The 288,358-nt window shown below is 42.5% G+C and overlaps 2 protein-coding genes across 2 annotated transcripts; one reads left to right on the plus strand and one right to left on the minus strand.

Annotated features, from left to right (window-relative positions):
- Positions 1-9,627: 9,627 nt before the first annotated feature.
- On the minus strand, positions 9,628-212,088 carry TMEM135 (transmembrane protein 135; the record flags this gene model as incomplete). The annotated part of the gene is made up of 15 exons (XM_082492135.1): positions 9,628-12,059; positions 13,568-13,635; positions 15,217-15,315; positions 17,002-17,078; positions 17,769-17,832; positions 20,631-20,798; positions 27,352-27,421; positions 29,593-29,739; positions 32,215-32,256; positions 81,699-81,745; positions 129,374-129,439; positions 167,429-167,462; positions 189,899-189,991; positions 197,313-197,440; positions 211,948-212,088. The coding sequence occupies 15 exons, from the start codon at positions 212,086-212,088 to the stop codon at positions 11,927-11,929; spliced, it is 1,377 nt and encodes a 458-aa protein (XP_082348261.1). The 3' UTR covers positions 9,628-11,926.
- A 19,605-nt stretch (positions 212,089-231,693) lies between these two features.
- On the plus strand, positions 231,694-237,754 carry FZD4 (frizzled class receptor 4). The gene is made up of 2 exons (XM_082488804.1): positions 231,694-231,901; positions 233,179-237,754. Exons 1-2 carry the CDS (start codon positions 231,770-231,772, stop codon positions 234,505-234,507), a joined length of 1,461 nt encoding a protein of 486 aa, XP_082344930.1. The 5' UTR covers positions 231,694-231,769; the 3' UTR covers positions 234,508-237,754.
- Positions 237,755-288,358: the final 50,604 nt, after the last annotated feature.

Genomic DNA, 288,358 nt, shown 5'->3' on the forward strand with positions numbered 1-288,358 from the left:
ACAGAGATAACTTAGCTGTATGGTCTTATTTCCTACCGTTCATTTTTAATAAAATTTTGTATCTTTACCAGAAAAAGATTGGTATCAACGCTCAGCAGTACAAACTGATAAAGCGTTGATGGGAGAGGAACACATACACGCTTCATCTCTATTAAAAATGCACCTCTGTTGTACTCTCCTTTGATTAAAAAAGAGAATCAAATGTCCCTTCTCACTGTAGCATCGCATTAAATGACATGAAGCAAAAGTAAGCGAAGTCAGCAAAGTCTCAAACCTTTTGTAACCCACACTGTGGTCATCTGTGTGTGTGTACGTGCCTGTGGGTATATTTTTACACACGCCTAAGCCATGTCACGGCACCAGGGCAATTAGGGATGTGAAGGATTCCTGGGTGAGGAGTTTTGGAAACACATTTATTGATAGGAAGGTATTTCTCGCCTTGGCATCTGAGCGCTGCGTGCAGTAAAGAGTCCTCGCCTTCCACTGGGGAAGCCCAAGCAGAAAGCAGGGCTGGATCTGAATGTTCATGAGAACCACGTAGGCAATGGGCTGTGTGGCTGGACAGTATGAGTAACCGAATCTGTAACAAGAAACTTTCTTTTCTTCAGTTCTTTCAACTGGAGCAAACCTCTAAAAGAAGAGGAAAGCAGAGGCCAAACCCCATGGCACATTGGAGGCGCGTTGCAGGTTTGAAGGGTGAGCTTCTCCCCAAATGCCTGCATAAGAAATGGGTGATTTCCCCCAGAAAGGGCAACGTCCCAGACACAGGGATGGCAGGAGAGTAGGAACAGAGATCCCCCTGACCTGCTCAAAAGACGATGTGCTGATGTCCCCATCTCTCCTACAGGAGCAGAGCTGCTCACGTCCACGCTCACCGCCTACCTAATGCTGATCTACTTTTTCATGTATGAGCACAGAGCCTGTTGCACACACCAAAATTAAATTAAAGCATTTCCTCTGCTTTACGTGTCCCTGCACAAGGAGGAACCCCAGCTGGTCCACAGGACATGAGAAATGGCGAATGCCTCCAAGCGGCTTGCAGTCGGAGCCCTTCCTCTCCTCTCGAGTCTCTGTCTCTAATGAGACTGTGCAATTTTTACTGCCTTCTGGTTTTGTTAGCACAAAATGTACTGTCTTCCCTGTGGAGTTGAACATAGGCCCACCCAGCCCATCATTAGCTTCTTAGAAATCTTATATGTGTTGGGAGGGGCCGTTTTCCCTTACATGGTAGTCACTTGTTTTCCTCCTTCATTTCTTGAGCTTAAAAGCATAAAGGTACCTTTGTTTAAAGAAGCAGCGGTGAGAGGATGCGGATGAGAGCAGAGAGGGCTGCTTGGAAGCCAAAATACCACCAGACCCAAGTGGTCGGCAATGCAGTACCTCCTTTCAGCAGGCTGAAGGTACCCCTCTGGAAAATGAAAATTCTCCTTCTGTGCTGCAGGAGGCACCTCTACCCTTGGAATCACCTCTAGGAAGGTCTTCTCTGGCCAAGGAGGGAAGGCAGAGAGGCATCTCCTGCCTGGGACACGCCGGCCGCCGTTCCCTGCAGCACGTGTGCGGCGGGGACCGTGGTTAGCACGGCTCTCAGCAAAATAAACGTAATCCTGTGAACTCCCCAGTGAATTCGCAGTGATTTCCAGAGAGCGGGCCGAGGGGTGAGCAAGAGGAAACGGGCACATCCATCTTCACTGCGCACGCATCCGGCTTCCTCCCCTGCTCTGCCCGCGTAGTAAATTATGGCGGTTAAAGCTATAAAATACATATCACCCTGTCTAACCCCGGCCCTTGACAAAGCAAGCACTGCTCCCTCCCAGAACGATTGCCCACAAGCGAGACGTGCTTATGTCCATTAGTGGTTCAGGCAACTAATTTGCAGCCATGCTAATGAACCTGAGAGCACTTTGCCCCATCTCTCCCTCGCTGCCAGGCTCTCGGCTGTCTGGGCAGAGTCCCTCCCCAGTAATTTCTCTGCGTATCTCCTCAGGCCAATAGGAAGCTCCATGACTCACTTTCCTCCCCTGCAACAGCACTAAGCGAATCAGAAACTTCCTGTGAAAACAAAGGGATAAAGCCTTGCCTTGACAAGTCCCATCGGGACTTAAACTTCTAAATCACACCAAAATGGTTGCAGACCCGCCGGCTGAGGCTGCTGTGCCTCTCTGCTGAGCCCCTCTCGCTGCTTTCTGCTCTGCAGCCAACACAGACGCGGCCCCGTGACAGCACTGTGGGGTGTGGGAAGTCCTCTCCTTCCCCGTGCATCGATGCTGCGGCCATACACCTAAACTGCCCAGGGAGGTGGTTGAGTCACCATCCCTGGATGTGTTTAAGAGACGTTTAGATGCAGTGTTGGGGGATACGGTGTAGGGGAGAACTTTGTAGAGTAGGGTAGATGGTTGGACTCGATGATCCCAAGGGTCTCTTCCAACCTAGACAATTCTATGATTCTATGATTCTATGAAATTGAAGTGTGCCAGGAAACGTTGCCAGGCCAGGAATGGGTGGGCTCTCAGTGTTAATTCGTTAGCAAGCTCCTTGGCATTTGTTGGCCAGGACCAACCTGTACATAGCCAGCAGGTCCTGGGACACATCTAGGAGTTTGCATGGGCCAAACCTTGTTCCCTCTGGACAGTTTGCATCTTCTGGGTGCCCCAGAGGTGTGGCCTCAGCAGAGGGACCCCCGCATCCCCAAGGGCATGTGGGAAATGGGAGGCAGCTTAGCACTATCACGGCTAAGGATGTCTGTGCAGGAGAAGCAGGAGCACAGAAGGTCCTCAGAGAACTTCATACCTGTAAACAGTTCACCAATGGCAAATTGAAGTGCAGCTGGGGTGGATTGAGGATCGTGATTTGAGGCTGAAGCACCAAACATGGAGAATAAGAGTCCTAAGTGCCCTGGGAGTCTAGTCCATGCTCTCACCTGCTGCAGGAGAGGACAGGAAAGGAGAGAGATCTTTCTTCGGCGTGATGGCAGAAAGTGTTTAAATTGCCAAGTCTTGGGCAACATTTCTCAACACAGCAAGCAAAAGATGACTCTTTTCTTATAGCACAGAAAAATCTTAAGGATCAAGAGCTCAAAGAAAGATCTAAGGATCTGAGCTGAGTTAGGGACTGAAAAATCTGGCCCCAACTGCCCTAGGCTCCCAGGAAAATTATTTTGTGTTGCTACCCACACTGTTTTATTTGGACTCATTCTCATCTCTGTGAGAATATTCTCCTCCCACCCCAATTTATTAAAGCAAAATAATTTCAAAAAGTAATTCGTGGAGCCAAAAATTAATCCCATGCTGAGTGGTATTATGATTGCTGGAGCAAGGAGTAATTCTTGTCCAGTATCCCTGTCTACAAACAGATCAAAGCCAGCATCCCGGTCAAACACCTCCTGGGCTGAGAAAGGATGCCCCACTGCTGCTGGTCCCAGCTGAGCAAAAAGCTTGAGATCTCCCCATTGGATCATCTTTGGATTTTACACGCCCTGGAGCGAGGATGCAGATAATCTTCAGCGGCTGTAGGTTACTGCGGGGTTGAATGAGAACCAGGGGGGTGAAGGGGGACAGACAGGGGAGCAGAAACTCCAGCTGGGGGGAGCAAGACTTCAGCATACGGTTTCCTACAGGAGCACTGCAAATGCTGTTTTTCAGGCTCCCTCTATTTCCCGGAGCTGCAAAGCAGCAAACGTGAAGCCCGAGGTTGTGCTCAGAAAGCAGCTGATCATCGGAGACCGCACGGAGCCAAGTTTCCAGGCAGGCCAACACGTGAAGACCACTATCAAAGGGGGAGGTTTTTCATCAGTGCAGCTCTGTTCTACATGCTGCAAATTGCAAATTGCGGGCGGCCGTTGGGCACGTCTCTGATGGCAGCGTCGAGTCTGGCTCAGTCCAGTTCGTTAGGATTGATCTAATCAGCCCGGTCACTGGTTGACTCCAGCAGCATCTTGAGAAACAGACTCCCAAATGTCAGAGGGAGCCTGCGGTGGTGCGTGGCCTTGGGCTTAATGATCCGGAGTTTGTTCTTGTGGGCGGCACGTTTCCTGCCCTGATTTCAGCAGGCAACGAGTGGGCAGATGAAGGCGTTCTGCTGCTGGTCCCATCCAGAAAAACACGTGGGAAAGTTGATGACTTTGGCTCCTTGTAAGCCTGCAAGCATGAAGTAGAGTTATCAAGTCAGGTACCAGCTTTGTCACTTCCCTGATATCCCCTGCACGAGCAACACTGCTTTGCTTTTGGGATCAACATCAGGGCAGAGCTTACACTTCACTGAAGGTTGTGGCTGTGGGACTGACCCACCTGATTGAAGAGGGTTGATCTCCAGGACACCTCCTTGCTGTTAATGGGACACTGCAGAGGATTCAAGTGAACCATTGTAAAAAACGAACTGGATTTCTGCATCACCCCTGGTACATGGGCTGGGAAATCAAGGCCATGTGCTTTCAAAGATGCAATCAAGCCAAAATTTGATAACCCGGCACAGAATAACATTTGGGTTGGCAGACCCAACAGCAGTTGTGACAGAGCTTCTGTCTCCTTCCAAATGCGACCAAGCAAAGTCCCATTCCAAGCCACCCTGACAACAGACCCACCTTGGCTGATAGTGGGGAAAAGTTCATTAATAACAAATTTGGGGCTGCAGCCAAGAGGCGTCGATCAGCTCCACGCAGAGGACCAGTGCACGCCCACAGGAGACCCCTGGAGTGTCCTTTACCCCCAGGGAAATAATATTCCCAGCATGACGGGGCTGAGGCAGAGCACTGGGTAACAGAAACATACGGCGGGAACAGGTAATGGTGCAGGGACAGGACCGCCTTTCGGGAGGCACTACTGGAGATGGGGCTGGTGGAAATGCAGCTGGTTTCCCACTGTGACTCCATAAGCCGGGAGAACTGCGGGGATCAGCCAGGGCACCTGCTGGTAGCAGGGAGACATACCCACCTGGTGGGAACCGCACTGAGCTGGTGAGAAATAGTAGATTTTACTGCTTGTAGACCATACTGTCCCAGAGACAATCTCTGGTGCCTGAGGAGTTGAGGTGGGCTGATGGTGTCCCACCAGTCTTGCTGAGCGGCGCCCGTGGCCAGGCTGTCCTGGTACATGACTTCTGTCCAAGTGGTGTAATCGGCCTTCGCTTCTCGGCCTTTTGGCTAAGATCAAGTGTAGTATCTGAAGAATGAAGAAAGTGTCCATTCCTCATTACACAGTACCCAAAGCTCCTCTAGATGAATGTTATGCACTGGTAACGCGTTCTCAAACCCACACGGCAGTGGTGGCAATGTGGTGAGAATTATACCACAATGTGGTGAGAATTACACCATGCGAACCACGGCCTTTTTTAAGCCTTTGGGTGTAGTTAGAGCTGAACTTTTGGTCACTTTTTCAACTCCTGTAAATAGTCACAGGCATGGACTTCCCCGGTCAAGTTACACGTCATGTTGGGGAAAAAGTTTCTTTAATTTGTTTTAAATCTGCTTAAGCTTAAGTTTCATTGGGTGCTGCCGGCTCTCACGGCGGAGGGGATAGTGAGCGCCTGCCCCGCGTTGCTGCGGAAGAGGCAACACCTCGCCGCTGCGCAGCCAGCACGGTCCGCCGGGGGCTGTCCTCTCCCACCACGCTACGGGCACCACCCAGAACATGTCACGGGTGAAACGGAGGGGTCACTTTCTGCCTCAGTTTCAGTTTGTTTACAGGATAATATTTTTCTCTGTGTCCAAGGAGACATAAGAGCATCTCAGTGCAAGATGGTTTGAGACGCTAACTTTTTTTTTTTTTTTTTTAATCATTTGTATCAAAACAGTGCAAGCAGCAGTGTTTGAATGTGGAAGTCTCTCACCCCAGCTCTGGTCACCCCAGCCCAATCCACCCTTTCTTTTAAGCTTTTACTGCCTGTAGGGGGAAAGCAGGCCATCACTCCTCAAAATAATAGGAAAACGCAGAAAAAAGCCCTGCTTTTGTCCCTGACCCTGTGTGATCAGGTCTTCTGTAACCTTCTAGCAGTCCTGGGAACAGTCCCGTCAGCTCCTGCTCCGACAGCCACGGCAGCTTTTTTTATGTCTCCGTTGTGGCAGCTGAGGGGAAAAAACATCGATTGGATTCCACCGGCGTGAGAAGATTAATCCTCTGCCTGGATTTCCAACCGGCCTCGTCCACCCTGGGTAAAGCCTTGGCATTAATATTTAAAATTCTTCTGACCTCTCTCTGTTTTAATTAGCAAGCGGAAAACTCCGTGGCCTGCGCCAGGAAAAAAAAAAAAAAAAAAAAAAAAGTCCTTAAGATCAAAGCGGTCTCTAATTCACGTTTCTGCCTGCCACGTTCAAAGGAGTCTGTTGGTAAACGAGTGTCATATTTGATGGAGATGGAAGGACATAATCCATCAGCTGCGAAAGGCGGGTGTCGCGTCCAGAGTGAAGCCATCCCATTTCGATGTGGCCAAAGGCAAGGGGGAGCTTTGGGGGAAAAAAAATCCTTGTCCCAAGTATTGCTGTGAATGTATCTACAGGATAAATAAAACATCCAGGATCTTCTCCTAAATAATAAGAAAACACGTGAAACTGTGCGGCTCAAGGAAAAGGGACAAATTCTTCCATTGTATCCTCAAAGGAGTGGGAGAAAACCTATTTGTTCTGTAAAAGGAGGTGACTTGTGAAAGGGAGACCCATCCCCAAATTGAGTCTCCTGCCAGTACCCCCCAGTGCCGGATTCATCCAGGTGCAGACCAAGGGCTGGAGTGAGGGAAACGCCAGTCTCCTTGGAGAAGAGCTCACTGCTTAGAAACACGAATCTGGAAACGGGAACCTCCAGACCAGGATTTAGGCACAAAGCTGTGGCCACCAAAATGACTTCGCCGGCCTCAACCGTGTTTTGCTTCGTACCGCCCGCTCCCTGGTCCTATGTTTCTTCTGCATCACGGCAAGGATTCATAACCCTGCTGCTGCCGTGGAGAGCCTGCGCCCCGCCTCTGCTTCGTGTTAAAAGTAGTTGTGGAAAAATAGTCCTAAACAAAGTAAAAGCTCAGTTTAAGCATCACTGATTTTCTTGCTCTCGGTCTTTTGGTGCCTTGTCAGTGCCCACCCACCCCAGAACCACTAGTCCAGAAATATTTTCCTCTGGCAGAGTTGGAAATTGAAGCATTTTCACACAAGCTGTCCTGAATTTTTAATTCGCCCAGCATAGGGCTGAGCTCGGACCACAGCAGACCTCTCTGCCTGGGATGTCAGCAAGCATCTGGAACGAACCCCTTCCCTCATCCTCAAACAAATGCAAAAGCACCGCGGCCACGGCAAAAGGAAGGGGAACGCTCAAAGGAGAAGGGGAACAGACCAATGAGTTTTCTGAAAATCATTTTTGAGCCTTGCTGACAGTTCTCAGGAATGTTTGATCTAAGATGGCTGGGGTAAAAGGGTCCCAGGTCTGCCGTGAGAGGGCTGGGAAGCTACTAGGAGAACAGGCTGTCCATATTGTGGAAGGCATCTTGGTTCTCATTGTCATTGAGAAACAATGAGGAACATGGAGCTTCTTGACCAGACAACAGAAACCCATATTTTTTCAGAGCAGCCTTGCTCAAAGAAATGCCACCTGCAGAAGGCAGAGCTTCTGAGATTGTCCTGATGACCCAGGTGTGAGACAACACAAGGAAGCTCAAGCTTTTACCTTCAGCAGTGAAATCACTCCATCTACACTGAAGCAGTTCTGATGATCTTCCTCATGAACTGAGATGGCTTTATCTAGAAAAACCAAAAACGTGTCATTGTAAGCATTCTTTGCTTTTATTATTAGCTCTCTAAAAGATCAAAATGTCTGTGTGCCTTCATGTGCTCCCTGGTGGAAATACGTACCACACATGAACCAAGCAAATCTGCACTATCTGCACGATCTCAACTGTGTGCTAGATTTAAAATGATTCTGTTAAAAAAAAAAATAATAATCCTCTCCTTTAGTGGATCTCAGTGGCAGATGTCAACACCTTCATCATCACCTCCAACAAGGACTGGGATTAAGCAATGAAGGTCTGCAACGGGAGCAATCTCACAGGGCCTCAAAATCAGCTGAAAGATGGCAGGCACAGGACATTAATAAGTATCCATCATAAAAGATAAAAGAATCATAGAATCATAGAATGGTTTAGGTCAGAAGGGACCTTGAAGATCATCGAGTCCCAACCCCCCTGCCATGGGCAGGGACACCTCCCACCAGCCCAGGTTGCTCCAAGCCCCATCCAGCCTGGCCTTGAACACCTCCAGGGATGGGGCCTCCACAGCTTCTCTGGGCAAAGAGAAGTTGACCGCAACCTTCATTTTGGGATTTTGCACATTTATCTTAGTCACAGCCACAATGTCTTGGATTGGGAGGGGGAAAACTCGATCTGGACTGCTGAACTCTGCTGCTCCTAAAGCAGCTTTGCCAACCAAAACCCAAGGGTGGCAGCAAAAGCTGGGGTAGATGGGGGAGCATCCCTGCCTGACTGCTCCCTCCCGCAGGAGCCCAGTGGAGCAGTTCTGAAGAAGCAAAAGGAGGCACCCAAGGGCTGTAGATGGAGCTTGTAAGACAGAAGTGAGGCCAGGGCACAGCTGACACTGGGCTGGGTAGGGGTGAGGAAGGGATGAAGAACTAGGAGGAACTGGGGCAAAAGGCTGGGATCTGGCAGAGGGAATAAGACAGGGACAGAACGAGATGCACAGTAAGGGTGGTGCAGTAAGAGCGGCAGGGACGGGGATGGACTCTCCAGAAGAGCCGTGCAGGAAAACAGCCCCAAGGAAAGGTGAAAAAGTTGTCTACCACAGGCATATTTGCTCCCGACTCCTGGGAGCCATGGATGAGGCAGCAGCTCGTGGTACACCCTGCTGAGGTGCCTCCAGGGAGCCGAGCACCACCTCCCTGCGCAGCCTCCCTAAGGACACCCAAACCTCTATCAAGGAACTACAGTATTTCAGGTTGACCCACCACTTCCCACCATCTTCTGTGCAAATTTCCCCCTGTATTCCTCTTTGCAAAATCAGAATCATAGAATGGTTTAGGTTGGAAGGGACCTTGAGGATCATCTAGCTCCAACCCCCCTGCCATGGGCGGGGACACCTCTCACTAGACCAAGTTGCTCCAAGCCCCATCCAGCCTGGCCTTGAACACCTCCAGGGATGGGGCAGCCGCAGCTTCTCTGGGCAACCTGTTCCAGGGCCTCACCACCCTGAGTGAAAAGATGAACTTCTTTTGCAAGAAGTTCGACGTGATCAGACAGACACCCGTCGTATGATCAAAAAAATAAACAGCCGTGCCACGTCAGGTGGTAGGACACGCTGCGTTCAGCCACATGAGGCCCAACCGCCTGGTCACGTGGCCGGCAGAGCTGGAGGCGTGCAGCTTTTCACTGCCTTCGTAGCCACCTATGTGGCTGCCTCTGTTTAAAAAAGAACCATTAAATAACGTCAACCCATATTGCATAATTACCCGTGGGAGCTCAGCGCCGAAGCTGTCAGCTGAAGTGCTTTGGCGTTACCTCTTCACTCATTGCACTGCGTTAGGACTTCATTTTGTAAAAATACACACAATTTAGATGCTCAGCCAAATTCCTGGCGTTCCTTCACCGCAAAGCATCGCTTCACTTAGAACTCCAGACGACTTATTAACAACCACATAGACAAAAAAATCACTTTTTCAAGCAGCAACTGTTTATTATTGGGAAAAACATTAGGACTTTATTTTTCTTCCTCTTACATATACTTGATTTGAATAAAAATAATTTAAAACTTTTAAAATTTCTTTCTATATTACATGAAAATAACTCGAAACAAGGACTGTGGATTTTGGAAGCAAGTGAACATAGACAAAACTGTTGTTCAGCTGCTGAGATGTAGTACTTGGATTTTTTTAAACTCAAATAGAGAAGCAATCACAATTGTCATTCCAGTGAAGAAAATTAATCCATCTATAAAATATCTCGAAGTTTGAGAACGGCATATAGTTACACTAGAAAGTATTCATAATATAGCGTGTGAGTTCTAACATATTACCTAAAATATATAGCTTCTCAGACTTTACAAGGTCAAATATTTTAGACCATATTCCAGTGGAAAAACACTACAAACCCATTACGATCCTTTTAAAGTTCTTGTTGAATTAATTTTTCTTTCCTTTTGAGGAATTTTAATATAATATTTCAAGCAATAAAATATTGCATACAAACTAGCTTGCAGAACTTTATTCACACTAACTCGGACAACGGCTGTTTTAAAGGATGAAGCACCTTTAGGAACAGTGATAAAGCGTCACTGTTACAGTAGCTGATGAAGAAGCAGATTTTGTGCACAGATTGGTACAATTTTCATGACATTTCCGTAACTCTGATAAAAATCACTCTATATCCAGCAATAAGAAATTAAACTGACGGGAATTAAAATATGCTTAAGGCTGGGGTAGCATTACAGTGTTACAAGACAAAGATTCTAATAATTAATCCAATTCATATCGTCTGACAAAGACTTCCAATAAAACACTGATTTCATCTTCTTTTTTCTTTTTAAAATACACGCAACCTACTGCAATTTCCATTGCCTGGCTTATGGCTTACCTCGTCTCTTTTCAGTTGAATGTGAATATAATTCATCTTTTCATTAAGTTCTAGGGTAACGAGCACCATTCAGCCCCACCTGAATGGCTTCTACCCCCAAAAAAAGCCCCCAAAAGCAATAAAAGCAATCAGCACGTCAAGCTCTCGCTTTAGAAGACAAACTATCACGTGCAGGAAATACGCAGGGTCAAAATGAGATGGAATTTGCGTAGGTAGTTATTTGCGTCGAGTACCATATTAAATTTAACGTAAGCGTCCCCGTCGTGGCTGTCTGACGGACCGACGGAAAACCACTCTTCACCGAGTGAAGGAAAAAATACTATTAATACGATCGTCGAAAGTGTGCTCTTGTAACAGTCCCACCTCGGGGGTCAGCTCTCTTTTACAGAACGGCTTGCAGCGCCGGCTGGCGTTGCCGCTTCACAAATAAATCGGTGCCATCTGAAGTGACAATGTCAAGCCCTTGAAAAAATAAACATTTCATTTCCGGATGTTTTGGGGGGGATTTTTGTTCTGTTTCGTTTCGTTTCGTTTTGTTTCATTTCGTTTCGTTTCGTTTTGTTCTTGGCTTTTTTTATTTTTGTAACTGTCCGCTGTTTCCAGCACCATCTCAGAGGTTGGAACGTTTCATTCCGTCCTCTGCCGGTTTTGTCATTTTTCCACTGGGCAGATGCGCCCACCACACCCCACCGCCCCTCACGGCGCAGCCGCCACCGCTACCGCCGTCTCATTTTCCTTCTCCGTCATCCGCATCGGCGGTGGGATTTGCAGCCCCGGAATGTGATTTCTGAATCAATACGCGTTTTCTTTCCCTAAGGAATGCCTTAGTTTGCAACCGTAGGTGTGTAAAAAAAATAACTTTTAATAATGAGTGGGCGGTGGCTCTTTTGAGATAAATCAGTGATGCAATTTAGAAAGCCAAAGAGAGGCATTTTCACCCGACTGCAATAGTTTTAAGATCAGGTAAAATTTTTGGACCTAAACTATGCCATTTGTTTTGCTTTGTAAATTAAGAATTACTTTTAGTTTCACCAAGAAGTATTCTACTGGCAGGGACTACAGAATTTTTGAAATCATTGTGCATATTTATATTTTACTTCTCTAAATATATTACTCATTTGTTTAATTCATTCAGGAATCTACCATACTGTCAACCAACTACAGTAATCCGGAAATATTTTCTGCGTACAGAAGGGGCTTAATCACTAAGCCACACCTTCCTGCAAAGCTTCAGTATTTTTGATCGGGAAAAAGCATTTCTCAGTGAAATAATACTGAAGTGGAGCCCAAGCCCTCCTCCATAGATACGACTGTTAAGTTAATTAACTTTTCAGGACAAAACGCTGATCACATTCAATGACGAGATGCGCTATCGTTTTCAAGACAGCTCCAGCGGTAGCTCTGGTGGTACAACAGTGTATCTTGGGTCAAGCTTAGGTGTGAAATCCTTGAAGTTCTTAGATGCTTCAGTACCAAATACATCTAAAACCTTCCTGTTCATGAGAGCAAACCTGAAAAAGAACAGACATGAGAGAACGAACGGATTACTAAATTTCTTTTGAAAAAGTAAAAGTGCTGAAATTTATCCTATCTATAAAATATTAATTTATAAAATTATGAACATTGTTTCATTTCATGAAAGACTACCCAAATCTTTGACAGATCTGAAACAACAGTGCTGTGTGTGGATACGCTTTCTACAACACAACTTGTGGAAAAGGGGAGAGAGTCCCCTTCTACTTTTAACTTCACAAAAAAAGTCAAACCAGAATATACCACTCTTCTGTCTCACCCCAGCCTCCCAAACGCTGGCCGTGCCTACTCAAGTCCTAATAATTTTATGAGTGTCACAATCTATTTCCGTCTCTTAAATCTTCAAAATTGTCGAGTGAAAGACCTGTGAAACATCACTCTACGGAGAGAGTGTCAAAATGACTATTACAGAGATTTACTTCAGACAAAACAAACGAGCAGAATCAAATTTCTTTTCCCTCCTCTCTTTCAACTAAAGCAATCTTAGGATTACCACAAGAGGGGAAAATGCAGCCAAAATTGGACATCTGCACTGACATCACCCCCCGTGTCATGTTTGTGTGGCCTCCGAGGTTGCCTGCAGACTGCCTCCAGGCGTCCCGAGGACAGCTTCCCACTGCCTCCGGCAACGCGTTCCGTCACCTCGTGTCCTGCTAAGAGTGTACTGTGCCATGGGGAGCGTAGGGTCAACGTGCTCCAGGGACCGGCCTCGGATTTCACTTCTATTTTTATAGTCCGGAGAGCTCACTGTCACGACAAACGTTACCTTTTATAAACCCATTCATAAGCTGATCTACATCAAGATTTGGAGGCCCTGTTTCTGCCACGTGCCGCGTCAGTCTCACAGTGCGCACTTCACTAAACTGTATTTTTAAAAATCAGTTACAGCAAAATCTATTTTAAAAGGTAAGCATTTTAGATCCCCGCGGCAAATAAGAGAAAAAATATTCACTAAGATATTAGAGTGTAAACTTATGGTTACGACCGGTGAAAATTTTTTATTAGTTTTCCAAGACGAAAAATTCCTTTCCCAATTGAACTACCGAATCTTCAAAGTATTCTTAGGAAATACTCTGGCATTTCTAGTAATGCTTTTAAACCCGTGGCAATACCATGTTGTCAATCACTGTACATACTAAGTGATTTCTTCACCCTGTAGAGCTGTTTACGGGATTTTTCGTATTCCCCTGAAATCTGAAAGCATTCCACCTTCCAAGTGAACTAAAGAAAAAAGCCTTCCAGTAAAACGCTCACCTGCTAAATGGTCTTAACCAAATGTAAGTCTTTGCTCCTGCCACCAGACTAACCCCAGCAACGCTGCGTCAGCAGCAAAGAACTTCCAGTGGACTGGAAACCATTTGAAAACCAAAGTAAATACTCAGGCAACCAGCCCACGTGTGCTCCTACGGCGCTGCTGTTGACACAGAAAGCTGGATGAGACCGACGATGCGTTTAGACAAGCCGTAACATACCCCTGATGACATACCTGCCGTTTGTTAGCCGTAAAAGAAATTTCCAGTATGAAGGTCTCAGGTTCTGAACTTCCATGACAGCCTGCAAGGAGAGCGTTCTGTCAGAGCCAGCTGACAGCGGCAGGCAAAAGCTTCATCCGCGACATTACGTTGCCAAAAGCAGTGAAAGGATAGTTATGGAAATATATATTTATTTTTTTCAAAATCGCCTCGCGATTCATGGACCGAAAGCAGCTGTGATCACCCGCCCAGGTCCTGCGCTGTCAGCAGACAAACGGCTCACAGCTGAATTGGATGCTCTATATGACCTCCACCAGCACAGACTGGTATTCCCAGGCGGCTGTCTTTCAAAACTGGGGGTAATTAACTTAGATCTCATTGCAGAGAAAGCAACAATAATCCTTATTATTCCTACATACATGATTTTGCACTTGTGGATGCCAAATTTACCTGCTATTTTATCCCCTCCCCCCACTCTGCATTTTGTGATCTGCTATTTCTTGTAGTCATCCTTATATTTCATGTTACAAATTTTAAATAATGTTATATAACCAAAATCCTTGTCTCCTCTCTATTCCATTACTTTTCTGGGTCGCTTATGAGTACAGTGAGTAACAAACATCTCAGCATAGATCCCTTTGCTAATTTCCCTCTCCTTCCTCCCTCCTAAACCTAGCAATTCATTTCTACTCTTGGATCCCTTTTCCAATCAGTTATTAAGGAATGAAAAAAACCCTCTTCTCTTATCTCATACGAACTTTATTACTGTTAGCCCCATACGATGGTCCTTGCCAAGAGTATTTTGGAGATCTCAATGCTGCAGACCTTCAGGCACATCCCAAGCACTAAAATACGAGTTTGTTTTCATCCTCGAATAAGAGATATTCCCAAATATAGGGGAGCAATGGGGAGGAGGAGTGGAACTGTTGTGTTACGCACGAGACAGCAGAAGACTCTTTTTAGGGTCCTTTTATATTCTTTTTATAGAGGGGTACAAAAAATACACATAGTTATGGAGGTCCAGAAGACAGTCAGTGGGATGTTTCAGCAGAGGGTCTAGAAATGGGGAGATGTAGTAGAGAAGTAATTTGGGTATCACTGAAAAGGAGCTTTTCTAGCTGATGCCGCTGATAAAAGGACCGGGGGTGAAGGTACGTAACTGACTTGGGAAGTGCCAAAGATGATAACTGCAGCTTGTTTCGAATGCAAAACTTCAGGTTTCCTTGACATTTCTGCAGATTTTTTCAAATAGGCAACTTTAATTTGGGTTAGCTGAAAGTGAAAACTTCCAGTTGATTAAAAAATTTTAAAAAAATAATAAAAATTACAATATATTGTTTGTCTCCTTGAGAAACTGTCCTTTCATATGCTTATGAAAGTCCATACATTTATGTTCATCTTTCGAGTGAATGCATTGTAAGATCCTTTCCAAAGAATTCAATGCTTTGTATGATGTATTCAGCTATAAGCGTATGAGAAATTGGAGTTCTAGAAATGATGTTCCCACAGTGACACTCCAAAGCAGGATGCAGGAGCCCCGATTCACAGCATCTTGCTGGCGTCACTACGTCACACCATCTTTTCCATATCACTGTATTCCTGTGCTCCTCGTTGCATTCAACATTTGACTAAAATAACTTCTGTTAGAAGCCAACATACTTACTGCCTGAAAGCATATCGACGTCGAAATGGCATAGATGATGCTGTCTGCATGAGGAAAATAGGGAACCTTCCCTGCTTCAATGCCTTTGAAGTACATAGTCTATAAAAATAAATAAAAAATGCTGAATGAAACAAAGTAAAAGTAGCACGTAGCTTTTTACTTATTTTACCTTTTCAGAAAACCCTGTCAACGTTACTAAGCTACGCTCATGTATTTTTGTTTATGCGCACAGACGTGGCATTGACTGAGCTAGCTTATAGAAGTCATCCAAGATCAATAGAGTAAGAGGCTTTCAATGCATAGAACAGCACCTCGCAACAGCTCGGGTGTTAAAAGGGTAGTACGGATCTTAAAGATAAAAAAGGGAAAGTTTGATATGTTAAATTCTTCATTTTAAAAAAGCAAAAGAACAATGCAATAACTATTCCAACAAAGTGAATATTCACTGTTCTTAAACAGCTTGAAATCACATACTTTTCTTTCTGAGAAAACATGTAAAGTTTATTTTCCTGAGCACAGCTTGACCTTCCAAAGCAGCACACGCCTCTCTGGTCAGTTACCCTTGGCTTGCGTAAGATGATAAAAGTAGTTTAAAAAAAAAAAAAAAAAGAAAAAGAAAGAAAGAAAGAAAGAACGAACGAACACACAGCACTTTTCTTATTTCCCTGCAGCCAAAATGTCTCAAAGTCCAGAGAAAAACAGCCGCAATACAAGATAATACTGTTTGGTTTTTTTTTTTACAACTGGTGTTCTAAAAGTCAATATGGATAACTCAGAGATGGTTTTATATAACCAATATGCAATAACCAATATCCTAGAGCATGATCTAGGATTACAAGGAGCAAGAATAACTGAGTATATCTTCGCTTTTTATGTTTAATTTTATCCTTAAAAAAAAAAAAAAAGTTCCTTCTTTTTATATTCTTTGAAATGAATTCTGCTCTGGCAATGGAGGTGGATAAATATCACCAGGGAACAAGGCCCTCGAGGGCTGCAGGAGAAAACTTTGCAATTTGGGGATGATGCACAATAAGAGAACTAGAGAACTCTCTCAACTTATTCCAGTGGTACTGTCGGGGAAATAACTGTGACTAAGTCCCGATTCTATGGAAAAATCACAGCAAGAATCCAAAAGCCGGTTAGCAAAGTATAAGCAACATATTCAAACTCTACAAACTTTTTTTTTTTCCTGGGCTCTTACTTTTAACAAGTTCATAGAAGTAATTCAAGTCTGAAGAATAGTAATTAGAACAAAGTTCATTGCAAAGCTGGGAATTCATTCAGTTGAAGTATATTGACAAACAACTCCAGCTATAGACTAAAACCTAAGCTATTTTGAGTTATCTTGGACTGTTGTATGCCAAAACCAGGGAACAAAGGCAGGAAGTTAAGCTGTAGCTTTTGGCAATAAATCTGCAATTAAGGAATAGTTTTGATTTATGTTTCTGGCAGAATAGACATTCTTGGAACTTTCAGATTTAAAAAATCTGCAAAAGCTACAAAGCAAAGGGCTATCAGGAGATTAAAAAAAAAAAAATCATGGAGAATATACACGGAGACCAGTGGATAAAGGACTTTTAAAATGAGTCATAGAGAGGAAAATAAGAAAGAACTGAGACCACAGAACGGCACTGCCTCTTGGCACGCACCTACTGAAACACACCACTGCCACACAACTTTGTATTACGCTGGAATTGTCTGACAAAGGCTGTGAAGTTCATTTTCTTTCTCCGCCTTGAAAAAACAGCTGAAATACAGAACTCTGCTTCGAGGGTAACATCTTACCTCTACTAATTTGGACACCAGATACATAGAGATAGTAGTACTTTTGTAAAACATCATAGAAATTCCTGCTAGGCACCCTGCAACAATTAGAAAACAAAAGTATTGTTAAGACGGTGATTTATTGTTGCTGTTGTAGTATGTCAGCTCAACACCGCACAAGGTCGTGCTTTCTGTTGCTACAACGAAGTTCAGTGATGTTCCTGTGCTGCCCGTCAAAGTATGGTTTACAGCATTGAAAAAAAAAGATAATTTTGAAGCCCTGAAGGAAATCTGTAGTACAGTGCTCAGATTAAATTTCCCCTCTCATCCCACAAAGGCCCCTGAAGCTCCAATGTGTGACAGGTGCACAAAGAGCAGGGAAGGGGCTGTGACACGACACAAATGTCATGGCAGAAGGGTCCTTCTTTGGATCCAGTGGAGCCCATCCTTCCAAATGTGTATTCTGTCACGTATGGAAAAGACAGTGTCTGAACCTCACATCTCTACAGTTGGAAAATAAAGGACAAGTTTACGTTTGTGCACACAATAATATATTGTCCTTGAAGCTGACCACAAAAAACCACACCATTTGAGTGAATTTGCCTTACAATTTTAGTTGTAACTCTTTATTTGAAGCTACTTGAAACACCGCAGTCACTTTGACACAGCCGTGATGTACACAGCCCTATTTTCATCACAGAAGTCTGAAAAGGGAACGGGAGGACAGACAAGAGAAATACGTGCAAAGTCCCAACAGAGGCAACATCAACTTCTTGTCTTGCACTCACCAGCTACAAGCGCGTGAAGCTCATCATCTAGGTTTCGTACCCAACGCAGGAAGCAACTAGTACCCTGGAGGTGAACAGAGCGCAGGATTAGCCCTCGTTATTTCTCTTTCAGAATGCACAGACTGGGGATATTCCCCTGTAAACTCGTAATGTAGCACACAGTATGAATTAAGAGCGTAGTGTGATAAAACCTATAATCCACAGTATCTGAAACATTTCAGTGTTTTAATTAACAATTCACCGTTACTGTTGTTTTTTTTTTTTCAAACTCAGAGAGCAGACCAATCTAATTTGAATACCAATCTAATTCCAAAGCTAATTTTGAATTCATATCATCTCCATTTGCTATAGTTGTCTAGACCCTGATAAAGTCTGTTTTCAACTACACACCAAACACCTTGAGATTCTGCCATACACCCAATAAATTCTGGAACCAGGAAAACAAATTAATCTCAAACGTTAGAACATCATACGATTAAAAGACACCGTGAAACACATAATAACCTGTTTGTTGACCCAGACAACACTAGACAGCTGCGCAGGCCAGAATGGATATAGGTAACTGTGGCTTAGGCTGCATTCAAATATATTTCATTTGGATGACTGCAGGTTACCAAATGATCCAGACTGTTCCACATTTGCTGCATCCTCTGCATTGTTTTTTCAACTGTTTTGGAAATCTATACATTGTCTCCAAATTTTATCCCTGGTAAATTTCTGTTTGCTTCGAAATGGTTCAAGAGCTGCTTGGTAAGGCCCAATCCAGTGCTGATGGCACCGAGACAACATGATATAATTCAGCGTGACAGCCCGCTGACGTCTGCTTTGAGATACGTGTGTCTGGCTCTTAATCCATCTAATGTATGCTCTTCGTGGAATCAAAGAATAATTCATGTTGCAAGGGACTTCTGGAGATCATCTGGTCCAACCTCCAGCCTGAAGGTGGTCTAATTAGAGCAGGTTGCTCAGGAACTTGTTCAGTAGAGTTCTGAGTATCTCCATGGATGGAGACTACACAGCCTCACCGGGCAACTTGTCCTGATTTTTGGACATCCTCACGTGAGAACATATTTCCTTGTATCTCTTTGGAAAATCCTGTATTTCAGCTTGTATCCATTGCGTTTATCCTATCACCCCACACCTCCAAGAGGTGTAGGTAGCAATCTCCCCTGAGCCTTTTTACTCCAGCATAAATCCCAGTTCTCCCAGCTCCTCCTCGCACATCGTATGACCCAGCCATCTTGCTGGCCCTCAGGTGAACCCACTCTTGAAAAAGACATTAAAATTAAAACAAGGAATTAAGTAATATGTGTCCAAAAATGGACACAGCACCACAGATGTGGTCTCACTAGCTATTTCGTAGCGCGCATTTTAAATAAATAAATTCCTTGCAAAGCCATTGATATATTGCAATTACGTCAGTCAACTTCACTCCTCAAACTTGTAAACTAATTTAGAAAATGAAACCAGGCTACAATGGACACCTTTTTTCTGCACAACCATGTTTGCTGACATTAATTAACAGTAAGGGGAATACAAAATACTAACAGTACTACAGTCTTACAGACTGCTTTTAGGGACAAGACAGACTTTTTTTAAAAGCAGTCCATAATGCAATTCCTTTGGGTTCAAAATGCATCAAGCGTTTCATTTTTTTTTGGCTGTGATCCAGTCTTTTGGAGTGACTGGAATCTCTGCTGCCCTACACGCTTATTCCAAACTGGAAGAAAAACATAATGCCACTCAGATCTATGTAAGTTATGGAAAACAAACAATAACAGAAAGTGCATACTTAATAAACTATAAATAAAGCTCAGAGTATGTCACTCATAAAATGAATATCTATAGAACTAAATTACACATTGCAATTGTAGCTGTTAAACGAAATCAAAATCCTTTCAGCTTTTGCAATTTAAATACCTTTTTCTCTAACGGCTCTTTTCCTAAAGTTTGATCAAAAAATTAATTTTCAAACAAACTCTGAACAACCCGTTTGCACTTTGCCATTACTAATTTGAAACTCCGTAGCCTTAAAATTCTTGTGTCTTAATCTGACGGCAAGTCAAGTGAAATGTGGTTTGGCTTACAAACACCACTTGCTTTTTAATTTTCAGTAAGCAACGTTTACCCTGAGCAATACAGAATTATCTTAACTTTGCAAAACAAGTAACACAGCCGTTGAAAAATGACACGTGTGATTAAGAACATAAAAGTGCAAAAGCCATTTGAGCACTGCACTATGCAATCTGTTCTCCCCTTGGGTGTGTGCTTGGTCACATTCTCTTTTGGCATAAATAAACGTAACTTGATTAACTCCAACAATGCTGTACAAACGCGTATCAGTCCACAATCTGTCAGCTTCTAAAGGTGTAGAAGGGCAGATTTCCAAGTGGTAAGTGCAATGTCTCCTCAGCTGCACATGATATATGTTCTGCGATCTGCTATTTAGCGTCAAGTAAGAATTCCAGATATTTGAGCCAAAAAAATCTGCAAATGGTTTCTCTCTGGCCACACCGCTGCTGCTGCAGTCACTACTTGTGGCTGCACTAAAATGGTTTTGTGTAACAGCAAGTCCCTTTGAAATCTGAATTCACTTTCTCTGAAGTACTCCCTATCTCCTGATCTTGATACCATTCTGCAAAATCCATCCGGTTCATTCAGAAATGACAGAAAAAACATGGAATGGAAGACTCGTTTTCTATTTGCAATTTGATTACTGCAAGACTATAGAATTTGTCGGTGACATGCTGTAGCAAACACTATCAGCAATATTAAGTGGTTAGACTTTTCAGCTCTTCATGATATTCTGAAAAGTGAAATAAAAAACATGGCATTCGTCATTTCTGTATGTTATAAGCTTACTTTGTATATACTGACGAAAGATCCCAGAAAAGCTCCAAGCTGGAAATTTTCCTTGTTGTAGAAGAGGGAAAGTAGCCGGGATGGTTCTGTAAACAGGTGACGGAAGGTGGATGGAATCCGAAGGCAACACTGGATCAGGTAACCGATGCTAAACATCCTAATGAAGCCCTAGAGAAAGGAAAGAAAGATTTTGTGGTAAGAAACCACCAATTCAGGAAAAGGAAAAGCAAAAGCATCTACAGAAGTACTTATTTTTTACATTGAGCAGTTTAAAACCCACTCTGCAGAGACTACGTAAAATGCAAAACCATCTTCAAACTCAAGGCCAGGTGATTTGTTTTCCTGATTCCCCTGTAAAATAGCAAAGGTAATAAAATAGAATCGTAGAATGCTTAGGTTGGAAAGGACCTTGAAGATCATCGAGTTCCAACCCCCCTGCCATGGGCAGGGACACCTCCCACTAGACCAGGTTGCTCCAAGCCCCATCCAGCCTGGCCTTGAACACCTCCAGGGATGGGGCAGCCGCAGCTTCTCTGGGCAACCTGGGCCAGTGTTGAACCACCCTCTGAGTGAAAAATTTCTTCCTGATATCTATTATAAATCTCCCCTCTTCCAGTTTGAAGACATTCCCCCTTGCCCTATCGCTACATGCCCTTGTAAAAAGTCCCTCCCCAGCTGTCCTGTAGGCCCCCTTCAGACCCTAGAAGGCCGCTATAAGGTCTCCCCGGAGCCTTCTCTTCTCCAGTCTGAACAACCCCAACTCTCTCAGCCTGTCTTCATAGGAGAGGTGCTCCAGCCTTCTGATCATCTTCGTGGCCTCCTCTGGACCTGATCCAACAGGTCCATGTCCTTCTTATGTTGGGGGCTCCAGAGTTGGAGGCAGTACTCCAGATTTGGTCTTACGAGGGCAGAGTAGAGGGGCAGAATCACCTCCCTCGACCTACTGACCACATTTCTTTTGATGCAGTCCAGGATACAGTTGGCTTTCTGGGCTGCGAGCACACATTGCTGGCTCATGTCGAGCTTCTCATTCACCAACACCCAGGAGTCCTTCTCCTCAAGGCTGCTCTCAATCCATTCTCTGCCCAGCCTGTATTTGTGATCGGGATTGCCCCAACGCACATGCAGGACCTTCCACTTGGCCTTATTGAACTTCATAAGGTTGGCATGGGCCCACCTCTCAAGGCTGTCCAGGTCCCTCTGCATGGCATCCCTTCCCTCCAGTGTGTCAACCGCACCACACAGCTTGATGTTGTCAGAAAAGCTGACTTTAACTGAATGTTTTAAAATTGTTCTAACTTAGTTTTTTAATTTAGTTTTTAAAGGCAAACTCTCCTTTAATTTCTATGAATATCTTAAAGGCCCAATGGACAAACTCTATTTCTCTTCTGCTCCAAAATTCTATTCTTTGAAATAATACCGATGACTTCATTTCCAGGTTACTGACCGGTTTTTAACCACAAATGGATATATAGAGGAAAGTAATGCGGTGGAAAAATAGAGCACTTCTATCCTCAAATGTCTGGAGAAAGCACTAAAGGAGGGAAAAGTCCACAAAAAATAAATTTCAGAAAGTGTGAGAATTAGAAATTGACCCTGGTGGCTTGGCACATGCTCACATACTTTCCCTCAACCAAACTGGAGGCTGAGTGATGCCTGCAGCAAGAGAGAGGGTGAAACTGGAAGGGAGACTACGTGCCGAGCTACTGAGAAAGGATAACATGGGTTCAATGATTTTTTCTTACTATTCCACCTTGGATACAGATCTGCTTTTTTATACCATGTCACAAAACCGCACTGAGTTTTTCTTTCCAAATTCTTCTCCCCAGTTTCTTGTAACTTCCTCCACAGCTTCCTATCATTATTCTTACCCTATGGCTGAACTTCTCTAATCATTCTGAATAAAATCTATCCCTTTTTTTTGTTGGAAGATGCCTTATCTGAAAAATCTCAGTGCGCTCACTATTGGCAAATAAGGCAGGGACCCAACGCTCATGGTTTCTGTAATTAATTTTTCAGAAGATACTCAGGGACACCGAGACAATTCCAGTTACAGGGATAACTGGCAGAGGATTTCATAGAATCGTGGAACAGTCAGTTTGGATTGGAAGGGACCTTTAAAGATCATCTAGTCCAACTGCCCTGCAATGAGCAGGGACATCTTCAACTAGATCAGGCTGCTCAGAGCCCTGTCCAACCTGACCTGGAATGTTTCCAGAGATGAAGCATCTACCAGCTCTCTGGGCAACCTGTGCTGGTGTTTCACCACCTCCATCGTAAAAAATGTCTCCCTTATGTCTAGTCTAAATCTACCCTCTTTTAGTTTAGTCCTATCACAACAGGCACTGCTAAAAAGTTTGATTGAGCAAGCTTTCAAACTCAAGAAACTCAAACCAATTTTGCCTCCTAGAGGACTTTATAATGCATCATAAATCTCATAAAATTTTATTGTGGTTAAACATCCAGCAATAAACTTTTCCTGAAGCAACTACTCTCCCTGCTACTCAAGAAGTGGTTTATGAGAATCAAGTAGAAGAAAATATATTGTGTCATCCAATGATCCAGTAGCTATGAATGAAAAATTCCCACTTCTTCCTCTGCTACTCTTAAAGGTATGTATATTCTATGTACTGAAAAGCTAACAACCCACTCTTTTCTCATCGCGTAATGAAAATGCCTACTGAAAGGTGTGTGAGGTAGGCAGAAATGGAAATGCACTGTGAATTTGGTGCAGTTAAAATGTCAAAATTAAGATGAGCATACATTCAGACCAAAAATGAAGGGATACCCTAGTGTGAAGTACATAGCCCTCCTCTTCCAAAAAATTTAGATGATTACGATACCAGGTACCATTGTATAAAAAGAAAGTCCTAAAGCCAGCAGTTATGAACAAAGCCCAAAACAAGAGAACAAACAACAGTATGGTATGTTTGACATTTTTACCCAGCTGTAGGAAAGGTTACTTTGATGGGTGAGGAACACTGCATTAGGAAACACTTAAATTCCAACTGGAAACACCCAAATATATCCATGATTTCATTTTTTTAGTAGCTTACTCAGAAGTGCTGAACTGAAGGATTGAGGCTTATAATGTGCACCAAACAGCAATAAGTAGTGCAGAAAATCTTTCTATTTAGCTCATCACATCAACCAAGTGAATCCATATCACACTTACAGGTGTTTTACAAAGTCACAGAAAGTATTACATCTTATAATCAATGCGCAATATTGTAACATTTATCTTCCATAAGAAGACCTCAAATAATAATGGAGGTAGAAAACAGTAGAGTATACGCAGGACATTATAATAAACATAAGTAAGCAAAGAAAACTCTGCTAAGAGCCATTTCCCTACGGAGATTTTGAGCTGGGACTCAGACCAGCCAGAAGTAGTAGCACAGTGAAACTACGCATCTGTAAAACTCATTGAATAAACCTTTTTTTTTTTTTTTATTTTTGCTTTTGAGAAACAGATTTCTTAAAAAGTTGATAATACAGTCAAGATATTGGCTATACCTCAAATTCAGAAAAGCGCATGTGTGCACAGAAACAGAGGTCAGCAACATACCAAAACTCAGTCAACCTGTTGCAATATATTAGGAATTAGTTAAGATATTTAAAATTTGTTCTGGGTATACAGTAGCCCATGTTCCTTCAAAAGACCAAATGCAGAGACTACAATCATCAGGAAATAATCTCATATTTTTCTTGGGCCTTTTAGTCATTAGGTAAGTCATGAGGGTTATCTGGTCTCATCCGCAGCATCAGCAGAAAAAAGGGACAACTGAACTCCTACTGTTGGCTAATGTCTCCTCATTGTAATCAACTGGAATCCAAAAGAGGAAAAATATCGATTGACCGCTTCTGGTAGCTCTTTTCAGACACTTACAAACCCAAAGCATTTGAAATATTTAAAATTTGAAGGGAAGTCTATGAAATCAGGTGGTCGGTCATTACTAAATGTTACATAAAAGCTATCATGGATCACGTCAACTAGCTAACGTCATTTAAATGTGAAGCAGGACAAAAAGAGCATGCAATGACAATTAAAGCACAGATGTGATAATGAGAAGATGAGATGTTCAAGGGTAAGGGAAAATATAGCACGGAGGCGAAATTTTTGGCACTGAGCAGCTCATCAGATCATGATCAGATTTGAAGGCCCCCTTCCAGACATGGAATTACAGAAACATGCTCAAATCATGTCAGCTGACAGTTATTACTGATGGACTCCAGGAACAGCCATAGCGAGAACTGAAAATGCTTTAGGAATTTTGGATCTTTAAAAAACCAGACACATCAAAATTTTTCACTCGTGTTTTAATTTTAAAATAAGTCATAGAAAAGGCAGGAAATTCAAAGATCTGTCTGCCACGTCAGCAATATTTCCCTTATTATATTATTGTAGTCAAGAATAATTTATACCAATTTACTATATGAGTGGTACAAGAATGAAGTATAGTTCAAATGCACAACTAAAGTTTCTCTAAAGAGAAGCCTTATAAAAATGTCTTTGTTTTAATTTATTTTTAGTCGAGTTAAGACTTAGTTCAGCTCCATTATCAGTTGGGTTTTCTTCTCCCCTCATCCCCTTTTCAAGGGTATCAGAAACACAAACAAAATTATGCTGAATAAACACACATTTCCCCCCTCACCTAAAAAGGACAGAGAGAGTAGTGTGCGGCTGGTGAACTGTCATTTGAGGAACTCACAACCTGAAATCATATTTGGGTCTCTCAACAAGACTCCCTCCTATTTCTTGGTCACCCTTCCGTTTTAAAGGCATTTCAATTTCTTTCTATTCCATAAAAGTCAGATCACCTCTCTCTTTACACATGAAGTCTCTCACACACAATCATTTTTCCAGCAGATTATGACAGTTTTCCCTGGAGAAGAGGCATCGGTTCCGGTACGAGTACTCTGACAGAACTCCTTAGTTCCTCGTTCTAACTGCGCTTGTCAAATAATAGTGTTATGAGGGGACTTACAGATTTGACTGCTGAGCATGCAGCACGGATTGCGTAAGGATTTTGTGTGAGATCATTAACAAGCTCAGAAAGCAAGTCTGGACTAACAGTAGTTAAGAGCTAATTACTGTAAAATGTGCCCAAGTAATGAAAGACAGCACTTGACGTAAAAAAGCAGCGGACTGAAGGCACCCATGAAAAAGATGCGCACTAGGAGATGCTGCCATCAGGGGAGATGCTGCCATCAGCGGAGAAGCTGCCATCAGCGGAGGTGCGGAAATGCAGCATATCAACCCATCGAATGACTTCTGCTTAACTGTAATCTTTGTTTTGGATATAATATCCACTGCAGTCTGGGACATCGAGTCTGAAGGCCAGACAGCCGTATCTGTGGGGAAAACACAGAGGACTCTGCAAACGAAGGCAGAAGGCGCGTTTGCTCCCCAGAGGATGCTGACCAAACACGTGCGCTCAGGAGGTGGGAGACGAAGCGGTCCAGGAGGCCCGAACAGCGAACTGCCAGGCAGGGCACCGAACGAGCCCGGGGCAAAGGGAAAGTCGGTGTCCCCAGAGACATTACTCCTTGAAAAAAGTCCATGAATGAAACATTAAGTGGACTGAGATAGGGGCCAGAGGTTGTAAAACTGTAATTTTAATCTGGGTTCTGTTAAATACATGTCATACCTACAACAGAAAAGTGACATAACTTTGCTGAGCTGTTTGTGATTGCTCTACTGCATATTCTCATCGGAATTCAGCAGAACGCTTAAGCACCATCTCAAATCCTATCAGCTCCAGTGCAACTTATATCCGTGTTACACAGTGGTACGCTAACATACTGCAGTGTAAACAGAGTGTTAATAACACACAAAATGATGTTGTTAATAAACATACATGAATGATTGTTGTGCTAGATCTCTTTTGATGCTAATTTAAGCATAGGTCTTCTGAGATAACATGAAGTGTATAAAAATGCTAATTTAAAAAAGTTAATTTTGGAAGTAATATATATCAAAAGCATCTGAAGATACTCAAATCCACTTTTGCTGCTCCATATATAAAACCGGGTAAATTATTAAGCAATAGAGATCTTCTGAAGCCTTACCAACTCCTAAAACAGCCATAGCAGGTGGCAGCACCTGTGCCGACCCAACGCCAGCCAAACCAAATCTCTACACAGTACTCCTCCAAAAAAAAAAAAAAAAAAAAAGCGCTGATCGCATGAATAATGAAGGATGAATTACGCCACCGGACATAAACAGCTCTTCCTGGGCGCAGCAACTGTGACCAATCTCTCGTTACCCTGAGCCCTTAAAATAACTGGACGGAGGAGCGAGGCCAGCGCCCGGCAGCAGCGTGCCAGACCCGCGCAGCTGCACGTGCGCCGGGGCCGTGCCGTTTGCCGAAGCAGCACATTCCAGGTGCTTTCTTCAGGCTGGAGTCACAAGTGGGCTCGGTCGTGAAGTGCATCACATAGTTCAACAAGTTCCTTGCTCGCTCGCTAGACCGTTTTTTTCCCCACACGTTTTATGTCATTCATTCACTCCAGCTAATCTGAAAGCCCAGAGAACTTTAACCCCACCACCACCCCGTCCCAAATTGAGAAAATCTGTTTTCAGGCTTGTCGCATTTTCAATAGAGGGAGAATGAGTAACAGGCGCTTTTCTCACTTCCTAAGTATATGCTTTTTTCTGACTAAAGACTTTCACCCTGACTTTGCCAGAGTTTGTCAATCTAACTTCTTCTGCACTTACTTTAATACAATACGAGATGCAATTATCTTCATAGTGTTTACAGCATCTATGCCTTGGGCCATGTTTGCACCTGCAAAAAGCACAATGAAACACATATTAACTCGTAGCTGTTTTCAGCGTCATCGACGGGAGACTTCATAAATTCTTCTTGCCTAAAATACATAAAGTCTTATTTTTCCCACCACTCATTCTCCCCATTACCTATTGAAGGGCACTGTGAACTTTTAAGATGCCATAAAAGGACAATAAAAACTAACAATACTTTAGTCGTACAGCAAGAAGTGTCTGCACACTTATTTGGATCCAACCTCTTGCCATACTACACATTAAAAACAAAATTAAAGAACAAATTTTCTGCTGTAATCAACAGGGAGAAGTGATATGACCCTTCCCGGTCTGTCTCTGCTCCGTGGTTCTGGAAGGATGTTTGACCAAGCATCTGTTACCTGTGTTCTTACATCTTTCCTACCATTGTGAGGTTCGTTGGAGGGCAATGCAGAACATTCAAATGCACAGATACACCCTGTGAGACCTCTCTCAATTACAAACCTTTCATTTCTGGACTATTCCTTCTACTGTGTTGATTTTTATGTAGTGGTTACTTCAGACTGAGAATTTGACCTTGAGCGTTTAAAAGAGATTGGCTTGGGATGGTGGGACGTGTGGATTGTACAGTTGTTAGCCCTACATTATGTAGAATTAAAAGCAGTAACGTCATACCAGGCCTGAAAATTATATTTTGCTACAGCCAAGTATTTAAGTTTTAATGCAAAATAAATTATACAATTTATGTACTGTGCCAAATATCTTGGAAGTTTTGAATTGTGCACTATAAAGTCTAATGGCCATAAATCATCTGTGAGGTCAGTTTATGTAGCAAAAATTGTAATGAGAATGTGATCAGGTTACAGGCATTTAGACTCAATTATATTGAAAAGAACCATATGGAAGAGAAACCTGTGAGAGCATTAGGACTGAAAACTGAAAGTTTTCTGAATGTCTGAGTTGGGAGTTTCAAAACTTTAAAGAAAATACACTCTTCTCCACCCATAGTCCCTCGATCCTTGTATTTACTGAACAGCAGAAGAGCTGTGAACTACATCTAGCAAACTGAAAAAGGGGTATTTAAGGCAAAATAGGTATAAGCAACTCAGCTAAAAGAATCTGCATATGGCTGGAGCTGTCTTCTCCCTGTCGGTCTTCTGTTGCCTAGTACAGTTGTGCCTGAGAAGCTACTGTTGACTTCCCTTATATTTTTCAATAAAAAACCACAGCAAATCACTGGAAGTCACCATGTGACGCAGGTCACTTCACTTCTTTTCATTATCTGAGCAAATAAGATAAGCCACTACTCTGAGAACTCAATGCACTTGGAAGATTTGTTTCTCTCCTGCATGTCAGCAGGTAAAGATCTGGTCATAAAACTGCTCCTGGAGAGGTCAATGGAAGTGACGATTCATAGGTGTGGTATGAACAGACCCCTAGTCCATTTTTTATCCCATCTTCCCTGTAAATGCATGACTCCTTGCGGTACCCAACGTGCTTGAAACGGACAAATCAGGCACATCAGAAGTACATCATCTGAACATACTAGCCTGAAAAGCCATCTGATGTCATACTAAAGGACAATAAATTGGATCCTGTAGACCGGCAGGGAACCTACCTTACCTCCGTTCAGATGTCTAGATCTGACCTTGTGCAAAATTGTTTCAGACTCACTCTTTGCTTTGCAATTTCCTATTTCCTGACGGAGGAGGCAGGCCAGGTGCTCCCACTCCAGTTCTTAGGCTGTTCTCTTTTATGCAATACAGGGATGTAGGTCACCAAAAAGATGACGTTACGGTCACTTAAGTTGACTTCACTAAGGTCTGCTGCTGTGCAATTTCCCCTCCTTAATATCACTACTAGCACCAGCACAACCATGCCATGAGCTGGTTTTGCTGAAAACTGCGGAAAAAGCAACGACCACTCTGCCGCCCCAAACTGATTGAAGTTACTCTCCCTCGTTAGACAACCGCACGTTGCAAGTCATTGCTATGACCTACAGGTCTTAAACTTTGCTTTCATTAGAGTTCATCATTTGTCACTGCTAACTACCCAGTGAAAATGAAATGCAAAACACTTGAATGCAAAGCACAAGCATTATAAACCAGTGTCAAATACAAGGTAACAAACCATTAAAATGAGCTAAGTAAGAACGATTCACTTTTTTTTGTTTTTCTTTTGTTTTCTTCAACTTACACTTTGTCCATGAGCTTTTTTGTTAGAGCCAATATGTTCATTGGTTGCGATATTTTTTCACAATGCTTTATCTTTCTATCTGTTTTTGAAAATGCTGCTTCAGGAGAAAACGAATGAGTGGGGATTTCTTCTTTCCCTACAATGAACCTGAAATAAAAAAAAAAACAACAACAAAAAAAACAACAGAACAAGACAATAATTAAATAAATAACTCAAAGGAATACATAAAATCCAATATAAGTCTCTAAGACAGGCTTGAAGTTACTCACAGGTCTACAGAAGAAAAAACATCCTATACAGCTGCCAAACCTTGTATCTCTTTGAAAAGATCACTACACTGACATATAATCTTCAGAAAATGGTCACAATTGCTGCCAGGAATGTTTTAAAACTAGGAACAAAAACATTACTGGGGAAGTCCATCTCTCACACAAAGGAAGATCACCAAATAAGAAAATAAAAAGGCACATGAAATATCTGAATTATCTCCAGCAAAATGGGGTTACGTAAAGGTTGATGATTACTATAATATTTTTATAAAATATCTATTTTGTAAAATCTTCAAAATGTTTTTGCTCCCACCGAGAGTATCAGCTTTGTTTTGCTTGGCTTCATCTTCAGCCCTCTTTGTTCCCCCAGAAGTTGATATTGTCAATACACCGGTTCACCTTAGGTGTACAATTACTGTATATCAAGGGCAAAGGAGGTCACAGTGGCAAGATGTTACCCAACACTTTGCACTATAATCCAAATTACGCTGTACTGTGGTAGTCCTGTTGAGGGCAATGAAGGTATAAAAACTTTGTCATTTGGTACGTGACTGAATCTCCCCATAAACTGGTGATTTCAGAAAGCACTGCATCTGCAACGCTGACACAGGAGTGTTTTATGTCCAGATTTCTGGACTATAGACTGAATTTTTTAACTATTGGCACCTTATCACAGAATCACAGAATAGTCAGGGTTGGAAGGGACCTCTGGAGATCATCTAGTCCAACCCCCCCCGACCAGAGCAGGGTCACCCACAGCAGTGGCACAGGACAGCGTCCAGGCGGGTTTTGAACGTCTCCAGAGTGGGAGACTCCACAACCTCTCTGGGCAGCCTGTGCCAGTGCTCCACTACCCTCAAAGTGAAGAAGTTCCTCCTCATGTTAAGATGGAACTTCCTATGTTCAAGCTTGTGCCCATTACCCCTCGTCCTATCACTGGGCATCACTGAAAAGACTCCTCCCATCCCTCTGGCACCCTCCCTTTAAGTATTTGAAAGCATTAATAAGATCCTCCCTCATTCTTCTTTTCTCTAGACTAAAGAGACCCAAGTTCCTCAGCCTTTCCTCATATGAAAGATGTTCTAATCCCCTAATCATCTTCGTAGCCCTTTGCTGGACCCTCTCCAGCAGTTCCCTGTCCTTCTTGAACCCAGGAGCCTAGAACTGGACGCAGTACTCCAGATGTGGCCTCACCAGGGCAGAGGGGGAGGATGACCTCCCTCAACCTGCTGGCCACACTCTTCTTGATGCACCCCAGGATGCCATTGGCCCTCTTGGCCGCCAGGGCACATTGCTGGCTCCTGGTCATCCTGTTGTCCACCAGGATTCCCAGGTCCCTTTCCACAGAGCTGCTCTCCAGGAGGTCAGCCCCCAACTTCTACTGATGCGTGGGGTTATTCCTCCCCAGATGCAGTACCCTACATTTACCCTTGTTGAATTTCATTAGGTTCCTCCCTGCCCAACTCTCCAGCCTGTCCAGGTCACGCTGTAAAGCAGCACAGCCTTCCGGCGTGTCAGCCACTCCTCCCAGTTTAGTGTCATCAGCAAACTTGCTGATGGTACACTCTATCTCTTCATCCAGATCACCGATGAATATATTGAACAGGACTGGACCTGCAAACTCTGTAAAATATTTTCCACTGCCAACAACAGCAAGTCTGTCTTGCTTGACTTCAGCTCTTCACCCGTGAGTTGACACCCTCCATGCGCTGGGCTGTCTGAGTGACACACAGGTAGCAGAGTATATAAAGGACAGGTAAGAATAACGTGTCTTTGTATTTCTGAAACGAGACACGAAGATGGGAGAACCTTCTGTAACTACACAAATGAGTGAGTAACACCAGAGAGTCCCATCGCGAAGTAAATCCTCGGAGAGCCTGGACCACTAGGGCAGACACAAGGTTTAGTGGCACACTCAGGATCTTTCAAAGGAATATGCTACGTGTCCACACTTTATTTGGGTGTTGGTCACCGAACTACCGTTGTATTCATTCAATACTTTGTAAGTACAGCAAATAAACTCCAGGTCAAAACACAGCAGCTATTCACTTCCAGGAGAATATTGACAATGATGAATCCCAGTTTTAGAAAGAGAAAAGATTAAGGCTCCTTCAAAAACGTGCAACCATATGTCTGCGTTTCCTTTCAGTAACAGTCCCAAATATGAAAAGATGCCTCTCTTGTCAGCACATTATGCCTTCTTCCAAATATGCTGTATACCCCAAAAGTTGGAAAAGTTTTCCAACAGCGTGGTTTGTCTTAGGAATACCCTTTTCATACAATGCAGCTGCCACTACGCACTGTTCCTCAAAGTCTTCGCTTCAAGCTATGTGCTCACAGAAACTTTACTTACTTTAGTGCAGAGTATGTAAATCCTTTCAAGCCATCTTTGCACCTGAAACATAAAAACAACATTTTTTTTCTATAATGGGCTGCTTGCAATACAATATAAAGTGTTATGGATTAAATATTATGTAGAAGGGCTGTGGTTGAACACCGGCTTCTCATTAACGGAAAACAACACGTCTGTACCAACTCTGTGGCTATCCCCGACTTCACACTTGTCACCACGGCCCTGGGACATCGCAGAAACAAAGGGTATGGCATACAAATGCCAGTGCTTCTCTCTTTTATCCAAACCAAGAGCGGAGAAACTTTTAAAGGATGGTGACAGAACCACTGGGGTGACAATGGAAGATTTCATATGACAAAGAATTGTTGCTTTGTGGAAAAGAAGTCATGATGAATTCTACAAAACACAAATGTTACTGCAAGGAGAGAAAGGAGGGTGGGACCTCGATAAAATACCCACCCTCTTGTGAAGAGCTGCAGGGAATAGTTATTCTGACTTTGAGAAAAACTGTTCTACTTTGCACAGTGCTGATCTCTGCAGCTCATAACTTTAAGAAGACTCTCAGTCTCAAAGTCCCCTTTTTTCAATCATGTACTGCTTGTTCTGATTCTGAGCTTGATTATATACATCCTTCCTTACAGGCTATGGAGTTCCTTGTGTGAATAATGACCATAGTAAAGAGTCCATAATTGGCTGTGAAAGATTTATGTTATTGACTTTTTTCTGCCCAGGATACGATGGGAGGAGCTGAAGTTTGGAGCTGCTACAGATGCTTCCTGGAAGGCTTCTCGGTGTCATGTTGGTAGCAAAGCAAAGAGAAATATTTGGGGGTTTTGCCCCTTTTCTTTTTACAGAGCTGCATGGGGAATTCATCACGGTAACAATGCATTCCTGACACAATACATAAAGCACAACCTCGTAACTTATCAACACCATCATTTCAAGAACACATCTACTCTAAGAGAGGACAGGACAGCGGTTGCAAAAGCTGCGTAAGCGGGAGTAGATGAACACAATCCTTCGCCTTCTGCCTGCAGAGACCAAGTTGTCCTTGGACAGCCTGTGCCCGAACCCTCCCCAGGGCATGTGACACCATCTCCCAGAAGGCACCATGTGTGGTCAACACACACTACCGATGGCTGGATACACACGAACAGCAGGAAGAACATAACGACATGAAAGATGTTCACAGATCAAGAAAGTCTCGCTCCGCGCTGGCGCCTGGTGCAGCGCTGGTAAGGTGTCACGGCATTAAACACTCCTGGGAAACTCTTCCCAAGGGTATGGCCTTCAACACGTGTGTTTCCAAGGACGCGGTTTTGTCACCATGTGCACAGTGCTAAATAAGAATCATGCACAGTTACACACAGCACCAGAAAATTCACCCAGAACAGTTTCTCTTTTAAAATGACTAAACCTAAAATATTGGTCACTTATATATGACCTATAAGGGGTTCGGGGTAAACGCATGCAAATAAAATCGCTCACTGTGTCTTTAATAGAGAACTTTGTAACCAAAGATATGTAAACATTTTACTTTTTATGATGCTTTACACATGGAATTCAGAAACCGAAAGTTATCATAGCACTTTTACAGAAAGGTCGACGGAAAGATGGATTGAAGCAATCGGTGAGTGATGGAGTGAAACAAATGAAAAGAGCTTTGCCCAGAGATCACAGCGAATCACTGGCAGAACTACAAACAGAGCCCAAACCCACTCTATCCGCAGAACCACGGTCCAGTATCATGAGTTTGATTTTAAACCTCCAATTTAGTGTAAGTTAAATGCCCTTTGAGTTAAGGGTGTTCAACGCGTTACATCTGCAAGCTGCCAGCTCAAGAATAGGGCCTTAGTTTCTACTTCTCTTTTCCAGTAAATTAAGACCATACACAAACTGAAATATAAACAGGCATATAAGTGTTTCTAGAATAATTTTGAAATGCAAAAGTAATTACAGCGTGAGCATAATGGTGTTTTTGCCTTAATCACTCCAATGCAACTGCGCTTTGAGCTGCAAGTGTTCATTTATTCCTTTATTGCACCACCAGATGTCCCTACCCCACTAGTGCTCAGACTGACCTGACCTGACTGATGCCACCCTACAATTCATTTGCTTTAAACGCTCCTCAAAGAAATCGTCGGTCAAATCCTTTCTTCACTAATCTTGAAAATGAGAAGACGTCTGAATCACTGAAAGAGAAAACAACGCTCCAACCGCCTCCTTACTCCAAGAAACAGGAAAAAGATTTCTAATGAATATTCAAATTACACAATTAAAAACAACTATAGAATCATAGAATCGCTGAGGTTGGAAGGGACCTTTAAGATCATCAAGTCCAACCATTAACCTACCCTGACAAAAACCACTTCTAAACCATGTCCCCGAGTACCACATCTACACTTTTTTTAAACACCTCCAGGGATGGCGAATCCACCCCCTCCCTGGGCAGCCTGTCCCAATGTTTAATAACCCTTCCAGTGAAAAAATGTTTCCTAATATCCAATCTAAACCTCCCTGACATAACTTGAACCCATTTCCTCTCGTCCCATCACTTATAGGCAATAAGTATTTGGTATACTAAAACTTTATTAGTTATTCTTATTTTTCTTATTTTATTAGTTATTCTATATAATTATAGAGTACAGCTATGAATTCCCCTGCAAAATGCACGGAAGTTAAATATGTAGTTCAATATGGAAGTAACGCTAAAGGTACAATTCCATTTTTTTCCCATTAACTTCCTCATTTTTTTAGTTATAGCACAGTATTAAAGTGCTATTTAAGTTCTTAAATAGAACTTAATTCATACTGCTTGCGGTCTAAAATGTCTTGTGCAAAGTCATTATGCAAAGTAATGGGTACATGAAAATATTGCATATGAAGGGGTTTCAAAACCAGGACCCCCAGAGAAACAATACTTTCAATCAAGACTAATTTGCACTGTAACTTTCCCTTCTCTGACATGACAATTTTGCTCTTACAAACGAAGCAGCATCCAACAACAAAAACGGTAATCTAATATTTGGCTTTAAATCATTCATTCACCATATTAAAGTCTTCAGAATACTGGTGTAGAGATTGGAATTGCCTTATTTATTCACTCACTAGGTCCATAACACCAGCAGCAATAAAAAAAACCCACACGCCGACTCCAAATATGCTTCTTTGGGGGTGGGGGGGGGGGAACGACACACAACAAAAAGTCAGGCAGACACAGCGCGGAGACGTCACAAATTCAGCGGCTGCCCTCCACGGCGAGGGCTGGGCTCCCACGCTAGCGGCGCACGGCAGGTTTCACGAACACCTGGCTGCTAATAACTGAACTAAGACTAATGATTTGCTTCATGCAGCCACTAATTGGTAATAGTAATGCCACCGCTAATTGGTAATAATAACTTTTACTCAATGCTTCATTGCTCAAGGGGTGAAAAAGCCGCTGACTCCGCCGCTGACCCCCGCGAGCCATTCCAGCTGCAAATGAGCGCAGTAAAAGGCATTACGTGCGCCCAGCGCCGCAGACATCCCCGAGACGAGAAAAATCTCAGTAGTATATTATAAGCTTGTTTTTAGGGTAGTATTCAAAAGGTCTGAGATCACCGGCGAGCTGTACACCGTTAGGGGTAATCAGCGTAGCTCACCTCTGCTGCCGTTCCCACCACCCGGAATGTCCCAGGGAGCAAATCCCAAGCTGCAGGAGGGCAGGTTCTTTTTTTTTTTTTTTGCCCAGTGAGCACTAATTTAAAGGGCGCATAATCTGGTTACTTTTTCCCATCAGAGGGGAATTTGTCCCCAGCGGCACCAGCGACTCTGCCCGCTGTCCCCATTGGGCACCTGATCACGCAGCAGAAATGCTCCGCTCCAGTTTGGCTTTGGCCAGAGCCGCGGTTGGAGCCGGAGGAGCAGAAGAATCAAGGAGCCATAGCAATAAATTTGGGTTCTCCAGATTCCTCTGCTGGGACAATTTTGGCACACGAGCTAATAGGGTCGATTTTAATCGTGCATATTTACAATATAAATTTAACTTAAGGCCACACACATTTACTATTTCATAAAGAAAACAGCAAAAGTGGAATAGAGCCAAAGCTGGATACTAACTATACTTCCAACAAGACACGAACTAACTCTAATTATTTATGTTTGTGTATGTGAAGAGGTGCTGTACATGAGCTTACGCTACTCTCCCTCCCTCCTGTGGGAAGGAGAAGTTCCCACACTGGACTGTAAGGCTGGATGCCAGCAATTATGTTTTGGGGTTTTTTATTAGTATGCTTTGTCATAAGTCTTCTCAAGATTTTCTCCGTGACCAATTGATACGCCCTGCACACGAAGCCTCCTGAGGAAACAAAGTCACTTTTCACCCACGGAACTGGTAAGGCGAAAGCAGCTCACAGCAACAACACACGCCATGTTTAACAACGTCCCCATATCGCTTGCGTTATCCTTCAGGGTACGAGTAAATTAGAAACTCCTACATGCAGAGCCCTCCTTATGGCCATGCGGGAGGGAAACGCTGCCAGCGCAGGACATGTGTTGGCATATTACTGCAGAACATCTGCCCGTAAAGACTGGCCGGAGGGGGACACCACGTTTCCGAGTTAAGGTGTCTCGTTTTATGGAGGAGGGAGGATCACAGTGATGAGACGTGACTGTGTCTGAACGCGCCGGCTACATCCCTTGCTATGAAATCCCTCGTTATTAGGAAATAAAGACTACCTACACTCCTTTGTGAGCTGTGCTGAACTCCAGAGGATAATCCCTTTTCTGTTTTAAGCTACTTAGAGAGGTTACTATACATTCCTCCTCCTGTTTTTCTGTCCTTCATTCCTCATCTTCTCCCCAATGTTAACAGTCAACAGCAACAGGTGTCATTTTTTTGAGATGTCTTCTGTATCCTTTTCTCTTCTTCCTTTTCCATCTCCTCTTTGGCTCTTTCTTCCTGCAAGTCGAACTTCTGGTTTGTATTTCCCCCCTATCTGTCCTCTAAACATTATTCTTAAAAGCTCATTTCTTTTTCAAAAAAAAAAATAATAAAAAATCCATCAGTACCTTTTCCATACCTCCTCATGGTCGGACACTTTCCACCATGCTAATCAAGGGGGGTGTGACTACGAGATCGAAAATGCAGAATAAGCACCGCTGAAAAACAGGGTTATAAAGAAGTTCAAGACTCAGAGACACACGCTTAATCATTCTGAATCAGAGAAATGGAAGAATTAGTTCAAGCTCAGTTCTAAGTTGTTTTGAGACTAATTTGTTTATGTGGTGACTCTAACATAAAATCACATTTTGGCAATATCAGTTTTCCAAAAGGCTCTGGGAGCCAAGAACAATTCCAAACCAGTAAGACCTTCCTCATTGATGTAACTATGTAGAAAAAAATTCCTTTAAAATGAAGTATTTTACACCTCTGGATATAAAATGAGAGTTAACCCAGTCAAAGTCTGATAAGACAAAGGAAGCTGAAACCAAAGCTTCCTCAGAAATGTATTACCACTGGTATTTTTCCCAGTGGAAGAACACACATTTTTATTTTTAAGTGGAAAACGTGATTTCTAAAAATTATGATCTGTCATGCCACAAAATCTATTTTGACTTGTCATTACTTAGTTGAGGTGAACTTTCCATCTATCTGAACAGTATCTAGATCTTCTAGAAGAACGTATTTATCGTGCTAATATAATGCCCAAATCCACCAAGCTGTCAGTGGTTTATGACAAGGCCGCAAAAAGACATTTTGGTCCTCATTTAGATGGATCTATGGGAAACTGGATCCTTAAAATCTTTGTAGATATGGTTATACGACAGTCTTCTGAATTCGGGAGCTACTCATAACTTTCACATAAGCTTAAAAATTGAATATTCTGCTTATATATTTTCCTGTCAGAAATAAAGAACATCAAATCTGCAAGTGCAGCACCTGATTTGAAGCAGAGAGGCATTTGGATTCCTTTGCATCAAAAGCACTGCTTGCAACTGAGTAGCATCTAAACACAAAGGAGCTTCCTTTCTAGATCTACAGCTACACGCGGCAGAGGAGATGAAAACGTGGGAAGTTTCCTTCATAGATGGTTTGGTTGTTTTAACATGGAAGATTTAAAGAGATTTTTTAAATTTTTCTTTTGTAATTACGGCCATTTCAAGTAAGCACCTTGATTTGTATCTGATAAGGGACATTAAAACTTGCGTATCTCACAAAGATAACTCAACCCAAAAAGAAAATCCGTATTTCAAAATAAGTTATGGTCCCCTGTATAGACGTGCAGACATTTTTGTCCATCCATCCAGATGGAAACGTATCTCTTAAGAGACACCAAGCAATCATCATATCAAGGCAGGTGGAAATGCAGAGAGCAAAAATAATCTGTTTCATGCACCAGCTGCTGTTAACTTTAACATTTCCCCCAATATCAAACCTAAGCCCTCCCTTCTTGCTATGTTTCCATATCCCAACTTTTCCCAGACGATGCAGGAGCAGGAATAACTACCCGCTTTCCTCTTTTCCTGCCCTTTGCCAGGATCGGGATGAAGAAACTGATGGAAAAGCTTTTCTCCCCTCCTCTCGCTAAGGGTCAGGAAGGAGGCCCCATCCCGCTGGACCACATAACCCCAGGAGAACCAGTGACAGCTACAGGCAGAGAACATCGCTACCACACTTGGAGTTGCCTCCCCCAAGACTCAACAGGATCACGAGGCACAACTTGTGACTTGTGCAGAGGAAATCCAGAGGCATATTTAAGGGATAAAAAGGATTTACACCCGGATTCTCCCCTTTTCTGGATTAAACATTTCTCTTCTTTCCGTCTTTCCTCACAGGTCTTAGCTATTCAGCCCAGGATTATGAAAAAAATAATAAGGAGCAATTGTAACGAAAAAATCTAATCTTGTACCCGATGGACGACACGTAGCTTTCAGAAGACACCTTCAGAAATCAGATTAAAAATAACTGAAGTCAGAAGAGTTGTAGTGGAAACCCTTCTAAAAATTATACTTCAAACTATTAAATGTGCAGTGGAGCTGGGATCCGAATGCAACGAAAAGTCTCTTTGCTTGTGTTTCCAAATCGGATTGGTAGTTTAACATCTGTGTGTTTACACCAAAAGTGAAAGAATGTACCCATGACGTTTCTTTTAGCTGCGCTCGAAGTATAAAATGATCTTCTGAAAAGGCTATGGTTTATTGACTTTTACATGCAGTGAACATAAAACTATATTTTAAAAAAGTAAATGAACAAAGAAAGCGCGAGTAGGGACAACATTCGAGGAGAAAGGCACAGTAAAGCATGTACCTTATTTTTTTCTAGACCTACATCAAATACATCATTTACAATACTTGGAAACAAAGGATGAATGGAGATGACAAACAGCGTAGTCAACAGTGAACTACGGTCCCATTAAGCTTTCAGGTAAATCCAGGGAATTAAATTTTTGAAGAAAAATTCTGCAATTCTGGCAAGAACGTGACACCACAATTGAAAAGAAAGCTGTTTATACTGAAGTTAAATTACAATACTGGATTAAAGGTTGTAAACCAAAGCTGTTATCAATCAACACTTCACATCTGATCGCTAATCAAGTTTTGTGTATTATGGCCAAATATGAAATCAGATTTCTAGTGATGTTAATTATCCTGCTACTTACAAGGCTTTCGTTTCTTCAGCGATTAGTGCTTCCTGAAATGTGCATTTTTAAGTAAATGGAATTCCTTTTAAAAGATTTTAAAAACAAAGAAAAAACAATATTTTTTATTATTTTAGCTGGAGGCAGCCCTTCCACGTCGTTGTGTACCAACAACGCGGGGCGGTGGGCTCAGGAGCGGCAACTGAGGCACTCGCATGACCACGTTCCCTTTCCAAAACCGTTCGGCAAAGCCCCTGCCTCACACAGCTAACCGAAGAAGCCAACATCACTTGAAAGAGCTGACTAAACAATGAAGTTAAGGATTTATCTGCTTAGTTCAATTGGTTTGTTGAATTTTGAAGAGCGATGTCATTTTTCCACTACCCAATTTTAACCTTTTTCTCACAAGTGTTTTACCAAAAAAGGGGGAACCTTCTACTACAGCAGAACCCAAACACTCTCTCCAAATCAGGCACAGAACAAAAATAGGAAATGGCAAAAAAAGCCCCAAAGGCATGAAAATGGGAAGTCAAAAATTGCCTCCAGGGGCATGAGGATACGGAGAACTGTACCTTGAGGCGCGCACAGAACCACGTCCACCCCCGCGGTCGAGGTTGCGCCGATGCCATTTCATTGTTGTTAGAACAATGCGAACAGTCAGTCTGTCACCAAAGGGACACGCTGTTACGAGACTAAAAAGCAAATGACCTTAAATTCATACCGGGTTTTTGGCTCAGGTTAAGTAATGGTGGCATCTGCAGCAATTCTATGTTACACTGAGACCTGTGCTAAATTTATCTGCTGCCAAATGCTCCTCTGGCTTATTCAACTGGCTCTCCGCAATCGGAAAAAAAAAAAAAAGAAAAAAAAAAAAAAAGAGAAGGAAAAAAAAGAAGCTAAGCTTGTCGAAGCTGTTTTCTGTAAACATATTCCGTGCTATTTGCAGGCGATTCAAAATTTCAGCGAGCTAAACCCCTCTCCTAGAGATTGCCTGATTAAGTTAAGTATTCAAGAGAAATGGATTCAACGTTCGTTTTCCCCAGATGATCCCATAATTGGATTTGAGGGAAATGTTTGCCAGTTTGCTTTGTTTCTGTTTGGGGAAAATGTGATTACAAGAAGAGGATCTGTTTATATTTTTATATTATATTACCCGTATCTCTAATGTTTAATAAAATATATATATATACAATCAGAATAAACTGATAATGAAATGAAAAGCTCTAAAAAGATTTTAAACAAACGAACGATCATTCTGAATATGTCCAGGCCCATTGCCGAGTTAGGTTACAGGCTGAAGGCAACACATGCCTTTCAGATCAGTGAGATGTTACTAGTAATGACTTGAAGCGAGATTTTGCCCTCTGGTACTCAAAAATACTCTTCATTGTCTACAACGCAGCACACGCCGAAATCACTGAGGCTGTTACAACCAGGTACGGAGCCATAAGCGGTAGGACACCATCAGTTTGTCGCTACGCTTGAGCCAAGTTTGTTGAAACGTCAACTTTTATTTCTGGCTATATAGTATTTCTTTGTGTTGGCCGCCCCATGCAGATTTACCCGTTTATCTGGAGTTCACACCCAAATCTCCAGCACGATGCTGCGGTCTGTAGATACTCCTCTGAGGTTCACAGGTATCATAGGAAGTCTTGAAAACACATTAAAATCTCAAAACTGTGCTTGAAGAACCACAGGGTGAATAACATACTTGCGCAGAGCCTCAGAAAACATTATTTTGAGAACCAAATTTCAGTGCTACCGCAGCAATTCACTCCCGAGTAACTCCCTTGCTGGCTTATACTGTAGCAAGGGACCAAACTTTATTCTAACATAGTTTTATTTTAAATTACTACAGTGCTGTTCAAATAGATCATATTTTTAGTGCCACATATCCGGTGGAGTATTTGAAATAGAAAGTTGCCTCACCAAAAAAAAAAAAAAAAAAAAGTAGTTGCGAGACTGGTCATGAAATTTGGAGTGATACAACACAGAGTTACAAGTCACAGTCGGAGGGGGGAAGTGTCACCTCTGCAATGGACTTCTGGTCCTTTCTTATTTTAATAATCACATAAACGTGGCTTCTGTACATCTGTAATGTTTCCAACTTTGTTCTTTACAACAAAGAACTTCTGAAAAACATGAGCTCCATACCAAGAATGTGTGCAATCGGCCAGATTAAACACAAAATCTCCCCAAAACTATGAAGAAAAAACAAAACGTTAATTATGTAACATGGAATACTTCCTGCAATTAATTCATTTAACCAAGTGAAAGAACATGGTGTTTATGAAAATAACCTTCCATAAATTAGTGCCGGGAATTTAACCACTGTTGATATCACTGTTTACGAGATCAATAAAACCTCCCACAATTATTTCCCCCTGCAAATATAGCAGGGCCAGTTACAACCACTACGCAGAGACAGTACGGAAACGCCGCCAGCTCTGTCCCGAGAGCGAGAGTGCCGCCCTGTCTGGACTCCATCACAGCGTCCCGGTTCCTGGGTTGACTGGGTTTCATGAAATGACCAACTTGAAATAATTTTCACGGGGGAATTTCTAGCATCTCCGAGATGCAAAGCGTGAACACGTGAATTGAATGAAGGAAATCAGAACAGTCCAAGGCATACGTATCGGCATCTCACAATAGATAAAAAAACTTCTGGGGGAGGTATTGTGGTGGGGTTTTTTGAGGTTGGAGTGTTGTTTTTGCAAACTTTGGCATTGGAAACACTGCTGAAAGTTTCCATTACTTTTCATCTATACGGAGAGCTGTGGACACTTGCTAACTCCTTTGCACTCACACAGAAAAAAAAGAAAAAACCTCCAGAATTAAGATTAATCAAAGAAATATCAGCCCCACTTTCCAAGACCACGGAATCATGGAGGAGTTTCAGAGTTGGAAGGGGCGTCTAGAGATCAGCTAGTCCAACTCCCCTGCCAAAGCAGGATTGCCCGGAGCACATTACTCAGGACTGCATCCAGGCGGGTCTTGAAAATCTCCAGAGAAGGGGACTCCACACCCTCCCTGGGCAGCCTGTGCCAGTGCTCTGTCACCCTCACCATAAAGAAGTGTTTCCCTGTATTTGAACGGAACTTCCTGTGTTCCAACTTGTGCCCATTACCCCTCGTCCTGTCACTGGGAACCACTGAAAAGAGCCTGGCTCCATCCTCCTTCAACCCACCCTTTAGATACTTGTATGCCATAATAAGGTCTCCCCTCAGCCTTCTCTTCTCCAGGCTAAAGAGTCCCAGCTCTCTCAGCCTTTCCTCATAAGGCAGATGCTCCAAGCCCTTCATCATCTTAGTTGCCCTTCGCTGGACTCGCTCCAGCAGTTCCCTGTCCCTCTTGAACTGGGGAGCCCAAAACTGGACACAGTATTCCAGTTGTGGCCTCACCAGTGCAGAGTAGAGGGGGAGAATGACCTCCCTCGACCTACTGGCCACACTCTTCACTATGCAGCCCAGGATTCCATTGGCCTTTTTGGCAACGAGGGCACATTGCTGGGCCATGGATAATTTACTGTCTACCACAACCCCCAGATCCTTCTCCTCTGAGCTACTTCCCAGCAGGTCCGCCCCTAACCTATACTGGTGCTTTGCATTCTTCCTCCCCAGGTGCAGAACCTTGCACTTGCTTTTGTTGAAACTCATTAGGTTCTTCTCTGCCCAGCTCTCCAGCCTGTCCAGGTCACGCTGGATGGCAGCACGGCCCTCTGGGGTGTCAGCCACCCCACCCAGTTTGGTATCATCAGCAAACTTGCTGAGGATACACTCTGTCCCCTCATCCAGGTCATTAATGAATATATTAAACAAAATTGGACCGAGTATTGACCCCTGGGCGACACCACTGGTTACAGGCCTCCAACTAGACTCTGTGCCGCTGATCACAACCCTCTGAGTTCTGTCCCGCAGCCAACTCTCAATCCACCTCGCTGTCACCTCATCTAGCCCATACTTCCTCAGCTTCCTAATGAGGATGTTATGGGAGACAGTGTCAAAAGCCTTGCTAAAGTCAAGGTAGATGACACCTACGACTCTCCCCTCATCCAGCCAACCAGTTATAACATCATAGAAAGCTATCAGATTGGTCAAGCATGATTTACCCTTGGTAAATCCATGTTGACCACTTCCAATAACTTCCTGTTCTTCAACGTGTTTGGAGATGACATCCAGAATGAGTCGCTCCATTACCTTCCCAGGGACAGAGGTGAGACTAACTGGTCTGTAGTTCCCTGGGTCCTCCTTCTTGCCTTTTTTGAAGATCGGAGTGATGTCGGCCTTCCTCCAGTCCTCAGGCACCTCTCCTGTTTTCCATGACCGTTCAAAGACGATGGAGAGTGGTCTAGCAATAACATCCGCCAGCTCTCTCAGCACTCGCGGGTGCATGCCATCAGGGCCCATGGACTTGTGAATGTCCAGCTTGGCCAAGTGGTCTCTGACACGGTCCTCCTCAACTGAGGGAAAATCTTCCTCTCTCCAGACCTTTCCCTTTGCCTTCAGAGTATGGGATTCATGAGGGACAGCTTTAGCAGTGAAGACCGAAGAAAAGAAGGCATTCAGTAACTCTGCCTTCTCTGTGTCCTCCACCACTAGGGCACCTGTCTCATTCACCAGTGGGCCTACATTTTCCCTAGTCTTCCTTTTTCTATTGATATACTGAAAGATGGGGAAGTAAGATATGCCACAGGGATATTATTATGAGCACTTTTTGTACTTCTCTTGCAGAGCACAGAAATTACACCGGAGAGCTGAGAGAACGCACCCATTTCACAACCTCAATACAGTGTGACTGTATCACTGAAAAATGACATTAGAAACCTTCTGCCACTTTTCTAACCCAGTCTACATATACAAATTATATTTTGTTGTTCTTCAGTGCCGTATGCTAAAGATGCATGTAATCACGTGGTCCCCCATTCCTAGAATGCTACATCAAAATATACATCTACATACAACTGATGTGCCTTTTCCTAAAACACGTGATTAATCAAGTATTTAACGCCTAGTGATCAGATTTCATCACAGTGGTGATGTTGCCAGTGATGACTGATATTGGGAAGGGGGTTTGGACTTTAAACCATGCCTTGATTCACCTCCATTCATTTTCTTATAAAAGTCAAGAAAGTTTTAAATGCAAAATACTCCTCAAGAATTCACAAGAAAACAAAAAAACACAACAGGTAAAAACACTTAAGCAAGTTTTGGGCTGGATGAACCTGGGTAGAAGTAAGTCCCATAAAAATCACTATCCATTAAAATGATGAAATTTTATTCCCTGTCTTTCCAGGAGTTATCCAAAAGTGTAACGATATGCTATCCTGATGCAACTTTGGGAGCAAGAAATAATCTCCACTTTAGTAGGAATAAGAGTATATAAGTGGAGAAAGCAAATGGCACTGTGTTCAAAGCCTCTGTTTGCCTTTGAAAAAAAATGATACAGAATGATAAACATTTAAAATAGCTCACAAATTAGATGAAGATCAGCATTATTAACCCCAGTCTGGTTTGTGAGATTTTAAAGAACCGTTCGCTCCTCTCACCATTTCTCACCTATTTTAAACTTCTATTACCTTGACCGAGCTGAGATAGAAAACACGTGACACTACACTTGGAAGACAGAACTTATATGTCAAAAATGTAAACTATTTGACACAGTAAATAAGTGACACTGACAGAAGAGAAATGAGCCATCCAGAAATACCGGGTAACATTATCTAAAAGAAGACATGTCAGAACCATTAAGGTAAAGCCAAAGCTTGTTTTAGGTCTACAAGTCAAAGTTTGAATCCAAATCATTTGCATATGCAAACGTATCACTGAAGACCCAGAGAAATAATGTCAGAAAATGACCTGATTCATTTTTACTCAGAAAACCTCAAATTTTCAACAGCTTCTACACTCTCTCAAGCACAGTTATTGAATTCTGCATCTTCGTAGTTGCCACTGCTCCAGCAATAAGGAACAAAAATACGTGCAAGTTCCCAAGTAGTAGATATAATAAAAAGCACAAATATGAGAATATTTTCTTTTCCTTCCATACTTTTTCTTGTTTTCCTGCAACATATCAAGTACGGAGTCAGTTTCTAGGGGAAGTTACTACTGGCAAAGACGGGGATCTTTATCATGGAAGGCTGTCAGGTGTCCTCCAAGAGTACGGCACTGGGGTGTCTTGCTACTGAACACATCCGTACTCCAGTCCCTCTCAACCAGCCCTTCTGAAGGCAACTCTCTGAGGTTACATTCACGTGGTCAAAGAAGTGTCACATGGAGTTATCTACAGTGAGCTGGGAACACAAGCTGCAGCACTCCTGCCCGTGTCACCATCACACTAGGCCCAGGCGAGCTGGTCCTACCAAGAAGAGCAATGATTAAACTGAGCCTGGAAATCGGGCTAGCACTGCATGGCGCTGCTGTGCCACCAAAACCTACCAAGTCAAGGGCAACGAACGCTTGTGTCTCCATCAAAGACCTACCTCACACAAAATTAACACGCCATTGGAATATCACAGAAAATTGGTCTTTCATAATAGATAAGGCCTAACTGTTGCTATTTTGGCAAAAAAAAAAAAAAAAAGAAAAAAAAGATTGCATTCAGCCTTAAATTCAGGATAAGCATGGGTAACCAGCATAACTCATAGCATACTTATGTGTTCACATCTCCTTTTGCCAACTACTGAAATGTAGCATAATCTTCATCTTCCTGGGAGCGAGTCATCTCATTTCTAGGGAAGGACAATTACAGACTGATTATGAGCCACCAATGTGATTGCAGTGGTAAAAAAGTTTTGGGATGCTTTAGACAAGTTATTTTTAGTAAAGCCAAAGTTAAACACTAAATATCATGATGTCTGGGAAAGGAGGAATTAGACAAAACTGCAATTCAACTGGCTTCCTAGGAGGAAGGTGCCTACTGTGAGGAACCATCATACATAAGCAGACGTTGTAAGCACCTGGAAGACAATCAGGAGGACGTGTCTAACAATCAACACACACTTATTAAAAAAAAAAAAAAAAGTCCCCAACAAAATCCCAAACCCTTTTGACACTGGGTAGCATTTTGTGACTAGGGATGAAAAACAGTGTGTGCCATACACTATTGACTTGATTCAGGCTTTGGACCCTGAAGTACATGGCATTTTCTTTTAAACAGGGAAGCACAATCCAGTGGAAGGTATCCAGAACAAGTACAAAACTGGTGAGACACGAGTAGCGAGAGAGCAGTTATCAGTGGCTTCCTGACAAACTGGAAGGATATACAAAGTAGTACTCCACAAGGACCTCTCCTGGACGTTTGCCACTCAATAATTTCTGTAGTGAGAGAGGTGACAGAGCAAAAAGTTTATGCCTATTGCATTTGCAGATAATATCAAGCAGAAAAGGGCTACAAGTGGAAGAGATTGGCTCAGGAACAATAGGATGCTATTCATTGATTGCATGTGCATTATATGTATGTAGAAACAATCAACTACACAAATATGGAGCCCCCAACATAGGAAAGACATGGACCTGCTGGAGTGGATCCAGAGGAGGGCCATGAAGATGATGAGAGGGACGGGAGCACCTCTCCTATGAGGACAGACAGAGAGAGTTGGGGCTGTTCAGCCTGGAGAAGAGAAGGCTCTGGGAAAACCTTACTGTGGTCTTCCAGTGCCTAAAGGGGGTCTACGTGAGAGCTGAGGAAGGACTTTTTACAAGGCCATGTAGTGATAGGACGAGGGGGAATGGCTTCAAACTGGAAGAGGGCAGGTTCAGATTGAACATTAGGAAGAAATTTTTCACTGTGAGGGTGGTGAGGCACTGGCACAGGTTGCCCAGAGAAGCTGTGGCTGCCCCATCCCTGGAGGTGTTCAAGGCCAGGCTGGATGGGGCTTTGAGCAATCTGGGCTGGTGCGAGGTGTCCCTGCCCATAGCAGGAGGGTTGGAACTACATGATCTTCAAGGTCCCTTCCAGCATAAACCATTCTATGATTCTATGAAATACAGGATAAGAACGGTAGAGGGTCAAAAAAGCAAAAGCTGCTCTGGGATGTAGAAGAAAGGCTACAAACTGCAAACCACAATTAATTCTCTTGATTTATCAGCTTTATCAGCTGAAATAAATTTTCTTATGTATAACACTTCAAGGTGGATTCATTTCAAGGAAACCAGAATAGAGCAATGAGAATTATTTGCATGGAAAGTTTGAAATAACTGGGGTTGTTCAGTCCAAAGAAGAGAGGAGAAAGGTAGAGGGAGACGAGGAAAGAAGAAGCTGGGAGGATGTGATAAGCGTTTGCTACAAAGTGAAGGGAATAATCTGTTTTCTTCAATGTTTGTGGTGGACAGAATAAAAAGTAATAGACCCAATTTGCATCAAGGTATATTCAGATTAGACACTCAAAAAATCTTGCCATAAAAATGGATAAGACTAGGAATAGATTGTTTATGGATGTCATGAACTCTCCATCACTGGTGATTTTAAAGAACAAGTTAGTCAGATGTTTGACATGAATGGAGTAAGTGATGCTTCCTTAAGGTATAGGTAAAATTAAATAATCTCTCATGATTTCTTTAAGTCCTTTTATTCTATATTAAGGGACAGGAAAGTTTAGATAACACTTAACTTACATGTTCTCAAATAGCCAAAGCTTAAACCAACTACAGAACCTTACTAAGGGAGGAAGGAAAAGCGAAGATCCTCCAGAGCTGTTCTGAAGGTTCCTTTGCCCTAAAAACAGAGAATTATCACTGCAGTGAATGAGGATCCAGAAGGAACTCTCACTCTGAAGGCACTGTTCTACCCAGGTCAGTCCTCGGTTCCTTCAGCTGAGAAAATCCTCAAAGAAATACTAAGTAAGGGCAAGAAAATAAGATTTTAACTTTGAATTCAACTGTTTCTTGTTAGAATTTTCTTTCACTTGTAATGTTGAAGTCACCAATGTAACCATTTGTCCTTCTAGAACAAAATTCACGTTGTCCTCATTTTAAATTTCAATAGAAAGTCCAACGTACTTTGTTGTCCCTGAAAATGTAAAGTCAAATAAAAATGGTGTAGCAAACAAACTGTGGCTGCAATCCCAGCAGGTCTGGAAACAGAAGGTGTTGGATTATGTTTGTTATCCAAAAGTAAATATCAGTTTTGAACCTTAACTTCAACTACGAGAGCATGAAGAGAAAGTACCCCTAAGTGTTACCCAGTGCCCCTCAGTTATGGGTCAACAAAAGCGAAGCGACCAGGTACATAAATCTATATGGCCACAAGACACACCTGGAAAAGTGACACGACTGCCTTAGTAGTGAAACACAACGGAGGGACATCCACTGGAGGGCCAGAAAGCACATCTGCCGGTACTTCTGCGTTTGATAGAAATGTGCAGCCAATCGGAATTAACTGTTCTACTTGCCTGTGCCAGGCACCTCTTCCAAAGTCAACATTTCATAAGAAACGATGCCAACCGTGACTGATAGAGCGAGGACTCTGAGCATGAAGATGTGGGCCACGCTTGTGCTCATCCAAGCTAAGCTGGCCACCCCTTCTCTCCTTTTGCTGCAAGTTTTCTTGCATGGAGTGCTTCAGGGGACATTTTATGTCCCAGTCTTGCTTCTGAGATGTTTCCTTTATAAGGCTTCAGTAAAAATAAATAAATAAATAAACAAATATTAGGACTTTCCAGTGACATGTCTCTCTAATTCCACCAGAAGCACCCAGACATAGCAAACTAAAGAAAAAGTGTAGTACACAAAGGCAAATTTTGGCACACTGGACCTGCTAATACTACACATTTTAGCAGCAAAGGAAGAAAATCAGCAGCCAAAGGATTTGCACCGTGAACTATTCCTTCAGCTCTGTCAGCTTTCCAGTGAAAAAGTTCAGCTTACAGTTATATCCAGGACATTTGGACCGTTTTCTTCATGGGATTACATTTCTCCATCTATCTCTCCCCAAGCCAGAACATGTCTTTTTTCTAACTGCACCTGATGCTGACTCACAGACTGCTCTGGATGCTGCGAAGCCACGAGAGCAGATTAGGCAAGGCTGCTTAATTTTTAATTTGCAGTAATTAGGTGGAGACGAATCCAAGTTCTAGTGGGATGTTCTTGGCGCTTTTTTACCACTTTAATATACTCATCAATGTTATGTAAACAATTTTACAAACTTCATCTAGCAGATGGCAATTCTTGGACCTTTACCATTTCAAGTGTTTATAATAAAGTTATAACATGTAATTCATGCAGACGCCAACTGCGGAAAAGATTATTATGGTTTCAGAATTTTACTTGTAATCCAGCAAGTAAGTACAGCAATAGCTTTACATTAGTACAACAACCACAAATCAAGAAGACCACGCTTCAGTTGGGCAAGTTATTATCAAGTATGTGAACCAGGCAATACGGACCACCTGCATGGTCATTCAGCCTACCGATTACTTACTAAAGATTGATTTTATTCATTATTTTCCACTGGCTACTGGCATACAATACTGTCTAAGAACAGCAGTATTATATATATGTTTCACCCGAAAGATACTAATAGTTGAAGGTAAAAAAAATATAAATAGTGGTAAAAGTGAAAGGAATTGAAGGTTTATGAAACTAGGTAATCGTATGAATGTGCAGGTTCATGGTACATTTGAAATATATACCCACAGAAGACAAGTTTTTAAATAACTAAAAATAAACTGCTCTCCAACAGGACTTCGGAAACCCATGGCACTTGTGAAAAGAGACGATTAGAGCTGTAATCAACCAAGAGCTGACGTTTTCCAAAAAAAATGTGAAGAAGCCATGTTTTGAAATGATGTGTTTCAGTCTACAATACTGAGAATAAGGAAAGGATTCATGGCAAGGATTAGGATGCTACAAATCATATGGAACATATGAATAGGAGTCTGTTTCCATGTATCAATAGGGGTTTAATTTCTGAATGAGAAGCTTAAGCGAGGGCACATTCTTTTGTAAAACATCCCACGGGTTTCCTAGAATACGCAGACTTGGTAACATCCTCAGTTCTAACTTTACTCAATAGGTTCTTATAAATTTGATATCAACATTTTATTTCATGCTTAAAACGGTAAAAGATTGTAATTGTTTTTTGACGATGATAATAAAAATAGAAATAAAGTTCATGATAGGTAGAAAATGAACATTTTTACAGAAATATTATTCAAGAACTGGCTGTAACTTCTCCAAGTTTGCCTCTCTGGCTGCTATCTGAAACCAAGATTTCCCAGGGAAAAAAAAAACAGTAATCCTCAAACAGCTGGAATCCATCCTAGAGATACAAAATAAATCACTTGCGAGCGAATTCCACACTCAAAAGCCCTAATCGGTACTCTATACAAGCAACAAAACAAACAAAACCCACAAGGAACATTAACATCCCTGGTAACTGGTGTCTACTAATTGCAGAGCATCAGGAGAGCTTCAATAGGAAAGCAGAGACTGAACAGGATTGTCTGATAAATCTACTGCCCTCAAACACTCCACACAGTATTCTTGACCCTGTAGGTCACAACCTTTTGCTCCCAAGCCACTCATGCAAAGAAGGATTAAGAGGTTTAGCCCGTTCTATTAAATCCTTGTAATTATTTGTTACAGTTTTAAGTCATCTAGCATTATACACACAGTAATTTGGCGAATCACGCATGCCCTTTTCAAATGAAAATACAATAGGCAAAATGGAGGTAATTTAAAAATCTTTAAGGTAGCCCAAAACTTTGTAAGTTTAATTACTTTTATATTTAGCTGCTAAGAATTCTGTGTAGCAGACAAATTGTAGTAGACAAATTAGATGTAATAGCCTCCAATTATGCCTAAGCCAAACAACCGTGAATTATTTCACAACGGAAGGACATTAAAAATTTATCTAAAGTTTAAATCTACAACAAAGATGGGAAAACACATACTGACCGCAACTGGGTATGAAAAACGGGGCACCATCAGAGCAGCATAGTCATAAATAAGTCTTTGGATAGTCAGTTTTCATTCTCAAATTTCACATCAGTAACAGTTTGCTGTCAAATATAATATTTCTTTTATGGTGTAATTTGGCTGAAATCTGCCAAATGCACTGTATAAAAATGATTACTTCACCTTATGAATCACTTTTCATCAACATACTTTTAAATACAGCTGTGAAACTTTTTGTTCTAGAGAAAAACAACAATTTTAAATTGTTGATTTATCTGTGATGGAGCGAAGGGTGGCGTCTGGGCACTTGGGACGTTTTCTTTCTTGTATTCATTTAATAGTTCGATATTTTAAGTATAACTATTTCCTTTATAAATACATTTCAAGATGCATTAAAATATGTGCATTTTTATCTTGCAAAACAACATTATACGGCAATCAGTGATGAATGCGTTTCATAATGGGCTTGGAAAAAATTGACCTGTGGAATGCGGCCAAGTGAGTTTTGGAGGAAAAAGTCCCACCTCCAGTCTGGAATATTAAGAGTCTGGACTTCATTAGGGAGTAGGTTTTAGCTGCATGTCTAATCCTACTACTAATGGTGAGGTCTCAACCCCCTAGAGACGTGTCCTCTTCAAGGCCCATGTCTTGCAGCCCAGGCAGAAGTATCTCCACTGACCGTTTGAAAGGACAAAATAACCAATGTCTGTCTTACTCCTGCCAAATCCTACCAGAGTATTTCATTAATTCCTTCCTCATTTCAAGATTCATGCTGCATCCCCGTGGGCCAGAAGAAGATATGTGCAAGGAAGTTCAGCATATAAGCAGCAGAGGAAAGTTCATTACAGGCAATTCACACCACGAATAGCTTCAGTGCTATGGGAGCTGCTTCAGAAAGAGTTCCCATAGGGGTTGTTTTCGTGTTTATTATGTGGACACAATTACACTGTTTAAAAGATCTTCTCTGGAAAGCAATCCTCCAAAATGTCGTGTATTCCCTTTCTCAGAGCAAATATTCCCGAGCTAAGAGACTCCTCGACACAGGTGAGCCATGCTGATGTCTAGGACACTCATGAGCCCCGTAGGTACAACCTTGACAAAGCAGCACAGCCTTGAAGCTTCAGAATATTTGAGTGGTGAAGTCACAGGGGTCCACAGAGCCCTCCCTCTGCGCCTTGATTCAGTCATACACATTTTAGCTCTCTCTTGACCAGAGTGCATCTGTCCTTTGATCTAGACTACGCCCCAGACCTTCCTCTGCCTTGCCAACAGGTACCATGGGTTGCAGAACGCCTTTCCTCACGTGGAAGGCACATCAAGACGCAAGAGGGTCTGCAGTGTCGGTGTCAAATCAGACCGAGTAACGCTGCACCTCCGCATTACACCGGCTGGCGTGCCAGGACAGGTCGCCACATGTTAAGAAACTGTGAGGAGAAGTGAGCATCTGCCCTCTGGAGCTGCTGGTGTTCAGTACTGCGAAGCTGTAGAGACAGACGATGGAGAAGAGACATCTTTTATCTTCCCTTCCCAGACTTCTGTTGCACTCCCGGAGGATTCAGATTCTCTTACCGGAATTTAACATTGCTCAGCCTGTTTTTTTGAGGTTTGCAAACCTGTTTTTTCTGTTGTCCCATCGATATGGAATTTGCACGGTTGCAAACAGTAACCTAACTTTCAATATCAAGACTGATATTGGAACAATGTTCCGAATTCATTTAAATTAAGAATCAACAATATTCATCACCTTTTTGCTCTGATACTTCAAAGTACGCCCAAAGTTTGGATACCAGACATTTCCACGCAAAATACCATTATTTAGTCATTCAATGATCAAAATCTGAACTAAGCATTTTGTGAGCTCAATAAATGATACCTCCCACCGCTAAACACATCCTCATAATTTTCTTTCTTACATTTAAATACAACTGAATTATATTCTTTTAAAGAAGATCACACTTTGTCACAGAAGACAGCAACCAGGACTGCTCCCTGTTTTCCTTCCCCTGGGTCAACTGTCTTCTGCTTCCGTAAACTCCTTCTTTTACGGCCCCCTGATTAGAGGGTTGAAGAGAGAAAGACAACCCGAGGTGTGCGTTCAGCACAGGGGTGAATTTCAGTCAGAGAAAGAATTTTCTCACTCATCAATGAAATAAATAAATAATAATTAAAAAGTATAGCATTTTCTGTATGTTTTTAATGGAATTGAATTGTTTTTATGAGAGGGTGGGTCAATTCTGGAATTAATTGGGCATCTTGAGTCAGCTGTATGTTTTCACGTCCTGTACAACTTAGATTTTGAGTATCTGCATACAGACAGCATTTCACTGCTATTTACCTAACTTGCCAGCACATGATAGTGCATCGTGGTTAACTTCTCCTCTCCTTTCACATTTGTTTGGGTTTTTTTAATCAAGGAATTTTTCTTCTTTTTCTACTAATATTTTTTTTTTTTTTTAAAGGAAGCTATATTGAGAAGGATGCACGCAAAAGTTATACCCTTTTAGAGACAGAAAAATACCTAGAGTTTTAAATGCCAATTATTATTGACCATATGAGTTTTAAGGCATTTTGATCATCCACATTCAACTTCTCTCCCTATGGATAAACAACAGGAGAGCAGCAAAGGGGTTTAAAAACTGTTAGGTTAAATAAGTTTTCTTTTTTTTTTTTTCATTAATAGTTAAACCAACAAGTTCTTCCCGGAGCAAACAAATGCGCCGAGCCTGATTCCCGAGCAGTTTGCAGAGCAAGCATATTCCATGGGTGGAACACCCTCCTGTGCTCCGTGGGGTCTCCAAAGGACCGGTTTCACCCAGCAGCCTGCAGTCATTGGAGTAGCTGTCTTGTCTGCTTAGTTTTGTGAAAAAAGCAGAACTTTCTGTACCTTTAGGACCTTTTGGCTTTTGCAAATACGACCAAAACCGGCTGTGGGGTTCAAAGGCTCCCAGGACTGGCAGAGACACCAGACCGTGCTGTTGCAAACATCCTCCTCCTTCGGGAAAGCCGGCGAAGCGCGGCTGCGGGGTCAGGATTTCACTTGACAAATAATACATGAGGTTTTGCAGTTATCTCCCCGGACAGAAATTACATCTGTTAAAAGGCTAACGTGAAAAAGATACACTTAAGAAAAACAAAGTCTCCCTGCATCTTATCTTTTTCACATCTCGTCATCTGTTTTTGCGGGTAGGTTCTATTAACATATGTTCACAATATGATTTTCAGAAGTTGCATATTAAATTCAATCCATTATATTTTGAAACGGAGACTCTCATAAATCACTTTTTTACCCCCTTTTTTCCTCAGACTGCCTCCCTCCATAGGCACAAAGCAGCTTAATTTTAAATCCATAGTGAATTTGAAAATCACGCTATTTGTTGCTTTGAGTCTCATTAGAGTGGTTTTAAAACTTACATGAGCTATTTTTCTAAACAGATACACCACAACTACAGTGATCTGTCATAACAAGGTGTCTCCTCTTTTGCAAAACATTCAAGGAAACACTACAAAATGACACAAAGCAATATAAAACTGCAATAATTTGTTTGCCACAAATTTCCTAAATCAATGCCTTAATGAGCAAGATAATTTGAGCGGTAAGTACGTTACCAAAATACCCACGCTCCGTAACACATCTATGCAAAACTCTAACTGTGGATGTGTATATAAACTGCATTATAAACTAAATATAATCTACATTATAAATTACTCTTTAGACCTCACCCTTCTCAGTTCCCGATATTAGTTTAAAAATTAAAGCATTACACCAGATTGCACATCGATGTCTATACGCATAAATTCATACATATCTGTATGTAGACAGACTTAGTCACTTCACTGGCACAAATTTATTTTTTTCTCCGAGATGGGTTCCAATGACGTTTCAGAAACTATGACAGAACGGAAAATTTGCTGTTGGATGTCGTTTCTTGTTTGTATTGTTTGGAAACGCTTTTTCTCAAGGTTGGACGAGCTGCGAAAGAGCGCGCGGGTTACTGCAGCCGCAACATGAAAGCGAACATTATAAAGAACATCTTCCATTTGCAGATAAATGCAGAATGAAACAGGAATCTAAGTGAAACAATAAAGTGTTAGGATTGGGGATATCCACATTTTCCTCATCTTTCAATGAGGTTCCCAATACGAGAGAAAGATACCCTTTTTTTCCTCCTGATGCTTTATGAAACGGAGAAGACACAGGGGTCCGTTCCACCATCCGACACGGATTGCCACAAAGGTGTGAAGTTTTACTGAACTTTGCCAAATTCCTTCTTGAATCACAATCATCCATGATACACACATACATACACACACACACACACACACATATATATTTTTTTGGCTTGTCCTGTAGTAGAGGTACCCTCAGGGGTAAAATTTCTGTGAGATGCCATGCCCAGACTGTGGCAACACAGAGACACAGCTGGAAAGAGATTGCACTGCAGGAGCATGCCCATTTTTCTCCTTGAGTGATTAATTGTAATTATCCCAGGAGTCTGTAAATCTAATTCTCATCAAGGAACACTACATTTCTGATATACACAAATCCTCTGCTGTGACGTTACTCCAGAAACTCATCAGGCTTACTCGCTGTGAAGCCTTTCACTAAGGAAGATACAAAAAGAAAGGGAAATTAAAAGGCAGATTTTCCTTTTCTAAGCGTGTGGCATTCAGTTGGCCTCAAGCAGGCAGTTCAAGACTTGGTTGAATCTAGTTAGATTTAAGAGATGTAAAACACGACTTCAGATCTGGGCGGTCTGCGTAATGTCCAGGAATATATGAATTGGCTCATCTTCAAAATAATATTTTTTCTGATTTCTTTTCCTCAACTAAGAAATTATATCCACTTTTGCAATAAAATCACAGAGTAGTGTCTGGCACTACTGTTCCTCTACATATACTGCTGGGTATATCACCAATACCCACGTGTCTCTTCACGTGGGATCACTTTATTAAAGCTATTACTGTGACTGGAAGCGTAGATAAAAAGTTGGAGGGTGCCGTTTTTATGCAACTTTATAAACAGATGAAAAACCTCTCTTTAATCAAGCCCTAAAAAAAAAAAAAAAAAAAAGAAAAAGATCAGTTCTCCATCTGTAAAATTAGCTCTGTGTGAGGTGTAGATCACATTTTTTAGCCAGAACTCTGCTGAAGCCAGAAGAAATCTGACAGGGCAGAAAACAGCTGTAAAACTGAGTCCTGCCACAAATTGCTGAAGAAATCAATGTATCAAGCTATTATCTTCCGTAAGACTTCTTCTGTGACAAAATCAGGTTTTCAATAAAATGAACATCCCTATAGTGCATCTTCACAGCACCTTAAGCTTAGTCAACGCTTCATAAATTCTTAACTGTAACATAAAATTAGCATCCAATTGAACCCAGTCCTGGCAAGTCACACAACACCTGTGATTATGTATCTCATAAATGTATTGATTAGTTTGAATTTTTATTTTATATTTCCTAGTTCCCAATGATATTTGATTTTTACACAGGAAACAAGCGTTAAGTAGTAGTAAGTATTAAGAGAATATTCTATTTTCCTGTATTACTGATGTGAATATGAGATATTTCAATAGCAAATGTGCTAAATACAGTATTTGATTTTCTGAGACCGAAATCCACAGTATGTCAGCTTTAACTTTGTAGTGAGCATCCATATTAATCCATTCAAACACCGTGCCACCAGACACGCACTGGCCAAACATTATATTTAAAAAAAAAAACACTGTCATAAGTCACCTGGTTTGAAAAAATAATGAAAATCAGCAGAGGAATGGAGCGAGAATTAATCAAAAACCTGATTTCTACTGCAAGCCTGGCACCCACACATGTGGGTGCATTTTTCCACCACCAAACCTTCATTAACAGGTTATGTCACCCAAAAGTTTTCAAGCAGCTTTGAAACCCAAACAACTTCAATTCAAATGGACCAGATCATCACTTGCTAGTACACCTGGTTTCTAACAACAGACGTCCAGCAGTAGTACCACTAGATATCCACCAAAACACGGCATTGCCAGAGACCACAGCAGGAGATGTGCTGCCGCAGGCGGGACTCCAGTTGAGCCTAATAGATAACTCTCTCTGGCCACCATGACCTAAACTCGGATCATCACCCACCGACAACACTCATCTCGTCAATATTGAAGAATTTGCCAACCCTGAAGGAGCCCTGGTAGCCCAGCAGACCCCCAGCAGGAAGATTTCTACACGTCTTCCTCTGTATTTCCTACACGTCTTCCTCTGTATTTCCTCAACCTACAACAGCCAAGCTTTCAAGTAGGTTATTAATGTTCTCTTCTAATTGCTTCCAAGAGGGAAAGGGAAATTCCTTCTCTTCCATCCCCCAATACAGGATTCAGGACTCACACACCATGGACTAGTCAGCAACTTGCTCCCCATCAAATTTTAATAGGCGCTCCATCAAACTGAAGATCCCTTACAGTTTTTCAAGAGGAGAGGGTCACTCACACGTCTCCTTCTAAATTCATGACCAACCATACATCCAACTATATGTAGGCTTGTTTACACATATGATGGGGCCTCACTGCAGGCAGACTTGGCCATACATGTGAAGACTGTTCCTGTTTCTTGTAGTTACAGCAGATCTACGGGGCTTGGTTGGCGCCTTCACAAGCCACGCTGCACCCTGCAAGCACAGTTCTCGGCCATTCTGAGGTCACTACTTCTTCCAAAGGAAGGGGTAACTGTTTGTTAATGAGCAGAACTAAAATACATAATGACCTTATTTAATAAAAAAGTGGGGGGTGGGGAGGACACGGGGTGTTGAAATTATTGTTTACAGGGTAGTTTGACAGAAGTTCTCCCTTTTCCCCCAACTATACAACCTACCAATCTACCATTTTTCCATCTTACGTCACATTCCTATTCTTCCAGGACTTCGCACAGGTATGAGAATGAGGAGCTACCTTCTCTGCTCCTGGGGAGGGCAGGACAGGTACAGAAGACCTGCCGTGCAGACCTCCTGGCTACACAACTCCGTTTTGCAAGCTTGGAGCAAGTGCCCACAAGCAGCAGCCTCCCTGTGCCAAGCCCAACCCAGAAGACCAGCGCTCCGTTATGGAATTTTCTGAAAGTACCTTCGAGGACTAAGACTTTTTGAGTCAATGAAGGAATGAGATCTCCTGTGGAAGATGGAGGTGGGGGGAGGTTAGTCACCCGTGACTTGTACTCAGTTGCCAGGTCTCCAGCTGGGTTAAGCATTGCGTGACAGACTTGAAATCCCGATCAAGTCCTTGATTTACTTCTTGGCATGCTTCACCAGCACTTCTCAGCAGGACTAGATGAATCATTGATCTGTTGCAGTACAATAATTTCTATGTATGTTCATAACCTTGGAAGAATCTATATAAAATTTGAACACGCATTTTGTTTGCCCAGTGCTCAGCTGGATGAATTTCAGTCTCTAAACGCCGAATTTTATTCAAGGTTATGCGCTTACATTGGTACTGCGTATTTTTGTTTGTGTGTTTAAAACAAAATTAATTTTGGAAAAAAAAAATCATCTCCTAGGTCCTAATTTAAACTTTTTGTGAGATAAATAGTTTATAAATTAACTGTATCAGACAATGTTACTCTTTAAAATCCTTTACCTCAGAAAACTTTTATTTAATTGCTGAATAAAATAAATGTAGGAAGAGAGACAGACAGCCTTTGAGCATTTTTACTGAGTTCTGCCTCAACCAAGCTCATGCAGGTCAGAGGCAAACAGAAAGAGAAACCCTATACAAATGGAAGTAACTACAGCTGCCAACACTTGGAGAGCTCAAATAACTCTCTACCACCGCACAGTCAGGAGCTCACTGACATCACTGTTTAAAACAAAGGAAAAAAATTTAAAAAATATAATGAGCTAAAGAAATTTCCCGTTATTCTGCACAAGAGAAAACCCCCTTCCCATGTCCTTCACATATGGCAGAGACCATCAGCATTTGCATAGAATCATTGACTCGGCTAGGTTGGAAGAGACCTTGAAGATCAAGTCCAACCATAAACCTAACACTACCAACACCACCACTAAACCATGTCCCTCAGCACCATGTCTACCCGTCTTTTAAATACTTCCAGGAATGGTGACTCCACCACTTCCCTGGGCAGCCTATTCCAATGTTTGATAACCCTTTCAGAGAAGAAATTTTTTCTATTATCGAATCTAAACCTCCCCTGCTGTAACTTGAAGCCACTTTCTCCTGTCCTATCACTCGTTACTTGGGAGAAGACACCGACCCCCACCTCACCACAACCTCCTTTCAGCGAGCTGTAGAGAGCGATAAGATCTCCCCTCAGCCTCTTCTTCTCCAGGCTGAATGACCCCAGTTCCCTCAGCTTCTCCAGACCCTTCACCAGCTTTGTTGCCCTTCTCTGGACACGCTCCAGCGCCTCAATGTCTTTCTTGTAGTGAGGGGCCCAAAACTGAGCACAGTACTCGAGGTGGGGCCTCACCAGTGCCGAGTACAGGGGGACGATCACTCCCCCAGTCCTGCTCACCACACTATTCCTGATACAGGCCAGGATGCCGTTGGCCTTCTTGGCCACCTGGGCACACTGCTGGCTCATGTTCAGCTGGCTGTTGACTAAGGCTCAGGACTACCTGAGTATCTCCTTAAAGAGCTTGACAGACGGTTTTCTGAAGCTGGAACTTGCAAAGCCTCTGGAGCACCAGGCTGCCGCCAGCCCCCAGAGAGGGGTTCCTCATCTCCGCAGGCGGGCACTGCACGGCTGAGGGCCGGAGGAGCTCTCCTTCCCACCGGCCACCTCGCCCGCTACGGAAGGACCACGTTTACAGCCCTGCCTTCCCTCTGCTTTTCCTCAAGTGAAATTTTAGGCTGAGTTTGAGCCTTACAGCTCCATTTCACGTCTAACATACCACCTTGAGCAATTCTGGCCATTGGTGTAAAAGAGGAGAGAATTTTCTGGTTATGGAATATATTTTACACAATGCAAACACAGCTTTTTCCTGTACATATCTGAGAATGCCTGAGCTTTTATAGGACGCTATTTAAGAAATATTCATTATACAATTACATAAAGGAAAAAATGAGTATTTTGCATTCCTGAGTCTTGCTTAAGCTGGGGGAGACCAATGCATTCACCATCAACTATCAGCTTACTTGACACTGACAACAAAGCAATTTCTGTATGTTTGTTAGATATACATATCAGAAAATATGTGAGATTATATTAGATCAAAAACCCAATTCCCAAGTACTACTTTCAATATAGCAGGTAAAATAATTGAGGTAATATTCCACTTAAAATAGTTCTTAGACACAATAAATCTAAGAAAGTGCTTATCTATTATTCCAACAAATTATAGTGAAGAATACTTTAATTGAAAAGAAAATTAAAATAGTCCTTGTTTTTTGTCCCTCGCCCTTTTTTTATTGTTAGCATAATTAATATCAGAAGGAAGAAGTTCTTAAAAAGTCAGGAAATATCATTGCAGAACTAAAACAGCTGGTATTCAAACAAAAAAAAAAAAAAGGAATTTACAATTAATTCCTTAAAAAACTTTAATGAACCTTAAGTGGCAATGCCTTCTGAAATACCAATGGTGCAAATTATTAAACTTTCTTTTCTTTCATCTGTCTTTATCTTTTAAGTTGCAATTCTTATACAGTGTGAAATAAAACACAGGGAAGTTGCTATTTAAAAATGGCATTTGAGTGCATATTTTACAGTACTTGACAACTCTTAGATGAAGAGATTTCTGGAAAACTTTTGTGAATGTAAAAATGCAGATAAGTTCTACCTAACTTTTACCTGCTGAGATAAGAAGCAAAACAAGGTATCTGCACCAAATTAGATCTGACAGAAGATGAAAAAAGCAAAGCCCAGGAGAAGGGATGCTGAGCAGAACAGGGAAGGCGTCGGGTTCCCGAGATGAATGCCGAGTACGCCAGGTAATCTTTTCCAGTTAAGCAAAAAAAAAAAAAAAAAAAAAATTATCAGGCAGATGGCTACAAAAAGAGTCATTCACCAAAAGCTCACTCTGCATGGTGGTAGAGTAAGAGAGATGTCCAAATGCCATGCTGAGTTTTACGAGCAGCCTAATGGTACGTAGGGTGACAAGGAGTACTTGCACAAATGAAAAATTATTATTATTTTCCTTATTTCCTGCTTTTGCAAATAGAATAAAATGACAGAAAAAGCACGAGTCTAGCAGATCATCTCATTTGTGGAAAGGAAACCTCCACGATTGATCTAATGGGAAGGTTAGGATAATTTGGGCAGAACTGAGGTTTAAACTTTTCCAGTTTCCGGACAAGGAAAGCCCCTCTAAACAGATGATAGATAATAGGAGTAATGTACAAAAGAGAGCAGAAAAGACTGGAAAAAAACAAGACCTCGAACTGACATATTTGCAAATCTTATCTTGATGCTATGACAATTTAAAGCACCATTATCTTTTCTAATATGTAATCTTAAGTTATTTCAAGTAATATAAGGCTTCTGTGTATATATACACACACAATATGGTACTTATATACAAAATATTTTTGCTCAAACTCAAAGAATAGTTAGAGCTAAAGCTGTTTTTTGGGAAGAGGAAAAGAGAGGCACCAGTTAGAGGGCAAATAATAGAAACGCACATTTTTAATACAATTAAGGGGAAGACGGACAACCAAACTGTTTCTGGAACCCAAAACAAACCATCATAGCTTTGATTGTTTTTCAAAGTCTTGTTTATTTTATATTAGTACAGTAGTATAAATTAAATCCTTAAAATCCACTTGTAGATCCAACGACAGATAAATTTTTCAAACTTCGAATCAAAAGGGATCTCAAAGATCAGATGTTTTCACCTTCAAGTACATTACGTAATGAGACTGCATTTAAGAATACTCAAAAGAAAATTAATTTTATGTTAACTTCTTTCTTCGCAAGAAATGCCGCATTTTTCTGTAATGCCTTTCCTTGAAACCTAGATAACGGCTTTTCAACGGGTGCATGTGCGTGCAAATGTGCGTATCAGTCACAGTGTTATCTATAATTCTGAGTACCAGGTGGCATGTTCAGCATACTTCTATTAATCGCTGCTATTTGATTGCAAAGGCACTTTAAGAAGAGGGAAATGCATGGGATTAAGCATAGCGTATGATTTTAATGAGATTTTAAAAAATAGCATTTTATATTTTTAAATTAGTATTAGCTCTCCATGAATCAAATATGTCTGAAATAGGGAAGTGCTGAGAGACTGAAAGTGCAGTAAAAATCACCAGACTGCGTTGGCGAATCACGGTAATAACTTCTGAGTAACACAAGATATACTTCCCAAAGACAACCGAGAGCAAATCCGCACAGAGCAATCACACTATAAATGACCGCATCATCAACTTCAGCTTATCAAACACGTAATGTAAGCAAACGTTTCTTCTACGCCCAAAGAGAAAAGCGTGGAGATTGGGTAAGAAACCTGAATAATTTAGGCTTTCACTTTCCCTTTATAATTATCAGTTGTTAAAACAAACTCAAGCATTTAGTAACACACGCTAAACAACTCTGCTAAGGGTCTAGAGAAGCCATAGGATGTTAGCCTATGTTATTTCTAATCATATTACCCACGAGACAGTAACAGAAACAACCCCTGGGCAGAAACAACCCCAGGTTCCAGTATAGGATGGGGAGCTACCTGTTAGAGAGCAGTGTAGAGGAAAGGGACCTGGGGGTCCTGGTGGACAGCAGGATGACCATGAGCCAGCACTGTGCCCTTGTGGCCAAGAAGGCCAATGGCATCCTGGGCTGTATTAGAAGGGGGGTGGTTAGCAGATCGAGAGAGGTCCTCCTTCCCCTCTACTCTGCCCTGGTGAGACCGCATCTGGAGTATTGTGTCCAGTTCTGGGCCCCTCAGTTCAAGAGGGACAGAGAGCTGCTGGAGAGAGTCCAGCGTAGGGCAACTAAGATGCTTAAGGGAGTGGAGCATCTCCCTTATGAGGAAAGACTGAGGGAGCTGGGTCTCTTTAGTTTGGAGAAGAGGAGACTGAGGGGTGATCTTATTAGCGTTTATAAATATATAAAGGGGGAATGTCATGAGGATGGAGCCAGGCTCTTCTCAGTAGCGACCAGTGATAGGACAAGGGGTAATGGATTCAAGCTGGAACACAAGAGGTTCCACTTAAATTTGAGAAGAAACTTCTTCTCAGTGAGGGTGACAGAGCACTGGAACAGGCTGCCCAGGGAGGTTGTGGAGTCTCCTTCTCTGGAGACATTCAAAACTCGCCTGGACACCTTCCTGTGCAACCTCGTCTAGGTGTTCCTGCTCCGACAGGGGGATTGGACTAGATGATCTTTTGAGGTCCCTTCCAATCCCTAGCATACTGTGATACTGTGAGACGAGTACTGATTGGGGGGTTGCACGGATTTAGCTCGAACGGACTCTGCCTTGTCACCAACTCACAGCACGTACAGTACAGTGAAAACTTTCGCACTCTTATCAGAAGCCACAAATAACTTTCCAAACATCTTAAAAGATTTGAAAGTTTAGCTTTCAACACAAGGCTTACCCTTTGTTCGCACCCGTGAGGAGAGGTGTATCGGCAAGAAATTATAAGTAACCCCTCAGTCTGTATTACAGAGTGACAACAGAGGATGAGTTAAATTCCAGTTTCATAAATCAGCTTTGGAAGGTGACAAATGCAGAAAACCTAACAGGGATTCCTTTTCACTGTGCTTAAAATTTAACTTTTCAAAAGGGCAGGGACTAATCAAATCACTTTTTTGCCTTGTTTTATCAACTATTCTTTCCAAAATTCAAAAGAATAAGCTTGAAACAATTCCAGAAAGAAGCTTTTCCATTTATTTCTACATTCTGGTTTCAAGCATTTTATTAATTTAATTTTTCCTCGAGTACTACATGCAGTTATCTATTTAGTTTTTCATGTAGCAACAGGGAGAGAAAACAAATTCTAAACCAGGAAATGAATGATGGGAAAAACCTTAAGCTACTTGGTATTTCCATCACACAATTGAGGAGATTTCAAGATCGACAGGATTTCAAACAGCCTTCTACAGCAGCTGTTACATAAAGGTCTGGGCTACAATCATGGTTTTTTTTCCTTTCTTTGTCCAGGAGACCTTGCGCTCCTGGAATAAAGGCATACAAGCATGCACTTGAGACCCCGTATACGATGCCTACCATGCATGTTTCTGTTGCATTCAATCACAAAGGTGTTCCAGTTACTCCTGAGCATACCGTCTCACTCTTAGAACCAATCTTTATTTATTTTCTTAGCAGTCCTTCCTCATAAATTCTACCGCTAAGTACAATTGACTGCTCTCTGGCACTTCGGTGACACACACAAAACGTATCACTTCTAACGGAGTCTCTTTAAGGAGTGACGGTTCACTCCTTATGCAGGAACAATTCCTGCAGGCAACGGAAATTTGATTATTTTAAGAAGTCTAGTACAAACACTGAAATGTCTATGTTAGTTTGACGCCACCCCTTTAGTCTCCACTTACAAATGCTCTCCCACTTGAGTAGTCCTCCTGAGCTCAGAATCACCGTGCAGCCTCACAGAGAGAAACGTAATTACACTTCCACTTATATCACAAGTTATATAGAATAATCACATGAAATTACAGAAGATAGGAACAGAAGAAATTTCATACAGTCCATTCTCCATCAAAAACAAGGACTACAGCTCTACCATTCATGTCTAACCTGGTCTTCCATGATGGACGATGCAATGATGGAATCTCCCCGTTTGTGAACAAACTATCCCACTGTTTAGTGAGTCTTAATGTAAGAAAGTTTCTCCAATAAAATTATTTCCAACTTGCATCTACCTTGTTTCTATTTTAGTCTATTATTTCTCCACTTTTCACCCAAGAGAGAATTCAGTATTCTTTTCCTCACTAGAGAAGTATTGCGTACGTGAGGAGACCACTATCAGTCTAGACTTTTTCTAGACTAAACAAAGCCTTGCAAGTAATTTCAAGTTCCTCAAAGAATATGGTCTATAAATGTCTGATCGTTCTCATTCTGCTCTGGGCTCCCCACAACGTGTCCATGCACAGACTGTATGCTCTTACTCCAGCTGACATTACCGACACTGAGGAGATGGCAACAGCAACTTCCCGTGCTTTGCACCTTGTACTCTTATTTATATATCCAATTACAACTGCTTTTTTCCACATCCTGATCCTTCGACTCATGTTCAGGTTGGAACCTAACGCCTAGGCCCTGCTGTGAAGAGCTGTGACCTAGGAAGCGGTTCCAGATTCTCCATCTGTACAGCTAATTCTTTCTTCCGAAGAGCAGAACCTTCATTGAAATTGCATCCTATATTTTGGGAATATCTCTGCAATTTGCCAAATTGTTTCGATGGACGTATTTATTAAATCTGTGGGTAAAACCAGACATCTTGGAAGACCGGCTGGATCTCATTGTTCAACACCTTTCTTAATGACTAGGATGATGACTTAGAGATATCAAACCTGTGGATGGAACCGATTCTCCCCGGACGATACTTCCGCTCTGACAGTAAACTCAGAACTCCGTTTTTTCAGCCTGTTTTAAGTAAGAGCTTTTTTTCCCTCCGGCATACTTTGAGGCCTTGCTTATGAGCACGTCACATGAGAGTCTGCCTAAAGACTCACTGAATGATATCCTCTATTACTTCTGAATCAACGAAGCCTCTTATCTTCCCAGAAGGAAGCCAGATTGACTTGACACAATTCCTTCTTGACCAATAACTATGCACGCTGTTATTCAACTCCTTGTTTCTTCTAAGTGTCTTCAAAGAGACAGAATTTTTGGCATTTGCATGATCCTGGGCTAAACACTACTTTAATGTTTCATGGAAAAAAATTAACTATGCCTTAATTCAAATTTATACAGAAAAAAAATCTCTCTCAGTATCCTGACAGCAGAAGATTAATATTTAAAATACCTAAGGTATTCTTCCCACTTAAAAAAAAAAAAAAAACAACACATAAATTTTACCTTAATATGCATAAATTCCTCCTCTTTAGAGTAATATCTCAACTGTGAACATGACTGTTTTAACTTAATGTTTCTTCAGGTTTTTCCTCCCTTACTGTTTACTTATACAATTCTCTTATTCACACCATAAGTGAAATACAAGTTTCTTGACAATCCATTGAAAACTCGCCATTGAATTTTTGAACCGTAGTTTCACCTGCTGATTAGACCCATGGCTTGATATTAATGTTAGCAAGAGCAGAGCCAGATTCTGAATTACAGCTCACTACTCCATTAATCAGATCTGGTTAGTTTGGGGCAAGGATTATTTAGGCTCAAAATATAAGACTAGAAACCTTCCCTCAGTATGGTTTCCAGGCAATATATCAAACATACGAAAGAGAGTAAAGAATGTCTCATTCTTCAGAATCTTTGAAATGGCCCATAAAGTCTCAGTTTCACAGAAGAAGCTGATTTCTCACAGCAGTTTCTTTTTCTGTGAAATTGAGACTTTATGAACCGAAGCGTGTCTGTGAAAATCATCTATGACATAATTTATACTCTTCTAACCAAATACTATATAAGCAGAAAGCAGAATGAAGAAGAACGATGTAATTCAATGTTTATAAAGTAGCAGACATTTGACAGGCTTCAAATTATGTCCAGGATACACTGATTGATACCATTATCCACTAGTGTGTTTTCTCTGACATTTTATCTTAGGGCCAAAAGCCAAAAGAAAGACCACAAGCATCTAACCACAAAGTAGCTCTTATTTTCCTATTCTAGTCAGCAATTAGCTCACAGGAACAGAATTCCAAGTATTTCCAATGCCTGTAGTTAAAAATATGCTTGTTTCTAAAATGAAATATAAATGTCATATGTTAAAAGCCATATTTGGGACTGTACTCTTTAGACTACAAATATATATTCAAGTTGTGCAGCAGTTACATGTAAAATACTTAATTGTGCGCAACCCTTATATAAACAGAAAGACTATTCATTTTAAAAATACATACCAAAACATGTAGATTCTAATGTAACGTAATTGCCTTCTGCTTTTCATGAAATGGAGATTTTCCGCCCTGACTGCTATCAAATGAGAAACATGTGATGAGTGCGAGTTACCAGTTTAGGACATGTATTTCATGACCACGACGGTGTCTGCAAGAACTACAGCTCAGTTTCTCCCTCTACAAAGGGTTGTAGCAGTCAAACAAACACAGGCAGCACACAAACGACAGGCAGGGATTTCTGAAATCTAATCCATCCGCTAAGAATTACGATTTATTTCTCGGTGTGACCCTCCTTTCCTAGATGCATTTTGTAAACAAACAGATTGTTCTTAAAAGTTTCAAAACTGCTGCTCAAAGGGATCTCTTCTTTCTTTCCTTAATGTCAAGAGGATTTTGTTTTTCTAAATTAAATAAGCAACTACACAGACAAACCCCTCAGCTCAGCAAAACTAGATAACTATTTTTAATAGAGTAGCAGCAAAAACAGGAAGAACTGACAGGAAACAGTTGGGAAAAAGAAATTAAGCCAAGGAGCTGGGAGAGTAAAGAAAACAAGAGAAATAAGAGCACAAAAGCATTAAATCAACTTCACTTTCACCATATGACAAAAGTACATCTCTCAAATCTTAATTGACGTGTAAAGTTCCCCGGGAAAACATTGCATAAGGTGATGACAAAAAGTAAAAAGTCAACTTTTACAGTCGTACAATCTGTTTGTTGTTCAGCTCCTTTTCTTTCCCTATTCTCTTTTGAAAATTGGTTAAAAAGAGAAGCAAATATTAGGAAACCGAAATTCATGTTCCCGCTCTCTCAGAAAGCTAAAATATAATAAAAGTCTCCGATTCTGTTGAAAAAGGAAATGAAAAATGCATCCACTGAGTTAGTGTTTATTTGGCTTAAAACGCTATCTTGTTATACAGCTGCCCGTATCCTACTCCTATCTTCATTCTCTGACAGCAATCCTCTGCCATGCCCCGCTTTTTAAAGTTAAATTATGTCCTGTAACAGGAATGCAGGAGAGAGAGCCTCGTGATTTAAGAACTGGACTGGAACTCTATGACTCAAAGGCATCACTACCACAAATTTTGTATCTGACCTTCTGCAGGCTACTCAAATCTTCTCCCTTAGTACTCCATCTGTAAAATGTAAAGTGCCTCAAATGCGCGTGAAAGGGGGAGGCAAATAGCTGCCAAATCCTCACCATACCGCGCACGCACAAGAAAAATCTTCCAGAAAAATTATTTTAAATACGGAAGGAACAAACTTTCTATAATGTTTGGCGATGAACATAAGCAATACATATCTAACAGTTTTGAAATCCTGCAAAACCAAAATCCAGTCCCCACACCCCGTGAATGAATCTTTTTAGCCCCGGGATTAAAGCAACCGGAAATCTTGTCTGCACTACGCTTCCACTCGCAGACCTTGACACCTGAATGCCGGGATCAAAGAGGGAAATCAACTCTGCGAAGCTCGATTGCTTTCTCATCACCTGGCTTGTTAATATCAGCCTTGTTCTGGGGAGCTGGGAGCCACACGGGTGATGCGCAGCGCGGCCAGCGATGGCATCCCCGGAGAAGGCGTTCCAGGGCAGCTGGGACACCGCCGGCCCCAGCAGCCACAAGCAGTTTATTCTCCAAGCCTGAGAACCAGAAGCTGGTTCCCCTCTTTTATTTTGCATTTAAGGATGACAGGAAGACGATGAACAGCCAAAGCCCAGACACACCGATATGCCGGCAGGACAAAAGCCCTTTGTGATTGACAGACGAAACCTAAAGAAGGGGAGGAGACCCTCTTTCTCTTCCTTTGGGGATGGCTCTGGACAGAGACGCCTGAAATTTTAGCCCTCAAAAGCTTCTCCCGTTACCAGCAGATCACCTTGCAGGTAAACACCTTCCCGGTTCATTGAGTCACTGTTACGTATCTGAAAAAGAATCTCCGCTGAAAAGTGATAATGGTGGAAAAATACTCCCTATTGTACAGCCATAATTCTCGCACCCCTTGTCTGTAGGTAACGCGCTTCCTCTCCCGAGGAGGCGGTGCAACTGGATCCGCCGACATGTAAAGCAATCTGTTAAAACGAGGACAAGATTTACTGTTGGAAAGAAGAGGTTTAAATAAATTCCAGGAGCCTACGTACCATATGTCTAAAAGTGACCACACATGGAAAATTAAATTTAATCTCTTCGTATTTTATTCAAAAGTTAGTGGTTTTTATGAAAGAGTAAACTTATTGATTTAACAAATGTCATGACCTATTTGCAAAAACCGGTGTACCGTTTAACTCCGAAAGACACAAGTAATTTCTATAGACTATTTAGTTACATTTTAATAGTGCATACACAGTACCAAAATCCACGTTTAGTTGTTTTGTGGCATGCAACTTGGCATGCGTACCACGCAAAGCGGCAATGGAAAACACACAATGCTTTTATCGAAATGTATTCCTTTCTTCCCATATAGTCCTAAAATCGTTTGTACTACTTAATCCACGAGAAACAACGAAGCAACCCACCTGAGATTAGTGTAAAAGCGGGTTTGGTTCTGTTTAAAAGCAGCGAAGCCCAACAAAAGAGAAGTCACCCGCTTCAAGAGTGTCTTCTTGACTTTTCACACGTTATTACTAAGGAACAGACATATCGGCATATCGCAATATGAAAAGCTGCAACCACAAAAAAAGCTCGGAGAGACGGGAATTAGACAGAACAGCCTTTCCTTCGCTCCCTGACAGCCGAGAAAGCCCACTCTGCAGCCCTTCAGCATATTGGAGGATCGGGAGCGGTGTGAACCGTGAGAAAATAAAAAACCAGCCTGACTCCAGCCCCCACACTTAATATTCCTCATTTGGATCTAATCTAGCCATAGCTTATACCTTCAAGAACAGAGCTAGTTTGAAGACAAGCGTATAACACAGCAATAAAATACACGCCTACTTATTTCAATCCACTATCACCTTTTCAACTTGAAAGACAAAGTGAAAAATAGCACGAACTGGGACTGGAAAACCTCCTTTGACAAGAAAGGCGGTTCAAGGGGTTTGAGGCAGTATCCATCTTTTTTAAAAAAAGCCAAAGGGACAATGATCACCTTTATTCTGGGGTATCATTTGAGCATAATAAAGGTTTAGGTAATGCTTAGGTATATAAAAACAGAATTGAAGACAGAGTGCTGCAAGAGTAGATAATGTTTCTCCATTAGATCAAGGGGCAGAAAAAAAAAGGGGGGGGGAAATGAGCTGGTGACTTGTTAATTAGGTACTTGGATGATCCAATATGCTTTTAAGTAAGTGCTCTCTCTGAAGAACTTTAGTAAAACTGAAGACACAAAGCTGCGCTACAGCCCTACATGCAACCACCCAACTTCTCCCATTCCTTCTGCCACAGCTGGTTCGTGGCTGGTGGAAACCCTGTCCTGCTCGGCCTTTTACTCCTTCACTGCGGATACCGTCCTGTCTCCCCTCCGCACGCTTCTCTTTTCTTCTCTGGTCAAGCAGCATACCAAGAGCAGGCAAAGAGGAAGCAGCCAGTTTTGGCGCTCGGTGTAGCCCGTCAGTCATCCTCAAGCGTGTGCAGAGTCAAAGGAGTGAGAGGGATTCAAAGAAGAAAACGTTTTGCAAAGCACTGGAGAGGAGCGTCCCTCTCCCCGTCGCACCCAGCGCCTCCTCCCAGCCCTTCCCTCCCCGCGGCTCCCACCGCCACCGCCACCAACTGCACGGGGAAAGCGACACAAACCGTCCCTCTCTGCTGATAACAACCCCGCTGCTGTTGTAGACTCGGTCTCACCTTTCCCGTCCTCTCGTCCGCTTTCCAGGAGAGGCTGCGGAGCTGCCGACTGGGACGGGGGGAGGCAGAGACCGGCACTGGGCACTGGCACCGCTCTGCACCGGGATGGCACCAGGGAACAGCTGCTCTGATTTTTCAGAGATGCTTCTCTCCTCCTAAAACTCACTATCAACAGGAGAGTTTGAGATATTGTAAAGATATTTATGCTTATCCCTTTGAACACCTAAATTTTACAATATAGATGTTGAGGTTTGGTTTTGTTCTCCGCGAGGTACACAGACGTGCGCTCCACAACCTCTCACGGCGGCCGCCCCGTGGCTGACAGCACGGTAACGAGCGCAAGGAATACGAACCGATGTGGCATGCGCTTCCTCGGGTGAAGCTGTACATACAACGGGCATCGAGCGACTGACTACCATCATCAACATGCCGAAAGTTTTCTCTCGGGATCTTTTCAGGAAAGTAGTCCAGTAACTCCTGGTATCTTAAGACTAAAGTAAGTGTGCTCTAGTAACATCTCAGCATCGCAAACATACAGATTTAGAAGGTAAACAAGAATATGAAAAGTTACATTCTAACCCCTAAACTTACTGTATTGTTATCACAAACGTTCTCAAGAAAATTTATACAGCACCGGGAAAAAAACTTATTAAACCGAACATTATTTGACAAATGCCTAATTTAAAGGCATACTTTAAATGCTATTCCCAAATTGGCAAAAAATACAACAGACATCAAGTGAATATTAAGAAAAATGCAAGTGGAATTCAGTAACAAGTCAATGATAACATGGTCGTGTATTTTTTGAAAGATAAAAATAAAACAAAAGCAAATTTAAATTGCCTTCTCAATTGATGAGAAGCATCTTTAGGATGCGTCAGAAGTATAATGGTTTCTCTTTCTACTCTTGACAAGGATCTAAAGAGATTACAAAGTTCACTGTAGTTTTGTACTTTATGTTACTGTGAAAATGAAAATAATTTTATTTAGAATTCAGAAGGAGGCTTTCAAATATTTGACATATTTTTTCCATGTGGGAAAGCATTAATTCTATGATGTCTTTTTCCTGTCATTCCCATTGAAAGGCTTTGGCGATAACCCAGAAATATCAATACTTATACTTTTTTTTTATATATGTCCCCTTCCTTTTTTGCTTTTATTAGGAGAACACAAGGTATGTTTTTTGCATATTAGAGTCAAAAAATGGGTTCATGAAATAGAAGGATAATACAAGCCATGTATGCAGAATAAGTGAGAAAAGCCATGGAAAAACCATGGAAGCATGACCTCAGCATTTCATGAATTCTTAACACTTGCCGCCTCTCAGAACTATTTTAAGATGGTTTCTAGGTAAGACATTAGCCTAGATTTATTCCACCTAGATTTACGCAAGCAAGTTTGGTGTACAATCACCTATATCATCAGATAGAGGGAGGCGGCTCTGCAACATAAATTAAGCCCACACAAGATGGGAATTGCCCTCTTGATTTGCCCATCTTTTTCCTCATATTTCCTAACTTAAATATTATGAGACAGGTGCCTAAAATTGAAGCTGCATTTAGAAAACCTATTTAATACAGGAACCGCAGGCATGCCAAAAACCTAATTGTATTAAGGTTCTCTTTAAGGCTGGAAATCGGAATTCATTTCTTTTGATTTTACGAATACCATTATTGTCCCATTCCTCCCACGTTACCCAAATGAACTGGTGAGAAACAGTGATTTGTACTTGCAAATATAAGAACACAGAAATAGAAAAAAGTGGGATTTGCTTGTGGACATCCTACGGCAGCCACTGCAGAGGCTCCTGCACCTACTAAAGATGCCCACCGTGTCCTGTTGACATCGCAATTTTGCGCCCTTATATATATTTTCATTGTAATACCTTTAAGTCTAGAAATTCCTTGTGCCTGTATGAGAAACTAATAATCTCAAATTCTTCCACTTAAAATATATGCCAAAGACATATCTTGAAGGCTACTACATCCTTTTTGAGACAGAGGTGGGTACACAACGTGAGCTTGGGGAGATCAGTCTCCCTCCCCTGCGGATGCAGCAGAGAACCAGGACCAGACCTCGACAAAACTCGCCGGCAGCTTCCCTTTAAACCAAAACCAAAACGATACTACGCAGCCTTGCAAGTTTTAAGAGGCAAAAAAGAAAAAGTCAAGCCTGGTAAAAGAATATGACAGAGAGAGAGAAAAAATATCTTATGTGCTTCATGAAAATAAAACCATAAAAATACTTTTTCACCTTTTATTCCGTTGGTATATAACCTGAAGACAGATTATCTCCCCTTTCTACCCGTACGTGCATCTGAACTAAGCAACCGCAGTGCTCTGCCAGAGAAGCGTCAGAGTTAACCTGGAAGGTTATCTTCTCATCCGCAACCCCCTCCTGCGATACCATGTTTTGCTTTTGCTCATACTAAAGAAAATTAACTGATATTTATAGCATTTCTTGGGAGAGCGAATGTTTTCATCTACTCCGCAGGTCATCCAAAATACCTAAGAAATCAAGTTTAATGACAGTTACCAAAACAATGCTTTGAACCACTAACTTTGAGATGTTTATATAAGGACAGTAAAAAACACATATAAACATGGAAAAAAATTCTCATCTGCTTTTTTCTTCTGATTTATTACCTAATAATTCAATAGCAGAGGATTTTTAATGTACTCCTGTAATTCTACGGCAAATGTAAAAGACTTAAAAATAATCTTTATAAGACAGGGGAAGAGTATTTGCTATTAAATCCATATAATAGCAACTCTGACTATTACGCTTCCTCATTCTACAGTAAAAAAAAGACAGTAGAATTAAAAGGCAAAACCATCTTTCAAGTAGTTGCTTCTGTACAAAAGGGAGCTTAGACGATTACAAGAGAGACTGATATGGCACTGGTACCACACATTTAAAAGAAAATAAAGGCACTTTGAAATATCATGTCGAAAATACTGAATAAATTACAGGATATGTGTTTCACGGGGAAAGAAGAGTAAATAGCTGTAATTTGGGAGGGTAGAATTTCATTAATGAGATAGAATAAAGGGCTCTGCAAACAAAAGGACCTTTCTTAAAGGTTTTCAGTGACTTTACACAAGTTTCAATATTCCATCTTAATGGCAGCATATGACAGTAGATGTTCTTTTCATTATATTTTTCATTATCTATTTTCAATCAAGAGGTAATACCCAAACGACACTGTGAGACCAGGAGCTTTCTGTTGGGAGCCACGCAAAGCCCAAGTTACGAAAAGCACCGCGTTCTGCTTAGTGAAATCACAGCAATAACTTCTGATTGTCTGAAATTATTGTTTCAGAAAATGACATTTCAAGATTTATCTCTACAGAAGGCAGATTTCCTCCTCAACTTATGATCAATCAATCATCAGAAACATCCAACTTCCCATAATAGCCGGGTTCAGCTCATACACGGAGCTTTCTTTTCTAGCGTTCAGAACAGATGAATTAACATATGCCTATTATAAACTGGTAGTATATAGTCTACGGATTAACTACCATAGCAACCAGCGCTGTAGTCTGCCAACACATATTCACCCAAATTGCTGGATTGTCTAAGTTTATGTGGATAGGATTTATATGTAGGTGTTCATTTATCGTGCAGAGACGGTAAGTTTTCTATTACGTGGATTTCTTCAAATATGTATGTATAAAAGCAGAGCCATTGCATCACCCTTCCAAAAAAACCCTGTGTAATATTCAGCATAAAACTGCTACTAAAATAACATTAATTAAAAGGCATTTTACAAATATTTATTTTACGCATTATGCTTGTTGGTTTTACTCTATTCAATTAGTTTAAAACAGTATTCTGAACAGAAAGTACTACGAATTATTTGAACTGAAATAAGATGAGATGAAATCACGGTATAATCAAAACCTTTCCACCTGGAACCTTAATCCCATGCAAACTGCAGGTTTTTTTTTTTTTAAATGGAAGCATTAAAGAGAAGTGTGCTTTTGTACCAAGAAACTTCAAAAAAATAGTGCATTTGTAAACAAATCCGAGAGGACATCGTATGACATCACAAGTAACATTTTTTTGAGTAAGTGATGAGCATTAAGTTCCCAGTGGACCCAGTGTCACCTGAAGATGAATTCCTAAAGATATGGGAATGTTTCTCTCCCCAGACACACTACTGAATGTAAGTTTTTGAGAAAAAAAAAAAAAGGTGGAAGGGGAAAGAATCCCGTTTCAACTGTGGTTACCTATATGTGTGCATTAAATACACGTTATGGGAGACCGCACCATGAGAGTTACTACAATTATCCACAGATGAGTGATGCATAATTTCATCATTTTCAGTGGAGTTGAGCAGAGCATTTTGAGACAAAACAGAGGCATGAGTTAGCAGAAAAGTACCAGAAAAAGAGGATGGAAGAAAGAAAATAAAAACACACTAAAATATGCTTCCTCTGTCTGCAAATATAACATTGGTGCTTGTAAACCTATCATCTGCACTGCAGCTGCTATTTTCCTAGTATATTCTTCTATTTTTTGTCCTGCCTGCTGACACGGTCTTATTTTTTTCCCCTCTTCAGTCGCTCTCTCCTTCCCTCTTCCTACTCTCTTCCTTTCTATATTGTTCTTCTGAATCTATGCTTTATTTTGACTCCCTTCTTCTCACTTATCTATTCTGGAGTAATTATTCCTGGTTTCACTTCTCCCATTTCAACTCAGGAACCTCACTTCTTAACTCGGGAGATTCAACATCTTCTTTTTCTTGTTGTGCCGTAGTAGATGCGATAAAATTTGAACAGTCCAACAGATTTTTGGGGAAACCCCAGTGACAAATATCAAGGCCGCTTGGTGAAGTTTTCAACTAGTGTGAAACATCTGCCACAGGGACGGGCTGGGAGGATCGGGGGTAGCACGTCAACACGATGCGGGGATGAAGCCTTCCAACGGAGAGTAAAGGGCATTCATTTTACTATTGGAGAAAGCTTTTCTACACCAAATGATAGGAAGATTATCTGAATATTTCCTTTTTTTTTTTTTTTTTTTTAATGATAAACTCCCCAGATCCATTACACAGGCTTTCGAGCCTTTCTGCTGCTTTGGAGGCAGAAATCGGATGTGTAAGGGTTGGCAGTCAGCGAGAAGCATCAGCAAGTCACAACCGCCTGGTCAAAGGACCGTTACAGAATTTGTTTTGAAACTAATTCAAGAGAGGCACTACAAGGAGATACTGAGAAAATTCATCATTCTAGAAAAGGAAACAGTCAAATAAATTGAGAAGAACTTGCCTATACTTCCATAGACCAGGATTCATACATCTTTTACAACGCTATTTCCTGGCGGTTTGGGTAGGAAAATGCCCATATCAAGGGAGAGGTATGATCACGCTACAGTGACGCAGCATATTAATTTTGTTCTCTTTTAGTGGGTAACTATAAACCAGAGCGCTTGTCTTCCAGAAGCAACACCAAACAAGCCCAACTTAACAGGCTGTTAACAACACGGCAACATGAAAGATACCTGAAAGTTGTGTGATTTATAGAATACACCTTAATTCCTCCACAAAGAAGACAGTTTCGAACTTCCCAACCCAAATAACATTTCGTGTCATGAGTTCAGCAAAGAGCACCTTAAGCCACACTGGTATGCGGTCACTTTAAAATGACAAAAGTCCATGTGAATGATGAAGAGCATCTCCGCTTTCCACGCTTATCCCCATCTCTTACCCCTGCTGGCTCATAGCGCCGACGCCAGCGACCGCAGCGCGGTACGAGCTGTGCGAGGGAAATGATCCAGCTCAAAACTACACACAGCAAAAATAGGGGCTGAATTCAGTTAACCCCGGAGGCGCCAGGAATGCTGGTGCCAACCAGAGCGACTGACTGGGGACATTAAGCACTTCATCATGCAGAAAACTTAACAATAGCCTCAGATAAGGCAATTTATATGAACTCAGAAAATAAAGACTACTTTTCTTCTATTGCTTGTGTCATTTAACTCTCAAGCATCAGTCATATTTTGGTAGCTATGCTGACATTAACTCTCTTTTCAGAAAGATTTTAAGCTTCAGATTACATCATTTAGATATTAGGATTTTATCTTGAATGATGAAAGGGATTACATATGATCTTGATGACCAAAAGTGCTACTGCTCTCACGCACCTTTTAGGACATTTTGGCAGGGTGGGGAGGACAAAAAGCTGCCTTTAAGAGTGTCAATAAATGCTTATTAGCAGTGAACAGCATTTTATAGTCAACGGGAAAACATTCTACAAACCAAGCAGATCTGAGTTTGGAGAAGGTGTTTTTCTGAGACTTTTCTGAAGGTACTGTAATTCTAACATGATTTTGTCAGTTTGATCTGCTTACGATGAGGAAAAGGCTGAAGTGATTTTGGATCATTAAACAGAGGAAATGCAGTTTAATGACTCTCCCAGTTCTTTTCTATTTTAGATAACAACGGAGATGGGAAGATTGCCTCCCTCAGGGCTCTGGATAGATCCATAGAGGATTCCTCCAACGGCAGTTCAAAATCTTACCGAATCAATGATGAACTCACATACGGGATAAGACAACGACCAACTCACGATCCCAGCCCAGGCAAACTCGACAAAAAACCTGAGGACTGATCGAGTGACCTCTCTGTTGTCTGTCTTCTCCCCGAGTAGTTGTTCCTCTCCTATTATATTTCTATGACTAGAAATTCTGGGAGAACACTTTTAATCCAGTGTGGTAGAAGAGTCACATTTCTCCCTGCCCCTGCCCCCCTGGAATGCTGAAATGTTCCCTGCCCTCCTGTCCCCACTCCATACACTTTACAAGACATGGCGATTTCTACAGCAGAGCTGTCATTTGGAATTTTTTTCCAGGGATACCTTTCAAGTTGCATTCAACAAAGCACAGCGAGGTTATCCTCCTCCAAAGACTTCACTGGCCACTGTCTTTGACAGCTTATTGCATCAAATATTTCACAATATGACAGCCATTGATGTGGACCAAAAAGTGAAAGAGACTGAGGAAGTCCAATGGCAAAAAGGCCAACAGCATCCTGGCCTGTATCAGGAATAGTGTGGCCAGTAGGACTGGGGCAGTGATCGTCCCCCTGTACTCGGCACTGGTGAGACCCCACCTCGAGTGCTGCTTTTGGTTTTGGGCCCCTCACTACAAGAAAGACATTGAGGCGCTGGAGTGTGTCCAGAGAAGGGCTACAAAGCTGGTGAGGGGTCTGGAGGACAAATCTTATGAGGAACAACTGAGGGAACTGGGGTTGTTCAGCCTGGAGAAGAGGAGGCTGAGGGGAGATCTTACCACCCTCTACAACTACCTGAAAGGAGGTCGTAGAGAGGTGGGGGCTGACCTCTTCTCCCTGGTGACAAGTGATAGGACGAGAGGAAATGGGTTCAAGTTATGTCAGGGGAGGTTTAGATTGGATATTAGGAAGCATTTTTTCACTGAAAGGGTTATTAAACATTGGAACAGGCTGCCCTGGGAGGTGGTGGATTCACCATCCCTGGAGGTGTTTAAAAGAAGGGTAGATGTGGTACTTGGTTGGGACACGGTTTAGAAGTGGTTTTGTCAGGGTAGGTTAATGGTTGGACTCGATGATCTTAAAGATCCCTTCCAACCTCAGCGATTCTATGATTCTATGAGTCCAAGTCAAATATTCCATTCCCTAAGTGGTAATACCTATATCATCCAAAATCTGTTCCTACAGATCTGAAAGGCTAGGCAATCTGTAGCCTCAGCAAGGAATCTTTTCACCGCTTCTTTCTCAAGATTTCCTTCCTTGCTATCTAAATGAACTCATCCGTGCTGCAATTTATTATTGTAAGAAGGAACGTCTTGCTCTGTTATCTCTTATCCTTTCTACCACAGCCAGTGAGAACAGACTCTTTATTCTCTTCCTCTTTTCAGCAGTCTTGTGTCTACATGAAGACAGTTATTCCATCTCTTATTTATTTTTTTCAAATTAAACAACCACCATCCATCCTTTTAAATAAATGATGTTTTCCAAAGTCCAGATTACTGGGGGAGAAACTCTGAGGTTTCTCCACCTCTTCTGTATTCTTCTCAGCATGTAATAAAACAAAAAGGACACAAAAATGCACTGAGAACTTTTTAAAGTTTAAGTACAACAAAAAGACAACTTTATGTACCTCACAAGCTCTATACCTCTCGTCACGGCGTTTCCTTGTTACAGGAATGTGACATTGTTCACTTCCACTTCGTTGGCAGCGCGTGACAACTACTGTTGGGTCTTTTTTTCAGTGAACTGCTCCCAAACCATTTGATTCCCCACAGCTCCTTATCTGTAAATGTGTTATCTCAGCCCTGTCATTACTAAGGAGCTTTAAAGTTTCTCAGATCACGGCTCCAGTTTGCATCTATCTGAACCCCAAGTCTCTTCTGCAAAGCGACTGCAGTTCCCAGACAGCAGTTTTACCTACACATGTAATAACTATTTCCAATGTTATCTTGGTCTCTTTTTAAATATAAAAATATTAAACAATGGAGGACCTGAGTGGGTGCTTGTCAACACAGTCAATACATCCTCTGTCTGACAGGCAACCCCTGACAACAGCTTTGTCCACATATTACCCTGGGGGTTCTGTGCTGACTCGAAGGTATTTTCACACAGACCCTCCATACCAAGTTACTTTAGGAAAGTACCACGTGAATCGCGGTGAAGAAGTTACGATCACAACACCAACTACACTAAAAAAAAAAAAAATTGGTCTGTGCTAATTATTTTCTGCTAAATCTTCTTTGATTTACGTTTCTTGTTCATATTTACCAACAAAAATTATTTTGATTTTTTTTTTCCTGAGAATTAAACTAATGGACCTATAACCTCCTGTTATAGGTCCTGTGTTTTAATTCCTCTGTTACAACACCAGAGACAAAGAAATGAAATGTTGTTGATGATTGCACAACGGGATAACCATCAAGCCTGGCATGGAGGGACTAATTTTAGAAGAGAAAATGGTTTGGAGCCCATTCAACTGTCAGCGTTGCTGTGTCAGGTCAGGGAGGAATTCACCAAATACCTCTGGGCTCTGGTCAGTTCTCATTTAACTTCCAAGTTGTCTCTAAAACACTGCTCCATCACCAAAGACATAAACAGGAGACAATTAACTTCCTCCAAAATCACACATCTCTAGCTTTGACCTGCATTTTAGTGTTTTGGGTTGGTTTACCAGCATTCATGCAGACAGTCTAACTTCAACCTTACAAGTCAAATCTTCCGAGGTTGTTATGCCATGACTCTGGGAAGTCGAAGCAAATAAAACAAGGAGAAGACTGCCAATATGAAGGTCTTAATAGGTGGTAAATGAAAGGAGGAATGCTTCTTCGAATCCTTTAAATTAATAGCTTTCCCTTAGCCACAGACTGTTCTTGGCCAATATCCGTAAGTAATTCATAAGTAATGGAATTACGAAAAAACAAGCTGCAGCTTCCAGAGTTTTGCAATTACCAGGGGATCATACGGCTTGAAGAACCGTAGATGGCTACATGCCACAGAAAATTCTAAGTCAAAGGGTTGTAGTCAAAGGTTACTTTAGCAAGCAACTTTCCAGCTTGAGATATAATAGAGAAAATTCGAGAGGTCTGGTATGTAAAAGGGAAAAAACGACAAGGTAAATGACTTATTACATATATCTTGCAAAGAGAAAAGCTATTAAAACGAGTGTCTCATCCGACCCCACTACTGTACATATTAAAAAAAGTATTACAACTGATAACTTGTGAAAACATGAAAACACATGTGAAACTAGTTTACTCTAAAATTAAAAGAAGGTAGTTGCAACTGCACACGTGTCAAACATTTGATATTATTTAGGACTGTAAAATCTCATTTTCCTGTTCTCCTCTATTTTCACCAGAAGAAAAAATGTTATCTTCCCTGCCATAAGCTATTTAAGAACTTACATCAAAAGTATTTCGGCCATTTTCATACTATGTAATATTAGATCTCCAGGGTCTCAATTATGAGATGAGAGGAGGGTTCTTAAATAACCAGTATAATCTCCGGAAGTTTAAAGCCTTTAACTCAGCATTTCCCTTTTTAGGCTAATTATGTTCACAGCACTGGGTTTTTAATGCCACGGAAGCACTCTACGCAATTCAGAAAGCTTGAGTCGAGCATATACAAGTTTTCAGATGAATACCAAAAATCAAGTAAGCTCTTAGAAAAGCTGTTTAAACTAATCTTTACAAACATAAATAGATATACTAGCAACATACCTGAAAAAGAACATGAACAGAGCAGCTGTGATGCAGAACAAAAGGACCTACAAGAAGGAGAAAGAGTGTTATTACATTAAACGTCACACTACTATGGCATGTTCTGGATCGTGAAGATTTTACAACTGTTACTATAAACGTTACACTTTATTTCTATGCCTGATAAACCAGAATGAAAGCTTGTCTGAATCCACCAAAAAGGATTCTCCTGTTTCTAGTGGACTTTGAGCCGTTCCTGTAGAAGTTAAAAAGACATATGAAATCCAAACCAGGGTAGGGGGCAAGAAACACAGCAAACGATGCCACCTGAAATAGCCTGGAATAAAATAATAAAATAATAATAAAACAATAGCACGAAATAATCCAGTCTTGCCCTCGATTATAAAAGAGCCAGTGAGCAAATTTAGCAGGTCCCCAGCACTGAGAGGGGAACGTCCTACTTCTTCCTCCCATCCTCTCTGCTGGGGCTCAGTGCTCCCACCTCCTCCTTACCACCTGCGCAGTGACTCAAAAACGCTGAAGAAAATGAACTCAAAGAGGAAAAAGAAGTAAATCAAAACTTTGGAGAGTTTTCTGTCAGTTTGGTGGGGTAAGGAGATGACTGGAAGGGTGTAAAGGCACCAGAGCAGGCACAAAACAAGGGATGGAGGGGGACCCCGGTGGCAGGAGCAGAGAAGGGGAGAAAGGACGAAGTCGTCCTCCTTGAGACAGCAACAAGCTGTAGCACCCTCGCTGCAGAACTGCTTGTACGTACAGCTGCTTCAGGAACAACTATATTCCATGCTGTAAATTCATATCCTGCCTTAATCCGTGCTGTCTTTGCCAGATTACGGCTTGAGAGTGAGAAAATACTGTTTTGTTCTAGATACACCGGGCCATATTTATACCATCACTCAGGAGGCGAAAAACCTTGCAGAAAAATTTCAACTGTTTCAGCAAAAACTTGCGTTTATTTTCAAGGGTTCAAGAAGTTTTGATCGTGATAGGACACAGACAGCTTAAGTGAAAAGCAATGGAAATGGTGGCAGCAGTGCGTATTTGAAGGTTATAAACACGAACTGTAGGCTGCTGCGTGTTGACACAGATCAGAAAGTGTGATAAAAATTTGAATAGGAAAAGTTTACAATGACTTTCAGAGGAAAAAAATCTTACAATGAGGCCATTTCCCTTTTCTAAGTCCTCTGGCATGTGACTTAAAATTAGGTCACACAAGACATTATCATGCCTACTGTGTAAACTACCCATTTTTTTTTTCCTTTTCCTTCATCTGTACTATCGCCTTTTATTATTCTGCATCAAAAACGTGAACATCCAAAATAATTTTATATGTAAACATTAGGGTAAAGTGTTACAAATATAAATATATATAATATATAAAATGTTATATTTGAGTTCAAACTAGCAGCGAAAGCAGACTTACATTTAAACCCCAGTTCTACTTAAAAAGATCTGCCCCAACCCTCCAAGGTTCAAACCGTATTTAATCATTCAAACAACAATCACCAGTTCTCTGGATGCCATTTTTGGGGTACAGAAGGTACAAGACGCTTTGACAGCCCGAGCAATCATGTTAAGAAATAAGTGAGAAATGGCAAAGAACCAGTTGTTGGGGTTTTATCTTTTTTTTTGGAGGGGGTGGGGAGGAGTACGCATTTGCACATTAGAAACACTCACTTCACTAAATAGTCTCTTTTTCTTGCCTTTTTTTCTTGTATTCCTTTTTTAACCTTTTTTTGTAAATAAGTTTGATAACAACCTAACGAGTATTTATACACATCATTAAGAATCCCTCCGAGCTCTCTTTTCTCCTAAAGCACCCCAGCTCTCTCAGCCTCTCCTTATACGGGAGATGTTCCAAGCCCTTCATCATCTTTATGGACCTTCACTCCAGTATGTCCATGTCTGTCCCATACTGGGAAAACCAGCACTGGACACAACACCACAGATGTGTTTCACCAGGGCCAAGTAGAGGGGAAGGATCACCTCAGTCACCCTGCTGGCAATGCTGCTTCTAACACAGCCCGAGAGACTGGTGGCCGCCTTTGCTGGCTCATGTTCAGCTTGGTGTCCACCAGGACTCCCAAGTTGGTTTCTGCGAGGCTGCTTTCCAGACGCCCCCAGCACACACTGGTGCCTGGGGTTATTCCTCCCCAGGGGCAGGACTTGGCACTTCATAGAATCATAGAATCGTTGTCGCTGGAAAAGACCTTTAAGATCCAACTTTAAGTCCAACTGTTATCTAACTCTGCCCCGGGCCCACTTCTAAACCATGTCCCTCAGCACCATATCTAGATGGCTTTTAAGTACATCCAAGGATGGAGATTCAACCACCTCCCTGGGCAGCCTGTTCCAGTCTTTGATAACCCTTTCAGTGTAGAAGTTTTTCCTAATGTCTAACCTAAACCTCCCCTGACGCAACTTGAGGCCATTTCCTCTTGTCCTATTGGTTGTAACTTGGGAGAACAGACCAACCCCCACCTCTCTACACCCTCCTTTCAGGGAGCTGTAGAGAGTGATAAGGTCTCCCCTCAGCCTCCTTTTCTCCAGGCTGAACAACCCCAGTTCCCTCAGCTGCTCCTCAGAAGACTTATTCTCAGGACCTTTCACCAGCTTCGTTGCCCTTCTCTGGACACACACCTCAATGTCCTTCTTAGGACTTCCCTTTGTTGAACCTCATGAGGTTCCTGTCAGCCCATTCCTCCAGCCTGTTGAGACTCCTCTGGATGGCAGCACAACTGCCGGATGCATCAACTACTCCTCCCATTTTTATTATCACCTGCAAACTTGCTGAGGGCACAGCCTCCCGTCCACTCATCCAGGTCATTAATGAAGATGCTACTGGCCCCAGTATGGACCCCTGGGGTACACCACCAGTGAGTGACCAGCCTCACGCTGGATTTTGTGCTGTTGGTCACAAGCCTTCGAGCCTGTCAGTTCAGCCCGGGGAAGTTTTCAGTCCCAATTTTTTGTAAATGAGAAGTTCAGGGAATATTAGACGGTCAACCAAACCACTTCTAACCACAACTATACCAGAATAGATTGTTTGAAAGTCTTTTTATAAACATCTAGATAACAAGTCCCTACAAAACAATCAACACAATAAACAAGTAAATTAAAACTATTGTCCTTTTCTTCTTTGCCAGATGTTTGAAGGAAAGGAGCGGGTGTAATTTATCTGAATGTTAATGCACTTTTGTGACCGTTGAATATGTTAATTAAGTAAGTGGGCACAGAGCTGCTCAAGAACACTACAGAAGAAAACTCAAATAGTTAGCAGTTCAGTATCAAGCTAAAAGGCATTTTAACTGAGGTCACCAAAGAGGTTTTGCTTCCCTTTTCAGTAATGATTTGAATGATGGAACAGAGATTATGTCACAAAATCCTTCAGAGGCCAGATCTTCACGCAAAGTGACCCAATTGCCCAAAGTCAACAAGATGAAATTCAATAAAAACAAATATGAAGTAGCTAGCAGGAAAAAACCACATACATAAAAATCATGACAAGAAACAACTGTGGAGGCAGTATAAGAGTATAACAAGTTCCACAGATCACAAATAAATAGGCACCAGCAATGCATTGCTGCCGAAAGCGCTGTAAAATATTACAGGCTCTTTCAGAAGCAGAGGAGGTAAAACATATCAGCATAATACACCGATGACCTGGTGCTAACAACATCCCAAAATACAGTGTGGGGCAGTACTGTTAAAGAAAAGCCTAGACAAAACACGACAGTCCAGAAGAACAAGATGAAAATAACAGGCGTCTGGTGTACAACCGGCGGGAAACTGCTTAAACTGAAAAAGAGGTAGCTAGTGACAAATATGATTACTATTTTCATACAATTATCATATACTGACAAATCTGCCTCATCGAGTACAGGAGGAGGAAGACAGAGCTAAATCTACAGTGGAGACACCGCAGGTTAGATATTAGGAAGAGGTCTCTCTACAGGGTAGCGACGAACTAGAAACAGTCGCCTGTGAGATTGTGGAATCTCCTTTACCAGAGGCATTTCAGATGAGTAGCGCTAAACACCTCCTAGCAACGCTCCGGGCATGTTTGACACTGTGTCTCCCAATATTTACACAGTTGAAGGACAGCAAGAGGTACAGCTAAACCAGAATGTTTTAGATGAAATGCACAGCCCAGCCTGGAAAGCCCAGTGACTGTTTTCTTATTGTAGCACCAAGAAACAGAAGGCAAATGGTCACCATGCTGCAAAATTAAGCTACTTCCAAAATAAGCCTTTTTTTCAACTTTTTCCCATTCTATAGGTTTTTTGTAGCATCCTCACTGCAATATGCAATACCTATTTTCAATTTAAAACTAACTATATAAAGAAAGAAAAAATACTAAGGCCTACAGAAATAGAATTCAAAATATTGAGTGAATTTAAGCCTTAAAATCCAGTGAGCAGGAAGTCTCATTTGGGATTTTTCTTGCAAAGTCCATCACTTCTTGATTTACAACACAAGGTCAATAAATTGTGCTTGGCAACACACAGACCTTGAAAGTTTCCAGCTGCAGAAAGAGATACAACAAGCAGACAACCTACGTGTTTCTAACCAGAACGATACGCCCCAAATATTTTAACATTTTTAAAGAGATGCACACAGGTTACAAGGAAAAAACTCTATGCTCCAGGAGAGGTTAGCGTATTTGGGGTGTAAGGTGAGCACTGTAATTTAATTGATTATGTTATACTTGGGTATACTAAACCTTAATATATAAAATAAACAAAAGAAAATCTTATTGCGGCCTTCCAGTCCCTAAAGGGGGCCTACAGGAGAGCTGGGGAAGGACTTTTTACTGGGGCATGTAGCGATTAGGACGAGGGGGAATGGCTTCAAACTGGAAGAGGGCAGGTTCAGATTGAACATTCGGAAGAAGTTTTTCACTGTGAGGGTGGTGAGGCACTGGCACAGGTTGCCCAGAGAGGTTGTTGAGGCCCCATCCCTGGAGGTGTTCAAGGCCAGGCTGGAGGTGGCCTTGGGCAACCTGGTCTGGTGGGAGGTGTCCCTGCCCATGGCAGGGGGGTTGGAACTCGATGATCTTCAAGGTCCTTTCCAACCTAAACCATTCTATGATTCTACGATTCTATGATAAAATAAAATAAAACAATAAAATAAAATCAAGAAAAGAAAAGACAATAAAGATAAAAGTTGCTGAGAAAACTTCAGAGGTACTTTTTCCAGATCTCTGTTGGCTGACAAAGCCAGTATTTCTTCTTTTTTCCAAGAAAGCTTAGCCCTCACATAAACAGCACAGTGCATGAAGCGATGTTCAGCAGTTCCCAGTTCTGAGCACAAAACGAAAAGCTCCGGCTGAAAGCAGTTACCAGCAGCTCCAGTAACACCAGCAGCAGCTCAAGGATGGCTTGCCCTCGTAGCCAGATAGAGATCTTGGACCAGAGAAAGGAAAAAAACACCGACAAAACTAGTAAAACTACTCTCCAGTCTCATGTATTCTGAATTTTTGTGCATATTACCTAATCCAAAGGTTATGAGTATTTTCCTTAAGCATTTTCATGATAGTCAGATTTCCTGGGGTAAAAAAGCCTCCGATCGGGGGCTGCTGGTTCGCCCGCGCAGTCAGAATAAAGAGCAGGGCTGACGTCTGGGACACAGTAATACAGACATTGTAATTAAAAAGAAAAAAGCCCCGAAGACGCACGGAATCCCTGTCAATGAAGACGGGAGGAGGGAAAGGGACAGGTCGGTGCTTTCAGCTGCAGAAGCATTCAGAGTGTCGGAGCTACAGTTCAACACCAAACAGTGTTAAACGCGGCTCACAGAAGACCTCAGGCTGTTTCAACCCCCGGCACATCAACACTTGACTTCAAGCACGTCCATGAGGCCTCAAAAACCATCACCTTCTCGACCCACCACTTTGCAATGTATGCGAGAGCTATACCTACGCTGGCTGATAACAAAATAAAGTTACTGCTCCCGGTTCCTGAAGGCTGCGTGCCACAGAACTGTCAGCTAAGGTCTGTCTGAGGAAACTTTTATCAGTAAAAATCACGGAAAATTAGAAAAACAGTTAAAAGAAGTCCCTCCAATAATTATTACTTAATATTATAATTAATAAATATTTTCTTCCAAAAGTTACAAAAAAGAGAAAGTGGACTTACCATTATACCTTTTTAAATCAATCACTAACGAATATTTCTACAAGTATGGCCATAGGAATAAGGATTTAATACTAATATGTGCTTGCTTTCTCAACTTTTTAATACATATTTTCAGTTTTACAAGCATTTTGTGATCTATATACATGTAACTGGGAGTTTTGTATAGCGGTCACAGATTTTTACCCTTAAAATACACGATCCAGAAGAAAAGAACCATTTCACTTCTTTTTTAATCCTTAAAACAAGTGATTTATCCACAGGATAACTTACTGCTCTCTCTGCTAAGAGAGATTATAAGCACCCTTTCACCTTAATACCCCTACTTGATTAGTAGTACGGTAGTCATAATAAGTATTACTCCATCAGCTAACATTACCAGGGATGAAGGAAGGTGCACCATCAGATTTTTGAGTATACGATCCATTCTTCAGATTTACCCCTACTTCAGACACGAGGAAGGATTTTTTATGTGCCCAAAAGCCTTTCTGTTGTTTTCCATACATATTAATTGGTCTAATAAAAAAACAACCAACCCTAGCATAAATCCACAAAGCTACACAAACAGCACTATAATTATATATTGGTGCAAAACACAGAAATTTGTCAACTGTTGCTTGTAGTTCCTAAATTTTATTTCAAGTCATGTTATTACCACAATAAAAATGCTTTCTACAGCTCTTATCACTAAGATTATCTCTTAAACAAGCTCCCTTCTAATAAAAAAATAAAATAAAATAACGGAAAGAGACAGGCAGACTAATGGAATGGTCTTATACTCCAAGATCAAGGAACTAAATGTGCATGGAATATCTCTTTTCTACCTGCATATTACACCAACGTAAAATGTAGTGTCCTAATCATGAACTGACCGTTTAAAATTGATACATTGTTCTTTTCCAATAAATATCTAGTTAAAAAGCATCAAGTTTTCTATAATTTTATAGTAGTTAAACATGACGGAAATCACAGAATCTTTCTGATTAATTAGACAAAATACCAGAAGTCATATAAAAAGAAGTTACGTGAAAACAGGTGCCACGTTTCGTTACGTTCAGCCCCTTAAAATCTGATCTATACTTACTAATGTAATCTGATCTTTACTTACTAATCTGATCTATACTTACTAATGTAAGTATAGCTATTTTCTATTATTACTTCGTGCCCCAGGCAAAAAGAAATATTACAGTAAATAATTACCCGATGGAGTTAGTCACCATTAGCTGACGCAGCAGTTCTTTCATATGACAGTTCCATCTTCACCTCTGTGGGACTAAGGGGCAGGACTTCAGCCCTAAACCCACGACCTGCGAACACTATCAGCTGTACCGCCGGAGTTCACTGCTATAAACAGCACTGACGCTCTGACATGGCACAAAGGAAGGCTGTAGCAGCTATTTATTTCCAGACAGTATCAGCAACGGGCTTGGCATATATAATATATATAAATACATATAACAGAAGAGGCAGCTACAAAGAGCAATTCAATGCCCAGACTACATGACTTGCAATAAAACTAAAGATGCCGCTATCTCAACACTTTGGCTTTTTCAAGAGAAGATGCGGAGGTGGCTGGAGTATTAGTAGAGGAGCTTGGATGAGTAAAGACGATTCTTTAATTTGGTAGAAAAAACAACATATGATGGAACAGGTTGCCCAGAGAGGTTGTTGAGGCCCCATCCCTGGAGATGTTCAAGGCCAGGCTGGACGTGGCCTTGGGCAACCTGGTCTGGTGGGAGGTGTCCCTGCCTATGGCAGGGGGGTTGGAACTCAATGATTTTCAAGGTCCTTTCCAACCTAAACCGTTCTATGATTCTATGGTTAGAACCTGAAGTCTATCAAATTCAGGCTAGTAAAATGGCAGCTTTTTCTCTGATTAGCAAGATTAATTTAGCAAATGTGATTAGACTGTTTTGTGTACCATGAGTTGTACACTTAACGCACAAGGTGGTGAGATTCACCGGCCAGTCTTAGCCAGTAAATGACTGGATGATTATAACGGTCTCCTGTGGTGTCAGCATTCATCAAAATAGTATGATCCACGTGTGTTTTTTACATGAATGCACTACATATACTAAAACATGTATTTGTACACACCTCAGTAAAAGCTTCTGAATCCATTGCTCTTTGTTTCAATTTCACTACTGAATATAATAGATACTTCAGATCTGTCAAAAGTCCTATTAAGGCTGTAGTGAAAATATAGCAAAGGCTGAAGGGAAAATATACTCCCAGATCCTGCAGGAGCTCCAGCACTATTGCAGCCATCCCGCTTTCTCGGTCTCGGGGTCCCTCGGTGCTCTCCCGCTCTCACAGACGGCCCCTCAGAGGACCGGACAGTCCCTTAGTCAGGGCCAGGGTGTTTTGAACAACTAACCTCTGGTTTTAGCCACAAAATCCTTGTATTTCAATCCCCCACAGAAACAGAGCCAATGGGGAATGCAAAACCCTGATTTTTCCTCAAGCACATACAGGTCTGGAACGACCAATACTCCAAGTCCAAGGTTTGACACAGATTTAACAAAACACTTACGCCATAATCGAGTATTACTCTCGGCACCTGCTGAGTACGAATATGCACAAAATTTGGCACTGTCTGGTTACTCGGAAGTCATATATTGCCTCTCTTTTACCATTAATTGAAAATATGCAATGTTGTTTTCAATTACCTTTTAAGTAGTAATCTTTATAGTATCCCTAACGTCTCTATTAACAGCCCCCTTCAGTTCCTAAGAACTGCAGTGAGCAGCAAAAATGAGCTCTTTGATTCTCAGTGTTGCCATTGCTTATTAAAGAAATCACATATTTTCTGCACAGAAACATCATTTTTAAAATTTTTAAAACAAAGATGTAAAGTTATTTCACATTGAAAACAGGTAATCTGGTTTTGTCCAAAAGCATAGCGACTCATGGAAAATGGCGGCTGTCTTTTCCCAAGCTCGAATTTCTTGTGATCCCAAAAGACATACACCGATTGATAATCCTACAATGGAACCATTTCTCTCTGGGCATTTCAAATTACGCAATGTTTTACCTTCTTTCTACAGTAAATCCTATTAAATGAAAACCTTTATATTACCTGGTGTCCCTCTCTACTTGAAATCCACCATATTTGGGGAAAATTTCATGAGCTTTCAAAAGTACTGGCTAAAACTATTGTCATAATCATCATCCACATAATGATTATTTTTCTAGTTTATATTAGGTGACTTCTGAAGCAATCCAACATTGCTGCTGCTTTAAAACTGACAGGTTTCACGAAATTGTAGAAAACAATTTGTCAGATCCTTTTTGGGCACTTGGCCAATTGAGCTACACCTACACCACTCCAGCTGTAAGAGACTCCGATTATTTTTTTCCTGCCGGCAAGCCTCAAGCAATCTCTAAGACCGTCTTAAGACAGATAAGATCAAAAGAAACAGTAGTATGTGTTACTAAACAAGAGATTATATGGATTCATGTTAAAGCACTGTTGTTTGATCACGATTAAATGATTGCGATTGGCAAATGTAGAAGGCAACTGAGCCAAGACAGGGAGCACCGGCCAGTCTCAGAAGAGCACGAAAGAATAAAAAACAAAATTAAACCCTTGATTGTCTAGTTCACAAATTCCATATATACACATATAAGTTAAGCACTTTAGCACCCTTCACTTGTTTTCTCAAAAAACACTTGTCAAGTCTCTTCCCCTGTTTTTTGCATTACCTTAATCACAGCCAACAAATCTAAACCACGCTGTTACGGAGCCACAAAAAAGCCTTTCTTTAAGCTCTTGACAGAGCCCACCGCTCTCAAGGGCGCACAACGCTTGAGAGACTGAACTATAAAATAGTTAACTGACAAACGAAACCTCAGTACTTACTATTGTGCCTTCCTAAAAAAGTGAAGAAGAGCTATTTTACAGCATAACACGTTGGGAAGAGCTGGTCCGGGCTCATTTCTCAAACTAATCAACCCTTTGAAACACAACTGGGGGGCGGCTCCGACACCGAGCAACGGGGACACACCTCCAGTCCTATTCTGTATCTTCTGCTGCTCCCAGCTCTCCAAGTCACGTCCCAGGCTATAAAACATAAACCCTCTATTATCAGCCGTGAAACCATCATTCTGTTAGGTGGCTACACAGCCACCTTCTAATTTCAAACAGTAATTAACTAGAAAAAAAAGCGCACGCATGAAAATATATATACATAGCAAGCAAGTACAATAACTTAGTAAGTACAATAACTTAGGGCTACAGAGACATCAAATTATTTGGGAGGGTTGTTCTTTCCTGATTTAAAAAAAAAATACTTGTCCGGCTAATAGTAATAATTACAAGAGGAAGAAAAGAGCAGGAGGAAACTCCAGCCAACATATCACAGGACCAAGAAACCACCTTCCTGAAGCAAAATACTTGGAATGAATCACAACAAATATTCTAAAGATAATGAATTTTTAAAATCAAGTCCCTTTTTTTTTTTTATTCCGTATTGTAAGATGCATTTATATTAATGAAATTTTTCCCCCACACCCACACATCTGGTTGGATAACACTATGGACTCAATTGCTCGGTACAGAGACACGCAGAGTATCACATGCATAACCTACAATTAAAGGGGATAAATAGAATCACAGAATTTTCAGAGTTGGAAGGGACCTCTAGAGATCATCTAGTCCAACTCCCCTGCCAAAGCAGGATTGCCCGGAGCACATTACTCAGGACTGCATCCAGGCGGGTCTTGAAAATCTCCAGAGAAAGATAGAAATGAAAGACATGATGTCTTTCCTTAAAGACAGCTCATTTTTAAGTTGTTATTACTCAGTAGTAGGACTAAAATGAAATGCCCCCAAAATTAACTCAAGTCAATAACACATCTCCACTGACAACTGAGACAATGCATCAGAATCAAGGAGGGGGGTGTAAACATCAACTCTGTATTCTCAAATATTTTATATCTCTAAATTGAGATTACATGTATCTTTATATACCTCAAATACTGCATTCAGTTTTGGGTCCCGCACTACAAGAAAAACATTGAGGTGCTGGAGCATGTCCAGAGAAGGGCAACAGAACTGGTGAGGGGTCTGGAGCACAAGTCTTCTGAGGAGCAGCTGAGGGAACTGGGGGTGTTCAGCCTGGAGAAAAGGGGGCTGAGGGGAGACCTTATCGCTCTCTATGGCTCCCTGAAAGGAGGGTGTAGTGAGGTGGGGGTCGGTCTCTTCTCCCAAGTAACAAGGGATAGGACAAGAGGAAATGGCCTCAAGTTGTGCCAGAGGAGGTTTAGATTGGATATTTGGAAAAATTTCTTCCCTGAAAAGGTTATCAAGCATTGGAACAGGCTGCCCAGGGAAGCGGTGGAGGTATTTAAAAGACGGGTAGATGTGGTGCTGAGGGACATCATTTAGTGGTGATGTTGGCAATGTTAGGTTTATGGTTGAACTCGATGATCTTCAAGGTCCCTTCCAACCTAGCCGAGTCGATGATTCTATGATTCTGAAAATAACATTTAGATGTGTCTTCAACAAAAGCTTTTTACAGCAGCCTTTTTTCCTTATTTTGCATTTACCGGTGTGGGGGGAAAAGAAAGCGTAACAGCTAGAGGCTTGGTGTGGTTCGTTAGGGGGATCATGCTCGGTGCTTCCACAACATGTTCCCGCCTGAGGTCTGTGTTCTGCTCCCAGCAGCACCGGCGCCCGCGCCCGCTGCGTCGCACAGCCCAGCACCCGTCTCCTAAAACCGTAGCGTGATACGTGGCAGCAGCACAGCCAAACATCAGGAGAAACACCGCCAAACGGATTGCTGTTGAAAGGTTACACTTGGAATTCTGACCAATAAGGGAAAAATTAACAGCTTCAGTGATTAGTCCCTACAAGAGAAGAGACGTGGTAAATTCGCAGTTTACACACCACAAGAAATATATTAAATGTGACACGGCCGCATTTTCAGTTCATTTCCCATTTCCTGACATAGCTCAGCTTTAAGCCCCCTCACCCATGACTTTAATACTCGGACAGCTGGAGGTCTGGGGGCTTTTCTGTTTTCTAGATTTGCTTTGTTTTTGGAGGCCTCTTGAGAAAATCAGCACGTCCTCAGCAGGGCAAGTCCTGCTGCATTAGGCCTGCCTGGGTGGACGTGAACTTTGACGACTTTTGAAACCTTCATTTTCATTATTGTGTTTGAAGAGAATAACTAACAGGCGTTCGGCAGATTTTGCAGTTCAGTTTCTAATCACCGGGGAATATTTGCAGTTACGTATTTTTCCAATACTCACAAAGGAAGTTATCACAACGAAAATTTCACTACAAGTTTTTGAAAGTCAAGAATTTGACTAATGAAACCTTTTTATGGGAAAAAAAAAAAAACAAAAAACTAAAAACTAAACCACGACAGTAGATGAAAGAGAAACCCCCTATCTTTAAAGGTTTCCTATTGCTTCTGAACTAGAAAACCGCCTTAGAGCTCTTCAAAGCAGGGAATCTAGAAAATTCTCCATAGAATAAATCCAAAACATTTATCACTCAGCAAAACGGTACGTCCAGCTCTGTTTAAATACCCCCGTTGCCTCTGTCCGAGGACCAGGAGTAAGACTGCCATGCAGGAGAGCCGGACGCAAGAATCCCTTCCTGCTGTGAGAGTGTTTAGACAGAAAATGGAGTCACACGGTCACTTGTAATCCTTCACGGGGCTCAGGCACTCGGAAACTGAAATAGTTCAAATTTCTCTGCCTTTCGGATATAAACAGTCTCTAACTTGTACAAGGCTAATTGCGGTTAAGACTGGTGCAGGAAGCTACGGCATTTGATCAAATTCTTCAAAGATCTCGTAATAAATAAACCTCCTTCCCAACAAACGGTGTTCTGAAACTGTGGAGCGAAGCAAAAATTAGGAGAGTATGTTCTTGACTAATACCTCACCAAAAATATTGTGTACAAAGAGAATTAATACAGTTCATGCTTTAACAGACAATATCCTTGAGAAGAACAGGCTTCATGAGACCAGACATTCATATTTATGCCTATATAAGGACATGTCAGAGAACATCCAGCAAAGGACCACATGGGTTTGGAGGAGAGGCTGAGATAACTGGGGATGTTCAGTCTGGAGAAGAGAAGATCCAGGGGGAAATTTTAGCAACGTGTATAAATAAATTCGTGGTGGGGGCAATTAGAAGACTGAACTGGACTCTCTGCAGCGGCACCCAGTAACGGGAAAGGAGGCAATGGGCACAAGTGGAAATTCATGAAATTCTGTTTAAATCTGAGAACTAACTTTTGGATTCCAAGAGTTGAAAGGCACTGGAGTGGGTTGCCCAGTGAAGCCTCCAGCCTTGGAGGTCCTCAGAAGTCAACTGGACCAAGCCCTGAGCAACCTGCTCCGCTCAACCGTGCTTTGAGAAGGGAGGTTGGACTAGCTGATGTCCAGAGGTGCCTTCCAACCTCAACTCTTCTGTGAGTTGGTGAAGTAGTAGATCCTGGAAGAGCCCAGCAAACTGCATTTGCATGCAGGCTCTACACAGAACTACACTGCACTCAACTACATTAAGTAAAGAAGCATCTTTTCTCTCTGTAGACGAGAAGACTGAGAGGGAATCTCATCAATGCTTATCAATATCCAAAGGGCGGGTGTCAAGAGGATGGGGCCAGACTCTTCAGTGGTGCCCGGCGACAGGACAAGGGACAACGGGCACAAACTGGAACACAGGAAATTCCACCTAAACATGAGGAAAAACTTCTTTATTTTGAGGGTGGCAGAGCACTGGAACAGAATGCCCAGAGAGGTGGGGGAGTCTCCCACTCTGGAGATACTTAAAACACGCTCGGATGTGATCCTGGTGAACCTGCTTTGGCAGGGTGTTGGACTAAATGGTCTCCAAAGGTCCCTTCCAACCCCGACCATTCTGTGATTCTGTGATTTTTCACCCGGATTATTAAAAAGACTTATCCGTTTGCCTAATGATTTTTCTAAATCAATGATAAATTAACACAAATTATACAGAAAAATAATCAATTACTTGGAAAAAAGAACACCACAAAATGTAACTAATCTAGATATGTATTATGCCCTTAATGCAATAATAAATAGCTTAGACTACTGCCAAAGTAATAAAATTGCAATTCAATCAAGTAAATGTTGCAGTAAATTTAGGAATGCAAACAGATTTCAAAAGCTGATTTGCACTCCTAAACAATAACATCATCTTGCAACCACTTGCATTCATTACTGGTTTTACAGATGCAAATATTCCCAGTAAATGAGTAAAATATCTCAATGATTAACCCTTACAGACTGTGTGGTCTGCAGCCATCTGTTTCTGCTCAAATGACTTTGCGAAAAATAATGTAGATACTCTTTCAAATATCTTTAATTAAGGTTGATTTTGTGTCAGGTTGTTTTTGTTTGGAGTATTTTGGTATTTCTATAGGGATTTAGCAGCTATTTCACCTTTCCCAGCTTACAACTCTTTGTGCGTAACATAACTTCTCACGGTATTCACTTATATTCATTCTGTGGTCGTGGATGTAATTAAAAGCGCAATGGTATCAAATCCTCAAACTTACCTAATTCCCGTTCAATTCCCTAATCTAACTTTAAAGTGCCAATGCTAATTTTTATCCCTGATTTTATCATATCTTTTGCATGAGTGAGTGAGTTGCCCTGCCTCATTTTTCCTTTCCCTTAGCATTCATGGTTTTCTTATCAGTGTGATTTCAGCTGTAAATTTCCCGCTCAGTTCTGGGCAATTGCAACTTTTCTCTGGTGGTGTTTTCATCGTTTGTAAGTTGTACAAAGGTGTTCCTAATTCAGCTTCGACCAGCATCGATTTTTATCGGGGAATAATGTTCTCTCAAACACTTGGAGCTGCCTTTTTTTTTCCGTACAAAATCTGTTCTTGCCAGCTTTCACCCATAGCTGAAGGAATCCTCATTTCTTAACCCCAGAAATCAAAAAAGCCTTACAATTAGTTTCTTCTTACTGACCATATTATTTCGCTTGCTAGTCCGACTCGGGCAAGGACACTGCATTTATAAATGTTAACTCTGGGCAATTAACAAACTTCCACAGAATAAAATATTCCTGTGCTTTTGAGTTCCATTTCCTAAAAAGATGAGAGTTCCTTGTCAATCAGTCCTCACCTACACCTCTCGAACTTACAGCCTGGTTTTAACCAAATTCAGCAAAGCTCCGTGTCTCAAAGAGAATTACAGTCCTGCGAGATCCACTGAAATCGGCAGTTGGGTGGCAGAGAGAGGCCAAAATTGGTGCCTCCACCGCCAGAAGAACTTTTTCACTTCACGTGGAAGTCATCTCCTCCCTGTGGTCTGCTATTTTTCAATAGAAGCACTGAATATAGCTCTAGTTATCATACGTATTTTATACATGCAGTTTAGACTTGAGGAAAAAACAGACAAAATAAAATTACTTTATGTCAAATAATACCTTAAATAACACTCAATGTTTCTGAATACAACACCAAACCTACACACACACTCTCAAGAAACTTTAAATGATAAGAAAAATACACTTTAACGGTTTTGTCCACGTGTAACTCCAACTTTATCCTAAATTCTGCCAGGAATAGCTTTACGATTTATGATCTACAAGGAGTAAACTTTTCCACCTTTCTTTAAATTCACCACATCAGAGTAAAGTACTTCTGAAACACCTGAAACAGGCCTGTTTAATTGAATTTGGGGCCCCAAAATGCTAAATGCTATACAGGGCTTTGTTCTTGTTGTTCTAAATATTAATTCACGTCAGAGCTACACAGCACCTGCGAAATTACTATCATTTTAAATTTTCAGATATTTATAGACATATATAAATAAAAATCTGTTTATAGTTAACACAGGTTACAGGGTCCAGGATATTCACAGGCAACACACGCAAGTGTTTTATGTTATAGTGCCCCACCATACTGGGCCAAATTTAAAAGCTGCACTTTAAATCCCCATCTAAACTCTAAGATTGGGTCGCCGTGATTCTCCTGACCGATGAGTCCTTCACGCCGGCTACACGTTTTGCTGTGCAGGTTTGCTCGTCACTGGGTCGCATCTCCTCAGTCCAGCCTGAAGCTTCACGAATTACTTTTAGGCAACGTCAACTGACGTCGTCACCGCTCCTCCTCTCCGGCACCTTTTTTTTGCTGATCACTGCCACGTGTCTTCTGCTGGCGCAGAGTCGCACGGATAAACAAATCACAGACCCGATCCATCTGCAAGTAACCGTACCGCCCTCCCAGGGACGGAGCGGGGGCGGGAGCCGGCAGTTGGGGTTCACACCCACCTACATCAGCCCAAGCCACACCGAGATCAAACCGTAGCCTGTTACACGCGGCGAACTCCTAACAACGCGGTCAACTCAACCAGCGTGATTTGAACCTCCCGTCTTCATAACTTTGATGAATAAATGTGAAGTAGTTGTGAACTGTTCAGATCAGGACACGCTGAATATGCAGAATTAGAAATGCACTTGACATATAACATCGCACATGAAAACTACAAAAACGCTGTCTCCAAATATTGAATCCATATGTAAGCTGAAATTTAAATCTGGTTTCTTATCCTATAAGAGCATTACAAATGTAGTAAATACTAAAATAACAATAAATTTTCTTAGCAGTCTGTGCAGATGTCTCATATTAGACTTCTGAACACGACTCCTTAGCTCACGTTACGGATATCATCCAAGATTTCATCTCCACCATGAGGATTTCTGCTTGCCTCTTTTTCTTCCAGAGCTCATAATCACTGAAGAATTACAAGGTTTGATATTACCTAAGTATCCAAAAACGAACTGCAAGAGTTATTTGTCTTTACAAGTTTACAGGTGTTGAAATCATTTCATTTGCTGCAAAGCACATGTATTCAAATAATATTCCAAGCAAAATATTCTGTCCGAGGCAGCATCATGAAAGCCACCGTATCCAGTAATGATTCATGCTGATGAAAAAATATAAACTGACGAAAAATATAAACAGTATCAGAACACAATGAATTTCTGATAAGCACTAAAAACAAGCAAAGGGAGAGGTTTAAAGGAGTAGAAATAAATAACGTATTTTCCTAATTCAGGAATCAGCAGCAGGGTTTTCCCACCATTGCAACTAAGTATTACTTTAAGAGGTGTGTGTGATCATGAACTAAGTTAGATGGACAAATTTTGAAATTACTGGAAATTTTAGCAAGCTTAGTCTTACTGTAATTTAGTCACAACAGACAAATAGCTATTTTTCAGCCTCAAAAATTTCCTGACCCACATGCCTGCCCTCTCTGTTCCGCTGGTGGCATTGCTGGCCGGCGCAGGATGGAGCTGAGGAAGCCAAAACTGCAGCCAGGAGAAAAGGGCGTTAAAGAATGTGCTCAGGAACTGTCGATTCCTTTTCTTTAAAACGGTGTACGACTAAGCTGACACCTACTATAAATGGGTTTTTTATATATACATATATAGAATCATAGAATAGAATCATAGAATCAGTGAGGTTGGAAGGGACCTTTAAGATCATCAAGTCCAACCATTAACCTACCCTGATAAAAACACCACCACTCCTAAACCATGTCCCTAAGCACCTCATCTACCCTTTTCTTAAACACCTCCAGGGATGGTGAATCCACCACCTCTCTGGGCAGCTTATTCCAATGTTTAATAACCCTTTCAGTGAAAAAATGCTTCCTAACATCTAATCTAAACCTGCCCTGACATAACTTGAACCCATTTCCTCTTGTCCTATCACTTGTCACCAGGGAGAAGAGGTCAGCTCCCATCTCTCTAAAACCTCCTTTCAGGTAGTTGTAGAGGGTGATAAGGTCTCCCCTCAGCCTCCTCTTCTCCAGGCTAAACAACCCCAGATCCCTCAGTCGTTCCTCATAAGGTTTGTCCATATAATGGTATTTTGGTATTAAATAATTGAAGAAAAATATTTAAAATCGATTATAATGATTTATGTTTACGCAGAAATGCTGGCACCTTGCATACCATGTCATTTAACATCAGTATTTCTGTCTCTCCCCGCTACTTTGGCAGAGCTTTCGGTAACACTGTGAGCTACACGCGTTTCTCTGCGAGTAAGAGCCCCCTTGAGAAGGTGAGGAGGGGGAAACAGCACGGAAAGCTTAAACTGCCTCTCACATTTCCCGAGATCGGAGCCCCCACGATGTCCAGCCGACACTAGTTGTCATCGTAAGATACAGTGAACTCCTCGGGGTAACGAGGGCTCTTAACAATTAGCGTTTTATGTGAGCACGCTAGGAAAGACACAGAATTGTTCGGAAGGGGGTGAAAGCAGAGATCGCGTTATCTGTTGAATGAAGGCGTTCATGCTGCAACGGAATTATTTTTCGGTGCAGCTTCCTGAGGAGGCAGAGACACTTCTCTGTCACGGGAAAGGCAGGACTCCGCGAGTTGAAGACATTCTCGCTGCAGATGGCTGCTCGGTCCCGCTGCCAGAGGTTACCTTTCCTTCGGCTTTCCCTCGCAGCCGCGAAGCAGCTTGTGGGAGCGCTCAGCACCCGCTCCACCGCAGCCAGCCGGGCACGGGAACGCGCTTTTGGTGACGCTGGGCAACGTGGAGCAACTCATTTTGCTTCCAAGAGCTCCTCATTTGGTCCTCTGAACTATCTCCTACGTGGAGGCTGAGTGGAAAGAGGAGATGCTAACCAGAAGCTAAGAGAAGCACTACTTTTAAACTGTTCTAGCTAGATTCACGGTGCTTTTGCCTAAGTTTTTATTAAGCTTTAAGATTCTTAGAATTAATAAAAAGAAGCTCAAAACTGATACAGAAATCAGTGGAATCAAATACTTATTAATGTACTTCTTTTTAAACGATTACACGGCAAAGGCTCGCACACCAGGAAACAAACATCCCCTCCTCTTCCATTACAGAACTTCATTACAACTTGATTGGGATAAACTGTTTACATTGTATTAGGCTTCTCTTTCTCCTGGCAGTTTTAGAATCGTCTTGTTTGTTTTTACTGACCATCACTTAAACGTTAGAACATCTGTCACCCACTTCTTAACATGTAAGTTAGAGGGTCAGGAAAAAGCCTTGGCGCTCGCAGAGAATACTAGAGAGAAGCCAGATTGATTTCCATTTCTTCTGCTACTGTTAGACCTACCACAACACAGAAAAAAATAATATTAAAACAACAAACGTAATGTGAAACAAGGTTAATATAAGATTATGCCTTCTGGTGATTGTTTAAATATTCTCTTAAATGTTTAAAGGCTGCTACAGATGTTTGTTCATGCCTAGAGGCATTACTTTGTTGCCAGGACCACAGCAATATCCCAATTCCTATCGTACAGAATACAGCGTTTCAAAATTGGTATGTAGCAAAACAACTAAAATCATCACAATTTCCTTAATATTACGCCACTGCCCTATTCTCCTCTGCACCTCCCGCCTCCCTCACCCGTCGCCCTTCCCCAGGAAGGTGGGACAGTTACCTGCTCCCAACACCTCCCAGCTGGGAGCTGGGCAGAAGAGCTGCCACAAGAGCTGTCCCAGCCCCTCAGATGACATCTTTGACGGCATGGCACGGCATGGCACGGCATGGCACGGCATGGCACGGCATGGCACGGCATGGCATGGCCGGTAAAGTCCCCAGTGACAAGCTGCAGCCGCAGAGTGGGATCAGAGCAGCGGGAAAAGGAGGAGAGGGGAGACAGGGGAAGGGACAGAGATTGTGGTCTACCTGGTCTACCAAATCTCACCAGTCTGTTTCTGGAGAGCCTCAGAAGTACGGTGATATTTGGTGTCATTGAGATTTTTCTACTTTTTTAAACTATAAATGAGGATAGATTCAAATAATATCACTTACAAGTGTGTACCAAACAACTCAAAGAACTGCAACCTCGTCAAACACAGTTCACAAAACCTCTTTAAAAGCATATAGCTATGAGCTGGTTATCGAGATCTAAAACAATTCATTTGGAAAGATTATTTTTATTTAGGAAAATTAATTGCTGCTGTGGAAATTAATTAAAAGCTGATTTTCAAGAATAAGTGTGTAATCCATTAATGTAGCTGCAGACAGCACCCACTTCCAAGAGTACGGTGTTGCACCGCAAAAATTATCTACTGGGAACGTGAAAAAGTTATTATGGGGAGATTAGCTGCATTTATAACTGCCCATACAATCAATCATGCAGCTAAATTTAATGAGCTCTTGACATTATTGCTGTGTCTCAATGGTCAGTACACAGTTGTTTCAAATCTCTGGACACATTTCAGGAACCTACCCAAAAATTTCAAGTTTCTTCTAGCACTTCCTCACAGACAGTTCCCAAACACTTCCAAAAATAATTATGCTTTTATTATTATTATTATTGTAATTATTGTATATGGATCTGAATTTTACCATTTAAGTCCAGCAGAACTGGACAAAACGTAGCCATGCACCTGAAGTCTTAGCAAAAGCAATGTTTTTTTCAGAAAGTAGTAACTGATGTTAATCTTTTTCTCCAAATGATCTCTTTTACATTTTAAGCAATGTATTTTTCATGAAGTGGACAAGTGTCCTACGCAAACAAATTTTTTTTTTGGTGAGCCACAGCTACCTTTCAAAGAAAGGAGAATTTCAGAAAACAGAAACTTTTTTCTATTCTTTACAACAAAACGCACAGACCCATTAGAACTGAATTTTTAAAGTAACACATGTCATGGTAAGTGAGGTCACGTCTTGCAGAAGCACTAAGAATGACGTGTGTTATATTTCCACATCTTTTTTCTGATCAGTAAAGGACTAGCAAGTTTTCCAAGAAACCAGAACTCTAAGAAGTGTATGACGCACATACATACTGATGGTATTGAGGATGCCTAACGGATTTCCTTATATCTGACATCCTCTCCTTAACTTGTCACTGTTATGGACTAGAATTTAATTCTTAACACACCAATATTTCTTGAGTTTATATGAGACAGTTCAGACTAACTAAAAAGTAAAGGCTCTCCTGAGAATAAACTTACAAATTTAAAAAGTTCGAGTAATCGGAGAGACCAGACCTTTTGACAGCAGCTTTAGTGCACAGGAAACACCATCAATAATGTCCATTGTGCCGTAACGAACAGAGGAGGTTCAAGGGTGGCACTCCAGCTGCAGTAAAGAGTGTTTCCTGAAGGAGGCAACCCTTTCGTGAGCTGGGTGAAATCCCCTCTCCTTCACCACAAACTCCATCTCTTTGCCTGCACACTTACACATCCATCCTGAAGCTGCTAATTTTTTGGGAAGCCAGCCTCTTAACTTTGGACGCAACTACCGAATTCACACCGCTTCTGAGCTTTTTCCACTGGGTCTGCAATGCTGGTACGTTCGTCCAGATAATCCCCTTGAAGCTGGTAAGCTGTTGGATAAACAATGGGATGTTACTATACGGGGTGAGAAAGCTGAGTCCCTGACAGGTCACTGAGACGGCTTCTATGAAGGGGAAGATATCTTCACAAGGCTCTGCAGTGGCAGATGGAGGAGAATCCTGGATTCCCTTAAAAAACATCTGACCAAATTTAGAAGAGCTTTGCACTGTTGAGCAAATTAAGACAGAAGAAGCCTGCATCCTTCTGGGCCGGTCAGCATCTCTTAAGACCATCCAAGAATAAAGCATGAGAACTGAGATAGAGCAGAATTGGCCATCAAGTGACCAAGTGGAGCAGCCTTGTTGTCTAACGGGCTGTCAGACTTTCAGCCCAAGTATAAGATGCATCGAAAAGATGTATTTAATCATCGCTTTGAGCACAAGAACAATCACTAGAATCAGAAATTCGAATTTAAAATTTGCAATTTTCACTTATAACTGGAACACGAGTCTTGGAACAAAGAACGATCAAGTGTTTTTCATTATTTTATGCAAATAATGTAAAATACTGCATGAGGGGGTATTCACCTCATCCAGTGTTATCCAAGGATCTAGGGATTCACTTAAAGCTCTCTTTAATTTAAGCTCTGTCTCCTCAGTAAGGACTCAGTAAGCACCTCCCTGAGATGATGTCTAGTCCAGATGAGACCTTCGTGCAGCTAAAGCCGGGTGAGAAAGGCGCTCTTTCTGGCGGCAGCACCTCCTCACTCACATCTTTTCCAGTCTAAACCACACAGCCATCAAGTACTGTATCTATGTGTCCTTTGCTAATGTTTGTAAATATATTAAACTGATGACTCAATTTAGCGTTAAGGAAACGATACCACAATCAAGATGTTTTAACAAAATGTTGAACTGTTGCTAATTATGAAACTTTCTTCTGTATTTCACATTTGATTTTGCTACAGAACCACAGCAAAAATTGAGTAAAAGTACCGGGTCTACAGCATCAGAGCACGTAGTACAACACGGCACCAGTGAGTTCAACTCTTTTCTAACACGCAGGTTCTAAATTTCAAATACAGCAACAACAACAATTATCCCATGAAAACAACTTACATCTGAAAAATGTCTTACTCCTCTAAAAACTGAGAAAAAAATGTTTTTAAAATGTATTTTTGTTAGTTTATGGAAAAAGAAAGGAAATTATAAAAATTTTAAGACTTATCTAGAAATATGATTTTTAACTACAGGAAAAAACTAGATTAAACACTTTCATTAATGCTTTCATTAATGAAACATCTGCATTTAATACAGTTGAGTCTTCCTCTAGAAGACAACATTGATCAAATTATTCCTTGTAAAATTAATGCTATAGATTTGAATCTTCAAAAACTTCATACTTTCATATGTGTTATGAGATACTTTCTTTTCCCTCCTAATGTTGCATGCAAGTAATTCTCAGCATTGAACTAGTCCAAGAAGTCACCAGAGTCCCCCTCACCTTAGCTTGCCCGGTGAGCCACAAGACAAGGACTCACATTTGGAAGACCTGTTTGGTTTGGTTCCGTAGCAAAGGATGAACAAACCTCTAGTCAAGTGCAATAACCCTAAGAAGACTTCTCGTGATAAGGGGTAAAAATGAGGGAAAGCACATCACGAAATCACTGAATACTCAATACACTGAACTGTGTAAAATGACTTAACATGAACATCTTCAAATACACCACCAAAGGGCTCAACCAATTTCTTTATGCCTTCCAGAGCACATCTGCTGTCCTTTTGAACCGTCTCATTAAGTATTGCTCTGAAGTACACCGACACCGAGCTTTATCTAGCGAAGATTACAGGGCTCCACACATCGCTCTTTCAGAAAACATAATCTAATTCTTTATTTTCTGCATCTACAGCCCACAAACGGTGCACAAGACCAAATGATTTGGTTATGTCCCAGCAGCTAAAGACCTTTTTTGATTACAGAACAGGCATTTTGAAAGCAGCACAGCAGAAGGTGAAATGCACCCGTACCCCGTTGTGAAGTATTTGCTCCACTGAACTGACTCAAGTTTTCCAAATTGTCACTGAGAAATTCTGGATTTCCCAAAGTGAGGTGTGTGAACAGACAAACTGCCAACTAACGAAGTAAAAGGGCATTCAAAATAGGATTATACTGAGAAAATAATATTTAAACTTCAAAGACGACAGATGATTACGATATAAATGAAAGCAACCAAACATCCTTGGGTACAGGGATGACCAGCTGAAAACACCTTTTCATCTCTCAGCTACTCCTAGACAGTCTCTGCAAAAAGAGTACTAGGAACAAAGTGTGGGACCAGTCCCCTACTCCAATAAAATATGTTATCTTGATGTTAGTCGTACTCAGCAGCATAAATGAGCGATGAGAACATCTAACTACAACGCAGCAATGCTAGAATGCTCTCTTTCCAACCATAAATTTACCAGTTTGACACCGTTAACACTGAAAACAAGAGCTAAGTAAAACATCACAGCTCACTATGCTGTTATATCAACGGGTTAACAAATTCAAGTCCAGGAAAATTTAAACTAAAGGTAACATTTCTTTCCTACAAATCGCAGCAATGTAATTGAAATTAAACTGCTTTTAGCTTAAATCCTGTTAGCACTGGAAACTCTTTTCAAAAAGTCAGCAGTTTTGGCATAATTATATTTCTGGCCTGTTTTCTCAACGGTCTCAAAAGACTTTCCTGTAAAACAGCTTAAGTGCACATCTTACTCTGTGAAACGCCAAAGTGCATAATATCAGGGTATCCATCACATACAGAAGATGGGATTTCTTCTTTCCCAATAGGGCATGCAAGAATAAATCTATCAAGCAAAAAAGGATCCCAGCAAATCTTAGTGAAAGAATCCTGAAACAAAAAAACTCCTGCTGACTTAGTGACAAAGGCGCCTGAGATAAAGAAGACATTATAGGTTATCTCATCAAATTTCATTATTCCATATTTAAGGGAATGCTTTCACGAGTACTCCTGAAATCTTTGAGTAATCTGTTACGCCACAGTTTTCAGGGATTCTGGGGCTTTTCGTCATTTCCCTGAAATCCAAGGCAGTAACAAAAGGATTTCATCTTTACTTTGTTTCCTGAACAGCAACCGCAACAACCCACCACCGCCCACCGCCGCCACTTCCACTCCTGCTGGCACAGGGACAGGGCTGTCACAGCGGGGCCGAGAGCTCCTTGTTTTCCACCAGCCAACAAGAGCTGTTCATCAGAGCCTGAGCAGAAGTCTACAAGCTTACAATTTAGAATTAAATTGAAAAGCTGAAGGAAAAGAGAGACTTTTGTTGTTGCTGTTGGTTTTCTTTTCTTTTCAGAACATCTTGCCCGCCTTACTACCTTCTGTCACTGTGGTTCTTAAATTACTTCTTAGCATCAGCTGGTGGAGCCAGAAATCCTTTGAGCTTACAATCACCCGTATCACTTCCTACTTTGCAAAAGGTATTTCCAGCCTCGAGACACCTCTTCGTTTTGGAACCCAAAAGAAATTTCCCTCCACAGGCTCTCACAGTCATCAATGACTAAAATTATTCCTCAGCTGGACCAATTTCCTGTTCACACTACCCAAGTTCAGGTGGTGGTTAAACAGAAACAGCTTTGTTGACCCACACTCATCAGAAGCAGTGAAATAAAACATGTATAAGACAAGACAAAGACAAAATCTGAGGGAGAAGATCCCCAGACACGCTCCTTTTCCAGGAATTATTTAAACAACGGAAAACAAAAGCAGGTTGGGAGCAGGAGAATATTCAGGGATTCAAATCTGAACGTAAAGACAACCCAAACTATGTGCAGCATCCTCGTGGGCTGCTCACAAATCGCCGGCCCCCAAATGAAATACAGGAAACAGGAAACACCGTGTGACCCCCCCGCATTTGTCATTATTTGCACCATTGTCACTATCTGCAAGGTACGGTTGACCTCACATGGACCTTAATGTTCACGGACCGCAGGGAACCATTACAAAAGTGAAAACAACAGAGACAAAAGCAGAACGGGGCAGAGCAGGCAGCACATGCCCCGGAATAGCTAAAATTCAGACAGATCAGGTTACGCATATTCGAGCAAGTATACAGCAGAGTGATAGTTTCAGCTATCAAATTTCAGATAAAACCTTGTAGAAATACAATGCTGTTATACCCAAAGTTTTAATCTGGACAATAGTTTTATAGATTAGTCACGTTACAGATATTTGGCTGAAAGTTCAAAAATAAATATAACAGTTTTGATGAACAAAAAATGAACTATTGTGCTCCCATAAGTCTCTTTTTAATAAACATTTTGCACAGAATACTTTAGGATACTTTATTCATACAACCAAAATGATCCTGTCACACAACAAGAGAAAAAAATCATTTGCATTAGCGGCATTAATGTTCTTAACACTTTTTAAACTTTTTAAGTTTACTTACTTGGCATCAATTACAGCCCCCTTTGAGAACAAAAGAAACCCTAAATGCTGTTAAGAGGAGCGCATCAGACTTGAATATATTCTTTTTTGGTGAAAAGATACTGTTAGTAGATACACAAAGGGATACACAAAGCCTGTTCACCGTGAGACAAGTTCGTAAAGCCTCAGTGAAATATATCAATTATTCTGATTCAAGGAGTAACCCATTTTGTTCTCTTATTGCATACGGGTTTTTTCCATGTTTACTCACCCAGGACTTTTCTATAGACAGGAATATCATAGAATGGTTTAGGCTGGAAGGGACCTTGAAGAAGGTCCTCGCTCACTTTTCACCTCCTCACTGTTCTATGCCCCATCTCCTTATCACTTGCCGTAAATCAAATGCTATTGCAGAGTTATGCTATTCAACCCCCGGAAAAGGGGAAATTGAGCATCATTCCACACTCTTGCAGAAATAACTGATCAGAGCAGTCAGTGCACAACCAGAAGCATTCACCAGATGAGATGGACCACAGAGAAGTAGGCTAGTAATAGCATAGCCCTTATGATATATAAAACACTGAAAGGAGGCAACAGCAAAAGGTTGATACAGAGGCAGAAAACCAGTTCAATTCTTCTGGAAATTATAAAAGAGGGTGGGTTTTAGCAGGGTTTGGTCTTTGTATAAATTGGCTACCGCCTAGCCTGAGAGCGACATGAAAGATGCATTTCCTGAAGCAAAAGGGAAAAAGGAAATAACAATGAAGACATTGATGGAGACAGTATGGAAAAGTTCAACATGTTGAGTTATTTTAAGTTAAGAAAAAAATGCCAGGAATCCAGGAAAGAAAAAAATATTACAAGTGGCAGGCAATTTTAGTTTAATTTTTTTTAAAATGTGTTAGAAAGAAAGTTGAGAGTACAATTTAAGAGGAAATATAGCACTCAGTAGAACTGATTTAAACCCTCTAAATTGCAGCCAGGATGATCATAAAGGGATTGAAAAAGGACCCGTTGGATCCAAAGAAAATGTCTGAATGACTTATTTATAATTAAGTAAAACACAGGTTACCCGAGGAAGAATAATTCGCTAGCGTGACTTACAGAAAAATGAAACAAAATGGCAAGAACAGTTTTACCACTGTCCCATTATCAGTGGAACTGGTCAGTTCTGGGCTAGTCATCGGTCTACTCACTGATATTTAAGAATAATTAAACCTGTCAGGACAAGGAAGAGGAATAAATTAGTACACCATTAAAAGTCCTTTTCAACCCTAATTACAAGCTGCCTTGCTTTTGTGAAGAAAAAAAAAATAAATAACATGTGTTAGGGGTTTTCTGTTGCTTCCTTTGTGTTAAAGAGCTTTAGTTTAAATTGCAAAAATAAGAAACTAAAGTGAGCCTTGTACAAGGTCCTTAACTTAGTATCCGTGTACAAATATCGTAACATCAAAGCCATTCTGAGATTGCTTCCAGAACTGCTGGCAGCGTTTCATACTATTTGAAGAACACCTACTTCACTCCCGGGGCAATGAAATGCTTCTTCAAACACTGACCAATATTGTGGCACATTAACTAAGGAGAAGCATATATAAAAATATTCTTTTGGGGGAAAATCACAAAGCATTATTACTATTTGGCTTCTTAAAACAAAAACCAAACTCACAACGCAGACGTACCACAATAAAACAGAACGAGGGCTTAATACTAGCAGATTTATTATAAAAAGCCTATACGAATCTGACCTGAGGTCCCTATGCTTTTAAGCAGAAACAAATCCAAGACACAAACCAACCAAGATTAAGCAACTAAAAAATAAAAAAGAAATGCTTCAGAATTTAATTCTCCTATCTTCTGGTTTGTTTTGAAAATGCTTCTTCTACTGGACAGCCTTAAAATAAAAATTAGGAGCCTTCTCAGGTCTTACCTATAAGTACTGAATCTCTAGCAAAGATTTATTTCTTCCAATTTAAAAAGGTTTGCACTAGAAAGGTGTCAATCAATAAAAAGATAGTTTCACACAACTGGATATAAATCCCTGGCTATTCTGAAAGGCTGTAGCTTTGCCAATTCTATAGAAAAAAAATGATAAATGGATATACAAATTAAAACTCTTAAAACTTTTCCCTCCCCCGAAAATATAGCACTGGTTTTATCTGCTTGTTAGGTCACCTGAGCAGAAACTACTTTAGAATCATGGAAAACAGGACAAATCTTATCTTCAAAGGTGGTGGTGGGAAAACCCAAAGGAATTTCAACCCCCTGAGATATCAATAAAGAATTTAATTATGAAGTGATTTACTACAGGATTTTGATGCTATAACCTGCCAGCGATAAAGGAATAGGTCAAAGAAAAATTCAAGCAACCCTGGGTCATTAGTATACCTTAATACGTGTATTTTCAAATGTTTAACATAATACCAGATAAGAACACCTAGAAATAGAAAGCCAATTCTTATTGTAAGAGATCTTGAATGAAATTCCTTAAGTTAACCTCAGGGAATTAATACAGACAAATTTGAACTCTCATCCATACTGGGAAAATGACTGAATTAGGTATTCCAGCAATAACAGCAGCTTTGTCTAATTTTAGCTCTCCTAAAATCCCTACTCAGGGAAACTTTCACATTCAGTGCTGTGGGACCGGAGACATCTTAATAGCAGACAGCACAGAAACTATATTGTAATTTACAGACAACCTGTCCCATAGTCTTCTCCTGATCAGATGGTTAGGGTAGTCCAGTGACCCCCCTTTAACAGGCTGGCCCAGTCCTCCCAGTACCACCCCAGCAAGGCTTTCCCTCTATTACCATATGTCTCTGCACATGGCACTCACTTTGGGGATAATGCCATAAAAGCACAAATCTGGTGGGCTTATTCTACTCACTATAAGAAAAGACTTTGTCTTGATAGCACCTTAAAAAAAAAAAATATTCTGTTGAAATATGGGAGAAAACAAACAGGGGGAGAGGAGAGGATGCAAGGACACCCATGTCCTGGGACAACACGCTGCTGTGAGCCAGGGACGGGGACTGCATGGCCCCAAGTCTCTGCCCGGCCACCCAACAGACACAGCAGGGCTACTTCACACCAAGGGCTACAAGCACACGTCTTTGCACAGCTACCTGAAGCAACAAACACCACCCCAAGGCAAAACGTATCCTGGGCCACATCAGAAGTGTGGCCAGCAGGTCAAAGGAGGTGATTCTGCCCCTCTGCTCCACTCTCGTGAGACCCCACCCGGAGTACTGCATCCAACTCTGGAGTCCCCAACAGAAGAAGGACATGGACCTGCTGGAGCGTGTCCAGAGGAGAGCCATGAGGATGATCCGAGGGCTGGAGCACCTCTCCTATGAGGAAAAGCTCAAAGAGTTGGGGCTGTTCAGCCTGGAGAAGAGAAGGCTCCAGGGACATCTTATTGTGGCCTTCCAGTCCCTAAAGGGGGCCTACAGGAGAGATGGGGAAGGACTTTTTACTGGGGCATGTAGTGATAGAACGAGGGGGAATGGCTTTAAAGTGGAAGAGGGCAGGTTCAGATTGAACATTAGGAAGAAGGTTTTCACTGTGAGGGTGGTGAGGCACTGGCACAGGTTGCCCAGAGAGGTTGTTGAGGCCCCGTCCCTGGAGGTGTTCAGGGGCAGGCTGGAGGTGGCCTTGGGCAACCTGGTCTAGTGGGAGGTGTCCCCGCCTATGGCAGGGGGGTTGGAACTCGATGATCTTCAAGGTCCTTTCCAACCTAAACCATTCTATGATTCTATGATATTAGGACTTGTTAAAACGATGGCAAAGCAGGGATTACACCAGGGGTTGGGGAGCTGCAGGATCCTCCTGGCCTGAGCAGCGTGGATGTATGCCCATGCCAAGGCCAGCCCACGGCCAGCCTCTGGAGAGGACAGCAGAGGGGAGAGCGTTGCCCACTGTATGGTCACACCTAGTCATGACACCCCAACGTCCTAGGAGCACGTCCGGCAAATTGAGAAGGAATCAAGTGAGAGCTGATCAATTCTGAACCCTCTTGTCCAGCTTCTCCATAATTCTCCCTAACTTTCCAATGCACAAACTGTTCTCTCTGCTTCCAACACAAGCACAGCATTTGAAACGTTAAACAGCCGTTATTTTTCATTCCAGTATCAGTAACGTAACCTCAAATAATAATTTTGTTTGCACAAAAGTGCCTTGGGGTAAGTGGCTGAGGGAGGAGCCTTTTTATAGCCAGTTATTTGTCACTACGGCCACTGTTGAGCAGCACTTTAGTAGCTATTGTAGTGAAATCTTGTACTGATATTTTAATATACGCTAGGGCAAAACTTATCTCAAAACATTTACTAGAGTCAATAAAAATAAATCTCTCTATAGGGTATTTCAGGATAAATTACCTTTTCCTTTCTGCATTAACTGATCAATTGCCATATAAACCACCTGCACAATGTTAGGAAAGTACTAATGACAGATATTTTACAGTATCATGTAAATTAATCTGAAACAAGACTGCGTTTAATACAATTCCACCAAGTTGATAGACAATTTACCATAATGGTGTATTTCTGTCTTTTGTGTACACAGTTCCATCACTTATAACAATGTTTCCCAGGTTACTGTTACGTTAAAATAATCAAAATCTTTCGTGAGCCTCAATGCTAACGCTATTCCTAGAAATTGCATATACTTGAACTGAAGTAATTTATATGGGGAGATAAGGTTATGAGAAAGTACTAATTTAAGACAGTTTCACAAGTACAGTCAACTGTTGGAAGGACATGCTTTGTAAAACAGACATTTGATTTCTCACACTGACACTATTTCTTGATAACCACTCTCCATCAGGCCATACTGTTTATAAGCTGCTGCTTTTAAATGGCTCTTTTCTAGTTGAGATGAAACAAGAGAATAAAATTCAAGATCTTCAGTGGCTACCAAGAACATGGAAGCAGCTATCAATCAATCTTTCCCGTACCCATCACCACTAGCATTCAAATAAGAAGTAAAGGACACTTTCTTTAAGTCTGACAAACAGTTCCAGGGTCAGATTTGATTACACAAAAGTTCTAAGTTTCAGCAACTTCAGAGAGTTTTTTTTTTTTCTTAAAAAGAAAAAAAGTTTTATGAAACATATGTGCACACTTTCAAATGTCTGGAATTGAAAGCACTTTTCTCATGACAGGAAAACTGTATCCATTCAGTCTCCTGCTCACTGTCCTTGCAAAGTAAAACTGAGTTCAAGGGCGTGCAGATGACACACGGAAATTTTATTTGTCTACATTCTTCTCCTAAATTTACACAAAGTCCAGTGAGCTGTAGTGAATGACACAGGAGTACATTGTGTACAAAACACGGTTACTGAAAAGAAGTATTTCCACATCTGCCTCTGTTCAGTTCCATTCTGCACAGACCGTAAAATGACACAGCTCAGACAGAGCGAAGAAAATTCAGAGAAGTGAATTAAAAATGACTGCTGAACTCTTCTTGCAAACAAGTTGACAGAGATTTACAATCCAACGCATGCATGGGAGTCAAAGTACCCGCCTTAGAAAATTTTAAAACCAGAGAGGAACTCTGTAAAGAACACAGTTCATCTCGACATGTATTACAAACACTTCAGGAATAGATGAAAGGAGGCAGCGATGCTGTTAGTGTTATCCCAGTAGAACACCAGCCTTTTCCTTCCAAACTTCAGTGAAATTCAAGACATAGGCAAAGCGATACAATTCATCTAACATCCCAACGATATTATTAGTCACTATATTTGTGGACTGACATTTACGGGGTGGCTTGAGCACTGCCTTATCGCTGGATGGCTGCACAGAAGAGAGATGGGCGAAGCCACCAGGACTCAACTCCACAGGAACCAAAAAGTGCAGGAGACCACTTGGGTTACCAAGACCAGTGCTCTTTCACTGCATGTAACCCTGTTCATTAGCTTCTGACTGGAATTCACTACAGCTATTGCACGACCTATCATAAAATAATCAGTGGCATTTTGCCCTTAATAATTGGAAGAGATAAAAAGTTTGCTTTTCACTTTTACTTGTATGACTCCGGGTCAGTCGCTTATCTATCCAAGCCTCATGTGGAGATGTTAATACTGCACTTTTTTCCAGCCTTTTTCCAAGTTTATTTAGCTAACTGTGCAGAGCAGGAATCATCCCTTGCTAAGTCCATGGGGTTCTTGCCACACGTTGCTGGCGCAACCGCAATTCAGGTCTCTGAGCGCACGTGTCTTTCATTACTTCGTCATGTGGTGGGTTTTTGCAAAAGACCTCGGCCTCCTTCATGGAAGGAGGTGAACCAAGACTGCAGAGCAAAGAACGCTCATTTGAGGGGCGCCAGCCTTGTTTTAGGAAACTTCAGCCTGAGCAGTTCAAATTAAGAGTATATGCAACTGCCAACAGGCTTAGAAAGGGACAGACTGATAAACTGTACTGACTCACGGTGCTGCGAGCCCATCTACAAAACAGGTTCTAGAAAAGTATACTTATGCATTTAAGGCGAAACTTCAGCATCTTTCTTAAAATGGCTGTTTACTACCCAAAAAACCTTACTCCTCCTCTTCATTAACATGAGAAATACCCCAGATACAGCAGGGATGGTAAATATAAGCCAGGGGTGGCAAATATTCAGGGATAGAATCAGAATTGTTATGGCTGGAAAAGACCTTTAAGATCAACAAGTCCAACCGTTATCTAACTCTACCAGCGCACTTCTAAACCGTGTCCCTGAGCACCACATCTAGACGGCTTTTAAATACAACCAAGGATGGCGATTCCGCCACCTCCCTGGGCAGACGGTAAATATAAGGCAAAGTCAGCGCCCATGCCAATGAGGCTGTCGATGCCCCGCTTTAAAAAAATAAATAAATAAATAAAAATTAAGTAGATGCCTGAATTATTACTTCCTGTCTAGCAAAAAGTTTAAGTCACCTATTTGGTTCAATACTGTTGAAATCAAGGGGACATATACACGTACTTAAATTCGCTCCCTACTGAGTAAAGCACTAGAGCATGTGCACAATGTGCCTTTGGGAATTAGTGTCTGATGCTGCGCACTCCCGCAAACATTTAGGCACATGTTTAGTTTCGTAACCATGAATATTTCCATGGATAAACACATCCATAGCTGTTGGTAGGATCAAGACTTTGAGCAGTACCGAGAAGGCAATTACACCGAACGAATTACAACTGCATTATTACTTCTCTTTGTAACTGAAAATGACACAGAGGTGAACGAGATATTTATCTATATGGGGATATAAGAGTAAGGGAGACAAAACCTTTAAGGGGAAAAATATACCGCAAAAGTAAAGCAAATTATCGTCACAGCTGATGAACAGAAAAGTCAATTTTCTTTGGTCAATTTCCACGTTGTTTCCAAACTCACTGTACTTCAACGGGGTATATAAACTGACAACAACATGGCATTTGTATTTTTAATTCTGCATAATTAATTAACAGTTTTCCCTTTTACTGCAATCAGAACCCCTATAGGAAAATATAAGCCAATTGATGCCATATGTCCCTCTGAATTGTTATTCCAGATGTATTCCTCGGAGTCACAGAATTGAAGTTCCTGTTTCCTTTAAATAACACATTCCTAAAAACTCAAATGAAGCAATTTTGAGTATAAAGTAATTTGTTAATGTGATTAATTCTTTTTGTAAGATTCAGTTCCTGCACCATTTTTTCCTATAACCTGAGTACAAAATAAAGAAACAATTAAATTGTCAAGTAGCACACGTGCACTTAGCTTTAGCTTTTAGCCTGAGATGTCTCTGGCCAGAATGGTGACCTTGCACTTACACAGGCATTTGAGAACTCATTTTTAAGTTTTGATTTCCATCAGCCCAGAAGAACTTCACCCACACAGTGAAGCAGTTGGATTTGATCAGAACACTTGTTTTTAAGAAGCCGCAGAGTTTCATCATCTTTCCCTTTGCCTTTAGCCTGTCACAAAGAAAGAAATAACACAATGCACAGGTTTTGTGGGAATATTTGCTTAATTGAAGGTTAACAGTGCTAAGTACCGCTAAGAGAAAATCAGAAACGGGGAAGGGAGTTTCAGCAAGAGCTTTCCCACATTGCCCTGCCAACAACCTCAACCTTCTTGGGCCATTTGCTCTAAGGGCTAGAAGTAATTAAGTTTCATTGCTAAATCAGTCTTGAGCCTGTCTTGAGCAGAAAAATCACTTACGCTTAATTGTACTTGGTGATGTGGTGAGCAGTCTATTAGGCAGACTGCAGATACCAGTTTATTTTTTTGCGGCTCTGCAGGATACTGGAAAATGAAAGGTCATTATTTTATCCAGGCAGTCACTTGAATAATACGTATTTCTTAGAGAAAACAGTGCTACTTCAAAAAAAGACTCTTTTTTTGAGTTTAAGTTGAACAGTTACACAAAATATTATTTGAGGGGTTTTGAGTTTATAAACACGAGTTTCTGAAACTCAGAAACAATGAAACTGAACATTTATTCTACTATAATAAATGTATAAATAATTAATTTTGTAATTTTATCAATTATAGTACAAACATTTTTTAAAGTATATATAAAAAGAAAAAACTAAACTGCCCATCATTTTTAATATAGGAGGATGCATATATAATATATACATACGCACAGTCACACACACATCTGCACACACGCACATGTCCAGAGGAATGTTCTCCATGACCTCAAGAAACTCTGCATACTGTTTGCTAATCAGAACCACATATTTTTCACCTGATTCCATCAACAAAGAATTAGTTTCCATAAAATTGTAACCGACAGGAACAGATTGGTTTCATGGTTCAGAGTGGGAGAATTGTTCCAACAGTTCCTTCACGCTAACATTCCTGCTGCTGGCAGACCGGATCTTCACCTATCATAACCATCTCAACACTAAGATACTAGTCAAGAAAAACAATAAAAACCTTTCTGAGAAGACAGGAATTCAATATTGTAAAATTATTATGATAAATTATTACAATAAACCAATGCAGGCAGTTACCATAGAATTTCAACAACATTAAGTTCAACTAATACCCACTATTCCTGATTCTTGAAATACCCACAAAGCTCAGGCTTGAGCACCAAGAAACGGCATCTGACTTTCTCCATAACAAAGACTTGCTTTACTTTACAAGAGGTCTGTAAATGTCTGAGGCCAGACTGTTCTCCTAAACATGCTCTTATCTAGGTCCAGGCTTGGCCTCCCAGAGCGAACTCATAAAAGTTCTTTAAAAGAAGGTACAAGATTTTAAGTATGAACTGATTTCCAATCGCTGGAGCGTAGCACCAGACTTATGGTGCCCATAAAAACCAGCTCTTCTCACCCAGTGAGGATCATCATCTGTCATATGATGGAGATGCTCCACAGTCTCTTCCCTCCCACCTCCAATTAATATTACAGCAGAGATACTTCTCCCTGTTTTGGGTATCAGTTCCCAATTCTAGTAATTCTCCCTATAAACCTGAGAAAACAAACAGTATTTGCTCACATCTTCACTTTTTGGAAGGCACACTAAACCCCTCAGCCTTTATAAACTGGTATCGCTTGCCTTAGGTACTGTCTTTTGACGTTTTCCTACAGCTTAAAAGAAGCTTATATAAGTATTATTTAAATTTTAAATATTGTATAATATTAATCAAATATATGCCCAATAAAAGTGTCATTACCTTAGTTTTACATATGGAAAAATACACAGCAAAGCTTGAAAACTTAGCTCTTTAAACACAAACAGAAGCCCACAGAATCAGAAAACATCTGGGGTCAGAAGGGACCTCTGGAGGTCCAATCCCCCTGCTCTAGCAGGGCCACCTACAGCCAGCGGCTTAGGACCATGTCCAGATGACTTTCAAATATCTCCGAGGACGGAGACTATACAACCTGTCTAGGCAACCTGAGCCATTGCTTGGTCACCCTCACAGGAAAAAAGGGTTTCCTGATGTTCAGAGGGAACCTCCTGTGTTTCAGTTTCTGCCCGTTGCCTCTGCTCCTGTCACTGGGCACCACTGAAGAGTCCAGCTCCATTTTCTTTGCACTCTCCCTTTAGGTATTTATATACATTGACAAGATTCCCCCCCTCCCCCCGCCAAGTCCTCTCTTCTCCAGGCTGAACAGTCCCAGCTCTCGGCCTTTCCTCACAGGAGAGATGCTCCAGTCCCTTTATCATCTTTGTGGCCCTTCATTGGACTCCCTCCAGTATGCCCGTGTCTCTCTTGTACTGAGGAGCCCAGAACTGGACACAAAACTCCAGGTGTAGCCTCACAAGCGCTGAGTAGAAGGGAAGGATCACCTTCCACATCCTGCTGGCAATCCTTTGTCTAATGCAGCCCAGGATACCATCGGCCTTCCTTGCAGCAAGCGCTCATGCAGCTGGCTCATGTTCAACATGGTGTCCACCAGGACCCCCAGGTCCTCTTCTGCCAAGCTGCTTTCCGGCTGCACAGCCCCAGCACGTGTTGGTACCGGGGGTTGTTCCACACCAGGTGCAGGACTCCACGTTTCTTGAACTTCATGTGGTTCCTGTCAACCCATTTCTCCATCCTGTCAAGGTCCCTCTGGATGACAGCACAACCCTCTGGCGTATCAGTCACTCCTCCCAGGTTGGTGTCAGCAGCAAACTTGCAGAGGGTACAACTCTGTCCCCTCATCCAGATCATTAATGAAGATGTTGAACGGGACCGGACCCAGTGTTGCCCGGGGGTACACTGCTAGTTACTGGCTTCCAGCAAACCGTGCCACTGATCACTACCTTTTGGGCCCGGCTGTTCCACCAGTTTTCAACCCACCTCACTGCTCATCCAGCCCACACTTCAACTGCTTGACTACAGGGATCTCACGGGAAAAATATTAGTTATTACTACTTATTTCATTCATTCTGTTCGTATCTCTCCCTTTCTTTCTTTTCATTTTTTTCACTTCTTATCAGTTCACCACCAACAATCTAAAACTACACATTAATAAGGAAATATAAACTATTATTTGTATAATTTTCAAACTTTGAACATCAAAAAGGAAACAGAAAGAGCTTTCTCGCTGCCTGTAGCACATTCATCCTCATTTTAGAAACCCAAATAATGCATTTCTAATTGCATTTAGGTTTATGCAACCTGTCTATACACAGGACAATTACAAGTTATTAAAGACGACTACTATTTTTGTTTATGCTTTTTTGTTGTTTGCACGTGATCAAAGATAGGATAACAAGTCTAACATAGGAGCATAAAATAACTCGAATCGGAAGAGCAGAATGAATGAGAACATTAAAAATGACTGGACAAGAAGAAGTACAGTGAGTTCCTTTCATCCCCAGTCACTTGACCAGAGGAAAAAGCCTATGATGCAAAGTCCAAAATTGATCTCAACTCCTCGGTGATTGCAATCTATCTTGGTATTTGTTTCGTCAAACTGATTTGTCCCATTAATTGGGCTTTCAAGAATAGTCATGAGCCACTCCTACATCTGCCACAGAAATGAGAGGACGTTATTTAAATAATTGAATTCAATGATAATTCTAAAGAGCGAGCCGGAAACACTGACAATCCCTGTAACGCGATTTTTTACGTTTGCATTGTTTCCCTAAAGGAATATTAAATTTCATTCATTGGGAATCATTGACTGTAAATAATGTTTACACTAAAGTTAAAATATCCTTTCTTCAAAGTGCCTCTACATAGAGTATAAGCAATGAGTTAACTGACATGCATATATTTCTGTTGTAAAGCGTTAGAGGAAATGACAACGCATTCATACATTGGTGAGTCTATTATTCCAACTTGATTCAAACAATTTGCACGGAAACCGAAGATCAGCTGAGCGTATGCTTTAATTACATCTTTGGCATGTACTTAGCATTCTTAAACGCATACAGGAACGTGACCGGATTCTTAGCTTTATCAGTTCAAATAGCTCTTTATAGTTGCCTGTTTTTTCAACTATATGAATGCAGTAACATAACATTAGCATCAACAGCATCAAAGTGAGAAAGAAGCACTACCCAGGTACCAACCTCCAGGAACACCTACTCTGCCTTTCCTCACGCATAGAAGTAAAATTCTCCCTACAGATTAACTTTGCTCTGGCAGAACAACGGCGTGGCCAGACCCCGTCTTTGGGGGCAAGTTTTAAGTATAAAGAAAGACAACAGTTTCATTCCAAGGCCATAACATAGAGACTACAATTTGAATAGTTATTAAACAAATGCTGTCCGGTTACAGAAAAGAAATGTTTATATTTGAAATTACAATCCCTAAGTACATTTTTTAACAAGAAATAAATTAAGAAGAACAACTATCTTAAGAAAACAATCCATATACTTCCCAGTACCATAGTTTTGGACCACCCAAAGTCATGTTAAACCAAAAACTAGATTGGGAAGTAAATATACTTCCTCACATGTAGTTTTGTTGCCGTAATCTTACATTGTCTGCATTTGCCATGCACTCACTGTTTTGCTCATGAAAAAGACTAAGAAATCTGGAATATACAGGCAAGGTATTACAAAGAAAATAAGTCTTTAAAATAGGTAATTCCCTCCTTACTTTACTCTTTGTCAAAAACTTCTTGGTGGAAAATACCTAGCAAATACTTTTAAGCATAATTCAATTTACTTTTTCGCCCTGTGTTTCACTTCACAGTTATGATTATGCTAAGATAAATATATACCATCGGCCTGCATTAAAAAAAAAAAAACAACACTACTTTATTATAAAAATAACACATAGTATGCCATGTCAAACGCTGAAGTACTAAATCCCATTGTTCCGCTCTATGAAAAACAGACAGACTATACTTCCCATACATTTAAAACAAAAATACAAAGCATGAATCACCTAGTTAACTTTCAAAACAGAAAAGAAATTACAAGTTCTCTAAGTTTCCAAACATGTGTTATCTTTCTTCAGTGGTTATTCTGGAACATGCAGCCACCCTCCTATTTTCATATATTTCTACCTTAAATTTACACCATACACGATTTCTATGGTGTATTCATTTTCCACATTCCCTAACCTATGAATCCCACTACTCCACTTTAAAATTATTTGGAGTAGGTCAGTATTTTTTCCACAGCTCATGATTTTTAGTAAGAAACTAAATACCCTCAGGCAAATTGCGTCTTAAAAGAGCAGAAACGTTCTTCGTATTCAACTCAGGTTTTGAGTCAAATTCACTTTCCTCTTTAGGATTAAAAATGAATTAAAATCCTATAAACCAGGTAAAAAGGATAATCCAGGGCAAGCTTCACACAACCGAATACATGGCAAAAACATCACTCGAACACCGTACACCGGAACACCTCAAAGGTAATCTGGTGGTTTTCCTCCCCAGGGATCAATGGCATTCTCTCTCTCTCTCTCTCTCTCTCTCTCTCTCTCTAATCAAGCTTCAGTTTTCACCGCATTTAATCAGAAGAATTATTTACTTTTGCCTTACTTCCAGATAGTATAGATAAGGTATGCCAGTCTTCAGCAATGAAATTACCTTTGAACTGTTCCCCATTGTGACCTGCCAGAAGGACTTTCCAGATACCGGCACTATTTTTAAATACTTCTGAGACGTATCCCAAACCCCAACCTTGAGTAGGTAGACTATAAAACAGTTCTATTCTTATGGGTACATTTTAGCCATTTGCTGCTCCTTTACAAGAATTTGTAAAACACAGGCTCAATACTACTTCCAAAAAAGACTTCACTAAACAGAAAGCTGCAACGATGTATGCCACTAATTTAAAGGGGGGGTTATTTGATGTTTCAGAACACTGATCTAAGATACTTTTTTCTTTTTTTGAAACTGCATTTCTTTCGCAAAAGCTAAAAATCAAAAGTACCGATTATTCTCTTGGGGACAGAGACCTCCCTTTAGAGGAAAAGGGACTCAGACAACTCCTTCATTTTAGTCTTGCAAATACCTTTCAAAAATAAGAGGGTAACGATAAGAGAAATCAATACCGAAACCGACTGGCACTTCGGATCTTACACTACATATTCAGAAAATATGGTTCGGTTAAATTAAATTGACGCTGTTTTACAACTTACTAAATTAAAAAAAATCCACATTTTCCTGTGTACTAGCAACCCTTAACCAGGAGGGAAAAAACCCCACGGGATAAGATCCAGGGGACTGACGATCCTGCTTCGAAGGCAGAGAAAGCCCATGAATGTTGTGACATGGCCTTACAAAAATTTAAGTTTCGTTGTACCAAAGCAGATTTCTCCTGGACTGTCAAACGGGGTTTGGTAGGAAGCATTACCATTTCAGTGAGAACAAACACGGCTCATTTTGACCACCGGCGCTGCTTTTTAAACGTGTCCCTGGCTAAAGACCGAAGGCTCGGAAAGCAGAGAGCCTCCAGGACCATAACTACAGTGTCTCTACTGCTGTACGATTTATGTAAATCTGAGAAAACATCTTTCCTCACATATTAACATGACAGTAACAAAGTATTGAAGAAAAAAGCGTGGAAACCAGAGATGTTGGGGTAGTCTGTGAGAGCAGCACTTTTGAACCCCGGGTAATAAAGACATCTTTGTGGTAGGAAGGCACGAGGGCGAAGGGGATCAGATGTCCGTTATCCCATCGCCATTCGGTTTCTAATGCGCCTGTAAGCGATTAGGCTTGCTGTGCCCCCGAGCTGAAATCACAAGAAACAGCGTGCCCACAGCAATTTTATTTAAATGAAAATTAATCACAAGCGATTCGTGGTATTTCTTCAGAACCTACGATGTTATTGTTTATGAAGTCTTCCTGCCTTTCATGTATTACAAATGAAGCCGGCCAAAACTACAAGCAGAAATATAATTGTGACAGACCCCAAAACTAAAAAAAATCAAATGTAGAATTTGGTAATTTCTAGAATAAAGCCCTTTATATGGAAAAGGGATCATCATTTAAATGAATACTCTGTTCCATGGCATATTTATAGTACACAACTAAATACGACTCAGGTGTCCTAAGATCTCTTTTGAATTGCTCCAACAGCAAGTAAAATTAGAACGTCCCTTCTCATGAAAAAAAATTATTACCGTTATTGCTATTAATCAAAAAAAGGTTTTTGTCTACATGACTTAATTCCACATCTGAGTTTCCAGGACGCTACGCTGCGCTCTGCTGTGAGACGGTGGATGGGAAGAAGAAACAGGGCAAGGAACTTTGAGCTAGCAGTAGCGTCACTTTAACATTGTCCCCTCCTTTCCTAGCTTGAAATTCTTTCTTAAAATCAATACAAGATAAAATTTCACAGTTAAAAAGACCCTACGGATATATATATGCATGCATAGTTATATGCATACATAGAGCTTAAAGAGACAAAATTGTTTTAGAAATGTAACTTCAGTGACTACTGAATTTTGTGATCTATTTATCATTTAGTGCAACCCACAAATGCAGCAAACGAATGCTTTTAATAACATCTGAAAATTTATTATTTACTTTAACAGCATTATTCTAAAATATATATACCTCCCCCCGTACAACAAAGTAGCCTGTGGTTTTGATTTCTAAAGAAAGAATACTCTGTTGAGCAAGAATTATCAAAACAAGCATTTTATCCCCAAAACATAAGAATTGCTCACTTGAAAACAATGGCGTTGCTGTTACTAAGCTGTTACTAAGCTTTCAGAGCAAAACCAACTGATGTTCTCTCGAGAGTTGTTCCAGTGCTTGTTCCAGTGCTGGAACCCAAGTCACACAGGTGGCACTCGGACCATGTCCTCTTGCGTCTGCCACAACTGCACACACGACAGCAGAGGATAAAGTCTGCAGAACTAACAGAGCTGCTGCATGAAGAAGGATTTCATACACTGCTGTTTCTGTTTTTATGCGTTTGCTTGTAAAAATATAAAATAAATTGCATTTTAAAGAGCCTTACTGATCCCCTTGTTTAACTTTTACCTAAAACTTTAATCACATGTGTAACATCGGTATTTACTATGAATACAAAATCCACAGAAGTTACATTTTGCAGATATCCGGGCTAAATTCATAAAGCTTTGCACTTCACATTATTTACCTCACAGAAAACACACAGAATGAAAACTTAATTTTGAAATCTATTAACCGTAGCTTTAAACAAAAGCAAAGATGTGTCTTCTTACAACAAAGTGCACTTTCAAGCACGGGTATCTACTGCCATAGCAATGGATATCGTTACACGCATTACACCGTGAGGCCATAAGCCATTTTAGGCTGGAAAGTACAATAATTACTTATATTTTTCTATCTGTTTATACTTCAAATTTGGTTGACAAGGGTATTGTTACAGCTAAGAATGTTCCCGCCTCATTATCTCTGAGGGCACTGGTTTGAGAGCGCCCTGTAGGCTGCCGCGCTGCCGCATCTCCGAGAGAGAAGACGCGTACACGGGTGGGCATTCGTTGAACTTTGCCCGTTCTTCCATAAGGAAAATACAACTGGTCGCTCTCAAAGGAACTGGGAGTCAGCGCCCGCAAACTGACATAAATTCTAGCGGGAGGTTGGTCATTAACTCGCCTGGAAATGAACCGCATAGGCTGAGGAGGAGACCCGACACACCGTTCAGCCTCTGCCTCTTTCTTATAGCGTTGTCTTCACCAGAGCCTGGACGGCTATGGGTAGCTATAGACAGCGTTTCAGGAGCAAAGGCTTTTGTATAACTGGGGGGAAAAACCCACCAAATATCCTAAATGAATGGCATTCTATTGCAATGCCACAAACGGAAGACTCCGTACCTTTCTTTGAAACCTCTTCAAAACATCTCAGCTGTTGCAGGCATTATAAAATGGAGCCTGTCATGCAGCCTAAGCTCTTATTTTGCTCTCACTCTCCTACGCAAGCCTTTCTCTTCTGCAAAATTAATTTTTTCCTGTCTTTGCCATCACAAGACACTACACGAAGCTTTTGAAAGTTCCATAACACCCTTCATAACACCCAACTTCAGCCAGAAGAGCACAATCCGTGGGGCCTGACCCTGCGCAGTTCTGAGGCAGCAACGGGCTTTTTCCCTGATAGACTTAATGAGCTCTAAAGACAGGTGCCTGAATTCTTCCACTCAGAAGTCCCAGCATTTTTCAGGTGAAAAGAGATTAAGACAGTTTACAAATTCATAAAAACGTTACAAGAAATGAGCTAACATCCACAGAGCTCACTCGTGGCTGATGTGAGTTCCAGCTCTCTGGGAATCATGCCTCTGCCATTATATCTCTGCGGTCCATGTCGGCCTACTTAGTTCGCGGTATTTTTTCCATTAAGGTTCCAACCTCTCTATTTATCCTCCTGCTCCTTCTCTGGATGGGCTGGGTGCATTTGTTTCCCTCCTCTCCAGGGACTGAGAACATCAGTCCTGCAAGCTAACTGTCCTAATCAGATCCCTCCTTCTTGTTCAGTACCCCCACATGCACTGGTGAGGCCTCACCTCGAGTACTGTGTTCAGTTTTGGGCCCCTCACTACAAGAAGGACATTGAGGTGTTGGAGCGTGTCCAGAGAAGGGCTACAAAGCTGGTGAAGGGTCTGGAGGACAAACCTTATGAGGAACGACTGAGGGATCTGGGGTTGTTTAGCCTGGAGAAGAGGAGGCTGAGGGGAGACCTTATCACCCTCTACAACTACCTGAAAGGAGGTTATAGAGAGATGGGAGCTGACCTCTTCTCCCTGGCGACAAGTGATAGGACAAGAGGAAATGGGTTCAAGTTATGTCAGGGCAGGTTTAGATTGGATATTAGGAAGCATTTTTTCACTGAAAGGGTTATTAAACATTGGAATAAGCTGCCCAGAGAGGTGGTGGATTCACCATCCCTGGAGGTGTTTAAGAAAAGGGTAGATGAGGTGCTTAGGGACGTGGTTTAGAAGTGGTGGTGTTTTTATCAGGGTAGGTTAATGGTTGGACTTGATGATCTTAAAGGCCCCTTCCAACCTCACTGATTCTATGATTCTATGATTCTATGATGTACAAAGCTCATGCAAGCCACCGGTTTTAGTAGATCGCTTACTCAATGTGAATAAAATTGGTCACTTCCAATTGAAATTAGGGAAGTTTTCTCTCTCTGGATAGTCATCGAACTTCATCTTAGCCTGTGTCGAATGTATTCCATCCTCCTACCATGTAACTTCTCATAGCCACTGCTGCTGACCCTTACTCGTCCTGGCAGTCCCCCCGGCGGCTGAGCACACAACTAGCAGAAGCTCCAGGAGATCAGAGAATCATAGAATCATAGACTGGTTTAGGTTGGAAGGGATCTTAAAGATCATCTAGTCCCAACCCCCCTGCCACGGGCAGGGACACCACCCACCAGACCAGGTTGCCCAAGGCCACCTCCAGCCTGGCCTTGAACACCTCCAGGGATGGGGCCTCAACAACCTCTCTGGGCAACCTGTGCCAGTGCCTCACCACCCTCACAGTGAAAAACTTCTTCCGAATGTTCAGTCTGAACCTGCCCTCTTCCAGTTTAAAGCCATTCCCCCTCATCCTATCACTACATGCCCGAGTAAAAAGTCCTTCCCCAGCTCTCCTGTAGGCCCCCGTTAGGTACTGGAAGGCCGCAATCAGATGCAGAACTGGAAAGCAGGAACAGTCAGCTCTGAAGCGCTACCACCCTCCTCCTATCGCCCTTCTCGCCCTCTTCAGCAGGCACGCTGTAGTTGCTCTTGTTTCCTCACCTCCATCACTGCTGCCACATCAGCCAGTGCCCACGAAGACGGCAGCTCTGTCTGGAAGAGGCTGGACGGCGTGAAGAACAGATGGCAGCAGATCTTAGCCTGCTGCATGAAGACCAGAAGCAGAAGAAACAGCTGGAGAAGCTCTCTAGGCTGTGTCAGGTCCAGGCACCCTGAAGGCACAGCTCTCAGCTATGCCCATCACCGACTCCAAACCTTGCGACATTAATGAAACGCACCCTAAGACTTCTGTACGCAAGTGCAACCACAGATTTGGCGCGATCACATCTGCTCATTCAACTTTGGGATCATTTGGGAACTAGCTACAAGTGCTAACAGAAACAAATAAACTCTACAGGACTCTGCCTCACTCTCTGCCCCCAAAACAAAGCAAGTGACAGAAATAACTAATTAACATGAAAACCAAAATATTTTATCCTGAAAATGAACTATGCTTCTGGGTTTGATTCCCAACTATGGATGCTACTACACTTCAATCCAACCAAGAGCAAGAGAACTTCTGAGAAGATTCTTCAGGAACCTTTATGATCTATATCCCACAGTTAAATAATAATTAGCACTACGTACCCAAATTTGATCGCTACTTTTGGCAGCACGCTTTTCTAAACTCTCAACGGTAAGTTTACAAATGACATGCAAAAGTCAAAAAAATAGTACAACTTCATTTTTCAATTTCTTCAAGAATAAGAAAGAAAAAATTAAAAATTCTATATGCATAAAGGCTTGATGAGTTCCAATGAATGGGGAGAGGTTAGAAGAAGAAGAAAAGGGATTTCCCATAGATCTTAGTCTTATAATTATAAATTATAAATCCTGTACATAAGCTGTGATGACAGCTGGATTATAATGGATAGTTTTTCATGCACCCCATTTCGCCCGTATAGAATAAGTGTTTGCGCATTAAATCTGTTCAGCAGTGCAGACAGAATATTGTCATTTTTTTAATTTATGAATTTAAAACAAAGTATTTACATAATTTTTACCTTCTAGTATCGAACAGTTTTACCCCCTCTTAAATGTTAATTGCGGTTACATTTTTAAGTAACGCTCTGAAAGCTGAACAGCACTTTTGCACATTTGGAATCCTGCCTCCGTAGTTTGGAATTTCTAATAAACAAGTTGCTCTGCTTTGATTTTCACTGCCAAGTTCGCACTTCTCAAACAGAATACAGTCACCTTTAGTTCATATTCAATTTTTTTTCTGGCTCCCTTTCTACTTACACACTGTGCAAACATTTAGCAATTTCTTGGAAGAGCTAAAAACAATTTTAATATGACTCTTGATAATTATGTTTCTTCTGGAAAAATTAATTTCATTTGATTAAGGTCATTCCTCATTTTCAGACTAAATAAATTATAATTCCACAATGGAATTTAATGAAAAGATCTTCCTTGAGTGAAAACATTTCTTCCCCCTGCATATAGCCTGCTAAAAATGTAAGAGAAAAAAGGTATTTTTATTTCTCCTGCTGCCTCCTTACACAAAAAGCCAACTCTGGACAATTTTTACGTGTTTTATCTATAAATTATCTCGCTTAGCATTAACCACATTTCCACTGAAGCCCAAGGAATACCTCGGAAAGAGTGTCACAGGACACAGTACACCAACGTAAAGTTCACCATCATCAAAGAAATGCACTTTCACCCAGTTCCTCTCTTGGAACCACGGCTACGTCCTCTCACCGCTTATCTTGCTGCTTCTCATCTGGTTCCCTCTAGCCCTTGAGGCGGTTTAATTGATAAAAGATCAGAGGGAATATCTGAAGGAAAAAAATTCAAACTTTTTCTCCCACATCAGCGAGCGGAACTGGCTCAACATAAGATGTGTATCAGATAAAGAATTACTGATATTAATCACAACAGAGATCATTATGTCTGCAATCGTCCCAGTTCTTTGCATTGCACGGGATAGTTAGTTACACTTAAAAAAAATATATATATCATTTGATTTTTTCATAATTCACACCATTCACTGGGTAACTACAAGGATGGAGATGCCACAAACTCTCTGGGCAACGTGGTCATTGAAACACAGTCAGTTGAGTACCCCTCACTGACAAAAACCTGAACAGAGAGAATTTGGAAGGGTTGCACATAGTCCATAACTAAGACTTCTGGAAATCGCATTACACTCTTCTGCAGAAAAGACTGAAGACCAGTACATAAAAAGTATAAAGGATCCATATTCAGAAAAGCCAAAACTACAGCAATGGCAGGAGAAGAAATCTCAGGTGCATCTTCAGATACTGATGAAAAAATTATTACTTTATTTCAAAAGGGAAATTGAGGCCATTTCATCAGCATACGGAACGTTTTACAGCACAGCTGAGATTCCAGGGTAAGTCTTGGTCTCGATTCCAGATCGAATGTTGTGTCTACTGTATGAATTTTTCACAAAGTTACCAACGAATTTGATCAAAATCAGATTTCCATGAAAAAACACTGAGGTTTCTACATTTAAACCCCTACATACTGTAGCATCCAGCTGTGGCAATGCCCAGATCAGTTCTCACTGTCATGACCAACTGTTGCTTGTTTGTGGTTTTTTTTTAAATGAAATTCAATCTAAGCATAAATTCCACCACTTAATATTGGAGACATTTAATCAGCAATGTGCAGAACAATGTTTACCTGACATAAAGCCACACAAAGACGGAAAGAAATGTTCACCATCAACAGAAGCATGTATGAGTAACACAATATTCAAATACATTTATCCTCCTTAGAATAATTAAAATATTAATACTTCATATACCACCTGAAGTTACTATTTCTTGAAAGGAACATACAATGGTAATGAAGTAACCTCTCCACAGCTACCCAATAACAAAGATCGATCTCCTTTGAATTTCTCTAGTTGCCATATTTTTTTATCGACAAGATCAAGTGACAAATTACCTGGCCAAAAGGACATTCTTGTGACTCGCTTCTATTATAAGGCTAAATTACGATTCAGGCAAAGAGAAAAATAGAGTGTTTTTTGAAAAATACTTAATCTCCCACTGGGCAGGATTTCAATTCTTGTTCTCCTTTAAAAAAAAATCTATAATGTAGGTACGCAAGTTATATATAGTTCAGCCCTCCTCACTTACCTGAAGACAATATGTCTCCCAGGAATTTATAAAGCATTACATTAATAAAACATTCTACCATATGTGCAAAAAAAAAAAAACAAAAAAAAAAAATCAGAAAGATATATTTTGCCTTACTTCTCCGTGTCTTAAAGGTGTAATAGCTCCTCTTGCTACTGCCATTCGGAACAACGTTTCTGTGGCCTGCATCAAGAAACACACAGACAAATTAGTTATTTAAAAACCAGACGACCCAGCTCATGAAGGTTTGTTTACATTTTTATAACATTTTTGTAAAATGTCGACTATTTTTAGCACCCATCTTACAACTGAGTCACTTCAGTAAGCTGTCTAGAAGAGTCTGCACGGGTTAGGGGAAGGATTACTGCAAGGTGAGAGCGCTATGGAGAGTTTGGGGTCAGCACAAGTGCCCACCTGAGCAGTGGGCGGTACCTCCCGCCCCACGGCGGCAGCGACAGGAGATGCCTCATTCAGCTCAGGGATGCTCAGCCCCGGACCGTGGGCTTCCACAGGCTGGCAGCTAAAAGTGGGTCGCTAAGGGGAAAAATAGCTGGATGGTATTTTATAATTCAGGAAACTAATTAATTTTCAAGATTGCTGTTTAATACTACACACTTAAATTAATGAACAAGTATCAAAACCAAGGGTATGACGCAACTCTTTTCATAAAAGCACCCGAGCCCCTCCTAACTCTTAAGAACCGCGGCATTACAAACCACAACATTCTCACCTGCAAATGACAGGGAACAGAACTTTGGGGAAATCTTTAATTAGGTTAATCTTTAGTTGGGTTGCATACCTTTCTGTGTTCGTTGTCCCATTCTTTCTTTAATCCAGTGGGACAATTAACACGTACTTCTGACATAAACACAGATTACTGACTCTTAATTCAGGCTATAATACATGAAAAGCATAGGTCCTGTATCACGTTTCTTTCTGCAATCCGGTTGCAAAAAGGCATGAAAAAAAATCCCTGGTTACATAAAAACATGGATTGGCACAACCGTGTACACAACAGATTTGTTTTAAAGACTTGTTCCCATAGCGAGTAGCGAAGCCGGTTTCAATTTCAGCTGCAACGAAACATGTTTTTAGTATCTGGTTCTAATAAAAAAAAAAAATATTCTAACATTTAAGGATCTGTGCTAAAAAGTAATTAGCGGGCCGCTTGAAAAAAAAATGTTTAGAAAGTTTATAAATAAATGTAGTTGCAGTAGCTGACTGTCTTTCTAAATAGTGATTTAAAAACTAAGGGGCTGGATGTTACATGACTGCAAGGCTTGCGGGGCTCGGGCCACACGGCCTCAGGGCAGTTGTATCTCAACAAACGTAATATCAAAGACATCTCTTGAGATTAACTCCTTAGTGTTCCTAGATACAGATTAAGCGGCATTTACCCTTCTCTAAATAATTGCTTGCAGAAAAGAATACTATAAAAGAGCTTTTAATCACCTGACGGTTTCCCCCCCGCCCCCCGTAACTGAATGTGTGGGCTCCAGAACGTCGGACTGCAAATTGGGTAACTTCATTTACACCCGCGACGATGCAGGGCAATGCCCGGCCGCGATGCTTCTTCTCAAACCTTTCTTCTTTGAGACATGAAGTGAACCTCATACAACCCTTTGTATTTCCCAAAATTGGTTTCTTTCACCAACATTTTTAAGGATGTTTCGACCGAATTGAGCATCCTGTCAGTACGGCTAAGCTGCTGTTGTTTCTTTTGAAAACCGCTGGTGTGCGTGGCTCTTTTCACACCTATTAGTCAAAGATCTCTCTTAATACACTTGTACTCACATCCTTAACGCCAGATGTCAAAACCATTCAGAAAGAAGGAAAAATCACAGCAACAGCAAATCCAGCCCCAGAGATGTCCTCCTACGGGCACCACTCTTCACGTGCTGAGTATCACTAAGAAGATTAGCGCCACAATCACAGCTTCCTACCCAAACGGGGGGGGGGGGGGGGGGAGCACCTATTCATGCACCGACAATGACAAGGCTGGAGGAAACGTTGTGGGGTTTTTAGGTATGTAAAATCCAAGAGGATGTTTAAAGGAGGTCATCTTTCAAAGGAGTAATCAGACCCGAGCTTACTGTTGGTGTAACGTAAGATGAAGGGCATTAGCAGAAAACATTTCAAGTTTGAATCCTTTCTACAAAGAAAACGAACTGTAAACAACGTGTTGAGATTCTAATAAAGCAATGTCTTACATAGAAGAACAAGATGAAACCACTTAGAAATTAACACCTTCACAAAACTATCGCGTCACACAGACTAATAACAAAAGCAATCAGGCTGGGTGAGTTTGGCCAGTCTTAAAATCTGAATTTATCTGTAACGCTTCTGTTTTGGAAAAACTCTCACACTGTCTTCCATTTCCATCATTTTCCTTTCCGCCCCACAAGCACAGACACAAATAGAATCATTTGGCAGAGACCACCTGGCTCAGCTGGTCCTGCTCAGGGCCCCTTGGAGCAGGTTGCCCAGGGCTTGTTCAGGCAGGTTTTCGGCATCTCTAAGGATGGAGACCCATCCACCTCTCTGATCAGCCTGTTCCACTATTTCACAACAACGTTTTCAGCGACAAGTCCACGAAAAAATGCAATTTACAGATGACCTGTAAATTCCCTGTACTTCCTGAACAAGCACAGCCCAATTCCCCAAATTCTCCATAAGTGGTGGAAATGGTTCGTGCCAGTCAAGTGGAAGACGATCCTTTCTTCTGCATTCTCTAGCTATGACAAGGCAAGCCACACTGAAATCCCAAAGCAGGGAGCATCCTGCTGGCATTCAAACTGTACAGGTTGAATATGGACAAATAAGCACAGCGGTGGAGAAATTTAAAACACAAATTTACAAAAAAAAAACTCTCTATTTTTTGAAACGTTAAAGAGAAACTCCATCGTACTTAATGCTCCATAAAGAATGGTGGGGAAAAGCTGCATGAATGAAGAATCCCACAGCAGTAATGATAGAAGAACAAGATGCTCACACACCTCGTATATGTTCTAAACTTCTGTATGTGATAATATCTTGCTGATAGGAAAAGGATCCCTACAAGATCTCAAATCTACTTTGACTAAAACTCCAGTTTATTGAACACATCTTGCCTGGTATAGTCTTGATTTTGAACTTCAAATCTAGCACAGTTCTAAGTAAAATAATACCCAATATTCATGCTGTATAATATTCTCATACAACTTGTTTTTATATTGATGAAGTTTAAATCCATTGCACACAAACATCACAACCTTAAATTTAAAGAATATTAAGTACACCGAAATGGGAAGTTTGTTTATTTAATTGGATAAATATGATAAAAACATGCAGAGTACTGCCCTGTCACAAATTAAGCTATCTTTCAACACAGGCTACCTAATTCTACAGCAGTAGATTTCTACTAGAAAAGTTCAGCAAACTTTTAGGCATCGGGTCAAAACTGCCCTTCTATCCCCACCGAACAGTTGTCACAGCTCCTTTTGTTCACAATTCACAGTATCCTTGAGCAGAGACACCCAGTTACATGTCATTTAGAATAAGTTTAATTACCTGGTTGTAATGTCAGCCCTTCTCAATCCTTAAAATAACTTCTAAAATTCTTGCATATATTTATATAAGACATTTGTCCACTAAATGCCAAGTTTTTGCATGCAATTACATTTATTGCTTTGTAATTTAAAAATACAGCATAAATTACATCAATTTTTAATGCTGAAAACATTAAAATAATCTTGTATTTTATGTTAGGATGTGTAATTGTGACTATGAAATTCAACCTATTGGAAATATTTATCATTGTGTCAGCATAACCGATTAAAAACCCAAGACTATCCATTTAAGAAATAATAATAGCACTCCCAAAGAAAACTGCTGACTAGGAATTCAGATCATTTTTAACTGCTTCTGCCTCTGTTAGCATTAAACGTTTCATTATAATCAGATTTTTTATGAAGCTGTAAAAATTTAAGATTTATTTGCATTCAATTCACTGTGAATAAGCCTTAAATAAGAATCATTACAGGCTTAGGCAATGACTTTAGATACTTCTATTCAGAGATGCGAGCCAGAGGTCCACGAGAAAGCAAATTATCAACAGATGGTTTTAGTGATCTCAGCGTGAAATAAATGTGTTGCCAAGCTGATAGTCACTGAATCCCAAAATTGTTCCTTGTCGTAAGGAATGTATGCTGCGTTACATTATACGGGAGGTGAAACGGCAGCCTCGTGTATCTCAGCCCTCCGCGACGCCCAGAGCGCTCTAATGGCATCTCCAGACAAAGATGACCGACTGTTCCCCCTCCAAGAGAGCAGTCGCTTCTGCTCAAAGTCCTCGCAAGTGGGTTAAGAAAAAAAAAAAAAAAAAAGAAACCACTTGTATGAACCAGAACTAAAGTGGAAAATAATTGCGCATTATTGATGGAAATTGTAGGAAAAACAGTGAGAAAAACAGTACTTCAGATTCCAGATGTTTTGAATTTTCTAGGTATTCGCAACACGAAAATGGTCTTATAATACTTCACCAAAATAGTTACTGTTTTACCGAAGTAAAACTCCAAATGCAAGCAGCGGAGGGGATTGCTAGTGCGAATGAATTCATTTAGAAATGCATGCTTTTTCATCACCTGAAAAATTTTGGCAGCTACTTCTAAACATGCATTTAAAAAGAAAATAAATACCCGTTTAAAGATATGTCCTGAAAGGCACAGATTTCTGGAAGTCATTCACAGCAATTTACAGATTTAATTAAAATGAAAGCGGTGCAGTTTGCTATACGAATAAAAGTGGACAGAATACCACAAAAGACTTTTTCTCGCTGCTATTAAGTTTGCTGATCTTGGCTACAATAGCTGGCTGACACCTCGGACCTGTAAAATTTGCCCAAACCATGACAGCGTTTCTTCAAGAAAAGCAAATTACCTTTAAAAAAAGGTTCTTGACTGTCTATCCAAAATGATCAATAACTTTTTTCAACTTTATTACGTATTGCAAATGAACTATTGTTACATCCCTTATTAGCCAACCATCACATAGCTTTTGAAAACGAGCACAAGGGCTAAAAAAAAAAAAAAAAAAAAAAAAAGAAAAAAAAAAGAGATCTGGTGACATCCAGAAGCAATAATCAACAGGAAAATGTACAAGAAGGTTCTGAAATAATTTTTTTTTCTCCTAATTTCTGTCCACAAAATGTCAAGTGTAAGGCAACCCTCTCCATCTAAACCTTACTCCAGATGACAGATTTAACTTAACTGATGAGCTTATTTTTTGCTACAGCTTATGACTAAATTACAACAATACCAATATAGAATTGACTGCCATTCTATATATTTGATGAATTTAAAATATATTTAAAGTATGTTAAAATACAACACTGAAGTTGAACCGATGCTTTTAAGAATTTAAATATATGTCTCCATCTTCTGGAAAATCATAAAAAAATTTAAATCATTCCATTTTACAGGTGTAAATTCCACTCACCTCTGTCTTTTACTTTTTTAAAGGAGTCTGAATGTCTCTGCCTTCATTACTGAACCGTCCGAACCTTACTTGTACAACGAGTAGATCAATACATCGTTGACATTTGAGAGAGACAAGCTCTGTCCATTCAGTCATTAGCAGATCAAGTCCCTTCTTACCTGTACCTTCTATAAAAGCAACTTAACTGTGAAGTCTATAAAGACTAAACAATTTAAATCCCACCATAAAGCATATTTTACAGAGCCCGGATAGCCTTGCACCCGTTTTCTGAAACTTCGCTATTTTTTTTTTCCATTTTCAGCTTTCAGAATGTGAACACCCAGAGAAAATACTGCACCAAATATTTGATCTCCCTTTCCTCTGGTTACTTCTACAACATTTGTACGCCTTTATTTGAAGCATAATAAAATTCTGTTACACAAATGGCGTTTTACTGCCTCCCGCAAATGCATATAAAGATGCGCATAAGGAACGGAAGGACACGCACCCACAATATCCACAAGCCCCAGCAATTTCCAGCTGGCAGGACTCTCCCGTGGAAGCTCTGGACGCACAAGAGAAGGTCCAAATCTGCTCTAATTTATGGGGGAGGAGGGAAGAGCAGCTTGTAGATTAGAGGGTAGAAAGCAGATAGAGCACACACCTGGCTTTACATCTTAGACAGCAAAAGTACTAACCGAAAATGGTTTTCCTTTCTCAAATAATAAGTGTTCGTTGCTTCCCTAACTAGATGTTTGGGGGGCTGTAAAACTCATCGCTAACACAGCAGCAATAAACCAGTATTAAAAGTAACAAAATTATCAGCACAGGTAGTGCTTTTTGAGTGACGTCTTGCTTCTTCCTTAGAATATTTGCAGATTTGTCCGGCAAACACAGGCTCAAATTTACATACAAATATTTGATCAGTTCACCGCAATTTCTATTGCACTAACGAACGCCATTTGCCCGTTGAAGTAAATCTGCCCTTTCAGGGTTAATGAACTCTCTTATGAATTACTTTACCTCCACCCTACTACCTAATTAAAACTACCCTGATGGTCAGAACACCCAAAGGATAACACACATCGTGGGGACGGACTTCGCATTTAGCCTTCGCTCCGTCTCCACGGCAGGAACACCCCCTCGCTGCGGACCAGCTCGGGAATCTCAGCCTCTCCTTAAAAGAGCCGTAAAACTTACAGCTGCAGAGCGCGCACTCAGCAAACGAACCAAGCACAAAAATAATCGGGCATCGTGCGCTGTCAAGACGATGAAATAAAAGCATTAGTATTTACGTCTCTTAACCTGAACCCAGGAGCCCGCAGTTGTGGTATTTGTAACTTTTTCCAAGATGGTGATAATCTTTTTTTTTTTTCCCCTCCTCCTGACTTCTTCTCTACCTGTTATTCTCCCTTTCTTTCCTCCCACCCCCCTCCCAAAAAATGCTTGGTATTTACTTGGGATTCCTGGTCCCAGCCTGTAACTGACTTTCACCTTTCGCTGGTTTTCTCTGCAGAAAGGATTGAACAGCTCAACGCTGCAATTAACTAAATATCAGGAAGCCAGAAAAAAAAAAAAAAAAAAAATTTAAATCCGGCAGTATAATGCTCATGAACCGAATTACCCACAACGCAGGCCAGCAGCCAGCATGGGAAACTGGAGAAATAGGCCATTTAATCTCCTTCGCCTGGGCAAAAATGCCAGAGAAGGGCGGTCCGAGCGAGGCTGCCCCGCCACCAGCGCCGACCGAGCAGAGGTTTCTGCATCTGAGAAACGACCCACCGAAGGCAGCTAAAACCTTCCTCCCTTCCAACCGCGCGGCAGAAGGACAGAAAACAGCTGCGAGCCAGCCTGCGTAAGCACATGACAACTGTCAAAAATGGTTTTGATTAGTAATGCTGCCAGATAGAATAAAAGATAAGAGCTGGAAGCCCACTCTGGCCAGCCCAGGAACGTACGAGCACACTTGCACGTAGTCAGTGCCCCCCGGGACTCGGCAGCAGTGAACTCTTCAGATTTCCAGGTCCGAACCGGGGAGAAGGAGCATATGCACCCATCCATCCATCTCGCGCTGTTCCTGAAGCGGGAAGACTTCCCACCTCCCTCCATCCCGTTTGGAACTGATCCATGGAAGACGTTTCTGCTGCCTGGCCAGGGGCCGCTGGAACAACGCACAGAAACAAAAGGTCTGCCCAGGCTGGAGGCAGCCACCAAGGGTCCGGATAACAGAGCAACACTGTCCTGAGCCCACAGCTATACTCAACTCCAACACTAGACGGAATCAAAAATCGCTTAGGTTGGAAAGGACCTTTAACGGTCACCTAGTCCAACTCCCCTGACATGGGCAGGGACACCTTCAACTACAGAAGGTTGCTCAGAGCCCCGTCCAACCTGGCCTTGAATGTTTCCAGGGATGGGGCATCTATCACCTCTCTGGGCAACCTGGGCCAGTGTTTCACGACCCTCAGAGTAAAGAATTTATTCCTAATAACTAATCTAAATCTTTCCTCTTTTGGTTTAAAGCCATTACCCCTTCTATTGCAACAGGTCCTAGTAAAAAGTTCCTTCCCAACTTTCCTGTAGGCCCCCTTTAGGTACTGGAAGGCTGCTATGTCTTCAGCATAGGAAAGACCTGTTGGAGCAAGTCCAGAGGCCACAAAGATGCTCAGAGAGCTGGAGCACCTCTCCTATGAGGACAGGCTGAGAGAGTTGGGGTTGTTCAGTCTGGAGAAGAGAGGCTCCAGGGAGACCTTATAGTGGCCTTCCGGTATCCGAAGGGCACTTACAAGAAGTCTGGAGAGGGACTTTTTACAAGGGCATGTAGTGATAGGACAAGGGGTAATGGCTTCAAACGAAAAGAGGGTAGATTTAGATTAGTAAAAAAAATTTCACTGTGAGGGTGGTGAGGCACTGGCACAGGGTGCCCAGAGAAGCTGTGGCTGCCCCATCCCTGGAGGTGGTCAAGGCCAGGCTGGATGGGGCTTTGAGCAACCTGGGCTGGTGGAAGGTGTCCCTGCCCATGGCAGGGGGGTTGGACTAGATGACCTTTAAAGGTTCCTTCCAATCTAAACCATTCTATCACTCTATAATATGGTTGGCCTTCTGGGCTGTTCGTGCACGTTGCTGGCTCATGTCCAGCTTTTTATCCACCAGTACCCCCAAGTGCTTCTCAGCAGGGCTGCTCTCAATCCCTCCATCCCCCCGCCTGTATTGATACCAGCGGTTGCCCCAACCCAGGTGCACGACCCTGCACTTGGCCTTGCTGAACCACTCCGCGACATCTCTGCCTGCCCGCTCCCTCTGGCTCTTGCTGGCACTGCTGGTCTGAAGAGCACTGGTGAAGATCACCATGAAAGAAAGCCGACAGATGAGCAGGAAGGCTGTGTGACGTGGCAGTGAGCACCAGGACGTTCCTGTAGAATTCCAGCTATTCCAGCAGCCTTGGGTCTTGTTAACACAGACATTTTTAAGTTTCACTATGAGCACTAAATGAACGCGCGCTGCATATTTAGACAGCTTTATTACAATATTATCCAAGTGTGTGTTCTGGAATTCCAGACTAATTTCAATACAGTCATTTACAATTCCTTCATCTGCCTTCATTGACCAGAATTTCTTGTTAGCGTGAACTCTGAGCTGGTTCAATTCAGTGCATTCCCTACAAGCTTTACAAGATTTACGTTTAATGTGTTTCACAACCATGGCCCTTTTTCTTTAGGGGATTACCTCATCTTTTGCATTTCCCACTGGTAGCAATTTTAAGTAGTAGCTCTCAGTATTTGCAAATGGAACAAAAAATGTCTTTGTCTCAACTGTTTTGTTTCCATGTATTGTAATTTACCCACAGAGCTAGGAGTTAAACTAATACAAACTTAATCTAAAAAACATTTTTAAACTAGTGATTTATCTTCACCACTCTGTAAACAATAAGTATTATAGACTACATCTACTTTGGATGAGACACTCAACTCACCAACTGTATTGTTTAAACATGTGTATGTCACACAATCTTTCCGAAATAATTAGAAACAGAAGATGCAGGTTAATGCTCTTTAATTTCTGGTGCAGCCTACAAAAATGCTTCCCTCATCTGTCTAGAAAAGTTCTTCTGATGTTGGACAACAGCTAAATTGTTTGCGATGAAGGGCATGTGTATTCTGGAGATGACCTAGCAAAAAATGAATTGGTGTGATCTATTTATCACATGCTGTTGTCTATAAAAAAAAAAAAAAATAAAATCACATGCTGATTGTAACTGATCAAAACCACTTAAAACAAAATAAACAGCAAGAAATTTCAGAAAGTCAATTTTGGTACGGATTATATGGGGAATGGTAACTAACTACTAACATAATACGTTCTGCATTATTTAAAAAAAAAAATAACTTCTTTTTAAGGACAGCTCTTTTAAGGACAGCTAAAAATTTCAGGGCTTCGAACCGTATTTGCGAGCTGGCAGAAGCGCCGGTCAGTCTCTTCCAGTTCTTGAGAAAACTGTTCTTATTTTGCCCGACTAACAGAACTCTTCACTTACAGGCTGCATAATGCTCAACAGAGTTTGCAAGTGAAACCATTTCAGATAAACTGAACGAGCAAGATTTCTTCTTCCCAAGCGTCTGTCTTCAAAATTGGCAGGGCAACAGTACCTCCAGGGGCTGAGAACAGCCGCCCCTACCCCGTAGCGCGGGGCCCACAGCAGAGCACGCTTGCATATGGGTTTCTCTTTTCAAGAAAGGCAGGAAGCTCTTATCACAAGACCAATCTCAGAAGGAAGCCAACCTTCTCCTTTGCATACACTATCAGAAGGGCCACATCTATTCGGAACACCAAGCTGCTGACAGACGCCGCGGTGAATTGTACTCCGGCAGCCCTGCTTTTTAATACCCAAGGTCTTCACGAAACACCGACCCCCAATCATGAAAACGGTATGCAAACGTACAACGGCATAAGGTACTCACACAAAAATTGTGAGAGCTCATCACCTCTAATCTTGTGGCTAACGAATTCCGAATTTCCAAAAATGCAGAATTCACCCATGGATGGTAACTAAGTTCATCGCACTTCACTCCTGTCTCTCTGTCGTGCAGGAGCTGGACACTCCTCCTTCCTGCTCCTGAACGTTTTCCACAAAGGGAAGCGAACGGGACCAACTCTCCCAACTGATGGATTAGCATAACCAGCCCAGCAGCGGGACTGGAGGACAAAGACCAAATGTCAAAGCAGAATAAAGCGCCTCTAGCAAGCTAAATTAGAAAATTGCCCTTAAAAATCAAGGCATCGATCAGCCAGACTCAGACTCAAACCCCGGGAGATGAAGTTGGCTACAGCCTCCAGGTCCTGAAACACATCAGATCCAAAGAGGTTTTCGGTCACACCTGCTTGACATCGCAATTGCCAAAATTACTGCCGTGAATTGACTTCAACACTTCAACGAAAAGTCCTTGCCTGGTAATTATGGCCAACTAACTTTGGAATCCCAGCAATAACTGGGCTTGGTTTTATATGGGGAAAAAAGCTTAGCCCGCTCTAACGCAAAAAAATATGAGAATTGAATTCTACGATCTTATATCATTTGTCTCACGGGATGTCAGCCTTTCATCAAAATTTGGGTGTTTGCTATAGACAGCGGTAAAAGGAGGAATTAAAGCTGTGTGGTGATCAACGCCAGGTATGTAAACCCCCCCCCTTCACTTCCTCTAAAATTTAGAAGGCAAATCACAAGCAAAGCAGGAAGAACCACAATGAGATTTTTGGTAAAACATGTAAAGTTCATGCAAAAGACCTGGATTCTAGATTTTGTTGTTCTTATTCCATATCAGGCAAAACAACTGAAATACAGAGGTTTTTTCTGTAAATAGGCACACTGTGGTCTTCTTTCCCAAGGGTGGGAAACCAAGAGGTCCTAAAAACCTATTCCTGATGGTACTACCCTGGCAACTCCTCCTCCAAAAGAGGAAAAATACTTTTCACTTACTTCCAAAAGTCATAAAGAATATTGAATTTGTTATTTCCATCCGTTGCCTTTAGAATGTACAGACCAATTAAAATTCCAATACGCTTAAAGAATATAAGCCAACAAATTCGGAAAGAACGATGGGCAAATGTCTCAGCTTTCTAACACTGAATCACACTAAGTTATGGAATACTTTTCAAACACCATCAGAAGAAATAAGTCTAGGCAACTACTTCCCGTGCCTAAAATGGTTACCATATTTGCCACTTTACAGTTGACTGCTGAGGATAAATTTTAACTAACTGTGAAGTATTTACAGACCACAGTCGATGAGCATCAGAGAAAAGCCCATGGAGGAACTGATAAGTTGTATTTTAAGGAAGTTTTCAATACACAGCAATGGTTATGGTTAGAACAAAATGTTGAGCAGCTGCGAATCCAGGGGACATCTTCAATCCTTTACTGGGAAACGAATAAGGTTCCCGAGGAAAAGACATTATGTGATTGCACAGTTAAAGACCATTTTTTTGCACTTGTACAGACTGAAGTAAAAGAAGCACCTCAATAATGCAACAATTTATTTCACAGAATCACAGAATGGTCAGGGTTGGAAGGGACCTCTGGAGATCATCTAGTCCCACCCCCCGCCAGAGCAGGGGCACCTACAGCAGTGGCACAGGATGGCATCCAGGCGGGTTTGGAATGTCTCCAGAGTGGGAGACTCCCCCACCTCTCTGGGCAGCCTGTGCCAGTGCTCTGCCATCCTCACAGGAAAGAAGTCCCTCCTCACGTTGAGATGGAATTTCCCGTGTTCCAGTTTGTGCCTGTTGCCCCTTGCCCTGTCACTGGGCACCACTGAAAAGAGCCTGGCCCCATCCTCTTGACACCCGCCCTTTAGATATTGATAAGCATCGCTAAGATCCCCTCTCAGTCTTCTCTTCTCCAGGCTAAACAGACCCAGGTCTCGCAGCCTTTCCCCATAAGAGAGGTGCACCAGTCCCTTGATCATCTCCGCAGCCCTCTGCTGGAGGGCTGTTGTATCTCCGTAGGTTTGATAGGGCAATCCTATCTCCATAGGATTGATATCCTATAGATATACTACAAGTAGATTTTCAACTTCAATATAATTTAATAAAAAATCTGATGCTCACTTTGGAATGAAAACAATCTTTCCCTTCAGTCTGTTTTTAAAAATAACCTTCCCACACATATAACCAAACCATATGACTCTAACGTAATATTTTGCACGCCAAATTTAATTCCCCTTGGGATGACACAGAGAACTTTATTCTTCAGTGGTATTATTCAGAAGTATACTATTTTCAATTCTTATCATACTGAAAGATACGCAACCTTAAGGCTGAAGCATCACATTAGTAATAAAAACATCGAATCTGTACGAATAGCTCTCCCTGAAGCTAACTTTAGAAATCTAGAGAAAATAAAAAAACTACAATAAAACTCAAAAGAAATACAAACTATTAAAAGTACAGAAAAACTTTGTTAAGCACAGGTCTCCACCAGTGCCACCTTTTAAATAAGAACCTAAATTCAACTACAAAGGTGGTAATTAGAGTAACATTTAATCTTTCCTTCTAATTTTCAGTGACAACGATATCAGAGATGTAGTTTCCTCCAGTAAAGACAATAAATCCATCAAAGAGCAAAATGCACCATTTTAAAAGAAATAAATAAAAAACCCGGAAAAAACGCACCCAAAGTCTGTTTAAGAAACAAGCTTTTTGCACATTAAAGTTAACAGAAATTCTATAACGTACTTAAATGGGAGAAATGTTAGCCCAAAACATGGCACTTAAAAATGTTTCATACCTATCACACTAACTAGATTATTCTAGAACAAAATGCTTCTCTGGAATCAGTATTTTATTTATGATGAATTTGCACTATTAATCTAAATTTGTTACACTGTCCAATACACAATTCCTGACACCATTAAATTCCCATTTAAAAAAAACCTTGAAAAACACTTCTCTGGAAAATCTTGCATTCACGTTTCCTTTTTGCAGCACTAGACTAGAACTAATTGAATTGCTACAAGAATTAGCAGATGAATGTCTGGTGGTACATTAAATGTAGGTTTGTATATTCTGTCATAATAGGCTGCTCGGTTCATAAAACGTATTATTTTTGAAAATAGGAAATTTGCATGTCCCGATGCACAACATAGGACAGTCACACAGAGCAAAGACAAAGCAAGAATAGAATAGAATCATAGAATCGTCTAGGTTGGGAGAGACCCTTGGGACCAGAGTCCAACCATCTACCCTACTCTACAAAGTTCTCCCCTACACCATATTGCCCAACACCACATCTAAACGTCTCTTAAACACATCCAGGGATGGTGACTCAACCACCTCCCTGGGCAGTCTATTCCAATGCCCGACCACTCTTTCTATGAAAAATTCTTTCCTAATGTTCAGTCTAACTCTACCCTGTTGGAGCTTGAAGCCATTCCCTCTTGTTCTGTCATTAATTACCTGTGAGAAGAGACCAGCACCAACCTCTCTACAGTGTCCTTTCAAATAGTTGTAGAGAGTGATGAGGTCTCCCCTCAGCCTCCTCCTCCTCAAACTAAACAGTCCCAGCTCCTTCAACCGCTCTTCACATGATTTGTTTGCTACATTTCTTAGGATAACATAAGAAGCATCACCAGTAAATCACCTGCTCGATTTACCAAATCCAGAAACTGCAGCATGGTCCTAAGCTACTCCCAGTGATCACAGAATCATAGAATGGTTTAGGTTGATGCAGACTTGTATCACGCTATTGGGAAGACAATGAGGAGGTGGCTTAAACTTCAATTTAAATTTAAGCTGGAATTCTTGCTCCCCACCTTGGGAGCAGACAAACCACAGAATGCCTTCACCAGACCACTTTCTTCCCCCTAGATTTATCCATTCTCTTTATGTCAAACACGTAAGGAAGCTAAAAAAAAAAAAAAAAAAACTGTACAGATTTTAAGATTCACAACAAACGCTTTAACCAAGTACAAAATAACAAGGAAGAGGATTTTTGACCAGGAACAAAACGTACAGTTATTCCTGGCAAGGTTTGAAGGTAGCAAATACATGTAGTAGGTCCGTTATATAAACTGGAGTGGACTGCATGGATAAGCATGTTCGTTTAAACATCCTGTATGTTAGCACAGCCAAATAACAGCTCATACCTCTTGGGGAAAAAGTACATAAATCACACTTACAGAAGAAGGAACTGTATAAGGAATGTAACAATACTAAAAACAATTGAGAGACCGTGGCAGACAATCAACCGAGCCTAAAACATGCCGTGTTGCCCATCAAAATGAGCAAATTATTCCTGAAGAGCAAAGAAACACCAAATGGGCTCGCAAATCAGACTGTTGGGGTGTCTCGTCTGGGCTCACACTTTAGAAAGTTTTTATAACGCGGCTGAAGAAATGGTGCTGAAGCTGCTGAAACTGGTGGGTGCCGTTGGCATTTAAAGGCGTTGCATCATCAGAACGTGGGAAAAAACGTTGGCATGAGTTGTCAACAATAGGATGCTCCCCAGATGTAGCTGTGTTACAGGCTTTACGTTAGCACAAGTATCTATGTGGGAGAAGTGTCTGATCGCAGTCATCTTCCCCCAGTAAAAAGAGGGAAGGATGAACTAACGTTTTACAAAAGCCTCCAGATAAAACGGCTTCAACTAGAGTGGCGAGGTGTGGTTTTGTCGTTTCAAACAGGGGTCTTATCAAAGGAACCAGCAGATGCTCGCTTCTGTTAAGTTTTGGTTTAATGGCCCAGTAGCTGTTAAAAAAAAACCAAGTTCTCAACCAGAAGCCTCCAAAAAAGGCTAACAGGAAAGGTTTGTCATCAAGCTGGGAGAGGTCTGCCATCAAATTAGCCATTAAATTACAGTGGCGAGTACAAGCTGCACATACGTCCTATTCCAAAAATCAATCCAGAGCCCCGATAACTGAAAAAGACCCTTCAGCCCTCCCCCCAGAAAAAGGAGGTGGCATTCTATGTTTCATTTTTGATTATTCTGACTCCTACCACGGAAGGTCTTTCTTAATTTCTTCCCACCCACCGCCGAGCTTTCACTTCCCCGATCCGCTGCAGACAGGAGGCAGAACAACACACCATCGTGAACAGCCAGAGCCCGTTACGGCTTCCAGGAGAGGAGGGCCACTGGAACGGGGCGACGGGAATCGGGATTAGGCTTCAGAAGCTGCTGGAGCCTCTGTGGCTGGCACCCCCGGAGCCAGAAAGGCAGAATGAATGGATCTCTCAGTGTTTTATAGTAATTAGGTACATTGCTGAAACTGGCGCTTCGATTGCTTCGTCTGCGCTAATTGAGCACAATGCAAAACACTGCTCTGACATGCCAAACGGCAAATTTAACAACCTTATAAAGGAGGCAGGAATACAGATTCCTTTTCTTTTTTTTTTTTTTCCCTCCTTATTAAAGGGAAAAAAAAAAAAAAAAAAAAAGACTGGCCTAACTTGTCGCTACACAAAATAGAGGGCTGGAAAGTGTCCAAAATTGCTCCCTAAGTGTTGTTTTATTAGCCCGAGCCTGTTAATAAATATATTGTAAATGAACTTATACTTGCTTGGGTGGATATAAAGAAACAATTGTATCACTGTTCTCACAATGTTTACAATTTACTTCAGTTCTTCACTTTTTTTTATCCTAGTTACACTGTTTCCAACACTAGTTTACCGTAGCAACTGACATTTATTTGGTCCATAAATTACCCTAATGCAGTATAGTGCTCTTTCATAAATTTTACAAACACAACACTTACAGAACATAGACTTGTATTAATTAAAGCCATGCCTACACAAATCAAACATTTCCTTTAACATTTTTACTTACTGCTAATTCTGGAAAACATACATACAGACAAAAGCTTTCTCTTCCTTTTCACCAGGTGTGTTTTTAAAGTTTATATACACATATGAATGTGTAATTTTTTTTGGTGTGTATCTTATTACCAGTGTGCCACAGCTGATAATACACAATCTTTTACAGGAAAAAGACTGTCTTCCAAGGACTTGGCATACCGAGCTACAAATTACATCCTTTCATTAAGAGAAACTGAATTAATTCTTAGCGATTTCCACTTTTGACTTTACCATTGCAAGACTTTCGTTACTTAATTCACTTGTTAGAAACAGCTTTAGCTACTTCTAACTCTAGATGTTCGAAGTCTTTAAAGAGTAAAACTTGACGTCCATAATAAAAGTTCAGGGAATTTGAAAAAGGGTTTGTTTCTTGCAGGAACAAAAAAGGTTTGAGATACCTATTGATAGATAGATAAGGTAAATACTAAGGTAACTTTGGTTTTATAACTTTTGTCATGCCTAAGTTTAGTTTTAAAAGGGAAAAAGAAAGCTATTGCTATACAATAGTGGCATACGAATATTCAATGACTATATTGAATAAATATTCAAAAAATACAGCAACAGCAGTAGACTACACAAGAATATAGGAAGATATATAGTCCAATGCATGTAACATGCAATTTAAAGGCTATTTAGCCACACTTATCTCTTATTTGCAGATATTTTAAAGTTTGCTATACTTTCTACGGAAAATACACCATACCAATTGCTAAGAAGAATAACTCGAGGCGCTGCGTGTCCTGCCCTGGGCTCGCCTGTCCCCCTCGCAGGAAGCCCCCGGGCTCCCTGCGTACCTACCCGGGGGCGAGCAACACAAACAACCCCGTCACCAGCCCGCATCCAAGATCTCGCTGAACACCCACAACCCCAAAAGGCAGCGGAGGAAACTCCGGCGACTGTGTTTCAGCCTGCTCTGGTCACTCGCTCGCCATGGGAGCGGGGACGGGTCGGCACGTCCGCAGCCTCGCACACACACCTTCCATCCCAGACAGCAGGAAATGTTGCTCACGGGCATACGTAAACCCTACGCCGGCATTTAATCCAACATGACATCTTTGTGAACAATTTAAGCTAACACAGCAGCACTTACGCCACAGTAAAACCTCAGAGATACGACAGCTAATTTACAAGAGCGGCGCAGTCACTACCAGTGTTTGTTTTCTCAGTGGTCTTTATTAAAGCGAATCACTGGGATTAAAGCTACTACAACAAAAACTGGAGACAGACATGAGTGGGTTGACAACTTTTCTGTTTGCTTAAGCCAGCCTTACTGAGGAGACTCGAGTTAAATATGACCAGAAATAAATTTGTCATAATACAATCTCAATTCTCAAATATCTGGAACCAATTAACTTTGGGAAAGTTTCAAAAGGGCCACCCAGTAATAAACACAAAATAATTTGTGTCTGCTGTCTTGTTTGTGATAATTTTTTTTATTGCTACCTCAGTTTCAGATGTCAGAGTAATGACTTCCACATTCCGATTAAAATGTGAATTGAATCCATATGGAAAAGATGCTCAAACCCATCAAAATCAAAAGAACTCCCTTATTTCTAACTTCTTAACAGTGAAGTTTATAAAGCCCAGCACTTTGACCATTCTCAATTTTAATTAGGGAAATTTTTTAAAACTATTACCAAAACAATTAGATACATAAGGGGAGGACATATCTCTGACTTCAGGGAAATGTTAACGAAATCTATTTTAATTAAAGCTCTCTAGCAAAAATACCGTTTAACCCTTTGACTGATGTAACAGGCGTAATTGCCCAAATGATTTCATTTCCCGTTACAGTTATTTAGGAAATACACACTATTATGATTAAATAATGTTCTACTTTTTCAGATATTTACATCAGAGATTCCATATCCAGTGCGTTTATCCGCCTACTTAGAAGTACGCTGAGGAAATTGTCGAGACTCCAAAGCACTTTCAAAAGAAGTCGTCTTTGCCTTTTTGCAGTCATGAAGCCATTGTCCTTTCTTTCCCTCCAGCCCGAAAAAAGAAACGCATCTCCAGAAGATTTGTTTCTCACTAGGTAACACTGAATAAACAGAATGAGTTACAGGCAGAACTGCTAATGGCATTTATGGTTCTTTAAAACCTTCCAGCATTTCTTCATATTTCTTTTTAAAAAAATTATTATTTCTGCCTATTTTTTTCTGTGACAATTAACGAGGCCAAGTGTTTTTAAAGCAGTGAAAGGGGAGAGATTTGCTTTGTCTGACAGCAAGGTAAAGCAAAACTACGCTATCAATGTCACGAAGGTCTTACTAATCATGTTGCTAAAAAGCCCCTCCATCTCCATCCACGGGAACAGAGACGTACATATTTGTCAGAGACGAAAAAACCTCAGCTTTCCACTATCTGTACCCGCTAACGAAGGGTTTAGTAAGGTAAGGCACCTCCTTCCTAGGCGTGCAGCATCTCTGCGTGGCTGGCTGCTACCAACAAGCACTGTGCATCCAGAGATGCCGCCAAACGCGCTCCGAAGCGCCAAACGCCGTGTGGCTTCCCCGCCATCTCTCTTACTGCTTGCCGCAAGGCGCCCCGTTGTTTTACAGGCGGTAAAAAGAATTAAGCATAGAGAAAATCCTGCTTACGTATGTTCAATTAATTATTGCATGGAGGGCTAGGATAACGAAGAACAAAACCACAGGTAACAGGCTACACACCGAGGGGCAGCGGGAAGCGGTGTGCTTCAGCGAGCTCTCCAGGGCACTGCCTGGGGTCCACGGCCCACCTACCTCAGTGCTTTGTCGCTAACAACCAGCAGTGACAAATGCCTAAAAAACACTTTCCCTGCTATTCACTTCAGCAAACTACAGAGCAGAGCTGCCAGAACAAGATACAGGATCTTTCCGTTCGATTGCCCTAATGAATTCTTTTTCCCCCTCCATGATTTCTCTTCTTGTTGCCCACAAGAAAGCTTTGGGCATCCGCAGCCTCCTGCGTCAAGGAGCTCCTCGGTGCAGCTTTGTATGTGTGCGCAGCAGTTTGTTTTGAAGAGCTAACTATTTTCTCTGGCATCCCTTCGTTCTCCTATTACAAGTAAATAGTTCAGCACTATTCCCGCTCTCCACACAAACTCGATGTTACATCCTTGTCTCCTATTCCTCCTCAGGCATCCTCCCCCAGGCTAAGTTTACTCAGTTGAGCTCCTCCACTTACACGTCTTCTCCAACACCTTTGCATCTTTATTTTTCCACGAGGTACTTTCTCTACTTCTATTACACTTTAAAGAGGACCAGAACTGCAAACAGTAGTAAAACTGTCAGCACACCCATGATTTATATAGTGGCACAATAATGATTTTTCTGGTTTATCCTCTATTCCTTTCCCAATCATCCTTAATATTAAACTGGGGGGGGGGGGGGGGGGGGCTGGGGGAAGCGGGGCTTGTTTAATAGCTATAAAGTGTTGAAGAGATATTTTGCTCCTAATTCCAACTTCCTGGTCCTCCAAGTAACAATTCAGAGTCCACTACTGTGTAGATAAAAAAAGGCTTTTTCTCCCCACATCCTTTGTGTTACTGCCACTTTGCCAACAGCACAGTATCCCGAGTGTCTTCTGCAAGTCTCCAGAACCAGCTCTCATCTTCACAATCCCGGACAAATTAGGAATAGTTAAACTTTGCCTTCTCAGTTTCCTCTTTTCCAGAGCGTTTATGACAATGACAATCAGTGCTCTTCCCCATTGCATAGTATTTTGCCGTAATTGTGTGATCCCCATTTTTGCAGCGCCAACCTGAAATTCTGTGGCTTTTAGTTAAAGAACTAAAAATGGAGTTAGTGAACATGCTTCCATGAAAATTAGCAATATGAAGAAAGAAAAAAAAATAATCAGATTCTGTGTTTCTAATTTCAGCATAAAGATGCATAAACAATTTCTCTGTATTTATTTTTACCTACAGCACAGGAATATTTTAGAAATTCTTCAGTTAAACAATCTTCGTATTCTCTTTGTGAGCAGTCATTCCCCCTTTTTCTGACCAGTTTATTTTTCCAGTTTTCTTCTGAAGATACAACTTACAAGTCTTTAAGCTTTTCACATGACTATATAAAAGGAAAATCTACCCATATTTATAATTCCTAAATGCTGTTTCTTAAATAAAACCACCATTTTTGAAAAAAAAAAAAAAAAAAGTATTTGAGATAAGCACACAAAGTACAATATGCCTTTTTTACCTATTCCCACCTCCCTTTTTCTTCCTCAGCCATCACATAATACATCAAAAAAAAATCATAATCTTTTCTTTCTGCTCATTTTTGCTTCTCTATCACCTAATCCATTGCTTATCAATCCAATGACAACAGAGGGGCAACCGCCAGCTACCCCTTCCAGCAGCGTTCACTATCTCAGACTACATTTGCACCATGCTGCATCTTTCTGAGAGTCACGGGTGGTTCTACCCAATAAAGCTGCTTTTTAAGACTTGAACGTGGATCTCGAGGATCACAGAATCATAGAACGGTTTAGGTTGGAAAGGACCTTGAAGATCATCGAGTTCCAACCCCCCTGCCATAGGCAGGGACACCTCCCACTAGACCAGGTTGCCCAAGCCCCATCCAGCCTGGCCTTGAACACCTCCAGGGATGGGGCCTCAACAACCTCTCTGGGCAACCTGTGCCAGTGCCTCACCACCCTCACGGTGAAAAACTTCTTCCTAATGTTCAATCTGAACCTGCCCTCTTCCACTTTAAAGCCATTCCCCCTCGTCCTATCGCGACATGCCCCAATAAAAAGTCCTTCCTCAATCATTACACGTGCTTACCCAAACATTCAATATAATCTCAATTGCCAGTCTAAAAATATTTCAGGAGATAAACCAAAATGGCATGAAGACTGCCACAGTTCTTATGTTTCAATGAAATAAATTTATTCTCATTAATAGTTTTATCAACCTAGTAGTTATTAAGTGATGATTAAAAAAATTCCAACAGCTCTCTATGGTTTTTTTGTTCTCAAAGTTCATTATTAGCACTATTACCAAACCTGTGAAGAATTTTTTCTCCAAATCACCTGTTCAAGCTACCTGTAAATTCATTTCATTTGTTCCCACCTATGCACCTTAAAAAGCAAGCAACACTTTTCTTGTGCATCATGATGTTAACCCATTAAAATTTAACATAAATACACTCCGCAAACTTGTTTTCATTAACACAAAATATCTGTAATCTGGGAGACTTCCTGTTTTAAAAGATCTCTCTTATTTTCCTAACCAACCTGCAAATATCGGTGAAGTAACAGATTAATGAATTCTCTGCATTTAACATTACAACTCAAAATTTAAAGCAATGTTTTGAACGCTGTTGGAAGATAAACAGTATGCAACTGAGTACAAAACAATAGTAACCACAGATCAAGGTAGAATTATTATGTTTGCAAATATTTATTGCAGTGCATTGAGGCCAGTCAAGGAAAGGGAGTTATGCTCATAGTATAGGACTCACACATACAGACCGTTGAGGATTTTGCACACAAGATGACTCACAAACTGAAAATAATTATGTTAAAAATGCAAAAATGAACATAAACTACAGCTTTTGTTTCTTAGGGTATTGCAAAATACTGACTGACTCATATTCTTCATTTTAGTGCCTAACAGTCCTTTTGATCTAATGATTTCAGTAAATCTCAAGTAAATCATCATCTACTTTTGCTAAAGGTCATGATGCTCACTGACAGTGCTATGCTGGCCTTTCTTCTTAACCCAGTGCCAAAATTCCTTTAGCTATAGTTTCCTAATACTGCTCATAACACCCTTCTGTTTTCAGTTCACAGCTATTTTGGAAAACTTGCACTGCATAGGTTGAAGGCTTTCCACTCCCCGGATCTATGTTTGATGCTTCCTTCCAACCCCCCTTATGCACGAGAGGATATTGGTTAACACAAATCAGTTTGACTCTGTCTTAAATGGCTGCTCAAACTACAGACTGCAGGAATGCCGTTCAGTAAAGTTCCAAAAACTATGTTATTAGTTTGACACACATTCATTGAGTCTCCATATGCACAATATACCACCTACATTACACACATAAAATTCAGAAAAAAAAATTACAGATTTTTATCCATTAGTAAGACTTTCTAAGGTATCAGTTAGAGGTTTCATTCCAAAATCTATCAAAATAGAAATATCTTCAACCTCTGGTATATTCAGATTCATAAATGGTGCATGAGCAAGCAGTCATGAAATCCACTAAAAATCCTACTTAGACTTTTTCGGGGGAGAGAGGGGGGAGGTGTTTGAGAGCTTTGTTATTTATGACCGTGGGGAAGTTCTCCAGCAAGGTTATTTACATCACTGAATTCCCATTACCTCTTGCTTTGCCTAAGGCCACTAACTTACTATGATTTGCAAGCACTAGCAAACAATGCCCATATTCAAGTTCGGTGTATCCATTTCAACACAAAATGGGTGATATTGTAAGCCAGAGGCACAGCTCAGGACTCAAGGGGCCAGTTTGCACGGCTTAACTTGGTCAGGAACCTGGTTCAGTCCCCAGCAGTCTTAATTAGGCTACGAATAAGAGACATGGTGAACATCAAGATTTAAATGTAAAGCAAAAGGGTTATTCAAGAAGTCATTTCTTGGGCAGCGGAGAATTTCAGTGTGTTAAAAGAAGTGTTATCACCAAAGATAACTGCATATTTTTTATATGGGAGAACGACCATAATTTGGAAAGCTCCTCCTGATTAATAAAAACATCCCTAAAGACAGAAAATGAGAGAAAAATAGAGACAAAGACAGTATGTACGTGTGGGGGGGTGCGTCAGGAAGCAGGGAAGGCGTTTTCTTCCTCTTAAACAAAAAAAAAAATAGAATTCCTATACAAACACCTAAAATATTTTAAATTTTCAAATATTCAAAGCAAATACAATTGTTTATAATGTATTTGTAGGCAGCTAGTGGGGCATGATCTTACACATCCAAGAAGTGTATATTTCCAATCCAACTTTACAAGCATTCTTTGAAAATTTTTTCAACGTGACTGATATTTAAGGACATTTTAATCAACGTACTGATCTGCAAAACAACACATAAAATTATGCAAATTAAATGCTGCGAACAGAATTTGGCCTCAGGAATTGTACCAGCAAACTTGAATGAAAGGGACTGAAGCCACCAGTTACTTTACCCAAGGTCACTGACACGAATGATTTTGTATAAATGAAAGCATAAATTTTCAAGATGAAGAGACTTGCAATTGAAAAAGAGTATTATCAGTAATATTTTAAAATATTCAAAGGTGACAATTTATTAAGTTTGATTTTTGGAGGAGGGTTAAATGAATTCAGGACATTTTTAATGAAGTTATTTAAAATTCATGGAAAGTCAATCTACCACATCTTACTGAAACCAGTGCTCGTATTTTTTGTAACCCCAGCTATGGTGAGTATCCTTAACAAAATTCAGAAACATCACATATGTGCCAATTCATTGACAAAAGATGTTCCATCCACATAAACCAGGTATTAAAGTCAAGAAACGTATGGTTTTAAATAGACAGCATTCAGCCCCTCTTCCTGATTCCCACTTCAGATCAGTCTTCTCCCTAGAAACATTGAACGTGGAATTTCTAGTTCCAGACTTACTTTAACAAAGTCTGTAAAAATCTCCTGCAATCCTCAAGACGTGAGAAGAGCAGCAGCTACTGAAGCACTGTGATGCTTCTGAGCAGATGGAGAAAGATTACTGCACTATAAAGAGACTCCTCAAAGTATCACACCGCTCACATTACAAAAACATTAAAGACTCACATGGAGATGACCATATGAGACCAACCTCACATGATGCAGCTCCTCTAAATAACCACATTTAACCAAATATTGTAGTTAAGATACTATAGCTGATGCACTATTGAAATTTCCATAGTGACACACGGTCTGATGTGCCGATCTTGCTCTATAGCGTGGAAAGGGTAGAAAAGTTAAAGGAGGAGATTCAGAAAAGATTGTACTGTTACAGTCATCTCTGGATTTTCCTGTGAAAATGCCATTAAAAATCTGTTTGTCTTCTAGATAGAATAAAGACAGGACATTAATTGCAAAGTTTCACATGTGGACATGGCTCAAACCAACATAAGAACTGCCTTAGGAAAACCAGTCAGCTTTAGATGTAACTAAAATAAATCTTACTCTGTCTTCAACTTTCCCCACATTTACTAGATGTAGTTTGATACTTCAGAATTACTTCCTGCTGCTTTACCAGAAACGAACATAATTCTACATTTTCTAAAACATTTTTTCCTCCTAAGAGCTCAGCTTCGAGAAAGGATTTTTTTTTTCCTTTCGCTTTTCCAACACCAATATTGTTTTCAAGCTGACCTGTCTTCCATCCAGACTGACATTTACAAGCTGTGCTAGAAGTTCTCCTCCTCCGCTTTTCTAACCTTATTAGAGGCATAAGGAGCATATCACTGAGACAAGATTTCAAATGAACCACCTCCCCCTGAATGCCAAACCAGTGACTGTTTACACAATTAAAAACTTTAGTCTCAGCAGTGTTGAAAAATCTGTGTCTCCTGTAACAGCATCATGTAAAGAACCTGAACAGCCACGTGTTAACATTTGCCAGTTTACACAAGATTAGGGCTATACACCGGCACAGCCATTACATCTGATTATAAACATAAGTAAAAATATTTACTTACAATAAGACTTTTGAAATCACTTTTATACATAGCCACGAGACACGCTTTTTAACACTTCTTCAAAATGTAGAGCCAAAATATAAAAACAATGATTATTTCAGATTGTATGTGCAAAGATACAGCTTTTCTTTTCTCGCACAGAAAGTGTGAAAAAGGAGACATCGTTTCCCAAAACAACTCACTTTTGTATTGAAAAAGACACTTAAAATTTTTAGAGCAAACATTTTTTGCTCCAAAACTTTCTGTGGAACTAGTATTTAAGCACTGCAAGCACATGATTGACTTTTATTTTGACATCTCAGAGTTTTAAAAGGAGCAGAATGATTTCTGGGCTGAAACTGCTGCTCTGTTTAATTATCATTATCCTATAAATGACGTCAGGAACAATATCAGACTAAAACTGGCACTAATATAGTAGGAGTGGATATAGGTAATTAAAAGCATGAAGGATTTAATTGCAACTGAAACATTTGGAGCACAGAAATTAATAATTAAATGTAATATATGATTAATCAGAAACTATGCATGCCCATTCCACCAGCCAACGGTTCTATGGTAGAAATAACACTGCGTGAAAAATAAAAAAGTCACAAACCAACAGGACAAACTTAGACTTTGTAAATTGTATTCCTCTTAGAAATGCTCTCATTCTGCATATTTTGAACACAGAATCGAAGCTTATTTCTTCTATAAAATGAGACCAGTACTCCAAGACTAGTTTTCTTAATACTTTATCAATCACAGAAACCATAAAGAAACAGCTTGGCAATGACTATCATTAACACAATAACTGGAAGATTTTAAGGAGGACGGCCTAAACCTCAAAAAATAAAGATTCCAAAATTCTATACATTAAAATTTCCCGGTTTTATTAAAAGGCAGTAGAGAAACATAGTTAAAGTGGGTATTTACAGATTTGAGCCAATGCACTCAGTTAGCAGTTCTGCTGATCCACCGACCTCTGTATTTTTGACTACACACAAACACCTTTGCCCGTTTGCTTTGAGCTCCAACAAGAAGCAGCCGATTAAATTTTGTGTGTTCCTGGTAAACGTGGTATCTGACAATAGGTCATCACAACTGTTCCCCAAAACATCAAGAGTTTGCAGAAAGCACAGCTCAAGAACACCTTTCCTTCATTCTTTGCACCTCAGCTCGCCGTTTGACAAAGCAGATACGTTACACAAAGCACAAATCCAGGCTGGGCAGAGACTGGCTGGAGAGCAGCCCTGAGGAGAAGGACTTGGGGGTGTCAACGGATGAGAAGCTCAACGAGAGCTGTCAATGTGCAAACGTAGCCCAGAAAGCCAACCGCATCCTGGGCTGCATCAAAAGCAGCGTGGCCAGCGTGGTGAAAGAGGGCTTTCTGCCCCTCTGCTCTGCTCTCGTGAGACCCCACCTGCAGTGCTGCATCCAGCCCTGGAGCCCCCAGGACAGGGAAGACATGGACCTGTTAGAGCAGGTCCAGAGTAGGGCCATGAAGGGGCTGGAGCACCTCTCCTATGAAAACGGGCTGAGAGGTGGGGCTGTTCAGCCTGGAGAAGAGAAGGCTCCAGGGAGATCTTATTGCGGCCTTCCAGTACCTAAAGGGGGCCTACAGGAAAGGTGGGGTGGGACTCTTTACCAAGGAGTGTTGTGATAGGACATTGGGTAACGGTTTTAAACTGAAAGAGGGTAGATCTATATTAGATATTAGGAAGAAATTTTTCACTCTGAGGGTGGTGAGGCACTGGAACAGCTTGTCCAAGGAAGTTGTGGAGGTGTTCCAGGCCAGGCTGGATGGGGCTTGGAGCAACCTGGGCTGGTGGGAGGTGTCCCTGCCCATGGCAGGGGGTTGGAACTCGATGATCTTTAAGGTCCCTTCCAAATCTAACCATAAGGTCCCTTCCATCTAACTATTCTATGATTCTATAAACAAACTATTCTTAACAGAGAAGTGTTAATAGCCCACTGCCTCAAATACTGTCTTGTTGTTTACCACTCTCACGTGACAAAATCAGTGACATCCACTCTGATTTTCAAGCTTCAGCAGAGGACTTCAGGGTTTGGGGCAAGGGAAGGAGTGACAAGCCTACTGCAGCACTTCAACGGCTTTGCCGAACAAGTATCTGGCGTACAAGTATCTAAAGGGTGGGTTGAAGGAGGAAGGAGCCAGGCTCTTTTCAATGGTTCCCAGTGACAGGACGAGGGGCAATGGGCACAAGTTAGAACACAGGAAGTTCCGTTCAAATACACGGAAACAGTTCTTTACGGTGAGGGTGACAGAGCACTGGAACAGGCTGCCCAGGGAGGTTGTGGAGTCCCCTTCCCTGGAGATTTTCAAGACCCACCTGGATGCAGTCCTGAGTAATGTGCTCTAGGCAATCCTGCTTTAGCAGGAGAGTTGGACTAGATGATCTCTAGAGGTCCCTTCCAACTCTGATAATTCTGTGATTCTGTGATTCTGTGAACACCCAGGGCATCTCCCTCCCGCCAGCAGCACCCGGACCCTGTGCATCATTCTGAAGCAGAGGTGAAGATGCAAACGGCAAATAAGAAAAGTGAAAAAATTCTTCCCTTCCAAAGAAGTTTCCATTTCTACACCTACATTATCACATAAAGAGAAAGCATTACTTTTGTTTAAGGTCCCACCTCAACTTCTCAAGCCCTCGGATTGCATTTCTTCCCCAACTTCTCCCAGAGCAGACCCATCTCCCCTTCTTCCCAAATCTCACAATCTGGGAAGCTCGAGAGAAACTGTCAGGTTACAGGGACTGCTGCTGAGAGAGGAGGATAACACCCGCATTTCTTGAAGGTCTGAGGAGGAAAATGTGACTGCCTGACAAGGTAAAGAGCTGAGAGAAGGAAAGAGGACTGCTGAGATTGTTGTGAAGGAGGAAGAGCAGGAGACCCTTGCTCTCACAAGCATCCCCCAGAAGATCTCCAAAAGCCCTTCCTTCCACTAGGAAAACCCTCAACTTTCTTGAAACACTACTGGGATTTCACCTGCTGGGAATTCTTGAAGTCAGTCTTGACCCATCTTTTTCTCATCTATCAAATCATTGCCCACAGGAATTCTTGCAATCAGAAATGCTATGTGCACTCGAGATGGGTGTCTGAGAGCTCTTCAGAACCTGAAGCGTTACTTTCATCCCAATTGCTAACTAGCAAAGAGTTCACTATAAAAGTCAACTAGCTTTCTTCAGCACTTAGTATATTTCTCATATGAAAATCTGCATAAGCTATAAGCTTTATCTGAGGTAAATTTCCAAACTGATTCGCAATATTGACATTTTTGCTAATTCTGGAAAGTCAAACAAGTAGTTACTCACAGTAAAAAGATCACGTTAAAGGAGCATAAAAATAAGTATCACATCGAGCTTCTAACGAGATACACTGGTAAGTTCAAAAATGCAAAGCAGCTTTGCATAGAAAGCAAGAGACAAAGTATTAAATGTTTTCTCTGACTCTTGCCAAATGTCCTGCTCTGCAGTGATGGATGAGGTTTCCTGAGGCTAAGATGCCAAAGCCAATTAGCCATGTCAATCCACAAGAACGCCAGCTGCCAGGCTCTAACTTTATTACTGTATTACTTAAAAGTGAAGACATCAGCAATGTTTAAGTTCACATGACTCCTAATTTTAAAACCTGCCTTTTAAAGATTTAGGGTGGGGGTAGTGACAATGACCTTAAGTTTCAACCTCTTAAAATCATCACAGAGTGCCATGAATTATCCATAATTTGATTATGTAAAGTATTCTGTTAATCAAATTAGTCTACATTATGCTCTGTTCAAAAGAAAGTAAGACTTCAGCTTATTTCCCTCCTCATATGAGTTTTATGGAATGTTTATATTTAAAAGTAGCAATTTATTTCAATATTGCCTGTTTCGGTTGCCAAACTGCCTACCCCACAGAACACGATATGTGTAAAGTATATAGCTTACCCATTTACGGCATCTAATTCAGAATTCCAAAATAAAATTTTGGGAAAGTGTCTTGAGCATTTATCGACTAGAATAAAACATGCCCAAGTCTTTGATTATTTGAAAACATCTGCATTTAATTTCCAAGCAAGGAGTTTGGAAATGTTGATCATACAATACACTTCCCTGCACAGTTACCACAATAAACTCAATGATGCTGTGAAAGGCTAAATCTTTTCTTCTGCTTAGGTGCCTGTGGAACAGATCTGAACGTTACTGTCAGGCATTAAAAAGCACCCATTTCTTTAGAAAAACTTCTGTATTCCTCCAAATTACTCAGAAAAATTTGCTCCTTTTCAAGTAGTCTGCGTTAACTTTACTAACATCTTAATAGAAACCATTTTGGCTTTTTGCTCCCGCTCCGGTACACAACTGGCACACGGTGTTAACAGCATCTCTGCTTGAGCTGTTCTGTACCCTGGGGATGCTGAGAGAATGAGGCAAAAGCAAAACTACAACAAGGTTACGAACAGCTACGAGTCTTCTCAGAAGAGCAAATGAGCTTTCTTTTCCACGTTCTTATCCAAAACTGGGTTTAGTTAGTATTTCTAAGCTGGAGTTTTTTAATTATTTCTACAAACACATGCATATACATACCTAGATATGACAGCAATTAAGAAGTATTAGAAGAGCTTAAAATTAATAAAAGCTAGTTCGCAATTATCGATTCTACCTGTCAGAGTGCAAACCAAAGGAAAGAGAGACCAGAATGAGTAAGGAGTATATTCTAGTTGTGCAGATCTTTGAATCTGTAAGCCTTCTTGTTTCATTATGATTTTTTCCTTCCTTTTAGATGTTTCTGAAAAACAACTTCATATTTTGAGGCTTTATTTTGCAAAATAATCTAAGTGCTATTAGCACCTGAGAATGCTAAATTTCATTACCATTTAATTATAGATTATTAAAGATTGCCTAATGAAATGATATAAAAAAAAAAACAAACAACATTTCTCACTCAAGCACACTGTCTTCAAGTCTCAACTAATGTGTGATTAGCTTTCTTCTTTGAGCTTTGCTCTTTAAAATCTAAAGGATAAAAATCCATCAGGCTTGGTTCTTTTTGACAAGTTTGGTAAACCAGATTACATTCAAGTCCTCTGTCATTGCCAAAAAGCCCATTTGTGACACCTGACTGTCTATGCTGTGACACCAACCATACCCCAAGTGTCACTCTGAGAACAAGGGACTGACTCTGCCCCGCATGAGACAGAGCAAATGATGTGAAGGTCATAGAACGAATGTCAGATGAGCTCCATCTCAGTACGCCCTCTGTGAAATGGAAAAGATGAGAGTTCTTTGTTTTCCACCTCATTTTTCCACTAAGATCCAGGCAGTAAAGCAGCAGAAGCTACGGAAGAGGCTCTCCTAAATCGGACGACAAAACAGCAGAAAAATACCATTGTGCGACAGAAGGCAGGACTTCTCAAGGAACATCGCATGACCTGATAGAAGCAGAAGCAAACAACTCTTCACAAAATCCCAGGTTACAATGTAGGCCAAAATAATAGCATAAATTCCACCATTAGAAGTGGGGATCCAGGACTCCCATCTGAGCTTCAGACTCGAGATGTGTTAAGGAGGAAACATATATTAGAACCATAGCCTCAGGGAAAACACTAGGGAGTTGATATCGATGTCTAAACTGATACCAGAGAAGACTTGCTTCTTGTTAGCACTAAAGTTAAAGGCTTAACTTGTGACAAAAGTTCAAGAATTAGCAACCACAGCCAGCACCAAGTCGTCACCTGAGGCAGTTTGTCCATGCGACAGCAGAAATTTTGCTGTGAGTACTTCTTTCTAGACAGTACTAAATTCTGTCCTTTCTGCTCTCCCCTTACCCAGGCAGCGATGACAGATGCTCCCCTAGGGAGATCGATACATCGCTTCAGAACACCATCCCAACGTTGGGCTTTGACCTCAATGAAGCAGGAATTGCTTTAGGATCCTGAGTTCTAGCTCAGCGTAGTTTTCAATGAGGAAAACTTGAGAACTTCAAACAGGAATATTTTCCTCTAAGTTAACCAGGAGGTCAGAAGAATATCATAGAATCATTTAGGTTGGAAAAGACCCTTAAGATCATTAAGTCCAACCATTAACCTAACACTGCCGAGTCCACCACTAAACCATGTCCCTCAGCACCACATCTACACGTCTTTTCAATACCTCCAGGGATGGCAACTCCACCACTTCCTTGGGCAGCCTGTTCCAGTGCTTGACAACCCTTTCAGTGAAAAATTTTTTCCTAAGATCTAATCTAAAGCAAGCATCATGCTGTTCTAACCACAACTTATAAAACAGAGAAAATTAGACGACTTACCATACTAAGAACAAAGCTAGTCTGCAAGAAGAAACTAAGCAATGGTTTCGCTTCAACTGACATACCATAGGCTCAAAAGCTGAGAACGCAAGGAATGAAAGGGGCATCCACCCTGGACACCATGAGAGAATAAATATACACGGTCCCTGCCAGCTGCTGCTGTAACCAAAGCCACTGTCACCCCAGAAAAGAGGTGTAGGTAACAGTGACAAAGCAAGGAAGAGATGGTGGCAGAAGGACAGCTAGCATCCTGGGAGACAAGTGTCTCACGCCTTTACTTGATGCACTTTCAGTTATAGACATTACTTCTGAAATGTTAGAAAACTAAGAAAAATGCCAGGTATTCCTATCTCAGCTAATACACTAAAAGAATAGGGTGAGCTCCCCCACCCCGGCAGTCCTTCTATAATGGTAATACTAAGAATCACGTGAAAGCACACAACAAAATTTTAATTATCAAAAAAGAAAAGGAAGGAGCGGTCAAATCCATTTTACTAGAACCCAGCACTTCTAAAAAACTTTAAAACATCTATTGGGTAAATCCATCAGCCCTTCTTCATTCTGGACTGCCTCCATCTTTTGACTAAAATGGAATTGTTCCCTATGGAGCAGAAAAGGAGCCAGTGGTGCGTTGTTTACCAAATGTCACTTGAGTAAGTTTAAACAGAAAACATCTTCTTGTGTTACAATAAACAGTGTAACCAAATATAATGGTTCACCAAAACAAATGGGACATGTTAAATACCTATTATTTCACAGAATTATCAACGAAGAAGTAACAATCATGAACTTTTTTTTTATTTTAAAGGATATTTCCAAAATGGTAAGCAACATTTTAGAGCATAACAGCACTAGGTGACAATTTCTCAGAGTTGCAAGTTATGCATATGACAAAAATATGAATTTTAGTCAAACAGCACATCACTCAGAAAAACCCCACCTTCAGCCTGTATCATTCATAGTATCCTCCCGCATTTAATTGCAACGGGCACAAGGTATTTCTTGAAACATTTGTAATAACTCAGACACATTGGCAATTTTGTACAGAAAGCACTTGATAAGATGGTGAAAAAAAATCACTCAGGAATGCTCAGTGTCAGAGCACTTCTTGTGTGCAAGAACCCTCCTTTAAAATATTACCAGTTTGCCTTTAACAAAACCTTAAAGCTACAGGATCAGCAAAAGCACAGCTTAAAAGTGCATTTCTGTTGTTGCTTTTTCTCTTGCCATAGCAAGTCTCACTCCTCTTTCATTTCTCCACGTATCACCCCCACAAAGCATGAAACAATAACAACAAATTTAGTGTATATGCAAAGCGATATTGGAGGGCCCTTAGCCTCAAATGTTCGAACCATGTTTTATATTGTGCCATATCTCTGTCTACCTTGGTATCTACTTTGCTGCCCACACGTGCCAAATATCTTAAACGAGGTTAATGGCTTTGACTTTTTTAAAATACTGCAAATCGTGAAGATTTAGCGATACCTTGAATCGCTATGACTTCAATCCTCCTGTAAAAAACGACACCAATATCTGGAGTTAAAGCTGACTGAAGAGCACTGGATACTCATCCCCAGTGACAGGACGAGGGGCAATGGGCACAAGTTGGAACACAAGAAGTTCCGTTCAAATACACGGAAACACTTCTTTACGGTGAGGGTGACAGAGCACTGGCACAGGCTGCCCAGGGAGGGTGTGGAGTGCCCTTCTCTGGAGATTTTCAAGACCCGCCTGGATGCAGTCCTGAGTAATGTGCTCCGGGCACTCCTGCTTTGGCAGGGGAGTTGGACTAGATGATCTCTAGAGGTCCCTTCCAACTCTGAAAATTCCATGATTCCTCCATTAGATCCTGAGGGATTTCTTTTTAAGTCTGTGCTTCAGCATTTTTGCATGTTCCTAAACCAAATATTTCCAGCTTTAAGAGTACAACTTACATGCAGCCTCCACACTGACTAGTTGGAATAAACAAAGGTACAGCCAAAACGAACCCACATTTAGTCTCTTTATGAACTGAAAAACAATTCAACTGTGGAACTGCTTGGACTAGCTTAAAAGTGCTCAGCTATATTACTTGTGCTCTATCATATACAGAAGCAGAGCATCACCCACTGGAATGCCTTTGATCAACCCGTTCGGTTCAGTATTCATTTAATGCGAACAGTATTTTTTTAGTAGGTTTAACTATTTCTTAACTGGACTTGAAATATAAATGAAAAAGTATTTCTGGAATAGCAGATATAGGGAGGGGAGAGTTGGTATGTCTGAAAGGAACAGCAAGGAGGTGAGCGGGCTCTCAGCTTCATTAGCAGGCTGTTAAAGTCCCAAGTTTGGCTGTACAAAATTTTGAAGGTCTTCCCTTATTGTACTCTTCCTGCACTCTTGACTAATAAATTAAACACAAGATCCTCACATTTGTGTGCAAACTTTATCCAGATGCAATTGCTGACAACAGTATCTCCAACTCCCGTATCCAGGACTTCAATAATACCCTCTCTCTGTGCCTCTCTGGGCTCTTACTAAATTTTTCTCTTCATATTAATAGCAACAAAATTCATGCTTTCCTTTCCCCGCAAACTTTTCTTTATCATTTGCTCGCTGCTTTAACTAGAATAGATGCTACATTTTCTCATCTTTCTTCCACCCATTATACCTGTAAGACTCCCACAAACCAGTTCCCATCACATCAGCCCAGCCCCAGTCCCTTCATGTCTCTTGCCGCAATAAATTCTCATTTCTCATCTTTAGATTGTACTTCTCTGCCTACTTTTCTTCCTATCTTTCTTGTCTTATTTTTCAAATTTATACCTTCCCACTCCCTAATGCTCTCTCTATGGCTGGGCCAGATTCCTACACCTCATCTTCCCATCACGCTCAAGAGCCAGTCCTCAACAGCATCATTCTGCTTTTTGCACGCGGCTGCCTTATCTTGTGCGTGAGCTTCACACTGTTTAACCCGTGACCCTCAAGTGCAATTTGTTAATACTAACATTTCTCAATTTTGTAAGTACAATGCCGTACATCAGAAGCCTTTGATATAGTGATGTACAGTCAGAAACTCAAACGTAGCACATAAAGAAACCTTTTTTTTTCCCCTCATAAAGGAAAACAAAAATGCTTTTTGTAGTTCAGCATATTCTAGCGTAAACCACGACACTGCCTCTTTGTGCAACATTTCAATGACAATGTATCAGTTTTCCTAAATTTTTTGTTTCTCCAAAGTTTTATATCAAATTGGCCCTAGTCCAGATTAGTCTCTTCCTATCTCGTATACTGAAGGCAGCCTTTGTTTGTTTTGTGTGCAACACACAGAAAAAAAAATAATTCCTGATCCAAAGACACAGTTTCTTCAGCTTAAAAGCAACAACTCAACTGTTGAGCTGTTCACAACAAAGTATGCCATAACTGTTTTGAAACATAAGAGCTATATGTCTTACTCATGGGCAGTCATTAATATCATCTGTTTTCCCAGATAAAAATAGCTGAAGAGATTACATTTCGCTTTCCACCTTTTGTTGGAATCTTGGGGTTCCTTTTGATCTCAAGTTATCCATGAAGGATCATCTATATGCTCATTACCAATGCATCTCTTAGGAGAGCCTAGAAATTTCTTGACTTTAGGATGTGCAATCCAAAATAGAACTTGAAAATTTCCATGCTTCTGTGTGGTCCACAGCACTGACTACTGCTACTCTGCTCCGGGATACTACAGAAACATCAACTCTCAGACTGTAACTAGTTAAAAATTTCCAGTCCCACGTGTTTAACAATTGTAGGGCTCGAGCATATTAATTGACTTGTAAAAACTTTGACTGACTTCCAGTGAGAAGCTCAGAAGTTGATTTTTGACTCTGCATATCAAAATTAAAACTACAGGTGCTTCACTTCTATATTTATTTTTAGTTCTTCTCTTAAAAAAAAAATAATTAAAAAAATAAATATCCAAGCCCTGACGTGCATTGTTGTATAGCTTAAATTTAGCAGAAAGCTAGTCTAAGAAAGCATTTTTATTCCATTTTTCCATAGAGCATGTATAACCTAAACAGCTTATTTTTAATTTGTGATTTTGTTGTGTGAGCAGCAAGGAAATGCAACTGGTTCAGGTTCACATAAATCTATAATCACTGACTTATTTAAAATTAGCCAGGACACTTATTCACATGTTTCTAGTGGCTCCAAATTAGAAATCAATAAAAATGTCACCTTTAGAACAACAGTCCTTAGACCCACTGCCTTTCATGTTCTACCGCATTTCACTCACCGAACTGAGAAAGAGCAGCCACACGTAAAGACTTTAACACACCTTTCCCCTTTTCACTAAGTAAATTCATCTCCCAAGACAAGTTGTCACACATTGCCAACAGGACAATAGAAGCAAAATTTTCTGATTTAAAAGCCCTAATATGGCTATAAAAATTCACTGCAGTCATGATAATTGCTTACAATAACCAATAAACCTAATTACAATTACCTCCTGTCTGCCTAACCGGGCAAAGGCACACATGAAGAATCACACAGAAAGCCTCAATTATTATTGCTCAGACTGCTAAACACAGTTTAGCAAAACGTGAAACAAAACAAAGGAATATATTTAGTTCAATGAATATCTTAATAGGTCCTGACACTAGTTTTAGAGAATGCAAGAAATGCAGTGTAATTTCACAATCTAGCTGCCATCACTAATGATTACAATTTGCCAGCCTTGGGAACGGGGCATCTTGCAATCTAAAGATGACAGAAATCAATGTTTTAAAGGCTTAGCAAATTTCTAAGTGAATCTTATCAAAGCGTACGAAGTTCTAAGCCAAAGACAAGCAACACAAATCAGGAAACATTTACAGTGATTACAGAGCTCGCTAACAAGGCAAGTATGTCACGATAGAGGTGGTGGATTCACCATCCCTGGAGGTGTTTAAGAAAGGGGTAGATGAGGTGCTTAGGGACATGGTTTAGGAGTGGTGGTGTTTTTATCAGGGTAGGTTAATGGTTGGACTTGATGATCTTAAAGGTCCCTTCCAACCTCACTGATTCTATGATTCTATGATCAAGGGCAGTTTACGAAGCAAACCCTGGTAGTCCTGAGTGCACCAAAGATTTGTGACTAAAACAAACCATTATGCTGCAGAGAATATCCACTGCACGGAACGGCGTCAATAAAGTGTAACCGCAAGAGTTGGCTTTTCCCTTATAACACCGCCCAACATCACGTGAACGGCGCGCCACGGCAGCTTAAGAGCCATGAACACGATGACAGCTTTCTCAGAACTGGGATACGCAGAGGTGCTGCTATTTAAGCACACCTATTTCACCCTTCGCTTGAAAAGTCCATCCCAAATGAAAGAAGACACGCCCCACTAATTATAACCATTTTTATAACCTATGTTTCCCGAATGAGGAGTTTCTACACAGTTGCTCTTTTGAATTCAAGGAAAACGTCAAACCTTTCAAGGTTAACGTATCCCTGTAGGAAACCAACTTTGCTCCCACGTGTTATTGAGGGTCTGGTCTGAACATCTAATTAATTAAATTCCAAGAAAGGCATTTTTCATCTTTTGAAATTACAAAAAAGCTTTAGGATTCCTTTTCTTTGTAAAAGGTACTGTATGAGCCATCCAAGTCAAGCACCTATAAAAGTTAAAACGGTACTTGACAATAATTAATGGTAAGAATTAAGTTCTTCTCTTCTGAAGTCTGCAAGCTCTACTCATGAGTCTGTCTGTAATGACAGGCAGTATATGAATACAGTATAATCCAAGAAACAATTTCTGCCTAAAAGAAATTATTAAACAGTGGAAATTGAGAGAGAAGTCTGTAATGGGTTCGGCAAATGCATATAAGGAGCATCCCGGATATTTCCCTGCTAGCAAACATATGATGTCACCTCCTTCCGAAAGCCCCCCCTTCCCAAAATCTTCAGAATTACAAGAGTCACCATCGATGGCTTTACAAGGATGGAAGAGAAGGTATCAATTTTATCACCCCAGTCTGTACTGCAACACATTGCCTCTGTCCATCACTTTTACTCATTAATCTTTTCATCACCATCAAAGAATTCTACACTTGACTCTATTGAGGCTCCAGCAAATTGTTACAGAAGGCTGGAACACAACTCTTATGTTCACAGAGTCACAGAATGGTCGGGGTTAGAAGGCTGGAAGAGATCACCTAGTCCAACCCCCCCACCAAAGCAGGTTCACCTACAGCAGGTTGCACAGGATCACGTCCAGGCGGGTTTTGAACGTCTCCAGAGAAGGAGACTCCACAGCCTCTCTTGGTTGTTTCCTTTTTTGTAGTTTCCATGACTCTTTACACAATTCAAACTTTATAAAAACCACAGTTAGTTCTTTTGGCATAATAAAATCAGTTCTAAACGAGCATGATCATGTAACAGAAGTATTGCGTATTTAGAAAAAATTAATGGACAAAGCAGCATTTCGATAAATTCACTACTGTTACATATTGGAATGAGATTATAGGGAATATGACACACAGAAATTCAAATCTATACAATCACGTGGTAAAAATGTTAGCATGTGCAATATTTGACATCAGTTTGAGAAACAATTAATTACAAAACTAAAGTATAAGGTATTGACTTGGTCATCTGCAAAATAATAAACATTAAAAGTACCAGATGCCATTCTACTATGGAGGAGATATATAAAACTACCCATTTTCCTGGGACTATGATACAAGAAATTTTGAGCACAGCACAATAAAACACATTTCAGCCTCTGCTTTACAGCTACTTCCAACAGACCCATAGTCACAATATGCTCTTAAGATAAATTTATTTACATAATAACACATAATTTGGAAAAAAAAAAAAAGTAAATTCCTAGAAGCATTAAATAGGCAATGAATCTCAGCATCAATTTTAAACAAGATACATTTCCAGTGGATCTTACATACCTTTATTCTTGAAATAAAGGATTACTTACTTGGTTGGCCATGTAAATTGTGAGGAGACCTCTCCTATAAACAGAAATGATAAAATTAGTGAATGAATTGAGCATTTTTTGCACTCTGAAGAAAAACACTTTAAGCGTTAAGAAATTAATGCTTAAATTAAAATTAAATTAAAGAAGGCAAACGATTTTAAAAAAACAGATTGTTGATGGAGGATGAATCATGACCACCCTGTAGTAAAATAAGCACGAAACTAAAAATAGCACCTTGATAGCACAGTATCCAAAGAAGTGAGGAATTACAGGAACCAAGTTATATATAGCAACTTTCTACTGCGTGAGCCCTGAAGCCTCCATGAAGGGGCAAGGCACCTTGAATTATACACCACTTCGCACAAAATAAAAGCCTACACACAAGCTGGTAATGTAGGCATACAAACAGTGGCCAAAGCCTAAGCTAAATTGCAAATTTACAGAAAAATGCTTGCGCGTAAGCTTCTGTTTTGCGATCAGTGCTGTGTAACTGAAGGCGCCTTTGCCCTTCTGCTCACGTTATCCTGAGAAGTGCTTTCTACTGAGACTGATGATGCCGAAATCTTGGCTCAAACTACTATGTCCTGCCTGTTCTAGTTGAGAGTCACAATGCCAACAGTGCCAAGGCACAGCAGCCACCATTTTCTCTTCTAACCTTTATCTAATTTTATTTCCCCTCCCCCTTCTATTTTTGGATCTGTCCCTGTGTCTCAGCCCATAGCTCACACTGCTATTTAGATAGGAAAAGTATAAACTGGAGCTTATGCCCTCACACTTTTGCTGGTGCTACTGCAGCGCAAGACCAAAACCGAACTCTTGACTATGCAGACGTGAGCTGCTCCAGTACAGACGGTACTGGATGTCACTGTAGGGTCCAGATGAAAACCACACCATTATTTTCTGTACATCATTTGCAAGTCACCATCAGTGTTGAGAAAGTGGAAAACCTTACCACTGCCGGTTTGCTTTGCCCTCGTGCCTTCCTCCTCTTCTGCAAAGATTAGCTTAGAGACTACAGCCAAAGGTTAGAAAACTCATTTTCAGTATTTCTTACTGGAATGCTTTTCTTAACTTCTTGATTTTACTGTCAGCCTTGTAGTATTTGGGATTTTTCTTACTCTCCCCACTGCTGTCACACACAAAACTTGAACATAATTTAGAAGGCACCACACGTCTAACTGTTAAGGTTTCTCAACATGGAACTGAGTTTATAACCTTATCTCATCTTTGTCTTCACATCATTCAGGATTTTTTTTTATATTGCTACTACATGAATAACAGAAGGTCCACCCTAAGCTTGTATGTTCCATTTTGTCATGAGACTTGAAGTTTTCAAGTATTCTAGAGAATGGCATATTACCTGAACAGATCTCGCTATCACGTCAGTTAAAGCAGCAAGCAAAACAAAACTCTCAGCTAGCAGGAAAGAGAGAAATACCTATTGCATAGTTCCAGGCTTCAACCATCCGAAAAAAAGTTTATTCAGTATTTTCTATACCCATGTTTAGGTGTTTATAACTTTGCCAGGTTACACATGCAGATTAAGGTTTTTCACAGCAGATATCTAAGGCACAGAGTTATATTCCACTTCAAAAGTTTCAGAGCTTTCACAGCACATTCAGTTTGCAGGAAGTGATGATGCACCATCCAGAAGTTGCTCTCTATTCACAGGGAAGATCCAAATTTGTCGTAAGTTCAAAACTTTATTTAGCAGTTATCAGTTTGGGGTTTGTTTTGTTTTTAAAAAAACAGAGTTACAAATCTGTTCTTTGTATACCTTCTCTGCCTACTACCACTCCGTGTGGTATTAGAAACAAGATGCTAACACAGGAACTCAAGGAAAAAAAAGCTGAATCCACAGATTTGGCGAGTATGAAGCACACAAGAAACAAAAAGTCAACAGATAGGGAATAGGTGTGTAAACGATAAAGCAGAGAGACCTCTACAACTTGTAAGAAAGCATCAAAATACTACATGACATTTCTGATCGGGAAGGGGTAAAAACTCACCTCGTGTAAGATTTAATTGAACTCTCAAGCTGGTCAGTAAACAAGCACCGTGTCTTTTAGGCAATTAGCTCAGACGATAAAATAATACTGGTGTCCTGACCCTCCTGATTACCAAACTGGCAGCCAATACAGTTCTGTGTACAATAAATTTTATTTTAATTTGTTCTTATGGGGAAAAATACTGGATATTTCATGTTTCTTGGATTTACTTTTTTTTAACCCTGTAATAGTATTAGAAATTTAGGATAAATATCCAAACACTCAGCTGTTCGGAAACACCGAATTAAATTTACCCATGACAACTAATCTGGTAACTCAATACACTTTGAGTACGCTGGAAAACATCAGAACTTCAACAACGTCCTGCAGCAACACACTTACCTGCCAGAAGCCACCACCAGCTACTGAGTGACAGACGCAGCTTTAAGAGCGCAGTGTGTGCCTTCACAGCTGTATTATACACGGCGTGCACAGAACAGCGTGACTGTTGGATGTGCACATCATTTCTTTGGCGGATTCTCTCCGTCAGTCTCTATGTCAGGCAGGCAGGGTCATTTAGCCTCCCCCTGAATTCTTTTTGTTTGTTTGAAGTATTAAAAAACTAAGAATTTGATCTAATAAACGTTTTGGTTTCTATTGTGGTCCCTTTTGGCTAAGTGTAAAATGCAACTCGCCAACCGCAAAGACAAAGAAAGGAAAAGGGGCTAGAGAAGAGGAAGGAAAGAAATCAGAAGCTGCGGTGCAGCAGAAGGTGTTCGGGAGGAGGGAAAACGTGCAGACAACAAATGCGCACAAGGAAGGAACTTCTGCAGCTGCAAACAGAGGAGATGGCGAGATGGCATCATCTGAAAATGCCTGCGGCAAGCACGTCTCAATCTGTTGCTGTACGAGGCCCTGGCTAACTCCAAGCAGAAAGTTTTCTTCCTCCAAATTAATTCTGTGACCATTTTAAAAATAAATAGCCTCATGTAGCTGGAAATAAAAAAGAAGGGGAAAAAAAAAAAAAAAAACAGGGACTCTTCCTGGCCCTGTGCAAATGGGATCCAGCAAGCTTAACCCAACCCTGAACTCAACTGTTAAAAAGCGGGTAGAAGTTCAGAAAATGTTGTATTATTTTGTAGCAATGACAGCTGATGGAAAACAGGACAGAAAGATGGAGGTAGGCCAAGCAAAAGGGTCACTGGTACAACCCATGGACTGTCTTAAAACTGCAGCTGGTAAATAAGAGAAGAATATAATTGGTAAATGGTATTACAAGAGCAGGAAATAATTAAACAACAAAAATAATTAGCCATGTCTAACCACCTGCTTCGGGGAGGTTTAAAGATACTAATAAATGGCTAACATTTCACCCCCAAAGTCCATGAACCAGTGTTGAACGTTAACCTCAGGAGCACCAACATCAGCAGGCAGTTACACCCGCGATGGCCCGGCAAGGTCACCGTGGGAAAGCCCAAAGAGATGCACACAACTCCCTACCGCCCCTTCCAGCTCCATCGTCTCTCTCGCACGACGTTTTCTTCCAGAGGCCGCTCTCATCAAGATGTTCATTTTGGCTTCCCACTGCCTCCCTCTCACCTCTTCAATTGACAGTATCTCCCATACCCTGCCCTGTTTCTAATCACATATGAGATCTTTAATTCGGGAAGGTAAAAGACAAGCCAGGAGCAAAACTCTCGCGCAGCAGACCAAGGCTGAACTAGGACAAGGATGTAAGTCAGCAGCCAAGAGAGCTGCACCTGTGGGACAAGAGATGGGATGGCACATCCTGGTCCATCCTGCCAGTCTGTTGTGTTAAATCAAAGAACTGAAGAAAAACCGTTCTGAAAATGTTTTAGTAAGACTGGTATCTTTTACTGGAAGAGAATTGCACAAAAGCAATCACATTGTTTATCTACCCTTTAATTTAAATACCGAAAAGCAGTAGTTTAGCATACTTTTAGTTTTGTTTCTCCTTTATTTTTTCCCCGGTTCACACTTGCACGTGAATTTTCTCATACGCTTGTTAGAGAACTGAGCAGGCAATGGCTCAGAGTTTAGTTATTCAGCACAAGTCTGTGACTGAACAATTCCAATCTTGTGGATTCCACTTTTGATGTTTAAATTACAACAGAGCGCGGGCTTCCAGAAGATAATTCTCTTGTTCATTTATACCTTCCTCAAAGAAAAGTTTCACTTGATAAAATTTGCTTTTTGGACAACTTGGTAATGTTCAGGCCAAATTCTAACAGCAATAGCTCTTAAACTATGGCCTATAAACCTCAGCAGAGAACCACATATTTTTGCGATTGCACTGCCCAGAGGAAAGAGTCTAAAATAACTGTTAAAAAAACCAAAAAGCTATAGGTTAAAAATAGCAAGGAAGCCTAGCAGTGTACTGGGCTGTATTACCAGAAGTGTAGGTAGGAGGTCAAGGGAAATGATTAATCCCCGTGATTTGGCACTCGCTACACCACACAGAGTACTGCGCCCCATTTTGGTGTTCAATACAAAACAGGCCTCGACCCCCCGCCGGGAAGGACCATGAGCTCGGCCGGGGAGATGTTGACAGGACCTGAGGAAACAGCATTTTCTGCACGAAGACAGCCGAGCCCTGGAACAGGGACCCAGAGGGGCTGTCGGACCGCTGCCCTCAGAGGTTTGCAAGGCTGACGGGACAATTCCCTAACCAAACCGGTCCCAGCTCAGTGCTGGTCCTGCTCCAAGCAGGAAGCTCCACTAATCAACTTCCCAATGCTCATCTAACAATTCTATCATTTTATAGAAAAAAAAAAAAAACGAAAACAGTGGAAAGCAACTTCAGAATATCATACATAATTTTTTGCACAGATTATACAATCAGAAGAGGTTACAGTGACAAATGATCTGGCTTCCTAACTACTATAAAACACAAACTTTTCTTTAATGAATTAGCCTCTTCTTCAAAAACATCAAATTTGTCTTTAAGTATTTTCCAATGAAGTCACTGATAAATTATTCTAATGTTACTTACCTTTACAATTTGTACCCTACTTTAGGCAAGAATCAGTCCAGTCACTGAAAGTGGTTACATCTTTACCTCCACTGTAACAGAGTCCAACCAAGTCCCCCACATACCATTTCTTAAACAAAAACTGAGCTCCTTCAGTGTTTCCACAATGTTCCCCAAGATTTCAGTCATACTCATGGCTCTTTACTGAAACTGTCCCAATTTTTCGGAACCCATCTTCAAGGACTTAAAATGAAAATACGTGAAATAAAAAGCAGATTGAAGTTTTCCTATTCCTTGTTTACTCAATAGTATTTAAAAGTCAAAGAAATCACTAAAAACCATTCTCAGACTCTGAATGCATCTGCCTGTGAGCAAGGTATTTATATTTTCATGTAAGTGTTGTAAATCCTGGAAAACGTGTTTGATGTAGGCCAAAGTCCAATACCCCTTACACACGAGTTAAAAATCCTATTCGTGCCCCTAGAAGCACTGACAACTGTCCAAATCTGCATGCCAACATATTGTTTGTAGAACAGTTTCCTAAAGAATGTTTTCTTGCTTAGTTTGACACATTACAAAATTCAAAAGAATAACTTTACTTTCAGAAGTAGCATGAGCTTTTGCTTCATATAATAGCAAATCATACAAAATACCAATTTTTAAAATACAACCAAGATGTTTTTTCCTACGAAACTCACTGCCAGTTCTCTTTTCTTATTTATGGTTTTCCTGCAATATGTTTATGGTTTTCCTTAAATATAGAGCTGTTGCTAAGCTAAAAAAAAAAAAAAAAAAAAAGAAAAAAAAAAAAAAACAGGCCTTGCCTGAAGGTGGGATGAATCCTGAGAACATGCTTGTGCTCACGGCAATTTTACCATAAATTAATTATTGCAACCACAGCAGGACTCAAAGAAAATTTCCAACAGAAAGCAAACACCTTCTCTTTTTCTAAACAGAAATGAGGTAGGCGCCTCTCATTTTTAAGCTATTTCTCTTTCAACATTCATTCCTCCTTTTGAATACTTGTTTCTTTCACACAGTTTGCCTTGTCCTGTCCATCTTATATGTCTAATACGCAGCACTCCAGTCCCTGTGGTTTTCTCATCAAGAACTTTTTTTGGCAGTGCAAAGTTTAAAGCATTGTTTTCTCTATTGCCTTGTTCCAGTTAGACCACAAACCTTTCCAAGTAGACATCCTGAAATCTAAACATTCGCTGCAATTAATTAAACATATTTTAACTACTATAATGGCATTTTTTACCAGTCGTGGAGTTTTATGATCACATCTTTTTTTCTGGCTGAAAACTAAAGGGGGAAAAAAGTGACCAAGTCAGAAATAACAGGAAATAACTACAGCACGACGAATACCACTGTGTACAAAATTCACATAAATTGACTAAACAGGCACCTCTTTCAGTGAGAATAGCTCTACGTTCAAGCTGTAACAGAAAGCCAGCGAATTCATACCACAGGGCGAGGTACGCACCGGGGCAAGTAGGTTCAACAAGGTTCAACAAAAGCAAGTGCAAGGTCCTGCACCTGGGGAGGAAGAATGCAAAGCACCAGTATAGGTTAGGGGCGGACCTGCTGGGAAGTAGCTCGGAGGAGAAGGATCTGGGGGTCCTGGTAGACAGTAAATTATCCATGGCCCAGCAATGTGCCCTTGTCGCCAAAAAGGCCAGTGGAATCCTGGGCTGCATAGGGAAGAGTGTGGCCAGTAGGTCGAGGGAGGTCATTCTCCCCCTCTACTCGGCACTGGTGAGGCCACAACTGGAATACTGTGTCCAGTTTTGGGCTCCCCAGTTCAAGAGGGACAGGGAACTGCTGGAGCGAGTCCAGCGAAGAGCAACTAAGATGATGAAGGGCTTGGAGCATCTGCCTTATGAGGAAAGGCTGAGAGAGCTGGGACTCTTTGGCCTGGAGAAGAGAAGGCTGAGGGGAGACCTTATTATGGCGTACAAGTATCTAAAGGGTGGGTTGAAGGAGGATGGAGCCAGGCTCTTTTCATTGGTTCCAAGTGACAGGACGAGGGGCAATGGGCACAAGTTAGAACACAGGAAGTTCCGTTCAAATACACGGAAAAACTTCTTTACGGTGAGGGTGACAGAGCACTGGCACAGGCTGCCCAGGGAGGGTGTGGAATCCCCTTCCCTGGAGATTTTCAAGACCTGCCTGGATGCAGTCCTGAGTAATGTGCTCCAGGCAATCCTGCTTTGGCAGGGGAGTTGGACTAGATGATCTCTAGAGGTCCCTTCCAACTCTGAAAACTCTGTGATTCTGTGAGGTACATACACCCAGGCCCCAGCCCCTGCTGCTGCTCGGGTAACCCAGCGCACAGCAGCAGTCAGGAGTAGCGGTGGCTACAAGCAGCCTGAAGATGGATAAAGCATCTTTATGCATGCAATTAACGGAACATGTTCTCTGATCAAACAGCCTCACTGACGGAATATGTTTCTCCATGTATATAGCAAATTTAAGCAGTTGGGGGGCAAAATCCCACAAAATAAAAATATCCAACTCACTGCTAAGACAAGAATAGTTTTAGCTTTTCTATAAAGCTTTCTGACTTTATCCCCAGTCCAAAACGTCATGTTCCTACTATTTGCTTTTCCAAAAAAATTCTTAGTGTTGTCAAATCAACAAGGCTGACCTGAGAATAAATAGGTACTAGAATGAAACAAGTTAAACTTACCTTTTCTTGTGACCTATTTGACGAGCTCTGAACCATGTGTGGCTTTAACATAGTGAATTTATGAAAAAATACATTTTTATATGTTTCCTACAAATTCAAGTTTGAATTTTACATGAACACCACTGTTCATTGATTCCGCTGCATATCCTGACAGTTACCACCTTATTTTAAGTAATAACCCTTTTTTTGGTTTCTCCACAAGTCTAAGAAATCACAAATAACTACTTTCAAAGGAATCAGTGGATTCAAATGTATATATGGGGTGGATTGTAAAAAACAAAGGTGAAGAGCACATAACTTACAGTGCACTGACGTGCTATAGTAAAATTTGATAATGTTTGCCCTTTTTTTTAAAAAAAAAAAAAAGAAAGAAAGAAAGAGTTAACTCTGGCTTTAATTTCTGAACCTAAACTAAGAAGCTAACATAATAGTTTGTAATGGCTCCCCAGACAGGATTTGTGGTCTGCAAAAACAGGAAGAATTCCTACCCCCAGCTTCCCTCCCCCTGCACACTGTAAAACACACCACTTTATAACCTGCAGAATTAAATCAAACACACAAATCACAGGTTTCCCCTGAAAAGAAAAAGGTCAATATCAAGAAGGGTTTTCTTTTCTGCTCTACAGCAGCTTGACACCACAAGCTAACCAACTATAGATCTGGAGTTGCGATTGCATCCCTGTAATAACACAAGTACTACAGATTATGTTTAGGGTATCGTTAATCTCTCACACCCACCAATTTCCTACTGACAGCTGGAGGCCAGCAGCAAAATCCTGGTGCAAAAGTTCACTTAAAATCAGCAGGAACAGATAAGCTTTCAAAATAATGTCGAAAATTATGAAAACAGACCTAAGCAATAAGTTTTCAAAAAAGAAAATTATTACTTTTTGAGCTTAGTAAATACCAGTAGCAAGTCTTTCACACGAAGATAATGTTCAGACACATAACTTCCTGTCAAAACATACAGTTTAAGGTCCCACGACCCACTGGGTTTTTTTAAAGGCATTTTCTATTTCCAAATTTTGGGTTGTTCGAAGTACGAAATGGACACTTTAAAGGTTGGGGAAACTGAAGTTGCTCAAAACTGCAAATCAGTAATACTTGCTCTGAGCACATTATACGTTCAGTAAAATAGTTTCTTGCAAATACTCAGAATTTGTTGTTCTTAAAAGGAAAGAAAATAAACTCAACATATTCTATGATTTGAACGCATGCCAAAGAAAGAGTATGAGAAAACTGGAAAGGGAGAGAAGCCAAAAAGAAAATATATCTACAGCATTACATTCCCATTAAATTAGTACCAATAATTCTTACAGAGTTTTCAGCCAGTGCAACACAAGATAACATCTATGGTTTAATTTTTTAACTGTTTTATCCTTTATTTTATACAGATTTTCTTTCAACATCCCCTCCCTCTTCCTCCTCTCCTAGTTTCTCTATGGTGTCCACAGAGCCAACAGAGTGAAAACAAAGGCTGACCTACAGAGGGGAAAAAACCTCTTAATTAAAGTGTGACTTAACCCCACAAGATTCCATGAAGAGATAAAAATCAGATTCCAAAAAGCTTATTAGTTTCATAAAAGGATTGACTAGTAGATAACAGAAGAATAACAAATTAATCAAACTTCAGGAAAAGAAATGAAGGATTTCCAGCAATTTTTTAAATTATTAACATTCTTGGTCTAGAAGGCATATCTGGTGTTAAGTAAGGCCCCAAATAACAATTTCTTTGGACTGTTAACAGTAACACAGAATTGTTTTTTAATCAGCTCCATCAATCAGAAAAAACCCACTCAGTTCTTTTCTGGGCACCTTCTCAGTCGGGATACAACATGTGCTGCTCAGCCACTCTGTCTCGAAGGTACGCGCACAGGGCACAAAAGCAAATACTCTCTTTTTGAGCAAAACTGCTTTGGGGATGGCGAGCAGCAGCAGGTCACCTCTTCTACATAGTTTGCTGGCGATCACTACTGTTTCATACCAAAAACAGGACATAGTGGACAGAACTGTTCATAAAAATTAGGAAGAAGTGCAAGACAGACCACAGAAATCTGAGTTGCAGAGATGGGCAAAACTCACTGGCCTTGGACACACATAGTGGATTTTGGGTGAGAAGGACAGGAAGAAGGAGAAGAAAATTCTCATACAAGGCTACTACTCTAGCTGACAGCTTGGGGCTGTCCCAACACCAGTGGAAATCCATCCAGAATTTCACCTGTTCTCATCCACCTCGACCCTCCAGCACTTCTCAGGTTAAGAACCACTCACCCACACCCTACCTGCACAGCCCAGTCCAGCCCACAGCAGCTCGGTGAGAAGCAGCTCCGTGAGAAGCAGCTCCAGAGGCTTCCCAAGAAGTCCCCTGAAACAGCCGCCTGTCCCTCCCCAAGTCATATTCTGTGCCCAGTTTAAGACAGTCCATTCCGCAATACAGGTTTTGTTGATAAGCCACTCAAATCATCGTTTTTTGCATCTATTTCAAAAGACTTAAGCAGTCTGATGCTCTTTTTCAAGTCAGTCAAACTAGCAGCTCCAACAGAAGGAGGGTATGGCGTTAAGACTTGCCAACATACAGCCCCAATTGCATTTTTTTCCTCTTTAGAACCCCAATGACAGTATATTATTAAAAACAGGCTTCAAATCCAGTTAAGAACTATAACTTAGTTGTACAGAAGACAGATTAACGCTGTTAAGAGTGTCCCTACATCCGTAAGGGCCTGGAACACGAGGGGTCACAAGGAAGAGCACTGTCAGAAGCCAATGTAAACCTTCTCCAGAAAGGTAGGCAAGCCATACTAAAAGCTTCACTGAGAGTCCTTTCAACACATCCCTATTGCCTGAGAATTCAATTTCTGGCAGGACATCAGCATTCAATGATGAAATGTGCCAGATACTCCAAACAGACATCAATGTGACATTTCACCCACCAATTCCTTCACTCTGAGGGTGGTGAGGCACAGGTTGCCCAGAGAGGCTGTGGCTGCCCCATCCCTGGAGGTGTTCAAGGCCAGGCTGGATGGGGCTTGGAGCAACCTGGGCTGGTGGGAGGTGTCCCTGCCCATGGCAGGGGGTTGGAACTCGATGATATTTAAGGTCCTTTCCAACTCTAAACATTCTATGAAAGACAGAAAGGAGCTATTGCCAAGTCCAGTTTGAACCTACTATTTTCTAACCTTAAGCTCGAAGACCCAAAAAGCCAACGGTTGATATTAGAACATTTTTGCTAGTTCCTCAGTCCATTGCTCATGAGGAATTAATAACAGACACTGAAGAAGAGCTTAAAAGGAAAAATTTATCACTGATGAAGCAAGACGGAGCACATACAAATTCCTTTAAGTAGACAAAATAGTGTTGTACTACCAGACAGCCCATATTGTTTCAGTCTTTCACTGAAGTTGGAGCAGTTTGATTGCAATGACAGGTGCTGGCCCAAATTTGTGAGATCTGTTTTATGCTTGCCTTTAATGCCATGGACTCTGTCGTTCCTGCTTTTAAGACAGACCATCTTTATGAAAGGTTTTAATGGCATACGCTTACTTTATCAAAAAATTTCAATCTGGAGTGGAGGTCATCTGAATAAAGAAACACTACACAATCCATAGGACTTACTAAAGGGAATAGAAATGTGCCATTTTCTCTCCTGTGCTGTGGTGTGGTGTGGCAAGGGCAGGAAGGGGAAGCAAGATGTTTAACCACAGTACACTGCTGTAATCTTCACCACAGAAAACCCTTGCATGGTTAAATATAGCAAATCATTACCATTCTGGGCTTCTACCTCCGCACTTTTCCTGCTGCAGGAGCCGACAGCATTAATTCCTTGGGAGCAATGGGGCTACAAGAAAGAGCCACTGCATTTACAGAGGGCTCCTATCGAAACAAAGATTTAAGCTCCTCTCATCTGCACTATCTCCTACAAGCAGACCTGAGGAACACATCACAGAACAGTTCCCTCAAGGGCTCTCAGCCATTATACCAGAGGCACGGCAGGCACGAATGTTATCTCAACAGGTATACGTCAAGCTTTTCATTGCCACATCAGCCAGCACTATAGCCAGCTCTCCTAGGCAGCATCTGAGGTTTATTCTATACCGGCAGAATATTTATTATTCCCCCTCTGGGAGCTGCACGTTACATGCAAGCATTCAGACACAGAAGATGGATTAAGTGTTTACTCAAACCAAGGAAGTGCAAATGAGTGTCTCCTGGATGCTACTGCTGAGTAGACAGAACCGATTAATTAATCCACTGTTTGTGCCATTTGAATCCAAGTCAGACTTGCAGAATAGTCCAACGTTCAGCAGCATTCTGAATTTTAACATTTTATCTGTAGACATTTCAACAGAACTGTAAGTTTTCTATGTTTTTTTTTGAGGGGTGGGGAGTTAATGATGAAAAACAGAATACAAAATTATACCAAGATGACTAAATCACTTAGTTTTCAGCCTACAAAGTGAACATTTCAAAAACAGGTTTGCCAAAAGGGGTCCTTAGAATAATAAAACAAAATTAAACTTTAACTATAACCAAGCCTCGGTTACTCCTGGAGCAGCACAGGAAGAGCTAGCTACACAGTCACCGGGGCTCCATCAGAGCTCATAGCTTGACCTTAGCACTGCCCTTTGTCCACCCAGGCTGGCCCCACGTGAACCGACAGAGGTAGTCCAGAGCTTAACGGGTGCTGCCTGGAATGTCCTTACATTATTGTTCATGAAGTAACCTCATGGCTGGTGCTGTGCCTAAGCTGGTAAATCCTCCTGAAACTTGGGGAAAAGGAGACGATTGACCAAATGCAACTAAATAGTCCTGCGTGATCCAGCTCAGCCCTGACAGTAACAGCGCTAAGAGAAAATAAACCCAGTCTGTACAGACACACATAGATGTCTACAACATATTTTCCAGCAGCTCCGGAATCACAGTTACATATTTTACACAGGATCTTCCAGTATTCTTACTCTATGTTATCCCAGAAAATGGATTGTCAACTGTAAAGCTGTAGCTGCTCTCCTGTTCTTCCATCGTGTGTAAGGCTTCAAGGACCCCACAAGCAGCTGGACCAAATTTTTCCAACACTTGAACGCTGCAGGCTGAAAATTCCTGAAACTCGGTTGCTGAACATTTCTGCAGACATAGAATCATTGACATTGGAAGGGACCTTTAAGATCATCAAGTCCAACCATTAACCTAACCTGACAGAATCACTTCTAAACCATGTCCCCAAGTACCACATCTACCCTTCTTTTAAACACCTCCAGGGATGGCAAATCCACCACCTCCCAGGGCAGCCTGTCCCAATGTTTAATAACCCTTTCAGTGAAAAAATGTTTCCTAATATCCAATCTAAACCTCCCCTGACATAACTTGAACCATTTCCTCTTGTCCTATCACTTGTCACCAGGGGGAAGAGGTCAGCCCCCACCTCTCTACGACCTCCTTTCAGGTAGTTGTAGAGAGCAATAAGGCCTCCCCTCAGCCTCCTCTTCTCCAGGCTGAACAACCCCAGTTCCCTCAGCCGCTCCTCAGAAGACCTGTGCTCCAGACCCCTCACCAGCTTTGTAGCCCTTCTCTGGACACGCTCCAGCGCCTCAATGTCTTTCTTGTAGTGAGGGGCCCAAAACTGAACACAGTACTCGAGGTGGGGTCTCACCAGTGCCGAGTACAGGGGGACGATCACTGCCCCATTCCTACTGGCCACACTATTCCTGATACTAGCCAGGATGCCTCTGGCCTTCTTAGCCACCTGGGCATTCAGCCCATCGTCCACCAACACCCCCAGGTCCTTTTCTGCCAGGCAGCTTTCCAGCCACTCCGCCCCAACCCTGTAGCGCTGCATGGGGTTGCTGTGACCCAAGTGCAGGACCCGGCACTTGGCCTTGTTGAACCTCATACCATTGGCCTCGGCCCATCGGTCCAGCCTGTCCAGATCCCTCTGCAGAGCCATCCCACCCTCAAGCAGATCAACACGCCCGCCTAGCTTAGTGTCATCTGCGAACTTACTGAGGGTGCACTCGATGCCCTCATCCAGATCATTGATAAAGATATTAAAGAGAACCGGCGCCAGCACCAAGCCCTGGGGGACACCACTTGTATAGGACTGGAATCACTGATCCCCAAGGATCCTTATTGCTTTGTTCACAACTACAGGATCCATCTCTGCCAAACTTTTCCCGTCTGAAGTGGACGAAATCTAGCTTAAGACAGTTATCTAGACTGCCTTTGTAACTGAGACACATAATGGCAATTCACTCAACTGACTGGGAAGAGATGACCAGCATGAAATAGAAACACACATTTCAGATGGTTAGAAAAGTCAAAGCGTTGATGGTAACCGCTTCTTTTCCAAAAGGCATGCAGAAGTATAGGGATTATACTTACATACTATGTGGATGCAGAGAATCATGAGGAGTAAAGGGCAGGGGTGAAGGATAGACTGATTGTAGGAGTAATTAAGAGCACAGTATGGGAGAGAGGATCTCTCTTACATAAACAAAATAATGGTTTCCACAGTTCATTTAAATGCAGCAAATGTAACTGCAGCTGCTTTTACAAAACGGAGCACATAGTTCACACCTTGCTAGTAATGCAGCACCTTTTTATGACCCACGGAGGACATCCTTCCAAGAACCGAGGTTAGACTAACAGGTCTGTAGTTTCCTCGATCTTCCCTCATGCTCTTCTTGTAAACTGGAACGACACTAGCTAGCTCCCAGTCAGCAGGGACCTCCCCAGACTCCCCAGACCTTTGGCAGACGATGGAGAGGAGTCCTGCTAGCTCCTTCAGTACAGGGATGAATGCCATCAGCCCCCATGGATTTGTGAACATTCAGCTCATACAGCTGGTCCCTTACAATTTCAGTGTCCCCAAATGGAAAGTCACTGTTCCCACACTCATGCTCCTCTGACTCAGGGGACCAGGCAGGCCAAGCTCGATAGGTATTATTAAAGACTGAAGCAAAAAAAACATTGAATGCCTCCACTTTTTCTTCATCCCTGTTAGGTGACCATCTTCAAGGAATACTGGTCCAATGTTATCTTTAGATCTCCTTTTGCTATTGACATACTTTAAAAAGCCATTCCTGTTGTCAGACACAACCCTGGCCAGTTTCAACTCTAATTGAGCTTTTGGCCTCTCGTGTTTTCTCCCTGCACATGCAAACCACAGCTCTCATCTCCCCACGAAGCCTGACTTCTCTTCCAGAGATGACATGATTTCTTCTTCCTCTTGAGCTCCACAAGGAGTTCCCTGTTCAGCCAAGCTGGTCTTCTGCCCTGCTTGCTTGACTTACAACTTACTGGAATTGCCTGCTCCTGTGCTTATAAAAGGTAGTTCCTAAAAACTGACTTCATTAATATTGATTTAACTGAACACAGTCAAATCAGCTTCAGGAATTTTTTCTAGAATTAATTTGTAATGCTATAACAATAAGTGAAAACTATAAATCTCTTTGAAAATATCAACAAAGTTATGATTGTCAGGGATATACCCTACAGAGATCATCAATCTTTCTAGTGTAAAAATATCAGGATATTGGTGTTTTTTTCCAAACTGGAGACTGAGTGTGTCAGGACAAACACAGCATAAACCAGGTGATCCCATTTCTCAGAAAGTCAAATTACTGTAAGTCATTGATTAGAAATACTTTAGCCCTGCACTGGGCAAGAGCTCCCAGCTCTTAGAGCTCCCACTAAGATCCCAAGTCAGCAAAAGATGCTACTTTCCATGAAAGGCACTGCTGAGATGCCCCTCCAGAGCTACCTGCCATTCACTATTTTCCCACAATCAGCATCTTCCAGATCAACCCCCGCGCTCCCAGGCAACCTTGAATGATCAGTGTTTTCCCTCCCTCTGATCCCTATAGCAGTAGCAGCCCTCAAAGCATGCAGCAAAACATGTTCAAATGTTTACATGCTGTTACTATGAAAACACGGATCTCTCAAACATTGGCCCTCACCATGGAAGTTGCTGAAGTGCAATGGATTTTAACATATTTTGGTTTAGAAACAAAAAGCGTTCCCATCCACTTCTAGGCTTGGCTCCGTATTTCCCAGTAATGACGACTCTAGAGGAGTAAAACTCCAAAAGAATTTGTTTCCCTGCTAGCTCTCCTTACCAGATTACACCACAAAATACTCGTGTGAGTGATCCAAATTTGAGGCTTTTTTTCGCTACAACACAAAAAAACATCCCTCAATGTAGCTTGCTCTCTCAATTTCTTACCTGTAGCAAGACTAAAGCTTGCAAAAACACTTGCTGTGTTTAACAGTTTTTTTACTTGTTTTGATCACCCACGCACCCCCATACCGGTGATTTATAGGTTTCTCTAAAATACAGTGTCAAACTGAATAAGTGTAAAACATTTTGAGAAAGGAAATTGTCAAGCCTAAATATATTATACCAAGATACAGAAATATATATCAACAAATTTGCATTTGAATGGACAAACTTACAAAAACACTTTTTACAATTACTGTGCTGTCCTATTCTTCCTTTACAATGTATTTAGACTAATGGCATTTATGGCAAGCAAATAACCCAAACAACAACTGAATGCTTCATCAGAAGAATAAACACACAGTCTAAAAATTCCACATTGTTCTTACACAAATGTTTCTGCCACTTTTCTAAGCAATTCATAGTAATACTTTTGTTTCCAAGAACACTAAATATATGTATCTATATAGATGTTCTCTATAACCTGCACTGTTGAACTATATAACTTTTTAAACACACATGCTTCAAATATTTTTCTGAGAGTCCAGTATACTGATTTTTTTTTTTTTGGTGAGAAACACCCAAAGTTTTCAACTGAAAACATGTTGCCAATAGTTGCCCAGAGCAAGATTTTACAACCAAATTATAAAAGCCCTAAATCTCAAGTTTTATAATACCATCAGTGACACAGTCTTAACTGTAGCGACGAGACAGGCGCCGCTATAATGTTAACAGCCAGTATGTAAACATTAATGCAGCCTAAGGGGGAGCAGGGGGCAATCCCAGAAGGGTCCCTTCAGAACTGCCACAGAACTTTTAGGTGGCTGTAGTTAAACTTTTTTTGGCCTAATTACTTACAAAGGGCAAGGAAAAAAAAAAAGTTAGCCAGGCAGTAAGACAATTAATTCCATTAAAACTGTAATTGTGGCCCTTCTTAAAGCTTTAGCTATAGTTCTTGAAACTCACTAATACATCGTTTTTTGAAGAGTCCAACAAACTGAAGTTTGCCAGTTAGCTAATTAGCAAAACACAACTTAAATGGTTTTGAAACATGAGCACACTGACAAAACACTTGAGAACATCATTCTTTTCCTTGAGAGTAATCTCGGAGGTCTTAAATACAAGTTCTTCACTGAGCTATCAGACTCCTTTGTCTTAGAAATCAGTAAGGTACAACTGATCTAATCAGACTTCCAGTAATAGGCTGGCCTCAGCCAAGCCTCAAATCACTTTTCAACAGCTTCATTCATAACAATTTTAACAAGTAGATTCAGTTACTTCCTTGCCTTCATGCAGTCTCAGTGCTTCTAGAACAAGGTAGTACTATGTCTTTCAGTCGAAGCCACATACCTCCTCCTCTACTATACGCTCAGTTCTTGTTGATAACATTTAATAGATGTTGAAAAAAAAAAATGACAGGAGACTGTAACTTTGAGTTACGAACAGAAGCCAAAAGAAGTAAGCAAAATATTCATTTTTCAAAGTTACAAACAAATAAAATTGCTTCTCATCAACAATTTGAAACAACACCTATAAGAGTAATCAAAGAGTACACTGGTAAAACAACCCCGTACAAAGGTCAGTAAAATGCATGTAGGGACTTCCTTAGGAAGCTTAACAAAATTAACGTAACCGAGTCGTATCTGTATTTTTGAGGAGACATTAATACAACTTTTAATGCCCAACATTACAAAACTAAATTCTGTGACAAAAGAATTGCACATTTTTCTTTAACAGAAGCTGTAAAAAAGGTGAAACTAAAGAAAATTATGTTCTTTTAAATATACTTGTGCGAGTGCACCTGTTAGAAACTTACTTATTACAGCCATAGTTATTACAATAATATATACACAAAGAGTAATTAAAATGTTGAAGTCACAGCCAAATAATCAAAAGGAATTAGAAAAATGTACATTGTAATGAATTGTGTATATTTCTCGAGGAAAAGGGAGTACTTTCCTTGTTTGCTTGACTTTGGCAAGGCTTTCGACACTGTCTCCCACATCATCCTCACATGCAAGCTTAGGAGGTGCGGGCTAGATGAATGGACAGTGGGGTGGATTGAGAACTGGCTGACAGATAGAGCTCAGAGGGTTGTGGTTAGTGGTGCAGAGTCTAGTTGGAGGTCAGTAACAAGTGGTGTCCCTCAAGGGTCAGTACTGGGTCCAGTCCTGGTCAATATATTCATCGATGATCTGGATGAAGGGATAGAGTGTACCATCAGCAAGTTTGCTGATGACACTAAACTGGGAGGAGTGGCTGACAGGCCAGAAGGCTGTGCTGCTTTACAGTGTGACCTGGACAGGCTGGAGAGTTGGGCAGAGAGGAACCTAATGAAATTCAACAAGGGTAAATGTAGGGTACTGCATCTGGGGAGGAATAACCCCACGCATCAGTAGAGGTTGGGGGCTGACCTCCTGGAGAGCAGCTCTGTGGAAAGGGACCTGGGAGTCCTGGTGGACAACAGGATGACCAGGAGCCAGCAAGGTGACCTGGTGGCCAAGGCGGCCAGTCACATCCTGGGGTGCATCAAAAAGAGTGTGGCCAGCAGGTCGAGGGAGGTCATCCTCCCCCTCTACTCTGCCGTGGTGAGGCCACATCTGGAGTACTGCGTCCAGTTCTGGGCTCCCCAGTTGAAGAAAGACAAGGATCTGCTGGAGAAGGTCCAGCAAAGGGCTACGAAGATGATTAGGGGATTAGAACATCTTTCATATGAGGAAAGACTGAGGAACTTGAGTCTCTTTAGTCTAGAGAAAAGAAGAATGAGGGAGGATCTTATTAATGCTTTCAAATACTTAAAGGGAGGGTGCCAGAGGGATGGGAGGAGTCTTTTTTCAGTGGTGCCCATTGATAGGACAAGGGGTAATGGGCACAAGCTTGAACATAGGAAGTTCCATCTTAACATGAGGAGGAACTTCTTCACTTTGAGAGTAGTGGAGCACTGGCACAGGCTGCCCAGAGAGGTTGTGGAGTCTCCCACTCTGGAGACATTCAAAACCCGCCTGGACGCCATCCTGTGCTACTGCTGTAGGTGACCCTGCTCTGACAGGGGGGTTGGACTAGATGATCTCCAGAGGTCCCTTCCAACCCCGACTATTCTGTGATTCTGTAATATTTTCTTTGCATGTGAAAACACATAGCACACCAGTAACACCTACAATATTTTTCGGTTTATTTTTCATTTTTTAACAGCTCTGCCAGAGCCATAAATACAAAGAAATAACACAGCAGGACTAACACTAACAGTTATTAAAAATATCTGTACTGTATGAGATAATGACCAGTCCAAATCAGCCGAAATTTAACTCCGTGCCCTTTTAGCACTTCTCAGAGCATCAAACATACCAGCGACGTGGCTAACAGACGTCAGATTGTCACTTACAAATTCAGCACTGGCCAGTGAGGATTCTTCCTCCCAATCCTAACAGGCAACCCACACTGCTTGAGAGTACCAGAAAAAGGCAAAAATTCTGAGTTACTCCTACAGGAGTAAGGGACTAAAGGTACAGAATATGAATCTGCACATTACAAATACATAATCTCCATGTTTATGTCCCTACAGTCAATTACTATCTAAGAAATACCTCTTATCAAAACATTAATCATAATAATGTGAATAGTTGTCTTCCGGTAATCTCACAGAACATTTATAGAATCATATACAAAAAAGTTTACAAGTGTTTTTATTCCTTGGCCCTTTCCACAGAGCCTAATAAACTATTTTTCCATAGGCTGGATAACCGTATTTTATAACCACCAAATAGAATACACATGGACATACTAACATGCAGTTTATATCTTTATAGAACTGTAGCGGCATAACATAACTCACATCATTTCCTGAGCGACTTTGTAGTTTCTATGCAATGTCACCTCCCCTTCTCATTGCCAATGCTATGCAAATTTGCGTATTACACATACACAGATACAAACTATAATCAGACTAGTTCTGTAACACATTAGAAAAGGTGCTCCTCCTCAGGATTATCTTGCACCTAGCCAAGCTATCTGTCCCTTTTTCCCATTCTTCTGTAGAAATTATAAAACCTACAAGACTGGCACACCTAAACAGCAACACTCAGAAGAAAATCTGATTTACAAGCTTGCTGTTCCCAAGTTCAGGACTGACAGGGATGCTGTGCAAGCAAACGCCAGCGAGGTACTTAAAATAGGGCATCCACTTGGGAAGAGATTAAGTGATTAAATTTGATGTTGCTGCCAGCTGCTAGTAGCAATTTAAAGGGCTAGAGATAGGTTTACAAACTCACATCAGGACTTTTTCCCACCTCCCTGATTTTTCAATACAATTTGTTGTAAGCTACTCGGGATACAACTGAAAATGTCACTGTGTCTCCACGTTAAATGTCAGTTTCCTAAGAGATTACAAGTCTCTTAAAATTTGATTATGCCTGTAACAGAAGCTAACAAGCAAACAGATGTGAAATCAGAGAGTCATATTTCGCTAAGCCTGCCAGCAGCAGCATTTCACACATTATACATAGTTAGCATCTGATAACATCCCAAATAACTTATTTTAAAAAACCTAAACTGTCCACTACTTTTGAATGCCATTTAACAATTTTTTTCATTAATAACAATGACCCCCCTTTTCAGGTGGGTGTGTGTTATATTGCAATATTAACGTTGCCTATTTATATTTTATCTGATGCGACACAATACGAGGTTTTTAGGCAAAATACCTTAGGTCACACATTTTGGATTCTGACAGAAAGGAGAATAACTTTCCAGACATTAAGTATTTCAGCATTACTCATTACATACATCCTGTACCAACCTACTTTCACCATTTTCACACACCTCTATCTCAACTTCTTTCTTCCAATTCAGATGCTAAATAGGAGCCTGTTAACATGTCAAAGTTTCCATATATCGCCGCTAAGACTTCTAAAAATCCCCATTTGACATAAAATTTGTTTGTCTTACTCTTTTTGCCACACTTAACAAGCTTAGGTTTGCAAGTTTTTCAAAGTTGTTCCAGTGTTTAAAAAAAAAAAAAAAAAAAAAAAAAAAAAACAAAAAACCACCTTGTACAAGTTTGGGCTCACAAGCAGTTCCAACTCAACTCACAAATACTCTGAAAGCTACAAGAAACTCAGATGGATAACCAGCCCAATTTCCTTCCCTTCAACGTTACCTGGAAATATTAGAAGTCTAACACGCAAAATCTTCACATTGTAACAAGTCTGCAGGAAAAGTTAAGCTAGTGCTGTTACTGATCAAAGGGAGAAATGCATTTGCTCTCACCACAAAACGAAACACTGATGCCAACAGTAGTGCTGGAGTCTACCTAACTAAGCAAAGTCCTACCAAAATGTAGCCACCCTCTTAGGAAGTAATTGCAGTAAGATGAAAATCAGTCAGCTAGAAAGGACATTAAAGCGGTAATTAACTTATTTAGTAACTTTTTTACAATTATTTTATCTATAGTTACATTAAGTAAAGTGATTTAGAAGTTCTGGAAAGGTGAGAGCACTTCTCACATATCCTCAATCTTCAAAAACAATGGATAAAGCATTCTTTTGAAAGGACGGAACTTTGACAATCTTACCTAAAACTTGGCTTAGGCTTTGCTTACTCCATCACTGAAGTTTAGGAATGCGGCCTGACAGTCAGTCAACAACATCGCCTATGTGTGTTTGAAGTTACTTTGAAATGACTGCTTAAGGAAGTTTCAGATATTCATAGTAACCAAAAATGTGTTCAAATCATTTCTAGTACACATCGTCTTTTAAAGAGTAATCCTTTACATCACCCTCTTGTCACGTTCTCTACTTTGAATAAAACCTACTAATTAGATGACCATAGCATCTCATTCCATATTAAAGTAATTAAGCATTATAACTTTCACCATTGATACAAGCTACCAATATAAGATGAATTTCAAAACTCTAAAACCTTACAACCCAGGATTTCACCTACCAGATTTCATTTCGCATTACAAATGGCAGGTTTCGGCTATCCTTGGATCACTCCGAGGTCTCTTTCCCCCCTTCATGCTTTCATAATGGATTCCCTATTGATAGACGAACTTCAACACCTTTCCTTAAGTGAAAGGCGTTGCTTTCTGTATCTTTATGTTTCATCCAATTTGGATTACTTCAGCTTTTCCAGTCAGTTTTTTCCACATCCTATTACTTCTCTACCTTAACTGATGTCACGTTGATAACTCAAGTCATCAATAACTTTCACTAGCATGCTCCTTCTCTGTGACTAATTGCAAACATTATTTAAATTATACTTTTAAAAAAAAAAGAAAACAAACCCAAACACCGAAAAAAACACACAGCTTCATCGGGAAATCCTAAGCAACCTAACTTCACCAGGCAATCCTAAACAACCCAACTACACATTAAACAACAACAACAAACCTCATAAACAGTGTAAAATGTTATTTCATTGTAGCTTTCTAGATTTAAATCTAAAGTTGCAAAAGACACTATTTCAAATGAAGTACATTTCCAGCATTCTGAAACAAAACCACTGCATTGTCACATGTCAATCATCACATGACCAAAACATGAACTATTATTATATAAAACTGAAAATCCATAAACAAAAACTGTACCTGCTTTTCCTTTCGATGAGAATAGCCATATAAGAAGCGGGTAAAGCAGCACCAAAACCAGGAGACCAAAAGTAGAATTTTCCAAGTATCTTCCTGAAAATGTAATTTGTACACATATTACATGCAAAGCAACTGAAACATTCATGTACAACATCATATTTTACCTTTATCATAAAATTATGCACACTTTATTAAGACTAATTTTGCCCCTTTACATTAATCAATACTTACAAATAAATACTAATCATTATATTTTTACAGCTGGATAGTTCTCAGAGGGGTTCCCGAAGTGCTTCATAAACATTAAACACCCAAAATATTCCATTAATATATCCGTTTTATTTAAAGGATTACTTTGCTTCAAAGAAAGCAGTTCAAAGAAAGATATTTCTGAAAAGTTGCAGATATTAATTACAGAAAAATCTTCTAAAATAACTTATAGTTGCTCCTCTCTCTGCTACTTGTCCAAATACATCTTCAGGAAGATGTGCCTTGTGGAATGTAGGGATGCGATCAGGTGAGCCAGAAGTCAAATCAAATTATTATAACATACATCACGTTCCAAAGATAGATAGTCAACTGATGCTAAAACCGGCAAACCACCCATTTACATTAAGCCAAGGAATCAACCTGTACAATACAAGACTGGAAGCAACAGTGACATCCCAGATCTATTAAGGTGGGAAAGCTCTCATTTTTTGCAACAAGATCTGAATTTCACTCGAAGGGTCCACACAATTTCAACTATCAAAATTCCTCCAATAATAAGAGCTGAAAAAAACAGTTACACAAATGACAACATCTAAGAAAATATTTCTGTAAATTGGTCACTGTTAAAGGAAGAAAACCAAAATGCACCTCAGACGCAATGGCACCAACCACATTTGGTCTGTTCAGGACACCTGCACCTTCAAACTCATTCAGGTTGATCACAGAAGCAAGCAATAGTCAGGCAGTCATGAAATTTGGTAGCACGATAACAAACATACTTCAATTACAGCAATGCCGCTTGGCTGATAAGCACTATCAGCTCAGGAAAACAGAGTGTTACAATGGATTCTACCCTTCCAAAAACACAGTGAACAAATATAACCACAAAAAAATGGCAAACACATACAAGGTAGAAAAGGAAATTTTCTTAGATAAAATTTCATGTTGACAATAGACAAGAGAGAACAAAGATAATTAATCAATAACAACTGATTAGTCAGCTTTCATTCTTGCTGTAAAAGGCACGATGAGCCTCATTTCATACCTCTCCAGCAAAAATAACATTACCAGCGAGGGATGCCAGCTCATGTTCATAAGTGAAAAGAGAGCCAGTGTATCAGCAGCAAGTGATGTAATGGCAATTACACACACTGCTCATTCCCACGGCTGCAAAAGGAGAATTTCTCAGGATGACAACGCCAAATGCTGCAGGAGCTAAAGTTCATTATTAGGACTCTCGTGGAAAGCAATTACTGTATGAAGTTTCAGAGAAGCCATTTTAAACATCTTAATAAGTATGAACACATCTTACCAGACACACCTGTTAAGTAACAGAACAAATGTCTTTTCTGTGGGAAAAAAACCAAGAATTTGTTCTTTTGGCATGGTTTAGAATCCCTGTACAAATGCTTACGTGTTTGGTTTGATAAGATTTTGGAAACAACAGTTAATATATTTTACATAATAAAACCTAGTGGAAATTAAAATGTCCCATCAGTAAGTGAAACATTTAAACTTCTGCTGAAGTAAATGAAAATAAATTGTTATCATGTGAAAATAACCATGCAAATAACATGGTCTATGGTTAGAAATTGGAATAAGAAATATGAGTTCTTTCAGGTTATTCAACTAATTCGTGAATGCACAACTCTATCCAAAACTCAAAGGCTGCTTGATACATAAGACTGAATCTAATCAAGCAAGTTAATGTCAAGCTGTACATGGACAAACTTAATTACTCTAGTTGCTAGACTAAGAAATCCATGGCTACATGAGGTTTTGCATTTAATAAGACATAAACCTAAAAATCACACCTTTCATTTAACAGATGTAATGCTTGTCAACACTGGAGCCTAGCACTTCCCATCCGAAGCCCAGACAGATGTAGCCTTCTGGATCTCACCAGCAGAAGAGATTACAACCCCCAGCTGGCCTGTCACACATCCATAACAGAGCTTATCACCCCCACTACTCTGCCAACACAGCAGCCTGCACATATTGCCTAATTCACTTCAAGAAAAAAAAAAAAAAGAAAGAAAAAAAAAAAAGTCAGCCAAGTTAGCTTGGTAATCCCTTCTAGAATGAGAACATCAATCCACAGCCTCAGTCATTGCTGATATTGGATTTAGACATTCTTTAAATTTAATTTTGCCCACCTATGAAATGGTGAGAATATGCCTGGAGTTATTTTAATTGAGCTTTCTTGCCTAAAGTTTTACATCCCTCTACTCTGCTTTGGTGAGACTCCACCTGGAGTACTGCATCCAGCTCTGGAGCACTGCATCCAGCTCTGGAGCCCGCAGCACAGGAAAGACATGGACCTGTTGGAGTGGGTCTAGAGAAGGGCCACCAAAACAGTAAGAGCGCTGGAGCACCTCTCCTATGAGGAGAGGCTGAGAGAGTTGGGGTTGTTCAGCCTGGAGAAAAGAAGGCTCCTGGGAGACCTTATAGCAGCCTTCCAGTACTTGAAGGGGGCCTACAGGGGAGGGACTCTTTATCAGGGAGTGTAGTGATAGAACAAGAGGTAACGGTTTTAAACTAAAAGAGGGAAGATTTAGACTAGATATAAGGAAGCAAGTTTTTACAATGAGGGTGGTGAAACACTGGCCCAGATTGCCCAGAGAGGTGGTAGATGCCCCAACCCTGGAAACATTCAAGGTCAGGTTGGACAGGGCTCTGACCAAGCTGATCAAGTTGGAGATGTCCCTGTTAATTGCAGGGGGGTTGGACTAGATGACTTTTAAAGGTCCCTTCCAACCCAAACCATTCTATGATTCTGTGATCCTTGACAATATTTGCAGCAGTTTCAATTTTGGTGGTTTTCCCTAGGTGAAAGGAAGCAAATACTACAAGAGCATCAAAAATACATATTAGCACAAGCCAGACTTCTCATTGACAATTATGTTTCATATTTAGGTCTTTTAATTGTTACTGTATGACTAAGGCTTATTTTCAGTATACACAGTGACTGAAGATTCACTGGGATTTCGATAAAGGTAAGAACAGAAGAAGTGGTCACTTTATCCAGGACACTCCATATGCCTGCCAACACATCTCCTCCTTGGTGCTACAAAAGAAGGAAACAGGCAACTATTCTCAGATCAGGAATTGTGCAGGTAAATATTGGGCTAACATGTCCAGCTACAAACCCTTTAATCTGTTGCTTTGGTCTAGAACTCCAGGAGGGTAAGATCAGTCAACTGCATGGGGTTTGCTGGACAATTTGCGTGTACCATCAGCAAGTTTGCTGATGACAGTAAACTGGGAGGGGTGGCTGATACACCAGAAGGCTGTGCCACCATTCAGCGTGACCTGGATAGGCTGGAGAGATGGGCAGAGAGAAACCTTGTGAAATTCAACAAAGGCAAGTGTAGGGTACTGCACCTGGGGAGGAATAACCCCATGCACCAGCACAGGCTGGGGGCCAACCTCCTGGAAAGCAGCTCTGTGGAAAGGGACCTGGGAGTCCTGGTGGACAACAGGATGACCAGGAGCCAGCAAGGTGACCTGGTGGCCAAGGCGGCCAGTCACATCCTGGGGTGCATCAAGAAGAGTGTGGCCAGCAGGTCAAGGGAGGTCATCCTCCCCCTCTACTCTGCCCTGGTGAGGCCACATCTGGAGTATTATGTCCACTTCTGGGCTCCCCAGTTCAAGAAGGACAGCAAACTGCTGGAGAAGGTACAGCAAAGAGCTACAAAGATGGTTAGGGAATTGGAGAATCTTTCTTATGAGGAAAGGCTGAGGGACTGGGGTCTTTTTAGTCTGGAGAAGAGAAGACTGAGGAGGGATCTTATCAATGCTTATAGATATTTAAAGGGAGGGTGCCAGGGGGATGGGAACAGTCTTTTTTCAGTGGTGCCCAGTGATAGGACAAGAGGTAACAGGCACAAACGTGAGCAAAGGAAGTTCCATCTAAACACAAGGAGGAACTTATTTACTTTGAGGGTGGCAGAGCACTGGAACAGGCTGCCCAGAGAGGTGGTGGAATTTCCAACTCTGAAGACATTTGAAAACCCGCCTGGACCCCATCCTGTGCAACCTGCTGTAGGTGAACCTGCTGTGGCGGGGACGTTGGACTAGATGATCTCCAGAGGTCCCTTCCAACCCCGACCATTCTGTGATTCTGTAACTCAAATTTTGCTTCTGAGTGACTGCTGCACCCACTATACCTTCCAACCAAAAAAGATACAAAAACTGCAGCATGCATCCTATTATACAAATCTACCACATCCAATTTCTCACCACTGTCTAGAATCAGATCTAGAGCATCCAGGTCTCCACGGTCCCAGACAATCTCTGCATGGTTGCAAATCGAGTTCAGAAATACTCAGGCCACAGTTATGCAGAACACCAGAGATACTGGTTGATGGATTAAAACATATGATACCAAACTGCTTTCTGGCCTGGAAGATGACATACAATTACTTTTGCTCTGAGGGGCTACTGAAGGAAGTACACTGTATCACACAGTAACAGATCCAAGGAACCATATATGTTCAAACAAAACATTAAAACAAAAATGTTAATAAACCCACACAAATTGGCAAAAAAAAAAAAAAGCGAAGTATCACATTTCCGTCCTCCATCACCCACCCAACAGCAGATGAGAGAAGGAAGCTTATATGGCTCAAGCTGCAAGACAATGTTGATACTAAGTACATTCCAAGTGAAGGACTTGTCAACGTTATGGTCTTAGGAGAAGCTCTTAAAAAAAAAAAAAAAAAAAGTATACAGTACTTAACTTGTAAAGATGTCATGTATTTATACAGCTTTCTGGCTTGTTCTCATTTTCTTTCCAAATAACACTCAGCTCCTTGACCATATTCAAGTACTGAACTGACATCCAAAGGACCAGTCCATGACAACTCTCAAACGCCTTCCTGATTAACAGTAGTTAGTTTAAAGCCCATCCCTGTGTACGGATAGGATTGCTTTTTTCCTCCCAATGCATTACTTTCCACTTTTCTCTATCAAATTTCATAAGTGATTTTAATCAACAGATCTTTCTGAAATGGATGAGAGTCAGTTTTAGATTTCTGTGTCCTAAATAATCTCATATAATCTCACACTATTCTTCAGCCCATTTCCAGATTCTTCAGGTATATCCCGAACAAAGGACACAGCAGGAACATTACTGGCAAGCTCTTCCTATTATGAAAACTGATTATTTATTCCTTGTTTGGTTTCACATATTTTAACTACTTGATAATCATTTACTAATTCCTGGAAGACACAGGATCTTTCTTCTTGAAGAGTTCTAGCAAGCAATCTTGTCAAAATCATTTGGGAATTCATGTATAATGCACCAATTGGATCATCATCAGATATGTATTTATCCTTCAAAGAACACCAGCAAATTTGGAAGATAGGACTTCTCTGATAATCATGCTATCCATTGTGTGTTTCAAATGGCATTTAATAGCTCCTGCATATCCTATTCACTTAATTGCTAAGGGTCTGAATTTTATTGCTGCCAGAAAAGCTGCCAAATACTCCTTATAACTGGACTTTCATATACTCCAACAGGTGCAATGCATAAGGCTTCCTAAATACTTTTTTTCTTTTGCCTCTACTTGTGATTCCAGTTCACCAGCTCCAATTGGCACCCCAGCCAACAGGCTAACATTTTTTATTTGCAAGTCCTGCAATTGCAGGTGGTGGGCAGTCTGTAGAGAACCTACCAGCAGAGATTCTGCTGGAGGCAACAACTCTCTGTGGGCATCTCTTTGCAACAGAAAACACATGTGCATCTCTTAAGATGCTGGTTGGTTACTCTGCTGCACAGCCATAAGAACAGTAGGGTAAGGATTTGATGCATCCCTTGTCACGTTAAATTGTTAGAATTGTCCTTTGCATAGTTTTGGCCTGGGTCGACCCAAAGAATGCTTCGGGGGACTTGGAAAGTGCATGGACTCACTACCGTCCCCATTACTCAGTCCACATTTGGCCATGCTGTTTGTTTTGGAAGCCGAAACAGCTTCAGACAGTTATGTTCCATATAAGCGAAAGCGATGCCATATCAACTGGCATCAGTCAGACACTAATCTCTTACCTGCTTCATTTACTAGCACAGGCATAGCCATAGACCTGCTAGATGGCTAGCAACCCCTGTTAGAGGAACAGCTGAAAACAATAAAACTCAAAACCACACCAACTGAATTTAGAGTAACATCTAGCTACAGCACTGAAGTAACACACTGCAGATATACACGCAGGATAAGGAAGACCACTGTACTGCTCAGAGGCATAAAGATAAATCAATATCAATACAACTCAGATTGCTAGAAAAATTCACGTTCTTTAGAGCTTGTTACTTAAAGATTCACTTTGAACTTTGCAAATTATTTACTTAAAAAGCATTCCATGGGTCCTCAGCCAGCTCCTCCTATTCTTAGCCTTTTCCCTCAGCTTTGAATAAAAGTTTAGGGGCCTCTAAACAGATCTAGAAGTAGGGCATAATGGGTTTGTTTAACTTTCAGAGGGGTTGTTGAGTGCACGGTCAGATAACTTCCAAAAATTCATAGCTACTGTAGGCTTTACACTTATAACATCTCTTACAATAAATGCATTTAGTTCTAGGACATCCTCATGTTCATAAACAGGAAAGTTAAAAATTAAACTATCCTGGTAGTTACTTGAGATATACACTGGAAACAGCTCGGAACACAGAAGAGGCATTTATACTCATTTTTCAGAGCAAGCCTCTATCTTACAGAACCCCAGAAGCTGTGGTGGGATTTCCTTTATTTATGAGCACAAACATGGAAAGTACAAACTCGGATGGCTGGGTAAAGTTTAGGATAACTGAAAGTCACCACAGCCCCTGCATCAGGAAAATAGAAACCAACATCAAATTACATCAATTCTTTCTAGGAGAGAAAGAAGAGGCCTTCTCAGTTCCCCTCTAGAATATATTTTAATTTCCTGCAACAATGTATCTTGCATCAGTAAAACAGAGAAAAGGAAGAAAAGTGAATACATTGACTTGTATACTGATTTAAAAGATTACAAAAACAAGAGAAAAAACAGGTTCATATTCAAGTGATAAGACCAGAAATAAAGACGATGGCACAGTTATTGCTTTTCTTACTCCTACCCATTAGGAACAAGCCTACTACAAAAAAAGACAAAATATTATGTAAATTGAAAAGTTTCATAAAAATTGCTTTCCTATTACATTTCATTTTTAGGACAGTATACCAACCTTAGAATGCAAAAGCAAGCAATATACAAGGTCCCATTTGCTGTCAGAAAGGAAGTTGATTGCAAGATCTCAGGTACCAGTTTGTGCAAATAATAGTCAAGTTTTCGTTTCCTGAGAATAGCTGCAATCTGAGGGAGGAGGGAAGAAAAAAAAAAGGGGGGACACAAACTTTAATTCAGTTAGGCTCTTTTTTGCACATTGTAAAGAAAAACAAAAAAAGGAAAAGGAGACATGCCCATTTAAGTAGTAAATCAAAGCCTCTTAAATTTGCTGGTTTTATGAACAATACCACAAAGATTTCCTTTGAACTTGTTCCAGCTGTTACAATATTTATACCAGGAAATACATCAAGCAATCCTAACTGGGAAGTATAGAGAAAATTTTATTACCTTGTTACCGTTGGCCATAATAGTCAGAAATGTTGTCTGCCAGACATTAGAACTTCTAAGATGTGATAAATTTACACTGAGTTTTGTCTCCCAGACAATTGGACCATCGCATAAATAAGGACAGAACATCACTAAAACAATCCAAACACACAATGTCTATGAAGTATCATGTATTTCTAAAGGCTTTCAACTCCAATTAAACAACTGCAAGCCCTCCAAAAAATTTTCACCATCTGCTGGATGAACAACACATTCCTGACAAATTTTATAGAAATGGTATGTTATCTGTAAAAAACTGCCTAAAGCAGAAAATAGGTTGGATCTAAAAAACAAATGTCCTTTTTAGTCAGTCCCATGTTTTATAAAAAACAGTTACTTAATGACTCGAACACTGAAGGTCCTCAGTCTTTTTTGCCCACAGAAATTCTGTAAAAATCTAACAGGAAAGTGTAGAGAACCAGGCTCTACTCAGAGGCACACAGGGGTAAGACAAAAGGCAACAGACAAGTTCAAATATGAGAAAGTCAGATTAGACCTTTTCACTTGAGGGGATTTTCACTTGAAAGTGGCTGAATATTGGATTCCACAAAGCAATTGTGGACTCACCATCACCGGGGAACCTCAAAACTGAACTGGAAATGGCCCCAAGCAGCCTCACCCAACTGGCCCTGCTTTGAGACAGAGGCTGGGACTACATGGCCTCCCAAGGTCCCTCCAACCTGCATTCTTCTGTGACTCCATGAAATTATAATTTGGGTGCACCGTGAGACAGATTTTATTGCTTTTTTTCTTTTTAATAGCATCAGCATCTTTATCTGCACTAATCTCCCAGAGAGTCTCAAAACTGGCAAGAGTTTTCAGTCAATGCTTAGAATAAGAGAAGTTGCAAACCGAGCAAGCTTCCTGCTGCTGGTGCTGATGAGAACAACGAAAGATGTCCTGTCAAATCGGTATTGGCAACACCTCTCGAAGTCTTGGTTCCTCAGTCTAAACACGTGGGAGAAGGGAGCTGTTCTGAAACACTGTCCACTCACACTGAATAGCAAGTAGATGGTTTAGATTCAGAGATGGGGCGAAGATTCTGCTGAAAGTAACCACAGGGAAGTTCTGCCAAAATCTGTTTCCAAAATGAAGCTTGAACTAAGGTTTATGGAGAAATACATGCATGAACAGACTTCTGAAACAGATTTACATATTACTTAAGTGTCAAGACTGCTTAAACTATAATGGATTAGGCAATAATGCAATCCAGATAATCTTTCTGTTGAAGGGAAGTCTTAACATAGTCTAAACACCAGATCACTAGTTGCTACGTCCTCAGCTATTTCTAGCCTACCGTACAAAGGTCATGAACATTTGGAACAAAATCACAATTTTTTTGTTTTAAGAACACAGACCTTACACCTCAAGTGTGAAGCCTTGCTTCCTCAGACCAGAGTGTCTGAAGTATAACAGGGAAAGATTGGTATCTTATAAATTAACGTCAAATCGAAGTAAAAAAAATTATTTCGGTAGCTTCTCCAAGTTTTAGACTAATACAAATTTCTACTTTTCCTTCTCTTTACTATTCTACTCCCAAGTGACAAATAAAAAAGAATCAGGAACAAAAGAACACAAACCAGTGCAAAGAAACAATGCACACGGTAACTGAATGAGCTGTACGCATAAGGGCAATGGAGCTTGATGCATGCCCACAAAAAAACAAACCCACACCCAAACCAAATAATTTTCAAATTGCTTTATAAACATCAACTAAGCTAAATATTGTGTACAGTTGAAAACAGGCAAGACTAGACTATGGAACAGCCCCTCCTCCTCTCCTCCACCACCAATGGTGTGATTACATGGAAAATAACACCAGAAATACTTCTGGACACCACCTTGCTCTCCCTTTCAGTTCCACACACCTGAGAAAAGTACTATTAAAGTTGAGGTTGGCAAGACAGAAAGCTTATGAAATCTGTCAGACTGCAGAGGTTCATGGTTCCCACTGGGATATACTTCACTCAAGCGAGCTGGAAGGACACTGTGATGAAGGCCAAATTCTTACAATAAATGCACTGCTCAAGGCTTAGCAGTAGACACTGGTAGCAGGTACCAGCAGGGAAGGAGAGGCCAGGGGGACAACCAGTAGACACTTCCTTGGCAAACTATTAATCTCCATGAAGATGCTAACAGATGTACAAGAACATCTGCACATTACCTGAGACTCCCTGTAGAGTCAGGGAGACAGAAATTGACATTATGGCTTCAGCTCTCCAGCTATAAAAGGAGCATACAAATCTTAGGACACCTTTATATAGGTACCTCAGGGTGGTCTGTATCAAGACCATAGTGTTGATAGCTGTAAAAGTTAGTTTGGGGTGTTATTCACTACAAGAATGAAGGACTCTGATTCTGATTCAGCTCACTGATCCAAACAGTTGACTACAGTGTATCCAGGAATGGCCAAAACCAGCTCCATACCTCCCACTACTCTTTTCACCCTTTTCCATAATTTCTTAGTTTCACTCTTCTCTTTCTGAGATGGAGTGACAAGAATTTTACAAAATAAAATTCTTTGGTGCTTACAAATTATTGTAGATTTTCGGCTTCAGTAAGATAGCACGGCACATCTGCAACACGAGCAGAGCACTGCTGTGTGAGATAATGCCACAAGTGTTTGGTGCTCTATGAAACCCAGACACAATGCTGCCTCCCCCCAGTCTCGCGCTGCCCGTGCTGCCTCACCTCCTAACCCAGAGGTTTAGCCGTAATCCAGGGAACAGAAGCAACACTCTCCTCAAACCACTGTAAGACCATGATTTCACAGGAGAGAAAAGCACAATCCACTTCCAGCGCTGCCTCTCCCTCTACTTTATTTCTGAAGTCGTGGTGCTTCTTCTGCCTATTACCCTTTATGAGAAGAAGACTGCCCGAAAAACTTCTGGAACCAGGGAGAGAAGCCTCCACCGAATGCCAGAGGATTTTGATCCAGGTCTCACTTATTCATGACTTCTCCACACAGACCACAGCAATGCAGCCTTACCTACCTCAGGGTGAAGAATGCTCCAGCATCTCCTTTGACTAACAGTAGCTTAGGAACGCATCAGATCTGCTGGAACTTCCTACCCTGGTTTTCCATAAAACACTGAGTCACTCTTAAAATCTCTTATTTTCAAGGCACCCTACGACCTGGCCTTAGGATACTTAAGAAGAACTACACAACTCTCTCGGATAAAGACTGTCATTAACAACTCCACCCTTCAATGGAACCTACATTTAGCCAAGACAACCCTTCCCTGCACAGCACCACCTTTCCTTCAAAAAAAAAAAAAAAAAGAAAGAAGAAAAAAAAAAAATCAAGACAGTGGAATAAAATTTCACAGATACTAAGAGCTATCACTGACAGCACTGTTTTCCATTCCAGATAGAAGGCACATGGCTTTCACTTCTCATTTACATATATACTGTATATCATCCACTTAAAAAAAAAAAGACAAAACTGTAAAAATCAGTGTTACCCTGTGCACACATCTGTCTAGGGAAGAGACTACAACAGGAATAAAAGACCTAATGTAACTAATGCCCACCATATATCCAATATACCATAAAAATTCTATCACATAAACACACATCCTATCACTGACATTTAAAGTAATAATTAGATAATGGAACTTTCTCAAGCAGATTTACTCTCTGCAGGTAAAGAATACCCAGGTTCGAAACACCTAACGTTAAAGATTTATTTATTCATCAAGAAAAATTCCAACCCTATCAAGGGTTAAGCATTTGAGTCAGGGTAGAGTATAACCACTCCTTGTAAGTTAATTTTCAAGAATTCCAAGATAACTGGAAGTAATAAAGAAAACCCACATTTCAAAACCTAAAATTGATGTTTTCCTCTTGCCAAATATTTAAGTTTTCTTATGCTATGATGTTTTATGCACTAAAAAGAAACTTTAAGCAGTAGTACAGTCTGCAGATGCAGTCTTTATTTGGCCTATGTAAGCATTAAACGGACTTCAGCACTCATTATCCACAGTCCATACCAACAGCTGAGCTGTTTGCTTCTAACAGCCTTTGCAGCCCTTCCTGCCATTTAAACTCGACTTTTCTTCTTTCTTTCTAAACCAGCAGACCTCAAGCCGCCAGAGCTCTAGAAATAGGAGACTCCAGCTTTGCTGACATTTTTACATTCTTATCTTCTAATACAGTCAACTAATAAATCCCATCTTTCCCAATCTCCCATAAGAAGTACTTTTCTAGATGCCCAAGCACTCAAGAGCAGAAGGAAATTTAAAACAAATCATAGAATCATAAAACTGTCTAGGTTGGAAGGGACCTTTAAGATCATCAAGTCCAACCATCAACCTAACACTGCCTATACCGCCACTATACCATGTCCCTAAGCACCACGTCTACCCATCTTTTAAATACCTCCAGAGATGGCAACTCCACCGCTTTCCTGGGCAGCCTGTTCCAATGCTAGACAACCCTTTCGGTGAAGAAATTTTTGCTAATATCCAATCTAAACCTCCCCTGGCAGATGGCCTAAGAATGCCCAAAGTTTTTAGAAATTTCTAATTTCCTTCTATACGCATCCACAAGTTCTAGCTTTTGATCTCCCTTCAGTCTGCATAAAATACAAATATACTGCAGAAGAAGAAACGAATCACAGTTAGAGGAAAGAAAAGGATCAATGGGGGAAAAAAAAGGATGAAGCAAACAGAATCCTACATATTTCATCATTAAAAACATAAACAGCAGAGCTAGAAAAAAGACAACAGACAGAATGGTTCAGAAAAAAAAGCTGAAGAGAACAGATTTAATTCTAAAAAAAAAATCAGATATGTTAAAATATTGATAAATAAGTAGTCAGAAAAAAATCAAGCATTCGAATACCATAACAGAGGCACTAAAGGATGTTTCAATATTTCAAATGCCTATTGCTGCTTTTCCAGTGATTTGCAAAAACCCATAAGACAAAATTCCAATCCTCTCCAACATACAAGAGTAGACTTTTCTTATTTAAATAACAGAGTAACACACATGTAATTGCATGCTGAAATTTTAAGAAAGTAAAAAAATCTCATAGCAACAAGTCTAAAGAATTAGTAGCACAAGTGGACATAGTTTAAGAAAATCTGTGCACAAGTTGTACTTCCCATCTAAAACCCAGAAGAGACTATTGAACTACGTAGTCTGTGTATCGCTGGATATTATAATTATGAGGGTAAGTGTATGGGCATCTGGATGAAATTTAGATAGATCACAACGCTTCCGGCCTCAGACAACCAAACTCCTGCATGCTACAGTCAGACAAGACAAATACATTACTCTTTAATAACACCTCCAAGTGAGAAATTGACTTGATAAAATATACCCCGATTGTCCTCGTGTGACTGCTGTGCCCTACACACTCACAGGAGGGGGAAGAAATTAAACACCTGCCAGCCTGATTTTCAGAGAAAATATTTCTGGCCCCAAACACAATTAGTTTGGTACTAAGAATGTGGTCAGGTAAAGCCTCTTCAATAAGATAAGCGAAGCATGAGGGAAAGAAGATTTCCTTTCCACACCTGAAGTCTGATCCAGCAATGCCCGGTGTCCTATTACTACCTGTGGGAAAACTGAAAACAGAAAGACTCTGACTTATTTTTAAGAAAAATAACTCCTTTCCTCACTTCTGCACCCAACTGTTTAAAACTTGAGACCCAAAATTCAATTATGCTTAATGCAGGCCTGGCAGAGTTTTGAAGGCAACCCCACACTCTCGTTACTTACGGACGAAGAGACAGATACCACAGCAAAAGACATGACCAAAACCCTGTACTCTAAAATCCTTGAATATACAAGCACTGTACCGATTTCCTAAACAGCTGATTATCTTTTGTGCACCTAGCCTAGACTGGAAAATTCCTCCTTCTCCTGTTCATCAACCCAATGTAAACAGACTACAGATTTACCCTCCGATGGTAATGATCCCATTTCCTTTTCCCAGCTCTGATTTAACTCTCGCTGAAACACTTTGGCTATTACCATCTTGAAACAGATAGACAGAAAATGTTCACATATATGAAAAACTCTATTTAATTCATTAAAAAAATTGCTATGAAATTATATTTAGCATACGTGGAAAAAACATGAAAGACAGGCTACTACATCTCTAGGAGTGGTTTTATGTGAACAGAAATGAGGGCAGAAGAAAGAAATGTGTTTTTTAGACCTTTATGTAGGGAAATTGGAAGAAGATCACCCCTCAAATCAAATCCAAACACTCCTGAAGTAATACACTAGTCACTCTAAGAACAAACATTATTAACGATTTGAACTCTAAGGCCTACTACTGTATTGTATGTCCGAAGTATTAAAAAAAAGCCTCAGTAAATATAAAGAAACAGACAGAAAAAATATTTTCTAGCATTAACTACAGAATTCACACAACCGCATTTTGACTCTCCAACATAAAAACGTAATTATGAAAAATCAATCCACCAGATTCAGGATACCATCAGTTTGTGGAAGAGCATTAACGAAGTCCTTCCTAAATTTAGTCTTCATACACAAATTTTAAGCCCTATAGAACTAAGAAATCAGAATTGATTTATTCTGTCTCAACCATAGCAACAATATACGCATTTCCGACATCTTTAAAACAAAGCTGCACAGTCCAGCGCGAGACTTTCAGCTAGGCTATCAATGTGTTTCAGCAGAAAAGGATCACGAGACTCAAAAACAAGCTCCCCATGATCAGAGGCACCAGTCAGGCCTGATTACTTTAACGATGTGTCATGTAACACCTACAAGTAATCATCATCCAACCACAATAACCTCAGCTTCACCTCCAGTATCCTCAGCCTTCACCTATGTCCCTGAACTAGGGATTCCACAAAGGATGGTTCGACTTAATGAATGTGCTAATTGGCTGACCAATGTACACAGTCTGACAGGTTACAGGGCAGGCTAAAAAGCCACAGACCTTGCACTAACCCTGCTGTTGTGTGTACAACATCATTTTTCTCTCCCTCCTCCACCAAACCACCATTTCCTAAGTTTGTACAATGCGTATGTCTTTAACAACACTACCCTTCCATCAAATTTTAGTGAAATTAGCCAACATATACAGCACTGATTGACAGAAACTGAATAAAAAAAAAAGCACTATCATCATATTCCTTCACAATATGAAATCAAGCACATTGTAACAAACTCTCATTTTAAAAAAGAAAAAAAAAAAAAAAAAGACAACTACGGAAATATTCAGGCACCTAGCCAAATCTCCTGGAAGGAACAGTCACTCTTATAAATGTAAGAACTATCTGGCACGTTTAGGCACCTTTAAAATGCAAATTTAGAGACAATCAATAATGCTGTGTAGATGGTTTATATAATACATACGCTGTAAGTCATTAAAAAGCCAAGAAAAAATTTATAACCTAAGTCACACGTGCATGCTAAAAGCGAAGGAATCCCCAGTATTTAAACCAGTGAAGAAAATACCTCAGATTACTCAAGGGGCAGGCAGAGCTACAGACTGATGTCATATTTCTTTCATAATTACACTCAATTATTTATATGTTATTTTATAACCATTTACAATTTTGTATGAATTTTACAAGAACATTATTCCTTTGCTTTATAAAACTCATTTTTAAGTGCTTTGGAGGAACTTAATCTCAAAATGCCCTCAGGTAACTCTTGGGTTTTGAAAGACACTGCTGTTGAAATCAGCAATTTGTTTCTCATGCCTCCTCTTAAACATTCAGATTTGTTGTTCCTCAATTAGCTGGTCCCTCCCTGATTTAACAGATTACAAAACCTGGCTTCCAGAATTTTTCATTTTATAAAACACTTCCTGCAATAGTCTGAGGAAGACCATGTGCCTCATGCTCTCTGACTTCCTCTGTCCCTTGTGAGATCTTACATGAGGATCACCATTGGGGGGTGGGTTGGGTTGGTTTGGCTTTTTTAAAATTTCCCGTATCATCCACCCAACTAAAAAAAGAAATGAACAGTACTCACGTACTCTTTGAATGACATTTAAATTACCTTCAGTCCTGGCATCACTTTCATTCCATGACGACTTATCTTCACGACTTGTTTCCCTTGTACTTAAATGAGTAGAGGAGTATTTTCCATTCCCCTTGAAATGTCTAATTCAGTATAGTTTTCAATGACTTTCCCTCCTACCCCAAAATTCTTGCACTATGCTATACAGCTGTACCAGCCTACAAGAAGAGATTTACATCTCCTTGATAAACAGTCCCTTTAATGATTTTTGCTGGTTCCCAGTATTTGTAGTGTCTTTACCAAGCTCTCTGCTCAGTCAGTCAAGGTCGGGGCTTTCCCTGGTTTCCACCATTACTGCAACCCCGGCTCCAGGTTACTCCTTCCATCTTTAAGCATAAATTCTTCAGTCCAGCTGAATTCAGTAACTGATTCTTTTAAAAATCTCGGTATATCTCAACAAAAGACTATTTTTGTTTGTTTTCAATTTATGACAGAATTTTACTGGTCTGGCCCAAAAGCCACCTGAACAGAGCGGAATGATTACAGCCTGCAATGAAAGTGTCGCAACCAGTTTCTCACTTTAGTAACACTTAAGCTAATTTTAGTCATATTTAACCCAGCTTCCAGAAAAATCTAAAGGCAAGAACACACCGACCTACATGTCATTCATAACACAGCATAGAGATACGGGACACTACGCAGTACTAAGATGATCAGATATCCCAGCACAACACCATCACACACCACCATCACAGCAACCCCAGGTACTGGGTACTGAGAGAAATTAGTTTCTTCATGACCCCAGAGATCCAAGCTGGCATACAGAAGCATATTAAAGGGTGACACTAACACACTTCTTAGCCTCCCCACCCTACTTTTAAATGGTTCACAGCACAAGCAAACAAAAACAAAATCACCTTTTAATACACTCAGGAATTCTGGAGTATCTTAGAATACAATCTGGTCAGTACAGCCTTCTCACACACCTCAGAAAGGTGACACGTGATGACTATGTCTACACTGGCAGATAAGACAGGATCTGTTTTAGTGTTAGCTGCCTCCCCAGCTCCGCTCAGGACCAGTCCAAACAGCTCTTCCCAAGAGAGACCACACATGAAGTGAGCCTGAAGCAGCAGCAGCATGGCCGGTGGGCACCATCCACCCTTGGGCTCAAGCTTTGGCCCCATCCTACAGCAACATACATACCGCCAGGAAAGTGATGCAACACTCACACTTCGTTCTGCCTCACCTCCATCTCTGGCTGGCGATTCCGTCTTCCATCCAACAGTTTTCAAAATAATTCATTAGTGCAATAATTAGGCTTATTCTTGTTATTGCCTCTAGTCAATCGGTGATTCATCTGTGAAGAGACCTACCATGTGCGTGACTACCTGGTCCATGCTATCCAGTACCAATGTCCCTCTCGTGTCCATACAAGAAGAAAAAACACCTTATAGTTGGACAATTGCTGATAAAGTTTGTGTCTTTAACATTACATACAATGCTGCCCTAGTGAGCTTACAAAATAAATATTACAGATTAAGAGAAAGAATACAGACACTCAGGGGTCAAAGAGGGCCAAAGAAGGCATCAGGAACAGAATCGTGAGTAGGAAAAAAAAGCAACTTCTGACATAGAAAGAAAAATAAGCAATTGCCATCCTAGAACCTAAAGGCTATTACAAGAACAGGAGGAAGCAGATATGGCACAAGTATGAAAAATATTACAAATGAGACCAAAATGAGTATGAGCATGAAAAGATCATCAAAAGCAAGACCAAAATGAGTATGAAAAGGGCATGAGAAAAAATTAAGTGAAAGAAATCAATAAAATACAGCAAGCCCCGAGGATCACTAAAACCTGTACTGGAGTAGCAGACTCGGGTTACACCTGTTCTGCTAAATAGTTGGCTGAACTATCCCCCAGTCCAGAGGACACAGACCCACTGGCATCCACACTGCTTCAGGCCTGGTGCTCCTCTCCTCTACGCCAGCAGATCTGTCTTGGAGAGAGGCGTGTGGAGTCCAAGCCAGGAGCAAACTGACAGTCAGTGTGAACCACGACGGGGCCAGTGCTCAGGCTGTTCCCTGGCTGTGTCATTTAGCAGCAGAGGCACGCCGGGTGAAGCAAGGACAGCAGATGTGAGGTGGGAAGGGGCCAGTGCTGGGGAGGAAGGGCAGGAGAGATGGTGGAGAAGGGAAGGTTTGTGTTCAAGAGGGGACGGGCAGGCCAGAAGTAAGGGCGTAGGGGCAGGGAGGGAGCCCGGCTTAAATTAACTGAAGAAAACAGATGATCAGACTAGGAGAAAGAAAAGGTGAAAGGCACGAATTACTCTTGTCATCCCACAGGCAAAAAGCTAGAAGAATTAGCTTAACTGCAAAGTAGCAAACAGATGACTTTTACCTAATTTAGATTAAGAGGAAATGTTACCACCAGATCCGATTACTAGATATACTATAAAGACTTCATACTAACAACTAAGCATATTCATCTACTGCAAAACGTGCACCATCATCAAACAAGTGCCTAAAACCTACAAACCCTCAGGAAATGGAGGACTTTGCTCTAATGCGTGCGATGAATGGTGGGTTTCTCATGCGAAACCAACAGATATCCCGGGAAACAAAATCCGAGACAATTCAAATCCAATATTCCAGTCTCTCAGCTCCCCTTTCCCAGCTTCACACAATTTCCCTGTGAAATCATTCTCTGCTCCCCACCTCTGTGAATTTCTAGAAGTCTGAATTCTTCAACTTTGAAAACACAAGATTACATGTTTTCTTTATCCTTGAGTAATCTACAACAGAAGTATAGATAGAACAAAGTACAACAAACCCTGATGAAGGACTTTTTCCGTAAAGATTTCTTAAAATATCAACGCATGCAGTTTTTAAAAAGTGTAATTATAAGGTTTGAGGGAGATTGCTTGGGGTTTCTTCTGGGGGTATAGGTGTCAAGCAGTTTTTAGCTTTTCTCTTTCTTTTTTTTTCCCCCCTGTAAAAGTGGGTCTCAAGACTTGTGCATTGCGATACTTGGTTTATGAAATACAAGCAGTCTTAATTATGAAACAGGCACTCCTGCCAGCCCCTTGGTATGTGGAGCAAAAACTTAATTTAGATATAAAACCTACTTTTCCTAAAGAAATCAATTTGGAGCAAAAATAAAAACAGTGAAAGTGTGATATCTGAAAATTGTATTTTTTCAACTAAAAAAAAAAATACTCAAGCACAGTTATTAAAAAAAACAAACCAAACAACAAAACAACAGTACAGCACTACTTAAAAGGAAAGACACTTTGCAGCCGTTTACCGAAAATCAGTATTTTACGCATCAAATACTAGTACCACTTAATTTGGCTTCATCAGTCTCCCATTGACTGAAGAGCAGCAAAACATTTAAGAGATGAGGGGTGTAGATGTTAGGAGTTTGGACTCTGGATTATAACTGTCCCTAACCATGCTCTCTCCCAGAACGACCTCTGGCAATTTAGTCTCATCTATTCATTCTCATTCATTTCCACACAAGCTTTTGTGAGAGGAAACTCTTTCATGTACTTGCCTTCCTTGCTTGTGGCAACAGGAGGAACAAACAAGCAAGAAGCCATTTCATAGGCTTAAGATTGAAAAACGAAGTGCAATTTTTTGTTGCTGAGCCACAGAAAGGACTGGGACTAAGTACTACCAGAAAAATTCTGAACTTACACTGATATAACTATAAAGATAAAATAACTTCAGTTCATCGCTTTATGTGAATCTCAGAATACAGAAAAGGACCTGACGTTTGTACTGTCCAACTATGATATTTCATTTACAGATACAAGGTTTTGAAGCACAGCTTTAGGTCCAGCAATGAATTACCTTAGTGATGACTTTCTTAATTGGGGACTGTTCTTTCCCTGCCAGCCTACTTAATGTGCAAGGCTTCTGCTTCCTCCTCTGCAGTTCCCGCTGCACCCTTTCACTCTTTACCTTATACTGGCTCTGGTGCTCGTCAAACCCTGCTTAATAAATCAATTCAATTCATTAATGCAGCTGAAAATTACCCCAGCTAAAAGCAAGGTAGTAACCTCTTCTGGATTAGTGAATGAATCGAATCTGCTCAAGGAGAGATAAGCACATAAAGAAAGGAGTACAGCTATGCATCTGGGAGCAAAGGAAGGCAAGTGCTTCCTCCTTCTTTAGGTAGCAGTGAGATTTTTAGAGCAGCTCAGCTTTAGATTACTCCAATAAGTCAAGTTAAACACTGTTAACAAAAACCTAAGAAACCTAAAAACTGTAAAGAAGGCAGTGTAAAAACTGATGCAGATGTTTTGCAGTACAGCATGACATTGGTGGAGAAAGATCCCACCCCACCTTGGATTTGTGACAAGACATAACTGTTCACAGGGCCACAGTGTAAAGCAGACCAGGAAAACATTTTGGATTTGGGGGTTTGTTTTTCTTTTCAAAGAAATAGAAAGAGGGAACTTTCCCCCTAACTCAAGACTGCGTAACTGAGTGAACTGTAACACAGCTATGACCAGGAATCTCTCTACCAGGCTTGGCTGCTGGAGAACTTTGATTTAATTACAGAGCTGCTTAAGCTGCTTTGCCTTTAGCCAGACCTGACAGATCACCACTACACCTCTCATGGCTCATTTCAGGCGCATTCTCTGCTGGTGCAAGTATTCATGCTCCCACACAGCAAACTGGATCAGAAAAGAGATACAAAGAAAAAATTACTGGGGAGGGGAGAAACAGGGGAGGGGGATGTTTTTCTCTGTATTAGTTTTGCAATACAGCTCACTGTATGCTCACACAAACAGCTGCCGCTTCTGTTCATGTCAGCTCAGAATAACAATGTTCACTGTCAGACATGAGAACTCCTTAGGTCCACACTGCTACCAGTTATTAACTTTTTTTACCATGTAATTGGATGTTGCCACAATTTTCACTCAAGGAACACTTCAATGGGAACTTAATTATACCAGGACTGCTGCAGTCCCACTCCTTCCCTTCTCTTTATTACACATCTTGATGATTTTGTTTTACCAGCACTGGTACAGAGTTGAAAGTACAGACACGATGACTAGTTTTTCTTTCTTTAAGACTTAGCTTGGAGCCAGCTCACTACTCGATCCTCTAAGCACCACTACAGGAGAAACACAGAGGTGGGCACAGAAGGAAGTGCTCACCTGCAGCGATTCCAGCTTTGATCAGCTTTCAGGATATGTTTACGCAGATGGATGCAAACAGATCCCAACTCCTCTACCTACACCCTAACTTGCTGGAAGCAAGCCACCTGCAGCTGAGGTGATATAACTGCGCACTCAGGCTAAGATACCACACCTGTACGATAATCTCTGAATACTTAGACTCCTTTAGCCTTAATGTATTTTTGTAGCCTTGCTTCATTATACAGTGGAATCTCCTTGATCCTAAGGCACTGATTACCAAGGTGTCCCCAACAGCAATACACACGTGCACCACGCTTGCTACTGCCAAAGATACAATGCTAGCTTCCCAGGTAAATACTCTTTTTACTCAGGTATCATACGTACTGGAAAATGATAAAAATACAATGCTCAGCCTGTGCCTGTGCCCTCTTACCCTACCAGCTTCACCTGTCTCACAGCATGTTATGCCACGAGACCCCACCACCTCCCATGCCCTTCTTCTCCCCTCCTAGGGACAGATTCAACATGCTCCCCCTCACTGCCCCTCACCCCTCAAGCATCAGGGTCTCCCCCCCTAGACAACCCTGAGGCCCCCCAACCCTCAAACCAAGCTGTTCCCACCACCATCTCTCTCCTCCCCAGCACCAGACTCCCCCCAAAACATCCTTTTACCTCTTCTGCCCCCTCACCCCAGGGTCAGGCTGCCCTTTGACGTCTCTCCTGTCCTTCCAACATATCCCTCTCCCCCCACCCCAGACCAACCTCCCTCCCTCGATATGCCTCGTGCCCTTCCCCCCCCCCCCCCCCCAGGCCAGACTCCCCCAGCTCTGACACCCCTCGTGCCCTCCCCACACACCCCCCATGCCCTCTCCCCTCACCTCAGGCCAACCTCCCCCCCACATCCCTTGTGCCCTTCCACCCCAAGCCAGGCTCCCCCGACCCTGACAACCCTCATGGCCTTCCAACCAAAACCACGGCCAGACTCCCCCCTCCCCAATGTGGCCTTCCTCCAGGCCGACCCCCCACCATACCCCTCAGGCCTCTGCTCCCCCTCATGCCCCCCCCCCCCCTCACCTCACCTCCCCCCCCCCAGACCCACCAGGTAGAGGGTGCTGTAGATGCGGAGGGACTCGGCGAGCGCTCCCTGCGTGACGTGGAGGACGGCCCAGGAGCACCGCGGGTGCCAAGTGTGCCCGATCTCATAGCAGCTGTGGGGGATGGATTTGCTCAGCGCCGCCATCTTTGCCGCTGCGCGGCGGCGAAGTTGGGGGGGGGGGGGGGGGCGCGCGCGCGCGGCCGCCGCGTCACCGCCGATGCAGGAGAAAGGTCGCGCGGGGCGCTGGCGGCGGCGGGGTTACTCGCGGGCAGCCGCTCTCCTCCTCCCCCCCCCCCTCCGCGCGGCTCGCGTGAGGCCCGCAGCCAATCCGCGGCCGCCGGGGGGCGGGGAGCGGCGGGGGCGGGGTGGCGCGAGCCGCGCGGCGGGGCGCGCGCTGCACGTGGGTTGCGGGGGGGGGCGGCGGGGCGGGCGCGCAGCGCTGACCGTGTACCCCCCGGTGTGTGTCACCCCCGTGTGTGTGTGTGTCCCCTCCCGCAGCACCCCCCACGGGGAGCCTTCCCCGCCCTGCGCCCGTACCGGGACCCCGGCCCGGCGGGGGTGGGGGGTGGGGGTGTGCCCGCGACCCCCTCCGAGAGGCCAAAGGGCTGCAGGGAGCGGGGACGTGGCGAGTCCCGTCGGGAATGGCGACCGGGGGCCGCACGGCGGCAGGGAGACGTTGTGTGAAGGGGGGGTGAGCGCCCACCCCGGGTCCGGGGAGGGGGGGGTTGGGCGCCGCATCTCCCGGTGAGCGGGAGAAGGCCGCTAAAGGCACCGGGGGAGTGAGAGCGACGGCGCTGCGAGGAGAAGCTTAACAGAGGTTCGTTCTGTCTGGTTTGGGAAGAGGACGGGGGGGGAGGGGAGATATGATGGAGTTTTGGAAAACCCTGAAGGCAGTGACTGGTAACGTGGTTATAGTTCAGCTGCAAAACTGGCACCGGTTTCTAGCTTGAAATCACGGAATCGTAGCATGGTTTGGGTTGGAAGGGACTGTAAGGATCATGGAGTCCCAACCCCCCTGCCATGGGCAGGGACACCTCCCACCAGCCCAGGTTGCTCCAAGCCCCATCCAGCCTTGCCTTGGACACCTCCAGGGATGGGGCAGCCACAGCCCCTCTGGGCAACTCTCTGGGCCAGTGCCTCACCACCCTCACAGCGAATTTTTTTTTTCCTGATAGCTAATCTAAATCTCCCCTCTTCCAGTTTAAAACCGTTACCCCTCGTCCTATCACTACGCTCCCTGATAGAGAGTCCCTCCCCACCTTTCCTGTAGGGACTGGAAGGCCGCAATAAGGTCTCCCCGGAGCCTTCTCTTCTCCAGGCTGAACAACCCCAACTCTCTCAGCCTGTCTTCATAGGAGAGGTGCTCCCGTCCCTCTCATCATCTTCATGGCCTCCTCTGGACCCACTCCAACAGGTCCGTGTCTTTCCTATGTTGAGGGCTCCAGAGCTGAACACAGCACTGCAGGTGGGGTCTTGCCAGAGCAGAGTAGAGGGGCAGAATCACCTCCATCCACCTGCCAGCCACGCTTCTTCTGATGAAGCCCAGGATACTGTTGGCTTTCTGGAAATTTACTTCTGAAATAAATTTTCATTATTTGCAGGACTAAGTGGGCTGGATGTAGGATTTTACATTAAGTGTGTTAAGTAACGGTTCGCAAACAGTCAGTCCTGGTGGAGCAAGTACACGCTGTACCGTCTGCGCAGTGATCAAGTCAGGAGAGGTTATTTGAAGACCTAATGGGAGATACGTCCCGGGGGAAATAGGGAGATCAGCAAACTAACCGGCAGTCAAACACACGCTTGGAACAGATCCACAGTGAGAAAATTCCTCCCCCTCACAGCCTGCCTCCAATCCTCCTCCTGCAGAGTTCCCCGTGTTGGTCAGACCTGAGACCGGTCTGTACTACCCCCAACAAAACAGAGCAAATTTGTCAAAAAACTCTACCGTTCCTTCCAAGAAGGGTGCAAGAGCATACTTGCGTTTCAAATGTAGCAGCTGGACGGTTCGCAGAACTCCGAGCCGCTCAAGAGGCTATTTGCAGCCTCCCAGCAAATCTGCAGTGGGAGATTTTGGGCCTAAATAGTTCAGTTATGCTATTTCAGTCGAGCGTGCTTGACCGAGCAACCCTGGGTTAGGTAGAACTCGGTCTGTGACAGTCGGCATTTAAAATCTGGTGGAAGACCCTGGAGATAACTTTATATTGAGCTTTAATGCTGAGGCACACCTCCCCTGGGGGGGGGCTGGGGCTGGGTGGCCGACCGAGGGAGTGACCACGGCCGTGTGCTGACCCTGGTAGGGAAGCAGCGCAGGCGAGATAACCTGCTGCAACGCTGTCTGGACTTTGGCTTGGACCCAGTGCCTCGCTCGCTGTTTTCGTATTACTCCATTAAAGAACTGCTTGTGGGCAGAAAAGGCAATTATTGCCCAAGAGATGGATTCTGGCTCTCTTGCTTGCGTGTTTTGGCTTTGCGACCACTCTGGGCTTGAGGTTTGCTTGCTGCCTTGGGCTTGTGGGAACTATGGCATGGACGATGTTAATAATTGCATGAGTCAATAAGTTCACTCCTGAGACACATTTTTGCAAACGGTTCTAATTTTGTAGGACTTGTCCTGCTCAAGTTAAGGAAAACCGGTAAAGAGGGACCCTACGAGATACCCTGTCCGTTTGTGCAGCCGCCCTGATCTCCTGCTCTGAACTGGAGGCTTTTGGATGTCTCCTGTTGAGCCAGCCGAGGAAGACTCTGACGATGCGCTAATAAAGAAGGTGTCACAGCCCTGACCTTGTCCAGACCCTTTTCCACGGGGCCGCAATCCTCTATTCTGGGAAGAAGCCCTGGGGGTAAAGCAGCATGGGAATATCACTCATAGCCCAATTGGCATTGGATGGCAGCCCAGGCTGCTCTGTCCTGGGAGAAACTTACACTTGATTGGAACTGGGACAAAATAGTCTTGGAAAGGGAAGAAGTCACGTGAATAAAAAAAGCATTGAGGACCTCTACTTTTGACCCCATAAGTACCTGGCGGTTTCCGGGATCTCTCCTTGTGGCATGAACAAGGCTGTACAGAGGGAATGGCCGTCTGTCTTTATCATGTTACTTAAACAAATGCGGGTGATGAATCCTGAGGCGTAGGGCCAGGGGACGTGGCACACTCTGTTCGGGACTCGCCTGGTCATATCCAGGTGCCTTGGAGAGAGTTGCTCAGAGCGGTCCCAAAAACAAAGCCGGAGAGTGAGCTAATTGCTAAGCAGCGTGTGATGGTGGGAGAGTCGTGAGTGCTCAGCTTACTCCCTGCTCCTCGTTGACGGAGCAGCATCAGATACGCCGATGTGTCTGAATAAAAACTTAGGCAGCCAAATATGTCAGATAGATACACGTGAGCCTGCTTAGACCGGGACAGCTGCAGTGTCCCGTGCCTTGTGCCGCAGAAGGGAGCGATGTGGCGGCATCCCACTGCGTTGAGACCCTCTGCTGCGGTTGCCCACGTACCCGTCTGCAGCCGGGTGAGCAAAACACAGCTGGCAGCACAAGTCCAGGGCCAGGCTGTAGCCCGAGACCTTAACTGGTGGTCAGCACCGCAGTCCTCCGGTTTACCTGTACTGGTGACAACTGGTTATATTAGGGAATCGGACAGCGTGGGGGGCAGTCGCTTCATGAAGAACAGCAGCGCCCACCGTCCAGGTTTCAGTGGGTCTCACAGCCTAAAAACGTTCTCTGCTAATACCTCCAGCCCCTGACAAATCTGGTGTCTGCATGTCACTTACGTGTCTCATCTCGGCCCACGAGAGCGGCTGGAGGTGTGAAGAATTCCGCCGGCCTTCGCAGCGAGCGGGTACCGGTGTTCCGGGGTTTAGCTGGGAATCCGAGGCACAGCATCTAATTGGAACAAAATCAGACAGGGGAAAAAAAAAAAAAAAAAACAAAAAAAAAAACAACAAAGAAACCGAGGAAAGAAGCCAAACGGGGAACTTCACATTGCAGGAGGCTTTGCCTTCCAAATGCGTTGGGATCTGGGAAATCTTCCTTCTAAACATTTTTAAATATCAGAACAATCTGGAAACATTTTAACTTGGAAGAAATGTAGTGCTTTGCCCTCTCCGTTCCCTCATGCTGCTTTCCAACTTGAGTGCTTTCTCTTTTTTTTTTTTTTTTTTTTTTTTTTTTTTTCCATGTATTTGTTTTCTCCCTTGGGACAGGTGATCCAGCTTTTCCCTGCTACTCCTGCAGTTCTCAGTGCCTGAACTTCGCTTCTGGAAGTAGCTTCTCTTGTCCGATAAGAACTGCTCTTTCCAGCAGAAGGGTGGGGGGTGTTTTTTTCGCCCTCGCTGCTTTTTCTTCTTTTCTCATTCCTCCACTCTCATTGTTTTTCTCCTTCGGTTTGTTCTCCTGCCATCTGTGCAATTGTCTCATGCCTCCATCGCAAAGTTTATGAAATCCAGACCGAAAAATATTCTGCTGCTAAAAAAGCGAGGGATTAAATTCATCCTTCTCCTCAGGTCGATGAAGGTAATGTGGACACGCAGACATCGGCTTCCCTCAGCAAACTGCGTGGGACCTTGGAGATGTTGCTACGCTCTTTCTTCTCCAGGCAGCTCTCAGAATATGGAAATTCGTAAAAAAAAAAAATAAAAAAAAAAATAAAAAAGAGCAAATTTCCGAAGAGAGCTGGAGGCCTTTGAGGAAGGAGGTCTGGAGTTTCATGCCGTCGGTGACGCACCTGGGGATAGTCAGCTCCACCCACCCCCAGTGCTCCTCAAAAGCCAGGACAAATGGTAGGGACGGGGTATAATGAGTTTTGTAGAAATAACTCGCAAGTTTGTAACATATGTCACTAATACATGAAATGGCTGTATGGAATGGGAGTGAATGGCCATTAATTGAGCTGGTTTTACTTTCCTCCAAGGAAAGAAGGAGCCTTTCTGAACTACTTCCACCCTTGTCTCTGAAACTACTTACACTTTAAACTTAACCCGTTTTGCATTATTTGAAGAGGGATTCTCTTCTGGCTTACAGTCATGAATGCTGCTTGTTCATTTTTTAGCAGGGAATAATCTCCAAATACCCTTGTGTTTGCTGATATTTCAAGGTAAAGGAATTAACTGGAAGCTTTCCCATTTTCCAAATGTAATCATTTCCAAAATAAATATGGGATGGGCTGTGGGATAATACCCTGTGAACATTTTAATGCACGCAATAATAGTCTCCAGTTTATATAAATCTGTTGTTTTTTTTCCAAACGTGAATGTCGCAGTCTTTCTTACAGAGGTACGAAGGATTACATCAAGAAAACAAAATCATAATGTTGACCGCGCGGATTCTGCAGACCAAGCCAAGAGGTGACACGCTGAGCCATATTCATGCTACTGGCGTCAGTGGAATTGTACTTCCAACTGTATTTAGCCTATGGTGCTGCTGTTCCTGGAGACAGTGACTTCTTCTTTCTAAATCAGGTGACAGTATTGGTCGTTAAAGGCTAAATTAAGCCACTGGGCTGGCTACGAAAGGAATAAGAGGCCGTGCACAGGGACAGCATCCCGAGAGCAGCCCAGAACAGCAGCTGTGACCCTGCTGCCTCTCTGCTTCTTCCCCACTTCCCAGGAAAGCGCTTTCTGTACTTCTGGAAAGAATGCGAAATCGCACCGTGCATCATCCGGGCGCCTCAGCGGACTCCTGTGCTCGAAGCCCCCTCGCCCGGATAACCAAGGCTCGTTCCCGGCCCTCGTCTGACTGAAAGCTCTGCAGCCCACCGTTACACCACCCGGGCGGTCTAAAATCTTTTCTGGTGGAAAAGTTGCGCGCTATCAAAAGACATGTCTGCCCATGCTCTACAGTCACAGTGCTGTCTCTGGATCTCGTGTCCTTCCTCCGCCACCCTCCCTTCTCCAGGTTTATCAAATGCAGCACTCGGGAAAGACCTGTCCCCCGTCGCTTCCACTTCCTTCATTTCTGCATACCAGGTGGGGGCAGCAGCCTCCAAACGTGCAGATGATGTTCACCTTTCCATGACCATGAGTGGGAAGGATGAGAGCAGGCTGGGCTTGCACGCACGGCGCTCTGAGGCACCTTTAGATGGGTCTCCACTCCTAAAGAGGTCCAAGGAGCAACCTAGAGCTCTGGACCTCTATTGTCTGTGCCACCTGATTGTTAATTCACTCTCTGGCTCTTTTTTTGGGGGGCCTTTTGAATGAAATCTGACATAAATATGCTATGGAGAGGTCTGGCCCTCCGTAGGGTAGATACCAGCCAGTCATTACCGTTTGCCGGCAGGAGCAGCAGTCGGTGGTTGGCTGTTCTTCAACAGTGTCAATGCAAAGGGTCTTTCACAAAGTAGGAGAGAAAAAGGGAGGCAGGAATGCATCATGAAATCCTCAAGTAAAAAATTTTTGTTTGCCCCTCCTTTTCACCCGCTTCCATCTTACTTGAGGTCATTACTGCAACATTATTTATGCTTCAAACAGGATTTTTTTCAAAGTCATGAATAGCTTCATGAACTTTAAAAAAGACTCAGAAGGAGCCATTTTTAATCTGTTTGAAGTTCCTAGCGTGCTCAAAGCTTCTGTAATAAAACTGTCAGTCCATAAAGTTGGGCTGCTAAGACCACAGATAGAAATGTAGTTATTCTAAAGCAACTGAGCACCCAACAGCTCCTTTGAAAAGTAATGACAGTTTCTAGTAACTCAGCACTTTTGAAAAGGCTTTCAATTTAAGCCTGAATCTTTCCAGAGGAATAATGAACAGTAAATTTCAGCGACTTAGTTTTCAAATGTTCATGTTGAAATAGCCTCCAGGACTCCAGTCGCTGCTGCTGCCAGCGCTTGGACATCACAGCGGTGGGATTCAACAGCCTGAGTAGCAGCTGCTGAATCACCGCGTTTTGCAGGTTTGTATTGTCAAGCAGACTGGCAGTGATTTCAGGTTAACCTGCAATGTTGGGTTGATAAACTACATCGTCCTTCAGCAGGACTCTGGATGTGAAATGCTGGCCCAGGTTGCCCAGAGAGGTGGGAGATGCCCTATCCCTGGAAACATTCCAGGTCAGTTTGGACGGGGCTCTGAGCAGCCTGATCTAGTTGGAGATGTCCCTGCTCATGGCAGGGGGGTTGGACTAGATGGCTTTTAAAGGTCCCTTTTTACCCAACCCATTCTATGATCCTATGTCCAAAGCTGTGGGCAGGGTGAATGACGTGGAGGAGGCTCTTTGAGACGAGCTGCCCCCTTTACCTTTATTTTGGGGAGGGTGGCTGAGCAGCCACCCATTGCTGTAAGGTGCCTTGAAAGCGTTTCAAATTGCAAATGAAAGAAACAACGCACCCGTGATTACTATTAGCTTTTGAAAAACTGGGTTTAGGTGGCCAGATGGGGCTTTAAACATCCATGTTTGGACCTCCTATCAAAAATGAAGGCAGTATAAAAACCAGTTGTGGAATTGGTGGGACTGCAAAGATACTGGTAGCAACAACAGACTCCGCTTTTAGTTTTTCTCTGCCGGACTGAGCTTTGAATGTGCACGAAAAAGAATCGAGGGAAGAAGTTGAAGCAAACTCGTTAAAACTCTCAAAAGAACCATTTTTAAACATAGAGGCATTCAGAGAACAAAACCTCCTTTTCAGCACCCCTGGCTCCTTCCTAGGGGCCATTTCTTACGTTTCTGCTAAATCAGTTGAGAAAGTCACTAAAGCATAGCAACATTGCAGTGTCCCTAGGAAAAAAAAAAAAAGCACCAAAGAGCCTTGAGAAAACTCTGAATAGCGCAGAAAGCAAGAACAAATGTTTTATATATGTGGTATTGTTAAAACTCCCGAGTGACATAAATATAATAAACAATAGTGAAGAATGGGATATTTCTGTTTGTTTCCCCACACTCGAGATGACCTAACCTACCTCAGGCATGGTTCCACTTTGGAACTTGTGAGTTATTTGATCGGTCCAAACTTGTGAAAATAAACACTATTATTCTACTGTTCTACATTGTGCATTCTTTTGTTCTCCGTAAATAGACTGAGAACTAGCAAATGAAAGTAAATTATAATAAAATACAAATCAAAATCAAAACTGCAGATAAACGAAAACCAACACATGGGGAAAAAAATGTAATAAACACAAAAATAATGAAATGGTATACTCATCACTGCGCAGAGCTCCAGATGACTCTGTCAGCGTTTTATGGTTGAGTTCTGATCTCATTTACAGACATCTCCTGCAGAGACTTCCCTCATCTGGCATGGCCGAGATAAAAATCTAACATTAAGGTCAGAATTTTCAGAGAACCCTGTGGGAGTTAGATGCTCCCATTGGATTCAAGTGCAGGTTGGACGCCTAACTTTGTGTCTCTAAAAAAATCCCCTCCTTAAATCAATAGGTTATTTCTCTGCCCCTCCCAATATTGTCTGCTGGAGACTAGTTTCCAGTGTTTCGTCTAGCTGTAAGTATATGCCGTGGGGTTATCTTGGTATCTGAGTACCCAGCTAGAAAAGAGTGTAAATTCTTTTTTAGGAAGAGGTTTGCTCTTCGGGCCCTAAGCCCAAACCCCCATCCATGCCTCTGTGTTGCAGTAACATCTCAAAGGCATGTTTTGCAGATCATTTAATATTTGTCCAGCTTTGTGCACATCATGTGTTAAGAATTACTATTGTTTATAACATAAATGATAGGGCTTTCACCACTCCCTGGGAGAGGTCGTTTTGCAGCCTGATGCATGTCACTGTCAGAAAGCCCCTCTTGATATTTTTATAGTGTTTTTTAACGTTGGAAGGTTTTGGAGATAGGGAGCAGAAAACTTACTGAGTTGGCCAGCGCTGGGTATGCGTATGCATAGAAAAGAGGTAACTGGTCAGACACGGTATCGTTTTACATTCCCCTCCCTCACCAGGAAAGCACCTTCCTTCTACATCCTATTTACAGAAAAGAAAAGAATTTTGCTTGATGTTCCTTTTTGTAGAAGAGGTGTAATGGTAATGTTTTATACCGATCTCTTTTTGGTCAAAAACCCAGGGGGAAACAGCCTGGTTGGGACGGTACACTGCCCCTAAAAACAAGGCACGAAGGATGGCTAATGACCTGATGTCCATGGACGTGCATTTTATGCCGCAGCACCACGAAGCAGCATTAACCCAAATGCTATATTTCAAATAAGTTCCCTCATACCAGAACTTCAGTAAACTTTAGATGGGAAATCACAATGTATGCAAGAAATTATAGCGCCTTCCGGCGCTCCCGCCCCCTCTGAACTGCATTCGTCTCTGTTTAGGGAGAAGGATTTCAAGTAAAAATAGTGCAGAAAAGTGTATATTCAGATGTTGGAGTGAAATTTTAAGTTAACTAAATAGCCCGGGTTGAAAGACTATACAGCTTTTACCACCGTACAGAGGAGCTAAGGGATATAGAGGTTTAGTACAGCTCACCAGAACCTCATTGTCTCAAACCAAATGTCATTTAACATCCAGCATCTCAGTTTGTTTTAGCTGAAGAAAACAAATGCCAGGGCCATCTCTTGCCAGTACCGCTTTCTAGAAGGACTTTTGAAAAGTCTCTGTTCCCGTGTGTCTGCTTAACAAAACATGAGGTTGTGGAGTCTCCTTCTCTGGAGACATTCAAAACTCGCCTGGACGCCTTCCTGTGCCACCTCATCTAGGTGTTCCTGCTCCGACAGGGGGATTGGACTAGATGATCTTTTGAGGTCCCTTCCAATCCCTAGCATACTGTGATACTGTGATACTGTGATGTCTTGAAACGCTGGCTTTGTACCTACTGAAATCATGGTCTTGGGACCCAGTTCATCCTTTCACAAGCCAGAGGCCGGAGCGGCGTGGCGTTACACTTCATGTGCGAGTCTTACAATAAAGGTGTTAAAACAATCCTGTAGTCAGGCTGAAAACAAGAATTTTTTATCCTACGGTTGCGCGTTGTTGCCCAAGGGTTCTTGCGTAAATTCGGCCTTACTCCCCACCTTCTCAGCACACTTGAGCCTATTTTAGTTCCTCTTGACTTTACCCAACTACCTGGAGCAGGTAAGGAATGAGATAGACATCCCAAGCTCCTTTGATAGTCGGGGGAGAGTGGAGCACCTCCAGTGCTGCTGCATTAGGTCTGAACTGGACTGTCTAGTACCTTCTCTGTAGGTACTAGGCTGTGCAGTCTTGTACTGCCTTGACTACGCAGAATTCCATAGCGAACTAACCTAGAAATGGCAAAACCTACCAAAAAAACTCGCCCTGGGCCGCACAGCCCTTCCATCAGGCGCGTAGGAAGGAGAGGCAAGGTTTGGGGCAGCACGGAGAGCATCACTGGCCTTGTCGGTGGTTGTCCTCCATTGCAGTGGTCTTGGTGTGGTGGCAAAGTCAACCCTCGAGAGCCTTTCCTGCAAGATTAAAAGAAGGAGGCATCCATCTGGGCTTTGGAGCAGATACAACGGCTTTTGTCTAAATTGGGAGCCTGATTCTTCATTGCTTTGGAACTTGCATTCAGAGAAGAGAGCTTTGTATGCTGGTCTTCTTTCCAACCGCTTTCTTCATATACCCGGAGTGATTTTGTGTCATAAACGGAGTAATAACCTCACCTCTCATTACAGCACTATACCCAGCTGTAGCCTGAAATTTTCGTATTTGGGAAATAATTGGCCTTAGTTTTGCTCGGGGAATATTTGGGTTAAATAGGAGCTTTCTTATGTTTTTTTATGCACATTTTTAGGAGTTTTCTTTTGATATTTTTCATAGTTCCCCAAGGATGTGTGTATAGTGTCAACGGTAATGAATGGCATGAAGTTTTACTGTAAGGAACTGAAATATCATGGTAATCTAGTTTTCATGGTAATTTGGCTCCATGGAAGTCTCTCTGAGGAATAAAAATGCCTGAGAAAAACGGAATTCACAGAAACTCTTGTTATTTTCCAAGTTCATCTCTATGTCTATGGGGAACTAAATGAATTTTCAGCCTCCAAATATAAATTACACTGCTCAAGAATGAAAGATCGGTACATACTCCAAAGCCTGATCCAGCAATAATAAAAACGAAATTCTGCATTTGTTCCATTGATAACAAAACCTCAGTACAGCGCTAAAATACCATCGTGATCAGCATGGTAGAAAAGAATCAGGGTGCGGTTCCTTGACAGTTGAAGCCAAACTAAGCTGATGTGTTCTTTTTTGTGGTCACACCACCACTCCTCGTCGTCCCAGGACTATTTATTTTATTTTGTTAGTTTTCTGACGGTTAGTACCTGGACCTGCCCTGCCAGGGAGTCAGGGGAAGAGCGTATATGCGCATAGGGTGAGGTGGGTACGCATGCAAGGAACACAAGGTACAATGACAACGAAGCCTTCTGGGCAAGAGCGGATGGCATTATTTATGCTCAGACTAATTTTGAAAGTCCTTTAGTCTGTATAACAGTAATCCATATGATTAATCTGCCTACCTGAATAGAAATTAAGAAACCTGTTTGCCGAAGACTTGCCAAACCAGTCCTTCTCACTGTCTGGAATGAAGTTTATGTGTTTGTCTTCATATGAAAGCAGCTTTAACTATATAGGAATAGCTAAAGAAAAAGGAAAACTATGAATGTCATCTACAAATGGTTTATGGAAAAGCAGCTCTGTCTGTGTGAGAAAGAGGGATAAACTATACTGAAAGAGGGAGTAAAATAAAGCAGATATCTTTTTTTTTGCAATTACATCCATTCTATATGTATAAATATATTAGCAAAAACTCCTCTCTTTAAGTGAAATAATTATACCAGCTCCCAAAACTGAGTGCATGCTGTGATCACTTAAAGAGAAAACAGCCATTAATAAATCAAAAACATTAGAAGAATTGCAGGGGGGGCTGAAATTTGGAAAAAAATTAACGTTCAGTGACTATATTTTAAATGGCCCGCAAAGCAAAGACTAGTGCCACTGTAAACGGGGCACTCCAGCGCGAACTGGAAGAGCCGAGCATTGCTGCCTATTTAAACTTCTCTGCGATTTTATGAGGACCCAAAGGCAGTCGTGTGTCAAACTTAAAGCCACTTTACGGGCGCGTGAAGCGGCTCCTTGTGAGCGTGGTGCCGACGGTCCCGGTCAGCAAGGGGACAGGTTTCACTCCCGTACCCAGACCCTCTTCGTGTACTCACAGACCCCACAAAAGCGGTGTGAATACCGCAAACTTCACCTCCTGGCAGATGCCGAATTTCTTACCCCGGAGAATGACCCACCGCCTGCCTAACGCTATACGAAGAAGGGTGTTGTTTTTTTTTCCCAGCCGAGCCCCGCGAGTCAATACTCGCTGTTAGGTAATTAAACACAACATATCAGCCAACGTGGGCTTTTTAATGGGGAAAACCAGTACATTTGAAGATTTGTGGCCAGATTCATCAGCGCCCTTGACAGCTCTGTGCCGCTCCAATGACACAGAACAACTTTAAGCCTGCAATAACTGATTGATTAAACCGGCTCGTCACGGTATCGCTGGAGCAGTGCAAACCAGCCGAAGCGTATCGGCAAATCCACCTTCTCAGCTCCTATTTTAAGGGATTTATATCTCAGCCTAACTTCATTTCCAACGTTTAAAAAATTAATTCAATTAATTAATTAATTTCCATGTTTAAAAGCTTGGTATTTACTTCTTGGGTAATAAATTCACTAATTTAAATGTTTAAAAGCTTGATATTTACTTCTTGGATAACACATTTGAGGAGAAAGCACTGTAGGATGCTTTCAGAAAAATCTGTAGCAGCTCTGTCCGTAGGCAGGTTTGTGTGATGTGAGTGACAACTGGCCGTGAGGATGAGGACCGGGTGCAACCTGGGTGAGTGAGGAGCGGTAATTTAACTCAGCGTGGCACGAGCTGCAAAAAGAGTCCTTCTTAAATCACGTCAAGTGAAATTTGCTTTACAGAACGTGCAAAACGCCACCGAGAGCCAAGTACAACGTTGCTTACGGAGAGCAAATATATGGGAAATAACTTCTGATGCTGCCATAGAGTTAAAGCAAAACAGGATGCAGAAAGACTTAGCGGGAAAGATGACTCTGCAAAAAGGAAACTAAGCCGTATTTATAAAACAAGACTCGTGATCTCTCGGAGAGGGAGAGCTCAGCCTGCCGTTCTCTGCCACGGTTAAATCACGCCTTGTGAACGATCCATCTATTATTTCCAAAAACTTGCAGGCTAATTTGCTATTGCGAAATGAAATTTCTTCAAACGAGACAAAAAGTGCATTCCTCCTTCAGGACTGCACTCCGCACGTGCCAAATCCGAAGTTATAAAACCAAGCTGTTTTGGAATTATCTGAGCATTAAAAAAAAAATAAAAAAAAATGGGTCTCTGAACAATTTTCTGAGAAGAAAACTGTTCATCATTTTCCAGAAAAAAAAAAAACAACAAACCCTTGGGTTAAGGTCAAGTGTGGGAATTTCAAGCCAAAATGTGAATCTCTGAGTGTTATAGAAGCAAAGATGAGTAGCAGTTCGAATCAAAAATCATTTTTGGAGGCAGAAGCACTGGTTCTAAAGTTCAGGCTGAATTTCGCCTCCACCATGGGTCTGATTTTCAAACCACAGTCTGCTAATTTTCCCCAAAAGGAAGAGATTTTCTTGAAATTGGCCATGCTGGATCTCTGCAGCGGAGCTTTCCTGAGAAGATTGGTGAAATCAGGCAAGGGAGGAGGGCTGGTTGTTTTGGATTAGCTTGTCTTTTAGTATAACATTTTATAAATGTAGCTACATTCTGAAAAAATCATTGTGCAAAAGTTTTTTCTCTACTGGATCCTGCCAGTGACTTTGCCTCGTAACTTCTTGTCCGGTCTGCTCCTCCGGCTGGGGAGATATATCAATTTCTGAATTATCTGAGGAAAGGGGCTTTGGGAAAACTGTTTAAAAAGAAAAAAAAAAGAAAAAAGAAAAAGAATGACAGTTACTCTTAAGCACAGAAAGAGAAAGACCTGTGTGAAAAAATAGTAGCATCTAAGTAAAGTGACCTTTATATGGGCAACTTTCGTTTTATGAAAGCTGCGGCTGGCGTTGCCCTCAGTGCCCCATTGAACATCGTGTGTGATACATTTGTGCCTCCTGGATTTCTAACCACATACGTCGGCTGAAAAATCCCCTCGTGTTGTCAAACATTTTGATGTTATCTAAATGCAAAGGGTTTCTCAAAATGGTGCGTATTAAGTAGCGCTGAAATTTCCTGTTTACAGTGCTATAAAACCAAATTCTGAGGTCTCTGTGCAGACCAAAATATTGACTTTCAGGGGTCATGGAGCATTATTGACCCATGTTGGCATGCGAGGAATTACACATGTGAATGTGTAATGTGGTGTAGATGTAGCACTGAGGGACATGGTTTAGTGGAAACTTGGCAGTGTTAAGTTAATGGTTGGACTTGATGGTCTTAAAGGTCCCTTCCAACCCAGACGATTCTATCATTCTGTGATTCTATAAAACCAGATATGGGATCTATGTGTCACAGCTTATCTGCACCAAAGTACATAAAGTACGTTACAGTCATGTCTGGACGAAAACAGAGATTAACAACATGTCAGGAGACCTTCCCTCCAGCCTCTAGTGTTGGGGCTGTCTGGGTCTCCCTTGGCTGCAGAGCGAGCTGGCTCACATGGAGATACCCAAAGTAGAAACCTAAACAAGTATCCTGAGAGCATCAGGAGCCAAAAATCACTGGATCAGGCCCAGAAGGATGCTGCAATGCTCCATGGCAGGTAGATTTGCATGTAATATATACTTTATTACAAGGTTTGCGACACATTCCGCCCCATTGAGATCAATGTTGATTGATTCAATGTCATTAAATCACAGTGCCACTCTGCGCACTACCTTGTGCACTGGTATTATATAGGAATATTTCCTATATTAAAAAAAAAACATATATATGTGTGTATGTATTTGCATATGTATATACATACACATAAATACGCATGCAGCTCACTGCACTGGGTTTTTTCCCGAGGTCAAGTAGAGCCATGTTCACTTGAAGCGTCATGACTGAAAAAAACACATTTCTTTTCTGATTGTTCCTGGACAATTGAAATGCTGATTACAATGAATAAATACAGCAGGATCAAAGCAAATCAGGGAATAGGTGTATTTCCTGCTTTAAAAGCAACAACCTCACAAAATACAGAAGTAGGTAAGGGACAGAATTTATATTAAGCATGTGAATAGTAATTACAAATCTATTTTAAATATATTTAATAGAAGCCTGAAAAGCCATCACCAAATAAAGTGATCCACCGTGATTAAAAAATTCAGCTCACTTTATAGAAGGAAAAAAATAAAGAAAAAATCTTTAATAAAATTTTTAAAAAAATAAAATTAATAAAATTTAAGACAAGCATAAATGTCAAACAGTAGAAAGGAGACATTGGTTTGAATGGATATGAATCCAAAAGGAATTACAAGAATGTGATAAAATAAGCAAAACCAAAAAATTGATGGACAGATGGTCAAAGACAATAGTGTTTCATCTAAACTGTGACAAAGTCACTAATGGCACTGATACGATACTCGATGGAAGTTGTGGAATTGTCAGTAAACAAAACAGGTGACTGAAGCGTCCAACAGATATTTATTGTATATCGGCAAATCTGTATGAGATGAGTGGCACGACAGAGACAACTAATAGCAATTAGTGCAATCTTACAATTTCAATGTCCCAAAACAGCTCTAGAAGTTACACGTTTTAAAAACCCTGCATGTTTGGATAACTGGTACCCAAGACCTTTAGAAGAACTGTCTGGGATGGCGATACCAATGTCCTCTGTCCCCGAGTCCCAGGGGACTGGCAGGAATGCAGGGATGGCTTTCATCCAGTGGTAGACATCTCACCAGGAGCTTTCACCTCTGGGCCAGCCATCCTGGGTTCCCTCTACCGTCGATGAAGAGGTAGAGGCATTTTTAGAATGAAAATCATCTGAACAAAAGTTGACACCTCTATTTGGTTAAAATAATCACATCCTAAAGTGGTATCCACTTTTTAAAAAACTCGACAGGGTGCCCAAAGTTTCCAAGTTCCGCCCCCCCCAGCATCAGTCCCGGCTCTCAGAGTGGTGCTGTGGGGTAGATCCTGCCCTCGGAGGTCTAAGCAGGGTGATCTTGTGTAGGAGCAAAGAGGGTATTTTACCTGCACAGTTGACATGAGCATTACTCCTACGGGAAAGCCGAGCCGTGTTCTAACACTACAGTTCAGGCAAACACTGATGCATTGAAAATGTTCAGAGAAGAGTTATGAACCTTCTCAGATCCTCTGCAAGACGGTGGAAGACTCTGAGAGACGCTGGTAAGCGCTATTTATTTTTGCAACATAAAAGTATGTTCGTGGCTTTAATAAATAAGCAAAACCCCACATACTAACTCAAGGGTGAAATAGTAGTAATAAGATAATAATAAATGATAAGTAGGCTTTTATATTCGTGTAATTCCTATTACGTGAGTTGCCTTCTGCAAGCGCCTGCCTATCCTAGCTGACTCTAAAGGGACCAGGGGTGCTTAGGCTACTGATTCAGATCCATCCATTAAGACTGTAAAGGATGGTTTGGGCTGAAAGTGCTTTTCAAACAGCAGAGTCAAATCCTGCTCCTTTAAAATCAAAAGTACGATTAAAGAATTGGAAAAGACGCCTTACAGTAAGAAACTCAGGAAGTTCAGTCTATTTTGCTTACTACAAGAAAGGTCAAAGGGTGACTTAATCACAGCCTGAGGTCTCGGTAATCTCGGTAACGGCTTCTCAACCTGGCCAGCAGAGACAGAAGAAAAGTCAGTGGCTGGAAGCTGAAGATAACTCAGACTAGAAACCAAATGTAATTATTGGTGGCCACAATAAATAATAATTATCAGGGTGGCTGCTGATCCTTTAACGAAGGCAACCTCAAAATCAAAATCAGATGTATTAAAAAAAAATGCTGTAAATCAGGCAATAATCGAGGCAGGAACATGGTTTGTGCTGTGCCGGATTCGGGCCAGCGTGTCGCACTGCCCAGTAATCCAAGAATCTGTAAACCCACTATCCCGGGGGTGTCTTACTTTGATCTGTTTCAAGAAACTATTATGTACGTGCTTATCATGGGGACATTTAATCACTGTTAATATGTGTATAAGATTCAAAGTGGGCTAATTACCATTTTTTCCAACTCTAACCTCGCGTATGATTTGCCATCACCTCTCCCAGCGCTCTTGTTTTGAAAACTAATTCCCATTATCTAAAAGACTTTCCAAAGCAAACACAGCAGCGTAGCGCTTTCTAATATTTATTTTGTGTTCTCAAAGGAAAGGCAACAGCGGTAGGGTCGGGTGGTTTTTTTTTTTTGGAGGGGGGGAAGAGTTCTTCTCAAAAGATCCTTGTGTCCACTGTGACTTTAAAATGTCCCCCTGCCCAGGACCAGGTCCACGGGCAGAAGGTTTTGCTGTGTAACGGCTGAATATGCAGTAGGCGAATTTTTTCATGGGAATTAAGCAAAGGCCTTACTCCGGTAGCAGCGAACTCTGCTTCGGTGCCTGACGGCAGCAGGACACTGCAAATGAAAAGGGTTTTCATCTACTAAAACAAAGATGCATAGTTTTTAAGGTCACCACAGTCCTCCCTCCAGTCTTCTTCCCTACATAATCTGGACAATAAAAAAAAAAAAACAACAACCAAACAAACAAACAAAAAAAAAACAACACAAAAACTTCTCCCATGGGAGGCTCTGCCTCCTGCTTTCGGGTGTTGGAGTGTAGGGAGGGTCCCCGCGCTCGTCTGACGCGGGTCACAAACTCGGTGGGGCTGGGAACAGCTCGGCGGACGTGTGTAGCGCACCGTGTGCGTTCGCAGCATTATCACCTCCCCCCCCCCCCCCCCCAGATTAGCAGGCGAGCGCTGCTGGTCACGGACGGCAACGCTCTGGGAGTAAATACGGGCCGCCTTGCACGATACGGGTTGAGCTGCTGACTCCGTGGTGGACGCCTTGGCTGACCTTGGGGCTGCAGCGCTGTCTGCTTCTGTTTTTAAAAAGTTAAGATAATATTACTCGTCTGCCTCGGAAGGATTTTGTGAGGTTAGAGGCGCTGTTTATTGGAGCTAGCTGTAAAGTATTAACGGTGCCGAGAGCTATGTAAATATCTACGCTCATGAAACCCCAATTAAAGCACTACCCCATCTTGCTAGAGCAAAGCACGCTTAACGCCCATCGGTCCCTCCGACATCACGGTACAGCTCACGCACACGTTTGCCACATCTCAGAGGTGAAAAAACCCCGATGGCGATGGAGCCGTGGAGGGGAAACCCACAGCCACTGAGCACAGAGCACTTCACAGCGTGGGTTTTGCTGCGGTTTCCAACCTCCTGCCCAGAAAGGAGCTGCCTTAGTCCGTTAGTCGTAGTCCAGAGATGCATCCGGGAGATATCGGGGAGAAGCGATGGCCCCGAGGTGCATACGGAGACATAGCTGCTCACAACAGCTGTGTTCAGGAGGACACACACATGTCACACGCCGCACACACACACAGTAAGAGGTCACTCAACTGGGGCTTTACAAACAGTTTCAAAGTGCTTTACAAACAATTCATTAATAGATGACATATTTTTGCTAAAGGCACAACCAGCTCAACCAGATTTTATTACAGGTGTAAATAATACCGAGAGAATTTAAACATGAGCCTCATTTGTCTGCTCTTAATCCCTTCTCCCGCCGACACGTTAAAGGTCTGCTTAATCATCCAGCCCTTTCCCCGCCAAATGCATGAATGTTTCATCCACACTTACTTATTTTACGGGGGATTTATACAAATGCCAGGAGGTACCTAGCAGTGCCCTCCAGGTTTCTTGGCCCCGGTGCAAAAACAAACAGCGCTCAAACCCAGATGTGACCCAGCGGCCGGCGGTGCAATTTAACTCGTTAGGGAGAAAAGGCGAAAGCCACCCCGGATATTTTTAACCCCGGCCAGGAAGAAGCTGAGCGCCCTTGGCTGTAAAAGGACAGGTCAGAAGTGAGGGCAGGGCTGGGGTGCGATGGGTAAGAGCCCCAACATGTGTGCTGGGGTTTCTGCCCACCCTGTCCCTGGGGAGCTGGACTCGGGTTCCATGGGGAGCCCCTGGGACCAGCACCCATGCTGGGGACACTGGGAGGGTGGGGATGTCTCCCAGTGGCGCCGGGCATGTGGGAGGGAGGGAAGGGGGTACCTGTCGGGGGTGGGGAGGAAAACACGGGCAAGGCTCCCCCAGGGTGTTTCGGAGGGAGCAGGGTGAAGTGGGGGGTGCAGGTAGGGGGGGTCCCCGGAGAGGAGAAGAGGGGTGGCGGGATGCAGCCAGGGAGAAAAGCGCTTCTCAGGGCTGGGGGTGCGCGCCGGGGCTCCCCCCGGGAGCGGGGACGGGGGAGAGGGGGGCACATCTGGGTGCCAGAGTGGGGATGCAGGTAGGATCCCGATCCCGATCCCGATCCCCCTCCACATCCCCATCCCCATCCCCATCCCCATCCCCATCCCCATCCCGGAGCGGGGGGTGGGGGGTGCGGCGGGGCGGGGCGTGGCGGGCTCCCCGGGGCGGAGATGGGGGTGTCGGCGCTGGGAGGGCGCGGGGAGGTGCCGTCCCTCCCCTGGGCAGTTTCTCGTCCAGGCTCTTTAATAGCGGAGCCGCCCCCGGCCCCTCCCCGTTGGAGCCGGCCCGTGCGGCACGGCGCGGCCGGGGCCGGTGCCGGGGCCGGGGCCGGTGGGGCGCGGGTCGGGCCATGGCGGGGGGCGGCGGCGGCGGCGGCGGGGGGGCGGGCGGGCGCGGGGGGCTGCTGGCCGTGCTGCTGGCGGGGCTGCTCGGCGGGGCGGGGGGGTTCGGCGACGAAGAGGAGCGGCGCTGCGACGCCATCCGCATCGCCATGTGCCAGAACCTGGGCTACAATGTCACCAAGATGCCCAACCTGGTGGGACACGAGCTGCAGGCGGACGCGGAGCTGCAGCTCACCACCTTCACCCCCCTCATCCAGTACGGCTGCTCCAGCCAGCTCCAGGTGGGTCGGGGCTCCGGGGGTCCCCTTTGTGGGTGGCCGGGGGGAGGGCTGCCACCATCCCCTTCCCCGTCCTTGTCCCCGTCCCCTTCCCCGTGTGTCCTCATCCCCTTCCCCGTGCCTGTCCTTATCCCCTTCCCCGTACCCTTCCCCTTTCCCATCGCCTTCTTCATCCCCGTTCCCTTCCTCACCCCCTTCCTCACCCCCTTCCTCACCCCCGACCCTTTCTCCCGACCCCTTCCTCATCCCCTTCCCCGACCCCTTCCCCGTCCCCATGCCCTCGGCTCACTCCAAAACTCCCCCCCCCCCCCCCCCCCCCCCGATCGTCCCGTCGCCTTTGCGGTGCCGTTCCCGGCTGGCGGCGGAGGTGCGGGGGGCGGCGGGGACCGGGTTGTCCCGGCGGCGGGGAGCGGCGCGGTGCTGGGGAAAAGCCGGATCTCCCGCAGCTTCGCCTGGTCCTTCCCCTCCGTTTCTGTTGTACCCGAGGGGCTGCGACCCTCGTAAATGAGAAACCGAGGGAGACGGCTCCGGGGGGCTGCTGGGGACATCCCAACCCCCCGGGGGGGGGGGGGGGTCCCACCACGGGAGTTTCTTTCCCAGGCGAAGGGCAGGGTCCTCGGCCTCCCCACGGGCATGGGCTTCATCAAACAAAAAGCAGCTTGTTTCTCGGGGCAGAGCTCCCGAATTAGCACGCGATCCCGCTTACGCTGTCGCGTCGCAGAGCTGCGATTATTCAAAAGCTGAGAAAGCGACAATATTTTATTGCTCTCCTAAATACGTACGTGACCTTATGGTAAAAGAAAACCACATTGTTCTAGGAGGACCGTGAACCAGAGCAATTCAATAAATGCCTTTTCTGCTGTTTGATTGTTAGCTGTAATATCCAGGCAGTGCCTAGAACAAATATATGTATTTGTTTAAACCGCTTTAATTTGTTTTTTTGTTTTCCTAAATTGCACCCTTGAGGTTTAGATCTGGCTAAATCCCACTCGCTTTATTGAAACTGATGGGCTAAATTTACATGGAGCTAATCTGGGGAGTGAAATGTTCAGGCTTTGGCTTCGGACCGCACTTGAACTGAAAGAAGACAACATTGTTAGGGTTTGCTTTTTTTTCTCTTGTTTTTATTGTTCTTGGTTTATTTGTTTTATGCTGCTTCCTGTTTTTTAAGGCAAAGGACCAAATATCACTGCTAAAAAGGAAAAAAAAAAAAAGTAATTATATTTTGACCTGTTTAATTTTCCCCTAACGCACTTGTGATTTCTGTTTCTCTCTTCCAGTTCTTCCTTTGTTCAGTCTATGTCCCGATGTGCACAGAGAAGATTAACATCCCCATAGGTCCCTGCGGTGGCATGTGCCTCTCTGTCAAAAGAAGATGCGAACCCGTTTTAAAAGAATTTGGATTTGCCTGGCCGGACAGCCTAAACTGCAGCAAATTCCCACCCCAGAATGATCACAACCACATGTGCATGGAGGGCCCAGGAGACGAAGAGGTTCCCCTTCACAGCAAGACCTCCTTGCAGCCTGGAGAAGAGTGCCACAGCATGGGATCTAACTCGGACCAGTACATCTGGGTGAAGAGAAGCTTGAACTGTGTCCTGAAGTGCGGCTACGACGCCGGTCTCTACAGCAGGTCAGCTAAGGAGTTCACGGATATCTGGATGGCCGTGTGGGCCAGTCTTTGCTTCATCTCAACTGCCTTCACGGTCCTGACCTTCCTGATTGATTCATCCAGATTTTCCTACCCGGAGCGCCCAATCATATTTTTGAGCATGTGCTACAATATTTATAGCATTGCTTATATTGTGAGGCTAACTGTGGGCCGGGAAAGGATATCCTGTGATTTTGAAGAGGCAGCAGAACCTGTTCTTATCCAAGAAGGTCTTAAGAACACAGGATGTGCTATAATTTTCTTGCTGATGTATTTTTTCGGGATGGCTAGCTCCATCTGGTGGGTTATTCTCACATTGACGTGGTTTCTGGCTGCAGGACTCAAGTGGGGCCATGAAGCTATAGAAATGCACAGCTCTTATTTCCATATTGCAGCCTGGGCTATCCCTGCGGTGAAGACCATCGTCATCTTGATTATGAGACTAGTAGACGCGGACGAGCTCACCGGTCTGTGCTACGTTGGGAACCAGAACCTAGATGCGTTGACGGGCTTTGTCGTCGCTCCCCTTTTTACCTACCTGGTCATTGGGACTTTATTCATTGCAGCGGGACTCGTGGCCTTGTTTAAAATCAGGTCTAATCTTCAGAAAGATGGAACTAAAACTGACAAACTGGAAAGGCTGATGGTCAAAATCGGTGTCTTTTCAGTGCTGTACACCGTCCCAGCCACCTGTGTCATCGCCTGTTATTTCTACGAAATCTCCAACTGGGCCATTTTCCGCTATTCGGCAGATGATTCCAATATGGCAGTGGAGATGCTCAAAATCTTCATGTCCCTCCTGGTGGGTATTACATCAGGTATGTGGATCTGGTCGGCCAAAACTCTGCACACGTGGCAGAAGTGCTCAAACAGACTGGTGAACTCAGGGAAAGTGAAACGGGAGAAGAGAGCAGATGGTTGGGTGAAACCTGGAAAGGGGAACGAGACCGTGGTATGAGAAAAGGACGACACCCCCAATGGTCTGATTGCTCTCCCGTGAAGGACTGGTCGTGTGTAAGCATTGCTGTGTAAATGTTGGGAGTAGAGTAGGGAGGTGGTTGCACAACCTGTCTCTGGGGGATGGAAAAGAAAAAAGCCTTAAAGAATAAACAGCAAAAAGATCATGCTGCAGATGCAATAGCCATAAATCATGCTGCCCGAAATAGGAAAGCCCAGGGAGGCTTTAAAAGCTGTGAAATATCCAAACACGTTATTTTCCTTTTTATTTTTTTCTGAAGCAGGATGCAATATACTGAAGTCTTTAGAAGCTGAGGGACTGTAGCCCACAGCTGTGGCATGTTGTTGTCTTTTCATCGTCTTATAGCTGGTGGAGGAAAGGCAGTCCGGGGCCAAGTTCTGGGCTGATTAAGGGTCCAGTTATCAGAAGACGGAGCACCCAGGACCTCAGTTAAGTGTCTTCTGTCCGAGTTCAGCACCGTGAAGGAAGCGCTTGCTGAGGATTGTGTCTTTATGCCCTGGGGAGTTCTGTTGCTCCCGTACGCTGCACAAGTCAGCCAAGGATCAGGTCTTCCTACAAACACCAAGGGGACTTTCCAGGTCTGAGAGTTACCCATGATGAGTAGGATTTAGTGAGGTATCAGTGAGGATGATTCTTTAAGCAATCTGATGGTCTAATAGTAATTTCGACTCATTTTTTTTACCATCTGTAACCTGGTCTGAATTGAAAGTTGACGCTGCCCTGTAGGAATTAGGAGCTCCCTAGGTCCTTTCCCACCTGAATTATTCTGTGGTTCTATCAATATTTCTAATTTTTTAAAAGCTTTACTCAAGGCCGTTGTCTGAAGTAGAGGAGTCAGTGGGAGCTGGGAAATTGCGTATGGTCTTCTGCATCGATTATTGTTATCCTCCTGCCTCCCTTCCTCTCCCTTCAGGTGCTCCTGCTATTTCCAGCAGACTATTCTGCTGCATTTAATAGCTTTAAAAAAGTCTTACGTTATAGTGCTCCTTCCTCCAGAAAAGAGAAAAATGACTTGAGGGTCTTTTCGAACAACGCCAGTTTTCTCCAAGTAAACTTATCTGTCTCTCTCTGGAGACCCATTGCATGAAGCAATTAAGTCTTAATATATTTCATTCAGTGCGATGGTATCTCTGCAGACGCCAGTCTGGGGAGAAGTGAAATGTTAAGTTCCTTGGCAACCTCATGTTCACACAGATCAGTTGTATAATTACGTGTGTCAGTTACAATTAAAAGAACATTCTCAGCCCATGACATCGCAGTACAGCTGACGGCCTTGCAAGGATGATCCGATTGCTCACTGACAGCTATGGAGGGTTTTTTTTAACGTATATTTGCATGCAGAATGTGAGCAGGCATCCGGTCCTCAGGAACAACAAGAGACATTTCCAGTTTTTGTAAAGGGATCCCCAGAGAAGAGATCCAGCTTCTTGGTGAATAATGTTGTTTCATAGCAACTCTTGAGTTTTCTTATCCTTTTATTTGAGGAGGCATCGGCTTGTGCTCGTGGAGAGCTCAAACCTTGTGTCGGGGGCTTGTTTGGCTAATAAGAAGGTGATGCAAATACAAATAGCCTGGAAGCACTCAAGAGAAGACTGTTCTGATAGTCTTTCCCTTTGAAGGACCTTCGGTTTTATCTGTGTGCTCTAATCTTATGCTTCATTTGTTTGTCGGGAACCTGGTCAGCTGCGGAGCATCCCCCCGGTGCCCCGACTCGCATGACCTTCGAGGGCAGCTGAGAACAGGCGCTGCTTTATTACAATCTGCCCTTTTCACGCAGGTGCCCCACGTGCTTCCCAAACCACAACTCATTCCAGCTCTGGCCGTGAGCACTAATCTGTCCCAGAAGCGTGTATTGTTTCAATGTCAATGTTGAAACATGTGCTAGAGCACTTTTTCTTTAAAAAAAAAAAAAACACCAAAAACCAAACCCCAAACAAACCCTTATTGCAGTCTTTGTGGTTGGGCTCCCTCTCCAGCAGAACAAGTGACAACTTGACACATTCTGCTCAAGATGCACAAGCATTGTCTTGGCCAATGCCGCATACCAGCCGAGCCTTTTCATCCTCTCCATAAAGTCTCTCGCTATTAGTGTGTTTGGATCTGGTTATTCTTCTGTGGACGAGGAGTTCCGCAAGTAGGAAATCCTCAGATGGCCAAGCTTCTCCATCGTGCGATCTTGCCCCTGGCCCAGTGAGGGATGTAAAGTCAGCAGCTATATGTTTGCTTTCAAGGGGTGAGGGTGCAGTAAGAGCCTTGTCTTGTGACCTAGTACGGGGCTGTGTCAAGGTGTCATGTTCGCTCAAGTGTCCTTCACTCTGAAATGGTTTGGATGCTCTCCTGGCCAATACAACCCATGTTTGACCTGACTGATTCAATAAACGGCATTTTTAACCATGTTATGTACACAGAAGTGAATGTTAAGTAGTAGCCTGTTATCAGCTCCCTGCATCTCCACCTGTGACCCCATGGACTGTGGCAGATGGATGTCCCTGGTGATCTGAGACGTTGGAAGTGATAGCACTGCGGAGCCCTATTGAGGGATCCTGGGGTGTATTCCGTGAAAGAGTGTGAGGGACTCAAATACTATGGGGAGGAGGTGGATTGGAGAGACACCATCTGATATTCCTGAAGGAACGTCTTTCCCAAGCATTCATGGGGTCACTGTGCCAGCCCAAAGCAAAATTAGCTGTTCCAGCAGTGAAACCATTCCATAAATGTATTTATCCACATGCATTTTCCTCGCTCCACGCCGGGGCTGTACGAGTGGGAAGTCACAGCAGATACCCACTCTTGGTAACCGCCAGGTTTTAGGTTATCTGCAACTCGTACGTTCTCTCGTTTCAAAGTTGTTATGAATTTAAAGCCAAAAAAATGTGTGACTAATCCATCTCGGAAGTGGAGTCGCTGCGGTTATACAACTAGAAACTTTGCAGCAGTTCCCTTCCTTGCACAGTCCCTGCTCCCGTCTGCCCCCCCGGCGTGTGCTCTTCTCACTGCAGGTTTTGGAAGCGTCTGCCGGAGAGGTACAAGCTTAGCTCTTATGTTAAACAGACAAGTTAGCTCTTTTTTTCTGAATTTTAAGGAAATAGACACAGATTATTTTGGGGTGTACAGAAAATATATCTACTTCAATGTATGTACTGTAAATTTCTAATTTATCACTGTAAAAAAACCAAAACGACTTTGCTATTTAATTTTTATATCAAAATAAAATTTTAACCTCTGTTGACAACTATGGTATTCCTGGCAGCCCTCGCATTTTTGGTGAGTTTGTTTCTTAAATTGGCTTCATTGCTGTTGCAAGTGTATTTTTCCCTTGAAGGAAGAAAGACTGGAATGCTCACGCTGCGGTGAAGGGGTGCTCCAAATGGGTTAATTCGTTACGGTTTGGGTTTAAACGTAGGTTGCAAGAAATAACTGAGACCAAAACATCATTGGGCAATGGTGAAAGTACGAGCATTCTTCGGGGCTTGCAGCGGGGTGGACAGAAACCCTTTCAAAGATGGTGCACAGGTCCCGGGCGCTGGCTGGGAATGCCGCTGGAGCTTTGGGCTTGTCTGAGCACGTCCCCAAAACCGAACGGGAGCGCCAAGATGGAAACGCAACCATCGGCTGCTGTGGCAGTGCTGTGGCGTGGCTCCTGGGGAGAGCAGAGCCTCCAGTAAGGCTGCTTTTTATTTCACGTGTTACGGAATACATGCATCCAAAGATGCACTGAGCAGTCAGATCTGGGGTACGGATGGAGGAGGGCAGCGTCACCGCCTGCCCGTTGGGTATATGAGAGCTATGAGTGGCTTTTGGAAGGGGCAAATCCTCCTCTTAGTAACATGCTTGAAATGAGTTCGCTCCCAGGGGTAATTTCAGCCCTTCAAAGAACAGATTCCATTGATTGTCTACCTTTTCTTGGAATGTTTGGGGTTTTTTTTAATTAAGCTTATTAATGCTCCACTTATTTTTCATTCCTTTTTATCATTTCTGTTCACGGTTAGGATGTACAGTGGCAGTGAGGAGTTCCTTCTTTTTATGTATGTCCCTCACCAGTTCATCTGGCACTGACAGTACAGTTTGTGATATTAGTCATCATCTCAACTTTCTTCATCATCTCCATCATGAAGCATTCTGTGTGCAGGATTACTTAATTAGCATAATATTATTCTAATAAGAACCTAAATCAGACTCGAGTGGATGATAGTGAGGATGTGCAATAAAGAAGACAGTAGGAATTATCACCTGTGTATCTGTAGCTCATCAAGTTTTGAAGAGCAGCATCCAAACCTGGTAATTAGAGTGATTTGCTCATGCCTTTGGCAGCTCATCACTGTAATATTCTCAGGTTGGTGATTAATGAGATCTCTGACTTGAAACTTGTAATTAGGAGTCTTTAATATAGCTACAGTTAAACGGAACAAACATAAAAGAAAAGAGCTTCTGGAGGAGGGTGGAGGATCTCCTCTTCCTGGGGCTGTTCACACCATCAGAGAACCAGAGATGGAGTTCGAGATCATGTTGGCTGCGCCAGGTCTCTCTGATGACCGCTTGCCCATATGCACATCCCCCACATCGGGCATCTCCGAGCGTCACCTGTGGAGTGACAGTAGATCACTGGAGTGGCTGCGATCAGGGGACAGCCCCTGCGAGCCACTGGCCACAAATCAGCCCAGGTTTGCCTACGGAGGGGAGTGTGTAGCTGTGTACAAAACTCACAAAAAGTAGCCTTTATCAGGACTTTTTTCTTTGTTGGATTGGTTTTGTCTTGTTTTTTTGTTTTTTTGGGGTTTTTTTTTGTCAAAGCTGTCTTTAAAGAGAACAAATGTTCAGGAGTTTGTAGTGAAGGATACCAGAGTTCTGCTGCCAGAAATCAGGAGCATCCTAAGCTGCAGTAATGTGAAAGTATGGTACCATGAGACCCCCACTTCGGTGGTGGAGTTTCCACCTCACCCCCTCCATCCTCAGCCACTCACTCCCATTACTGCGCCGCATTTCAGCGCCTCCTTCATTTTGCCCGTGCAACTGTTTGCGGCGCTGAGTTGCAAAACAGATCAGCAAAAAAATCCGGGTTAAAAACCACGGTCAGAGTTTTCGCTTTGCTTTACGCCGGAGGTTTATTTTTCACTTGGATGATGTCAGTGGTCTGGTTTACGCGGCAGCCCCACCAAGAGCTGCACTGGCCCAGCGAGGCAGCACGATGTGTGGGGGAGCAGGGGTCTGCCCGGCATTGCCTGGGCTCCCGAAGGCAGCATCCTGCGGAGCTGCTCCCCAAGCCCTCTCGCACCATCATCCCTGTGAGACAAGAGCCGCATCTAGCCACAGGGATGCAGGAATGAGAGACAAGCGGAGACTACCTGACCACTACCAGCTTCCCCCGCCTCTGCTGAAACAGCAAAGCCTTTGGTGGGGCTGTTGGTAACTCCTTAAGTTTGATGTTTCACCTGGGATGATGGAGTCCAACTTTGAACTGCTCACCCGTAGGCGAAAGCCCCATTGCACAGCCCCACAGCAGCTGTGTCGTTGATGCTCCATAGTGCCCTTTCAGCGCAATTTGGGCTGTTTGGCTCATAATACAAGCCAGGAGTTTGCAGCCTCTGCCTCAACCTAGGACAGTTCAACCAGACTGGCAAATATCAATGTGGTTTGAGTGCGAAGTGGAGCATCTCTTAAAGCCAACGCTGGCTGTGACAGTGACAAGGCAGAGCATGGTTCAGGCTGGAACCCCATTGTGCCATGTGCTCACTGCACCTCGCCAAGAAGAACGGAGGAGAGGATGGGTGCAGATCCGGCAGCTCCCAGCTGATGCTGAGCTGGTACGGTAGATACCGTATCACTAGTATTTCCTGCAGCTGGGAAACTATTTCTGGCCAGAAGTCCTGTGCATCCTGGCAGATTCCAGCTGTTGTAACAGCTTTATGTTGTTAACAACCAGATGTTTTGTTTTATGCTCTGGGAACAGCCTACCAAACGGTCACCATGGGGCTGGAAGGGCACAGAGGTGGCTGAGATGGTAGCGGCAGCAAACGAGGACTCGCGTGCTCAGGTATCACTGAGAAACTGTTCTTCTGTTTTCCTATTTTTTTGGGAAAGCAGGGACCTTCCGTGTGCCAGATGTTAGGTACAACACCAGAGGAAACAGGTTAAATTCCAAACTCAAATATTATTGCACTGCAGATTTTGCTGTAATTTGTAACATTTTATTTTGTTGCTGCATTTGCTTGCCAGAAGAGAAAGTGCTGATTAATTAGATCCACTTCAGCAGGATCGGGGAAGGGGAGACTTAACTTTGATTTTGTCCATTTTAAAATCAGTGGTTTAAAACATTCTAAAAAACCCCAATTAACCACGGCTTGTTGATACACTGGCGAGATAGAGATCTTCATTTTCTATTTCCATCAGCATTTAGCTAGTTTCCTGCCTGGTTCTCTCATTTCCTGAGCTTACTCTGAGGAAGGGAAAAAAAATCCTCCCTGCAAAACAGGTACAAATCATTGGACAATCTGCTTCTATATTATTAAGGTTTAAAGCATTATTATGCAGAGAAGCAGCCCGACATTAAACGTTTTCATGGATGAAGTGAAGTATTTTCTTCCGAAGCAACTCAGAGATGCTCTCGCTCAAGTCCTTGGTAAGGGGTGATAAGCAGAATGCCATGGAAAAGCAGGAATTGAGTATTTTCGGGGATTTTTCTTGCGTTTTTGTGTCTTTTGCTTTGCAGCAAGGAGTGGCTGACATCTAGCGGCAGCTCCTCCCTGGCCCCAGTCCCTGGCTGCTGCTCGCCAGCCCTGGTCCCCACTCGTGTCCAGGCCATTCCCGGAGGGCTGCTCGGGGCAGGTTTGCTTGTCGGAACACTGCGGGGCTGGGGTGCAGAGTGGGGACCTGCTGCCGGACTGGAACTCCTCGCCTCCACCTGCTCCCCAGCCCTGCCAGGCTGCGCCTCGACCTGTGTCCCATCACTCCCAGGAGGGTTGGTACCTCGTCAGTAAGATGAACGTTGCTGTAGGCTTTCACAGAATCATGGAAACGCGGCGTGGTTTGGGTTGGAAGGGACCTTTAAAGGTCGTCTAGTCCAATCGCCCTGCCACGAGCAGGGACATCTTCAACTGGAGATGCTCAGAGCCCCGTCCAACTTGACCTTGAGCGTTTCCAGGGATGGGGCATCTACCAGCTCTCTGGGCAACCTGGGCCAGTGTTTCACCACCCTGGCTTTCTTCCAGGCTCCTAACATTGAATCCATTAAATGGGTGTTGAGAGGCAAAGGGCTAGAGCAACAGGAGGACCGTCCATCCCCTACCTCCATCAAGGCTCCAAACCGGCATCTGGAAAGGTGAGAGCAAAGCAGGGCGCGTACCTCAGCTGCTGGTGTGAAGATTTTGCCCAGCAGCACATCTGCCAGCCCTGGGCCATGAGTGATGCTTTGTACTAAGTGCATCAGCTAAGGAAATCACGAGCTCAACCTCCTTTTAATATCAATCTCTCCTTGCTCAGCCCTGGGCTCGGGGCAGGTTGCTAACATTGTTCATGGAGAAAACAAAAATGACCCGATAACACGGTAGTGTGGCAAAGGGACCAAAGGGACATCTGTCCCCCGCTGCGGCAAGGAAAGCCATCGGTAGCAGAACCCAGCAGCACATATACTCCAAAAAGGTCGTTCAAAAGACTTGACGCGATCTCTTCCTTGACCTGGCGCTAGTTATGTTTAAAAGAAAAAAGGACTGGGAGAGCACAGCAGAAAGGGAAGTCTCCAGCCTGAGATGAGAGCCTTGCTCCTTTCTGCTGCCATTTGGCAGCGGTGGGAAAAAGCTGGCAGGGCCCAGGCAGAAAGCAAAAAGTGTTTGCAGAGTCACGCGCAGGAGAACCACAATAAAACCGCAGCACCTTTGTGAAAGGTAGGGGGTACGGGAGAGGCCTGGAAATGGGAATGAGGGCTTCTCAGAGGAGGAGGGAATATATATATACACACATACGCATATATATAAAATGATGAAAAAATCAGCTACAGAGGCCCCAGCATATGAAAGTTATGATAAACAATAATACCATTCCACTCACAAAACAATCATGTTTCCACAGCTGCAGCCCGAGCGGAGCCAAAAGAAGCGAGGAGACGTTCCTGCTTCCCTGGAGGATGGTTTTATAACCGAATCAGGGAAATGGGCAGGTCTCATCCTGCAGCAGCAGTAATTCATCCTGTCAGCGTCAGCAAAGCCGGCCCTCAGCTTGCCATGGGATGAGCTGGGGTTTTGCTTCTTCAAGTTCACGAGGTCCCTCCCTCTCCAAAATGCCTGAGAGCAGCATCTGTGTCTGCCAGCTTCGGGATGGACCAGGATGCTGCACAGGACCGCATCCCTTTCCCCCGTTCTACTTGGGATATCAGACAATTTTCCTTTTATTGGCTGTGAAAAGTCAAGTCTGAAAGATGTGGCCACCAGCCCAGTCCTCCTCACTTGTGTGGCCTTTCCAGTAGCTGTGCTCTGCAGCCCCACAACTCCCTCCCGCAGCCTGAGCTCCCGTCAGGAGTCAGGATTTTGCAGACCTGTTCCCAAATCTGCTACTGAGCTTCTGTCTCATGTCACAGAGGGGATGGCCCTGCCACGGTGGACTGAGACAGAGCAGGATCCAAGAGCTGCCATGGTTGTTGGGACACGATTGATGATAGAATGACAGAAAATGAGCTCAAGCTGCACCAGGGGAGGTTTAAATTGGGTATTAGGAAAGATTTCTTTACCCAAAGGGTTATCAAGCATTGGAACAGGCTGCCCAGGGAAGTGGTGGAATCGCTGTCCTGGGAGGTATTTAAAAAATGTGTAGGTGGGGTGCTGAGGGACATGGTTTAGTGGTGGACTTGGCAGTGCTAGGTTAGTGGTTGGACTTGATGGTCTTTTTCAACTGAAATGATTCTGTGATTCTAGGATTAGTGGTGGACTTGGCAGTGCTGTGTTCACAGTTGGACTCAATGATCTAAGGGTCTTTTTCAACCTAAATGATTCTGTGATTCTATGATAGGACTTCGGCACTGGGCTACATGCAGAAGAAGGTAGTGTATGGGTATCTGCACAGTGCCCAGGACATCCACACCTCCCCAGCTCTGCTAAAGCAACTCAAGCAGAAGAGACACAAGTTTTTAAATGCTCAGCTCTGAAAGCCTTTCCCTACAGCCCCAGAAGAACCCAACAAACCTCCTAGTGACAGAAAGAAGACCAAGAGGTTTGAGGATCTGTTGGCCCAAAGAGGCACACAGGGTGAGGTGAGCAGGAGAAAAATCTCCATGTGAGTAGACTCATGGCAAAAAGGAAACCTGGCACTTCACATCCCATCCCCTATTGCACCTGTTGGCTCATCACTGCTCATTTAAGGAGGGAACGAGATTTCTTCCACAAGGAGAGGGGAAGAATCTGCCTTATTGCAAAAAAAAAAAAAAAAAAAAAAAAAGACTGCAAAGTCCCTTCTCTATCTGACTTTTATAGCCCATCTACAAATCTACACGCAAATTTGACTAAGAGTGGGTTTTTGACTAATGCAGACAGGCACACAGACAGCCTTTAGAAATTCCTATCTCAGAATCTTCTTCTTAATGAAGACAAAGTTCAGGTTAAATAATTTACTTCCCATTACAGAGGAAGTGATAGCTGAGCCTGGGACTAGAAGGCCAGCGTTTACAGACCTCAGGCTGTGTCTCTTTCTGAAAACCACCTCCATGTTCTTAATTTCTTGGAAGCTCTAGAGCAGGCAGACACAGGGCTGCAACATAGGAACCAGTGAAGGAGATGGAGCTGCTGTGCCGTGCGGTGGTACCAGCGGTGAGGAGCAGCTGGGAGTCAAGTCTGCCTTTCCTGGCTAGCCAGGGCCCTTGGGGCAGGCTTTGGAGAAGGAGTACAGAAGTGACCACCAAACCCAGGGTCTCCTGAGCCGTACCATGTTCTTGTACTCATGCATTGATTCCCCTGGATGCAGAAGAAAAAAGAAAAATCTCTCTAATAACACAGCAGGGGTTGGAAAACACATTGGACTTGAGACCCATAGAGCAGAGGAAGGAAGACACCAGAGAGATGCAAACTCGAACAGCATGGAAGGAGAGCTCCGAGGTGCCCCAGAGTGTGGGCAGATGTCTGTCCCCAGACCAGCCGTGGCTGCTCGGCACTCCCAGGGGCTGACAGCAAAGGGACAGCATGCAACACCTCAAAGTTTCAGGGTGTTTAAACTAATCTGGGCACCGCTGCCCAAAGCAGAAGAGGCAGTGCCCAGCTCTGGGCAGAGCTGAAGGGTTAGTAGGTGCCGGCAGAGGCAAAACCTGAGAGTGATTTTCAATAAATGCAGCTGTTTGCAAAGCGCATGTCTGTCCACAGCTGATCATAGGATCATAGAATTATTTAGGTTGGAAAAGACCCTTAAGATCATCGAGTACAACCGTAAACCTAATACCCTTTAGCCCTTTTTTATTTATGGCTTAATATGCTCTAATCATGTCCTCAAATTAACAGGAGCACTTTAAGATGGCATGGGAACAAGACAAAACCAGCATTTCAGCTCAATCTGATATCATCTTGGAGGCATTGCCAGCTTCAAGTGTGGCCAGCAGGTCAAAGGAGGTGATTCTGCCCCTCGCCTCCACTCTTGTGAGACCCCACCTGGAGTACTGCATCCAGCTCTGGAGTCCCAAACAGAAGAAGGACATGGACCTGCTGGAGCGTGTCCAGAGGAGAGCCATGAGGATGATCCGAGGGCTGGAGCACCTCTCCTATGAGGAGAGGCTGAAAGAGTTGGGGCTGTTCAGCCTGGAGAAGAGAAGGCTCCGGGGAGATCTTATTGTGGCCTTCCAGTCCCTAAAGGGGGCCTACAGGAGAGCTGGGGAAGGACTTTTTCCTAGGGCATGTAGTGATAGGATGAGGGGGAATGGCTTTAAACTGGAAGAGGGCAGGTTCAGATAGAACATTAGGAAGAAGTTTTTCACTGTGAGGGTGGTGAAGCACTGGCACAGGTTGCCCAGAGAGGTTGTTGAGGCCCCATCTCTGGAGGTGTTCAAGGCCAGGCTGGACGTGGCCTTGGGCAACCTGGTCTAGTGGGAGGTGTCCCTGCCTATGGCAGGGGGGTTGGAACTTGATGATTTTCAAGGTCCTTTCCAACCTAAACCATTCTATGATTCTATGATTCAAACCACTGTCTCAGGTTCCTCTTTGATACTTTAAACCACCTGACATCTGCTGGAGGTGAGGGAAAGTGGTTTTGGCTGTAGAACATAACATGTTACATCCGTGAAGGTAGTCATTTGTCTGGTAAATAAACAGAAAAAAATAGTTACGATCCTTCTTGGCTGGGTTCGGTAACCACTGACTGGGCCATGAGTAACCACAGGAACGATTACAATCTGGTCGCCGTATAAATTCAGTTCCCTGAGGGCTGCGCTTGGTTCTGGGAGGTCTACCTGCAGTTCAGTAGGGGCCTATGAATCCAGATTTCTATAGTCATCACTCATGATGGCAAAGGAAGAATATAGAGAAAATAGAGATTAGAAAGAAAGAAGACATTTTAAAGAAGTACCAAACTCTCAGGAACAAGGAGTAATGGAGAAAGGGTTGGAAGGAGCATTTCCATGGCACGAGTGTGGTAACACCATGCAAATCCTATTTCTTCTTGAAATGGGAACACATGAGGAGAGACGTATTCATTTCTGCAATTTCACTAAGACACTGTTTTTTAAAAGAATTATTCTACATAATGTGAATATAACTTTAGTTGGATCAACTATCTCACAAATTTCCCTGAACAACTTTAATGCGTCAACACAAAAAAAATGGATTTATCTTTGAAAACATTGATTTTGACTCTTGATGCAAAGCATTTCAACCTAAATTTTGTGGGAGTAAATGCCATTTGATTGATTACTCCCAAAATATTGACTCTGATCTGGAGTGTTTGCTCAGTGACCAGCCTCAGAGTGCTCTGAAATCACGGGGGTGTTGTTTACTCGCTTGATGGATGCCAGACTGGTGAGCAGGAGGAAGGCTTCAATAAATCATTTCTGACATTAACCTCGCAGAAACGAATTCCCATGAGTATTTGTGTTAGCTCTGCCGCCAGTGCTTGTGCAAACACTGCAGGCCAGAATTCACACCACTATCTTTCTGTGACTAGTTTTGCAAACAAAAGTTCCTCAGCGGCATTTCCAGGCAAAGTCAATGGGACCAGCGGGGATGAAGGAAAATGCACTTTATTTATTCAAATGACTGTTAGTGTGTCATTAGCAAATACACGTGAAACTTTCATAACAGGTTTTGGGGTTGATAAAAAAAGAAAAGAAAGCATGCACTGGATTAAGCAATGAAATATCATTTTTCACTTGTGTAAATAAGCAGAATGTTCCAAATATCTAGTGTCCAGCATCTGTACTTTTTTTGTATCCATTATTTTTAGCCATCTGTGCCACAAAATTTTCCCTACAATTTGCTGTTTAGCATAGTGATTATGTGATTAAGATAGTATAGGTCAGACCTTCTTGATCTATCATGTGAAATAATTGGATATGGAAACCTCTTTTTCTGAGGACAGACATGGTAAGTTGGTAAGTAGCAACTATAGGGTAGATATGTGTACATATATATATTTGTATTTTTAATTCGAAAGTTCTCCTAATAATAACTTTGTGTAGAATTGCCATAATGTCTTCAAAACCAGCTTCAAAACCTCTAACTGCCAGAGCTCTAGTGGACCATCGCTCTGCAAGGACACGGACCCGCTCGCATTTGTACTGTGGGCAACTGTGGCTGTTTGGCTGAGCAGCACTGCCTGAGGTCTGACAGCACACGGGGGTGTCATGTCACCACCACGGAGGACTGGCTGAGACCTGAAACCCCACTGATGTCCCACCGATTTTAAAGCTGAGCTCTTAATTGCTTTTCTAACAGTGAGCCCTGAAAATTCACTTTTAGATCTTGAGGGCTAGTCGAGTGCTTCCCAGACTCGGGATGAGACTTTGGATGTTCTAGAGACCCTACATGGAGCTCAGCTACTTTTCCGTTATCCATTATTTCTGTTGAGAACAAGAAGGATGGTCTTGCTTCTTCCCCTAAATTAACCAGGAGGTTCTAACCTTCTCCAGGGACCAGGACTTTGACCATGTTCAATGCTTAGAGAAAGCCATGGGTTAGACTCTCCTGGTGTGCAACGTGAGTGGGCTGCTCAGTCCCACGTGGTGCTGAGGGGGTGTACAGGGCACCAGAGACATTCCTGCTGTGGCAGCTTTGCTCTCTACCCACATTCCCACACAGTCCTGCTGGGCACAAGCCACACACAGGTGTGTCACCCAGGGTTTCTGCCTGCTGGGCCACCTACCCATGGATGGAGAAGGGTGTCCTTCTCCATCCATGGAGAAGGCAGCAAAAGTCAAAAGAAAAGCTTTCCAGCCTGGGTTGTCCAGCTGCTGTACCCTCCATGGCTAAACAACACCAGTCTGCCCAGTCTGGGGGTGCACCTTTCCACCAAACATACGTCAGAGCCAGGGAAGGCTTTATTTCTCTACAACCCACAAAGTCGGTCCCTTCGAGTAAGAGGCAAAAAACATGTCCAACCTCAACAGAGCCCTCAGTGGACTGCAGCAAACAGTCATTAATTAAACACCACGCTTTCCTGACTGCTCCTGTAACTTTTGCCATATGTTAAGCCCCTCAGCAAGGGGTTGGTTCAGTGATTTCAGGGGTCCTTTTTCCACAAAGATAGATTAAAATTCTGCCTTTGACAAATTAACAGGAAAACTTCCCCAGTGGTTTTTTTAGCAGGTGGCTCTTCCCACATCACCAGACTCAAAGTCCCTTGGAAACATGTTATTTTTACTTGGCAGAAAGGTGAAAACAACTGACTGAAACGTGAGAAACCAGCATGTGGGCTCGACAGACCACACTGCCTGCTAACCCGCCATCGCTCATTCATCCGGGCAGTTGCAGTGACAGGGAACGGAGTGGTTTTGGTTTTTTTTTTTCCTTCTGGGAACTCTAGTCTGGAGAAAAGAACCTCTCTGAATCTGCACTCACCATGCAGCAGCAGAGCCAGGGCAGCCCCATGTCTCCAGCCACTCCAGTATGTCCCACCTGCAGTGGGAGAGAGTCCAGTGAAGGGCCATGAAGATGATGCAAGGAACTGGAGCACCTGTCCTATGAGGAAAGGCTGCGAGAGTTGGGACTGTTCGGCCTGGAGGAGAGAAGGCTCAGGGGGAGCTCATCAATGTATATAAATACCTAAAGGGATGGTGCAAAGGAGGTGGAACCAGGCTCTTCTCAGTGCTGTCCAGTGCCAGGACCAGAGGCCATGGGCACAAATTAAAACACAGGAGGTGCCATCTGAACATCAGGAAACACTTTTTTTTACTGCAAAGATGACCAAGCGCTGGCACGGGTTGCCCATAGGTGCCGTGGACTCTTCATCCTTGGAGATATTCAAAACCCAGCTGGACATGGTCCTGGGCAACTGGCTCTAGGTGGCTCTGCTTGAGGAGTGAGGTTGGGTGAGATGACCTCCAGATGTCCCTTCCAACCTCAACCATTCTGTGAGTCTGTGACTGCTGCCAAAGAGAAGCCTGCAGCTCTGACAGTGAGAGAAATCTTCCATTTACACCCTGCAAACTGAATATCCCAGTGATGAACACAGGGCTTTCCCCTTATCCCCAAGTTGATCTTCTTTCCATGCTGATAAAGAGCACGCTCAGCAAATCAAAGTCCAATAGCGGCAAATTCAAGAAGAGCTGCTCATTTCTGAGCAGCCCCTTTCCTTTGGTGGCCACGGTCTGGTGTGTTCCCACGCGTAGCCTCCACCGTGCCTGTGAGAACGAGCCTAGGGAAACAAGGCTGCTGCCAGTGGCAGCGTACATCATGTCTTGAAAATTTGTGGGGATCTGCAAACTGAAAAAAGGTGAAAACCCGTGTTCCAGTCAGCATCCTTCATGATCCCTTTGTCCTTACATTAATCCGGGAATGAGGAATAATGAACAAATCCTGCTGTCAGTTTAGCTATGCAGAAGCGCCGTTGTCCTACAGGCGGGCACATAACTGCCTTATCCCATCGCCTCTACAGAGGGAACCAAGAGGTGCATTTCTCCAAGTTCCTAGGGTGTGCTCCAACTTTTATTAAATGCTGTAAATGTTCAGTTTGACAGACCGTGTAGAAAGCTTTTCTGTTGAAACAATGGAAAAGGTTTCTCCTCAGGAGTGAAAGGAAAGCTGTATCCCAAGGCACAGGCCTGACCGCTTGGAAGGAGGAAAGAATTTGTCAAAATGAAGTGTGAAGGCCTGGAATTTCACCTGGTTTCAGCTCATGCTCGTGGTTTCAGGGTATGCAAGCGAAGTCTGCGAGCAGAGAGTGGCTGCTCAGGGATGCCACCCTGCCTCTTTCCTGGCTCAATGGCATTCAGCCCCTTCGAGTCCTTATTCCCTTGAGAGTTTTGAAATGAGAAATGTAATTTAGACTGATTAGAAGTAAAAAAAAAAATTGATTTTCTGGTATGGAAAGGGCACTTCTAAGTCTTAAAAATGATCACAAAGATTTTCAAGGGAAGTTTTTATTCCTCCTGACACAGCTGAAAGAAAATGGTATTTGAAGAATAAGAATCTCTGGCATCTCTTGATTCAGAGTAGATTTGGAACTATTTTCTCCCGGTTTAACTCTAAGGGCTGAACATTTTATAGATTTGTGCTGCCAATACCTTGCCCAACGCACACAAAAGCTCAGCTGGTTACTGGTCAGTCAAAGGGAAAAGTGTACTCGACTCTAAAACCTGCTTCTGCTCCATTGACTTCACTGGGACCAAGTGACCGGCGAGCTGACATGCATTTACCTGTTCTGTTCCAGCAGCACAAACGCACCCACTGCCTCAGCTCTGGGCAGATAAAGCAGCCTTGATAAGGGGTCTGTCATGTCAACTGCACATGGCGTGCGTCGGCAGGCTGCCGCGCTCACAGCAGACTCGTTTTATTTGCATTTTGCTCTCAGTGGTGGTGATTGTGCCTCAGCCGGTTCCTTTAATTCGCCGGCGTTGTCACAATGCCCCTGTGAAAGTTTGTACCCAAGCAAGCTGTTCCTCCTTCCCATTGCCCTCGTGCTTTTTAACTATGTTACTTTACACTATTTGTGGGCCTTTCGGGAGAAGGTTCTGGTGCACCTCCTTAGCAGGGCCATCCTACACAGAGAGATGAAAGGAGATGCTTGGAGGTCATTCAAGACCGTGACATGAAGACTTCCATGGACCATCCCAACCGGGGCTTCCAAAGGCGTCAGTCTCTTCTGAAACTGGAGGCTTAGGTCTCGCTCTTTGCTACCGAGGATCTGCCAGGCTTGCTCATCTCCTGCCAATACGTTACTGTCAACTTTTATACTGGTCCAAAATTTGCCACCACCCCCCTCTTCCTATGCCTATCCAGGCCTTGTAAATCTTTCACCACATTAACTCAGTTTCTACCATATATTTACAAAGGTTTGCGACCTTTGGCTGTAGTCAGTCATTCCTCATGGTCTCATTTGTCTCTTTCCCCCCGCAGCACCTTCATCACACTGCCGTTGCCAGTCAATGATTTACCCAGCGCTGGCAGAGCACCGGCCGGATCCCTCAGGGCACGCACGGCTCGCTCGCAGTCCTGCTCTGGTTTAGACTTCCCAGATTTTCTGGTGTCTCATTCAGATCTCCTCGCCCTCCAATACACCAGCGCTTGCTCCTCATCTTCAGTACAGCAGGTTATTGGCTGTGTTAGAAAGGCTCTGGACCCGAACTGTGGGATGTGTAAGTGCAACGTGGGCAGTAGCTCGTGTGGATGGAGGAGTGCAGATCACTGGTGTGGAGTTCTGGGAGTGTGCCCTATTTAAACACACCCTCACACATATATGTGTTTATATATCTGCGTTTGGTCGCAATGTTTGCGTGCGTTATTAGTACCTGGGTGTATTTTGCATACAAAGTTCAGTGTTAGTAATTTGGGGACGCTCAGCTCTGTCTCCCATCCTCCGTATGAGTTTATCAGAGCATTCTTTAAGTGTCCAAACAATCTGTAAAGTTAATTTAATACATATGAAATTAAATTAAAAAAAAAAAAGTTGAATATTTAATTTTAAATCTAAATCTTTAATGTATTTAACTAAAGTGACTTGAAATTTAAAAAAATGTTTGAATTAGCTGTCTGGTAAGAAACACAGCTAGCCCTGGAGACAACCTCCTGTCTCTGTACGTGGCTCATGTGCAGCTCTTCATACAGCCGTCGTCACTGGGGCGCTGACAGGATCCCACAGCATCCGCACCTAAAGCAGGGGTTTAGACCCCAGTCTAGAGCCTGCGAGTGAGAAGTTTCATGTCTCACTTCTCAGCACTGCTGCATCTACATCCCTTCTTACCTTAGCTTTTTTCCTCTTTTTTGAGTGCTCGGATGGCATTGATGATAGGAATGACTATTACTGCCCTCTCCAGGGGAGTTTGGAATGTTAAAATTTGTGAGGACGAGCAGCTCATTGCGTTGCTGGAAAAAATAGTATAATATTGGGGATAAGCCTCTGGAAAGTAAACCATCCACTGTGATAAACGAGCTGTTTGCCTGGTCAAAAAAGGAAACCAATCAGTAAAAGTTGATGCATTTATCAACCTTGGATTAAGTTACAGGTCAGATGTACTACCACAGCAATCATTTCCCAACCAAGCTGCAGATGGACTGCAGAGACTTGAGGGCATGTGGACACAGGAGCCGGGAACTGGGCAGAATGCCCCAAAAATTCCTTAGACCAAGCCTGAGAACAAGGTTTTTTGACCCCTTTTAAGTGAGATGAAGGCCACAGGTTATTGCACAGAGGCAAGTGCAAATTTTAGAACCAAACCCAGCAACGATCGTCATCATCTAAACTGGTTTCAGGGTGGGTGGCTGAGTTTCTGCGTGGTTGCCACATGCCCATCGCAGCAGGGCTGAATCACGGCGGCCGTCAGAGAGGAGCAAAACCCACCGGTGTGGATCAGGAGGGTGACACCAGGAAAGGGGGTTCCTCAAAAGACCCGCAGGGAGTCTGAGCAGAGCAAAACTTTCCTTAAATACGTGAAGACCCTTTAACAATGCTTTCTGGTGCTCCTAACGGTGCTCTTACAGAAACCTTGTGCCCTTTTCTATCCCTGGTGGGGTCTGGAGACCTGCGATGTGGTCTTCAAGGGCCGTGGGCAAGACCTGCGAGGTGGTCTCCCATCTCCTAGCTGCCCGGAACCTCGCGTGTGCGACCACTAGGTGTCACGGCTGTCCCACAGAAGCCACCTTGTCCCAGCGCACTGGAAGCAGCGAGAGGGTCTCTTGCTCTTGTCACCTGCCAGAAACCAGAGTCGCGATAAAACCGTGCGGAGGAGGCAGAGCCTGTGCCTGGCTCTCTACCCTGCCTCCACCGAGGGGGACCAGAGGTGGGGGACTTCCACGGGCGTCACCAGAGCCACGGTCTGTCTCCAGCGCAGCACGCCGAGGGCAAGGAGCGGGAGGTGCAGGATTGATTTTTCAGATTGGCTTGCAAAAGCGTGTTCATGAGACAAAACCTCTCATAAAACAGGGTCCGTGTTCCCCCGGTGTCTCAGTTTATAGTCTGTGCACCGGCTCTGGGAAAATGTAATATTTCTTTAACGTGGCTAACTGGAATGGTACCCAGTACTTCAAGCTGAGTTTCACATGTGTCCCACAATGGTGTTGTTGAGTCCCAACCCCTTCCCCTTTCTGGGGTGTATTTTCCCAGAATGGGTTTGCCCAGTTCATTTTTAAGCTCCACTTCCCCACAAAAGGAAAAGTGGCAAATATTTTACATACTGTAATTTCCACCCTCATCGTAAATCTGGTATTTCAGAGAAAGTGACCTGCTTTCGTCCTGGCCCTTAAAAGTACTACTATGTGAGGTTTATTTAATTCTTTTTCTACTGTGTTTACCACCAAGCTTTCAGCCAGGGTTATCCTGGAGATTTCACCCAGCTAGACTGTGTCTGGGGGGAGGAGGCAGCTCAAACAGTAGACAGTAAATTATCCATGGCCCAGCAATGTGCCCTTGTTGCCAAAAAGGCCAATGGAATCCTGGGCTGCATAGGGAAGAGTGTGGCCAGTAGGTTGAGAGAGGTCATTCTCCCCCTCTACTCTGCACTGGTGAGGCCACAACTGGAATACTGTGTCCAGTTCTGGGCTCCCCAGTTCAAGAGGGACAGGGAACTGCTGGAGCGAGTCCAGCGAAGGGCAACTAAGATGATGAAGGGCTTGGAGCATCTCCCTTATGAGGAAAGGCTGAGAGCGCTGGGACTCTTTAGCCTGGAGAAGAGAAGGCTGAGGGGAGACCTTATTATGGCGTACAAGTATCTAAAGGGTGGGTTGAAGGAGGATGGAGCCAGGCTCTTTTCAGTGGTTCCCAGTGACAGGACGAGGGGCAATGGGCACAAGTTAGAACACAGGAAGTTCCATTCAAATACACGGAAACACTTCTTTACGGTTCAGGTGACAGAGCACTGGCACAGGCTGCCCAGGGAGGGTGTGGAGTCCCCTTCTCTGGAGATTTTCAAGACCCGCCTGGATGCAGTCCTGAGTAATGTGCTCCGGGCACTCCTGCTTTGGCAGGGGAGTTGGACTAGATGATCTCTAGAGGTCCCTTCCAACCCTGAAAACTCCGTGATTCTTTGAAAACGCTTACTCTGTCTGAAGCATCTTCTTGCTTGCGAGCGAGCACTCTGCAGGTCTCCTGCTCCCCTTTACCACCGCGCACACAGCCGCATCCAGCCAGCCCCTCTGTTTACTTGTCCAGGGCCGGAGCTGGGATTAGCCTCCCAGGGAGCCTGTGTGGATCGGCCGCTTCCCACTGTGATCTGCTTCATTATTAAAGCTTCTTTGGGTCTGTTTTCCGGATGGCATGTGGGAAATGCACACCACCTCCCGGTAACGTAAATTAATATTAATTGAGCTCTATGAGAGATTCCCTGTGAGCTGCTTTGCAAAGACACTCCTGCAGCACATGTCAGGAGTTGTTAACACATCAGCTGCAGTACATCCAACACTGAAAAAGATTTAGGAGGGACTAATCCCTCTGGTGGCGGAGATCTGTTGGCCTTTGACAGAGTTACATCATGGGTGAATTTAGCCTCCATTGTCTAACATCAGACAGCTTTGGCACCAGAGGAATAATGATGACAATAGCCGATGGGCATTATATAGGCAGGGCTTGACATGCCTGAGTATCACTCATCCTCATCCTCCCATCATCTCAGGAGTTCCTGAGCCCATTCAGTTATCAGACACGATAAAGAAATTGAAATTGTTCAGAAAGTTGAAGCCGGCACGGCGGGGTGCCTCCCAGCATAAGCCTTCGGGCATCCTAATAGCTTTTCTTTCCTCTAATTATGTACATCATTCCTGATGACAACTTCATGAAGTGAAACATAATTTTTATTTTCACTCCAAAAATCACTAAATGGACTTGCTGTTATGGTTCACCGTGATTTGGCATACAAGAACAGGAACTGTGGAACAAAATGAGAGGAAGATGTCATTTCATGACGCAAGCACAGACTACGTTCAGCTTCAATAATCTGCTTTCATTGATGGCATTTTGTCAGGAGTTTTGGTAGACAGTGAGAGGAGCTCTGGTGCCATTATCACAGAGCTGCACACAGGTTTGGGTGGGATTCACGCTCCTGTTAAGGAGTGACCACTGGCCAGCCATCTCTCTGCACCTCTGAGCGTCACTCCTCCTTTCCACCACGTTTTCATCTGACAGTCTGTCTTTTCCTTTCTGCTTCTACAATGCCTAGTATGGTAGGACAGTCTCAGCTGGGGCCACCAAGTGCGTCAGCAATCTGATAGAGATCACAGTATCACAGTATCACAGTATGCTAGGGATTGGAAGGGACCTCAAAAGATCATCTAGTCCAATCCCCCTGTCGGAGCAGGAACACCTAGATGAGGTTGCACAGGAAGGTGTCCAGGCGAGTTTTGAATGTCTCCAGAGAAGGAGACTCCGCAACCTCCCTGGGCAGCCTGTTCCAGTGCTCTGTCACCCTCACTGAGAAGAAGTTTCTTCTCAAATTTAAGTGGAACCTCTTGTGTTCCAGCTTGAATCCATTACCCCTTGTCCTATCTGATAGCAAGGTCCTCTGATTCAGAAGCGCTGGTGGGTGTTTGCCTCATGTAGGTGCCAGGATCCCAGGGCAGCATCTTTGTGTGAAATCAAGAGAGTTTGCAAATCTACTTGGATGACTTCACATGGGAAATGCACAGAAGTCAGCGTTAAAGGGATATGAGAAATGAACAGAACTTGCTGTACTCCGCTTAGGAAATAAATAGCCACAAGTCTGCAATTAAATCTTGCAGACAGGAAACCTTCTGGAGTAGGGCTGCTTTCTATATGGAGTGCTTGACAGTTAAAATTGAAGTCTGTTGAATTTTGCTATATAAATATATTTGTGTTTCTTTCTTTTCACTTATGAGTCATGGTAGTCCATTTTACTTATTTATGTGAGATGGAACTTTAAGAAAAGATTTAAAAAGCAGAAGTGTGGCCACTGATGATGCTAAACATACCCATCAACAAAAAAACTCAGTAAGATGTTAGGGAAGGAATGATACAGGCTTGGCGGAGAATGGATTGAGAGTAGCCCTGAGGAGAAGGACTTGTGTGTTTATGGATGAGAAACTCAACATGAGCCAGAAATGCGCGATCGCAGCCCAACCACAGCCTGGGCTGCATCAAAAGCAGCGTGGCCAGCAGGTCAACGGAGGTGATTCTGCCCCTCCACTCTCATGAGACCCCACCTGGAGTACTGCATCCAGCTCTGGAGCCCCTAACGTAGGAAAGTCATGGACGTGTTGGAGTGGGTCCAGAGGAGGCCACAAAGATGATCAGGGGGCTGGAACACCTCTCCTATGAGGAGAGGCTGAGAGGGTTGGGGTTGTTCAGCCTGGAGAAGAGAAGGCTCCAGGACGACTTATAGCAGCCTTCCAGTACCTAAAGGGTGCCTACAGGAAGGCTGGGGAGGGACTTTTTACTCGGGCATGTAGTGACAGGACAAGGGGGAATGGCTTTAAACTGGAAGAGGGCAGGTTCAGATTGAACATTAGGAAGAAGTTTTTCACTGTGAGGGTGGTGAGGCACTGGCACAGGTTGCCCAGAGAGGTTGCTGAGGCCCCATCCCTGGAGGCGTTCAAGGCCAGGTTGGATGGGGCTTTGAGCAACCTGGTCCAGTGCGAGGTGTCCCTGCCTATGGCAGGGGGGTTGGACTAGATGATCTTCAAGGTCCCTTCCAGCATAAACCATTCCATGAGTCTATGATTTTTGCACGTAGATTGTGTTTATTCATGTTGTGACAATGGAATTTAAAGATCAGAGCCTTAAATCTTCAGAAATTATGAAATTTAGAAGGCAGCTGGTCCTAACACTAGAAAACACAAGTAATACTCTAGCTGTCAGCAGGTGTTGTACTCCTGTGTGGGCAGCCAGTCCTCTCATGAATTTTTATCATTACCGGTCTCAAGTCCCTGTGCAATTTGCAGCCTGCAAAAATCTATCTATCTGTCAAGATGCAGTGCCAAATATCACTAAGAACAAGCAAAGCCACTTCTTTAACTGCTCAGGAACCCTCCCATTCAGCACAGAGAATACAATTAGTTAATAGCCTGTGCTCTTCCTGGAAATCAGCTGTACGTTTCTGTTGCTAACATTTAGCTGCTTTAACAGATGGCTTAGAAAATTGGATTCCACTTCCCAAGCTGAGGACATGAAGTGAACAAAACAAAAGTTTTTTGTTTTTTTTTTTTTTTTAGGCAGCACCTAGGGAGAGGGCTCAAACAAATCAACAACTACCCAGTGTCTTCTAATTCGAGGATTGGAAAAAGCCACTTGTATGAACTTTTTTGGCATGTCTGGGACCAAAGCCAGAAAATCTCCCCAAATTTTTTATAAACTTCTTCTCAACTTCAGCATGGGGTCGCTGGTTCAAACTGACTGACTTTTGAGCCAGACCAACAGGTTGATCATATTGATCTGGGACATGAGGAGTATCTTGAAAGTTCCAACTCTGCCAAAGTCAGACCAAGAATTTGAATTTAGGTCACTCCTTCCACTCTGAGGACAGTGCCCCAGTCCCGAGTTTATTGATTATTCTAATGATCTGTCTCACATTTTTTCTCTACAAACTGCAGAAGATGTTAATTTTATCTCTGATGGAGAGCACAAAACATTTTAGTTTATCTGAATTCATTGGATGGTAATATAGTTGAGATGCTGACTGAAATTTTTACCACTGAGTTCAAATGTTGAAATATTTGCTACAAACTATATTTTCTGGAGATATATCCTGCAAAATACAGGCTTCCATAGCTTCACAGCTCCCACTCACACTGCAAGCCAACCAGAACACTGTTGTATGCCCACAGCAGACATCTGCCAATCATTGTCAGTGTTTCCTCAACTAAGAGATTTCAATCCCTGCAGACGGAAAGACCGTATAGTTGGAATTAGACAGGTAATACTGAAGTTGCTTTTGAGAAGAAAAGCTTCAAAGATAATTCTAAAGGATCAACCCAGTCCATCACAGGTAGATATTAATTATAATTGTAAAGACCACGATCAAGTAAGGATCTTGAAGCACACATTTCCAGTCCGTGGCACTGCTGTGCAATGTGGCAATTCAAGCCCAAGAGACTGACACACCATTTCCCTCAGTCCTATTTATACCCCACAATTTTACAACAAATACCTCTGTAAAATGTAACTAGCTCCCATCCACGTACCATAAAAGCAAACATACCCAGAATACCAAAATACCAGACACAAATTGTCATAACCGCCACCTAACCACAATCTTAAAAGTAGAAACGTAAAAATGCAGCCCAGATAAATCATCCCCAAAACGTATGAAAAGCAAAATTGCCTACAAAATGAGTTCTAAGAGCATTTTTCAAAGCTGAAACTGTATAATACTTGGCTACAGCCTCTTGACACAGGGGTGCAAAGATCCAGAGAGTTTGCCTCATAGCCCAATGTAATACGGATTGATCTCACATGGGAGTTAGAATTAATATTTGAACACCTACTGCTTGTTGTGAGTGAAAAGCAGCCTGCCAGATCGTGCTTAAGATGCTTTGGTAGGACTGCTGGGATGGGACAAACCTTGCCAAGGGAATAACATCTCAGAGCCTGAGGTGGATGTAGATCTTTGGAGCTTCTCAAGAGAGAAGACCTATTTAATGAGATATCTGAAGTCAGAACTTTATGGGCACAAGTTAGAACACAGGAAGTTCCGTTCAAATACACGGAAAAACTTCTTTACGGTGAGGGTGACAGAGCACTGGCACAGGCTGCCCAGGGAGGATGTGGAGTGCCCTTCTCTGGAGATTTTCAAGACCCGCCTGGATGCAGTCCTGAGTAATGTGCTCCAGGCAATCCTGCTTTGGCAGGGGAGTTGGACTAGATGATCTCTAGAGGTCCCTTCCAACCCTGAAAATTCTGTGATAGAGTCGGGTGAGAAAGAAGGAAGGTGGCAGCAGAGATTTTACACCAGATCCCAACACTTATTGGTAAACTTTTCATTACCCAAAGATCTCAATTGCCCTGGGACAACCATGACCATAGAGGAGGCTGGATAGAAACCTCCTTTCCAGGCAGTTCAGAGAGTGGTGATAGACAACCGGCTGTAGTAGAAATGAAAAATCAGAGCCTTTGACAGGGTTTGTAGCTTCCTTCCATTATAACTACATTTTTATTAATTTAATAGTATTAACAGCTTATCTGTTGGATTTGCCACAATGGTCCTAAGAAAGTCACTTAACAGACACAAGGACCGTCCAATGCAGTTCAAGATGCGTTGTCCTCAGAGCAAACCTCTGTAATGCCAGCCTCTATAAAGTCATTGTGGTACAGAAGCCTATGCAGCATGCAGCATAGCAGGTTTTTCTGTCTTTTAGCCTTTAGAGGAAGCCAACACTGTTGGAAGAAAGCTGTTAACAAGGAAGAACATGGGACAAGATTTCATCTCTGATGTAATTTCGGGGGAGTTTCGCCAGAGATTTATCTGTCTATATAGTTATTCTGGAAAAAGGTTCAGAGGAAACATTTGTATCCGGGGATGACATTCTCTACCAAAACAGCCCTAGGTTTAGATATCCGCATCCCTGAAACTGTAACTACGACTGTGTTCAGAAGAAGACTTATGTTTATATATACAAACGTATACACATAAATACATATTTTTCCCATGTATTTTTGAAATAAAGAAGAAATATTTCCTGCATATATAGTAATAGACACAGGGAGCTCAAAGCTTTCCATGGCAGCTGGTTTTATTTATCTCTGTTACACTTCTGAAGGCGTTGGTTTCATCCTGAGCATTGGTGAAGCCATGATATTTTTTGTAAGTTGGACAAAAATTTTTTGCCACCTGACTTTAAATACAGCTCATGATCCATACACCTAGTCATGCTATCCGTAGCAGTGTGAAGGCTGTTTGTATGGGAATGTGCTGGAGTGAGATTTAGGGTCAAATTCTGACTGTCGCAGGAGCGTCCACGCTACACCTCATGGCCAGGTATGAGGCCAGCTGTAAGCACAATGCACCCAGCAATTTCCCCATCCGCTGCCCATATGGGATGAGCGACTGACCTGTATCTACTGCTACAAAACCTGTCAGAAGGCTGGAGCATGCCCTAGCTGCACTACATGTGAATTTAGAGCAGCCTTCAAAAGTCCCCGGTAGCCTACGAAATGCCGCAGAGACGTGTCATCTCAGGTAAGTTTTTCAAAACATGCACCTGTCTGTCACCTATAAAACTGGGACAAAAGAGCTTGTTTTCTTCGTTCTTGATGTTTGCAGACCAGGGGATTTTTGAGTCAGAGTTCACCTCTAACCGTGGGGTATGTATAAGGCTGGCCAGGAAATGTTTTTCCCGCCCTTTGTGAAAATACTCATGGTTCACAAATGTTTCCAATCTCTCATCCAGGCAAAACAAACACCTTGGAAGCAGGGGGGAACCTTGACTGCAAGAGCAGCCTCGCGGCTCTACGCTGGAGATGACTCAAAACAGAGATGAGAACTCTTTCCTCATGATCCTCATGGGAGGATCATTTCTGTGAGAAACATCAGTCAAGGGAGATTCTGTACAAGCACTGGCTCAGCTCTTGGAGAACCCAACAAGTGGTGTTCTGGTTATCAATGCTTCCTGCTCCTCCGCTCCAGAAAAAAACGAAGCAGTTTCACATCATAAGCACTCTGAGCTTTCACCATTCATATGGGCACAACCCTGGAGAAAATTAATTTCATAGGAAGGCTTAGGTCTTTTGTTTTGTCCTGTTTCAGCTATCTTGAGGAAGGCAGCCAGCAGGAGCAAGGTGCAGAAGCCACAAGCATGAGGAGCTTTATGCTGCAGCTCTCTCCTTTACGTTTATCTCAGAAGAACTTGAGTATACGATGTTCCTTGATTTTCTTGCCTGGGACAATAATCCATGTAAGAAAAATCAATAAAGAAACAAACTTCTTACAGGGCTAAACTCAAGGTGGCCAACAGAAGAGAGACTGCTGGCTTTAGCAGTCAGGCTGTCTTAGTGTGGGGGGTATTTTTCATTAAATCTCATCTGTGCTGTGCTATAGCATCTATAGTATCCCCAGAGCCTTGGCAGAGAGAATATTAGGGGAGCAATGATGGAGACAACAAAGGAGTGTGATATCTTAACTTTTTTTTAAGGCATTCTTCCATCCCAGATTTGTTGGCGTCTCCAGGAAATAGAATTCACCTGAAATGAAAAATCACATGCAGACACTCTTGATGTTTAGTGAACTCAGATCCTAATCTGATTTTCAAGCTTTTATCAAATTTTGACTACTCGGGAAAGATTGAATAATATTGTTTCTACTTTATCTTTCCTTGGTCCTCCCAGTCTGTAGGAACAGCGCTTATGATAGACAGGGGTATGAAAGAATCCTTTTTTTCTGGAGGAAGAAAGGTTATCTGCAGCCCAAATTATCCACCTGTATTTTATCTGAGCAAAGAGACAAAACCAAGACAATCCATTTTCAGCCAAATGCAACAACCTTGAAAAACACAGTCCTGTCCACCAGCTTAGTCATCCTGCATGTTGCCCATTTGATTGGGTTTAGAGAAAAACAAAGATCTAAAAAGAATGGTGTGTGTTGCATTAGGATCTGTACCAAAGTCTGTAAGGGGAGCCAGAGAAAAAATGACTCACGCACTGGGAAGAATTCCACCTGTTCCCATCCAAATTATGTTTCCCCGTCAGGCTGGAAGCAGCTGATCCACTGTTTCCCATGGGAATATTTTCATCTTGAACAATATACACATTTAAAACCACTTCCTAAGTCTGTCCTATTTATGATTATGTTTGCATTAAATGCTGTCTTCTAACCAGCGCAGAGCCTGATGCTGAGGGAGCACTTCCCCCCCCAAGACTTCAGCTCTGCTCTGATTATTGAAGGAAATTAAGGGTAACTAATGTAAGAAAGGCATTACTATCACCAGGACTGGAAAAGCCGTTGAACCCTCCCCCCTGTGAAAAGGGTTTTAGTGGGAAGCAGAAACAAGGGGAAAGAAACAAATTTGCTTGAAGAGATATGCTAAAGACTGTGAAATTCAAAAGAAAGCCATGCCACATAAAGGAAAGCTCACAGGTTGGCTGCAGTAACAGCCTAAAATGCGCTACCTAGACCATTTTATGAATATTTCTTACAATGATTGAGAATCCATTGTCAAAAAGCTAGTTGGTTATGCATGAAAGAATACGTGAGCAGTTAGAAATCACACAGCCACTGGATCCCAGTGCCCACTACTGCCGTCTCTCCCTACATTGCATGGCCACACAAAGAAATAGAGGCAGGGGCTGCCCATAGACAGACAGATTTTACAGGCGCTTTTTCAAGCTGTTCCTCCAGATGCCTCAGAATCACAGTTCTGCACATGCAAACCAGCCTCGAACACAGGGAGCAAACCAAGACTGCTCCATTGCATTCCTTTGCCCGAGTGATGGTGAGGAACGATAGCGGTAACTTGCTTCTGCGTCACTCTGGATGAAGCAGTGAGAGAATTAAGCAAGAGGCTGGAATTTATGGATATACCTATGCAGACACGTACAGGCAGATGTGAGCATGTCTTGCTCTGTTCTCAGCTAGCCAAATATCAATGAGATGGATGTGGTTTTACTGTGCCAGATCTGCATCCATCTGTAGGGACTTCTGTGCTTATCTTTCGAGGTCTAGTTCTGATGGTGCCCCTGATTTGGCTGTGACTGCACGATCATTTCTGCATTTCAGACTATCTTCTACTTAAGAGATTTTCCAAGAGTGAGGGTGTGTTGAGGGCTCGGTCCTCAGTTCGTTAATCTATTCCTGTACAGATTTTGGACTGGCTGTGAAGAGAATTGGGTCCGTTCCCTAGCACAGCTAATATTACTTCTTTTTTTCAGGCATGACATTTACTCCTCTATTTGCAAAACAAGGATAAATATTTCATCACTTGAAGCAGGGCTTACAAAAAACATCTGTCATGTGAAATGTGTTTGCAAACTAGGTTGCTATTACAGTGATCGTGAGTAAAGTAAGCACCTACCATGCAAGTGCTAAGACCTCCTACTAGCTTCAGCTTCTACACAGTTGTTGTTACTATGACGTCATCATTACTTATTCGAAATTTCAAGAAAATGAAGACAATGAGCCCTAATGCAATGGAATGGAAAAACAAAGACTATTTTTCTATTTTTGAATAACACAGGATAGTGCTATATTCTATTATTCCTCTATTTGCTGTTGATCGAGGGAAGGCATTTCACTGCTTCAGTCCTAACAATTGTAATACTGCAAATGTTCCTACACAGTTGTTCTTCAAATAAAACTCATAGTCTTTAAAAGTGAATGCAATGAGCCTTTACGTTAAGGTCATGAATCTCTCCATAGCCCATTCGTAGCATAGATTTGGGTCAGATGTTTCACATTTTTCGTGCCTGAGTCATGAGCTGAATGTCTGACTATTGACCCATGTTTTGGAGTGAAAACGTCAAGAAATCCTTTGCGGTAACTGTAGTTTCCTGTCAGCTGGAAAAATGTTGGAAGCTCTTTCTCATGAACTTCTGTCCCTCACTGGCCTTATTTCCTGTCCAGGACCTTTCTAAGTGGGTTGGCATGGTGAGAAACTTTATCTAATATGCAATTGCTGATTAGGGAAAAAGGGAATGTAAATGGCAACTTAGACAAACTGTAAGGAAACTTTTTTCTTAACTCATTTTTTTAAGGCAAGAAGGCTTATGGCAAAAGGACATAATAATTGCAATTTGTGTGTCATTCAGACTAGCGCCCTCAGAGCAGTTACTAGCTAACATTCATGATTTCATTTGTACTTGGCAACATTCACATTTCAGATGTAATGGAGCAGATTAGGTTTTGTAGTGGTAAACAAGGAAAACGGCCTGGAAGGTTGAATATTTATATTGTCGGCACCTGATTTAACCTCCATTAAAATCTACAGCAAGAATGAAACTGAATATAGTGTGAGACAAATCAGAACTATAAGTGCTCTCTATACCGTTGTGGGTTTAATTACGAGGCAATAAAGGACAGAGAGAGGAATTTTGAGGCCAATGATTGTGCCAGAGCGGCAGTGTTTACCTGAAATCTCCTGCCCCATCAGCATTTGTTGACCGGGCTTGGTAAAGAGATGGGTGAGCTAATGCGACTTGCTGAGGTGGACTGCCTCTTAACTCATCTGAAGATGTTGAGCTCTTTGAGAAAAGAAGACCTAGCCTGAGGAGTTAGCCTTCTTCAGGTGGATAACCAAGAAGCAACTAAGGCAGAGATCAGGTGGCAAGCTGATTACATTATTTTATGGTGGATTTTTTGAGTGGGGAAAGATAGGGCTAAAAAAAATCCGTACCAGGTCTGCAGCTCTGTGTACCGTGTTTGCACAGAAAGCTGCATGGGCCTATTTCATTTATGACCCCAGATTTAATGACAAGTGAAGGCTGCTCGGGCTCCTCGCTGATGACTCATGATAAGAATTTAGATCACTAGTGTTTGCAGTTTTTTTCTCAGGAGACTCTTGCATTTAGCTTCCTTCATAAGGCACACTAGATCGGGCTCTATGACACTAATGTGCAACGGTCGTGATTTGAATTGGTCTCTTAGGAGCCTTGAAAAGAAACCCCTGAAATGAGAGGTGCTGCCAGGACACATCTTGCTTTCTTATGAGGCATTTAATCCTAGTTCTGCTACATAGTAGACATTAAAATGGTGATGTAGCTGATTGCAAATCTACACAAGTCCCTGAAGGACCCCTCGGTGTTTCCTTTCCTCTTAAAACATTCAGCCAAAGTCTATAACAAATTATCTTTGTGATTTCTTATCATTTGATATTATCAATATCTATATCAATATCATTTGATATTTCTCAGACATTTACAGAACAAGACAGCCTGTATGATGAGGAACAATAAGAAAGAAACCCTCAGCCCTGGTCTCCATATGGCAGCCACTCAGAGCATGCGCTTCTCAAGGGGCTCATAGTGTCATGGCAAATTTTATCATTCTGAGACCACTGTTTCGGGGGACTTTTCTCTTATGTACCTAGTCTCAATGTTGCTGTAGACACCTCTTTTCTTTCTGTCTCTTTTTGAGCTATAGAAAATCGATGAGACAGTATTGCTGCTTTTATTAGTTGCTGATGGACACACAAGCTTCCAAACTGGACTGTCTGAAAGCTTAAGCAGCTTCATGGAGGAAAGTACTAAACGTGAAGTGGCTGAGACCAAGTGCCAAGCCCAAAATGCATAACAAGCCACTGCAGTCTGTTTGTACGTCCATTCTGTGTCTGGAAGAATCTGCACATAATGATCCAGACTCTTCTACTCCTGCTTTAACTGGAGCTGACAAAGACTGTAGTAGTATAAATAAGAGCGGATGTAACATCAGTGATTTCAGTGAGATTATATGGATTCTTGAAAAAGCTAGAGGTAAAGTGAGACTTCACAATTAGATGTAAAGTGAGGCATCAGAAAAAGAGAGAAGTCATTGCCAATATCATAATTATATGGTCAACAATGGAACAAGAGGAAAGTGAGCACAATATCATAGGAATCTACCAGCACTGGGTGTTAGGTGGAAAGGAGGATCAAGAAACTCCAGACTTTATTCCACAATTCTGTGCATCATTGCAGCTCATTTACACCTTCTGCAAAGGCAAATAGCAATAAAATGCCACTGTGATAATTCAGATTGGTCTCTTGGCCAATAAGTGCTGCTTGGTTAACTCAAACTTCCCAGTCGTTTTCTTTAATTACCTGCTGTCTCTCATCTGTGGTTATGTACATACAGCACTGATGCTCAAGGCATAAACCTGGTGTGTATCATGCAGGGGTAGCTAAGGAGGCACTTAAAGATTTATGACAAAACATGAGAGAATGTCCCCCCAATTGTCAAGTTATAAATTTACCACGTTGAGGCAAAGCTTGGCTTGTAGAAGACATTTTGTGGTGTCTTGAATTGGGACAAGTTAATTGTCACCCCTTAACTGCTTCTGAATCCATGGCCAGGAGGCAAAATTATTCAGGCCATAAACCAGTCCCTTTTAATTAGGAATTTTGCATGTCTAGCACAATAGAGTAAGATTATTTAGGCAGAAGCACAGTACAAATAATAAGTATAATGTAAAGTATAAATACACATTCAAGACATAAAGCAGTATAAAGTAAGACCTCCCATTTTCAAAGCCTTTCACTAAGATAATAAAAATATGTGGGCAGGAAAAAGATTTTATATAGTAAGACATTATTTGCTTCATCAAGCAAAATTAGACTATTGTTGCCAAGCTAGAAGAACAAGTGATTCGTAATTAATTTTGTATTATAGACTCTTCCTTTAAATAAATTAATTCTCTTTCATCAGTTTATGTAAAAATAATTCAATGTCTGAATGACATAACAAGAGAAGTTTCCCTTCGTGGAAAGCCTTTTCCTTCTCCCACCTGAAATAACAGCATGTTTTCAAGTCATAATACAGAGAAACTCTTCTTTAACGGTGCTCTGAGCCCAGAGCAGTAGCAATTAAAACAATCATGAAATGCAAACTCCACTCTTCAGTAAAAGCCTTAATCAATTCCCCCAGCAGGAGGTATAAGACACAAGCTGTCCACGGACTGACACCCACAATGTTTGTTCCTAGAGAAAGGAAGACAATTTTGTAGATAATAAACCTGTTTGTGACTTGAGATAAATCTTTTTACTTCCATTCCTGATGCATTATTCTGTTTAAACACAAAGACTCCGACTGTGCATATACAATGTTCTAGTCTTCTCTGTTGAGATGTACCTAGAACCTTTTTTGCACTATGTGCCTATCCCCTCCCCATCCACCATACAGAAGGTTGTTTTTATAAATCCCCATGTATGGACTTCATTATCATACAGACTGCGAGTTCATGTAAAAATAGGGACATTTTAATCCCATTAGCAGGCTTGTCCCAGGTCTTGTCCAAGTTCCAGGTTGCAAAAAAGACCACACAATTTTGCAGGTATAAAGACAGGACGAAGGGCAATGGGCACAAGTTAGAACACAGGAAGTTCCGTTCAAATACACGGAAACACTTCTTTACGGTTCAGGTGACAGAGCACTGGCACAGGCTGCCCAGGGAGGGTGTGGAGTCCTCTTCTCTGGAGATTTTCAAGACCCGCCTGGATGCACTCCTGAGTAATGTGCTCCAGGCAATCCTGCTTTGGCAGGGGAGTTGGACTAGATGATCTCTAGAGGTCCCTTCCAACTGTGAAACTCCGTGAAACTCTGTGAAAGACAAGTCATGACAATCAGCATGGACAGATCATGTTCAGGGAGAAAGAGCTCTCCAACGACCGGAGCTTGGCCAACCCTTTGCTGGTGTAGACCTTTCCTCTGCTAATCTCTCACGTCCCCCAAAAGGGGATGGTGACAAAGTGAGTAGAAAGATGAAGTACAAGAATGGAAGGAAAATTTAAAACCTCCAATTCCTCCGTACAGGTGTTCAGGACGTACTGCAATCACACCTTTCCTAACACTTGTTGTATAGCATGCATCAAAAAAGCAAAAATAATCATCAAATCATAGAGTAGTTTGGGTTGAAAGGCACCTTTGAAGGCCATCTAGTCCAACCCCCCTGCAATGAGCAGGGACATCTTCAACTAGATCGGGTTCCTCAGAGCCCCGTCCAACCTGACCTTGAATGTTTCCAGGCATGGGGCATCTACCACCTCTCTGGGCAACCTCGGCCAGTGTTTCACCACCCTCATTGTAAACAATTTCTTCCTTATATCTAGTCTAAATCTACCCTCTTCTAGTTTAAACCCATTAACCCTTGTCCTATCGCTACAGGCCCTGCTAGAAAGTCTGTCCCCATCTTTTGTCTAAGTCCCCTTTAAGTACGGAAAGGCTGCAATAAGGTCTCCCCAGAGCCTTCTCTTCTCCAGGCAGTAATCACCTGGCAGCAGCGATGTGTTTTTCAGTGCAAGTGGCATAACTGTAGAGAGAGGGTACGGTAACAAGAGTTTAGCTGTATATGTAAGAGCAGGGTTGGCAGCAGAGGACATCTAGTGGTGTTTAACTGTAAATTATAAGACCGAACAGGAGGATTTGTGCGTTATTCCACCGGCAACGCTGGCTCCCAAGGTAAGGCTGCTGCGTTCAAGTGTGGCAGGAGCAGCTGTGTGCCTTCAGGAAGGGTTTGTACTGCTTTTTGCAACTCAACAATATGTATCTGTATTGCACAAAAATGAGGTATTTACGTACACAGGCTAGAAGCACAGTTATAATTTATATACATATATATATATATATGGAGGAGAATATCTACTACAAGCTTGTCCTTTAATGAAGTTATGAACTAAGCTTATTCAGGTGTGTAAAAAAGATCACTTATGGTTTTTGTTTACAAAACAGAATGCCGGCGTGTTTGAGAAAAACCTGAACTAAAAATGAACAGCTGCAAGCATCCTGTAAAATGATGTTACGCTTTGGGATGAGACACTGCTGCAAAAATTCAATGAATAGTCACAATCCCAGCAACTTCACTATCGCATGCCTGTGTACCCCTTTGTTAGCCACTCCAGGTGGTAGGTAGTGCATGCGTTCTCTAAGGCCACCCAGAGAAAGCTTCTCAGAATGCCTTTGCCATATAGCTGGAGAAGGATGGCTAATTTTATTCATTTGCTTATTTGTTTAAAAAATGCAGTTGAAAAGGGAGGCAAGGAGTGCCATTGAAAAGGCTGTCTTTTTTTGTTTATCTACACGGCAAGCATACCTTTGGGATGGATTTTCAGCGCAGTACCTTCTCTGGCCCTGATCCAGCAGAGCACTGAACTCTAAGGTTGAAGTTAAACATGTACTTACGTGATCTGCTGAACTAGGGCGACAATGCTGAGTATTTTGCGCAGTCACATCTCCAGTGCATTTGTACAACAAACAAAAATAGCACTAAAAAGACAGCAGAAGTTCCAACTGTGTTCTGAGAATTTATTTCTCTACTCTTGGAAAACTAACTTGAGTGCTGGGCAAAAACAAATCAATAGGTGAAATCCAATGCATGTGGCAGACTCTTTGGTGCTGTTAATATTGTGAGTGTGTCTGCAGTTTTGCACAGAATATCCAGCCTGGTAAACCAGAACATTTAGAATTATCCTGTTCCAGAAGACAAGGCAATTTGACATTTATGTGATTGCTCAAATTGTCAAAATTCATATAAAAACATTTTTCTTGGAGTCATTGATTTTTCTTTTGTTTGTTACTTTTGGGGAAAAAAAAAAAAGAATAAAAGAAGAAAGAGCATCCATCCAAACTGCACATTCCACTGCTACTGCTTGAATATTATGAGCAACACTTTGGGCTGAAATATTGACATGCAATACTAAGAGAATCTCACATCAAGATGAAAGGGAGTGTAAAACATCGGGAAATCCTAACCTGAACATTTACATTACGGGAAGGATGTTTTACCAGATCACTCTTTAGAGGACTCGTAGTGAAGTAGGAAAGCTTTCTGTTACAGAGTAAAGGTAGGATTCAGCTTCAGACGTTGAGAGACGTGACTCAACCAGGTAGTCCTAGGCGTCCTGCACATCTGATGGCAACTGAGGTGCCTAGAGTATCCTTTCTGACCTCCAGCTGCTGCTCCAGAAAAGTGATCTTTCATCATAACAGTGAGCCCCACATGCTTTGAACACCTTAGAGACATCCCTCTCATTTCAGCTCGTGTCCACTGTCTCTTGCCCTCCCACCATGACCAATAGCTCTGCCTTCCTGATGACCTCCTCACAGATATGGGAAGGCTGCTATTAGGTACAATACTGCTGTATTGTATCTGTACATAGATAAGATGCTATTAGGTGCAAACCCTCTCTTCTCCAGGCTGATCAAGCCCATTTCCCTCTGCCTCCTGTCACAGAGCATGTGCTCCACACCCCTGATTATTTTGGTGGCCCTCCACTAGACTTGCTCAAGTTTATCAACATTTTTGTTTTGTTGGGGCCCCACAAACTGGTCATATCATAATTTTCCATGTGTTGTCCCGCAAGTGCTGGTTAGAGGGGAGTAATCGCTCCCCTCCAATATCTGGCTACACTCCTGTTAGTACAGCACAGTATCTTGTTAATTTTTATTGCTGCCAGGGCACACTGCTGGCTCATGTTGAGGTTGTTGTCTACCAGGACCTACCAGAAGAGCTCTTTCCCAGTCAGTCAGTGCCCAGCCTGCACCACAGCAAGGACTTCTTCCTTCTCGGGGGCAGGACTTTGCATCTATCTTCATTGAATTTCATAAGGTTCTTGTCAACCCATTCCTCCAGCCTGTCCACATCCTTTTGAATGGCAGCCCTTCCTGCCAATGTACCAGCAGATTCCCCCACCCCCCATTTAATGTCACCTGTAAAGTTGATGAGGTGCGTTCTGTATTCTCCACCAGGTCATTGATAGAGATATTAAAAAAGATACATCTCAGGATAAACATCTGACTAACGCCACCTGTAGCCAGCTACCAGGAAGAGTGCAAACCCTTAACCAAAACCCTTTGAACCTGACAGATCAGCTGCTTTTTCAGCCCTGCATAGTAATCCACCTGCTCAGGCCTTAGTAACCCAAACTGGAAAGAAGGATGTTGTGTCATAAGCTTTGCTAATGTCAGGGTAGACAACATCCATCATTCTTTCTTTATCCTCAGACTAGGTGTGTCATCTCAGAAGTTAAAAATTGTTTACACTAGGCAAATTCATGTTGGCTATAAAATACATGCGAACTTTCCCTACTGTTCTGTTCCAAGGAAACATTGAGTCACTTAGATGAAAAAAGTATTACTACAACATGCTGAGTTCATCTTTTTCTTGGTATGGACTTCATATCACAGAATCACAGAATCACAGAATTATCAGAGTTGGAAGGGACCTCTAGAGATCATCTAGTCCAACTCCCCTGCTAAAGCAGGATTGCCTAGAGCACATTACTCAGGGCTGCATCCAGGCGGGTCTTGAAAATCTCCAGGGAAGGGGACTCCACAACCTCCCTGGGCAGCCTGTGCCAGTGCTCTGTCACCTGAACCGTAAAGAAGTGTTTCCATGTATTTGAACGGAACTTCCTGTGTTCTAACTTGTGCCCATTGCCCCTCGTCCTGTCACTGGGAACCATTGAAAAGAGCCTGGCTCCATCCTCCTTCAACCCACCCTTTAGATACTTGTACGCCATAATAAGGTCTCCCCTCAGCCTTCTCTTCTCCAGGCTAAAGAGTCCCAGCTCTCTCAGCCTTTCCTCATAAGGCAGATGCTCCAAGCCCTTCATCATCTTAGTTGCTCTTCGCTGGACTCGCTCCAGCAGTTCCCTGTCCCTCTTGAACTGGGGAGCCCAAAACTGGACACAGTATTCCAGTTGTGGCCTCACCAGTGCAGAGTAGAGGGGGAGAATGACCACCCTCGACCTACTGGCCACACTCTTCCCTATGCAGCCCAGGATTCCATTGGCCTTTTTGGTGACAAGGGCACATTGCTGGGCCATGAATAATTTACTGTCTACCAGGACCCCCAGATCCTTCTCCTCCGAGCTACTTCCCAGCAGGTCCGCCCCTAACCTGTACTGGTGCCTAGCATTCTTCCTCCCCAGGTGCAGGACCTTGCACTTGCAAGGGAAGAACTGACACAATGTCAGGCTTTGGTGGTAGTGAGGCAATTTATTTCACTTAGAAGACCACCCTGGAGACTCTGAAGCATAGCTGCATTCTCTTCAGCTGACCATTTTTATCTCTGGATCTCATCAGTGCGGCTTTTTAATAGACCTGATATCATGTGATTTGAGACATTGATCCATAATTTCCTTTCCTTTTCAGCTCTTGGAAGAAAAAAAAAAAGAAAGAAAGAAAAGAAAGAAAGAAAATAAATGGAAAGGTGAGGCAAAGTGGTAATCACTCCTTTATGTTTCTTAAGACAAAGAAAATACCACTTTTTGTTTGTTTTCTAATGTAAATTCTGCATAGTAAGATTGAACGTAGGCATTGAGAACTCCACTGTAGTCTGAAGTATCTTCGTGCCACTCATACACTCTCTGATGAGAACTCATCATGATACAAATAAAACTAGTTAATTTTACCTCACAAACACTAATGTCTAACCTGGGAAAAAACAAAACAAAACAAAACAAAACAAAACAAAAAAAACCCCTCGTATTACCATTTCTGCCTTTGTGTGCTATACACAAAACCTTTACCATTCCCGTCTTCCTGTCCTTTACACTGTAGGAAATTTTTGCTGCTTCTGTCGAGGCACAGCTATAAATCTGCAATAAATAGGTTGAAAATTCTGGTTGTTTGTTCAGGACTGAACAACAGCAGAATGGGACTGGACTCTCTTAATGTGGATATGCTTCCAACTGCAAAAGTATCTACTTCCTCAAGACATGAGCCGCACTTAGATTTTCCTTCAGCCCACCTTTTTATTCTGGCCTCTTCACCGGAACTATGCCTTCGTTAACAGAGAGGAGGGTGGAATGAAATGGCCAGGCAGAAAATTTTGAAATAGAAAACATAGGAACAGAGAGGGGAGAAAGAGAAAAAAAAAAAAAAAAGCCTGGAAAATGCTAGGTAAGATGAGCTCATTCCTGTTTGTGAATGAGCAGTAATTTGGTGCAGGGCAGGAGGATCGCCGGGCTCCCGGACCAGCTCCGCGCAGCGGCGGTTCAGCACCCTGGCCAGCTCCCGCCGCGTCCCGCGTGGGCGCGCCGGGGCACCGCGCTCGTCCACGGGGCTGCAGACGCGGCCGCGCCGCGGGGGTGTCGGGAAGGAGCACCCCTCCACGCGGGGCAAATGCTCCCTCAGCCTCTTCCACGAAACCCACAAAGGCCTGGCCTTCAAGTAAAGGGTGGAAGGGGTTTAGAGGTGCCTGTCTGTGGGCGAGGCTTGCCGTGCCGGGGTGGAAGCGAGTCAGCTTTTTAAGCCTTAAGACTTGAACTGGTTGAGAAGAGAGCTGTTTGCGACTCTCCAGCCTCAGCGATTTCTTGTATTGAAAGCGCTTGCAAAACTCTTAGGAAATGTCAGGTTACTTTGCTATGACATTTCATACTTACTTTTTTTATTTTTTTCCTGCACTTCACCTAACAGTGGCTTATTACCGCTGGCGATGCTTTTTCAACAAAAAAAACATATCCATGAGAAAAACAGTGGTCAGCTTCTTAGGATGTGATCATGGATAGGCTGCAGTGTTTCATGACCTCCCAGTGCATTACATACTATTAAATGGGATGGAATGAAAGGGGAAGAGAAAAGTCAGCAACACGGGAGACATTAAGAGCCCTGAAGTTTTACTTTGTTAAATTCACATGTGTACAGTCGTCTCTGGTTGTTTCCCACCTGGTGGTGGCCATCAAGTCTCAGATCCAGTTGCTCCTTCTGTCCCTAGAAGAGATGATTTCTTTTATTTAATTTCCCAAGGAGTTAAGCTCCTTGTCTTTACATGGCCACTACTCTGAGAGCAGGTAAATCCTGCCCTGTCACCTGTGCCCAGAGCTTGGGTGTCCTGCTGTCCTCCCGATACTCTCTGAAAACCAACACCACTGGTGCCACAGGATAACACAGGGTTGTCAACCCCCATCCCCCTCATAGATCTCCTCACGGAGACATGACTCTCGCAAAGACTTACTCATCCATCAGCTTTTGGGGTCCCCTGGCAGTTCAGAACACTCCGGTACTTCCTGTGTTATTACAGACTGTCTCACTTTTTCTGGAGAACATGTTGTTGCAAAGGGCCCTCAGCTTCCTCCAGCAGCACAGCTTCTCTCCAGCTCCAGAGCACTAAGGGACTTGTGGTTTCAGCTGGGATAGAGTTGACTTTCTTACTGGTGGCTGGTATGGTGTGGTGTTTTGGGTTTGGGATGGGAATAGTGTGATAGGGCACTGATGTTTTTCATCATTGCTAAGCACTCAAGACCTTTTCTGCTCCTCACACCACCCACTGGTGAGCGGGCTGGGAGTGCACAAAACGTTGGGAGGAGACACAGCTGGGACAGCTGACCCCAGCTGACCAAGGGGATATTCCATACCTTATGGCACAGTATATAAAGCTGGAGGAAGAAGAAGGAAGGAAGGGACATTCGGAGTTATGGCATTTGTCTTCCCAAGTGACAATTATGCATGATGGAGCCCAGCTTTCCTGGAGATGGATGAACTCCTGTCTGATGATGGGAAGTGGTGAATGAATTCCTTAGGTTTTTTTTGCCTGGAAGGCGTTGCTTTTGCTCTACTTTTTAACCAGTCTATACCTCAACCTTTTAACCTGTCTATATCTCTACTCACAAGTTTTTTCTCGCTTTTACTCTTCCAATTCTCTTCCCTATCCAAACTGGGGGGTTGGGGGTGGGGGGGTGGGGGGTGGGGTGTCAGCGAGTGGCTGCGTGGTCCTGGTTGCTGGCTGGGGTTAAACCACGACAAAACCCCACAGCGCTAGGCAGCCTGAGGCAGGAGGAGAAAAGGGATGTGGCTGTCCATACACCCCCCGACACACCAGTGACTGTGGGGAATGCGGAGCAGGATGGAAGTGAGGACCTGCCACCCTCACCCTGCACACAGGTGGAAATGATAACCCACCCATCACCCTCTGTCCAGGGATGGGGACACCCCCCTCCACCCCTTCTGTAGCAGCAGTAGTGACAACATCCCCCACACCTCTAGGGCACGGAGGGGGGGGAGGTGGTAACGACCCGCAAGCCAGTGCCTGTGGGGTGTCAGAGAGGACATGGAGGGGACACACACACGCATCCCACCCACCCACCCACCGCTCCCGGGCGCGGCGCCCCCGCAGTTCCCGCCTTCCCCGAGGGGACCCCGCCGCGCTCTCCGCCGCTCCCGCCTCCGCCTCCGCCGCCGGCCCCGCTCCCCCTCCGGCCGCCGCCGGGAGCCCCCCGCACCGGAGCGGGCCATGCCGGCGGGGCCAGCCGGGGCCGTGCCGCCGCTCCTGCTGCTGCTGCTGCTGGCGCTGCCCGGCCCGGGGCCGGCGGGTGAGTGCCGGGGAGGGGGACGGGGACCGGGTCCCACCCGGGCAGGATGGAGGGATGGATGGAGGGATGGATGGAGGGATGGATGGAGGGCGGGAGGAAAGGGGCGGCGGGGACGGTCCCCGCACCCCCGGGCCGCCGGGTTCCAGCCCCGAACCCCCCTGTCCCAGGCAGAGATGGAGCAGGGAGGAGCTGGTGGGGTGGGGAGTTTTCAGCGGAGAGATCGGAAGAGGCTAAAGTATAATAATGGACAGAATAATTACTGGAGGGTGTTGGGTTTTTTTCTCTTGGTTTGGGTTTTTTTCTTTCTTTTCTGTTTTGTAAAAGTCGAAGCCTTTTCTGCTGGACTAGCCTGAAAGAGGAACTTGGATGGGAGCAAATCCGTTGTGATTTGCATGTTTTGTTTGGAAATGCTCGTGTGTCCTTTGGCAAGGGCTAGGTGCCTCGCATTGATTTTCCCTTTTTAACCATTGGCCTTGACATACTTAAACTAGGCGTTTAAATGCCGCTTTAACGCATGAACGTAAGAGCAGGTGCTCTCAGGCAGCCCCTGCTGTCCTCACTGCCTGTTCATTCCCCACAGTGGGTGTGGGCAACTGCTGGAGAAAAACTGATGAGGAAATGAGGTGAACCTGCCCTGGCCCCCAAACCTGCCCCGAGCTCCTAAACCAGTGGCCAAGGATATCCTGGGTGAAGCCCAGCACCTGGGCTGTGCCATGATTGGTGTGAGGCCTTGGGACTCTCTCATCGCCATTGCCATCCTCATCCTCAGCTGTTTAATTACAGCACTGTAGTTGTAACTTTATCTAAAGACAGGCAGAAGGGCTAAAGATTCAACAGAAGGGTTGGGAACTCTCCGTCCCCACCACTCTCAGGGTGGTATGCTCACTTCTGCCTGTGCCCTCATGCTCCAGGGGCAGTTCTGTGGCTGCTGCACCCTCCTGTCCTCACCCTCAGGTACCTTGGACACACAGTCTGCCTTGCCTGGAGGACAGGCCTCTCCTGGTGGCGGTCTCCACACATCCTGCCTTGGCAAAGGGGTTAGCAAGCTGACAGACAGCCGTGGAGATGCTGGACACCTCTGGGGATGTCCTGGTGTTGATAACCGTTACTTCTCTGTCTTCTACTGTCACTATTAGATCCTTTGTAGATAGAGAAGGAAATTCTAAGTAGGGCAAGAAAATACAGATAAGTTGGTGCCAACAGGTTCAGCATGAACTTCTCCACTCTCATGCCTTCTTTTGTCCCCATAAGCCATTTACTCATATGTTCTGGTATGAGGGTAGGGGAGCAATGTCATGGATCTCCGTAGTCCCACTTCTTTCTCCTTCTGATGCCCCACAACTGCAGGCACATACCTCATACGATGCATCAAGATCTCCCAAACAGGCTTCTCTGTTGGTCTGGAGTTAGATATCTGTCTCCCATTAGTTTGGGCTTCTTCATCTGCAGGAAATGTTATGTGATCTTTGGTGAGGAAAGCACAGCTGAAATGTCTTTATGCTCCTTATACATATTGTCAAGAAAAAGGCAGGAAAAAATAGCGTGATTATTGTGAGATATAGCTGTGGGGGTTGGAGACATTCTTACTTGTATTTTAGGAAGTGTATACAAAGATAAGAGCCATATAATTATTTCCAGGGCTATGATTTTAGTGGCCTGAAATTGAAACTTCCGTCTAGTGCATTGAATTGCGGACTCTCAGTGTGAGTCATTACAGTTACTATTCCAGCCGGAAAAGAACATAAAAATATACACAACACATCTGCTACAAGAAATGCTCAGCAACCTGCCAAAAGGGTTAATGCTGATGGTAAGAAGAGAATGAAAAGAAAAAAGAACAACCCACTTGGTCCCTTCTGCTACCTGTTAAGCCATGGCTGCACGTCAGAAATATTTCTACTCAATGGAATAACTGGGGTTATGCCATAAGAAACCAGAACAAGACCACCATCAGTGACATACTAGAATACAGCAGAAACAGAGTAGAAAAAAAATAGCAAAAAGAAGAAATACATTCCCATGAAACACATTGCCATGGAGATCTCTCATGCTTTAAAGTAACAATCCAGTCTCGTGTATGTTGATCGTTTTCTAAATCAGTGTTCCTCTGCTGAGAATTTGGAAGACATAAATGTACCATTAACAGATGTTGTAAGCAAAGCACAGCCATAAGTAGCACGTTATATATAGTTATCAGCCTGTCAAGATATATTATAACCTATCGTAAGTCCACTGGACACCATAAGAGCTCGGTGGAATTCACCTAATAAACCCAGCGTAAGAGAAGATCAGTTTAGCCTTTACCATTCTCTCTGCTGCCTACTCTAAGGAAGTACTTTGTGTTTTTATATCAATGGACCAGTCAGGGCATTGTGCTTTGGGCAGGAAGAAACCAGATGACACGCAAAAGGCTTTGGAAAGTGCTTTTGGAGAGTGGTTAATGGAGAAAAATCCTTTGGACCCTGTGGCCTGTGACAGTTGGGGACACACATCCTTTCTTGATGCTGTATGCACTGCTTGGATTATTAAACTGCCCGAGGGAAAGGCACAGAGGAGTTGTTGGTGCACCGGGAGCTCTTCCAGCACCCAGGAATTTGCACCTATGACTGAAGGGGCTCTTAGTACCGTATGATCAGACAGCTGAAATTTAGAGCATCTATTCATGAAAGCACCACTGTTCGGTGCTACTCACAGAAACAATCTGCTACACTGAAATAAATCTTTTTTGAACTAATTTGTGCTGGAGGTGGTCCAGGCCCCACTCATTCAGGGAACTGGAGTCCCAGTTCTTACATGCTCATTTGGCAGCAGGTTAAAGGCTCTTACTGCTTAAGAAAAAAAGTCTTGGTACATACTTTATTATAAACTACTCTGTCATAGTCCTCTTTTTTTGGCAAAGAGTTAGAGAGTTCAGGATGCTGCAGTTCATTCTAACATAGTAATTATGAGCAGAGAGGACTACACTGGTTTCTTATACTCTTCTAAATCCATGGTGACACGTTCAGTGGTTTCACTGGGGCCAGGATTTCATCCTACTAATATTAACTGGGTGACATTTTCCAGACGTGTGGGTACAGTTGGAAATACGGAGCATAATTCAGTGGTACTTCTACACCACCCAGGGAAGCACTGAGCAGAAATGGCACGACTCCATTCCTCAAAAAAGCTTAGGTGCCCCGGGGCGAGACTTCTTAGCTCCCTTACAGAATCGGAGTGACAAAGCTGTGCAGACCCTGGTGCCAGGACCGGCTTGGCTGTACTGCCCTCCACAACACACAGAGGTTTGGTGTGCTCAAGTTCTTCATCAGAGCTTTTTTATGTAAAAAATTTTTACTCACTTATTTACATCACTGACTCATAGCAATAACTTTCTGTTTATGTATTGTTACATATATATAACAAACTAATTAGTTTATTCTGAATGAAGATATTGCTCTGTGAGCCATAAAAACCAATGAGTTTTCTTAGATGTCCTGGCTGTGTGCTGACGTATCAAAAAATGACAGTTTTTGACATCCAGTAGTCATCTGCTGAGGTGCATCCGGGAGACAAGAATCTCTCATTGTTTTTTAACTGTATTTTGGGGTTTCCAAGGTGTTTTATTAAACTTACGGTACCTTCTGTTAGTCCTTAGTTGGTCTGACTCATGCAAATCAGTGGTGATAAGCTGAGCTCTCTCTTAGATATGCAAGCTGAAAACGTAGATGTCTTCTATTCCTATGTACAGCCCATCTCAGTTGCCACAACTTTTTAGGTATGATTTGTAACCCACAGCACTTCTTGCAATGAAAGGAGTACTGTCATTCCCATTTGAGAGTGAGTGTTGCAGTACCTCAGTTTCCTCAGTGATATGTCCGAGGTCATATTAGAAGTTTGTGGAGTATTAAGGTACACCAACATTCCCAAATAAAAGAGGGCCAGGAACCAGGCTCAAGCACTGGGCACTCGGTCATCCACACTACTTAGCTGGTAGCTCCATCCCTGGTTGGTCTTTGCTTTTCAAGGATGTCTTCTAAGCTGCTACTTACTACGAAAAAGAATTGCAGCAAGATATCTTGATTTCATCGCAGAGATATGTTTGATGTTTATTTTGATGACCGCTGTAGATTCAGAAATAAATTCAGTATTTTTAAAAAATGTGAAACTTTTAAAAATGATGAAAACATAGTTGAAAGTTTTGTAAGATATCGAAGGTTAATTATGTATAGTTATCTGTTATGTTCCTTGTATCTTTTAATTAAAAAATCATTCAGACTTAGAAAAAGGCGCACGATCTTCTTCAGTTTGTTTGCAGGGGAGGTAGAAAAAATGTGGTTTTGGATAAAGAAGTTATCAAATAAACTAAATACTGGGCTAGGCCAAAAAAAAAAAACAACAAACAGGCTGAGTAAATAAAAGAAGACAAGTACTAGCAGACGACTGACTTGGCTAGGAAGAAACCTAACTAGACAGATATGAGACAACATCAGAGACTTCAATTGAACAAACAAACTTCAGTGATTGACTTTAGACAGATTGACTTGAGATAACTCCAAAGCTTCTGCTCATCCTCAGCCTGCTTTACCCTTTATTCATAATTTCTAAACTCCGAGAAGTAGTTACTGGGAATCTCTACTCCATCAGAATCAGCAGACGAACTGCATCTCTACATGTGAGAATTTTGCAGGTATGCACTGTTCTTTTATAAATAATTGCTCTCCAGGATCTGAGGCCCAGGAACCTGTGAGCCTTCGGTAAAAAACAGCTCAGGGACACAGAATTGCAGAATGGTTGAGGTTGGAAGGGACATCTGGAGGTCATCTCACCCAACCTCCCCGCTCAAGCAGGGCCACCTAGAGCTGATTGACCATGTCCAGCTGGGTTTTTAACATCTCCAAGGATGAAGAGTCCACAGCACCTCCAGGCAACCTGTGCCAGTGCTTGGTCACCTTCACAGTAAAAAAAAAGTGCTTCCTGATGTTCAGACGGCACCTCCTGTGTTTCAGTTTGTGCCCATGGCCTCTGGTCCTGGCACTGGACACCGCTGAGAAGAGCCTGGCTCAGCTGTATTTGCACCTTCCCTTTAGGTATTTATATACATTGATGAGCTCCCCCTGAGCCTTCTCTGCTCCAGGCTGAACAGTCCCAGCTCTCTCAGCCTTTCTTTATAAGACAGATGCTCCAGTACCTTCATCATCTTTGAGGCCCTTCATTGAGCTCTTTCCAGTAAGTCCATATCTCTTGTACCGAGGAGCCCAGAACTAGATCCAGTACTCCAGGTGTGGCCTCACCAGTGCTGAGTAGGGAAGGTTCACCTCCCTCAATCTGCTGGCAACACTTCTAATGCAGCCCAGGATATCGTTAGTCTTCTTTGTGGCAAGGGCTGGCTCATGTTCAAATTGGTGTCCACCAGGACACCAGGTCCTTTTCCACCAAGCTGCCTTCCAACTGGTCAGTCCCTAGCCTGTACTGGTGGTTGGTGTTGTTCCTCTCCAGGTGCAGGACTTTCAATCCCCTTCGTTGAGCTGCGTGCGAGACATGCAAGAACATGTACAAGAAGGAGTCTGGCTGTGCTCAACCCGAGCAAAGGAGGCAATTTGCCTGCACTGGAGCAGACTGAAATCTAGATCCAAAACCGAAGTCATGGTCCCAGGTTATGTGAGCAAGGTTAAGGGACTAGAGTCACTACAGAACCTCTGCACTGGCCTCCACGGTGGTCCTATCTCTCCCCATCTCATTCCCCAGGTTGGCTAAGGCTGGGTATACCCCTGTGGGATATGTGAAATCAGGCTGGAAGATTCCAGCTACTTGTTTTTCCACTTCTACTTTAAAATGCCAAAGGAAGAACCAGTTTGAGATATTTCAGTACTTCCTGTCCCATTCGGAAACTAGATATAAACAAGTAGTCCCACAAGCAGCGGAAGTTATGGCGCCTGGTTTCCCGTGACCTTTTATCGCCTGTTTGGATTATCCTGCATCCACGGATGCGAGCTTTGTTCCAAGCATTTCCTATGCTGAGGGTTCTATACTGTTTCTCCTGCTGTAGAAACCTTTCCATGAGTCCTCCTATCCATATGTGAAGAGGTGAGATATAGGCTTAGGCTCCTACAAGCTCCAGACAGTGGAGAGTCACACAATGATCATAAAATGAGCAGTACATGTTTGTACAAGTGCAAGCTGCGACAATAATGCTAATCAGACATTTTGCTTCCAGTGATTCTCTGTATGGGCAAAGGGACCCTTTGCTTCATTTTTTCATCCTTCATTGGCATGAGTGCTTCTGGGGTTATACTAGACACACCATGGCTTTAATCCTGCTTGGAAAATTTTACTTTTCTGTCTGGAACTGGACTTGGACAGAGTAGTTTAGAAGCAGCATGTGAAAGGAAATATTTAGAAAAAGAGATTATTGGAAAAACTGTATCTTTGTTTAGGATTTAGTAAATATGGGTGACAGATACTAAGAATGACATATTGCACCAGATGTTTTATGTAAGTTGGGAAAAGGAAGCATCAGGGTTACAGCACAGTGAATCTATTTGTTAACCTTTCTGGCAGGTGCTGAAGGGAAGACTTATACGTAAAAATGTCATTTCCATAAACTTTGGAGTATGTGAGGAAGATTAATCATCCTGCAAGCTTGGGTCAGATGGTCAGCTGATGTAAAATGATGTCATTTCACTGGACTCAGTGCAAATGTGTTGATTTATACCAGCTAAGTGTATCATACCTACCTCTATATTTAAGGTGTTTTCCTAATTAGAATTGAGATCACAACACAAGCAGTGTTCAGCACTCCTTCAGGAGTTATTCCATTATTTTAATTGTTAGTAGAATGAAGTACCATATCCCTTATATCCTAAATGGAAATCTAGTATGCAACTGTACACAACTGTATGGGAGGAGGAATTATTCTTGAGAGTCTCGGTTTGTAGTTTTTATTCTCAATTGTTTGGGAATGAAAATCAATTATTAACAGCCTAAATGGCTCCAAATCAAAGTAAGCCAGGATTCAGTTTGGAGTAAGTTTGATAGGATCAACGTGATAATAACGTTCTCCAGGCCTTGGGAAAAAATAATTAAATAGTTAGAAATAACTTGCAAATAACTGTAAGTCTGTAAATCAAATCAAATCCCTTTGAAGTTTGCTAATGTACCTTAGCGATCTTGTAAATTCATGTGACTTGCAAAGAATTTCAAGAGTGGTTTTAGAAGCGCTTGAGACTTTCAAAGCTACCCGTGAAATACATAGAGACCAAGAAACTTTTTCAAAGCCCTTGAGTGACTTCATCATCCAAATTATATTCTCACAAGCAACTGAGCACCCAGGAGCCTAAAATAGATAGAAACTAGTTGAGCTTCTGTTGCTTAGTGATTTACCGCATCTGAGCTGCGCCCAGAAAGCGCCCACGCACTTGACCGGTCGCTTGAACACAGTGACTTGAACCACCACAGGCAGAATAACTTGATTAGTTAAGACTGTGTGACTATACATTGACTTCCATGGACATATTTGCAAGGTTATGATCTCGAAGTCAGTTGGGCACTTATAAATGCAAATGCCATCAGAATTTACAAAGCCTGTTGCATGTGTGCTCTGCAGTCTGAGTTCCTAGCAGAGAAATCTCTCTGAGCCATGCCAAAGGTGAAGGGACAGCAGCAGAAATAAATGTTACCACCAATGGGAATAAGAAGAAATTGTTTATATCCACCTGGTGTTGGAAGTCAGCTGCTGAGAACACAGGAGGCTGAAAAAAGTTGGTATAAGAAGAAGAAAGGATTGCACTGAGATGGGTTACGGGGTGGAGGCTGCAAAGGGATTGGGAGTTTGGGATTGGGTGTGTTTTTTGCTCATCATTTTAGACTCAACATAATTTTTCTATTGATTCTGCAAAAATAACTTTCTGATTTCTGACACAGAGCAGTTTTTCTCATCCTTTTCGGTGGAAAATGTTGTGTGTTCCGTCATTCACCGACCTCCAAGATGATCCTCAGAAATACCTTCACAGCAATAATTGGCCACTTCCTAATCTTACATACCTGAGAAGAAAAACTGGAAAACAGTCTTTTCAATTTGAAATGTTCTGGTTAGTATTGTATATGATAGCAATGATCTATCACATCAGACATTACCAGAAATTCCAAAGCTGTATTTGAAGTATAGTATTTTGTTTATCATTTCCCTAATGATTTGTTTGCCCCAAGATAATTTGATTCATATGAAGTTTGGCTTAATGATACTGACATACACTTCTTCATCTATGCACTAGGGATCACACTCCGAAGATATTTAGTACCTTAAAAAGGCAGGTAGGACATACAATCTTTCTTCTAAGTTACTTTAAAAAATCTCACTAGGTAAATCCATGCCTCTTTAGGCATGCAGATACAATAGAAAGTCTTGTCTGAGCCTTCAGAAAACAGGATCATGGAAAGCTGAGTTGATTAAAATGTGATATTAGATATCTACTGTAATCCACAGAGGCTGTTAAGGGACTGCTCTCAAAACATCTACTCACTAGAATATATAATACATTGCTTTTAGGTGACAAATATGTCGGGATTTTCCTGCTTCCTTTGGGAACCTATTGGTCCAAACTACCTCAGTGGAGTTAATTATTTTTTCCTGTAATTCATCCTAAAGTTTCCTTTGCATAACTTCATCCTATTACTCATAGTCTTACCTCATGGCCCCTCTGAAATTTAAAATCACATACGCTATGTACGTAATACATACATAGCTACTTTCTATGTCCCCTAGCACGGTCATTAGGCTACGTTATACTTGGCTAGATTTTGAAAATATTTTTTTTTTAACATAATCATTATTGTGTCATTAATATTTAATTAATTGCTGGCTGACTCTAAATTTCTGCTGGTTCATTAGTGGCTTTGTGTCGCTCAGTTGCCACTCACCTGAACAGTGTATCGACCTGGACTGCTCGCTAAGTCGGTGCTGCAACAAAGCTGCAGTATAAATCTATATGATTCTAAACAAACAAACATATAGTTGGTCTACATTGTGTTTAAAAGGAGGAAATCAATCTACACCCCTTACATTTGCCCGAGTGTTGTAGCATGAGGTCATTATCTTTCCTTTTGCACGACATTTCTTTCCTTCACAACCGTATTCAATGTGAAATAGAAGCAGAGTCTTCATTGAAATAGAGTGAACAGGCTCTGCAGAATTTTACATTTGAAACCAGGACAAAAGGAAATGGAAAAATAGCAGAAAATGTCTATCAGGTCTTCAACTCCTCTATTTTGATATTGAGGAACACACAGAGAATAGACCATCCTTTTCAGTTAAGAGTTCAGAGGAGATAATACGCAGGAAGAAAGTACCCTGAGTCATTCTGCAGACAGGATGGGTGGAAAAAGAGGAGAGTTACATTTGACCTGTGAAGAATTTTAGAAGTTTATTTTGTATGTGGTTGGCACTCTTGGTACTATATAGCAGGGCTAATTCACCCACCTCTGCACTTCTCTCAAAGCCATTAAACTCCCACAGCTAGACCACAGCATCTTCTGCCCCCTCACCTTTGCAGCTCCAGGCGTCTCGCCCAGCGGGTGACATCTCTGTGACGGCAGGAGATGGAAGCTACTGCGGCATCTTTTCTTTCGGCAGGGTTCGAGACTCTCCGCGGGGATCACAGTCGGCATGAAACAAATGCTGCCGCTCGCTGGGTGGGACTGCAGTGTGGAGCAGTGTACGCGCTAGAGGGGGAGCTGGGGCAGAGGTGTTTCTCTGCACGCTGCTACCGCGTCACCTGCCTCACACTTGCAGTGTTCGGGCAAATGCTTTAAAAAATCATGAGAACTTTTTTTTAAAGATAAACTGTTACATCTTTATGTTTACCTCCCGGTTTCTACACCTTTTTCTCCTCTCACTTTGCATTTCCAAGCCCCTTTTTTAGAGGTGTGATGAGCACCAACTTACAACCAAAGCTGTGAAAACGACCGTGAGGTTTGAGGACAGCCAACAGCAGCATGCAGAAGAAGAGCTCTCCAGCCCGGCTCAGCAAAGCAGCCAGGCAACGTGACCTGCAGATTTCGGTAGCATAAATCTCAGGACTATAACCTGCATTAAGAGCCAAAGGCTGTATTTACCAACTAAGCCACTTATTTTGTTAACTATGCAATAAAAAGGGCAAGAGCCTCTTTCCTGGCTTCTGGAGGACCGTTAGCTGTTAGCTCCCGGGACTTCTGCAATAGCTGTCCAAGTACAAGCAGAGCCACGTCTTGGTGCATTTGGCACCGAGGCTGCTCGTGGCATTTTGACTGCTGGTAAGTGTTCTGACTACTCTAAATCCTCTGACTATTGCGTTATCTCGTGATCCGGGATGAATTCTTTGCCAATGACTTGGAGGAATGGGAATTGCTGCTTGTTTTACAAGAAGGGATAATAATGGAGATAATAAATCTAGGGAAATTATTGTATCTATTTGGACCATTAGAAGTTCTATTGCATTCATTTTTTAATCAAATAATTTCCGTTCCAGTGGACTACAAAGCTTCTTAATCAGCAAAAATAAACAGTAAATTTCCAAGAAACTGTAATCACAAGGGACATCCCTAAGATGAAAGTTATCATTTTAAAATATGCATTCTTATTTGTTTTCTTTAATAACATGGATGACTAAAACTCAAGGAAATGTAAAGAGCCAAACTCCTTTTGGGAGCTCATAGTCCAGCCAATAAAATCCATCCACGTGGTGGAGATCTCACAAAATAAGTTTTATGAGGGAAATCAGTCGTTTTCGGTGGCACTCATCTGGCAACGCTGCACAACACATTATACTTTCTACAGTTTTGTGGGACAAATAAATGAGATTCAGAGCACAATCTTCTGACCATTTTGCATCTGACCCAAACCCAAAGCTCTAGGGGTGGTCCAAAACCTTACCTAAAATAAGATTTCACTTTGGATCCAGACTTCATAACATAGGCAAAATGAAGACAGACGCAAGTCCTTATGGAAAACGAGGAGGTAAGTCAGTATTCACACCCAGTGCACTCTAATTTAAGTCAGGAGTATCTGAGATAAGACAGAGATTTTAAAAGATGAAAGCTAATTTGATGCCCTGTTAAACAGTTTGGAAAGTCACTTAGGCAGTTTCAGCTCCTATCTGAAACACAAGGAAATGATGTAAAAGGCAGCAAAATATCTGTCCTGCTGCAGGCTGGAGGTTGCAGCAGATATGATGTCTGCACTAGGACAGGGTCAGTAAATGTGGTTTCTCAGAAGACTATGGTCCTAGATTAGGAAACACATATTAAAGAGTTCCCCAAACTCTTTAGGGCAGACTCTCCGGGAGTCTGGAAAAGGATGCAGGACCCAATGAAACAGGGACGAACTGCTACAGTGACCAAAAAATACATTTGAGGTTTTTTTTTTCTCTTTTGGCTTTGCCCAGGGAATATTATTACAAACAAAACACAACCAAAACCTTAGTGGCCCCAAAAAGGGACTAAAAGAGCTTTGGCCTCTCTCTTCCTTAAGTACCATCTTTCAATCGCTTTGCTGACTGCAAGCTGATTCTTGTAATAAAGTGGTGAACAAAAGATTTTTTTCCAAAGGTTATTGGGCTGGGTTTGACCCGGGCTGGACCCCAGGTGCCCACCAAAGCCGCTCTATCACTGCCTTCCTCAGCTGGACCGGGGAGAGAAAATATAACGAAAGGCTGATGGGTCGAGATAAGGACAGGGAGATTACTCAGCAATTACCATCACGGGCAAAACAGTCTTGGCTCAGGGAAATTAACTTAATTTATTACCAATCCAGTCCAATACAGTCAGAGTAGGGTAATAAGAAATAAAAACTAAATCTTAAAACACCTTCCCCCCGTCCCCAGGCCCTCCTTTCTTCCCGGGCTCAACTTCACTGCCGATCTCTCCACCTCCTCCCCCCAAGCGGTGCAGGGGGACGGGGAATGGGGGTTGTGGTCAGTTCATCACACGTTCTCTCTGCTGCTCCTTCCTTCTCAGGGGGAGGGCTCCTTACACTCTGCCCCTGCTCCACCATGAGGTCCCACCCACAGGAGGCGGTTCTCCATTAACTTCTCCAACATGAGTCCTTCCCACAGGCTGCAGTTCTTCATGACCTGCTCCAGTGTGGATCCCCCATGGGGTCACAAGTCCTGCCACCAAACCTGCTCCAGCATGGGCCCCTCTTTCCACGGGGCCACAGGTCCTGCCAGGAACCTGCTCGAAGATGGGCTCTCCACTGGGTCCCAGCCTACTTTGGGCATCCACCTGCTCCGGTGTGGGGTCCTCCATGGGCTGCAGGTGGATATCTGCTCCACCGTGGACCTCCATGGGCTGTAGGGGGACAGCCTGCCTCACCATGGTCTTCACCACGGGCTGCAGGGGAACCTCTGCTCTGGCACCTGGAGCACCTTCTCCCCCTCCTTCTTCACTGACTTTGGTGTCTGCAGAGCTGTTGCTCTCACGTATTCTCACCCCTCTCTTCTGGCTGCAGTTGTGCAGGATTTTTTTTTCCCCTTTCCTAACTATGTTATTCCAGAGGTGCTACAACTGTCACTGATGGGCTCAGCCTTGGCCAGTGGCGGGTCCGTCTTGGAGCCAGCTGGCATTGGCTCTGTCGGGCATGGGGGAAGCTTCTAGCAGCTTCTCACAGAAGTCACCCTTTGTAGCCCCCCAGCTACCCAAACCTTGCCACGAAAACCCAATACAGTTACTTATAATCCAAATATACTTAGTGGAGAATTCATGGCTGGCTCTAATCAATGGTACCAATGGTTTGGCGTGTGGATGTACTTGAAAAATAAAACAGGATTTTGAAATATATATACTGCAAAGATGGTTGAGTGAATTATTTTTTGATCCAGAGTTCAATGTGGAAATCCAAGTACTGGACAGAAGAGGTAAATGCAATTGTTCCAGTGCTGTCAGTCAGAGCATGCCCGGGCATCCTTCCTTTTTGTCCCTTTCATGAGCAGCACTAAATAAAGTACTTCTCCATTCATTCTTTCATCACATCTTTGACGATCTGCTATAACGCTGGATAAAAAGCATAACCTGTTCTGTAAGTCTCAGGCCTTTACCAGATTGCAATTTCTTTTCTTGCTACTGTTGTAAAACCACTTTTCAGCTCTTGTATCTCTGTATTAATGAGGATGGAATTTATCTCAACTTCAGACAGCTATGCTGTAGATGTTTACTTCTGAGCTAGTCGTGTAGGCTCACCTTATTGCTCTGGCATCTGTGCAGTTATAAACATCCACCTTAAGATAAAGTGACTCCTACCCAACAAAGTACGTATTTCCCTCTGCTTGTCACCTCGCTGACTCATTCAGATCTATATCTTATGCTGCAGAAGTCTAAAGAGGGACAGGCAAAGCCTGCTGCA

The sequence above is a fragment of the Vanellus vanellus genome, assembly GCF_965231255.1.
Source record: "Vanellus vanellus genome assembly, chromosome: 1".
NCBI lineage: Eukaryota > Metazoa > Chordata > Aves > Charadriiformes > Charadriidae > Vanellus > Vanellus vanellus.

Coding starts and splice junctions, on each gene's coding strand:
- FZD4 (XM_082488804.1), top strand. CDS start 231,770: ATGTGCCAGAACCTGGGCTACAATGTCACCAAGATGCCCAACCTGGTG. Junction 231,902..233,178: donor GCTGCTCCAGCCAGCTCCAG/GTGGGTCGGGGC, acceptor TCTCTCTTCCAG/TTCTTCCTTTGTTCAGTCTA.